This window comes from Cydia strobilella, chromosome 6, assembly GCF_947568885.1.
Source record: "Cydia strobilella chromosome 6, ilCydStro3.1, whole genome shotgun sequence".
NCBI lineage: Eukaryota > Metazoa > Arthropoda > Insecta > Lepidoptera > Tortricidae > Cydia > Cydia strobilella.
Genome location: NC_086046.1, coordinates 10,486,229 through 10,752,312, shown reverse-complemented (window position 1 = coordinate 10,752,312; position 266,084 = coordinate 10,486,229). Strand labels below are relative to the sequence as shown.

Below are 266,084 nucleotides of genomic sequence, written 5' to 3'. Positions count from 1 at the left end.
CAAACTTACGACGAATACATTGCTCCTATCGATCTTCCGCCTCTTTTATAAGGCATATCGTGATATGCCTGGGTTAATCTTAGTCAGATCATGAAATGGCGGCATTTCATGATATCCCTAGGAATATCTCGATCAAGTTATTCTACGATGCGCCCGGTATGAAGCTAGGAATATCAACGACTGCATTGGTCTGATCGATTTGCCGCCTGTTTTATTAGGCAGATCGTGATATGCCTGGGTTAATCTTAGTCAGAACATGAAATGGCGGCGTTTCATGATATGCCTAGGAATATCTCGATATGCCCGATTTTACGATCTGCCGCCAACATATACAACAATGTATATGTCGGCGGCATGACTATTGATACATTTATAATGCTCTATAATGATTGTATATTTTTATATTAGACAAATTGTAATCTTAAATGATATTGACAATTTATGATTTTATAATTTATATCTCCTTCGATATCACGGGCCTATAAATCCCGGTCTTTTGATAGGCTTGCGTGGGGATATAGATCCAACACGTAGAGGCCCCTTGGAGAGCTTTAATGTCATGTAGAACGCCTGCTGGAACCCGTTCACAGGCGCAACAATAGACACCCATGAACCGGTCGCAGCAGGCATTGGGACTATTGCAGAAAAAGTGAACAGTATACCGGTCTATGGATTGAAGTTTGGGTGGACAATGAAACTGGGCTATTGTAAAGAACTCCGGACACCTGCCATAACAATGTTAAAACACGTTATCGAGGCAGGTGGTGACTTGCCGCTGACTAGATGGGCCCCTGAAACTGCCGTCGTGAAGACGACCAGGCGCAACACCGGTGTGAGCGGCTCAGGGGTGTCGAGAGGTGTGCACCGCTTTCTACCCAGTGGCTGTTAGCAGCCACTGTGCCAACTCGCGTCTTATGCATCTTTCACTTCCACCCCTGGAGCATATAGCTCTTACGACTCCCCTCTGGACGGCCAATGAAGGCAAGCCAAAGCTGAGAGTCCTGCGGGTCCCCTTGGGGTCCACTCCGACCGACGAAGACACGCCGGAGACGGAGACCCTGACCGAATCTCTGGAGCACTCGGGTCCGTGGGGTCGTCACTCCCCAGCAGCTCGCCACAAGCTGCCCTGCGAGTTTATTATTTATCATTATTATTAATTGTACTTTTATTAGTTTTCAATGTGACATTTTAATGGAGGTTTAATATTAGATAGTAATTTAAGAATATTCGTACGCAATGTAAATAATCAAGGAATGGAAACAATATTATGTAACAACAATTTATACCCTTTTTTACGCAAATAAACTATTCTATTCTATAGTTTGAAGGAATATTTTGAATATTAATTGGAATGTAATTATCTTTCCATATTATTTAAGTTTAGTTCATAAGTTATTTAAGTATTACATACCCGAAATGGGTAACTGTTGAAACAAATTGCATTATGATTACCATCTACAAATGTACACAGTACTGCAATAAATCATTCTTATTCTTTTATTATAGGTACAGCTATGACATATCAATAATGAATATCAGACATAGTTTATATAATTGTAGTAGATGTCAAAATATAATATATAAATTTATATTTGCATTAATATCATTACGTATCCACTTGCCATGCCGTTATATGCCCTAGCAATACTACCCATAATAAATCAACTAAAATTTGAATCTACAATTACCCAATGCTGGTACGCGGATGACTCCTCTGCTCAAGGAAACTTTAAAAACTTAAGACAATGGTGGGACAAAATTAGCCAAATAGGCCCTGCATATGGCTACTTCCCTCAAGCCAAAAAGTCCTACCTAATCATAAACGAGAATGACAAACAATATGCGCAGCAGATATTCAAAGGTATTAACGTAACCATAACAACTGGATCATGCTTCCTCGGTAGCTTCATTGGTGAGGGAAAAGAAAACTTTGTTAACAATAGTATTGGAAATTGGACCTCTACAATAGAAAAGCTCTCAGATATATGCAAAGATTTACCACAAGCCGCCTACACCGTTCTCACTAAAGCAGCCCAATCCAAATGGTCATTCCTATTAAGAGTCTTAGAAAACGCTAATCAATTATTTGAACCTCTTACAAACAGACTACGCACCAGCTTCCTACCAAACCTACTAGGAGGCGAAGTATCATCGCGAGAAGCCGATTTATTCTCATTACCCGTTCACAAAGGCGGTCTAGCCATCCCTGCGCTTTCTAAAATGACTGACTTTAGTTACGAAAACTCCAAGATGGGCTGTACAACCTCCGCCTCCGCCTTAATTGAAAATAAATGTTTCGACCTCACTCAACATCACACTTCCCTCAGAGACGCAAGAAAGGAATGTTGGAGAAAGAAGGATTCTCAAGACGATGTTCTAATGAAATCTATTCTGGATAAACTTTCTCACATGAAAAAACGAGCAATTGAGCGTTCAATTTTTACGAAATCCTCCATTTGGCTCTCAGTGATACCGACAAGGAAAGACCATTTTGACTTATCGCCACTAGAATTTAGAGACGCACTGGCACTGCGATACCACAGAACACCTGTCTCCATGCCTAAATCATGTGATGGCTGCGGCAATGATGACTTCAACGTTGACCACGCCCTTTGCTGCAAAACGGGTGGTTTAATAACACGACGCCACAACGAAATTAGAGATCTTTTTTGTGAGTTATGCCAGCACGCTTGGGGGAACGTGGTCAAAGAACCCATCATCACCGAAGGCGACGGTGGACTTCGCGGGGATCTCTGCTGCCGTGCCGTCTGGGATGCACAGAGGAAGGCGTTATTTGATATCCGTGTCCGAGCGTTCAATTTTCACAAAATCCTCCATTTGGCTCTCAGTGATACCGACAAGGAAAGACCATTTTGACTTATCGCCACTAGAATTTAGAGACGCACTGGCACTGCGATACCACAGAACACCTGTCTCCATGCCCAAATCATGTGATGGCTGCGGCAATGATGACTTCAACGTTGACCACGCCCTTTGCTGCAAAACGGGTGGTTTAATAACACGACGCCACAACGAAATTAGAGATCTTTTTTGTGAGTTATGCCAGCACGCTTGGGGGAACGTGGTCAAAGAACCCATCATCACCGAAGGCGACGGTGGACTTCGCGGGGATCTCTGCTGCCGTGCCGTCTGGGATGCACAGAGGGAGGCGTTATTTGATATCCGTGTCGTAGACACCGACGCTCCCTCTTATATCTCACGTCCGGTAGCATCCGTCCTAAAATCCGCCGAAGAAGAGAAAAAAGAAAATACACGAACGCCTGTGAAAAGCGTCACGCAACTTTCACTCCCCTCGTCACATCCGTCGATTGAGTCTTCGCTCCGCAAATGTGCACCTTCATCAAACATCTCGGTGAAGCCATCGCTGACCGGTGGAACAGATCCCTTAGTGTAGTAATGGGCTGGCTAAGATCCAAAATTATGATTTCGATAATCCGAGCCACCAGCATGTGTATCCGTGGGACACGGCACAGATTCAAATCCATCCAACATTTCTTCGGTTTCAATGACGGTGCAGCCCTACCCAACCCGTCTTCCTCTAACCTGTACTAGAGTCGTTTTCTTGTCGTTGCTCATTTCTGTATTTTTATTTTTATAATTTTATAATTTTACATTTTTGTTCAATAAATGAAAGATAGTATTTAGGTACTAATGAAATTAAACTACTAATATCATTACGTATTATTAATAAAAAATTGACAATTAGATGCCTATAAAAAATAAAACCAATTTGTCATGTATATTTCTAGCCTTTCTAGGTCATTATCTGCAATGGAATAATATCATTTATGAATCAATAATGTCATTAGCTTATTTTTAATTATAGCATATTTTATGATATATTTTTAATTTTTTTATATTCTTGCATCTTTATGTTAAATTTGAAATTTTAATTAAGCTTTGTGTTTTTGTATTTTGTCAGTACTTAGTATTAGCACCGCCCACAATCTCTCTGCTTTGCCTTAAGGTTGACTGGTAGAGAATGCTTTTTGGCATTAAGTCCGCCTTTTGTACGATAAGTTTTTCTTTTTGCAATAAAGATTAAATAAATAAATTATTAGAAATAAAGGAAAAGTGGAAAAACTTGGGTTTTATTTCTAAGCATTGTGGTATCGTTTGCAGACGCTTCTGGTACATGGCATAACGCGACATCACACTAAAATGTGTATCGGTAGGTATCGTGTGTTAAAATTTAAAAACCGGCCAAGTGCGAGTCGGAGTCACGTTCCACAGGTTCAGTACATTACACAATTTAAACAATGTATTTTTTATGTGAAACGTAAGTGAAATGTCAAACTGAACTTTACTGAGAGGCCGGTCCGTGCAACTTTTTATAAAAGTCTAAATCTCATATAAATAATACTTTTTGGAAACAAAAAAATATGTCAAGATAAAGGTAATTAAACGTTCATTAAATTGATACTAATATTAATTAGGTAGTTCAATCAGGCTAAGAGCTAACGGCACCTCTTTTCAGCCCGGCAACCAACATCAGGGTTCGTTCTAGGAGCGTAGGAACCCCACTACAAGGATCAGAAGTCAAACTGCGGTGCGCTATTTTTGCAAACGAACATCTCATTGGAGCCTGATCTATAGAGGCCGGATCAAAAACTACGTAATTAAGTCCGACTCACGCTTGACTGCACATTTCTAATAGGTTTTACTGTGATCTAAAGATCTGTGAGATAAAGATCTATTTTGTGTACTTTTTTCAAAATTTTAGACCCAGTAGTTTCGAAGATAAAGGGGGGAACGGTAATTTTTTTGCCTATTTTCTTGAATAACTTCTAAACTATTTATCCTAAAATTATAAAAAAAAATATACATATTTTGAGCTTCTCACAATGAGCTCTTTCATTTGATATGTAACACGATATAGTTACTTAATTATTACGTTGCTGTGACAGACGGACAAACAGACGCACGAGTGATCCTATAAGGGTTCCGTTTTTTCCTTTTGAGGTACGGAACTCTAAAAATTATGCATAACAAGGCTGAACAAGATTTTACTTGATTACAATAGTAAGGCATCCTTTGCCAGAGATTTCACTGTGAATCTGGGAATTAAAAAGATATGGATGGATAATTATGTATGTATTAATGATTGATAATGACAATACCTACAGATAGTTTTCATTTGCGATAAAAGTAATAGCTGTAATTTTCTAAAATGTAATTGGCTCTTTGCTTCAATCTGTGGAAACCTGATGGGAACTCAACACTAGAAAAAATGTTTGGTGTTAAAAGGAAACCTTCATTTAAAAAGAGGCAAGAATCTACCTATATTTAATTTAGATGCGCTTTAGATAGAATAGGTAGGTACGCAAGTTATTTCTAAACAGCCGGCCTAGCCAAGGTGACAATCGCACTATGATTTTAATTTTTGCGACACGATTTTAGAATCGCGCTGTAATACCTATTTTTTTGCCGTATATGCGTGCACTGACATATAAACACATACGTTGCATTTCTGCGTCAAAATTATCGCACGACAAATACACCATAGTGCAACAAAGACATTTGCGTTTCGTTCGCTACGAAGCTTAAGCGATTCACGATTGGCATTTTGGCTATGCGGCCAGTTTAATGCGTAGGGACTTCAAATTAATGCTTAGTTAAGAGTCGCCAGTACAGAGCCGCCGAATTCGCCTCTTCATACAATTGAAGTTATTACGCTCTCATTTTATAACGAAATTTAAGGCATAGATATGTTACTTCAATGTACATGCCAAGTTTCATGTTATTTTAGCATGTCGTTATAAAATGAGAATGTTACTACTTTTGTACGGCGGCGGCTCTGTAGGTACTGGGGAGTCTTAATCGATAATATAAAAATATGGTAAGACAGTAAGTATTACATCCATAATTGTAGCCATAAAGAATTAAAAAAAATATTATAAAACGGCGCCTACGCGACGTCTACTGTACCTATCCTTAAGCTTGGCACCAATAAAGTCAAGGCTTAAATTTGCAAGTTGATTGCACAACTGACCACTAGACCATCCGGCCACGTCGGTACCCGTCCCAAATTCTCTGGTGTAACTGTAAATGGTCTGGTGGTGGTGGCGGTGTCCGGTCTTAGAGTTGGTCAAAGGTGTCTAGCCTTTCAAACAGCACACACCAGAGAATTTGGGACGGGTACCGCCGTGGCCGGGTGGTCTAGTGGTCAGGACGTTAGCCGCGTAAGCTGAAGACGCGGGTTCGGTTCCCGCCTCGGCCACCGGTGGACTTGGTCACTTTTTCTTTAGTGTATGATATCTATTTCAGTTTATAATCCCTAATCTAATTGTACCAGATTTTATCATAGATTGCCTTCTAATACTTGTTGTGGAACAATTTAAAATGTGGTGAGACGATTACGTATATTTACCAACTCTGACCTCTGTAATAGATGCTGACGGGAATTGAACCCGCAGCCTTCATTGTCAACCTGATTGCCACATTACATTATTATGATCGTGAGACAGTTTCAAAGCAATCACACGCGATGCAACGTGCTACTATCACTTAATACTTGGAGCGTAGCCAACATGCCAATCGTTTACGCTCCGGAGCGAACGAAACGCAACTGTCACTGTTACACCAATATGGAGGGGTGATAGAGAGAGATGACTACGCTACGGAGCGTTAACGTTTGGCATGTTGGCTAAACACCCAGTGCCGACATTCACGGTCAATTAATCCAACATAAAACTTATCATATGCCTCTTTGGGTTCATCCATTAATTACGTCACACGAATTTCGAGGTTTTTTGACCTGTCACACTTGCTTACATTTGGCAAACCCCACCCCCCCTGGTGTGACGTCACATTTTTCAATGAAATCGGCAAATCGAATTAAGTATTATTAATATTTCATCAAAATATTATTGACAAAAGAAATATTAGTAATTTTATAACCCAAAACTGATTAGGAAAGAAAATTAAACGATTATCGTTCCAAAAACTTATTATTTAACTGTACAGCGAATAAAATAATTTAAATAAGTTAAAGTGACGTCACAAAGTTTGTAACTCCCCCTCCCCTTTGTCACAACATGTCACATTTTCGTGACCCCCTTTCCCCCCTTAAACGTGTGATGTAATTAATGGATGACCCCTTTTAGGTTCTGAAGGAAATGAGGTAATTAAAAATGTAGAAAAATAAATCAATTCATAAGATAACAAACAAGAACAGGTTTACAAAACATGTTTTTTTTTTATACATAGAGCCAGACTGCATTGCAAAATTATACCTACATATGCCCGAGATCCTTAAGAAGCGAATAAATTGGCTCACTTTAAGTAGTGATAATGAGTAGTAGAACTATTAGTGCAGCGGTTCTCAAACTTTTTTTTGACGGAACGCTTTTGGTAAGCGAAATATTTGACGGAGCCCCAAATAAAATCTGTCACTATTTAACTGTGGGCCAGAGATAAGCTGGTTATTGATTTGTTTTCGCTTTTTCTTGCGGAGCCCCCACAGAGGCTTTGCGGAGCCCTAGCGGTCCGCAAAGCCCCCCACAACATACTTTGAGAATGGCTGTATTAGTGAAATGTAATTAAGGATCAGATACAATTATATAATAGCCTTAGCAGAGGTCGGCGCCGGCTCCGTACCTAACTACAGGAGTGGGGCGTGTAATTAAACACACCATACATTTCAACAATAATTGCCTACATGTCAATTTACAAAATAGAAGGATATCAAGAAACGCGTTATTATACATGCTTATATACAAAGTTTCTGTTATTGAAATTAAGATAATATACACCTTTTTTACAACGTTATAAGGGTTCTATGAACCGAAAGCGCTAAATAAAATGTTAGAAAAACTTTAGCTTAGCCACTAATTTTATCTTTGTAGGGCCCACTTGCACCATTCCACTAACCCGGGTTAACCTGTTAAACCTGGAGTTACCATGGTTACCAGTACAATTTGACACTGGATTAACGGTTTAACCGCTTAACCCTAGGTTAGTGGGATAGTGCAAGTGGGCCTAGGTGTACTTAGAACCTCCTCTTTAAAAGTTACTTTAAATGTAGCATGTAGCCTTTGTACCTGGGTTATCAAAATGTAGTAGGTAACTGACGCCTAAATTATTAAAATTGTTAGTTCTTTATATAAAAAAAATATATACATATAAATGTACACTGTATTTATAGTCATTTAATAGTTCCGAAGACACGGTAGAACATGCACACGTCATCAAAATACAACTCAATAAAAGAGTAAATAAAAATGGTTGTATAAAAGTAAAGCTCAACACAGTGTGGAATCTTGAAAGGCATCATATTTTATCCATCTAGAACTATAATCTCGATATATTTATAGGCCTGAGCCCTGCAGGTACGCATTCAAAAGCTCACGACCGCGGATGAAATTAAATCGGAGCAGCGATTATCAAGAATCTACCCGCCACGGAAAAATAATATTCAGTAGGTATATGCCACTGATGATAAGAATTCCAATAGGTTGCTCTGCGGTAATACTGGTGAGTTTGACAGCCGATTCAGATACGTAAAATGTGTAAACAATCAAAACATGCCGGGCACATTCAGTGCGAAGATAGAGCACGAGGAATATTTTGGTATAAGTTCGAGGATTAGGACTCAAATTATATTACGCCTGTTTCTTAATATTTTTAGTTAATCAAAATATGTAAGTATATAAAGCAAATTAATTCAGAAGGGTGTATTTTTTAATACAATTTGAATTTATGTTACAAAAGCAATTGTCTCGTTTTCCGATTCGAAAGTGTATTATTCAATAAAAGTTTGAAATAGAGTTACCTTTCCTTACCATTTTTATTAGGCATTTGTTCTTCTATTTATGACGTACATTATAATGTTCCTTCTCCTTTAAGTACTTATCGTAGGTATCTATCATTTGTCATTAAATTTAATGACACTAAATAATTAACATAGAAGGTACCTACTTAAATTTATGCTTGAAGCTGAACATTGTGCAGCGCGGCCGGTGCTGTCAACGATATATTATTGATTACTCGTTCCAGCGCGTTGAAGTCTTTTATAGAGACCTTTCAACCCGAACGCACCTCAACTCAAAAAAATAAACGAAAATACCAAATCCGTCACACAACAATGAAGCATTATTACTTAACTGACTGTGCTGAGATTCCACCCAAGATAATCTACAGAGTGCCTCAATTAAACTTGTTCTTTGCACAGAAAAAGCCAAGCGAGTACAAAAGTAAAATAAAATGACATCTCATCATTACGAAGCTATTTGTTGATTCCGATATTAATCAGTTACCGTTTATGAAAGTACGCTCCCTAGGAACTTTCAAACTATTTTATCTTTTGATGGTAACAGAGACTTCATTTTTATGTCTCTAACGTTCTTGTACACAAAGATGTCTGAGTGTTCCTAATACTACATTTAAAACTTTCGCGTTTTGAACACACGCCGGTAAATAAAGATAACAATAGTTATTTGTGCAACAAGAGAGGAAAGTTGGTTTTTCTTGCGAGTGTTTATTTTGAGTCCCGAGAAAGCGAAAGATTCTATAATTGAATCACGAGCGAAGCGAGTAATTCTAAGGTAGAATCTTGAGCGTAGCGAGGGACTTAAAAACACGAGATGTAAAATAACTTTGCTTTCGTGTTGCACACATAATTTTTCACCTCAGTAGTGAGAACATATTAAAGGTTAAAATGTATTTTGAATTACACAGAATAAACAGAAAAAAAGTATTATAATATGTACGATACGATAAGATACGATACGATACGATACGATACGATACGAGACGAGACCGTACTGGACCGGACCGGACCGTACCGTACCATACCTTAAAAAAAATGTAATAAAAGTATGAAGTTCATGGCCTTCACTGAATTAAAAAGCTACATTGTTGTGACGAAAGTAGGCTTGTTCGAGCTGCTGAGGTGAAAAATAAATTCGCGATAGACCCGATTTTAAATGTAATTTAATATGTGTTCCTAATACTGCTTGCTATTTGCATAAAATATGCGATCTCAGTTGCATATGCAGAAGGTGATACGTCCGTTGCAAAAATCGGTCCGTTTTTGTCTCGAATGAGGAACAACTTACCTTTCATAACGTACAAATATCTCAGTATTTTGTTTATATACCTACATAAGCTACAGCCAGGCGATTTATCTGTGTGACATTTCCGCGACTCGCGACTCTAGCGCTTATTAGATATTCAGCGAGAGGTCACAGTGTTCGGTGACCGGATCGGGCAGAGGGCATCGCGGACAAGGCCCGGGGGTACGGGGGAGGGGGTCGGGGGGAGGGACACGGCCAGGGCGTGACTCCGCAACAGTCACAAGGAGACAGGAAATCATAACCGACACATATTCATTATTGTGACTTCCACCCCGACGGAATACTAATTTGGTGTCTCACTCGTGGACCGCCAACCTTTATTCTAAGTCAATACTTACATTACTCGAACCTTAGGTATTGAAAATATATTACATGTAGTATTTGAAGTACTATAATATTTAAACTAGAATCACCCATATTTGCATTTTAACAGAGATTTTCTGATTATGAGTAGGTACCTAGTTTAAAGCATCAACCAAAATCTCCAAACTTTTCTAGTGTCACTGAGGTTGATGAACACAATTATAAGGTGACTTTACACAGCATCACCAAGATCAGAACGCAGTGACTTAAGGAGAAGGTACTACATCTTTCTAAGAATGCTGCATTTATCTATTATTCTATTGGTACGCTATAGTACTATCACCCAAAGACGATATTGAACTCGTACCATCCGCCTATTTATTTTACTGCTTGTTGATGGTCATGACGGTGTACTCTAACACTATCATATCACTAGGCACGCCTATAATAGGTTAGTGCGAAGAGCAGGTTGCCCCAAGGGACATGTTCGGCCTAGCTATTTATTTCCATTGCTTTCGCAGCACATGGCTGTGACGAACTAGTATTAAACGTGTTCTCCGTTACTCGCCGTAGCTACGGATATCGAGATCACTTACAATGGTTAACGTAATAGCGATTGGTCGGTGAGCAATAAAATCTAAGGTCTGATATATTCAGACGGCATGCGGCGGCTCAGGATATGGCTGCTTCCGCTCCCTTGCCCACGAGACCTCTGTAACGGTCGCTGCGTCAATAAACTCGCACAATCCTGCACCAAGAAACGTGATAATAGCAGTAATAGCACGTAATATGTCGGTCGGCTGGAATAAGATTTTTTTTATCAGTTGAAATTTTCACAGATGATGTATTTCTGTCGCCGCTATAACAACAAATACTAAAAAGTACGGAACCCTCGGTGGGCGAGTCCGACTCGCACTTGTCCGGTTTTTAACTCTCCATCACGCAATCACGCACTACGCACGTAACTTTGGAAGCGAAAACACATTTGGCGCCAGTGTCACACCCGTTATGTCATGATTGTATGCAAATAAGTGAGTGGAAACGAATGTCATTGGTCATTGATGATTACTTGATTATAATGACTTAATGACATCATCGACATTTGAATGTAGTCAAGCAAGGCTCAAAATAGCGCTGCGCCAAATATGCAAATGTCAGATCTAAGTTTATGTATTATAGGTATTATATTTGTTATAGATAAGAGACCTCTACTGAACATAGGTATCAGATGCCCTAACATTTTGCGCTTTTTTGGCATAACGAAATTTTCAAAATACGATTATCAGTGCTACTCGCTCACATTTTTAAGTACCAACGAGACGCTGTAGCAGATGGTCTGATATTGTATTATTGTATTATATGGACATTTTGCCGCCTTGTTTCAAACTTTTAATCTTCGTTTTTGTCTTCATGATATTATTTTTCTTTCAGGTACAGGGACAACTACGGATAACAAATATGAAAAAATGTTATTTCATTTGTTGTGTGAATCCATCTACACCAACAAGACATCCACTGCTGGACATAGGCCTCCCCAGGGATCTCCACAACGACTGGTCTTGCAAGACCGGCCAAAATATCGAGAAATAAATAATATAAATAAACATGATAAATATCCCGTTTTCTATAATAGTTATAATTAGAAGGCCATGCAATGTTGTTACTCACTGTACCTACTTGAATCAAAAAAAAATATATATAAAAAGTTTTAATTTTATTTTACAATTACTACTTTATTATTAGTACATTACGATACAAGTGCGAAAAGTAGGAAATTGGCAACGAGTGGCGATAAATTGAAACACGACCGAAGGAAGTGTTTTAATCGACACGAGTTGCGAATTACCTTTTCGCACGTGTATTGTACAACGTTTTACAGTACATACTTATGGCCCTTTACATTTTCGACATATGCACGTAACTAATTACCGCACTAGGGCGGTAACGTATATGTAGCACCATATGTACTAAAAAGTATTTTACAGTACATATGGTTCAACTTTCTCGCCCTAGTGCGTAAAGAGCACTTTTCATGCATATGTCGAAAGTTTAAAGGGCCATATGTACTGTAAAACGTTGTACGATACACATGCGAATAGGTAATTCGCAACTCGTGTCGATTTAAAACACTCTCTGCGGTCGTGTTTTAATCTGTCGCCACTCGTTTCGAATTTTCTCTTTTCCGCTCTTGTATCGTAAATAACTATTTCAAACTGCAAGGGTACGATGATAGATCTCAATTCAATATAATTTTGCAACATTTGGCATTATTAGGTTATAAATTGTATGGAGATGAAATCTATCATCGTACCCTTCCAGTTTGAAAAATACTATAGAGGCTGGGCAGTAAGGGATTGCTTTACTTGTAGAACTATATATAGCGCTTTTAAAAAAAAACTGATACCTGACACTTACAAACCTGGACTTCCTTGGGCTAGTGCTACTAAGAATCGTCAGTATTCTCCATCCTTTCTGAGTTGGAAGAACCCAAAAAGGTGAGATTTGTGAAAGTCAGGTTTTCAATATATGTGGGCGTTTTCAACCAAACGGGTACCTACTTATTGTTGTCATATTTCCATAAAGCTTCAAAATGAAATCAACCTAATCGACAACCGACAATGTGGTACCTTTTAGTTCAAAATGTCACATATTTTTATAAAACGTTATAAACTAATTTATTAATAATACTGAATATCTGGGAGAATAAGAAAACATAAGTAAAAACTCAAAAATGCTCGTTTTCCCAGAGATAAGACCTAGCTAGATCGAACCCCTTACAGCAAATTTCATCGAAATCGTTAGAGCCGTTTCCGATATCACTGAAATATATTTCGGTTATATCGGAATCGGACAAGAATTCGAAGAATAAAAGGTATAAGAAACATAAGATAACACAAAAAGGACAAAAAAAAGTACCCCTGACGTACCAGTCTCGAACCCGAATCCTCTTGCACGTATTTCCACGAACATAACGCAACGCCATTGCAGCATACTTACACTGCATGAAATTGTCTACTACAAGCATCACGGAAACACTGTTTGCATGTGTGAGTAATAGTAGGAAATAGCATGACAGAAACACTCTGTCGACTTTAAAAGTGTTTTTTGCACTAATGAAGTATTCAATGTTTATTATAAGAGTTCAATATTTATGTAAAAAGTGCGCTAAACATACTTGTAAGTATACAGATACCAACACTATTCCACAAAAAAATAAAACCTGAAAATTTGCGAAAGTGACGCCATCTAGCGGGGTTTAAGCTTTGGGTAACCTAGTCGAACCACCTTAAGATCAATGCTCATATGCCTTAGCTGGACCATTTGACAGTGATTTACTAGTAAATATTTCGCTAGAGGGCTCTAACCTGGTTGCAATGCGCGTCTACCGGCAAGCAAGGTATGTAAAGTGTTACACGCAGGCTCGCTGCAGGGTAATTCATAAAGACCGATACTGTGTAACGCCAATGTAAGCTACTACCTATATATCGCACAGTTTGTACCAAGATATATAAGTCAAATGAAACCAGACTTTAGCCCGTAGAAGAGTACAAAATGTTTTGTGAACAAAGTTGTGCGCAACGTCGTGTGCGTCGCCAGTGCCGTTGCCGCAAACTGTTGCCGTCGCGATACACTAATCGATTTTGTAACGTTCCGTATTAAGAGGAAGTGCACCTCAAGAACATCTCGCCACATCACCACACCAGACCCCCGGACAGGTCCCGGACCCTCGGGGCAAGTCCCGAGCCCTCCTACACCAGTAGCAGAGCCCCAGCAAGCACAACACACATTCGGACACAACACGCCACTCACGCTAGCTAAAGCTACCGGTCGCCTTCACCGCAGCCCCGAAACCTGGCCCCGCTCAAACGGTATCACCGGGCTAGGGGTCGTGGGGTTGGGTAACGATCGCTAGCAAAAAGCTAGCCCACAACAGCAGCCAATTCGTCCCCCAAATGACGAATATTGACCTCCCCACATCGGTGGGGAGCGACCCGCAACAGCCGTCGCAGCCGGAAGGCGGACACGGCCTCTCATACCTCCCCTCGGGGAAGTATCGAACAACATCCATTCAGAGACAAATTAGAACTTTGTAAGTGACGTTATCGATTTAGTAATTACTCTACCAAAGTAGCTTCACGATATTTTAAACATTTACCATACCAAATATGTACTTACGTAACTATTGTAAGTACAAACCAAGTAATGAACGTCCATCAATGAAGTAAGTCTACCCAATATATTTCCTACACAAAATGGTGTACATAAGTAACTAAGGACAATGAAGGCAAAATAATGAGTCAAATATCTACATAATATATCTTCTGATTAAAATTTAGGAAGCTCGGAAGATGCCTATTATATGTATATTGTATATGTAATATACATTATACAGAATTTAGGGATTATTAGGCATGTAAAGTGTTTCACTTCTATTTAATTTGTGCAAAAAATATAAAAGTAAACGGATTGAGCTCATTTAAGCATAAGTACCACACTTATTGACCGGGTACGGCGTAGAAGCAAAACAAAACCACTAAACACCAGTAAACTGCCTAGTTCAGATAACAATACAAACAATGTTTGTTTTCCAAGTCCGAGGAGCCCTAAGGAGCATCGTGTTCGTGCGAGACGTGCGCGGGCGCCGCGGCCGGGGCGCAGGAGGGGGCCGCTCGCGGGTCCCGCGGATGCTCGGGTTCATTACCCGCGGCCGTTCGATCGCGGCGCGGACTATCCACAATGGGGGCCATACCATCCTAGGGCACGATATACCACCGGAGAAATAAATCCAATAAAAGTGCCTTCACTGCTCGTGATCACATAGCGCAACGGCGCTGCCCTTTCTAAATGAATGCTGCTAATGGCCTTTTCCATTCCTTTAAAGGTACTTATCTAGTTACCATATTCTTCACACGTTCCAAAATAAAATATATATTTTAAAGACTTAAAAGATAACACTTATTGAGCTCATTTTCAGACAGGAAATTTTAAACAGCTAGTCAGTATTAAGGCGCTAGTCGCTATTGTTGGCCGTAAACTCTTACTTTCTAGAGTATATATCTGCTTAACGGTTCAACAAAAAATTATAAAAAAAAACTACATTTTATGTACAACATTCCTAACGTTTGACTTTTTCCCTATGACTTATAGTTTCTCCATAAAAGGAACATTACGACAGGCCGTTTTGCGACTAACTTTGCTTATATCTCCTAAACGGTTTATTCGATTAAAGTTATTTTTAAACTAAAATAAATGTTTTAACAGGCACTACAAATGCAACGTTTCATAATGTTAAAAAATTTTTTTTTTTTAAAGAAATCGAATATTATTCAACATTTCGTGCGTATGTAGCTCGAAAAAGCGTGGCTGGCGGTCGTGTGCTAGCTTTGAGACGAGGAGGCTGTGTTGCTCGTCGCTCCGTGCCTTCCTTGTACTCTGTATGCTTGTGCTGAGCCCAAGTGCAATAAAATTGAAGTTATTGTGGCCAAAGACTAAATAACTGCAGAAAGTTGATTTGGTTCTGACGCACTTTAGCGCGCTTAACACGGTGTTTCGCAGCCTATTATTATGAAAATAATGACAATATTTCCACTTATGTTTGAGAAAGCTTCATTTGAAATATAAAAATACAAGTTTTCTAACATGCGCGGACATATTGCCATTTTTACGTTTTTAATAAAGTTCGATTCCTAACAAAACAATAATTAATTGATTAATATAGGCTATCAATTTACGTTGTATATAGATTTATTCATTTTTAAGTTTTATTTTTAATTGTGTTGGGAGATTGGGTGATCTCCCATTGATTGGTGGTGGTTGATGATGAAAACGAACAGTGATAAGTAAGAGTCAATTGATCTTCTTTTATAAGCTAATCATAAATGAAAGTGTAGGCATAATCCAAATATAAACTATTTATAAATAATGACCCTTACAATTGATTAAGCCGTTTAGTAAAAAGACCAAAACGGCCTGTCGTATTTTTTTTTGGCGAAACTATAAATTAAGGCGAAAGGAAAAAATCAAACGTACTACTTACCACCGCAACGATAATACGAGTACCTATGCTATAAAGCAATAGTTAGTTCGTATTTTACAAATGTTTTCTTGTTCAGATACGAATAGCCCTTGCATTTCGTGGAGGTGGTAAATCATTATAATGGTAAATAATACCTCTTTAATTCAGAAACTATATACTTACTTACTGTTACGGTCTAGAGCGTATTTCTTCTAAATGGGTAAACAATAAAAATATGAAAAAATATATATGAATTTTTTGTTCTCAACATTTAATTTTTTTCTTGAAATTTATAGTTTCACCGTAATAAAAATAATACAACGGGCCATTTTGCGGCTAAATCAATTAATATTATTTTTAAACTAACAATAATGTTTTAACAGCTGACGGTCTTTCCACCGCGATACAACCGGGCGACGATTTGTTTTACAAACAATATCATCTAAATTCTAAACTACCATCTGACAAAGTATAATGAAATGGGATGCGATGACTGAGAAGATTTTTTTTACATGTTCATGTGACCAGCTGACGGTCCACCGAGATACAACCGGCTGACCATTTTTTTTATTCACATTAGCATCTAAACTATCATCTGATAAAGTATCAAGCGGGAGGCGATGACAATATTTTTTTGCGTGTTTCGCTGGCTGCCATTCCTCAACCCACCAACGGAGCGGCAGCTGACGTCCACGGGGGTTCATCATACATAGCTGTTAACCACTATATCGGAGTTATTGTGGCCAAAAAATAAAAAACTGCAGAGCGCTGATTTGGTTGTGGCGCGCTTGTACTTCGAACTTCGAAAAATAATACTTGTTTAACACCAACAACAACAATAATAGTAGGCAACAATTCCCAAAATTTTATATGTAGGTAGTAGGTACTTAATTTTATAAGTTAACTATTAAATGTCATTATTTAGGTATATTTATTTATTACGGATAAAAAAATTACTATAAAATAAACACACTGTACGCCTCAATTTAATACATACCAAGCTCTAGCTATAAATCTTAATCTGTCGAATTGACTTAGGTATTTATTTGTAAGAAACAGATAAAACACAAATTAACTAATTGAGGCTTGTAAAGTATAATGCATAAGGGAATATATTTTTATTATAATTTACGACCTCCACTAAACGCATGATCTACTCATACTCAAACGACAAAATATCTGCAAAAGATACACAAATACGAGTATAGCGCGAACCGCGCGCCTCTGGGCTGTAGCTTATTATTTGAACCTCGTCGTAAATTCACGTACGATCGCATTGAGCGGGGTGCGGGTACAGAGACGCTGAGACGCTCAAGGACACATCAGCGACTATCGTCTTAATTGCTATTGCGCTAACGATTACGTCATTGCGATAACGATGCAGCTCGAATTAAAAATCCTAAATCGATAATCCAGTGGTATTCGAGTAGGTACTAAATATGTTTGACCAATAAATAATCGGTTTGCGACCAAATTAACACTTTTTGAACCACCAGAAAAAAAAACAAAATTGACACGGATCTCCAATCAATTATGTATTTTGAATTGTGAATCTTGGGTTTCCGTGTTCAACTAGGAGCTCGGAGCCCTTACAGTTTCTGTATGGATGTTGGCCTGTTTGTCCGTCCGCCTGAAGCTTAGTTCAATGACTATTATTAGTAATTCCTAGAAAGCTGCAATTTGGCATGGATATATATATAATACTTATTAGTTGTCACACCAACAAAACGTTCATATATTTTCATATTTTCATATATTTATTCAGTATAACAATAAACATTGTGTTTGAATTTCTATTATAATTAACTTAACCTAATTAAAAAATTACATTAAATAGTTAAAATTAAATATTATACAATAATCCATGCTCATTATTTTAATTAATTATATACATTTCATTTTTAACTTATTCATTATAAACATATTATTACAATTACAAGTGCGAATACAATTAATATAAATAATGTCATATATGTCTATTGTATACAAAACTAGCATAATTAACTAATATCTTGTATCGTCATCCAATAAATATTCCTCCACTGAATAGAAGCATTTCTTGAGTAGAAAAGCTTTTAATTTATTTTTGAACAAGTTGGCATTTGTGAGCGACTTCAAATCAATTGGCAATTTGTTAAATAGGACAATAGCCTGGTGACCTGCTGAGTGCTTAAATACCTTGAGATTTGATCTGACAGTCAGTGGCAAGTCCTTTCTTCTTGAAGCTAGACGAGCTTCCCGTTTCTCTATGTTTTCAATCTTGTTCAAGGACTTTACCAAATCACATAGCACTATAAGAATGTACAGGCTGGGTACAGTCAGAATTCCAAACTCAGAGAAGTAATTCCTACAGGACGTCAGCTGCGATATTCGTGCTATTACTCTAATAGCCCTTTTCTGGGCGACAAAAGCCGAATGACAATTGTATTGGTAGCTGTTACCCCAGAACTTAACACTATATCTTAATCTCGATTCGACTAACGCATAGTAAACCATAATGAGTTGGGCCAATTTTATTTCGTCTCTTAGGCTTCTGAGTGCGTAGCAGGCTGAAAGGCTGAACTTATTGAACCTACCACTGCGGATAGCTCATATTTCCAATTTAAGTTAGAATCTATAAATACGCCAAGAAATTTCACAGACTGCACTTGCTGGATGTTGGATCCATTAGATAATAAGTGCAGCCTATCTTTACTATTAGCGGTTGTTGTAAACAGCAGGGCATTAGTTTTATTGCTGTTTAATTTTAATTTATTGGTACTAAACCAGGTATGAAAAAGTTCCAATGCCTTATTTACTCTATTATTGAGTTCTGTGACGTTATCAGCAGATATTACCGCATTAGTGTCATCAGCAAAAATCACTAACTGGCTATTTGAGAGTTGACTGTTCATGTAGTCGATTAAATCGTTGGTGAAAAGGATGAAAAAGATTGGACCCAAGATGGAGCCCTGCGGTACACCCCTTGTAAGTCTTGTCATTTTGGATCTATGAGTCGTTTCTTTGTTATCAAGAGACCATTTCATTTCAACAAATTGATTCCTGTTCTGAAGGTAAGATCGAAACAAAGCTAATACGTTGCCTCTGACTCCATAGAATTCCAGTTTATCCAGTAGGATGTTATGGTCCACTAAGTCAAATGCAGAGCTCAGGTCCAGAAACAAGCCCGCTACCTTTTTTTTAGTATTCAATTGATGAACTATGTCCCCAATCAGAGTACCAATCGCTTCCTTTGTGCCCCTACTTTTTTGATAAGCAAACTGCCTTGCCGATAGTATTTTGTTTAGGTATAGGTGTTTAGTTAACCTATCCTTCATAATTCTTTCCAGTAATTTGGATAGTGTTGGCAGTATAGAAATTGGCCTGTAATTTTTAGGATCCGATTTGGAACCTTTTTTATGGACCGGTATTACCTTTGCCACTTTAAACTGATCTGGGAAGGTACCAGTGTCTAGACATTGATTGAAAAAATGGGCTAGTGGTTCAGCAAGAATATCAATATTATCTTTGAAAATGGCAATAGGTAATTCATCATATCCGCAAGAAGTTTTAGGTTTAAGCTGTTTAACGATAAAATTAATTTCTGCCGGATAAACCCTGTCAAGTGGCATGTCTTTATCTACTTTTGGGGTGTGGGAATTCATTAGAGACATAGCATGATATGAAGCATCCGTTGTATCACATTTTTGTGTAAATTGTTCTACAAAAATAGCACATACTCTTTCAGGGTCATTTATCATTTTTACTTTTCCGTTTTCCGATTCTATTTTTAAAGTTAGGTTCTCTTCCGAACTTTCTGCAGCCTTGTTTCTGGATTTCTGCACTACTTTCCAAATTTCCTTACAAGAGTCTTTTGATTTTTCTATTTGTGACTGTACTGCCAATCTTTTTGCATTCCGAATAACCCGGTTATAAATATTAACATATCTCTTCCTAACTATAAACAAAGCCTGGATAAATTGTTTTTATTTTATTGAAATATAATAGGGATCTTCAAAATCCAATAGCGAAACGACCGAGTCCAATTTATCAATTCACAGTGTATGATTGAGGTGGAGATTTCGTGACACTTCCCTAATTTCGATGATAATGCAGCTGTTTATCTGAGATGCAGTCGGACTGTGGCACAGAAAATCCTCAAAAGTTAAAGGAAGTAGAAAGCAAAGGTCTCATGAGAAAGGTCCGGAAGACGTACTTATATAAAAGTTCAAAGGACATGCGAAACAGAAATAAAAACCTGTATCAAAATAAATTCATTTAGTTGCTTGTTTTCGGTTTTAAACATCTAAAATAATCAAAATACAGGATAACCAATTTAACTTTGCCACCGTAATAATGCAAATATAAAACACTGGGGCATCTAGTTCCATACATTTAAAACAAGAATTATTGTGCAATTGTTTAATTGTGTCGGTTTTCAAGTTTTCAATATTGACAGCCAATTAAATAAACTTACACAGCACATAAGGAAATGTTTGCTACATCTGAAAATATTAGAGTCTGAAATCGCACGGTGCGCTATACTTGCCACATTCCATTGTCTGTTCACTTGCGGAAGCGACATGATGTTGTAGGTACCTATTCAGTTCGACCTGAGTAAGTATAAATTAGTTTTCTATTTAACCAAGTGAATTAACACGAAAACAGACGTTTTAATGGGGACAGAAATATACAAAGAACTGGAAACAGAAACGTGTCATCAATTGCAAAACAAAACCAATTCAAAGGTGATCGTTATTTCCTCTACTGCTACGTGGTGGTCTTATTTAATTGGCAGTTATGTAAAATTTGGCCCATAGCTACATAACAATTGCTAAATATTTGTAATACACGAATGCAATTCTTAGGAAGTAGCTATTTTTTTATTGTATGACTTTTACACAAGGTCTGCGTGGTCGAGGAGCCGAAGCTAACACATAGAGCCTCTTTTAACAATATACGTGGCTTGGCACCGACTTTAAATATATATGTCGGCGGCAGATTGTAAAATCGGGCATATCGAGATATTCCTAGGCATATCATGAAACGCCGCCATTTCATGTTCTGACTAAGATTAACCCAGGCATATCACGATCTGCCTAATAAAACAGGCGGCAAATCGATCAGACCAATGCATTCGTTGATATTCCTAGCTTCATACCGGGCGCATCGTAAAATAACTTGATCGAGATATTCCTAGGCATATCATGAAACGCCGCCATTTCATGATCTGACTAAGATTAACCCAGGCATATCACGATATGCCTTATAAAAGAGGCGGAAGATCGATAGGAGCAATGTATTCGTCGTAAGTTTGATTTGCGGCAAGATGGCGGAAAAGCATCAGCTGATCGAGTTTAACTGTTAGTTATCTACGGTATCATACGTGATTTAGCTGCTTTCGCATTCTGTTTTGTTGTAAAATCGTAAAATATAGCCACCTAATACAATATGATTCTATTTTAAACTTTCGCGGTTTGAACACATATTATATCACATAAATCACATTTACAAACGGGTCTATCGCGAATTTATTTTGTTACCTTTATTTACCGACGTTTCGACACAGGTTTCACTGGTCGTGGTCGCGGCTAACCCACGGCTAGTGTGAGTTAGCCGCGACCACGACAAGGTAACAAAATAAATTCGCGATAGACCCGTTTGTAAATGTGATTTAAAATATGATTCTAATTTATAATTAATATTTATCTTTCCACTTGAAACCCTCGAAGTTTGCACGATATGCCTAGTGGTCGCTAACAGTCAGATCATGAAACGCCGGCAATTCATGATCTGCCTAGGAATATCACACCTTGAAGTTTGCACGATATGGCTAGTGGTCGCTAGGCAGATCATGAATTGCCGGCGTTTCATGATCTGTCTAGGAATATCACACCCTACTTATTTGATATGCCTATATAAACGTCGCCAGGTAAATCGTCAAACGTTGAGGTTTGAACTATATGGCTGGTAGTCGCTAGTCAGATCATGAAATGGCGGCGTTTCATGATATGCCTAGGAATATCTCGATATGCCTGATTTTACGATCTGCCGCCGACATATACATTGCTATTTAATTTACGTGCATTCGATATCCTAGTGTGTGCGGTTTGTGTTTGGGGTGCGTTTCATACTTTTATTTATTTATGTAACTTTATTGCACAAAATATACAGGGTGGCTAAAAACTAAGTGTATTCCCGTTGCCAGGAAGGTTTTGGGATTATACTGAGCAACTTTTACTATGGGACCAACCACGAAATCGCGGAAAAAATATTACCCTCCCAAGAAAATGGACCAGCCAAAATGTATGAAGCAGCTAAATTTTTTTTCGCGACTTAGTTTTTAGCCACCGTGTATACAACAATGTGAACAATGTACAAATGGCGGACTTAATGCCAATTGCCAAATGGAATTCTCTACCAGTCAACCATAGGGCCAATTAAATAGCCCTACCCTACTAATACAGAAACCCGCAGCCAAATAACACTAGACCCTACTAATAGTGTTGTGTTCCTGCCGGTGAGTAAGGTTGCCAGAGCTCGAGGGAGAGGAGTGTTAGTGTCGGCAACGCGCATGTAACTCCTCTGGAGTTGCAGGCGTACATAGGCTACGGAGACTGCTTAACATCAGACGGGCCGTATGCTTGTTTGCCACCTACGTAGTATAAAAAAAAATACCTACAATTGGTACAGAGAGAGAAATATATTGAATGACTTAAAAAAAAACAACTAAGTACGAGTCGGACTCGCCCACCGAGGGTTCGTACTTTTTAGTATTTGTTGTTATAGCGGCAACAGAAATACATCATCTGTGAAAATTTCAACTGTCTAGCTATCACGGTTCATGAGATACAGCCTCGTGACAGACAGACGGACAGAAGGACAGACTGACAGACGGACAGACGTACAGCGGACTCTTAGTAATAGGATCCCGTTTTTACCCTTTGGGTACGGAACCCTAAAAAGCACACTATACTTATAAACTACATAAATAAATAAATAAATTATACATATATCAACTACGACATATTTATAATATATTTATTTACATACAAGATATATACAGTGGTACTACGTAAACGAATGAGGCACTGTACCAAGGATGCTGGCGGCAGTTCCTCGCTGTATCGCAATGCTGATACCCTGTGCGAGGAAGCCGCCAGCTCTTCGGTCACCAGTTACGTCAACCAGACGCTTCACGATTTCTGCAAACAACTTGTGCGCGCTGGGACCCCATGGACCTAGAGTTTCAACTCCAAATGGAATAAAATTATAAAATTTATTAACATATTATAAATATAATAATGATGGATATTATATTGTCTTCGGTTACCGCGATAGTTACCCATGAAATAAAACTATGAAAACGGATTATATCGCGTATATTAAATTTATAATACATCCCGACGTTTCGAACCCTTTACAGCGTTCGTGGTCGACGGGTGACTGAGGGATAACTACAAAGTGCAAAAATACCCACACACAGAATGCTGCGCGAGGCCATTGAGATTAAGAAATATCCAAACTTTAATAGGGAAGGTGGCTTTTCTCTACCACCAGCTTGGGATCTGATATAGGAGCAAGCGAGACATAGACTGTGAGACCTTAGTGTTGGATGATGTTGGACATTCTGAGTATAATATGTTTTGAAAAGATGTGTCCCGCCGAGTTTGTTGCCGGTCCCATATTGGGATACCCTCCTACAATTTAGGAGGGAATTAAATCTTCTCGGGTCCGAGGTTTAGGGTTGGAGCCGGCGTAGCTTTTATCGCGTATATATATATCTTTACTTGAAAATAGTTGTATTGTATAACTAGCCTTATGAACCGGTTTTTGCATGTACAACCAGCCTTAAAGTTTATAGTCTATGATGGATCATTATTTTTGTATGTGGGTATTTTTGCACTTTGTAGTTTTTCCTCAGTCACCCGTTGACCACGAACGCTGTAAAGGATTCGAAACGTCGGGATGTATTATAAATTCAATAAATAAATTAATTAATTAATTATTAATTCACGTAGTATAAATTTATTATAATTATATGGTTGACATTGTATATTATAGTATGGCTGAACTGACGTGTAAAATTTGTACAATTTTATCAATAAATGTATCTTATCTTATCTTATCTTAATATACGCGATATACTCCGTTTTCATAGTTTTGTTTGATTTGAAAGAATTATTCATAAAACCAGTACGGTATGAAGGTATGGTCAGTTTGAGAATGCGGGACTTTTCTTTAATGAAACGAGGAAACGACAGTCATTTTGATTATGGTACCTACTAAGTACATTATATGTGAGACTGTCTTCAAAGAGGCAGCCGGAGGTCCCAGTAAGTATCATACTCAACAAGGGTAAAAGTTAGTATGCGGAATCCCGTAACGAGCTATCTCTTCGACCGTTTTTATTAATAGTAAAAGCCATTTTTTAGCCTTACCATATTTTGCATTGTTCTAACATCTACCTATAATTAATGGTGATAAGAGCTATTGATGCGTGGGTAGTCGGGAAATTATACAAATGTTCAGCATAGCCTGTGGGTAGCGCCTATAAGGTCAGCCTTGCACCCACACACTCCTTATACGTATCAAAGTATTAAACACGATTGCGACCCACGTGTCGAAAAATAGCGTATGAGGCACTTGTGATTCAAATTAAAACAAACCGTAAAGCAGATATAATAACGTCCAAAATGTACAATCAAAATCGTAGCCTTTTCGTTATTTGCTCTTTAAGAGTTTAGTTTGCAACATTCACCTTTACCTAATCAGGCAAGCGGATTTTAGAACGGCTAGTTGTGGGCGACAGTTGTGAGTAGAGGGAAATATTTTCTAAAAGATACCTAGTTTACAAAAATGCTGTTCACGATTATTGAGTAGATAGAAAATATGTAATGTAATCGAGTTGCACAATGACCATCATGACGACTTTACATACAAAATTGACCTTTGACGCAAGTATAGTTACTCGTACCCACCTGGTGCCTATCACACATATTAGCCATATTACCAATTACAGTCATATTGACGTTTGCGGACATAATAATATAATTAAGTAGTTATTGCAAATTTAACATTAACCGTCCGGACCAGGCAAGATCGAGCCGGAATCAGTCCTCAAAACTTCCATAAGAACCAAATTCAATACAATCTGGCTTACGAAAAGACAGCAAAGGCGCAGGCCTCCATGGCTCTCGGGTCAACAAGTTTGGAGATCCTTGGTCTAAGAGCCGTAACAGACTACCGCACCGCATCGCGACCTTGGTGCGGTAGTCTGTTACGCTTTTAGGCATAGAGTTAACTAGCTTTTGCCCGCGACTTCGTCTGCGTGGACTTAGTAACCCCAGCTAGAGTAAGAATAGCGCCTGGAGAAAGTCTTATAGCAATTATTCAATTTGAGCATATTATGCACACAAATTAGCAGACACTTCATGAATTATCACAATTCCACCCCGCTTTTTACTTTCTTAATTTTTAATTAATTAATTAAATTAATTTTTCGGGATAAAATCTATCCTATGTCCTTCTCGGGGACTCAACCTATCTCTATGCCAAATTTCATCTAAATCGATTCAGCGGTTTAAGCGTGAAGAGGGAACACACAGACAGACAGACAGACAGACTTTCGCATTTATAATATTAGTATGGATGGAGTAGACCAGCCATTCTCAAAGTGTGCTCCGCGGACCCCCAGGGCTCCGCAAAGCCTCTGTTGGGGCTCCGCGAGAATACTTGTAATAATAAGAAAAAAAACCGGCCAAGTGCGAGTCAGACTCGCGCACGAAGGGTTCCGTAACATTACGGAAAAAAACAGCAAAAAAATCACGTTTGTTGTATGGGAGCCCCATTTAAATATTTATATTATTCTGTTTTTAGTATTTGTTGTTATAGCGGCTACAGAATACATCATCTGTGAAAATTTCAACTGTCTAGCTATCACGGTTCATGAGATACAGCCTGGTGACAGACAGACCATCGGACGGACAGACGGACAGACGGACAGCGGAGTCTTAGTAATAGGGTCCCGTTTTTACCCTTTGGGTACCTCTGGGTACAGGGTCTGGTCGACAGTGACGAACGATTTTTTTTATTTGGAGCTCCGTCAAATATTTCGCTATCCAAAAGGGTTCCGTCACCAAAAAAGTTTGAGAACCGCAGGAGTCGACTAAGGCACGAGGTGCATACAACTTCGTCCGTGCGTGGCACACACTTTTTACCTTAGCAGTAAGTGACCCCCACACACGAGCGCTTTTCCAACGCGCGTTAAAAAAGCGCTTGAATCTGCCCGCACGCTAAATTCGATTTAAAGACCAAGGCTTAAAGTTGAAAATCAAACCACGCTTGATAAAAAGCGCTACCGCCATCGTGTGAATAAATACACATGTTTCCATTTGTTTTTAGATCGAGCCTTGGTTTTTAAATCGAATTTAGCGTGCGGGCAGATTGAAGCGCTTTTTTAACGCGCGTTGAAAAAGAGCTCGAGTATGAGGCCTTTCGTATATTTTTTACATGTCAAATATTGTAAAGATGTTCTGGTATTTCGTGAAACACGTGTTAACATAAAATTCATATAAATTTAGGTACAAAGGCGAGTCAGTAGAAAAAGGCGCGAAATTAAAATTTTCTATGGGACGATAACCCTTCGCGGCTACATATTTTAAATTTGCCACTTTTTTCTACTGACGAAAACTATAATAATTATATACAGAGGAAAATTTAAATATCTGCCTTTCTATCGCTCGAATATGCAATGCAAGAACGATAGAGAGGCAAATAACGAAATTTCGTTTTCCGCGGTAGGTCCTCTGTAAAGCCGCGAACGCGAGTGTGGAGTCGATTTCTCAGATCTGCGACGCCCGCTTCACACTCGCTTTGTTTGCGGCTTTGCGCCGCGATTCACGCACGAGTGTGGAGCGCGCTTAATATACTAGCACATCCGTTACTTAACACTTTTCGATACACAGAGACGGTTCTGTTTACCTCTACCCTCTATGATCTACCCTCCATTGGCCGACTATTTTCGACAGAGGGGAACGCCTGTTAATGGCTACTCCGTTTGTTTATATCCTATCAAGGGCCCTCTACACTCGTGCGCGAATCACGGTGCGAAGCCGCGAACGCGAGTGTGGAGTCTAGTTTGCTAATCAGCGAAATCGGCTACACACTCGCGTTCGCAGCTTCGCGCCGCGTAGTCTGGAGCGGCTTAAGGTTTTAACGTGGTTTTAACATTTGAAATTTTCACTAGACTTATATTGACCGGGATATAGACCGTGATTACCTTTTGTATTATTTGTGAGCTCCCGATATTTCGACGCAGTTACATGCATCATGTTCACGGGTGACTGAAGATAGCGGGTGGGTGTCAAAGTTGTGTAGACAGCGCTCTGTCTACCCTCATTCTTGCGCGTCGGCTGCGTTCACTTTCAACGTTACCAACGGTCGCATTCACACTTGTTGGTCCGGTCGCGTTCACACTCGTTGGTCTGTCCAAACACACTACACTCACGGTGTCACTACGCGTGTTTGATTCGAATATCACTGGTTTTTTACACAAACAAATCACAGGATTCCACACATTTGACAGTTTAAACCCATCTTCACGATTGAAATTTTTGTATTTGTGAATTTCAACGGCTTCTCTTACCAATCTTGGTATATAGTGGCGTTCTGTCGAAATGACCTTGGGACTATGCAACTCGATCCAGTGATTTGTACCCGACTCAAGGAGATGCTGAGCAATAGCTGACTTGCGAACGTCATTGTTCTTGACCGCAGCAATGTGTTCTTTAATTCTGCAGGCAATAGTGCGTTTGGTCTGCCCAATGTACGAACTACCACAGCTGCACTCAACTTTGTATACACCAGGTTTTTCCAGGGGAAAATTGTCTTTAGGCGACCGCAGAAATTGTGCAATTTTCCTGTGCGGGGTGAACACCGCACCAACCGAGAATCATTCAAAACTCTAATTGAAATTTTATTAATATGAAGTTTATTTTTTTCCTCTCAAGTGTGTTGAAAAACGTAACAAATACACAGATGCAATTAGCCTCATGCATTAAGTTTATATTTGAATGAAATATATAGTTTGTCAAGGGACTGTCTCATTTCGGGCGTAGACGGAGAGAGTCATACTATCTTTGTCTTACACTAGTACTAGGACCCAAAAGAAAAGGAGGAGTATAGTTTTTTTTTGTTCCTATTTACTGATAAGATTTGCTTGACCAACTATAGTGTAATTTGTCGTTGATGTGAAACTGGCTTTATTGCCATAGACCACATGAAATTAAGGATAAACCGACCAACTATTATATGTACTTACCAATTATTATATGTAGTAACACTGCTTTGCTTTATTATTGTCTATAGTTAACATGGCGGGTAATGAAAGTGACAGGTTTGTAATTGTAAATAACACACTCAATACTTTATTTTTTAAAACCAAAGTACAACTAAACATGCAATTTTTTATTGAAGCGCATAATATTAATATTTTTCCTTCTACTAACATTACGAGTTTTATGTATGGTCCTTATTTTAAAAAATGAACATTATTTTGCAGCGATTTAAAGCCATCGAGTGTCGCAATTATACGAGAAGTTTACGATAGTGAAAATGCACACATTAAATTTGAAATGGAATTGGAAAGAGCACTTGAGGCCGGCGTGAGCGTTATAGTTATAGAACCGGAGTCTCTTGGAGAAGAGACTGCAAGGTGGATTTATGTAGGCAACCTATTGCATAAAGTCTCTGTCTACAGTGGACTATGTGGAATTGCTTCTGGTAAACATTTAAAGTTTGTTTTAGATTCTTTATATTTTTTTATTTCAATATAATAGCCATGTTATAAAACTTTCAGGTTTAGCATGGAGTTCCTTAGCTTGTGTGCCCTTTGGTGTTGCATCCATTCTCTGTGCTGGTTGTTACACACTCTCGTGGCAATGGGACCCATGCTGCAAATATCAAGAGGAAAAAGATCGCCGTCATCTATCTACCTTACCTATATTGAGTGACCTAACATCTGCATCTCCGGTTGTGCTAGTGCGCACTGACAACAGGCGGAAAATATATTTGCATAGCTCAGTTTCTATAGCGGCAGCTGCAATATGCCTATGGAGACTTTATGACACATTCAAATAAATGAAACGGTTTAACAAAACATAGTCCTTATGCCAATACAACTAGGTTAATCTTGTTCTCAAATATGAAGTAGGTAGTACTATTTTTGAAGCTTACTAGTGAATATTGTATCAATTATATTAAATGGTAGGAAGCAGTGTAAAAATGTTATAATAATAGTTTTAGATAAAGAGTGTACAAAAGATATTTTCATTATATAAAATAACTAGTGTAAACAATAAACATGGAATGAAATCAGTTAATCACCGACTGATGATAATTATAGTTGGCAAGGAAATAACCAATTTTATTGCAATAAAACATGTTCCAAGATGTCCTTTATTTTATTATCAATATTACATTGCAAAAACATAATACAGCCTAATTCAATAAAAAATGTTTATGAACTGAAATATATACTATACACTAAAGAAAAAGTGACTTAAGTCCACCGGTGGTCGAGGTGGGAATCGAACCTGCGTCTTCATCAGCTTACACGGCTAACGTCCTGACCGACCGGTCATGGCGGTACCCGTCCCAAATTCTCTGGTGTATGCTATTTTTTAAAGAAGGCTAGGCGCCTTTGACCAACTCTAAGGGCGAGCAGTTTGTGCTTGCACCTCCTATACGAATCCTTAACTGGATTACGATATAGCGAGAGATGGTGCTGCCATCTATCCAACTAGTTTTTTCTTTCATGTATGATAATTTATCAGGCTATTTCAGTTTATAATTTATATATGTGTGACTACTTAAAAATCAAATCAAATTTCATAAATTAATTTGATTTGTTCCCTTCCCTAGTTGAAAATGTTTATGATTTCTTGATTAGGTAGTAGGTAGATTTTTTGTTCAACTAAATATACAAGAATATTATTTGAATTTGGATCAAAATTATCACTTGACAAGTTTAGTTGTTTTATCTAAGGCCCCATCGCACGAGAGATCTTTATCACAGCTTAGCTTGTCAATCGAAATGCAGACATATTATCCATACTAATATTGTAAATGCGAAAGTCTGTCTGTCTGTCTGTGTGTTCCCTCTTCACGCTTAAACCGCTGAATCGATTTAGATGAAATTTGGCATAGGTTGAGTCCCTGAGAAGGATATAGGATAGTTTTTATCCCAAAAATCATCCCTTAAGAAAGTAAAAAGCGAGGTGGAATTGAGATAATTAATGAAGTGCCTGCTAATTTGTGTGCATAATATACTCAAATTTAGATTGCTATGAGAATTTTTCCAAGCGTTATTCTTACTCTAGCTGCGGTTACTAAGTCCACGCAGACGAAGTCGCGGGCAATGCTAGTAATATTATAAATGCGGAAAGTCTGTCTGTGTGTTCCCTCTTCACGCTTAAACCGCTGAATCGATTTAGATGAAATTTGGCATAGAGATAGGTTGAGTCCCTGAGAAGGACATAGGATAGTTTTTATCACGAAAATCATCCCTTAAGAAAGTAAAAAGCGGGGTGGAATTGAGATAATTAATGAAGTGCCTGCTAATTTGTGTGCATAATATGCTCAAATTGAATGATTGCTATGAGAATTTTTCCAGGCGCTATACTTTAGCTGCTGTTACTAAGTCCATGCAGACGAAGTCGCGGGCTTAAGCTAGTTTCATATATTCAGGACACGTTAACCCATTCAGGGCCAGCGACTCAGCGTATGGGTCATTCTCAAACAGTTCCGCAGGGCCAGTGACTCACATGTGAGTCATGAATAAATTCTGTTTTAAAAATAACGTAAGTATCATATAAGCTAACAACCATTTCTATAAGGTATATTAGGACAAAAAAATATAAACACGTTTTTTTAAATGAAAACGGGGTCTTAAATATTCAAGTTTGGTTTACTATCAGTGCAATATAGTATAAATACTGAAATTCTAGATACAAACGCGTTGTAAGCAAACAGAAAAATCCATATTTCAAAAATACTAAAAATATATATATTTCAGAAGTTATTGACATGGCTCATGGTATGGGTCACCGTGGCCTGGCGCTAGATGTAAAAACTACAAATGTTTCCGTAGCAGGCTAATATAAACTTTATTGTCTGGTTTTAAAGCTTATCTCATGTTGAAGCTGTTTGATATTGTATCATTTTACAACCGATTACTGTTTGGATGATGGTAAGCAACATTTTGTAGGGACCAAACCGTAGTATAATAATATTTTGCTTTGTATGAGGGGTAAGGCAACGAGTATTTTCTCCCACTGTACTTTTATGTCATAATATTTGGTGATCGTTGTATTGTATCTTACCACTAACAATCATGTTAAGATTCTTGTTTTTCGTTTCAATATAAAACAAGGCGGTTAAAACAGTCGCCACTAACTAATAGGTATTGTATTATCGTAATAGTGTGTGACAAATATTTACAAGTTTTTCAAAACATCTTCGTGGTTTCTACGGCAGATAAGAAAGAAGTACTATAATACATTTTAAGTGCTCTATTGTTACTAATATTAAGATAATGGCGTTTACCAAAACAACAATAATGACCGACCAGGTGTAAGCTTATCGGACACACTTGGACAGTAAACAACTAAACAATAAATGCATCCGAGCGGCGGTATTCTTTCATGTGGTATTTTTCACAAGAGTTCAAGAAGTGATTCACCCCATCCCCCCTATTAGAGATGTATTTTTGAGTAACATGGGAAATATTATTTAGTTACGATTTATTCTTTGGCGACTTTATACTCTTACTGTGCTACAACAACAACAAACACGGCAAGTTTTAAACGTCAAACTTCTATGAAATAATGATGTTTTACTTAACACTTGCACAGGCTGGGCTATCAACATCGCTGCCAACTTAGCTTGGTCTGACATTAAAAGCTTGTAGAAAGTAAAAATGTTCATTCCTACAAACTGCAATAATTCGTTTTTTTGATAGGCACAGAAAAAGGGTGGTTAGTAAAAATGATGCATAATGTTGTTCAACTGGTCGGCTTCATAAGCGGCGATTTATTTACCGTTCGCGCCAGGCTCGAGACCCATAAGCTGAGTCATGCGTTTTAGCTAAAAACGGTTTGTATGGTGGCCCGGCGTATTGTGTACGCTCGGCGGTCCTTGGCCATGAATTCACAAAAGCTGGCACTGGTACGAATGGGATGAACGAAATATCGGTATACAGAGCCACTATTTTTTTGGTTAATTATTAATGTGATACACACTTCAATGGAAACACGTGTGTGTGTAACACATAGATATTTTCATTCACTTATTTGTACCAGCTCTTGTAAATCAACCTGTACATATAGAGCTGTAACTTATTTTTAATTTGAACTCGAAGCAGTAAATATGATTTTAAAAGTAGGCAGTAAATAATAAAAACTAATTATACATGTACTAACACTTAACAGTAACACTCTTGATTTTCTGTTGGTGTGGACCTTCTTTGCTACAAGGTTTTCACGAATGGGGTTGGCCGGTCGAAGTATTTTACAGATGGCGCCAGCATAAGTTTTACCTCTCAAATCATTGTTTTTTTTTTATTATATGGCCTGGATGCTAGAAACAGGAGAAACCCATGATGGCGCCATCTATGCAAAACCTTTGACAGTTGCCGACCCCATTGCCCATTAACAGACAGTGTGGACCATGAGTACTTCTACCATATTTTTTTATAACACGTCGGTGGCAATCAAGCATACGGCCCGCCTGATGGTAAGCAGTTACGGTAGCCTATGGACGCCTGCAACACCGGAGATATTACACGCGCGTTGCCGACCCTTTAAAAACCTGTACACTCCTTTTTTGAAGAACCCCATACTGTAGCCCCTCGGGAAAACCTCGGCAGGGAGCTCATTCCACAGCCGAAGCGTACGCGGGAGTAAATTCCTCTTAAACCGCACAGTACGCGACCATTTAGGTGCTAGGGTGTGAGGATGAACACCCTGCCGATGGCGAGCGGTGCGGTGATAGAAAGCGGCTGTTGGCATCATGTCAAACAATTCTTCAAAGCACAGCCCATTGTACAAGCGGTAGAACACGCATAAGGAGGCGAAGTCTCTCCTTAGACTTAAAGGTTCAATACCGCTTGAGTTTGGGATCGTCGACGATTCGTACAGCGCGCCTTTGGACTGAGTCGAAGGGTCAAAACTGGCATCCAGGTGCTCCTGCCCAAAGGTGACAGTAGTACTCCATATGGGGTCTCTGACTTGCGATTTATATAGCAGCAGTCTTTGCCCCGGAGTAAAGTATCGCCGTGCTTTATTGAGCACACCGAGTTTTTTGGATGCCAGATCAGCCTTCCCTTCCAGGTGGCTACGGAATTGGACGTCACTGGAGATGTCGACACCGAGGATCCCAATACTCCCTGGCATGGTAGGTAAGGGCTGTGCCTTCCAACTGTGGGACCACAGTAAATGGGGTTTTCTTAGCGGTAAACGCGCAAACTTGTGTCTTGGTGGGGTTGAATCGCACTAAATTGTCCCGGCCCCACACCGAAACTCTGGATAGAGTGCCCTCAATATCCGACACAAGCTTTTCACGACTCTCTAGCACCACGGAACGAGGGATGTTGGCACGGCCTGCGTAATAGGCATCCCCAGTACTGTCGTCTGCATAGCAATGAATGTCGTCGATAGACAACATGTCATTGATGTGCAGCAAAAACAGCGTTGGGGATAGCACAGAGCCTTGTGGAACGCCAGCGTTAATGTCCATGCTATTGGAGCAGCTTCCGTCTACTACGGCTCGTATGCGTCTGCCTGACAAAAAGCTAGCGATCCATTTGCATAGTCCCTCCGGCAATCCATAAGATGGTAACTTCGACAGGAGACCCCGATGCCACACCCGATCGAACGCCTTCGCTATATCTAGGCTAACTGCCAATGCCTCACCTTGACTCTCAATGGCCGAAGCCCAGCGGTGAGTGAGATACACTAGAAGATCACCAGTCGAGCGACCGTGGAGAAAACCATACTGACGGTCGCTGATCAGGTCGTGTTCTTCTAGGTATCTCAGGAGCTTTGCGTTGATTATACGCTCCATGACCTTAGAGAGAAGGGAGGTAATAGCAATAGGCCTGTAATTCGATGGGTCCGATCTATCGCCCTTTTTAGGCACAGGGTGCACAAGGGCCGTCTGCCACGAAGATGGAACATGCCGTTTGTTGCTAGAGAGTGTGAAAAGACGCGCCAACACGGAACATAACTCAGGAGCACACTGCTTAAGCACAAGTGGTGGAATGCCGTCTGGCCCGCTCGACTTATGAACGTTTAGGGATAGGAACTCCCGCCGAATATCCCTCTGCGTGAATGAGATTTCGGGCATGGAGTATGCACACCGCGGGATGGCTTTCTCTTTTGCACTGTGGGCCAGATCACCATCAGCTTTTCGCAGAGGTGGTAAAGACGACTGACAAAAATTTCCCTCGGCAGCTTTGGCGAGCGACCAGAACGCGCGACTCCCAGAGGGATAGCCCGCTATAACTTGTCACCAATTCTGCCGACGAAATCGTATTTAGCCCTGGCAATGGCTTTTTTTATATATTGATGTATCTTCATTAGTGTTAACCAAATTTTAATATGAAATTTAAAAGTAAGTACATATCTAGGGAATGCAATCTCAATCGGCCCAATTCGAACAATGCTTATTAGATGTCACACCGATACGATACCGATCTAACAGCATCAAGTGACGTTTTTCTTTGAAGAAAAGTCACTTGACACTGACATATCAGTATCGTATCGGAGTGACATCTCATTAGCATTGTTCGAGTTAGGCCGAATGTCACGAAATCTGGAAATGCGCGTGCGAGAGCATCGGGAGACCCAGAGTGCATGCACAAATCCCTGAGCGTCAGAATGGCAGCTTCATAATGAGCATAAATTTAAAAGAATATCTTTTAATTAAAAACAACTCGTACATACATAGCTAAGATTAATTGATGTGCAAAGTCTCAGTATTTATGGCTGATGAAGATGAATCTTTAATGTAAGTATAGTATTAAACCAGTATATAAAAAAAAATTATAAACGCATATTTTTAATCCTTATCTCAAGGTCTTACTCAATTGCTAGAGTCAGACCGAGATAAGTCTGCAACGATTTTGATAGCACACGCAGTGGAACTGTTATTTTAAACGTCAAACTTCTATGAAATTATGACGTATAAATAACGCCAGTGGCGTAGCTAGACGTGGGCAAAGTGGGCCGTCGCCCACGGCCTCGCGCGAGGCCCCTGCGGGTACAGTGAAACAAAAGGGCCTCGCAGATGCGATTTCGCCCACGGCTAGATTAGTTCAAACTACGCCACTGTATAACGCCCTGCGTGTGCTATCAAAATCGTTGCAGACTTACCTCAGTCTAACTCTATCTCAGTTCTAGATTGAACTCCTAATAAAATAAGATTTCTTTTCTACGCATACCCCATGAACTTAATAAGTAATACGTACGTGTTTCCTCGAATATTAAATTTAAATCCCGTCCGATGAATCCCATAAAAATCTACTTAATAAATACATTTTATTAATGTTAAATCTCAGATGGTGGCTTAGTGTGAAAGAAAGTAAATTTTAAGTAATTCATTTTTAACTGTAATTTTAATATAATTCAGTCTGACTAGAACTGGCGTCCAAAACCATCATAACACAAATCAGTCAACCGTAAAAACTTCCCACCAACCCTTCGAATTAAGCGTTAGTTAGACCTATAACAAAAAAAGCGGCCACGTGCGAGTCGGACTCGCGCACCGAGGGTTCCGTACTTTTGAGTATTTGTTGTTATAGCGGCAACAGAAATACATCATCTGTGAAAATTTCAACTGTCTAGCTATCACGGTTCATGAGATACAGCCTGGTGACAGACAGACAGACGGACAGCGGAGTCTTAGTAATAGGGTCCCGTTTTTACCCTTTGGGTACGGAACCCTAAAAATGATGATATTGATGATACACTTAAATAGCATATTAACGATAAAACCCAAAATCCCCAATATAAACGAGGAACAGTAATTTATGGGACACTTGTTTTGGTAGCCCTTCTGGTCATTGCCCAATGATAGAGTCCTGGCATGTTGTGTCTGAGGAATATTGCCACTTTTGGTAGAAACTGACTAATCACTAGATCATTTTCTTTGGACACTACCATGTCCAGAATCCTGTCTGCAACATACTCTGCAGAAAACCCTTCAGCAGTTGACTGATCCATCACTGGGAACAAAAAGACAATTTATATTTGTGGCTTTCCATCAGAGAAGGGTCCTTATGCTTTATCTGCAATCAGGACGTTTCTATCAGAATTTCTGTTGAAATTTCAGATGGTAACATCCTTATTGCACTTGAAGCATAAGGAATAAAGACCCTTCTCTGATGGAAAGCCACGTTTTTATTCTAGAGTCGAACCAAGATAAGTCTGCAACTATTTTGATAGCACACGCAGTGCAAGTGTTATTTATAACGTCATAATTTCATAGAAGTTTGACGTTTAACACTTGCACTGCGTGTGCTATCAAAACGTTGCAGGCTTGTCTTGGTCTAACTCTATCAATGGCTGTTCTTAACCTAAGTTAAAAATTACGGTATAAATAAAAACCGGCCAAGTGCGAGTCGGACTCGCGTTCCAAGGGTTCCGTACATTACACAATTTAAACAATGTATCTTTTATGTGAAATGTCTTTTAAAACCTGTAGGGGTCGGATCAAAAACTAAGTAATTAAGTCCGACTCATGCTTGACTGCACATTTCTAATAGGTAATAATTAATTTCCGGTAATCTATAGGTAAAGATCTATTTTGTGTATTTTTTTCAAAATTTTTGGCCCAGTAGTTTCAGAGATAAAGGGGGGGAATGGTCATTTTTTGCCTATTTTCTTGAATAACTTCTCTAAACTATTTACTTTAAAATTATAAAAAAAATATATTTGAGATTCTCACAAAGAGGTCTTTCATTTGATATGTAACACGATATAGTTTGACAAACTTAATTTTTTAATTTTCTCATTTACCCCCTAAAAGTGGCCCCTGTGTTTAAAATTAATATGTTTACGTTACATGTCCATCTTTGGGTCACAAACTTACATATGTGTACCAAATTTCAACTGAATTGGTCCAGTAGTTTTGGAGAAAATAGGCTGTGACAGACGGACAGGCAGACAGACAGACGCACGAGTGATCCTATAAGGGTTCCGGTTTTTCCTTTTTGAGGTACGGAACCCTAAAAACCAATGTACTGTAAAACAAAAATGTGTTGTGATGGTGTCATGTCAATAGGGAGTAATACTGCAAAATTCTACCGCCAGAGTGCAGCACTAGCACCTATCGAAAACCATAGAGTAACTTATACATGCAAGAGTGATAGAGAGGCAGAAACCGAACTTTCGATTTTCGTGTTTCATGGTAGGCCCTGTGATTGTGCTAGTGACGCCCTCTATGCAGAGTTTCGCGTAATATTACCTAATTTCCTGGATACCATACTTTTTTTATCATTTAATAAACAGAAATTGTTTGTAGGGTTACCTCTGAGCCTCTGACACAACAAAACTGTTTTACCCAGAGGGCTCTAAACTAGGACACAGTGGCGTAGCGTGACCTAATTTAGCCGTGGGCGAAATCGCATCTGCGAGGCCCTTTACTTTCACCGTGCCTGTAGGGGCCTCGCGCGAGGCCCTCCTTGGGGCGCGAGGCCGTGGGCGACGGCCCACTTCGCCCACGCCTAGCTACGCCACTGCTAGGACAAATCCGGTCAGGTTTCCTGGATGGATGGCGGCCCTTGATGTACTTACATAACTAAAATAGTATATTTACACTTTCGAGGAGTAACCAGTAAAAAATTATAAACAGCTGCACTACTACTACTTGTGCTGTTCAAACTATCAACAGGCATGAATGAAACACTGGAGAGCTCTATGTTGTTACCTAAGTTGATCTGCCTCAACAGTCATGTTTGGGAAACAAGTGCTCTTCTTACCTGCATGTCTTTCTCCACTGCCCTTTAGGGCGTTTAGAGAAACTGCAGTCTTGACATATCCAGGGCTTACTACAGAGACATTAACATTATGCTGATGCATTTCAGATCTCAATGCATCTCCGAATGCCTGCATGGCAAACTTGGATGCAGCATACGCAGAACGATCTGGGATAGCTATCAATCCTTGAACAGAGCTTACAAATACTATATGACCACTCTTTTGTTCAACCATCTTTGGCAGCAAAGCTGAAAGGAAAAGATTATAGCTAAGGAAGCTAAAGAGACAATATTATCACAAATATTAATCATCAACCTACCTACTCAATAAAAAATATATTGCGTATATTGAATTTAATTTCAGTGGCTACAGAAACAAGGAAAATGAAAGTTGGTTGTAAACAATAAAATATTAGGAAATGGCCAGTGTTACCTTTTGTTAAGCACACAGGACCAAAGTAGTTGATATACATGATTTGTTTGTCAACATCTATCTTTGTGTGCAGTATTGAATCTCTGTGAGATACCCCACCATTGTTAATCAAAATGTCCACCTGGCCACAAAGAGTTTGTACATTTTTGGCAAAACCTTCCAGACTATCCAGATCTGCTAGATCCAAACGAATTACAATGGGTTCAAGAGTAGCAGTTGGCTGAAAATTAACAACAATCAAGGTCAAACCAAGGTCATAGGATGGTATTTCATCTGTCCAATGTCTCACTCTCTCTTTAACCTTTTGGACGCCAATGACGGATATATCGGCACCGCTGGTCCAACGCCAAACCACACAGCCCACAGAGCAACATAGACCTACGTGCATGTGCATAAAGTTCAATTTCAGTTTTGACACTTGGGTGCCGTGGCGTCCGAGTGAGTTTGCTTTGGTGTTTGACATGGCGTCGAAAAGGTTAAGCAAAGTGTGAGATGCAAATACTCATTGGACCAATAAATTGGACAGGTGAAATAGCACTCTTAAACTAATAATTTGGTATTTTCTAGTTCAGATGTAATTTCTGCTTACCAGCTTCTTAGATAACAAGTCTGTTTTAACTCTATTGAGTTCAGGTTCCCTTCTAGCAGCTAATACAACCTTACTTCCTTGCTCATAGAAAGCATGAGCCAATGCTTCCCCTATGCCAGAACTGGCCCCAGTTATGAGTACAACCTGAAATAAAAAAACATTATTAAAATGACATTATGGATACTTGCAGCTCTCATATCCACTAGAAAAGCTGAAACATACAATAGTAATCTTTTAAAACTATACATGCCTTTCCTTGTAAAGTAGCCCTTTGCTTTTTCTGCGACACTCGGTTGTATACTTTGCATATAGTAACGCACAATGCTAAAGGTAGGCCGAAATATTTGAGATACCAAATAATCCCTCCATAATTGTCGATTTTCATTGTCTATCAGTACAAATCCAATATCTGGAAATATTATAAAATTACAAAACGTAAGTGAGCACAGTAACGCAACATGAGCAGTCCCTAGCTTAACACAAGCAACAAAATTAACAAAAGCCGGGTTGTAAAATAAGATGGTCGGAGTACCGATGAGTGTGAACTTTGACTTTGACCGTCGTAGGCAAAGAGGTCGTGGGTGACCGCGTCTTGTAATCAACTTGTAATGTAACAGAACGAAATAAATTGTAGAAATAAAAATCAAAACACGATGTCGTTATGACGCAAATTCACATGAATGACATTGAGTCATTGACTTGATTGACTGCTTAGGTGAATGACATTGACAAGCATCGATTGATCAAAAGAAAAATGAAAATAAGGCAGAGTATTCACAAAGGTGCAACTATAAACAAAGGTATGGTCTGTCAAGCCATTTCCGTCAGTAGAAAAAAGCGGCAAATTTATTAAGTGTAGGCGCGAAGAGAAAAATTAGAATAGGGTATTTGACAACATTAAAAATATATAACGAATTGCTGTTATCCTGAAAGATAATAAACTAATAAAGTATATTTCACTATATTTGAATGTAAATTATGTTTAGTTTTTGGAATATAAACGAAAGAAAATTTAATATTTTTTGAAATTTCATCAGGGACGTGAACGCTCTGTGATTGGTCAACGCTCGGATGACGTCACACGCGCGTAAACATTCTTGATTGCCTTGAGTATTTTAACTGTTTTATTTGTATTTAGTTAATTTTAGTTATTGTTCCACATGAAATAAAACTATGAAAACGGATTATATCGCGGTAACCGAAGACAATATTGTTCCACAGTTTTCTGATATATTCCGATTTATCCGTATATCTAGTAGCACAATATTCATAAGAATCTCAAAATGGAGCCGAAATATGTGAAAGCTGATAGCGGCAACCTACCAGACATAGACGCATCAATGGTTGCACTTTTCTTTAAAGATAATCCGGATTACTATGCTGCGGAACTTAGAAATGTAAAAACAGCTGTGTGAGTATACGTAGAAATTGTTTATTTACGAACATTTCGATTTCGATGATACGAATACGACGACGATATATATATAGAATACGATGATGAGAATAGTATCTCCATACTGCACTTTAGTTTGAAAGAAAAAGTATGCTACTAACTACCTACTAATGCTGAAAGAGCTATGTTATGAGGTTATGTAGTAATACATTAAATACCTAGATCTTGTTTCGTTAAATACAACAAAATCCGCTGCTTTAACTACCATATTTATTTACAGTTAAATATTACTTACATCGAAGTGGTCTTCACACATAAAAACATTTGTATGCGCTAAAATGCTCTTTGGGTCTCTTCGCGCTAGTTTTAACCACATTTTTCTTTTTTTTTTTGGGATTCGTTGGAAGGTTGGAACGGAAACAAACGGAAATATGGAAACTGGATTTTTTATAGTCGTATACACCATTTATATACCATTTTACAGTGAAATAATCTTCTTCTTTTAAAATTATGGCTTCAGCCCAGTGGCCTATTTCGCCAGTATCAAGGTATTAAGAGGTTTAAAAACGACAAAAATTGTACGGTTGTACAAGACAGTGTACGGTGATTTGTTAGCTCTTGTAATTCGATAGCTAGACTTTACAAGAAGCACGTGGACTACCGGCCGTTGACTCCAAGATGGTGGTTAAACGCGCTTCAAAATTAATTCTCCATTCACTGCACACTACCACATTAAATTATTGTATAATAAAGCTATCGATATTACACTTTAAACAATATTAATGAGCAAAAAACAAAATAATTAATCACTATGCTAACTATCAAGATGGCGCTCGAACCGGAAGTCCGTGAAATAATCAATTCAATGCACATAAACCATAAGATTTACTAAGGTCATTGACTGAGTTTACTCGCGTGTGACGTCACACGTGTGACGTGATTAGCCCCTTTGCAAAAACAGCGTTTAAGGCGCGTTCAAAATAAATAAACTTTAACATTGTGTTTTTTATATTTAATACAGGAAATTTCACGGAAATATCAATGTAGTGTAATTATTAAGTCATAAACAATCAATTAAAACCATTTTCAAAAATTAGTCAAATAGCCTATTTCGCGAATTTGAATTTTTTGCGGCCTCGCGCCGCGATTCCTGCACGATAGTGGAGGGGACTTATGATATTTGGCTTAAAGGGCTGGCATCCCGGGCCGCGATTCGCGCATGAGTGTGGAGGGGTTTAGGGATTGACAGGGCAAGCTATTCTGGCGCCATCTGCTAAATACAGGCCTCATGCCACGAGCGCTTTTTCAACGAGCGTTAAAAAAGCGCTTAAGACCCCATAGCAACGAGAGCTTTTTTAACGCGCGTTAAAAAAGCGTTTGAATGACACAAATGGATAACACACGAAGGCGGTTTTTAAGCGCGGCGCTTTTTTATCAAGCGACAAGTGCGAATCGGACTCGTCCCCCGAGGGTTCCGTACTTTTTTTAGTATTTGTTGTTATAGCGGCAACAGAAATACATTATCTGTAAAAATTTCAACTGTCTAGCTATCACGGTTCATGGGATAAGGCCTCATTGGCACGAGAGTTTAAAAAGCGTTGCGTGTGTGGCGCACCATAAGTAAGAGCGAGAAAGCGATGTCTCTTTCTCGCTCTTACTTATGCGTGAGTCACACACGCAACGCTTTTTAAGCTCTCCTGCGTATGGGGCCTAAAGCCTGGTTGTCACCAGGCTTTATCTAAATCTAAAGGTCCCTCCACACTCATGCGCGAATCAGGGCGCGAAGCCGCGAACACGAGTGTGGAGCCTAGTTCGCTGATTAGCGCATGAGTGTGGAGGGACCTTAAAAAAGACGTAAGCCGGGTGTATCGCGGTGGAAAGACCGTCAGCTGGCTGATGGTTTTGAAATTCATAATAGCTTCTAAACTATCACCTGACAAAGTATCAACCGGGAGGCGATGAATGACGAAATTTTCGCCTGGCCCACAGTGGTTCGGTCTTTAAGTGTAAGCCCCTTTATTCCGGCTGGATTCAAACGCGAGTTGAAAAAGCGCTCGTGCTTATAAGGCCTGTGTGCGCAACAAAGTTATTAAAAAGAAATGGCGCAAAAGACGGTGGTGGTTGTTGATAGCCGATTTATATTCGCGGCTCGGGTCGCGCTCGCCATTATATTCTTTACGCTCGCCTGGCTCGCGTGGAGGAGCGGTTTTTTGGGCGCGAGCCAAAGGGGCTAGCGATGGGCTCGCGAGGGACGCGCGCTCGCTGTTTATATTCGCGTTCGGCTGTCATTTGGTTACAAACCGTGAAAGAAAGCGATATCTCTTTCTCGCTCTTACTTATGGGTGCGTCGCACAATGACCTTGGTGCGGTGCGATGGTGTGTTACGGCCTTTATACCGTGCCGTTTGTGTTTAAAATCAATTAGCTTGACGAGCTTACGAGCTGTGGCGAGACACGGGACGAGCCACGAGCCGAGAGTGTAATCATTAGCTCGACGAGCTTACGAGCTCGAGGCGAGACACGAGACGCGAGTGTAATCGGTGGGCTCGTGGCTCGTTTAGCGGCTCAGCTCGCACTCGCCGGACTCGCGTGGAGGAGCGGTTTTTGGGCACGAGTCAAAGGTGCTCGCAGGGGACGCGCGCTTGCTGTTTACATTCGCGTTCGACTGTCATTCGGTTACAAACCTTAAGCGCGCTCCAGACTACGCGGCGCGAAGCCGCGAACGCGAGTGTGGGGTCGATTTTGCTGATTGGCGAACTAAACTCCACATTCGCGTTCGCGACTTCGCGCCGCAATTCGCGCACGAGTGTAGAGGGTCCTCTATACCGTGCCGTTTGTGTTTAAAATCGATCAGCTCGACGAGCTTACGAGCTGTGGCCGAGACGCGAGACGAGCCACGAGGCGAGAGTGTAATCATTAGCTCGACGAGCTCGAGCCGCGAAGCCGAATCGTTTCAATGCAGCGCCATCTTCGATGAGCTTTGCGCGTTTAACCTCATTTCAAGCTTCATGGCATTTTTGTAACCTGACAACACTGTTGATTTTATTAGTCAATATGGCAACATTGTTTCACGATTCCGTGATTATCTAAATGTTGGAATAATGTTTGGTTTTTCCGGATTTTAGTATATTTTTATTAATTAACATAATGTTTCAGTGAGTATAAGTCGATTTAATATAGCAAAAAACAATGTAACACTGCCTACTGGAGGTTTTCCACGAAACACAGGGAGTGTCGTTCAGATGCGCTGACCTTCGTTTTGATGCACAACGCACAACAAAGCATCAAATTGACGGCTGCCCCATTTTCACAACAATCTTTGGATTTGTTGTTATATTCATGGAATGTATTCCTTATGATATATCTTCAGCAACTTTAATTCAGTTGATTGTGTAAAGTGTTACGTATGTGGAAAGTAAAATGAGAATGGCATCAGTGACTACGCAAACATCGTCTGGTGTGTGTTACAATACGACAGCAAAGACTTTCTTTTTGACTTCTAGGCTAGTGTTAGTGCAACAGAGGAAATAATTTACTCCCGAAATTTTATAATCAAGATGAATGAGAGGGATATTCCAAGTGTCCCTATTACAACTTTGGCAGGAGTAGCCAGTTTGACGGATTGTAAGTACAGTAATGTAACCGTATTTGTAATAATTTCTGTGTAGTGTTATGATTTCTTCAATATAGCTATTAATTTCAATGATATTTAAGAAAATTAGTTTATTTTCTAATAAGGTGTTGTTGATTTACTACTACAATTAGAATTTGGAAATTTCGTTTTTTCCCATGCAATACTACGTCAAAATAGCTTTTTTTTGGACTTTTTATAAATATATAATTGTTGGGTTTAATGTATGAAGTTATTCAAGGTTTATTAATTTTTATGAAACTATGTATGTGAACTACTTGGTTAACTTGGTTGGTTGGTTTATATTTAACTATTTGGTTGTACCTATTGCTATGTATACATATTTATTTAATTGTATATGTATGTGTAATCTTCTTATTCCTGTAATTTTTTTGTTCTTTATATCCTGCTACCCTAAGGTTGTCTCGAAGAGATCGCTTACAGCGATAGGACCGCCTGTTGCTACCTTTATTTACATTGTGAATCTGTTATTGAATTTTTCTTTTGTGGTGCAATAATGTGTATTTATTTATTTTATTTTATTTATTTTAATATTTTATTTATTTATTTATTTATGTTTAGACTGCTTCTAAAGCACCATTAACTATATGAAAACAGGGTCACTAAATGAAGTTATGCCCTGAAGTATTATTGACTTGATTTTGTTTATACATTTTAATATTGAAGGCTTCCTTTATTACGTATAATGTTTTTTTTTAAAGTATAATGAAAAAAATTTAAGCATACTTTAAATTATACATTTTCCACAGTATTACCAGTTCTGCCACTTCCCACACCTTTACCATCAACCCTCAACAATAAGTCTCAGTTGTTTCATCCACGAGTAGCAGAGGAAGCTGCAATATTACTTGCTACCCGAGATGACAATTTGGTTACCCTTCTTTTGCAGTCCCTTATGAAAACCTCTGTGGAGCATATGTAAGTAATATTATAGTGTTTCTTGTTATTATTCATATAAATTTGTTATTTATTTAAAACTTATCTCTAATAATAATTTTGTGCACACCTAAATCAGTTTTTAGTCAAGGAATTGGTGTCTTTAGAAGTAACTTGATAAAATTTAGAACAATTTATGAAATAAAGTTAACACCTACTCTCAATGATGTTATTTCAGATAAATTCTATATGGGGTGGTGCATACTGCATAGTTATTCCATATTGACTGTTTTACTTTTGAAGTAATTATTCAAAAAAGTTCTGTTCATAAATGCTAATGTTGTATTTTTATTTGAACATATTTAATATTAGTAACAAATGTCACATAAATATTAGTAACAAATATTAAATTTTAGAATTTGACATGTATAATTAGTAACACGTTACTATCATTCTCAGTTAACTTTTTTGTGATACACTTGAAAGTAAAACAGATTTTTCTCTAAGTCATTGTAATCACCAATTATACTTTTATTTAAAAAATACCCAACTGTTACCCAAGGCTATGCATGGAATTGATATTGATACCTTACTCCAGGGGTCACCAAATGGCGGACTGGGGTCAGATCTGGACCGCCAACCTATTTTGTGCTGTATATCACATTTGCTTAATGAAAAACGTCAAGTAGAAATGGACTGCGATGGTCATTTTATTTTTAAAACCGGACCCCTGAAGAATCTAATTGATAACCCCTGCCCTAATCCTATGGTTTTAGACAAAGATATTTTTTTAAACACATGCGAAAAATTACCAGTTTTCTGAGAGAAATCTAATGATTTATCATACATTGGGAAGTGTAAGGCATGCCAAATAATACAATCAGGGTTCATAGTACATGGGTACATTTCCATTAAAGAAACCATAAAACTTGGCATGCACATGCACAGCTTATGTAGATACAAAAAAAAATAGGAGCGGAAACAACTTGTCAAGTAGTCGTGGCCTGTTTCCCTTCCCCCCAATCTTATGTTCCGATTTGCAGTTTTGATCTTAGAAAAGTGTTGAACTTACAGTAATACTGCCAATGAGCTTAAATAGATAAAATTTGCACCACACATAATTCAAAAATTAGTAAGTTCAACATACTTCAAAGATAGCTATTGTAGGGAACTAAATGATGAATATATTGCGACAGGTGAAAAGGAATAATATTCTGTAAACTTAAAAGTGATTTTTATATATGTAGCAAACTGGTTTCGGTATTTGGGTCTACAAGAATTAGCAATAAAAAATTTTTGCAAATAGTTTAAGAGTGACATATTATAACACTCATACAGTATATCAATAAAAATGATAAATGTATAAAAGGTAAGATCAAGAGGTTGTGAGTATAATTCATCTAAAAATATGGTTCTCTCATTTCAAATAGTAAATAATAGATTTAATGATAATTTAAGGGAATTAATTCGAAATTTTCAAGTAAACAAAGTATAAATGTAATAATAACAATTCTACATTGGAAAGGGTACTGACAGTATTATGTCTGTATATGACATATTAGTTTGCGCTGGCCTTTCCTTTATAAAGTTGGTCAAACTAACTAGGCTCTATATCAAAAAACTTACAATTACAATTTACAAGTGACAAATTACAAGATTATAGATTTAACAAGTTTGTGTACCATAAAACATAATAAGCGATAAATTTGTATTATTTATTTTGAACAAATATGTAAATTGTAGGAATAAATCTACATTTGACATAAGTACCATGTTTTGTGTTACGCGTTGTTGTGTGAATTTTTGTACATTGTAAACTTGTAGACCTGATATGTATGTATGTAATAATTGTGAATGGTATATAGTCGTTTGTCTTTGCTATTTATATATTGTACCTAGTCGGCTCATAAGTTCTGTCACTGGCCTTTAAAATTTAAATTTGGAACTCCTAAAACAAAAACCGTTCTGCATTTGAATTTCGAATCTTTATTAAATATTTGAGTAGTATAATTTTGCAATTTTCTGTTTTCTTCAACATGGAGTGGACGCTTAAAGATAGCCGTACCGCAATAATTGCACTATATCGTTGTGGTCACTCGCCGACTAAAATTTTTAAGCTACTTGAAAATTTAAAATTCTCTCTAAGATTTGTGTATCGTACCATAGAAAGATACAGTGAGGTCTCTAGTTTAAATGACAAGAAAAGAAGCGGTCGTCCGCGTACAGCTAGGACTCCAGCGGTTGTACAAGCAATTAGGGCACGCATTGCCAGAAATCCCGCTAGGAAACAAAAAGTTATGGCCCTCCAGATGGGTTTGAGCAAAAACACGGTGAAAAGAGTGCTTAATCAAGACCTGAGACTTCGTGCTTATAAACGAAAAACTGGCCATCTTCTCAATGGCCGGCTTAAAGCTTTAAGGCTTAAAAGATCTAAAGCTTTATTGAAGAAGTACGCTAAAAATAAGCACCGTTGTATACTGTTTTCGGACGAGAAAATTTTTGACATAGAAGAAAACTGTAATAAACAAAATGATAGAGTGTACGCTCGCAATAGTAAAGAAGCGTCTAATAGCATTCCCCGTATTCAAAGAGGTCATCACCCTTCATCTGTGATGGTTTGGCTGGGAGTTTCTTATGCGGGCGTCACTAAAAACTAGTGCCAAAGTGTACCAAGACACGGTGTTGACTAATATTGTGAAACCACTATCCCATACGATGTTTCTAAACCAGCATTGGGTTTTCCAGCAGGACTCTGCTCCAGCCCATAAGGCAAAGTCTACACAAGCCTGGCTCGCCTCCAATAAAATCGACTTTATACGGCATGAAGATTGGCCCTCCTCTAGCCCAGATCTTAATCCTTTAGACTATAAAATATGGCAGTATTTAGAGGAAAAGGTGTGCTCAAAACCTCATGCAAATCTAGACTCGCTGATAAAATCTCTTGCTACGGCAGTGGCCAATATCGACATGAAAGTGGTGCGTGAATCCATTGACGACTGGCCACGAAGACTTCAAGCCTGTGTAGATAATTATGGCGGTCATTTTGAATAAATGTTATACATTTAGATTCTCTAGTTTATAAGCTTTCAAACGCTGTACAAATTATACGGAATAAACTTAAACTTTTGATTTTATTTGATGCTATGTATATGACAGAAGTTATGAGCCGACTAGGTATTGTATTCTTTATTGCATGTAACACATTATCTACAACGTAACAATATTGTCGACTTGTAAGCTTGTAAAGTTTTTTGTCCATCCATTTTTTATTTACCACAATTGATCAACGTTTTTGAAATTTTAAATGAAGAATGTGATTTAATTAATAAAGAATTAATTTGAGAAAAATTGGTCTGGCCACCATTAAGTTCTAATTCATACCTGTATATGAGCATAACTATTAAAGAATATTTAACAACCAACAGGACGAAAAATCTCTTAATTTATGGCCTTTAGATGTTAAAGTGAAATAAGGTGCCAAGAAAAGTCGGATTGGCTTGGTAACCACGGAATTTTTTCTAAATCCACTTTTTGGACCAGCCTAAGGTAAATGGTTAGAAGGTTATCCATTATCTACAGGAAACCCGGTAGGTATTGACGAAGAGCAGGATTTTTACTTGATTTATTTGATTAATCTGTACATTTCAGAGATCTTAAGGAGGAAAGCATACCCAATGCAGTAAGCCCTGCTCCTCAACAAGCTACACCAGAACTACTCAAAGCAATATTACATGTAAATCCCAACGTATTTGACCAACAACAGAGAAACCATTGGGGCAATCATGTCACCTCAAAGTTTAATGGATTGTCACCTTCTGCCTCATACAATTACGCATCACACAATACTGCTCACTCAAGTCCGTCTTCAGTTGGGACAGCAGTTCACTTGGCAGCCATTCCAAACCAGCAACTGCTAGCCCCACCATGCCAGTCCTCACCACACGTCAACATGGGCTCTCCACCATCACAAGCCAGGCCTGGAAGCCAAGTAAACATCACTGCGCAGAACAATATTTCTCCTTTATGGAATAGTGCTAATTCTTCCACATATACAAGTCCCATGTCCAACACTTCTAGTTCTAACCCCCAAAATGGTGGTTTCTATGGAAGTTTGACCCAAGAGAATCCAAGTTTTGGTACTAATTTATCCGAAGATAAAGATCCTCTTGCTATGTCACCTGTCAATTTGCCTGACCAGCAGAGATTAATGATGCAATCTCAGGAAAAGCCCTTTGAACAAGGTAACCAGTTTCTAATGCATTAATATGACACTGACAATTAGTAATTAGTTGATTACTTATATAAGTGTATGTTGTAGATGGAAATGTGGTAACGGGCCAGTCGCCCGCTCAAGCAAGTGTGGCGCCGTCACCGCTGCGCCAGGAACCCCAAGTGCCTCAGCCGTCGATGGGCGCGCCGTACGCTCCGCAGTCGTTACCACATAATCCCAATCAAGATAAACAGGACTCTAAAAATAATACTGTCATAAATAATAGATATCCTGTTGTCAAACTCGGCAGATTACCTGTAAGTGAAATCCTAGGAAAATTACCCTTATCCCAAGTCCTAGTGTCCATTTTTCCGCACACCGCTCCCGCGCGCGAGCGAGACAGCGCTATGCACGTATACAATAGCGATATCCCGCTTTTACACCAGAGCGGCGTATGAAAACCGCCTAACTGTATTCTGATTATATGTAGAATTATGATATTAAGTTAATGAGCGGCGAACTTAATGCCAGGAAAATTTCATTTCTTCAGTTATCTATTTAACCCCTAAAATATAAAGTAAATTCAAACCTTAAAGCTATTGAACAAAACAGAATATAGTAATAACGTTCGTTAAAGTAGGTACTAGTGCAAGAAAGAGATAGTGTGATTCTCTCAAAATAAATCTTCCATAGTGACACATGGTTGACCTTTTTTTTTTAATTTAAAAAAAATACACAAAATAGTTCTTTACCTATAGATCACAGAAAAACCTATTAGAAATGTGCAGTCAAGCGTGAGTTGGACTTAATTACTTAGTTTTAGATCCGACCCCTACGCCCCCTACGGGTTTTTTAAAGATATTTCACTCACGTTTCACATAAAAAATACATTGTTTAAATTGTGTAATGTACGGAACCCTTGGAACGCGAGTCCGACTCGCACTTGGCCGGTTTTTTTTATGGTTGAAGAGGTGTTCAAAAAAAATAACGCGGGAAAGTGTTTTGTAAGAAACTTTTTGATGATGATGAATAATTGATCAAAATTTTATTTTAAATACGATCGTATTTAGATACTCGTATTACATAATTTTTTCCCGGAATCTAATTAGATTTTTTGTTGAAATTACACAGGAAGGGTTGTTGAAAAGGCATGAGACGCCAGTTGACGAGAGGTCAAGAAAAAATAGTACAATGGAATCTGATTCAGATGACAACGCTCCCTTGAAGCCAAAGTCATCAAATGTTACTCCACCCGTAGACAAAGAAAGAGAAGCAATAGATTTAGCTAGGGAGAAAAATTGGGAAGCTGTCAAAAGGAAACATGAAGAAGCAAGCAGAAAAGAGGAATGCGAAACGGCTATAGGTAAAGATTTAGTTTGGATTGGTAAATTGTTTCTTCGACTAATACTTTCAATTTATGAATTTAAAGACTGTTAAAAAATATTCCTGACGTAATGATAAATTGGGTCAATTACCCTATAATCCCAAGAGAGCTCAGGGTAGTTTAAGATCTCTTCTAATTCCTACTATATCTGTAAATTTTTATTTTTTGTTAAAATAAAAAACGTAATACATATTTTTATTTTAGTTCGGCCCAAGCTGCGGAAAGTTGAACGAAGATTAGTACCTGTGTTGGAGATGTTATCAGTAGACGAACTTATGGAGACTAACACTTACCAACGTTTCAACAAGCTCATTGAAACAGTTTTTGAAACTATTGAAGACGACATCATTGTGACTGATGAAATGGGTACGTATAGTTTTCACTGTTAATTTTGTTGATATGTTAGAAACTGCAATTTAAATGGATATAGAAGTTGCAATTTTATAAATCTAAACATGCTGTTGCAGTAAGTACTTCAATAATAGCCGGGTCCACACAGAGCGAGCACTCTACACTGGCCGTTTTGTGCGCGAGGAAATTTCTCGCTCTGTGTGGACCCGGCTATTCACCTGACATTGAAGCAATACCACAGAAATCAATTTTTAATTAATTTTATGGAACTATTTGCTAGTTTTTTTTACAGTTAGCTCACCAAACGAAAACCAAAAATTGCCAATCGGGGGAAATAAGCGTATTTTGGCATAGTTGTTTGTATTGTAGGGAAAGGTGTATACAACAAAAGTACTAGTTTGCCTATAAAAAGGGACCTTTAACCCCCCTACCCGTTAGCTTCACCGCCACCCTCCGGTACTTTTAGTATGTTGTTTAATACACCATTCCCTACAAATCCTACAACTATGCCAAAATACGCTTACACATGAATTATTTCCCCCATTATTCCTTCGTTTGGTGGCCTAAGTGGTTGTCTTTTATGTATTTAATGTATAATTCAGAAGGAACAGACATTCCTGAAGAGTTGTTGTTGCCGCGGTACCAGCTCCAGGAGCTGTGTACCGAAGCGGCAAAGCTGAAGAACCTGGGTGCTATGGAAGCCATTCCTTCCGATCGGCTCGTGCGGTTATTGTCTATACTGGAGAAAAATATACGCGCCGCAGAAAAGATGTCATTAGCTGGCGATCCTGTAAGTAATATAAGCCAAAATACAATCAAACTTTATAGAAGCTAAAGGTTTTTTATTGCAAATAGTAACTAGCCAGATGATTTAAAAAGATTTTTGAAAACAATATTTTTGTCTAACTAAAACTTCTCACCATGTAGTATAAATATGTATTAGTATATGGTAGTAACAAATTGGCATCTTTGGCATCGATTGAGAGATAATTTTTCATTATTTCATACTTACATATTTCTGATTCATTTGTTAGATATAGTAAGAGAGAAATATAATTCTACAATTACCTATTATCATCTTATATGTGTTTTTTTTTAATGTAGAGCACCTTATAAGTACCTAAAATAAGTTTAATCTCCAACAGGAGGATAGTGAAGAAATGCGTCAGATATGGCTGGAGTCCGCCCTGGAGCGAGTGATGTGCGCGTCCGACTCGTGCCTCACGGCGCTCTACATCATGACGTCGCCCAGCATGCCCAAACGCATATTCCTCGAGGACGTCATCGACCGGATCATTATGTTCATCAAATTCCAGTTGAATAACACTATTTACTGCGTCTATGATCCGGTCTACAGCATTCAGACTACTTCCAAGAAGAAAGGTTAGTGTTGAAGATGTTCCCTTATTTTTAGTTAACATCGTCTTATGTTTTTATTTACGATCGTAGTATCTCACCGCCAAGCAAAGGTCGAAGGATTTTCTTATTCCGAAAGAAGCCTTCTCTGACGCGGTCTATCGTGACGCCTGATTTGGTCACATCATTTTATCAATAAAATCGTTTATGTAATCAGGTAATTTTTGCAGATATTTTATATTTCATAGTGAATCGACGTCGAGAGGAATCACGGTGGGTCTGTTTAGAGTTTTAGAACTTTACTGGCTTTAAGTTAGACCAGTCAAAGGAATTTGAATCTACTATACAGTAATTAATTTTACAGTACATATGGTGCTACTTTACCGTACTAGTGCGATAATTAGCACATTACTTAACTATGTCAAAAATTTAAAGGGCCATATGTACTGTAAAACGTTGTACAATACATGTGCGAATAGGCAATTAGCAAAGTCGTGTCGATTGACGACACGAGTCAATCCCTTCCCTTCAGGCGAGTCAGTCCCTTCGGTCGTGTCTTAATTTATCGCTACTCATTCTGAATTTCCTATTTTTCGCACTTGTATCGTAATGTACTAATATTATATTCCATATTTACGTGACGTCGATAATGGTCGTGAGCAACCGCAGAAACGGCCACTTTAATTAGGAATTAAAGTGTAAATTAAAGACCATTTCTTGGGAATCGTACAAATGTGGTCACCGCATTCACGTGCCAACTTGTGGACGTCTTAAAATTAATAACAAAAACCAGCCAAGTGCGAGTCGGACTCGCGCACCGATGGTTCCGTACTTTTTAGTATTTGTTGTTATAGCGGCAAAAGAAATACATCATCTGTGAAAATTTCAACTGTCTAGCTACCACGGTTCATGAGATACAGCCTGGTGACAGACAGACAGACGGACAGCGGAGTCTTAGTAATAGGGTCCCGTTTTTACCCTTTGGGTACGGAACCCTAAAAACTAACGCTCGTCGTCCTACACTACAAAATATCTATACATGTAATAATGCATATGTCGCATCGCAGTTGACGGTCGCAAGCGGCGCGGCGGCGGCGGCGGCGGCGGCGGCGGTGGCAACGCGTCGCGGCGCTCGGGCGGCGCCAGCAAGGCCGTGCGCGAGCTGTACACGCACGCGCACGAGTGCGTCACGCTGCTGGCCGAGCTGCTGGCCGCGCACCACCTCACCGACACCACCGTGCTGCACGCCTCCACCGTCGGCGTGTCGCCCTTCTTCGTCGAGAACGTCAGCGAGCTGCAGCTCTCCGCGCTCAAGCTCGTCACCACGGTAAGTGCTGTGATAAAACAACGCAACTTAATTGTGTTTGGGTTTGTTACAATTGTCTCGATGAGTATTAGTTGCCTGTTTAAAGTAGAGCACTGATTTAATCCTTTACGATTTTTACTCATTATTATTTACTAAAACGGGACTTAATAGCCTAAAATCTGATAATTTAAGATTTAAATTTACGCGATTAAGTCCCCTTTTAGTAAATAATAAAGAGTACAGTCAGCGATAAAATCTTGTATCAAAAATTAAATTTTTAACAAAAAAACTTTTTTTCAGATTTTCACAAAATACGAACAACATCGAAGGCTGTTACTAGAGGATATCCTGGCATCAATAGCGCGCATCCCCAGCTCCAAGCACAACCTGCGCTCGTTCCAGCTGAGCTCCGACCAGCACATCCAGATGCTGACGGCGCTGGTGCTGCAGCTGGTCCAGTGCGTCGTCACGCTGCCCGAGACCTTATGTAAAACTCAGGATAAGGACAAAGAGCTTTCGGAAACTACCAAAAAGGTATTAGTATAAATAATTGCTCAGTTTTAATTCTTAGCTACTGATACGAGTTGAATTTTTCCATTTTTCCTTTAATATAATATTCACTAACAATATTCCGTTTTTCCAGACCGTGGACAAAGATCTGTTGATAATATCCAAGTACGAGGCAGCGATCAGCGTGGGCGGCACGTTCTTGACGTCGTTCCTGAACAAGTGCCGCAGCCGCAGCGAGGAGGTGGACTTCCGGCCCCTGTTCGAGAACTTCGTGCACGACCTGCTCACCACCGTCAACAAGCCCGAGTGGCCCGCCACTGAGCTGCTGCTTAGTTTACTTGGAACGATGCTTGTAAGTGGATAGCATGCACTTAGCCCAATGTCAACTACTTCCATTTCGCTAACTACTCTAGTCCCATACCCATACTAAGCGGCCGCTTAAGCTTCGGAACGCCATTGAGGGCCACCCCGCACTAGCGTCTTTTGAGCGTCGGCGTCTAGGACGCTCGGAAGACGCTAGTTTAGGGCCTTATACATTACGCAGGGGTAGTAGCCAGCGGCAAGTGGTCATGCGTGAGAGTGAGAAACCGCAATACGATCGCTCGCTCTCACTCATGGCGACGTGCTCCTCGCCGCTGCCCCTTGCGCCGCAAAGCCATTACTTAGGCTCTTAGAAACATCTCATGGAATATGGCTTAACCTTTTTGTCTCCAATGACGGATATATCGGCACCGTAGGTCCAACGCCGAAGACGGACAGAGAAACATAGACCTATGTGCATATAATTTCAGTTGTGCCACCTCGGTGACGTGGCGTCCGAGTAGCTTTTGTGTTTGACACGGCGTTGAAAAGGTTAAAGTTCCAGAACTCTACCCCCACACATAATGTCACAACCCCATTATTGAAATCCCCAGACGTCTTATACACCTTATATTATACTCTATAAATGTTGTACTATCCTCGCTTAATAGTAATATTATTTTCAGGTAAAATACATGTCGGACAAGTCGATGGAGATGTCGGTGCGCGTGGCGTCGCTGGAGTATCTGGGGCTGGTGGCGGCGCGGCTGCGGCGCGACAGCGTGACGTCACGCGCCAAGCTCGCCACCATGGACGCCGTCGTGCGCGACATCAAGGCCGAGGAGGAGAAGGACGGCAACCAGGGCATGGTGAGCACACACACTGACGGTTACCACTTCACTGAGATGTCCATGTCTCTACATGTTACACTCACTTAATCTTTCCTTTCAGAACGCCACCGCGGGACTGGACGAAGACGAAGAGAGGACGGAGTTCTTACAGCGCGTCCTCCTCGACTACCTCGCGGTCAACGGCCAGAAAGACCAGGCGTGGAACTGTGCGCGGCACTTCTACATCACGCAGTGGTACAGGGACATGGTCGTGCAGCCCAAAAGCTCCTCGCCCACCAAGAAACCTAAGCACAAATCGAAGAAACGGCACAAAAGCGACACCAGCGACGAGGACTCCGACGACGACGACGACAGCGACGCCGAAACGAAATCCGAACGGAAAGTCAACACCAGCGCCATAGTTTCGGCGGAGAAATTCAAGACGATACAGCGGCGGAAAACATTTTTTCTCGAAAAAATCAGGCCGTTCAGATACCAAGGCGGCACTCAAGTACAAGTGATGCAATCCTACATCGACTACGGCGGAGCGGAATTGATCTCGCAATACTTAGCATCGAAGCGGTCGTTCTCGCAGAGCTTCGACCGGTATTTACGAAAGATACTGGTGATTCTCTGCGAGAACACGATCGCCATCCGAACGAAGGCGATGAAGTGCCTCGCGAACATCGTGGAGGCGGACCCGGGCGTGCTGGCGCGGCAGGACATGCAGATCGGCGTCAACCGCTCCTTCCTCGACCAGTCCACGGCCGTGCGCGAGGCCGCCGTCGACCTCGTCGGCAAGTTCGTGCTCAGCCGGCCCGAGCTCATCGACAAGTATTATGGGATGCTCTCCAATAGAATCTTAGTAAGTGCTGTACTGCTGTGTGACGCCTCACATATCTATAACATGCTCTTTATTTTCTTACTTAGCCCTCTATTTGCACAAACGTATTTTTATGTTCCTATGCACATCTTAATGGCTTAGGTACTTATTAGAAGAAGTTATCATTAAGCTAAAACTAATCCTATATAGCTGCGTGCGTGTATCTTAGTTAACATAGGTTGAAATCGATCTCGTGCAGAGGGCTACGTTATTAATACGTTTTTAGAATGATCACTGCATTACTTACACTAAAAGATAGATCAGGCCGGAATAATTGAAAACATAGCGACCTCAAAACAATATTCACTTCGGTGTGAAAAAATAAACGCAAGGAGCTCTACGCCTATGTGTCATTAACAATGTTTAACCTCTTTCAGGATACGGGTGTGTCCGTCAGGAAACGTGTGATAAAAATTTTAAAAGACATCTGCACCGAATGCCCAGAATTCCCCAAGATCCCAGAGATCTGCGTAAAGATGATCCGGCGGGTGAACGACGAGGAGGGCATCCGCAAGCTGGTGATGGAGGTGAAATATAAATTCATTTATTTGGTTATAAATAATAGCAAGTTGGGGACGTTACGTTCCAAGTATATTCTGCCACATAATGGCATGCAAAATTATTTATATATGTAATTTTTTGCTAAGCTCACTCACGTTAGAACGGTTCGGGTACGGGCCGATGCGTCCGACACTTCGTTTTCTATACAAAGCATCACGTTCAACGATCATCCGTCATAGAAATCGACTGGTCTAGTGTGAGTCATCCTTAATCTTGGTGCACTTAAATTTAAACAGGAAGTGATTTGAGGTGTACGTCAATTAGATTAAATTTAAACAAGTGTGAAACAGAAAAGTACAACAAATAAATTCAGGCTACAACGGAATAATATGATAGAAGTTTAATACAATTATTATAAATTTAGTCGTATTTAGAATTTTAGTCATCAATGTCATCATCTTCCTCGCGTTGTCCCGGCATTTTGCCACGGCTCATGGGAGCCTGGGGTCCACTTGGCAACTAATCCCAAGAATTGGCGTAGGCACTAGTTTTTGCTAAAGCGACTGCCATCTGACCTTCCAACCCAGAGGGGAAAAACTAGGCCTTGTTGGGATTAGTCCGGTTTCCTCACGATGTTTTCCTTTACCGAAAAGCAACTGGTAAATATCAAATGATATTTCGTACATAAGTTCCGAAAAACTCATTAGTACGAGCCGTGGTTTGAACCCGCGACCTCCGGATTGCAAGTCGCACGCTCTTATTTTTTTTTTATTGCTAGGCCACCAGCGCTGTTTAGAATTTTAGAGTATAAATATAAAATGTGTGTAGTTGTTAGAATAGGTAAGGTAGTAAGGTGATACGTGTTATTGTGCAGGTGTTCCAGAACATGTGGTTCAGCCCTTGCCCGGCGTCGCGCACGGCGGCGCTGGACGCGGCGGACCCGCTCACGCGCAAGGTGCTCAACATCACCGACGTCGTCATCTCCTCCAGGGACATGGGCCTCGAGTGGTTCCAGCAGCTGTTGATGAGCGTGAGTCTACTCTACTCTACTCTACTCTACTCTACTCTACTCTAATCTCAACAACTACTTTATGCTGCCTGTAGTTTTTTGTGTTTTCCTTAAACGACTTCTTCCTTACGAACCTTAGTAGATTGCCTTTCGGTATTTTTGGTTGGCCGGTATCTAGTTTGTATCTCCCTTTTGCTGAATAATCCTACGTTCCACGTTGGCGCTTACGCCATTATTAGTAGTGCTCCAATATTAATGTGGTGCTACGCGATGTATGTGCCGATCACCAGGTGCCTGTACCCGTGGAACGTCACAAATATATACAAATATATTTGAATGAATACAATGTTCACGAAGTTATCACTACCTAACTAAATTTTATATTAATATCCCTTTTCTTTTCAGTTATTTAAACCGAAGGAGGATAAAGATGACTCCACGAAAATTATATACCAACCGCCTAAATCGCTTTTAGTAGCCTGCCAACAGATTGTTGACTGCCTTATTGAGAGTTTACTACAATTAGAAGAAACGAGTGCTGAAGGTAAAAGAAGAACAATAATTAAAATTGCCTAATTGTAATAAATATTTTCTTGGTAATATTGTAATAAATATTTTACTTTTCAGGGAGTGGATCATCTCAACGGATACTCGCGTGTCTCTCCACTCTGCATTTATTCGCTAAAATTAGGCCACAGTTATTAGTTAATCACGCCTTGACTCTACAACCGTACCTGAGTTTAAAATGCCAGGTGAGTGGCACAGTCATTTGAATATAATAGATAACAAGTTTTTATTAATGGTATCATTTGATCCGGTTTACTTTAAGGATCACATGTATATATGAGAACCCATTGCATTATATCAATACAAGAGTCAGAAATGACAGTCTAAGTATGAATATCGTACTCAACGCACGAAATTGCCTCACAGTCTATTTTTCAATTAAATTTAAGGAATAATTAGCGGAAGCCGCTCGACCCCAATTTCAAAGGAATACCGCAAATCGATGTACAGGTTAGCTAGCCGTTTGGCACACGCATACTAGAGGTGGAAACAAAATTTTTGACCCGCAGTTCCTAAAAAAATTTCGCTGGGGGGGGGGGGGGAAGTGGTAAATTTTTTTTTTCCCAAAACCTATCGAGTGTGGTATCATACGAAAGGGCTTTTTGAGGCGATTCTAAAAATATATCACATCATTACATTTCGGGCATTTTTTTTTTATTAAAACAAAAAGAATTTTCGAAACTTACTAAGTTTGGGCTCCTCCAGACACGATATCCATATATCCAACGGGAAATACCTCGTTAACCCTTTAACTGCGCCTTTTCATCAGTTGGTATAATTTAAATAGTTATTGACACAAAATATCAAGGTTGTATCCTCCAGCTACGATATACCTTACTGATTTTTTATGTACAATATACCACAAATGATACGTAATATCTTGATATCGAACCCCAAGAAAGCAATTTTGAAAATAATATCATTAACAATTTTTTTTAATTTTTCAATTTTACAAAGTGACACAGTTCTACTTCAATACCTATTTCACGAGACTTATGGAACTATACTGCAGATACGGTACATATTAATCATAAAATGATACGTAATATCCATATATCTCTATATATATTTATCTGATGAAAGGCGCAGTTAAAGGGTTAAAGAGGTATTTCCCGTTCGATATGTGGATATTACGTATCATTTTATGATTAATATGTACCGTATCTGCAGTATAGTTCCATAAGTCTCGTGAAATAGGTATTGAAGTAGAACTGTGTCACTTTGTAAAATTGAAAAATAAAAAAAAATTGTTAATGATATTATTTTCAAAATTGCTTTCTTGGAGTTAGACATGAGGATATCATGAATCATTTGTGGTATATTGTACAAAAAAAAATCTGCCATATCGTGTCTGGAGGAGCCCAAACTTGGTATGTTTCGAAGATTCTTTTTGTTTTAATTTAAAAAAAATGCCCGAAATGTAATGATGTGATATATTTTTAGAATCGCCTAAAAAGCCCTTTCGTATAATACCACATACGATAGGTTCCATACAAAAAAAATAGTGTTTTACCACTCCCCCCCAGCGAAATTTTTTTAGGAACTGCGGGTCAAAAATTTAGTTTTGGCCTCTAGTATGTGTGTGCCAAACGGCTAACCTGTACATCGATTTGCGGTATTTTTATACGAACGGGTTAGACTAAATAGAAGGGTACCTTCTCGTTTTTGGAAGTTAAAAAAAATTTTAACATTTAGGTCTTGTACAGTTAATTTTATTATGATTTCCGTATTTTTAGTGTGAAATTTAAAAATGATAAACTGCTCATTTTCTATCTACTTAAATAGGTTTATGTGACTATCAAGATGTGTCATCATCCCAATTGCTTAAAATAATAAATAGCTTTTTTCATTTCATCTATAACTACTTTGTATGCGCAGAACCAATACGAGCAACAGATAACGTCGACGGTAGCGTCGACGCTGGAGCTGGTGGTGCCTCTGATGGAGCACCCGAGCGAGGTGTTCCTGGCGCAGCTGGAGGAGGACGCCGTGAAGCTGATCCTGCAGCGCGGGCAGCTCGTCATCGCCGCCTGCATCGCGCTGCTCGCCGCCATCGTCAACAACCTCACGCGCAACTACAAGCTCATCCGGGACGTGTTCAACAAGTACCACGGTACGTCACACACGTTCCTGCTAGAGCGAGGTGTTCCTGGCGCAGCTGGAGGAGGACGCCGTGAAGCTGATCCTGCAGCGCGGGCAGCTCGTCATCGCCGCCTGCATCGCGCTGCTCGCCGCCATCGTCAACAACCTCACGCGCAACTACAAGCTCATCCGGGACGTGTTCAACAAGTACCACGGTACGTCACACACGTTCCTGCTAGAGCGAGGTGTTCCTGGCGCAGCTGGAGGAGGACGCCGTGAAGCTGATCCTGCAGCGCGGGCAGCTCGTCATCGCCGCCTGCATCGCGCTGCTCGCCGCCATCGTCAACAACCTCACGCGCAACTACAAGCTCATCCGGGACGTGTTCAACAAGTACCACGGTACGTCACACACGTTCCTGCTAGAGCGAGGTGTTCCTGGCGCAGCTGGAGGAGGACGCCGTGAAGCTGATCCTGCAGCGCGGGCAGCTCGTCATCGCCGCCTGCATCGCGCTGCTCGCCGCCATCGTCAACAACCTCACGCGCAACTACAAGCTCATCCGGGACGTGTTCAACAAGTACCACGGTACGTCACACACGTTCCTGCTAGAGCGAGGTGTTCCTGGCGCAGCTGGAGGAGGACGCCGTGAAGCTGATCCTGCAGCGCGGGCAGCTCGTCATCGCCGCCTGCATCGCGCTGCTCGCCGCCATCGTCAACAACCTCACGCGCAACTACAAGCTCATCCGGGACGTGTTCAACAAGTACCACGGTACGTCACACACGTTCCTGCTAGAGCGAGGTGTTCCTGGCGCAGCTGGAGGAGGACGCCGTGAAGCTGATCCTGCAGCGCGGGCAGCTCGTCATCGCCGCCTGCATCGCGCTGCTCGCCGCCATCGTCAACAACCTCACGCGCAACTACAAGCTCATCCGGGACGTGTTCAACAAGTACCACGGTACGTCACACACGTTCCTGCTAGAGCGAGGTGTTCCTGGCGCAGCTGGAGGAGGACGCCGTGAAGCTGATCCTGCAGCGCGGGCAGCTCGTCATCGCCGCCTGCATCGCGCTGCTCGCCGCCATCGTCAACAACCTCACGCGCAACTACAAGCTCATCCGGGACGTGTTCAACAAGTACCACGGTACGTCACACACGTTCCTGCTAGAGCGAGGTGTTCCTGGCGCAGCTGGAGGAGGACGCCGTGAAGCTGATCCTGCAGCGCGGGCAGCTCGTCATCGCCGCCTGCATCGCGCTGCTCGCCGCCATCGTCAACAACCTCACGCGCAACTACAAGCTCATCCGGGACGTGTTCAACAAGTACCACGGTACGTCACACACGTTCCTGCTAGAGCGAGGTGTTCCTGGCGCAGCTGGAGGAGGACGCCGTGAAGCTGATCCTGCAGCGCGGGCAGCTCGTCATCGCCGCCTGCATCGCGCTGCTCGCCGCCATCGTCAACAACCTCACGCGCAACTACAAGCTCATCCGGGACGTGTTCAACAAGTACCACGGTACGTCACACACGTTCCTGCTAGAGCGAGGTGTTCCTGGCGCAGCTGGAGGAGGACGCCGTGAAGCTGATCCTGCAGCGCGGGCAGCTCGTCATCGCCGCCTGCATCGCGCTGCTCGCCGCCATCGTCAACAACCTCACGCGCAACTACAAGCTCATCCGGGACGTGTTCAACAAGTACCACGGTACGTCACACACGTTCCTGCTAGAGCGAGGTGTTCCTGGCGCAGCTGGAGGAGGACGCCGTGAAGCTGATCCTGCAGCGCGGGCAGCTCGTCATCGCCGCCTGCATCGCGCTGCTCGCCGCCATCGTCAACAACCTCACGCGCAACTACAAGCTCATTCGGGACGTGTTCAACCAGTACCACGGTACGTCACTTACATTTCTGCTTGATTTTGTATCAGGTTTTGGTGCGGCGTTATCGTCATTTATGTTTTGTGTGCTGCTGGACATTTAAACATGGAGATTGTGTCGATAGTGTGCGCAATTTTATTTAACACATAGATTTTGAAAACTAAACACAGAGACATCATTGGTCTCTAAGCTTTTCCCTGAAACTATAGTGACTGTCTGAGCTTTAGACTTCTCGAGTCTGTCAGCCTACAGCAAGAAGATCCTGTGTTTTCAGAATTTGATTATTTGGATTCTATTCTGTCAAAATAGATGGCACAAATTCGACACAGTAAAACAAGATTTCATTATAATCCTTTAATTTTAGGAATACTTCTACAATGGAAGTCGAGTTGGCAGAGGAACCCTGACATAACGCGCACCCTGCACGCTAGGCCTCAGTTCCGGAGGTCGCTCTTCATCGTGGGCCTCCTGTTGCGATATTTCGACTTCACGGACCCCAAAGTCATTGATGGCCTTGCAGTAAGTTACATTAAATACCAAATCACATTTATACTTATGTCTTAGGGTGGATTCCATCTGTCCAAATTCTTTGTCCAATGTGTATTTGCGTCTCACATTTTGCTTAGTGAGAGAATGAGACGCAATGTATATTATAACAATAATAACCCGCGGGGGCAGCTTGTGGCGAGCTGACGGTGAGTGGTGACACCGCGGACCCCTGTTACAGAGGCCCTTTCATCTGGCCCTCGCCTCTGCGCTTGCCTTGACCGGCCGGCCATAGTGGAGTCGCAAGAGCGGGACCTATGCTCCAGGTTGGAAGTGTAAAATGTCATAACGCCGGCGGCCTGCTGAACGGATTACCGGGAACTGACTACCGCAGACGCTCACCTCTCGACAACCTCACAGCTACTCTAAAGTGTTGCCCTATTGTCGCACTGTGCGTGCGGCCGTTGCGGGGCCCACTCAATGAGTTGGCAAGTCACCATCTATCTTTTACAATTCTGATACTGATTGTCCTCCCGTAGCCATATCCAGTCCATCCAACATTCAAATCAATAGCGTTATGACCTTAGTTCCCATCGCAGCACAAAAGTGTTGCTCAAAAAGTGCTACTTTACGTAGCTGTTTAGCGTGCGAACTAGTGCTTTTTACTTTTCCTCACACTCTTCTTTTCACTTTTCCATTTTTTTTAAATTGATTCTTGTTCCAATTCATGACTACTTATTGATGAGTGATATTAGTTTCCTTTAAACGTCGTAATCAACATAAAAACCTACTATTAATGTAAGAATACGAAAAATATACATATTTTATTACCCTGTAGCCTGCGTAGTAGCCTTACCACGAGTTTGGCACTACATATTCTCATCCTTTTTGAAGACGGTTTTTTTTGTAAGAAGTTTTTATTTCGAAAATAACGATGTATAAAATGTGAAACGTTATTCGACTAAACATTGCTTAAACGAAAAGATTACTCTGCCAAATGAAAATCGTCCAATAATAGTTTTGCTAATTTACACAGAAGCGAACTGAACTGTATGCGAACCAAGAGTCTGCGTAACGTTAGTCGACCAAAAGTTACATCTGCAAATAAATAACTCTGCGAACCGATGTTCGGGGAATCGTTGTCTGCGAATCGATAATCTGCTAAAAATTATTCGGAGAATCATTAGGTACCCCATATCTATATATAATTATATATTTCTTGGATTTTAGAAACGGCTCTAACTATTTCGATGAAATTTGCTATATGGGAGTTTTCGGGGGCAAAAGATCGATCTAGCTAGGTCTTATCTCTGGGAAAACGCGCATTTTTGAGTTTTTATATGTTTTCCCAGACATTGGAATTTATATGAAACACTAGCATGAGACGTCACAATCAAATTACCTACTCTTTATAGTTTTCTACGGGTTTTAAAATAGATTGTGTCTAAATATAACTGCTGTCTACGTTTCTCTATCCATCTTCTGAAGCTTTATTTCATGCGTTGTGTAAAATAATTTATTTTAAATACAGTCAAATACCCTATTGGCCCTATCTATCCCCTCGGCGTCCCATAATAAAATTTCAAGTTTTGAATTTTATTTATTCTTCCAGATTGACATCAAAGAACAATTGTTCACAACGTTGATGTTCTTTGTGGGATTGGAGGATGAGGATTTTGTGTCACACACACTTAAAGCGCTGGGTTCCGTCTGCGTCAGGCATTACGAATTTATGCTAAGGCCGGAACTGAAAGAGTTTTACCACCAGCTGCTAACTTCTGACCTCGCGCCTATAGAAATGAAAGCAGACGTGCTCAGGAATGTCGAAATGTATTTACAAGAGGAAGAACAAAGAATGATCAGACAGGACAAAGAATGTAAGTTTGAAAATATTTATAAAATAAAATAGTTTTCTGTACCAACATTAATTACATACAGTATGTAGATACAGTACCGGCCAATAATATATCACCTGCATGTTTTTATGGTATAACTTTTTTTTTATATTTGTTAGTGACTTCCACCTCACTGCTTTAGGTAGTCTTTTTTTTACTAGAGGTTTTTTAGTAATATTTTGAGTATCCTATTGTAATTCACAGTATTTCATTGCAATAATCATCATTTATTTGTATAAAATGACTGGTAAAATATGCAATCTACAAACTAACCTATATTGTTTACTCTATACAAGCTCATGCAAAAACACTCAAAGGTGAAATATTATTGGCCGGTACTGTATTTCATTTGGTCATATATAAATCCTTATAGCATACAGTAACATGAGTAGCCTTTCAGTAACCTACCCCTCTATCAAAAACCTTGCACAATTTTTATTTAAATGTGCGTGTGTCTCTTTGTATTTGACACAGATTTTTTTGCATGTGTTATTTCTTTACCTCCCCGCTTAATTCGGCAGACATTGTTGTACGCAAATACGACATATAAGGCTGCTCCAGTTATGATATCCTCTAACCCGCTTATTCATAAAACTTTACGGGCCTGATTTAGGTACGAGGGGCGTTCAATAAATTCTCGATATTGATATCTTACAACCTTTTTGAGTATTTCTTTTGTTACTGGCCACTAAGAGTCATTCATAGACTTTAAAAAAAAAAGTAAAATTCAAACCGATATGTTCTTGTTTTTCTGCAATTGCCGAACAAACGTGAGCACCATGAGCGATTTAACAATGTTAATTAAATTAGAGCATCGAGCCGTAATAAAATTCTTGACCAATCAGGGTAAAAATCAAAAAACTATAAAAGAAGAAATGGATTGTGTTTACCGTGAGTCTGCTCCTTCTTTATCTACCATTCAAAAGTGGTCAAGTGAATTTAAACGTGGGAGAGAGAGTATTGAAGATGATCCTAGACCAGGCCGGCCTGTAGTAGCTACTTCACAAGAAAATATTATCAAAGTGGAAAAACTTATATTGGAAGACGGCCGAGTGAAGGTAAAATCAATAGCTCAAATAACCGGTCTTTCTGTTGGTACCATACATGATATTATCCATTACCATCTTAATATGTCAAAAGTAAGTGCGAGATGGGTTCCGCGAATGCTGACACCGGTTCAAAAAGATATGCAAGTAGCTTGTTGTTCCGATTTTATTGACCTGTGCGGTGAAAATCCTGATGAGGTGCTGCAAAAGATAGTTACTGGAGATGAAACCTGGGTTCATTATTATGACCCAGAAAGTAAACAGGAGTCCATGCAGTGGCACGTTAAGGGTACAGCTCATCCCAAGAAGTTCAAGGTCATCCCTTCAGCTGGCAAGGTCATGGCCACAATATTTTGGGATTGTGAAGGAATATTACTGATCGATTACAAACAAAAGAGTGTAAATATCACAGGACAGTACTACGCTAATATTCTACGTCAATTAAGGGGTGCAATCAAAGACAAGAGGCGAGGAAAATTAACCAAAGGTGTTCTGCTTCTGCATGACAACGCCCCTGTGTATACTGCTCATATTGCCAAGGCGGCTATTCTTGAATCTCTGTTTGAAACTATTACTCACCCACCGTATAGTCCGGACTTAGCCCCCCAGTGACTTCTTTTTGTTCCCCAATCTTAAAAAGGATCTGCGTGGAAATCGATTTTCTGACGATGAAGCGTTGAAGGCGGCAGTGGAGGAGCATTTTGACACCAAAGATAAAAATTATTTTTATGAGGGATTAAAAAAAATAATAGATCGATCTTTTAAGTGTATCAACATAGGGGGGGAGTATATTGAAAAATAAAAATATTAAACTTATCGTATTTGTTTGTTTTCATTCACATACCGAGAATTTATTGAACGCCCCTCGTAAACTATGTTTTATCCCTTTCTTACAAATACATAAGTCAAAATGACAGACAAAGACAAACGATTCATAGCTAATCCAGGCCAGTAACCCGTTTATGAATAACGCCATAAGTGTCTAAGTATAAACCTGACAGAATGATAGATGTAAGGCCAGGATTACACTTGTAAGTTTTACTTACGTAAGTAGGGACACAGCTATACTACAGAATGAGATATGAATATCGTTATCTCTTTCTAGTAAATAGCTTTTTAAATTTCATTTACACTTCCATTGCCAATATGTATTTTAATTTCCATTTAATTCATGATGTGTTGCCAGAATAGATTTTAATCTGTTCTATTCTATTTATTAGGCCATTACAGTTTTTAATGAAATGTATATGTACGAGTATACGGTATTAGTGACTATTGAATTCTGTGGTGACTTGTAGGAGAGATGTATCGAGGAATCAATAGAATCATTTATAACTGTGTTAAATAGAAGACAAAAAAACCGGACAAGTGCGTTCCGTACTTAGTATTTGTTGTTATAGCTGCAACCGAAATACATCATCTGTGAGAATTTCAACTGTCTAGCTATCACGGTTCATGAGATATAGCCTTGTGACAGACAGACGGACAGTGGAGTCTTAGTAATAGGGTCCCGTTTTACCCTTTGGGTACGGAACCCTAAAAACGATTTTAAGGATCTTTGCTGCTCCTATTATCCTCGTACTCGCGAGCACAACTAACGTTATCTATTCTGTTTGGACAGGGTCGACGCGATCGAAGCTAGAGAACCTGAAGGAGATGGGCGACGTGTCGTCGGGCATGGCGTCGACGGTGATCCAGCTGTACCTGAAGGAGATCCTCGGCGCCTTCCTGCACCCCAGCACGCTGGTGCGCTCCAGCGCCATGAAGGTTGTCCAGCTCGTGCTGGCGCAGGGGCTAGTGCACCCCGTGCAGGTACACACCACACCCACTCACCTCTACACTTCTTACAGAGACCCCACACTAGCGTCTCCTGAATTCTTAACCTGTCAATTTATTACAGTACGATTAGATTCAGTTTAGGACTAGTGTCAAATTTGCATTTGCGAATAGGGAAATTACGCAAATCACAAACGGTAAACAAACCCCCTTGATGCATCAATGTCATATTTATTCGTAACAAATTTGTGCTAGTGCTGCACTCTGGCGGCACAACATTGCAGTAATATTTCCTATGATTCCCCTCGCATTGTGTCAATTTACCAGAGGCATCCATTGATTACGTAATACGTTTTTAGGGTTCCATACCTCAAAAGGAAAAAACGGAACCCTTATAGGATCACTCGTGCATCTGTCTGTCTGTCCGTCTGTCACAGCCTATTTTCTCCGAAACTACTGGACCAATGAGGGCTATCGTTTTTTTTGCTCACCAGTTGGCGCCTCTGTTGATGGTGGTCCAAAAGACTAAAGAACAGCTGTCAGTCATTGAAGTGACAAGTGACATTTGACATTTCGAACTATGGAAAAGACCACCATCTACACTAGCGCCTCTAGCGGCGAATTCATACGCTTTAGCCCTCATTAAGTTGAAATTTGGTATACATATGTAAGTTTGTGACCCAAAGACGGACATGTAACGTAAACAAATGAATTTTAAACACGGGGACCACTGTTGGGGGGTAAATGAGAAAATTAAAAAATAAAGTTTTTCAAACTATATCGTGTTACATATCAAATGAAAGAGCTTATTGTGAGAATCTCAAATATATTTTTTTACATACATACATATAATCACGCCTATTTCCCGGAGAGGTAGGCAGAGTCCACGGATTTCCACTTGCTACGATCCTGACATACCTCTTTCGCTTCCTTCACTTTCATAACATTCCTCATACACGCTCGCCGGTTTAGGGTGCTCTTGACCTGGCCTTTCTTCAGGATTTCCCCGATCTGATCAGAGAAAGTCCGCCGAGGTCTGCCCCTTCCAACTCCCGTTTCTACCTCTCCCTTATACACTCTCTTTGTTAGCCTTCTTTCACTCATTCTTTCCACGTGTCCAAACCATCTCAACATACCTTTCTCAATTTTTGTCACTACATCTTCGCTCAGTCCACACTTTTCCCTTATCACACTGTTCCTAATTCTATCTTGCAATCTCACACCACACACACTTCTCAACGCTCTCATTTCCACTGCATTCACTTGGCTCTGATGCCTCTTCTGCCATACCCAACTATCGCTACCATACATAAGTGTAGGCACCAGCACCCCTCTATGCACAGCCAAACGTGCCTTTTGCGACACCTTCTGGCTGCTCATAAAAGCGTTAAGTGCCCCATTCACGCATATTTTTTTACAATTTTAGGATAAACAGTTTAGAAGTTAAAAACTGTTATATATGTCATATATTAAAGAAAAAGTGACGAAGCCCTCCAGTGGTGAAGGCCGGATTCGAACCGGCGTCTTTAGCTATCGTGGCTAACGCCATGAACCCCTAGGCCACCCCGCCACGGCGTTGCCCGTCCGAATTTCTCGATTATATGCCATCTTAGTAAGACTAGGCGTCTTTGAGTCTCTCTCGCTACAACGTAAATCCGTAAGGAGTTCGTTTAGGTGCAAGCGCGCACTGCTTGCCCTTAGAGCTGGTCAAAGACGCCTAGTCTTACTAAGATGGCATATAGTTTACACGTGTACATTTCATCCATTAAAATGCATCGGTCGCGATTTTGAATTAAAAATTTGTTCAAAGTTTTAGCTCGAGATTTCGCTCTTCCAAGCTAGGCAGCAAGTCCTTTCAGGATTTTCTGTTTCTTCCTAGTCTGTAGATTTATTCTTATTTTACCATTATGGACTATAAGAATAAGAATATTTATTTAAGGTGGTTCGATTTTCATACAAAATTCAATCTGCTTTAATTAAGGCACTACACACTATTACTACACAAATATTTGCTCATTTATCTACTTTCGAATATTCGTTTGCGCTAAATTAATAGAAAAACTTTGTTTCATACAGAAATCATACATAAATCAACGTAATTTATTCATCAATTTTACGTATGTGTGTGTCACAAATGTCGTGTACAAATACGTTGCGTGCGGCGTTGCCACTCTATGACGTTGGCGACGTTGCCTGGCCGACCTGGCAGGATTTGCAGTGCCGTCATGTTTAGTGAATTTCTATTTGACAGTGTTGACACTGACACATAGGGTCATGTTTATTGTGACATCAATTTGTTTGTATAAATTGAAAATGATAGCAACGTCTAAATCAAGTTACAAAAATCATCGGTGTTCTGGTCCGCGAAAATCCAGAAAAATTCAGACTCAATTGAAGCGGAATTCATGATGGTGAAGTTTCGTAAGGTAGGTACAGTTTCATTCCTTCATTGTACATTGTAATTTTCTCGTGCCGATCTTTTTAGAAATAAATTCTCACTTCTTCCGTAATGGTAGATATAAGCAGTGAACAATACCTATATAATGTAATTATTACTGTTTTGGTTGCCGAATAGTCAATGTGTCACTAACTCTAGGTTTTTTTAGGTATTGTGCAAAATGAAGAGGTATTCTTGGAAATAAAATGTTTTCCTTCATTAGCCAGAAAAAATCAGGACATCCTCACTGCAATAAAGAAAAATAAAACATTTCCTGGGGATGAAAATTATGGAATTTTGTCTATGAATGAAAATAGTTATTTGTTATACAAGGGTGCAAAGTTGTATTTTACCCGCGAGTGTGGAATTGAAACGCGAGCAAGCGAAAGGATTCTATAGTTGAACCACGAGCGAAGCGAGTGGTTCTAAAATAGAATCCTGAGCGTAGCGAGCGTTTCAACACACAAGAAGTAAAATACATTTGCACCCGTGTGTTACACAAAACTTTTCCCCTCACTATAGCGAGGAAAGTGCAACATCCACAGGCGTTAGATCATCTTCATCACTGGAATCACTTATTTTTGTACGATATTATAACAGAAAACACTGGAAATTCTGATTTTTACGTGAGTCGGTGAGAAGTGCTTTTAAGTAAAAATTTTGTTGACAATGTTGACATTTCTGTTCTGACGTATGAAATGTCAACGATGCGTTTTGAAATTGCATCGACTCAACTTGTGCATTCAGAATTATATTTAACATCATTATAAAAAATCTAACGTTTCTTATGGAATTTTAAGGTTTATGACTTAAAATTATTAAATAAAGCTAAATTTGGTATTTCTTATTACATTCTCAAATCATTTATTTAATGATAATTAATATCGAACGAACCATTATTATGAGCGTTTTACGTTTTGTTATCTGTCAAGCTACTTAAACATGCTCCATTCAAGGTCAAATTACTTTCCCCACTAGTGGATAAAATGCGTTTTTCTCCGCTTGTTTTAAAGGATAAAAGACGGCTTTCCGAGCTAGTGAGGGGAAAACACAATTATTACTAGGTAAGTAAATGATAACTATTAGAATCCATATTGTTGCATCATCTTTCTTCCTATAACATTAGAGATTTTGTGCTATCATGATATTATTTTTCTTTCAGGTACAGGGACAACTACGGATAACAAATATGAAAAAATGTTATTTCATTTGTTGTGTGAATCCATCTACACCAACAAGACATCCACTGCTGGACATAGGCCTCCCCAGGGATCTCCACAACGACTGGTCTTGCAAGACCGGCCAAAATATCGAGAAATAAATAATATAAATAAACATGATAAATATCCCGTTTTCTATAATAGTTATAATTAGAAGGCCATGCAATGTTGTTACTCACTGTACCTACTTGAATCAAAAAATATATATAAAAAAGTTTTAATTTTATTTTACAATTACTGCTTTATTATTAGTACATTACGATACAAGTGCGAAAAGTAGGAAATTGGCAACGAGTGGCGATAAATTGAAACACGACCGAAGGAAGTGTTTTAATCGACACGAGTTGCGAATTACCTTTTCGCACGTGTATTGTACAACGTTTTACAGTACATAATTATGGCCCTTTACATTTTCGACATATGCACGTATTGTACTAATTACCGCACTAGGGCGGTAACGTATATGTAGCACCATATGTACTAAAAAGTATTTTACAGTACATATGGTGCAACTTTCTCGCCCTAGTGCGTAAAGAGCACTTTTCATGCATATGTCGAAAGTTTAAAGGGCCATATGTACTGTAAAACGTTGTACGATACATGTGCGAATAGGTAATTCGCAACTCGTGTCGATTTAAAACACTCTCTGCGGTCGTGTTTTAATCTGTCGCCACTCTTTTCGAATTTTCTCTTTTCCGCACTTGTATCGTAAATAACTATTTCAAACTGCAAGGGTACGATGATAGATCTCAATTCAATATAATTTTGCAACATTTGGCATTATTAGGTTATAAATTGTATGGAGATGAAATCTATCATCGTACCCTTCCAGTTTGAAAAATACTATAGAGGCTGGGCAGTAAGGGATTGCTTTACTTGTAGAACTATATTTAGCCCTTTAAAAAAAACTGATACCTGACACTTACAAACCTGGACTTCATTGGGCTAGTGCTACTAAGAATCGTCAGTATTCTCCATCCTTTCTGAGTTGGAAGAACCCAAAAAGGTGAGATTTGTGAAAGTCAGGTTTTCAATATATGTGGCGTTTTCAACCAAACGGGTACCTACTTATTGTTGTCATATTTCCATGAAGCTTCAAAATGAAATCAACCTAATCGACAACCGACAATGTGGTACATTTTAGTTCAAAACGTCACATATTTTTATAAAACGTTATAAACTAATTTATTAATAATACTGAATATCTGGGAGAAAAAGAAAACATAAGTAAAAACTCAAAAATGCTCGTTTTCACAGAGATAAGACCTAGCTAGATCGAACCCCTTACAGCAAATTTCATCGAAATCGTTAGAGCCGTTTCCGATATCACTGAAATATATTTCGGTTATATCGGAATCGGACAAGAATTCGAAGAATAAAAGGAATAAGATAACACAAAAAGGACAAAAAAAAGTACCCCTGTCGTACCAGTCTCGAACCTGAATCCTCTTGCATGTATTTCCACGAACATACTGCAACGCCATTGCAGCATACTTACACTGCATGAAATTGTCTACTACAAGCATCACGGAAACACTGTTTGCATGTGTGAGTAATAGTAGGAAATAGCATGACAGAAACACTCTGTCGACTTTAAAAGTGTTTTTTGCACTAATGAAGTATTCAATGTTAATTATAATAGTTCAATATTTATGTAAAGAGTGCGCTAAACATACTTTTAAGTATACAGATACCAACACTATTCCACAAAAAAATAAAACCTGAAAATTTGCGAAAGTGACGCCATCTAGCGGGGTTTAAGCTTTGGGTAACCTAGTCGAACCACCTTAATAGAAAAAACCTTAATAACATTAGATATTATCCTGTGGCCCCACTATTCAAACGAAGTCTTTAACTTTTGGCTATATCATCGGTAGAAGCCGATGAATTTTGATGGAACGATGCAACTTCGGGTTCGATTTCGTCTCCACGCTGGCTTTTTTGAGACATCGTTGTGCGCGTTGTCGCATCGTAACAATGTGATCATCAGGTGATCCGTCTGCTCGTTTGCCTCCTATTTCATTAAAAAAAGTCAGACTTATTATTAATTTACAAATATTTTCATTTATTCTCGGCATGTCGAGTTTAGTTAGCCAATGATATCTAATATATATTTTTCTTAAACTTGAATATACCTAGTGATTTATTTTCAGATTGTTCCATATTTGATCTGCATGAGTACTGATTTAGAAGTGACAGTATCTCACACAGCGGACAAAAACCTACAAGAAATAGATAAGAAATACCCTGGATTCATCCATATGAAGGCGCAACTTGGCATCAAGCTTTCTTATCAGTTACAAAAAATAATTCAGACCAGCGTCAAGAATGATGTCATTCGAGGTTTTAGGTAACTTGACAATAATTTGACATCTTTGAAAGACTATTGATCAACTAAGAAATGTTACTAAACTTACTAATGCCATTTCAGGAAAAAAGACCAAGACGAACTACCTTCGTCTCTAAATGGATTTTTATATTCATTACTACGTAATACACGACCGCAAAGGAGAGCGCTGGTTTTATCGTTACTTAAGCAATTTGACGATGTTTCCGTGAGTACCCACCCATTCTTCAGTCCATTTCCAATATACACGCAACATAATTATTATTATAATATTCAATACTACACTACCTATATTAATATTGTATATTTTCAAAATTAAACTTGTTTCCAGACTGCGCCTTTGGATCAAATATTGTACCTGGCAGATAATTTGAGTTACTTCCCGTTTCAAGTACAAGATGAACCACTTTTTATAATTCATCACATCGACATCATCATATCTACATCCGGATCAAACTTACTACAAGTTTTTCGTGAGGTAATTTAATAAATTTTACTAGTTGGGCGTAGTTTCGTGATTGTATGTGACTGGAAAGAGCTGAAAGTAGCCGCTCAAGATCGCGACAAATGGATGGATGGAATTTTTCGGCGACCCCTATGTCCCTAATGAGAGCCCTCATTGCATCATTTGCATCGCAACAGGAATGCATCATCATCATCATTACATCTTTCTCATTGATCTTAAATTAAAAGCAAGTATTCTATAAAGAAGACAACGGGGAAGATAACCGAAATAGTCTTATAGAACATTCAGTGGGCATAGCAGAGGGTTGTCTTTATCATAGTCTCACATTTCATTTAAGCCTACATCTAAAAAGTACTAAGTGCCATGTCAAAACGGTACATTTCTTTTTGTTCCCCCAGCAAAGCTTGGTAGGCAACAGTGAACCCGACTTAATGGGTGTTTTTTTTTAAGTTTTTGGTATGTTGTCTGCAATGTTAAAACGTCTTTTTAATTTGCTGATCTGTCCCTCGCGGGCTCACGCATGTGGCAATTCTATGGTGTACTTACTTTTAAGTATTTATACTATTCGTGTGACACACTTGTCATATAAACTTATACATCATCACCGTATATCGTTCGATTCGCTCGGATAATCTATTAGTGCCCTCGTGACAAAATCCTAACCTCTGTCGCAGGGCCTGGTGAGCACGAGCTCGGAGGTGAAGGAGGAGGAGGAAGAGGAGGAGGAGGAGGAGGCGGAGGCGCTGGTGGCGCGGCTGCCGGAGTGCACGCGGCCGCTGGCCGACGCGATGCGCCAGGCGCGCGGCTGTCTACTGCTGCTCATGCTCAAGCAGCACCTCAAGCAGCTCTACGGGTTCACCGACGCGTTAGTATCACTACATTTTATTCTTCATTCTTGTCAAAAAACGACCTTTAGGTTTAAAATTTGTGACTTCGAACGCGATATCGGCTTCGTGAAAAAACCCCTTACTTGGTTAAGACTTCAATTTTAAGACGAAGGATATTCTCACAAGAGATTATCATCTGGCACTGTTCGTATGTGCATGTATAAGTAAGTTGTCTTATTTTTTTGCAAACCAACTAATTTACGACCACATGTTGGTATACGATTGAACTGAAATTTGGCAATGGTTTGATAGTGGATGATAGATTATACCACTTTAAACTGAACAATCTTGGTAGTAAAACACAAAGGTTCTTCATAACCAATTGTGCATCTCTTGAGGAATGTAACATATTTATAACATTTAAAACTTTCGCGGTTTGAACACATATTAAATCACATTTAGAAACGGGTCTATCGCGAAAGGAACCGCGAACAGTGAAATCTGTGTCGAAACGTCGGTAAATAAAGTTTCTAAATGTGATTTAATATGTGTAACATATTTGTTACAGCAAAATCAACCAGTACTCGCCGTCGGAAAGCGTGAAGGTGTACGAGAAGGCGATATCGCGGCGGCAGGCGCCGGTGTTTGAGCCGCGCGCCACCATCGCGCAGCTGCACGACGAGCCGCAGGACGACGAGCTCGACGAGCGCGGCCGTCGACGGCTGGTCGACGACTACCTCGAGGTATGTACACGTGGCTCTCATGTACACGCCGGAGAGTTAAAGGTGTACGAGAAGGCGATATCGCGGCGGCAGGCGCCGGCGTTCAAGCCGCGCGCCACCATCGCGCAGCTGCACGACGAGCCGCAGGACGACGAGCTCGACGAGCGCGGCCGTCGACGGCTGGTCGACGACTACCTCGAGGTATGTACACGTGGCTCTCATGTACACGCCGGAGAGTTAAAGGTGTACGAGAAGGCGATATCGCGGCGGCAGGCGCCGGCGTTCAAGCCGCGCGCCACCATCGCGCAGCTGCACGACGAGCCGCAGGACGACGAGCTCGACGAGCGCGGCCGTCGACGGCTGGTCGACGACTACCTCGAGGTATGTACACGTGGCTCTCATGTACACGCCGGAGAGTTAAAGGTGTACGAGAAGGCGATATCGCGGCGGCAGGCGCCGGCGTTCAAGCCGCGCGCCACCATCGCGCAGCTGCACGACGAGCCGCAGGACGACGAGCTCGACGAGCGCGGCCGTCGACGGCTGGTCGACGACTACCTCGAGGTATGTACACGTGGCTCTCATGTACACGCCGGAGAGTTAAAGGTGTACGAGAAGGCGATATCGCGGCGGCAGGCGCCGGCGTTCAAGCCGCGCGCCACCATCGCGCAGCTGCACGACGAGCCGCAGGACGACGAGCTCGACGAGCGCGGCCGTCGACGGCTGGTCGACGACTACCTCGAGGTATGTACACGTGGCTCTCATGTACACGCCGGAGAGTTAAAGGTGTACGAGAAGGCGATATCGCGGCGGCAGGCGCCGGCGTTCAAGCCGCGCGCCACCATCGCGCAGCTGCACGACGAGCCGCAGGACGACGAGCTCGACGAGTGCGGCCGTCGACGGCTGGTCGACGACTACCTCGAGTTATGTACACGTGGCTCTCATGTACACGCCGGAGAGTTAAAGGTGTACGAGAAGGCGATATCGCGGCGGCAGGCGCCGGCGTTCAAGCCGCGCGCCACCATCGCGCAGCTGCACGACGAGCCGCAGGACGACGAGCTCGACGAGCGCGGCCGTCGACGGCTGGTCGACGACTACCTCGAGGTATGTACACGTGGCTCTCATGTACACGCCGGAGAGTTAAAGGTGTACGAGAAGGCGATATCGCGGCGGCAGGCGCCGGCGTTCAAGCCGCGCGCCACCATCGCGCAGCTGCACGACGAGCCGCAGGACGACGAGCTCGACGAGCGCGGCCGTCGACGGCTGGTCGACGACTACCTCGAGGTATGTACACGTGGCTCTCATGTACACGCCGGAGAGTTAAAGGTGTACGAGAAGGCGATATCGCGGCGGCAGGCGCCGGCGTTCAAGCCGCGCGCCACCATCGCGCAGCTGCACGACGAGCCGCAGGACGACGAGCTCGACGAGCGCGGCCGTCGACGGCTGGTCGACGACTACCTCGAGGTATGTACACGTGGCTCTCATGTACACGCCGGAGAGTTAAAGGTGTACGAGAAGGCGATATCGCGGCGGCAGGCGCCGGCGTTCAAGCCGCGCGCCACCATCGCGCAGCTGCACGACGAGCCGCAGGACGACGAGCTCGACGAGCGCGGCCGTCGACGGCTGGTCGACGACTACCTCGAGGTATGTACACGTGGCTCTCATGTACACGCCGGAGAGTTAAAGGTGTACGAGAAGGCGATATCGCGGCGGCAGGCGCCGGCGTTCAAGCCGCGCGCCACCATCGCGCAGCTGCACGACGAGCCGCAGGACGACGAGCTCGACGAGCGCGGCCGTCGACGGCTGGTCGACGACTACCTCGAGGTATGTACACGTGGCTCTCATGTACACGCCGGAGAGTTAAAGGTGTACGAGAAGGCGATATCGCGGCGGCAGGCGCCGGCGTTCAAGCCGCGCCACCATCGCGCAGCTGCACGACGAGCCGCAGGACGACGAGCTCGACGAGCGCGGCCGTCGACGGCTGGTCGACGACTACCTCGAGGTATGTACACGTGGCTCTCATGTACACGCCGGAGAGTTAAAGGTGTACGAGAAGGCGATATCGCGGCGGCAGGCGCCGGCGTTCAAGCCGCGCGCCACCATCGCGCAGCTGCACGACGAGCCGCAGGACGACGAGCTCGACGAGCGCGGCCGTCGACGGCTGGTCGACGACTACCTCGAGGTATGTACACGTGGCTCTCATGTACACGCCGGAGAGTTAAAGGTGTACGAGAAGGCGATATCGCGGCGGCAGGCGCCGGCGTTCAAGCCGCGCGCCACCATCGCGCAGCTGCACGACGAGCCGCAGGACGACGAGCTCGACGAGCGCGGCCGTCGACGGCTGGTCGACGACTACCTCGAGGTATGTACACGTGGCTCTCATGTACACGCCGGAGAGTTAAAGGTGTACGAGAAGGCGATATCGCGGCGGCAGGCGCCGGCGTTCAAGCCGCGCGCCACCATCGCGCAGCTGCACGACGAGCCGCAGGACGACGAGCTCGACGAGCGCGGCCGTCGACGGCTGGTCGACGACTACCTCGAGGTATGTACACGTGGCTCTCATGTACACGCCGGAGAGTTAAAGGTGTACGAGAAGGCGATATCGCGGCGGCAGGCGCCGGCGTTCAAGCCGCGCGCCACCATCGCGCAGCTGCACGACGAGCCGCAGGACGACGAGCTCGACGAGTGCGGCCGTCGACGGCTGGTCGACGACTACCTCGAGTTATGTACACGTGGCTCTCATGTACACGCCGGAGAATTGAAGGTACGCCGGAGAAGGCAAAACAAACAAGTTAGTACAGCCTACAGTTTGATTACTTTATTGCTCCTGTTACAGGCTACACCCGGTATAGGGAGCGTGCATAAACTATAGGGGGCAGCACGGGAGCCGTCAGATTTTTCGTGTGAGGCGTAAATGTGAAGTTTATGCTTCCGAATTCCGATGTAGCATTTAGCCCACAAGATTGCAGAACCTACTATGCACAAGAAAACGTCGAGAACAATAGATGGTAGCACTTGCTTTGGCAATGTATGTTTATGTTTCCGATTCAGGCCACAAGATGGCAGAGCCTCAACGCGCATGGTGCCTAAAAATCTATGTGGAGAGGCCACGCACTCAATGTGAAATTTTCAATGCCATTTTAAATTTTGAACTCTAATCTCCTTACTCTTTTCACTTGCGTACCTATGTAATTTCATTCATTCATTTCTATTGCATCTTTTCAAGCGACCCTTGGACTCATATATTGCTACGTACATTTTGTACAATCTTATTAAGCTCATAATATTTTTTTTATAAATTTGTCTCGCAAGAAGACCGGCACAAACCTCCGTGTTCGTTCCGTATAGTACCACTACCAATCCTCGTGCTGTGCAAAGGTTCGTGCTTCGGCTTTGACAGCTGACGATAGATGCGGGACGCTTCACGGCTCCATATATTATGCGGTAACTCTGGTTGTTGACGTTTGACAATCCAGGGACGACAACACATATTTATTTTAATTATGCATTTATTTCAGATGTCAAAGAGTGTGATCGATATTTTGATAGACTACTCCTCTTACATCTCTTACAATCAATAACTTTTTGCTCCGGGGAAGAATAACCCCGACAAGGTCTCGTTTATCCATCTCCCCGGTTCAGGTTATAACAATAAACGGAGACATCTCTATGTTTGTCTAAAACCGTTTTAATTTCCACCAGTTCAAGCAGCTGATGCTGAAATTCGACCCCGAGGAGGAGGAGGACGAGGAGTTGACGGCGGGCGGCGCGGGCTTGGGCGCGGCGACAACGACGGCGGCGGGCGCCGCGCCGACCGCGCCCCCCGCGCCGCCCGCCCCGCCGCCCGCCACCTAGCGCGCCCGCGCCGAGCCCGGTCCGGCGGCGCGACAGTGATCAGTGCCAGTGCCAGTGTCCGTGCCCGTGCCCGTGTCCGTGGACTTTAACGAATAGAGACGATTAGACTACTCGGGGGGACCCGAGAGATTGATTAATTTATTGCGCTCGGGTGTGCGGCCCGCTCGGGTGTGGCGCCGCGCCGCGCCGGCGCGTGTACAGAGCCCCTTCGGCGCCGGCGCGCCCGACGATCTTAAATCTTTGCGTAAGTTATATCTGAGAAACTCGATTTTGTTTATATTAAAAGTCTTGTGTGTAGATAATTTTTATGAAGAATATAAAGTATATGTACCTCCCCGGACTTGAGTTTCTTGACCGTAGTCTTAACTGTTGTTCCACTAGATTCGATATTATTTGTCGGTAGACGGCGGCGAATTCTAATGTTTAAGATCGAGGGTCAATTTTAAATGTATCCGTCGGTCCGTTTTAATAAAGCACATTTGGCATACGTTTTAAAACTCGAGTCCATGTAACGAGTGACCTAGCGATGTTGACGAGGACGCTGCAATAATTGCATTTCTTATGATTAAGAAGACATTAAAGTTACAAGGCTAGATTTTTACAAATATTATTTTTTATATTTACAACCCTGTTTATTATTCAAAGATTTTATAGCGAAACGCTTACAAATATCACACTTGAGAGTAAATAAATGTAAAATATACTAAATATCGTATATAAATTTCACGAACGACACATAAACATGAAAGGGGACTCCTAGCAGGAAATCTTGTTGGCCCTCTCCTCGGAGACGGCGAACTTGTTGCAGAGGAAGAAGATGAGGTTTTCCTTGGTGGGTTTGACCTTCCCCTCCGCCACGAGCCGCTTTAGGTTGCGCAGGCGCTGCTTGTGCGGGTACTCGCCGTCTGGTTTTGTGCCCTGATAAAAATTAATAACATTCAGTAAAATGATTAAACGTTCTTGACAAATAGGACAAACATAAGTAATACACATGAGAAACATCAAGTAGTTGACTCAACATAATTGAATTTAAAATGATATAACTTTTAGTCGGGGCTCGTCTTTAGCAGTTATCACACTGGCGCGGCATTCGAATGCGGCGATATTGTGCAAGATAGACTGCGCTATCTTAGAGCATACACCATACAACAACTAGAGCAGCCTTATGTGTCGTATTTGCGTACAAAAATGTCTGCCGAATTTTGCGGGGAGGTGAAGAAGTAACACATGCAAAAAATTACTCACACATTGCAAAAAAGATCCTTGTCAATCAATCAATCAAATATATTTATTTGTATAAATAAGGGTACAAAACAGGTGGTATACAAAGTTTTCATTATCATTCCTTATTTTACCATAGTCAGGCTACAAATATTCAATACCTAAATTTAACTTAACTATTACCCATAGAGCTATATGTACATACATGCATTGTTATAATCTATATGGCACAATTTTAAACACTCAAAAAAATATTGAAAGTGAAATTGATAATTAATGTCCTACTTGGTAATATTATGAATTTAAAATAATTAATTTAATTATAAATAAATACGATTATCATGCTTACAAGTCACAATTTTCCAAAAACTCATCAATAGAATAATATCAATTTTCCATTAAATGTCTATACAATTTCCTTTTAAATAAATTAATTGGTAGTTCCTTAAAACTATCAGTAAGACAATTAAATATTTGTATTGCCATTCCATAGACATTCTTCTTAGGAAGTGAAAGATTTGTTGTCGGCATGAAAAGTTTATTCCTATAAGCACCTCGTTTTGATGTCATAGTAATTGTTTTAAAGCAAGACAGGTTTTCCCTAACAAAAATACAAGTTTCGTATATGTACATGGCGGGTAATGTCAATATTTTTTTGCTTGTAAACAATGGTCTGCAGGGCTCTCGGAAGTCGGCTCCACATGCTGCCCTAATGCATTTCTTTTGGGTCTTAAAAATTATGTCTTGAGTCCACTGAATTCCCCCACATAATTATGCAATATCTTAATTGCGACGCAACATATCCATGATAGGCTGTCATAGCTGTAGATTCCGACACTACATTGCGAATACGATGCAAGACATATACAAAACGATCTAATTTAATTCGTAAACCGTCGATATGAGCTTTCCAGTTGCAAAAACAATCTATGGTCAATCCCAAAAATGCGGTTGACTGTACTTCCTCTATATGGGAGTCCTGGTTAGTGCACTGCCTTATGGGAATATAGTTCAGATCCGGAAACCGCTTTCAACTTTTAGTATGTTGCTGGGCATGGTACTGGATCTCAAAAACTGCCGGGAGACAGCGGCGCCGGCCATCTACTTCAGCGGAATGACGTCATCAAAATAACTTCCGCCTCGTTGCGAATATTGCATTTTGCACCCAAACTATGCATTGCACATACACGTGTGAGGTATTAAACGAAAGCCAATAGAATATTATATATTTCACTAATACACTATGTACCAAAATATAATAAATAAAAATAATAATTATTATTAATTATTATTACTACAAAATTAAAGCTGATGTCCCAAGCCATACACTGATATCAAAATAATCAAAATCAGACCAAAAATGTGAAAATTATGCATCAAAATGTAGGTATTTGCTAGAACAAATGCATTAAAGTTAAAAAAAAAAACAAAATTGGTCATTTTCAGGATAATCCGCATAACCTTCTAGTATATTATTAGCAATATAAAAAGGATCATAAAACTGCTGGGAGACAATCTCTATAGTGCCTGAGTGACAAATAATGGCGTCATACATGTGACCGCTGCCGAAATTTGCAAAATCTAAATTATAACTATACCATGAGTCATATATACACGTGTGCTACATCAGACGAAAGGTTATTAAATATATTATGATTCGTTTAACATTATTATTAAAAATAATTTATATTTTAGGAGCTACAAACAAAGAAAAACCACTTTTTTTGAGAAAAGTTCGTGTGTATATATTTTATAGCTCAACTAAAAACGTTATAACTATATTAGACGCAACATTGTCACAGGGCGGACACGCCATACATCAAAACTCGCTTGCGTTTATATGTGTGAATGGCACGTTTGTACACGCGTCTTTGTGTGCGTAAGCTGCTTAGGGCTGCCACTTAGATGTTTTTGAGTTCACGGAACGTTGTCGTAATAGTCGTAATGTAAATATCTACTCATAACTAAGAAATAGAAATATTTTATTCCTTAATTAAAGAAACCATTTTAAGTTCGCGAAATTTACATTACGCGGTTCTATTCTTCCCATTTATGCCCGTCATATTTATGAGAATACAGCGCAGCGTTCATATTTCCAATCATGGTTTGAGTTCCTCGGATTATTCGCACAAAATGTGAAAGAAAAGTACATGTTGTATTTGCAGGACAATGCTCTTAATTGAAAACTAAAAGTGTAACATGTAATTAATTTATCTTTTTCCAAGAAGTAACAACATCAAAAACTATTAAAGTTTCAAATACATCACACACAGCCCTCGTGCGGTGCTGACATAAGCCGAGCTGCATACGCAGGATAACCCGACCGAAACGTAAGCAAACGAAATTGTATGGGCAATCTACCATTCACCAAGCAATTGGTCCTTGGTCGGTTTATAATCTTACACTCAACTGTACCTACTTTGAAAGCGGAATTATTATAAATAAGTATTTGCATTATTGTTTTTATTAATTAAACGATTATATATAGATATTATATTTTTTTAGATATGATAAAAGTGTAACAAAAAACAAAATATTTACGAAGGAATAATATCTATGTACCTACCTATAGGTAGTTGAATGTAATGAATGTTAGCATTCATAAGTTCAACGAATAGGTTGTTGAAATCGGTAGGTAGGTACCTATCTAAATATTATCACACCTTTTACACTTTGCTATATTGATGTACATTTGGGTTTTCGACAAATTGTAAATGAATGTGATTGTAGAAAACGCATTATTTGATGTATTATCAGTATTATATAGGTACCTACATGTTAGGTACACTACACGTAGGTATAAGGTATAAGTATTATTAAGTACGTATAAAAAAAACTTCTTTATTTCTCCAATTTGATAGGCACCCATACATAGCACAATACATCGGCATTTTGAACGTTCCGTCATCGCGTGACCGCGTCGCTAACCGAACTGAGTCAACTGAGCGGCCGGCGAAAAGCCAGCAATCTGGTATCGCGGGGCGAGGTAACTCAGGTCGGGGCGGGGCGTTGCGTGGCCGTTCTGTATGATAATACTATTACTTATTCTGTGACATTGTTATAACGTTTTTAGTTGAGCTATAAAGTATATATACACGAACTTTTCTCAAAAAAAGTGGTTTTTCTTTGTTTGTAGCTCCTAAAATATACATTGTTTTTATAAATAATGTATTAACGAATCATAATATATTTAATAACCTTTCGTCTGATGTAGCACACGTGTATATATGACTCATGGAATAGTTATAATTTAGATTTTGCAAATTTCGGCAGCAGTCACATGTATGACGCCATTATTTGTCACTCAGGCACTATAGAGATTGTCTCCCAGCAGTTTTATGATCCTTTTTATATTGCTAATAATATACTAGAAGCTTATGCGGATTATCCTAAAAATGACCAATTTCGATTTTTTTAACTTTAATGCATTTGTTCTAGCAAATACCTACATTTTGATACATAATTTTCACATTTTTGGTCTGATTTTGATTAGTTTGATATTAGTGTATGGCTTGAGACATCAGCTTTAATTTTGTAGTACATTGCTTTAACTTCCGACTTTTGATTTGGTTGAAAAACCCAAATAATAGTTTTTTTTTTTTTTCATCATTTTGATTTACTTTTAAATTTCTCTTAAACTATTGTATATTTTGGTACATAGTGTATTAGTGAAATATACAACATTTTATTGGCTTTCGTTTAATACCCCACACGTGTATGTGCAACGCATAGTTTGGGTGCAAAATGCAATATTCGCAACGAGGCGGGAGTACAGGTTTTTAAAGGGTCGGCAACGCGCGTGTAATATCTCTGGTGTTGCAGGCGTTCATAGGCTACGGTAACTGCTTACCATCAGGCGGGCCGTATGCTTGATTGCCACCGACGTGGTATAAAAAAAAAAGGCGGGAGTCATTTTGATGACGTTATTCCGCTGAAGTAGATGGCCGGTGCCGCTGTCTCCCGGCAGTTTTGGAGACTCAGTACCATGCCCAACAGCATACTAAAATTTGGTAGCGGTTTCCGGATCTGAACTATCTCTTCGACCGTTTCCCATAAGGCATAGTACTAGGTAGGTAATATTCATCGAAATATGTTTACTTTTATATGTCTGGAATTGTATGATTTTTGTCTTACTAGGATTAATATTTAAATTATTACTATCAAGCCAATTTACTATATCTGTTATCGCGTTATTAATGGTTTGCTCAAATGATTCGACATTGTCACATTTTACAAGTAATGTGGTATCGTCTGCAAAGAGTAAACAACTATGCTTCGTAGCCTTCGGGAGATCATTTATATACAACAGGAACAGCAGTGGGCCTAATATACTGCCCTGTGGTACCCCATATAAGTTAGTTTTGTAGCTGGATCTATAGGTAATTTTGTCTCTGCCAAGAAAATTTGTAGTTTCCACACACTGTTTTCTGTTTTTGAGGTAGCTGCCTACCCAATCTAATGCAGGACCTCTTACGCCATATCTAAATAGCTTATTTAATAATAAGTCGTGTTTCACAAAATCAAATGCCTTACTCATGTCTAGTAATACAGGTACAATAGGAGTTTTACTATCTAAACTTTCCATTACAGTTTTTATTAAGTGAAAACATGCTAAGGTTGTTGAACAATTTTTCATAAAACCGAACTGATAATCACTCAAAATTATAAAATTTGATAACCTGGCGAACGTAATTTTCTCTAAAATCTTTGAGATGACTGGTATCAGGGTGACAGGACGGTAATTATTTAAATCTGTTTTAGGCCCCTTTTTATAAAGTGGTTTAACTATTGACAAATACGAAGACACACGCACATTTAAATAGAAATTAACACATTCTCATTTTCTTCTCACATGCACACATACATATCACACATGGAAATTTTTTTTTGTACATTGTCCAAGGGTTTTGACAAAGGGGTAAGTTACTGAAAAGCTGCTACATTACTGTATGCTGTGAGTGCGCTGTCTGGCTCTGACTCTAGTAAGACTCGCCCCGAATCATGTGTAACGTACAGTCATTCATCAACGTCTAAAAATTAATTGAAAACTGTCGAGAACAATATTAAAAGATAAACCCGCCTATATTTAATGTTAGTTAGTTAGTGTCTTTAGACAGTTTCTCAATTATAAAAAACCGGCCAAGTGCGAGTCGGACTCGCGCACGAAGGGTTCCGTACCATTACGGAAAAAAACAGCAAAAAAATCACGTTTGTTGTATGGGAGCCCCATTTAAATATTTATATTATTCTGTTTTTAGTATTTGTTGTTATAGCGGCAACAGAAATACATCATCTGTGAAAATTTCAACTGTCTAGCTATCACGGTTCTCATGAGATACAGCCTGGTGACAGACAGACAGACGGACGGACATACGGACAGCGGAGTCTTAGTAATAGTGTCCCGTTTTTACCCTTTGGGTACGGAACCCTAAAAGGTGATTTGGCCAATAAACGCATTTCATATCGACGATCATAGACTAATTTATAGGCGGTCTTTAAATTTTGTTTTCCTTGACGTAGCGCTATTCTCGACTTCATCGCAGATATTCAACTATAAATCTGGCACGCTTGTTAGTTGTTTATCAATCTTTCACATTCTCGTGTCGTCAAGCCAGCATAAAACCATGTGACGCTCTAAGGCACTGCAACTTATAATTAGTAATTCGTTATAATCAATAATTCGAAAATTGACTTAGTCTTTTATGTTTTAAGGGACGTTAAAAATTTCATAAACGTATCAATTTCCAGAACTATAACATTGTACTTCATTTTAAGTAGGTACCGTAAACTTTTATCACTCTTGACCCCGGTTGACGGTACGTACCTTGGACTGGCTATGAATTGGGAGTCCGTAGGTCAATGCCAAAAAACGTACATGGTACCTATAGGCGGTAGTAATAATGCTCTTTCCGGATGCGGCGGCTGTGTGCCAGCAAGACAGTGCTCACGAGGCTGCTTTTATTAAAGACTTGCACACAGTTGCGCCTAACAACTCGCAGCTAAACGTGTTAAAATATCGACCGAGAAGGACAGTCATACCTATTAAACATATTAATAACGGGTCACTCACGTATTTTAAGTCGAAAACGCTCGACATGTTTCACTCCGTACCGAGTAGCGTCATCAGGAGCTATTAATATGTTTAATATGTCTGTGTCTCACGGAATTTTGTTATTAAAACAGTCATACCTCATCAGCGTTCAGTGAGTAATCCGGTGGCGGAATGCCTATGATGGAGCTGTCCCACATGACGGGGTGCCACGGGCGGCGCACCGGCTTCGGCGGCGGCGCGGCGGCCACCGGCGGCCGCAGCGGCAGCGACTTCACGTCCACGTACTGCTCTTCCTCGAACTCCTCCTCCTGCTCCTGCGCTCCCTCGATCGCCGGAACCTCCTCACTGCCTTCGCGGCTCATAGTGGTGCTGTGGAAACATCAGCTGTCTTTAGATCAAGTTCATCAAATGAAGAGTTCAAGACAAATCTACTAAAGACAGATCCTTTGCCAGTTAATGTTACAAGTGATCTTCGTCTATATAGTAAGGAAAGCTAACTCCAAATTGAATTACGAGGGAAAGTTGGTATTACCGTCGTGTAGTTTTGCCATTATCAAATAAAAAAATGAAAACTGACAGGTATCTGTGGTTTAGTTTTTTATAGGCGGCAAGTTTTGTGAGACTTGTCTTGTTTTTCATACTAAATGGGAAAAGAGCAGTATCGCTTCGTAATTCTTATTTTTGGATGAAAAACATGCGAACAATTAAAAGCTTCTATGACAACCGTGAGATATTGGTATAATGAATTTAAACGAGGTCGTACATGTGTTTTTATGAGAACCGCCCAGAAAAACATGGCTCGGGGAAAGAAATTCAGGTGAAACGAGGAAGATATCGCCGAGGCAGAAGCGAATTTTGCATGTTTGAGAAATTCTTTTTTTGAAGTAGTTAAATAAGTGGCCGGAACGTTTGGAAAAGTGTAAGGACCTAGAAGGTGATTACGTTAAAAAATAAAATATATAATATAAAAAAAATATGCGTATAATATAATAATATATTCTAACACGGGTACTTTTTGATCCATCCTCGTACTGAACGCTTTATTTTATACCAGTTCGTGAACTCCATAGAACTTTACTACAGATAGACATAAAAAAAATCTAAGCATTATACTCATTGTCACGCGCAACTACTTGAAGTCGCACTTTTTGAACGGTTTGGGGTCTTTTTAAGCTTTTAAACTTCTATGTATACAGTGCGTTCTATTCTTTTTAAACATTAGTCATACCTACTATTTTTATGGGGTTCAACCCCACAAAATCGCAAAAAAAAACGCTAGTTCAGGGGTTGGTTTGGTCTATAATATGACCCATAAGTCCCATAACTTCTCTGCATAGTATGGTAAAACATTGAAAATACATACTGTATACTTAAGTCAATTTAATTCAAGGGCCTGACACTCTTTGATAGAGAAAGATAGTCTTATTGCGATTCCTATAAGAGGAAAAAGAAAATAGTGCCATGCTTTGTCCTTATCACCGACCGGGTTTTTTTTTCATGGTCGGGTTATGGCAGCATAGGTAGGAGGCGATGGCGAAATACCGAAATGTATAAGAGTGAAAGAGAAAAAGGATTATGCTGCCATACATTAACCTGTCAATACATGAATATGTTTTTCTCTTACCCCTGGTCGCTCGGTTTCATGTCTATAACTACTATACTATGTCTATGATTTAATTCAAGAAATCCTTGATAGATAAATATTAATATATATGTAATAGGGAATATTACGCGAAACTGCATAGGGGGCGCCAGGGCGCCACTACCACAATCTGAGGGTCTATCGTGAAACAAGAAAATTTATTTATCTAACATCTCTGTCACTTGCATATTCGAGCGATAAAGAGGCAGATAGCGAATTTTCGGATTCGCGTTTCCCGGTAGGTCCTCTGTAAGCAAACCGCCTTGATGCATCAATGTCATATTTTATTATCTCTGAAAACTTGTCAGAAACCTGTTAAAGGTACAGTATGTATAAGTTACTTTTTAATACAGTTGCTCAAAAAGTGCTACTTTTCGTGACTGTTTAGCGTGCGTAAAGTTGGTTTTCGCGAACTAGTGCTTTTTACTTTTCCAATTTTTTTAAATTTTTACTTGTTCCAATTCATGACTACTTATTGATGAGTGTTAATATTAGTTTCATTTAAAACGTCGTAATCAACATAAAAACCTACTGTTAATGTAAGAATACGAAAAATATGCATATTTCATATTTTATTACTTACCTCTTCATCATTATAAGTATTATAACACGTTAATATTTTAATGTTGAAAAACCGTTCTTAATAAGTTGTCTGAATGGAACGGAACGCCTGTCAAAGAAGAGGCGTATTTTCTTACTCCAAGAATGTTATAAGTTTCCAAAGGCAACATTCGATATTGTTTTTATAAATATACGATACACAAATAATCATAAATAACGATCTTTAGGTAAGAATAGTAACAATGTTTTAATATTTACAATTGTTTCTGTCTTATAGAACATGCATTTGAAAAAAAAACTTTCATTGAAGTGGGTTCAATAATAATAATAACAAAATCTATTCTAGTCGAATAAAAGCTAGAAAAACACTTCTTCATAATGTCAATGATGTCACAGAATTAATAATATAAAAGTTTCGAATTCCGTTCCTTACTTGTTGCTTTTCTTATTTTTTCGCAAAAACGTCGTTCGATACACGTGCGGAAATATCATTCTTCACTCGTCCCGTATCTCGGTACTCGTGAAGTAATGGCATACTTTCCGCACTAGAATCGAAATGTACTGTTATGGTTTACCGTTTACTAAAAAGGTTAGTCCTGCACTCTGGTGGCAGAACATTGCAGTAATATCCCCTATTCATATTTTAATCCGCAGTTTTGTTGTACCTTTGTCTATTGTTGTATAAAAATATAAAAAATTCAGAACACAAAAATGGGGAAGGAGGAGATATAATCCTGTACCTAACATCCGTATCTGTATTTTTGGTACCGTTGAAAATGACGAGTACGTGTACCAGTGAGTCCTAACTGAAATTTAGTAGCCAAATCTGTCTTCAGCAGCATTTAGGTTAACCTACTTTAAGTAAAGTAAACAAAAAGAGTTGGTCGTTGTTGTATGCCTACATTAAATGAGATCAAGGCAGACAACAGAGATATTTATCAAGATTCACTGAAATAACAGAAAACGTAATTTGAACGTCATGAAGCTGTAATGAGAACTGCGCATTAGGCACCGGTTTTTTTTACATATAATCGTATTACTTGGCAATATATCAAAAGCAGTTTTTGAGACGATTGCAATACATCGCCATACATTAGGTAGGTTACGTGAAGTAGGTTTAGGTAAGTAGTATATCTATTTTTTAATTTTTTTCACGGTATGAGTTATTGGTTACGATGACCGATACATTAATAGAACCTATAGGGTGCGTTGGGGTAAGATTGACGGGTTTTTTATGAGGGGTAAGATGAAAAGTCGTCCGTAATGCTTTGGTATACGGATTTTTTTTTGTCTTACCCCTTATAAAAAACCCTTTAATCTTATCCCAACGCTCCCTATTACGAGGGCGGTTGGATAAGTACCCGTTATTTTCCACATTTGAAGGCACCCTAAAAAGCCCTAAAAGGTAAAAAAAAATTGGCGCGCTTTTGTTCTTTCTTCCTTCGACCGCTATCAAAGGTAAGCTGTTGAGTACCTCCACCAAGTATGCGTCTTTGACACCGAGCAGGGAGTCAAGGACAGTCCGTCAGAACAGTTAAAAAAAATCGCCACCTTGAAATACTCGAGCGCGTCAGATTAAGATATGGTGGATTAATTACTTGTTAAATAGTGTCCATTTCAATAATCTGACGATTTTAGCGATCCGTAAGCGAGTGGCAGGGTCACAAAGTTGCAAAAAAAATCACGATCTTGACTTACTCGAGCACGTTCGATTTCCATTATATTGTGAAGAGAATAATGCAAGAATAACTAAATAAAAAAAATCTGCCGATTTGAGCAAGCGAAGAGAAGTGTCAAAAATCGTTTATGACATTTAGTGCACCTAGCTCTTTTTCTCTTTAACTTTTTCGCTATCTATTTGTAATTTAAGCTCTTCTATAGATTTTATCTACCTAGTCGGCTCATAAGTTCTGTCACTGGCCTTTAAAATTTAAATTTGGAACTCCTAAAACAAAAACCGTTCTGCATTTGAATTTCGAATCTTTATTAAATATTTGAGTAGTATAATTTTGCAATTTTCTGTTTTCTTCAACATGGAGTGGACGCTTAAAGATAGCCGTACCGCAATAATTGCACTATATCGTTGTGGTCACTCGCCGACTAAAATTTTTAAGCTACTTGAAAATTTAAAATTCTCTCTAAGATTTGTGTATCGTACCATAGAAAGATACAGTGAGGTCTCTAGTTTAAATGACAAGAAAAGAAGCGGTCGTCCGCGTACAGCTAGGACTCCAGCGGTTGTACAAGCAATTAGGGCACGCATTGCCAGAAATCCCGCTAGGAAACAAAAAGTTATGGCCCTCCAGATGGGTTTGAGCAAAAACACGGTGAAAAGAGTGCTTAATCAAGACCTGAGACTTCGTGCTTATAAACGAAAAACTGGCCATCTTCTCAATGGTCGGCTTAAAGCTTTAAGGCTTAAAAGATCTAAAGCTTTATTGAAGAAGTACGCTAAAAATAAGCACCGTTGTATACTGTTTTCGGACGAGAAAATTTTTGACATAGAAGAAAACTGTAATAAACAAAATGATAGAGTGTACGCTCGCAATAGTAAAGAAGCGTCTAATAGCATTCCCCGTATTCAAAGAGGTCATCACCCTTCATCTGTGATGGTTTGGCTGGGAGTTTCTTATGCGGGCGTCACTAGTATGCATTTTTGTGAGAAAGGAGTAAAAACTAGTGCCAAAGTGTACCAAGACACGGTGTTGACTAATATTGTGAAACCACTATCCCATACGATGTTTCTAAACCAGCATTGGGTTTTCCAGCAGGACTCTGCTCCAGCCCATAAGGCAAAGTCTACACAAGCCTGGCTCGCCTCCAATAAAATCGACTTTATACGGCATGAAGATTGGCCCTCCTCTAGCCCAGATCTTAATCCTTTAGACTATAAAATATGGCAGTATTTAGAGGAAAAGGTGTGCTCAAAACCTCATCCAAATCTAGACTCGCTGAAAAAATCTCTTGCTACGGCAGTGGCCAATATCGACATGAAAGTGGTGCGTGAATCCATTGACGACTGGCCACGAAGACTTCAAGCCTGTGTAGATAATTATGGCGGTCATTTTGAATAAATGTTATACATTTAGATTCTCTAGTTTATAAGCTTTCAAACGCTGTACAAATTATACGGAATAAACTTAAACTTTTGATTTTATTTGATACTATGTATATGACAGAACTTATGAGCCGACTAGGTATAGGTTAACTATCTTACGGGTGTAAATTTTAATTGTAATTTATATTTTTAGTTGTTGCAATATTTTTTTTCTTTCTTTCTCACACTGTCCCCATATAGCCCTCCGTTGTCATTATTTTAATAATACGCTATTAACGAAATAAACAATGTTTATAACAGGGGAGCCCAAGATGCTAAATTTGAAGTAACTAGAGCTTAAAAAAATTCGTTGTTGTTGTTGGTTACAACATTTATTTAGATCTTCAACTCTGATCTCTTGAACCCCTTGGTCGATTTTGATCTTCTTAGCGGCATTCTGCTCAGTTTTTTAGGCACAAAAAAGTTTATAAATAAAAATAAATACATACGACAGGAATTTTTAATATTATCTTGAAAAATGTTTTTTTTTTTTTTTCAAATCAGAAGAAGGATACTGTTTCACATTATCGTCAGATTAACGTTTTACATAACTGGGACATCAATATGTACCTGTCTGTATAATAATCTGACACGTTCGAGTATTTCAAAATGGCGATTTTTTTTGCAACTTTGTGACTGCCATTTGCTTACGGATCGCTGAAATCGTCAGATTATTGAAAAATACACTTTTGTAGGGTATGGACTATCTGAAGCGCTCGAGTAAATTATTTTTTTCCCAAGTTTCTACCCTGCCTATATAAACCGGCAGATTAACATACCGTTGTTATCAGGCATGTTGCGCGGCTGACACTATTAATATCTGACACGCTCGAGTTACCCCACATGATAGTTTTTTTACATTTCAAAAAATCTGTAGACGCAATCCTGCTCGCTAAAAAAGAAAATATTATATAACATTTTTTTCTTCCTATCATCTAATCTTTCGATTCAAATAGGACTCTACAACGCTCGAGTAACTACACATTTAGCACCGTCGCCTACCCTGCTACAATGAGGTGCAAAACATTAAAATAAGGTATGAAAAAGCATCGGTAAGACGGCTGCCGCGATTATTCCCCAGGAACAGCCAAATCAGCTCATTGCTCTCGACTTGTAACAGCAAATTAAAAGAATTACGTTACGAATTGATGGCGCACCCACTCTATTCTACAGATCTAGCTCTAAACGATTATTTTAAACTTCCAGATGTGAAAAAGTAGTGTGGTGTAAAAAGTATACTTTTAACGTAGAGGTTATTGCTGCTACAGACTTATTGTACAGAGGTCTATTTTCAGGACTTTCAGAAATAGTATTTTTTGGGCGGCTAGCTGAAACCGGAATACCGTTGGCAAAAATATATATGAAAATGATGAAGTAGAAAATACATAGTGTATTTATTTTTTGACCAAGAAAAAAAAAACGGGTACTTATCAAATCGCCCTCGTATGTTAGTAGGGTACTCTGTAGAGTAGTTATTTATGTATCATGCATGTTCTAGGTAAACAGTTGTTTAACATAGGTAATGTTTTATTATGTGTTATTTCGTTAGTTAGGTACATTTAACACTTACCGTAATGACGTTCAGAATCCCAATCCTAAGCTCGGTTATCACAAAGCAAAACGTCCGCCGCTCAAAACATGCGCTGCCCAATACCAATTTTATTATTGGCTTTCAATCTCAAGCAGTTTTATTTATATTCGCAGAACAGTGTACCGGCGCACGGACGGATTACGACTGAAATTAATTACTTTCTCCTCAGAGGGTTTGCGATCGGGCAAAACAGTTCCTTCACGACGATTACTTGGACAATTCCCAGTAATATAGGAACATTTAAACCATTATTGACATCTGGGACGCTTGCCGAAATCCGTGCCAACAATTCAAGATACAATGACGCCTGGTAGTTTCCATTTGGATCATGCCTACATGTAGCTATATGAATAAACGGGATTGCTACGGGAATAGCCTAATAGTACCGGTAAATTGATTAGGTACTTAATGTTCGATATACTTACGTGCACCTGTTCTTTTGGCTTTGAAATGGACGAAATTATTATATGCTTCATACCTGGGTGGGTAGTTAAGACAGAAAATACTTTACATTCACAAGTTTCAATATCTGACTTTAGAGAACGTATTTATCAAACACGATTCAAGTCGCTTAAAATATTTATTAGAAAATGAATAAAGAATTATAGATGCCTTGGCCCATAGGGCTGCGTCTTCACTAGGTGCGAGCAAGTCTTCATGGTTGTCAATAAACTTTCTCTTAGGGCAGTCGAGTATTATGTGGTGTCCTTTGGAGCTCCGCAGTCACACTGGCGAGTCTCGCCACCAGCACTTGAACATATAATCGGCACAGCGTCCATGCTCAGTTCGAAGTCTGTTGTTGAAGCCATAAACCGGGATCGTAAATCTTCTCATTCACAATTGCATGATAAAAGCTCCGTCATCAACTTAGTACGCGAATTATATGTAAATCATGGTCCTTCTAGCCGGATTGAACAGTACCTACTAAACGGTTAATAACTACGCACGGTTGGAGGACCATGCCTGTTTGTGTTGCTCAAGTTATCCATACAGAACAATTTTATGTTTGACGGTCATAAAGGTGGCTAAATTCAGTTATAAAAAGTCTTGATTAATGTTTTTTTGTGTATCAAAATCTAACGGGGGTGTTAAAAAGTTTAACAGATTTATCTACAGTTTAAAAAATATGGTCTATAAATCAAATTTGGAACTCATAATAAGAAATAAAACCACAGTAAACATAACAATAACATAGTAATTTTATTTCAAAAACATCTAAAACTAGTTAACAATTAACAATCCATGAATATAAAAATATGTATCTACACAACATTTATTTGCCCCATTAATTAACCATTGAGTAAACATATATCATTAATATTGAAAATTTAAATTTCCTAAACCGACAATTATTGGACTTTGATATAAGAACAGATATAACAATACTTTCTATTTTTATTTCTTGCTGGTTTTATTTTTATTTGAAATTTCACGCCTGATTTGCTGCGTCGACAAGCATGGCAAACAGTGAAATCTTAGTTTGATTAGTATTACGCAACAAGTGCCCGTTACCTTCTGTTTAGGTTTTATCAAAAACGGTGTTGACAACGGACACGCTCTACTAACACTGTATTAGCAAATAATTTCAGCCTTAATCTCCTATGCGCCTGCAACAATTTCATCGAACGAAGCTTCATGCTCCGACCTCGCTAGCATGAATTCAGGCAAGGTGACACCTAAAGCCGCACTGTAACGAGGCATAGTTTCCGCCCAATATGCTGCTTTCGAATCGACGCCTGCGAACTCTTCAGGCCCCAATTCAGTCTGGTCGGCGATTGCGGCAGCAGCTTCGGCCTCAGCGTCCACGCTCCTTCTCAGCCGGCGCGCAGCAGTCGGCTGCGGCGCCGCCGCAGGCACGGCGCTGGCGACCGCCGCGACCGGGCTGGTAGCGGCGGCGGTCGGTGTAGCTTGGCTTGCTTTTTTCCGTTTTAGTTTTTTTCCATACCCGGTATTAGCGACTACATACGCGGCAGATTTATGTGCAGGATTTGCGTTGGCAGCTACAACTTTACTCTCGGCGCCTTCGTTTGTAGTTACAGGAGCTACTGGGGGTTGTGATTGAAATTCTTTGAGTTCTTGATATGCTAGATGACTCCTTTTTGGTGCTGATTCAGATACAAACATGCACTCTTCATTTTTCAAGCCGTTCTTATCCACGCATTGGAAACAGGTCATGCCGTTTTTATTAACTTGTTTACAAGACGATCTATCCTTTTTCTTGAATTCAGCTAAGACATGCTCAACGTCTTTTTTGGGCTCGTTATCAGTGTAGAACTCGGGCAAAGCTTGCTTGTAGTTATAAGGTTTCACTAGCGGATCAGCTTTTTCTTCGGAGCTCTCGTCACTCGCAGCGCGTATTTTTTCGCTTGGTGTGGGTTTGGAACTGTGCACATAATAAGCTTTATATTTTTCTTTGGAATCGTCCTCTTCACTTTCTTCCTTTGGTGCTTTTAATTTTTCGTATTCCTCGGAGGGCTTATCATCCTCTTTTGCTTCTTCGTATTTTGCTGACTTCCTTGGTGCCTCTTCTTTTTGACCCTCTGGCTCGTCGGGTTCGTCATTACTGTCGAATTTTTTTTCCTTCGAGTAAGCATATTTATTATTTTTTGGTTCCGCAACATATGAGCAGGATTCGTAGTTTCCTCCAGTTTTAGGATCCTTGCATACATTGCACGTCATTCCATCTCTGTTGACTTGTTTGCAATTTCCAGGGTTTTGTTTTATCTCCGCTGCTTGTTTTTCTGACAAATCCTTGATGCGTTCGTATTCCTTATGGTCGTAGCCAGAATCGTAACCTCCATAAGGGTATTCGTAATCCTTGTTGGGGTCCTTTTCTTCTTTGTACGCGCTGTTGTAGGCTCCACTGTCGAACGCTTTCGGTCTGGAAATGTACTCAGATTTATAGTTGTAGGGGTCTTCTTCTTCATCGTCGTCTGCGCGTTTTCTTAAGTTTTGCCTTCTGTGTTCTCCCGTGTATCGCCGCAAGCGGGGCGGTCCTGCAATATAACCATTGGGCTTATAGTTTTGTTCGGCTTCAGGGTTTTCTAACAGTTCTTCCTTGCGGTATTTAAGCGGGTGGGCTACTTCTAAATTTGTTACGGCGGGTTTAAAATATGCTGCTACTGTAGGATTCTGTTTTAAAGCAGATAGAATATCTCCTTGTTGGTCTTCCTCTGGCTTGTACACTTTGTAGTCGGCATCGTGTATCTGTCTAATGTCGTATTGTGCTAAGGCCGGTTGGCGGTAGGCCGCCGAGTGCTGCACGGGAGCCCGCGGTGCCGGCTGCGCCACGAGTGGCGCCGGTTTCGGTGGAGGAAGGAAACTTTGGCTAGCAATCGGATTGAAACCGAAATTTTCAGCAGCGAAAGTCCTATCTTGAGGGGCTACCCGTCTTTGCAAGGAGTCGAGAGAACTACTGATGACAGAGTCAAACAAGTGGGGGTACTGGCTCGTGTCTAGTTTAAGCAAAGCTGCGGCAACGGGATTTGAAGCCAGGCCTGAAAAAACCATATCGTTAAAGATTTGGTTGTTAATTTGCAAGCCAAATATCTAATAGTTAAAAATTACTTAAAAGACATAAATAAAATGCGGCTTACTAACCAGAGTTATCGCTGGCGAAAATCGGAGAAAAATCCAAAGGTTGAACGAACCCTTTTTCGTCATCTTCGCTGGCGAGCACTGCTTGACATATTGTCCAAATCAACAACTGCAAATAAAATTAATGGAAAATTAAATCACTGAACTTAAATATTTACTTGTCATTAAAAAAAATAGAACGATTCATACCAGACATCCGAGTCTAGACATTTTAGAGATGGGTTAAAACCCAAGTGAGAACCCTACACGTCCACTACTCCTCGCTTATTCGAGCTGCTTTTCTGGTTCTGCTTGGAATGAAAGTAACGCGCCAATATTACAAAGACAAGGTTTTATAGGCGTGAATATTGCGCAGGTGAAAGATCGGTGCAACCGAGAGTGCGCGCTCGAGCGTGTCTCGGCACAATGTCCGCTTACTCCATCCGCGGGTCATGACCTGTCGATGGGGCGCCGGAGTGCAAGCCCTTCCAGATATTCACGGGGGTTTTACTCAGCGTTCGCAAATGTTTTGCTCTCGGGATGCTCGGAGTTCGGGTTTTTTTTTATTCATGTAACAAAATGTAGGCCATAGCGTAATCTAGAGCAGCCCAACAAAAGAAGTAGGTAAGAAGTGGTCTTCAAAAAGCAGGCAGTGGCGAGCAAAAAGAGTTTTAGCATTTTGGGTCCGCTTGCCGTAGCTAGCCTATTTTACTTACGTTACTCTTTGGCCATAGCTCTCGAAATGCATATATTGACAGTGAGAAACCTGCATTTGTCACACAACACAGGTCAGTGGCGTAGCTAGGCGTGGGCACTTGGGGCCTTCGCCCACGGCCTCGCACTTAGAGGGGCCTCGCAAAGCCAACCTTTTCATTACCTAGGGAAAACACATTGAAGAGGGCCTAGATTGTTTCACGCTACGCCACTGACACAGGTTAAATAGATTACTACATTATACCTAATCTTGTCGAATGATGATCCCTATGACAGTTCATTTTTATGTGGAGGTAGCTGTCACGTAAAATGATTGTAGACATTTTTTGGATGTTTAGCTCATTAATTTATAATGTTTGTAGACATTTTTTTTTTGATGTTTAGCTCATTAATTTATTTAGAAATGTAACATTTAAGTAATGAAAATTCATACGAAACACATTCCCTCAATATTTTTTTAAATGGGATCAACAGGAACTGTCATAGGGATCAACATTGTCATGGATGCGTAATTTACATTATTAATATTATTATTTACAATAGATATGTCAGAAATATGTGCAATTAAAATTGGGTTTCATTGTAAACATTAGAATAACAATAATAACAAATAATAATAATAATAATTCAATTGTCAATAAAATAATCATACCCCGTTCCAATACGTTATCCTATTAGCCTTCCAGAAATTCCTTAACCGAGTAATACGCCTTTTGGATCAGGAAACACTTGAGTTTTCTTATAAAAATGGGATCTGATGCAACATCCTTTATATCAGACGGTAACCTGTTATAGATGCGTGGGCCTATAATTTGGAAGAAGTTACCTGTTTTTGCAAGCCTGTGCCTAGTACCTGCGTTCGTCCTGACGTCTCACGCATAGTAGAGATGGGAAAGTGTTTCCTGCTCCGTCGGATAAGTTTTCCCACCTCAAATATAAAGAGCGAGGGAACCGTTAGGATGCGTAATTTAATAAAAAGCTCTCTTGCTGGTTCGTCAGGTGGTACTCTGCATATAGACCGGACGACTTTTTTTTGAATAATAAAAGGGCGATCACGGTCTGCAGCTAAACCCCAAAGATCGATTCCATAGGAAAGATGGGAGTGAAAATAAGCGTAGTAGGCGGCTAGTAGATTCTTTTGAGACAAGGAGCCTTTTGAGTCTGGTTACGGCATAATAAGCAGAGTTTAACCTAGCACAGAGGGAATCAATATGCTCCTGCCACTGCAGTCTACCGTCTAGAGTGAATCCCACGAATCTTGCGGAGCTCACGGCTTCAATGTTTGTGTTTTGTATTACTACAGGGTTTAAGTTTGTGGTCTTACTTGTAGCCAATGAGAAGTCCAGAATATTCGTTTTTTCGAGGTTAAGCTGCATGACGTTCGCAGTAAACCAGTGCAAGAGCCTCACTATTACCGTTTCGACATTGATACGGAGCTCATCCTCACAGTCCCCACTCACTACGGCGCAGATATCGTCTGCATACATAATAAGCTGCGTGTGAGAAGATAAAAATGGCAAGTCATTCATCAGCACCAGAAATATCGTGTTACCAACATTGGACCCCTGAGGTACTGACCGGTCACAAATATCACCTGGTTCCGAGGCATCACCAGCCACTTCTGTTCTTTGGGAGCGGTTGCTAAGGAAGGAAATAATGAAATCTAGGGTCACCCCACGTACGCCATAGTGTTCAAGTTTAGCTGCCACTAGTTTGTAATCAACAAGGTCGAATGCGCGAGATAGGTCGAAAAGTATAGCGGCGACTCGTTTTTTGGATTCTAGCCTGCCTAGTACGTTCTTTACCACCTCACGCGCTGCCTCAACCGTCGATCGACCAGCCTGATAAGCATATTGATAGGTATAGGTGCAAGGGAGTTGGCAACGCGTTCGCAACACCAGTTGCAAGTGTCTATAGGCTGCACTGAACTGTAATCAGTAATCAGTAATTTATTGCTTTCATAGGTACAATAAGGTCTTACAATAAAATGGTGATCAAGCTATCAGTTATTTGCCCTCGTTATGGTATTTTTAATGAAATAATCAAAACATTCATTATATTTATTTTATAAATAAAAAATTGACACAATCACAGTACCTAATATACATTCAATAAATTAAATACATCGACGCCAATGTTCAAATAAAGGTTGAACACGCCAAAAATGGAGTACACTTTTTTCCATATATTTTTTTTTTCATGGATGCTATAGTTTTTTTGTATACTTAAATTCTAATCGCTATAACATGAGGAATAAATGATACAATAGTAGTAGTTCATTCTATAATTCGTTTTCGTGAACGAGCTTTAAACAATGACATAGCGAAATCACTTTGCAAGAATTGCCTTGTGAATTTAGATTAGGCTAAAGAAACGTGTTAAAATCTTAATTTATCAACAATCGATAAGTTTGTGTTTTTAAAATGTGAAGACCGTAATGAATGGAAAGAAAACCAGTGAGCAGAAGAATACAAGATTTAAATGACAAAAAAATTTAAACGGAACATACAGCGTTCTTATATTCCTACCATTTAACCTTTAACCTTTCTTATGTTGTGTAGCAAAAAAATACAAATATCGCAATTTTATGCACGAAAAGTGAAATCAAGTTAGATTATATTACCGAAAAATAATTAAGACTTTTTTCCTCTTTGTATAAACATTTTTAGTACCTACCAGCATCGATAACTCGAAAACCATGCAACTTTTACTGGGGTCATGTTCGGCTGGGCGGAATTCCTAACTGCATTACTCCAAAAAAACTCCGTAAAAAACAACGCTGGTGACACTGTAACGTGGTTGTTCTGGGACAACCTGTATACAAGAAACATTTGTGAAACCGACTTAAACCTATTTATTAAGAAGTCACTAACTAATCTGCAATAGTACATTACGATGCAAGTGCGAATTACCTTTTTGCACGTCAACGTTTTACAGTACATATGGCCCTTAAAATTTTCCAGATACGGTTATTATGACAAACTATATTTTTTGCAACTATGTCCAATATATATTTTGCTCCAGTAGACCTTCAATTTCTTTTTAATACAGTTGCTCAAAAAGTGTTACTTTTCGTGGCTGTTTAGCGTGCGGAAAGTTGGTTTTCGCGAACTAGAGCTTTTTACTTTTCCAATTTTTTTAAATTTTTACTTGTTCCAATTTATGACTACTTATTGATGAGTGTTAATATTAGTTTCCTTTAAACGTTGTAATCAACATAAAAACCTACTGTTAATGTAAGAATACGAAAAATATGCATATTTCATATTTTATTACTTACCTCTTCATCATTATAAGTATTATATAACACATTTATTTTTTAATGTTGAAAAACCGTTCTTAATAAGTTGTCTGAATGGAACGGAACGCCTGTCAAAGAAGAGGCGTATTTTCTTACTGCAAGAATGTTTTAAGTTTCCAAAGGCAACATTCGATATTGTTTTTATAAATATACGATACACAAATAATCGTAAATAACGATATTTAGGTAATAATAGTACAATGTTTTAATATTTACAATTGTTTCTGTCTTATAGAACATGCATTTGAAAAAAAAACTTTTATTAAAGTGGGTTCAATGATAATAACAAAATCTATTCTAGTCGAATAAAAGCTAGAAAAACACCTCTTCATAATGTCAATGTCAATGATGTCACAGAATTAATAATATAAAAGTTTCGAATTCCATTCCTTACTTGTTGCTTTTCTTATTTTTTCGCAACTGTATTAAAAAACGTCGTTCGATACACGTGCGGATATGTCATTACTTCACGAGTACCGAGATATCTTGCCACGAGCCGTAGGCGAATATCTCGGTACTCGTGAAGTAATGACATACTTTCCGCACTAGCATCGAAATGTACTATTTTCTTTGAAATTTAAAGTGCCCCAATTTTGGCGTGTTCAACCTTTACATTTTATGACATAATAATGTAATCCTGTAAAAATACGTTTCATAGATAAATGTATTCGATCAGCATACATCACGCGCTCTCCTGTACTTTTTGAAGAAGCTGTTGACTGGCTCTGCTGTTATCATTCTTCAACGTCATTAACATCGATTTCTGAAAAAAAAATATGGTCATTTGAGGCAAACTTGTGGCAACTGCGCTGTGAGGTTAATGACGCTTTAACGCTCGAAGATTCCTCCATGTAGGATATAAGATGTGATACCAATAAACGCCAGAACTGCGTATGAATTTCAGGGATGTTATGGGGTTGTATATGTTTTAATTTGTTACGTTGTGTGTACCTTAAAGCAGCTATTTAAACAATATGTGAATCTCACCCGAAATCGAGCTGACCTTTTCTTAATTTTATTTTGTTTGGGAGATGTACAGTATGTACACATACTTTTATTTGGGTACTTACTCTGCAGTACAATGTAAACTACGTAAATACGTGTGTAAATAATACGTAAACTAGCAGTTTGGACTTTTTTGGTTTAATTTGGAAAAAGGAAGTACACAGAATTTTATAAAATGTAATACGACGGTAAATAAAACTTATAAACATTTTAAAGAGATCCATATTCACTGAAATAAATGTCATATACTAAGAAAAAGTGACCAAGGCCTCCAGTGCCCCAGGCTGGAAATAAAAATATTTTCTGAAAATAATTTAATTTGTTCTAATACTTCTAATAGATTCATATTCTATTCTTTTACGAAGCAGAAACGTCTGCGAGCGTTACTCCAACCGCGACCAATGCTCCAATGGTCGCAGGTTCGAGTCCTGCCGGAGGTGTAAATTTTTCCATTTTTCCTTTAATAGCCGTGTCCACACATAGCAAGCATACGCGCGAGGCAATTTCCTTGCGCACAAAACGGCCAGTGTAGACGTGCCTCGGCCGAGGCGCGCGCGCGCGAGGCATGTCTAAAAATGTCGATACTACACGCGCGCCTCGGCCGAGGCACGTCTACACTGGCCGTTTTGTGCGCAAGGAAATTGCCTCGCGCGTATGCTCGCTATGTGTGGACACGGCTATTAAAGGAAAAATGGAAAAATTTACACCTCCGGCAGGACGACGTCTAATTAAAAAAAATTGGAGATTCATATTTTGTTAAACATATGTACTTACAGAAAGCCTTTGATTCGTATCCTGTAATTTTTGCGAGAGCATCCACAAATTAGCTGCCAGATTAGCCATCGAGCTATTGTCCAAGTCGCCTCGTCGCACAACTCTCCAGAAGACTTCTAGGGCCAGATCGTGCTGTTTCCGAGTCTCCTTGGCGTCGCCCAGCGCTTTCAACACCACGACGAGTTCTTGGCATATGTTGGTGGAATACGTTTCGATGCTGTCTATGTACTCGGCCTCAGATCCGTATAACTTGTCATTGGATAGCACTAAAACAGAAAAACAAGGGTATACCATACCACTTCATACAAAGGAAGGCGCCTGAATACGATACGAGCTTCGAAAAGGTACCTTAAGTCCCAAAGAAGATTGATAGATTATTAACCGCCGCCAAACCAAGTTGGTGGTAACTACTGGGATTTTTTTTTCCCAGTAGTTACCAGTGGTAAAAGGTGGGAAAAAAATTCCAGTAGTTACCACTGGTAAGAACTTGGTGGTAATAACCCGTTTACGGCACCATTTAGTTCAAATTGGTCCTTTTACTTATACCTTGATGGTTAAATTTAAAGTGCGATTATTTACAAACCAAACTGATACAAGAAATTAATATTTTTTACCAACCTCCTTCTATGCCATATGCATAAGTTTCACGAGTCATTTCACACAGCAGGTCCAGCGTGCGCAGAAGTGACATGTAATACACCGGGTCGGTCTTCCTCCAGTGGATTCTCTCCATGGTTTTGATGAAGCCACTCAGTATATAAGCTTTCACACTGCTGTCCATGTTATCCTAGAAAACACACGCTACTTTGAACGACAGTCGAGAATGTAATGTTATTTGGTATATCGTACCTTGGCGGAACAGGCTTTAGGTTACTTTTCGCTCATGTCGTCGCAGACATGGGTATAATTGGGTATCAGTGCATTCAGTGTGATGTCCTGAACACAAATATATGAGATGACAAGCGCGAAAGTGGTGGGGGTAGTTGCTGTGACGTCAAAAAGTTGGCAGTACAAAGTTTTTTTACCTTTTTTTAATCATACCATGTGGGGTACCAAATGACGTTCAAAAATTTCACAATCCACAGTTGACTTTGAACTGCTCTAAATTGAAAATGCCTAAATGGATTATTCCAAAATACATACTAAGTGACTGAATATTCTCTATATAATGTTAAAAATAATTAACCAGATATAACCAAAAATAAGAAAAGTACATCAAGTTGAAAAAAAGTATAATTTTCTGTTACAATAAACTGCAACTATTATTGAAACAAACAAAAAACCAGACTGTTTACATATATTTTTGAAATGGTCTTTTCACTAGAATAGAATAGAATAGAATATATTTATTTGCTTGAATACGTAACAATCAGATCTTATAAAATAGTTAATAGTAAATAGTAAGCCAGCGCGGGGCCTGTAGCAAATTCTATCATAGGGCCCACGGATTGTTTCATTTTGTCGGGCGAAGTAAACGAAGTGAAACTTAGGTTTTTGACGGCCACAATGCGTAGGTGCACGGGGCCCCCAAACGCGCGGGGCCCGTGGCAATTGCTACTTTTGCCACGTGGCTAATCCGCCACTGGCAGCACCTGCTTATTGGCGTGAAGTATTAACGTCAGGTTTTAGTTTCGGTTTAGGACACAAGTTGGCAGACTTTCTAACGTGCACAATCCCTATGCCTACCTGTAGTTGTACCTGTTAAGTGAGTAAAAATAATGCATCCTCGCCATGTCGTTTATAAAACTATCGTAGAGGACAGTCTCACACTCGTTACTAGTTGATTTGTAAGGCTAGAAAGCGTGTGCAATTTGATAATGACCCATTACCACAATTTAGATATTTATTTATTATTTATTTCAACTTTATTGCACAATACATGAAGGTACAAAAGGCGGACTTAATGCCTTAAGGCAATTCTCTACCAGTCCACCAATGGGTTAAACCAGAGAGATTAAGTAGGTGCAGTGACTTTTAAAGTAAATGAATTTGTAACCAAGACTAAATGAATATAAATTATATTAATAAACTTACACATATACTTAATACAAATAAACATACATACATAGATACTATACATATTTTTATACCTAGTGTGAATCATTAAGTTGACGAAGAAAAAAGTTTGTCAAGGAAATACTTGCGCTTGAATGTGAATTTGGTTTACCCATGTCATCTTGGTCGTCGTGTATAAACTAGTGATGTACCGACTATTCATTATTGATTTGGCCGACTAGCCGACTAGTCGGCGCTCGGTTGGCCGATTAGTCGGCCGACTAGTCGGCCAAATCCATAAATCATTATTTCTCTTTAAAATTTACATTCGGGTAATCACTGCAGTAGCTTTGTCTAAGTTCGGATGCATTTGAGAAATAATTGTTTTGCTCCTTGCGTCGCTCAAGCTTTCCGTGTGCAATTTTCGTACATTTTATTTAATATTTCAAGCAATTGAATGACAATTTAATAAAGGAAATACATATGTAACGTGATACATATTACGGCAACAAACCGAATAAAAAAAATTCCGTCCAAAAGCCAATTGCCATTTAAGCAATTTGAGCAAAATATATTTTCCTTAAGAGACCCGCGTTTTGTGAGGTTGATATCTTAGTGGCTTCTAGGAATTTAATTGAAAACACCTCAAATAAAAATTACCTACCTACTGTAATACTATTAATATTGTACATAGTTATTGTACTGACTGCGACAACATACATACTTTTTTGATATTTCGACAATACCTGTCCAAGGTTTGCCCTAGATTGAAATCTCTTTTTTTGTGTGTGACATTGTTCATTTATTTATTTAAAAACTGTAATAGATGTCACATATTAAATAAAAAGTGACGAAGCCCTCCAGTGGTGAAGGCCGGATTCGAACCGGCGTCTTTAGCTATCGCGACTAACGCCATGAACCCCTAGGCCACCCCGCCGACGACATCTATTACAGTTTTTAGTTTATATATAGTAGTGTGACTACTTAAAAAAACACAAATCAAAAAATATTTAATAAAATAATTTGATTTGGTCCCAAACTTGTTCATTTATTTATTTATTATTAATAATAAATAATAACAATATTTTAATATTTTACTTCATAAATTGTTGTTTTTGCTGTTTCAATTTGAAGCTGACGATCTTTTAGTGAAAAGATTTTGTTGCTAATATCCTTTTGTGTAAAGAACTAGGTCTTATTCTTTAAGAAAATTAATGAATCTATCTTGTTATCTACTCCCTACACATAAGTTGAATATATTAATATGAACAAAAATATTCGTATGCACCATTAATAGGTTTAAAGTACGATTTTATTAATTTGAATAAAATGAGTATAAATAAATATAATCAAATAAATAAATCCATCCAATAAATAAATATTTGCTGTTTATTTGGTTTGTTTGGTATGGTTTCCTGTAAGTAATAATAGGCCGACTAATCGCCGACTACAAATGTGGCCGAATAGTCGGCTTTCCCGACTAGTCGGTACATCTCTAGTATAAACATAAAATTCTTATTTGACGCGAGTCTCACCGGCATTATGAGAAGAGTCGAGAGCAAGTCACTAATCAGACTGCTAACTTTAAAGTGCGTCATTTTCTTTTGACCATCCTCCATGATGAACTCTGGAATGTCTGCTATTAAACTGATGAGCGCTTTAAAATTGGCTTCCACTGAAAATATATAACACACAAAGTTATAACGCTATACAAGAAACCGATTAGAAATTAAGCTGTAACTCGGCAGTGACGGTGTAGGCTTACGTCATAACCCGAGTGACAACCGGGACCAGCCAGGCGAGCACAGAAGTGGCGCCACAGTATCTCGAATGCGAGATAGACTACCCGTCCCTTTTTAATTAATACAGTTAGAAAAAGGGGAGTGGCGCGATAGTATCTCGTCCGCGAGATACGGTCGCGCCTCTCCTGTACTAAGCCTACTGAGGGCCTACAAACATTTTGTTATAGGTCTATAGCTCTTGCGAATTCGTGTGATAGAGAGGCAGATAACGAAATCTCGATCTTTGATGTTCCCGTGTTGTTCTTTGATTTTGTTGGATGTACAGACCTTGTCCGACACAGTTATTGAGCAGCGCGACCTGGCCGGATAGCAGGTAGAGCTGCGCACGCGCGAGCGGGCAGTGCAGCGACGGCACCGTCACGAAGCAGTACGCGGCGCAGGCGCGCTGCAGCCAGCCGCGCCCTCCTGCCGTACTACGCGCACCCAGCGCGTTTACACACTGCCGAAAAACCACCATCATTTTCTAACAGTCGTTTTTAGGTCACATAAGCGCTTGCTGTTCGGTTACAACGACTCGCCGCCATGGCAATAAGGTAAATTGGCGGGTTAGTGAAAAAAAGAAGTCGCGGACCACTGCCACGGTCGCTGGTGGGTCTCATGTACCAAAATGCATGCATGGCCACTTTATGAATGAATTCACTTCAAAATGGTTCCATTCAATTTTGCAGCTCGCATAGGTACATGGTTGTGCGCACTTAACACATTAAGGGTCGGTTGCACCAAACCGTCTGTCACCGTTTTACCGTTCGCTAAATTTTATTGTATGCAAAGTTTCATAGTTCTCTGCTGCTTTACGCCTCCTTGCCTTGCCTTGTGGTTGGTGCAACTGGCCCTAAGTATACCTACCGGGAACCCGCTCGGTGGGTTCTCTGTTCGACGTCGCTTTCCTTTACAAACTTACAAAGTAGAAAAATGCTGGGATCGGCTACGAGCGTAGCGCTACGAAAACGTTAGCAGTGATTGTGTTAACCGTCAACTAACAGTATGAAATTGCGGCGCCTTCCGCGCCTTCGGGATTCCAATCGCATACGTACGTGCCCTTACAACTGTAAGCTATAACGACAGAAATAATCAAATATGTATTTAATACTTATATGTACAATCTACAATGTGTATTTATTCGTTTCAAGTTTTATATTGTAACCCGAACAAAGCCGCAGAAATACCTATAAAATAAAACCTAACCTAGCTTAGGTAGTAGGTTAAGACGAAAGTGGAGGACCCGCGCGAATTCGCCTTTTCATACAAATGTAGTTCTCATTTTCCTCTCAGGTTACTAACATTATTAAAAATGTTTTGACGCAATGTATTGTATATCAACCAAAGCTATGCCCCTACGTTAGATTTTTATTTCTAATTTTTAATTATTATAATAGAAGCATTTCAAAATTTGTATGAAATCTGTTTTTCGCTCCTACTTTTTACAATAATCAAAAAATCGAAAAACTCAAACGTAGGGGCATAGCTATGGTAAATAATATACATCAAATTATGCAAAAATATTTGCCATAATGTCAATATCCATAGAGGAAAATGGAGAAACGGCCGTCCCCTTTCCTCTTAATAAAGCACAGAAAAACATAAAAACTTACATGAACTAGTTTGATGAAGGCGGCTCTCGACGTGTAGTTGAGCTGCTGCTCCGGGTCGTCGTGGACGTCGTGGTAGCTGACTGTCACCGCACTACGAACACAATATACAGATGTCCTTACATGAACGAGTGCCATCAGCACGGCGTCCAGCTTGATGAAGGCGGCGCGGCTCTCGACGTGTAGTTGAGCTGCTGCTCCGGGTCGTCGTGGTAGCTGATTGTCACCGGACTACGAACACAATATACAGATGTCCTTACATGAACGAGTGCCATCAGCACGGCGTCCAGCTTGATGAAGGCGGCGCGGCTCTCGACGTGTAGTTGAGCTGCTGCTCCGGGTCGTCGTGGTAGCTGACTGTCACCGGACTACGAACACAATATACAGATGTCCTTACATGAACGAGTGCCATCAGCACGGCGTCCAGCTTGATGAAGGCGGCGCGGCTCTCGACGTAGAAGTTGAGCTGCTGCTCTGCGTCGTCATGTGTCACTGCGTGCACGTACTTCGTGATCAGGTCCGCGCACAGCTTCACTTCGTCTTCCACTGTCACAGCGCTGCAAACACAATCTCTTGACAATGTCGTTCTTGTATTGGATCCAAGGGCGTCGCCAGTTGGGCAAGGGGAGGGACATACATTAAGTTACAAATTTTATTCTCTAGGCCAGAGATGGGCAAAATGTAATCGACTAACGATTAACGATTAAGATTACAAGAATTAGTTGCGACTGACGATTGAAAACGACGATTGATCAATCTTAGTTGTATAGAGTGCAACTAATTTAGTTGCAACTAAATTAGTTGCCGATTGATTTCGGACAACTAAATTTTGTAATCGACTAATTAGTTAGACTATTTTCTCGCGACTAATGTTAGAAGCAAATTGAATAGAATACCTCGGTATGGCTATGTTGACAGACTGATTAGGACATCTTAACGGATGTTTAAAAATAAAATAGTCATGTATTACTTACGATATTTTGACCGTTTCTAAGGAGTGAGATCTGTTCTCACTATTATTTTGCTACTAAAGTAGTGCATCTGTCTGAAATGAGGGCTAACGCGTATGAATTCGCCGCTAGGGGCGCTAGTGTAGATGGTGGTCTTTTCCATAGTTCGAAATGTCAAATGTCACTTGTCACTTCAATGACTGACAGCTGTTCTATAGTCTTTTGGACCACCATCAACAGAGGCGCCAACTGGTGAGCAAAAAAACGATAGCCCTCATTGGATTAAATTTCTCTTATCTAAGGGTAAATAAGAACTGGGTACTTTGTGCATTAGTAAAATAACACTTAAAAAAACACAATTATTTAAATCAAACTTTGTATATTAAATATAAAAGCAACCATGATATGTATTTAGTTAAACTATATGAGGTTAGTCTTGCAATCGTAAAAATAATAATTAAAAGCAAAAATTATCAACAAATCAACGTTGTTTATACAATAACATGTTCATATGTGATAAGATAAAACATTAAAAAACACAGTTATAATAAATCAAACTTTGTAGGTATGAAACATTCAAAGCAAAAAATATCAAAAAAATCAACGCTGTTTATACAGTAAGATGTTTATATGTGATAAGATAAAAAATGTATGTTGATTGATATATTTGAATGTAGAATGACGCAAGGAAAATGTACCATAGTTAACGCTGAGAGTTCTTTACAAAGAGGTTTAAATATTTTTAATGACCACACGTTGAAAACAAAATAGACCGCGTAGATAATAAACAACATGCAGATGTGTCATTCAATAGAACGTGTTATTTTTAGAAGATGCGTCGGCACTTGCACCAAAATGCAACAAACAACTTCCAGGCCAGGTAAGTAGGATTATCCCATTGTTTTGTCACCGCGTGACACTAAAAAGAGTTTTACTATCAGAGACAGCAAAATATTGATAGTTTCTATGTCTAAGATTTACTCAGTATCGTATAATTCAAAGTATTAATAATGCACCAACCTACTTTATTGTTTGCGATTTGTAAACAATGCAGTTTTTCGCTATTTGTCGTTATTACCAATATATCGTTATAATAATATTATGGCATTATTTGCATTGTCATTCAAGCATTTCAAACTAAACGTGTATACATAATTTTAGCTCAATCGGATGAAGATATCTGCTTCAAAATAAGTCGCAAAATTCTACCCAAACTAACATAGTTACAACATACGAGTACCTCCGTATGTTACATACATACGTACTTGTAGTTACATATTGCAAGATAAAAAATGCAAAAACGGGCGACTACGTAGTTTTAATATAGATTTAATCGTGAAATTTAGTCGATTGAAACTAAAACTAATTTAGTTGTTAGTCGAACATTCTCACAACTAATTTAATCGCAACTAAATTAATCGCGATTAAAAAATGACGATTGATATTTTTAATCGATTGATTAGTTAACTAAAAGATTAATCGATTAATGCCCATCTCTGCTCTAGGCTAGGGGGCGGCAGCTGCTAACCCTTAGCTTTATGATGTTAAAACTTTACTAATGCTATGTAAAGTATCTGTCTTCTTTTTCGGTCTTACTTGATGGACTCGTGCAGTATACAGCAAAGGCGCATTAAGCTCCCGATGACAATGGGGTCCTCTATCTGTACCAATTTGTACCTGGCAAAGAATATAGACAGAACCGTTTTGGCCATCATAGTTCGAGCGTTGGATGTTTGTACGAGTTCCACTAGCGGCATGAAAGCGTCCTGCAAGGAAAAATAAAATTAATTGTGCCCCCCAGTGCATTTTTCTTTTTTTGTTTCGAATCTACCTACTTTACACACATCTGATACAGTCGATGAATCATTGGTACGTGATACAGTTCATATTGTTACGTCAAAGATTAAATTTGATTGTGAATTTCGAGCTTATTACAAGAAAACAAGGCTCAAATATTTGATGTACCACTAGGTACAAGAAATAGCTACTAAGCTATTTCTTGTTTATTTTCTCTACAGCTATAATATGCATAAAACGAATTTATAGCGTAAATTACCATCAAAAATAGCTCCTCGACGTCTGGAATCGAGTTCAGCATCCGCCGAACAACGAATTGGAAGCTCCCGGAGAACTCATCAGCGGCTTTTCCGCATCTGATCATGTATCTGATGGTACCGCGGAAGATAATGTTCACGTGTTGCGTCTGAAAATTGTTACATATTTTGAAGATTTCTAAAATAATAAGAGTGTGAGTATAGTAAAGTTATACTTAGGGGATTTTTCTGTTGAAGATAAGTAGAAAGGCTATCTTCTGTTCTGAGTGAGAAGAAACAAGCCAAATTAACCAGTTGACTGCCAAAGACGGTTATAAACGTTACGGTTACGGTTATAGACGGTTATAAAAATAAATAGGGTTCAAATTCATATATTTCATTCGGAGATTACACTTATCTTATCAACAATACTAGTTGGCCACGGACATTCGACCGTCCTACAGGACCCAAAAGGCTTTTCTTCTAAATAGCCATTACGATTTTGAACCGTATAAATTAGAGGTCAAAGTTACGTTTTGAACGGACTTATTTTAAATTAGGACTGTAAAATATAAAGTCTAAACACTTACTGATAGATGCATGCAAGCAAACTGTAGCCAAGGACCCAGCACTTGAAGGAAGTTGGTGGTCGACTTCATGTTGTTGGCGATCTTCCACCACGTTTGTATCAGCGACTCGGACGCCACCTGGTGGTAGCTGTCGGCGGCACACAGGTGCTCACCCAAGGCCATCAGGATTTCGCTTAGCATTACTATGCAACATAGGAAAGGAAAATATTTTTGTCCACTAGATAACTATGCACTTAACTCGCTTAAGTATTAAATAATATTCCGAATTGTATACTGTACCTAACATGAACGAGTACACGAAAACATACCCATTTTCTCTGCGGAACTCTGTACCATTTCCAATATTTCTGTAGATTTTTTATTAACGCTTGTAGAATCAAAAGCCGAAACCAGACAGTACAGTAATAACTCACTGAAAAATATAAATTAATCAAATATGTCATACTTTACACGATACCAGTGAACTCCATAAAAAATATTAGTAATTTTCATACTTATTTTCCATGTTCTCGCATTTTTGGAGCAAGTCCTCTAATAGAGTTAGCTTGCATTTGTTGGAGTTGACAGTCCCATACATCAACCAGTCAACTGCTGGCACATACAGGCTCAAGTACCTGTCAAGGGTCAATAACTGGACTTCATATTTTTTTCGAATGGCTGGTTGAAAAATCTGAAATGAGATTAAAAAGAAATAAATACCTAATTATAAAATAAAGTTTAAAGAAAATAGTGTCAAAATAAATATGTTTTAGAAACGCTCACTAATTATAATTACCTGTTGATATTCCTCAAGAAATTCTTTCAAATTGCTATATAAGAATTCCTCACATTCATTCCCCAGTAAACTAGATGCAACTTTGCAGAGGTAGAACCTCAGGTAGGTAGCAACCAATGGGTTGCCTATACCTCTGATCATCTTAGTGAGCCTGGCAATAGCTGGCTTTATTTCGTTTTTGGCAATAAATGAGTAGCACTTTAGCAAAGACATTTCCATGTACAACCTGGGCAACAACTCTCTTATTGAAGCCATTTTGAATAGCCAATTCTGACATGTCTCCTTGGCTGCATCAGGAACCTCAGTGGGGTCAATGTCTTTGTCTCTTTTTGGAACATTGGTGCTAAAAACAGACAGTAAATAATTAAATACACATGTAAGAATTGTAAGATCAAACTAATAAAGATGAATGAAAATTAAGTTTTGTATTACAAAATTCAATATTTTTGCTGAGACATTAAAGGCGTTATTTGAACATGATTTGAACAGACGTTACAAATTGTAACTTACAATTGTGAAAGAAAACTTACCCATAGCTCCGCTCCTTCAGTCTAGCAAAGACTAGATTACCAAATGTGTCTAAAACATCAGTAATCAATACAAACTTGCTGGGATAGAATTGCATTACATTCACGTCAGATAATAATTTAGAACATTGAATCGCGATTTTGAATGCTTTAACGCGTTGTTCAGTAGCCCAAGCCTACAATATAAGAAAAGAAACTAAAAAAATGTATACAGTGTGGAAAAAATTTATGGGCCCTCTAGGGAAAGTACCTTAACACCTTAAGTTAGCTCATTTTACTTAAAGGAAACATTCTTATATATAAAAAAACTGCATTCAAAGATTTTTAAAGTTCGCTTGTCACGCCCGGGAATCGAACCAACAAAAAATTTAAAAAATAAACATCATCTATTTTATTCCACTAGTTGGTACAGTTAATGTTAATGATAACATTTATCCCAGAAACATTAGGTCTTACACTCGTCTGTCGAAAAAATATCCATAAAGTCGAATATTTAGTACTTACCCAAGAATATTTTTAGACAAGCAAAATAAAAAATAAAAATCTATGAATGCAGTTTTGTTCCTTTTTTAAATAAAATAATGTTTCCTTTAAGTAAAATTAGCTAACTTAAGGCTTTAAGGCACTTTCCCTTCAGGGCCCATTAATTTTTTCCACCCTGTATAGTACTCACCATAGCCCGGAATTTTCGCGGCAAAACAAAAGACTGTCGCAATCTTGCTAGAGTTAGAAACATATTTTTATCGACACGACATTATGCGACAGTCTTTTGCTTTGCCGCGAAAATTCCGGGCTAGGGTACTCACTTATTTATCTATAGAAGTATGTATTAATATATGTTTTCTCCATCCATGGACAGGTATTTTTGTATTTTAAGGATACTGTGGTGACACTTGTGACAATTACACAATTGTCGTTAAGGATCTTGCTTTGGCTTGAACAAGTTTAACACATTTACTGCCAGACAAAAAATTAAACAGTACTCAACAATCAACATAATATCGCCCACTAGGCACATTTACAAAGCTTTTATGAAATTGACCTATTGGAAGTGGCTTCAAATGGTTTTCGAAATACCATTGGGTTGCAAAACATACACAATCAGAATGAATTTCGTATTGAGGCATGTCTAAATAATATAATAATTAAATTAAATTTTAATTGCTGGTGCCAACCCTGCAAGTCGTGGCGATGTGCGCCCGCTAGATGGGCTCTTTGGCGTAGCCTGTTGCTATCTATGGCTACCTACTTATAGCAATCCGCCTCCTGGGTTATCTGGCATGCAAGCAAAAGTTACGAGCGACCACTAGGCGGGTGCCTAGCAGTGAATGTGTTAACCTTTTTTTAATACCTTTTTGATTTCTTCATTTAGCACATTGATTTTGGTGACAAATTCCTGCTGTGACAAACCCATTGTTTTTCGCACACTGTCTTCATCAAAGTCATCCAACTGTTCAAGCCTGTGCTTTACTTTCTCATTTAAATTGGAAACCTGGCGGATAAGAGCTGAAAAGGAACTAACTTAAAAGAACCAAAAAAAAAGGAAGTGAAAATTAGTCATGTGAAGAACCTAACCTAGGGTGGTGCCAGCAGCGGGGACAGGCTCAAGCTGTAAGGACTATTATAATTAAGCTCTGGTAATGTTGGTTGGGGAGCCCAAGAGGGGATTTTTGGAGTTACTCGAGCGCGTCAGATTAAGATAGGGGAATACCTTGTTGAGTAACAAATATATTTTTTTTCAAATCGTCAGAATAAGGATACTGCTTCACATTATCGTGAGATTAAGGTTTCACATAACTGGGATATCAATCTGAACCTGTCTTCACGTTCAAGATGGCGGTTTATTTTGCAAATTGTTGACTGCCATTTGATTACTGATCGCTGAAATCGTCAGATTATTGAAATAGACAATTTTGTAGGGTCCATTTAACAACCTCTTTGAATATCTAACGCGCTCGAGTAAATTATTTTTTCAAAATTTTCTACCCTTCTGTGACCACCGGCAGATTAACTAACATACACTTGAAATAAAACTATGAAAACGGATTATATCGCGTATATTGAATTTATAATACATCCCGACGTTTCGAACTCTTTTTTTGCACTTTGTAATTTTTCCTCAGTCACCCGTTGACCATGAACGCTGTAAAGAGTTCGAAACGTCGGAATGTATTATAAATTCAATATACGCGATATATCGCATATTATAATCTGTTTTCATAGTTTTATTTCATGAGTATGAGTATGTGAGTGAGTATGAGTTTTATTTCATACCCTTGTTATCAGAGGCATGTTGCGCGACTGACAATACCAATATCTGACGCGCTCGAGTAACTGCACATGGCGATTATTTTTTTACATTTAAAAAAATTTGCAGTCGCTTTCCTGCTCACTAAAAAAGGAAATGTAATATAACCTTTTTTTCTTCCTATCATCTAATCTTTCGATTCCAATAGGTCTCTACGACGCTCGAGTAACTACACATTTAGCATCGCCATCTCCCCAGTTATGTGAAGGCTCATTGTGAGCCCCACAGGATCACACTGTAACTTTCAAACTTTGAAAATCGTTCACACGGCGTCTATGCGGGAAAGGCGTCTAACCGTGTGAACGATTTTGAAAGTTGCCATACAAATTTTTGTTGTCATTACGGTATGTATTCAAATCCCGCCGATAAAACATCATGTGAACCTAGCCTAAGCCTAATGGTCTTTATACCAGATATAATGAATATTAATACTGGTGAGAACCTGTAATTGGCTTTTTGTATCATATTTATTAAACCTATAGACATGTTAACAGCTGTTGGATCTCCGAATAATAATAAAGAAATAAATAAATTATATTATATACCTTTTTCGCCACCTGGAAGAAAACTGCTGATAATAGTCAATTTTTCTCCTGTAGTATATTTGTTGAGAATAACAGCACGCCTGGATGTCCAAGCCTTTGAATAATTTATGCAGCCATCAGACACTTCCACAGGTTGTAACTTCTAAAAATTTAGCACATTTTTATAATTATTTCATATTAATGACATTTTTTTTGCCATTACAGAAATAAATTTCTAATTATTGTAAAAAAAAATTTTTTATTACAACATTAATTTTATTGATAGCTGCAGGGCCGGATTTAGGAGGGGGGGGGGGGAAGGGGGGGGGGCAACCGGGGCAGTTGCCCCGGGCCCTTGAATAAATAAATCAATCAACTAATAGGTTATAGGTTATAGGTGTTCGCGGGCTAGGTTTCCGCAACTCGACGTCTTACGATGCGCCTATTTTGCGTGATGGGTTGCCGGCACTACTCCTGCCAACCCAACTCCTCCAAGAAGCCTAGCAGACCCTTGATGTTGCCGACGACTTCTGGGAGAGGCCCCGGCGAACCGAGGTATTGTGCCCGGTATTCTGCCACCCCTGGACATTCAAGGATGACGTGGGCGGCTGTCTCTTCTGCCTCCATGCATGCCCTGCAAAGGGGGCTATCTGTAACACGCATGGTTAGTAAGTGTTTGTTTAGTGAGGCGTGGCCAGTTATGGCTCCAGTTAGTAGCCGGAGTTGTGGCCTCTTCAGCAGTCGCAGCCTCCGTGACAGACCTGGGTTGATCGTCGGGAGGGCTTCCTTCGCCTGTCTGCAGGTACCTAGGTTAGTCCAATACTGTTGGTGTTTTACCTTGGTGTTGTGTCGCAGCATGTTCCGGAGCCAGGCATATGGCAGAGGTAGGATTGGCTCCGGTCCTGCCACCTTCAGTTCCGAGCCTCCTCTTGCTAATATGTCGGCTGCATCGTTACCTCGCGAGTTGCTGTGTCCTTTAATCCACTGCAGAGTTACGCTGTGATGACGCGCCACAGCACGCACACATACAAGGCGGCACCGCAACACAGCCACGCAGAACCGGCCGCCTGTCCGCGAGCCGCGCCCCACCGCCGACCGCGCCCCGCACCCCGCGCGCCGAACCGTATATAACGCCGTGCACTCGCAGCGATCGCGAGTGTTCTTCGCAGTCGCGGATCGGCTGCTAGGGGCACTGCACTCTAGCTGAGCGGTGTGTGGTTCACGCGTCAGCTCCCTAGAGACTCCTTCCCCCTCTTCCTCGGTACGTTGAGCGGTGTGTGGTTCACGCGTCAGCCCGGGTACCTTGCTAGAGGATTCTATACCTTACCCTTGGGGACAGTAGTGCCGGGAGCGTGGTAGACGCCCAGCACACTGTCCTTGCCCCGAGATCCCGTCACTCCGCCCGAAGGAATAGCAGCGCAGTGTGTGGTTACGCGTTAGCACTCTATCCCTTCGGTACAACCCCGATCCCGTTCCGTACACCGTAAGCCTGGCCCTGCCGACCGTCCCGAGGGTCAGCACAACCCCGTATGGTTGTCGCGGATAGATTAGGGATTCGCGCCCGTCATTAACATCCCGAATAAGGGATCCCGTCCCGTGCGCATTAGCGTAGGCTCTAGCATACCCGTTTGATCCTATTATAAATAAACCGGCATAAAAGCCCGTAGATTGTAGAGATATAAATCAGTGTTTCTTTACTCACCCCTCTGTCCTCTCATCCCTGAGCTGTCGAGACATAACCCGAGGTCCCGTCTGGACCGAGGGAGATCGTACATGCTGCCACACTCGTCCCGACGCGTGTGACAACATTACATCTGGCGCCCAACTCAAAAACTCGCGTAAGAGCTCAAACGCTCGAGAGGACACAGGTTATTTCATCTTAAAATTGTTTTCTATTTTTATTAAAAGATAAATCCGTATAAAAACATAATATAGCGTATCCCACCCGCCCGAAATAAAGTCCCGACACACCATAGTTAACAAAGGTAAGTTAACGCGTGGAGATACATACCACAAGTCCGCTATACGAAGCAACAGCTTGGGTATACCGCTAAAATCAAATCGGAGCTGATAGAGGCAGCTACCGACAGAGGGGCTAAACCGTAGAAGAAATCCGAAAAGGGTTAGTCGAGACCCTACGAGAAGCCGCTTTCCAGACACCGAAAAAAAAAACAGTCAAGAAACATGTCCGACAACAGTGCGAAAATGATCACGAAACTCATAAGAGAGTGGAACCTCTCCTTCAAAACGACCGATTGTCCAGTAGACTTCATAGAGAGGCTAGAAGAGCTCGTAACAGCAAGTGGCATTCAAAAAAAAGATATATTACCGGCACTACCTCGTATCCTGCAAGGAAAAGCACTCCTCTGGCACAGGAATAACGCAGAACAATGGACGACATGGGAAGAGTTCGTAAGTTGTTTTAAATTATATTATTTTCCAAGCAATTACGAGGAAGAACTCGTCGCTAAGATAGTCGCGAGAAAACAACAATATAGGGAGACGTTAATGAGAAGACACGGAAGCCTCACCGAACCAGAGAAACTACACCGCATACATGAAAACATGTTGAAAAGTTATAAAATGTATATTAAAAAACAGGATTTCAAGGACCTCACAAGTTTAATAAAGCTCGCAAAGGAGTACGAAAGCTTCACACTAAACACACCCGAAACGGAGCCCGCAGCATCGGAGGGAGACAGCGATACATGCTGGGAAACAGCAACTCCAGAAAGTAACCCGCAAACGACGTACACCGCAGGCCCAAGTAGGCCACATGATTCGTGCCAATCAAGGACACAGGACTGCGAAGATCACCGCAAAATACACCCCAATTACGACTCCAAGACGTGTTGCTGGTCATGTGGAAAGCCAGGACACGATGCGGAGGCATGCAGAGGCAGACGGCAAGTATTCTGCAGCAAGTGCGGAAAGCTAGGTGTACTTAGCAAAGACTGCTGCAAGAAATGGGGGAAAACCGAAGCCCTAGGCGCGTCTGACAGCCCAAGGGAAGACAACCGTCCGTACGCAGAAATACAAATAATGGGACAGAAATACCGCGGATTAATCGACACCGGCTCCACGAACACGTATATCAATCAACAAACATACAACGAGTGCAAGGGCGAAGCAATATTAGAAAAAGATATTAGAATACCGATCGTGTTAGCAAACGGACACAGAACGGAAGCCAAAAAGAGTATCCTGGTGGAGTTACAAGTAGAAAACGCCAAATTCAAGCACTGGGTACGAGTGTTACCTACAGCAACCGAAATAATAATCGGCATGGACGTACTACGACGGCTCGGAATGACCCTAAGATGGCCGCAACACGACGTAACCGACACCGATAATGAGGCAAAACCGCCGGAACGACAAGCTATTAAGTTACCAAGGCATACTCCAGAAAAATCCAGAACGAATCACAACAACAAATTACAGGATACAAAACGGAACCACTCAGAACCAGTTAAACAGAAATATTACCCGCGGAACCCCAAACAACAGCAAAACATAGCCACATACATCGAAAATAAGAATACAACATGGGATAAATACCGAACCGAATTTAATTTTGCCCTAAATACGCCCGTCCAACCGTCAACAAAATATACTCCCGCATTCCTACGATATAGCAGAGTGCTACGGAACCCGAACAATCAGAACTCATTCCCGGAACCCCAGGTTAAAGAAATTAAAAAACGACATGAAATATACGACATAGTACGGAAAAACCAAGAAAAAACATCAACAATACAAAGAAGTTATTACGACAAAAACAAACGCCCGTGGAACCCTAAAATAAGCGACCCAGTCTTACAACAAAATTTCACATTATCGAACGCTGAAAAAAGCTATTCCGCTAACTTGGCTCCTAAGTACATAAGACCGACCATACATCATTCTAGAATAGAAATCTCCAGTTATATACCTACTACAAGAAAAAAAAAACCGCAAACGTAAAGTTGTAACAGCGCATAATATAAAGAATATGAAACCTTTACGCCAACTAAATAAAACATAACCGTCCCGTGACAACACAACCGGCAGTTAGGTATAGGAACCATGCAAAATAGCATACAAGAACGCAAACGAAAGCCGACATAATCATTAATAGGAATAGGGTTCATTATAAGTCGCACCGCACACAAGAGCCGGCAACCGAGAGATATTATAACCAAAGAGGAGTAACTACCTACAGAAGAGTAAAATCCAACAACGAGATACAATACTAAAATTACCGTAACCGCGAAAAAAATAACGACAATAACTCTGTGGTCATTCAATGCTTCTGGCAGAAGCGTAGAACACGGCAACTCGTAAACAAACTATGTCGAGCGCACGGAAATGAACCGTACACAGTCCGCATAAGGTCTAACCAAAATTTTAGAAAATAAAAAACTCAAAATTAAAACCCAGAATATCACAGATTAAGTGAACCCAACCTCCAAAATGTCTCCAAAAGGGTACAAACGGACTATTACGAAAAAGATAAACGATATAAATATAACATAAAAAGAAATAAAATAAAATTGAAATAACTAGAAACAAAACATACCTACAAGCGCGAAACCTAACTATAAAATTATCCGAAATTTCAGAAATAGAATACTGCCGACATAGTGCTATGACCCGGCATGGGCGTAGTACAGTCGGAAGTCCACGTACCCAGTAGCGAGGCTGAAGCGGGAACGACAAACCCACCGTCACTCGCGACACCAGACCAGCCGTCACCAGCGAAACCAGGATAACGGCAGCCCAGCTGCCCGATGGGAGCGCAGGAACCGCCCCCAGGGCAGAACCAGAACCGGACGACCTGTGCGCGGGCTGCTAGCACAGGACGATAAGTATGGCACCTTACCATCAGTGGACTGGTAAGGGGACCTAGCAACCGCAACCAGAAATATAGTAAGGTATGAAGAGGATTATAATTATCACTACAAGTGAACATAAAAACAGGAATTATTAGACACCCGCGTATATTTTTAGTCGCCGCTAGCGACATGTGTCAACCCCGTATAAATTGTGTAAAATACAGCCCACATTTTTTTTCTCCCGTCTCTAAATAATATTTTATTTTTATTTTAACCAAGCTAAGTAAACGTAACTTAGTAATATATAAACACGATTACAGGTGATTTTTCCCCTACAGGTAAAAATCTCCTCAGCCGGGACGGGACTGTGATGACGCGCCACAGCACGCACACATACAAGGCGGCACCGCAACACAGCCACGCAGAACCGGCCGCCTGTCCGCGAGCCGCGCCCCACCGCCGACCGCGCCCCGCACCCCGCGCGCCGAACCGTATATAACGCCGTGCACTCGCAGCGATCGCGAGTGTTCTTCGCAGTCGCGGATCGGCTGCTAGGGGCACTGCACTCTAGCTGAGCGGTGTGTGGTTCACGCGTCAGCTCCCTAGAGACTCCTTCCCCCTCTTCCTCGGTACGTTGAGCGGTGTGTGGTTCACGCGTCAGCCCGGGTACCTTGCTAGAGGATTCTATACCTTACCCTTGGGGACAGTAGTGCCGGGAGCGTGGTAGACGCCCAGCACACTGTCCTTGCCCCGAGATCCCGTCACTCCGCCCGAAGGAATAGCAGCGCAGTGTGTGGTTACGCGTTAGCACTCTATCCCTTCGGTACAACCCCGATCCCGTTCCGTACACCGTAAGCCTGGCCCTGCCGACCGTCCCGAGGGTCAGCACAACCCCGTATGGTTGTCGCGGATAGATTAGGGATTCGCGCCCGTCATTAACATCCCGAATAAGGGATCCCGTCCCGTGCGCATTAGCGTAGGCTCTAGCATACCCGTTTGATCCTATTATAAATAAACCGGCATAAAAGCCCGTAGATTGTAGAGATATAAATCAGTGTTTCTTTACTCACCCCTCTGTCCTCTCATCCCTGAGCTGTCGAGACATAACCCGAGGTCCCGTCTGGACCGAGGGAGATCGTACATGCTGCCACACTCGTCCCGACGCGTGTGACATATTGGTGGTACATACCTCTGATAGAGCTTTGTGGCATTCGTAGATTAGCCCTGAGGTCAAAGTATAACTTTGCAGGGCTTGTAATACCGACCGACTATCGGAGAGTATGCGGATGGGGTAGTCCAGTACTTTCCTTGAGACGATTGCGTGTGCTGCCATTATGATGCCCATACATTCTGCCTGGAAGACTGTGTTATGTGCACCAAGTGGTGTCGAGATGTGTATGTTTAGGTCCTCTGAGAATGCCCCAGCGCCAGTGCCTGACCTTGTCTTTGATCCATCCGTGAAGATTCTCAGCTCCCTTGGGTTGAGTCCTTCATGGGGTTCTTCGTGTAATTGTATTTTTTACTTTTTGTCGAAGACGAATTGCCTGGGTATCCTGTCAGTCACCGCCTCAATTAGCGGTTCCTTACCTATGGCCTCGTAGAGGATCTCGGTGTGTGGCACCCTAGGCGGTCTCCAGAGATTAGATTTTTTGAGACGTACCGCCGCAGCTAGCGCTTCCTGTTGTATAAAGAGGTGCAGCGGCGGCAGGCCCAGTAGGGCTTCCAGGGCCGCAGTTGGTGTTGTTCTCATGCAGCCCGTGGCCGCCATACAGGCCAGCCTCTGGAGTCGTTGTAGTCTAGCTTCCACTGTGGATAGTTTGGTGCGTGGCCACCATACTATCGCGCCGTAGCTTATTATTGGTCGTATGATTGCCTGGTAGAGCCATAGAATTATCCTGGGAGTTAGTCCCCAGGTTTTACCAACCATTCTACGACATTGCCAGAATGCGATTGTAGCTTTGTCAATTTTGCTGTTTAAGTGATTGCTCCAATTTAGTTTGCTGTCGAGTATTACCCCTAAATACCTTACCTCTGCAGATAGTTGGAGTTCTGTATTGAACAGTTTGGGAAGGCGGTAGTTTCCCAAATTGCGTTTGTTGGTGAACATAACCAGCTCCGTCTTGCGTGGGTTGACTGTGAGTTCGTTGTTAATGCACCAGCGCTCCACGATGGCTAGTGCAGAGCGGGTAACCTCGCACACCGTACCTGAATGATTGCCGCTCGTTAGTATCACTATGTCGTCGGCATAGCCGATCGTGTAGTAGTGATTGTTGTTTAGTGTAGTGATCAGGTCGTTCACCACTAGGTTCCATAGAAGTGGTGATAGGACTCCGCCTTGGGGGCATCCCTTTGCCACTAGTGCCTGTTGTGTCTCACCTGTCCCGAGTTTGATGACTCTCTGGCTCAACATGTTGTTTATCCATTTGGTCATAACTGCATTCGCACCGTGCCTTACCAGTGCTGCTGTTATGCTGCTGAACCTGGTCCTGTCGAAAGCTCCCTCTATATCAATAAAGGTTCCTAAGCACATGGACCTGCTTTTGATCGCCACCTCGATTTTGCTTACCACTGCATGAAGTGCCGACTCTGTAGATTTGCCAGGGCTGTAGGCATGTTGGTTGGGATGTAGGGGCACATTACTTAGCACCCTCTCCCTCAGATACCTGTCGCACAACCTCTCCAAGGTTTTCAGCATGAAGGAGGTCAGGCTGATGGGCCTAAACGATTTAGGATCCGAGTAGTCGCCTTTACCTGGTTTCGGTATGAAGATCACTTTGACCTCTCTCCATCTTTTCGGCACATATCTGTGAGCCAGGCAGGCGCGCAGAACGATGGTCAGCTTCAGGGTGAGATGCTTCCCGCCCCATTTGAGTAGCGCAGGGAAGATCCCGTCCGTTCCTGAAGACTTGAAGGAGTCAAAGCTGTTTATGGCCCACTGCGTGCGCTGTAGGCTGATTACCTCGTGTGTCTGTAGCCACTCGTCCTCTGTCGGAGTAGTCTCCTCTTCCCCCAGACTCACTGGGTGCGATATAGCGCAGTCCGGGAAGTGTGTTTGCACCAGGACCCGCTCTGCTTCCTCCGGTGAGTTGTTCAATCAACTAATAAATTTGCCATGGGCCAGATGTGAATTCATCTAGCCGTGGGCGGAATCCCATCTGCGAGGCCCTGTTCTTTCTCTGTGCCCGAAGGGGCCTCGCGCGAGGCCCCCCTTGGGGCGCGAGGCCGTGAGCAACGTCCCACTTCGCCCACTACGACACTGACTATAGTTATGACATTGTCTATTACAGAATTCCATTATACCATCTTTGACCTCCATCATTAAACAAATTTCAGCTCAAGCAGAAACTAGCAAGTAATACAATACAGAAAGTTTGTAAAACAAAATGTAAGACAGGAATAATAGAATATAAATAATAATTTAAAGAGAAAAAGAACTTCCTGCAGTTCACAAATAGAACTGATGTATTTTGGAAATCTTACCTCTGCCAAGTCCATTTGCTCAAACCTAAGTAGTGGATCAACCTCTTCAAATGCAGAACTCCATTTATTCAAGTTTTCAATAAAGCTTGTACTTGAACTTATTTTCTGAAATAATTCAAATGTGGGATAAAATCAGTGTTTCAATGTTAAACCTTGTTCTTATGTAATTTTCATAAATAAATAGAAAATTTATTGTGTAATCGTGGATTGTTTTACTATCTCCAAATAATTAAGTGTAAGGGAACTTACTGCTGATACAATATTTGATTTAAGTGGATGATTTGTTACTTCAAATTTAGGGTATTCATGTTTAACATTTTTACGATTTTTCTTTGAAAACCTGTAATAAGTAAAAATAAATTAATCTTATACCTTTAAACGAGCAATTCTTGTATATATATATATATATATATATATTTCGGGGATCTCGGAAACGGCTCTAACGATGTCGATGAAATTTGCTATATGGGGGTTTTGTAGGGCGAATCGATATAGCTAGGTCTTATCTCTGGGAAAACGCGCATTTTTGAGTTTTTATATGTTTTCCGAGCAAAGCTCGGTCTCCCAGATATTTTGATTTAAAAGAGTTATGACACCATTTTAAAGTATATACTTAAAGAAAACAACCGTATATTTAGGCTAAGAGTGGATTTTTAATAATTCTAGATAAAGATAATCTTACCATTCGTAGTAACTAGGCATGGTGAAAGTTTGTATTAACTTTTAATTGCTATAATATGTTAGGATAATATAAAACTATTATATATTTACGCCTATTTGTATTTCTTGCTTGAGCTGTCAAGAATGTCATGTCCAAAGAGCATATAATCACTACCTGCCTGGGTCCGTCACTCCACACTTGTATCGTTTTGCCGATCACGATCATGCGTATAGGCAGTATCGAGCTCGAGTATCCTAAGTATGCCGTATCACTAGCATCGTGGCGGGGAAAAAGTAGCGTATCGTATCATAACGCTGTAATATTAACCTTTTAAATTATGGAATGTAGAGTTATTTTAAATCATAAACAAAAACGTTGTCGCGACAGTCGATCCGATCGAGTCAAGTCGAATCGGTTCGACAGTGTTGCGAAGTTTAAATAAGATATTGTCTATGGTCTAACATTTCGATGAGACAAAAGTTTGCATAATATTTGGGTAATAACGGCCATTCTCCCGTTACAATTTAGAGAAGATAGATCTAATACAATTTGATCTGATATAATGAGTGTTATCAAGTGTTATTATCAAGAAGCCAAGACAGGCGACGCGCAGAGTCGGTGACCACATGGGCTGGTTTACCTGAAAGCTAAGTGTTTACTGCTTTGTATCTATTGTACAATTATCTTGATTTATAATTTAAAGGCCATCTTACTGGTTGCCACGTGGCAATCCGTGGATCCAGTAAGTTTGTACCTATGAGTCCACGATGAAGGTCGTGGAAGCTCTTTGGAGGCCATCTTAGGTAAGGCGGACTAGGTACTTGGTTGGCGTGCAGGAAGACAGCGGCTCCGTCTACTGGATTTCCTTTATCAACACGCAGCATCTCCTTTATCTATATGTAGGAGTACAGTACCAGCGGCATCAGCCCTTGTAGATGCGCGGCTACTGCGATGGTTGGCGCTAGTTCTGTGGTTTGGCCACTAGGTTCTCCTTTATCAGAACGAAAGGGGTGGCGGCTTCGAGGTTCGGCCGCCAGGCGCCCCTGATGATTATAAATGTGCAGCTACGTAGGTGGTTGGCACTTGGTAACCTACATCCGGCCGGGTAAGATGGTTCTCATATATGTTATAGTAACTAATAGATATCATTGGACACTTATTTATGATTGATGGAAGATGCCATCATCCTTAGAAACATATAGACATAAAAGATAGAGGTTTAAACTCTCATACTTAGCGGTAGACACTTAGTGATGCGTCATTTCATATAAACCCTTTTAACCACAGATGGTGCATAAGGCAGATGAGCGAAACAGATTATCAAGACTACAACTGGACTGTGAGGTAGGACTAACCACTCCTATCAACCCTCACATACACTACCATTATTCCTATTGTCGCGGCGTTCTGGACTATTATGGTAGTCTTGTATATTTACTTGTCTTTAGTGTTCATTATGAGAGCGTCGCGACAAACGTCACTGTCTCGCCAAGGTAACGGCCGCAAGCGAGCGAATGTAAACTTTACTTGAAAGTGTCAAGGTTACTTTGACAGCGTCCGCCATAACTAACACCTATAGCATACCCATAGTGGTCCTTGGCGCTGTGGGCACGACTATAGGGACCGTGCGCGTTGGAGAGTCTGCCATCTTGTGGCCTGAATCGGAACCATAAACATGTACATTGACACTTCACGCCAAAGCAAGTGCTTCCATCTTGTGGGCTACTTTGGAAGCATAAACTACACATTTACGCCTCGCGCCAAAAATCTGACGTCTCCTGTGCTGCCCCCTACAGTTTATGCACGCTCCCTTGGTAATGCTTTGGGCATACCGTATCACTAGCATCGCATCGTAACACTGATCATGATACGGGTCGGAGCTATCATTATCATACGGCAAAATTATACAAGTGTGGACCCAGCTTTGCGTAGCCACTGACGGTAGCGTTCAAATATTACGTAACGCAATGGGGTTGGCCGGTCGAAATAATTAGCAGATGGCGCCAGCATAGCTTGCCCTGTCAATCCCTAGAATTGCCAAATTTTTGTTTTTTTAATGCCCTGGATGCCAGCCCTTTAAGCCAAATCTCATAGAAAAAGGGGCAAGCTATGATGGCGCCATCTCTGCAAACCTTTGACAGTTGCCAACCCCATTGGGGGTGAGGGGGGCTTGTAAAACGTTACGATGCGGCACTCTTTAATCTACAATTCTACATGAAAGAAAAGAAAAAAATACCAATATTTATTTTAGTTTTTTCTTTCAACTCTTTTAAGCACGTTAGTCTAATTTAACAAATATGATATTTTTTTTGTAGGTAACAATCTTATAATGAATATTATTTATATATATATATAATATTATATTATTAGGCTAGATAGATGTTAATGTTAGGTGCTTTATTTTGTACCAAAGGCAAGTTATGATGGTGAAGAAAGGTTAACGTCTCCGCTCGATCGGAAAGCAGACGGTTTCTTTTTGATTCGTATATGTTTCCGGCTTCCGAAAACAGACGCTCACTATAGACCGAGCTACTTGGGCAATACATGTACCTACTTTTTAGCAATACGAGCCATTTCTGGGAGTCTTGAGCAGTTTTGGCGCCACCACTCAAACGGATCTTCATCACGCTTAATGACTGGGATGGCGCAGTCATACGTAAACACGAACGCAAGACTTGTGCTGCCAGAGGGTCTACCGCTAACCACTTTCGACGTGTTGCATCCCTGTCACACTTTCGTACGAATTTACAAGTGTGACGGAGTCAACACGTCGAACGTGGTTCGCGGTAGGCCCTCAGGAACGAGGCGACCGAAACGGTTCCGATAGCATCCGAACTCTGCCAAAAACAATGATCGGCCAAGCCGACTAGTCGGCCGTCTGAGCGCCGACTAGTCGGCCAAATCCATAGTCCGTAGTCGGTACATCACTAATACATACATATAATCACGCCTATTTCCCGGAGGGATAGGTAGAGACCACAGATTTCCACTTGCTACGATCCTGACATACCTCTTTCGCTTCCTTCACTTTCATAACATTCCTCATACACGCTCGCTTATACTTTGCTGAACATAATTGTGACTTTTAGGTAAAAATGGGCACTTGGCTTGGGTGTTGGTGTTACGTAAAGTTTAGGTAGGGGAGGGGGTACACGACAACGTCACGGCGCTTTACACGGGGGGGTCAAAAATCTTCGAAAATTGTGTTACGTAATATTTGAACGCCCCCCGAGGGTCTACCGCAAATTTCGGTATCTGCCTCTATCGCTTGACGAAATATCCGGTAGACCACAAGGCGCGCACGTGCCGCAGAGGGTTTTAACCCTTATTTTCATTGGGTTGAATTAAATAAATTATGATGAAATTAATTGACAAATAAAATCCATATCTTAAACAGGTACTTGTAAATTTTATTTATAAATTTAACATTGAAGGAATAACTTCCAAATCCGCTTATTCACAAGTTGGCATCGGCGTCAGACTATGAGGCGCAAATGGCGTAACCTTGCCAAACTGCGCTCAATATATCTGGCAGAATAGGCAGACACGTGTAGTTTAAGCAGCTCAACTACTTCGTGTTAACCACGTGTTGTGACTTGCTGAACGAAATCGACCGATTTTGCTGCCAGAAGCGCTGTCTACCCGTGTCACAAGTCAAAGGTCCCCAAGTCTCAGACTATATTATATTCTTCCCTAGTTGATAACTGGCCTAATACAAACTTTCATGATAACAATAGTAAAATACCTAGTAGGATGTACTCTAAATTCCTTCCTTCATTTTGTGTGATGATGTAATCGTATTTTTTTTAGAATTAATAGCTTGGTCACGAATGCTACTTGGTGTTATTAGTAACACCAATAAAATACTATTTTTAACAATAATATACTCTAGTCCACATGTTAACCCTTAAGTGCATGATTATTTCTTTTTGTCTGAAATTAATATATATGTTACATAATTGTTCACTGATTCTGGGAAAAAAATATTTAAACATCGATTTTTAGAATATTTACATATAGGGTAAATCATAATTTATGTAAATATACAAATATTGGTAAAAGATATATGAAAAATCATACTTAGAAATTTTCACCATTTGTAATATACCTATAATAAAGATTTTAAATATAAAATAATTGCAAACCCCAAAAATACCGCCTAAATTACATACTAAAAATCATCAACTTTTCCAAATTATCCGCCATTTCGCCTTAAAACTTCTTTTTTTTTAACTAAAATACTGCGCAAATTTGAATAAAACAACGAAAAGTGTATTAATTTACGATCAAAATAATTATTCAAGACCAAATCGATTTTATCTAATTATGCAAACAATTATATATTTTTTGTTGTATAGGCTGCATCCATCACTATGCATTTAAGGGTTAACGTAGGTCTATGGTTAACGTAGTTTTATAATTAATTTAAGGGTCATAAACACTTAAATTAATTGAAAATGTACATCAGATCCCAGTATCTTTTTAGTAATTCTAAAATAAATAATATAAAAATATCACAGATACATAACAGTATCTTAAACATGTTGTAGTATTAACATTTACATTTGTAACAATAATGATGCATTCTTAGTAATACAAAGATTAATACTTGTAATAAATACAGATTAATACTAGTATTCATATCCATCTTAACAATAAATTATATCACACTCATCATTATGCTTAACTACAATTGATCTATCTACATACAGCTGCAACCTTTTTAAGGCACAGGACAGGTGGTTTAAATTCCTTATTACATTGAAGCTGTTTTATACATGAAGTTTTAGGAGTTTAGTAGATGATGGCATTATACTTTCAGGAACCTTTTCCTTCTCTAAATGTTTCATGTAGGCCAGGAAGCAGGTCCACACCAGGCTGCACAGGCTGATGAAGGGCACCCGGTTCCTCGCAGGGATCAGGCAGAAGTTGATCATGGCTATAGCGGGCCAAACTGATGCTCCAACCTGAAAAGTAGTTAAACTGTTTATACTAGGGTTGCTTGGTATCTGGTTTAGGGTGCTATTCCACCTGTCACATTTGTTTGTCCATGTCACATGTGCATTGCGTCTCACTCTCTCATTATGCAAAATGTGAGACAAAATACACATTGGATCAAGATATTGGACAGATCTATACCACTCTAAAAAACCCTAAAATACATCTCACATATTTTTATGAAAAAAGGACCCAATTAAAAACTATGTTGATATAACAAGTGCAGTGCAGTCTGCAAACCTAGAAATAGTTGGGGGCTGAAGGAGTATGAGATGAGATGCAAGTGGAGGTTTGTTCATTTCTAAGGGGTCTCTTTTCCTAAATGTAAATTGTACATTAATTGATATGACATGGAATTGGCCTAGGTACTTGTAAGTCTGAATGTTGAATATGATGCAACTTTCAAATATGGATATACTAAACTATACATAATAGCACACCAAAACAAATATATAAAGCTGATTATTCTTATAATTAGTAGTAGTAGTAGTAGTAAACTCTTTATTGTACAAATATACATATTAAAAAATACATGGTACAAATAATAAGATGTACAAAGGCGAACTTATCCCTTTGAGGGATATCTTCCAGTTAACCTTTGAGTAGATGAGAGGAGAAAGTGAAAAGAGGGTGACAAATGTAGCAAAATGTACAACAAGGTACCAGAAAGACAAAGGATATAGATACATACAAAATTAATAGGATAAACATATAATATATTACACAAAAAGGAATGGGTAAAATACACTAAAAATTGGAAAGAAGTAGAATAATTCATATTTTAAAATGCTCAATTTTCTTACCTTATATGTAGGCCAGAATTTGGATTGCACTTCTGCTATAGCTTCATTCAGAGGCTTCATTTCCAAAAGGCTCATTCCAAAATAAAAACTACACATTGCACATGGTGTGTATGTGATAGTTTCAACAAATGTCTGAAATGTAAAAAAAATAAATAATATCATATTTTATATTATTTTTCTTTTATTAAGCCTCTATTGCAATACAACCCAATGAACATCACCTAAGTAAGGACATGTGGCTTTTTATAGAATTATAGATGCAGATGTATGATGACTACCTCATTTCCAGCTCAATTGAAATTTTTAGGGTCTGAGTAACCAAAGATATCACTTATTGGTAGTCAATACAGAAATACAGACTTTATTGGTAAATATAAACAGTACATTTTAGTTCAATATAAGGTGTTGCTGGTTAAAACACTTAAAACTAAAGATGCAATTAGCAATAAGTTCATTTATATTGACAACCCAAACACTACAATTACAAATAATTTACTATAGTATAGAAAAAAAGAAAAAAAAAGAAAGAAAAAGCATTTATTAGCACAACATAACAAGACTAAAACTAGAAATAATTAAACAGAATGAGGTTGCGCTAAATGGTCCTTACTCAGCTTGGTGTCACGGTGTGAGCCAACATGGCACACTCCGCGACGCTGATTTTCAGAGCTGATAGTATATAATCAATTAATCACTTCATACTGCTGTGTGGCATATGTAAAATTTCAAGTTTTTTTTTTTACTTTACATACTTATAGAAGTTATAAATAACAGTTAACCTTGAATAAATTATGCATACACAAAACCTGGAAAAAACCGGAAAATTTCAAAACGGCTCGTTTTTTTAGTTTGTTGAAAAAAACAGTGCAAAAGTTTATTTTTAACTTGTATTTTTCAGTATACTTAATTATCAGGTAGGTTAAGGTTGCAAGTCTAAACGTCTATTGTTTGTTTCTGGCATTGCCCTTGTATTGACTTGGACACTGTCATCACTCACCAGTGGCATTGTGTATGACGTATTGAATTTTTCTGAATAAAACTAAAAAAAAAAACAAATTTCGTAAAATTCCTGACAAAAACATTCAATTTTTTCCGGAATTTTCATCCTTACATGTGATACATTACACAAAAAAGTGTGTGCAATAGTTTCCATATTTTATGACACATAAATGACATAAATATTTCATTAATATACTCAATGACTAAGAAAACCCATTATTACATCATTGGATTTTCTATAGGTTATGTTTGATAATACAATGGAAGTGTAAATGCTACATTTGTATTTACCTTAATAATGCCAGCTCTTATTGTATTTCCAGGCCACATTATGCTGGCAACTGTCAACCAAGTGTAGAGTGTAGGCGCAACATAGCAAGACCCGTACAGGCCATAACGAGCACACCTCCACCAGTCATAGCTTTCTGAAATAACAATAAACTGATTGCTGAGATAACACATATTCTATAGTTATTAATTTAGTCCAGACAAAATGAGCAATAACTACAATTCATGGCTTGGCAATATCATGTGTAGTATTATTCTAGAATGTTCTGGATAATGGTTTCAAAGTACTTTACCTAAATCCTTGCCCTCAAACGTTTGCTGTATGAGGCTAGATGTAGGCCAGATAATACTATACGATGCCATTCCTCGTAAAAGAGGATACTTCTTGAAAAGCACTTTGCATTTACTATAAACAGTCATGTCGTTAAGGGGATTGGTGGGCCCGAATGGATATCACGAAACAAGGTACTCCTGTTATGTAATTATTCCCATAGAAAAATAAAACTTGGCCTTCAGTGTTTTCTAACGGGAAACGACCGTGAAAATGAGCCTCAGCAATGTAGGAAATCATTATAAATATGACAATCTTGTTTGGTTATATGCCAAACAAACTAGTCATGAATGTCAATGTAGTGTCAAGATGACAGCCATAGAGGTAGATAGAGGTACATTCATGGAGACTATATAAAGGAGCCAAATCTCTATGTATAAAAAGTGTCCATCAAAAAACAGTAATGAGGGCTATCGTTTTTTTGCTCACCAGTTGGCGCCTCTGTTGATGGTGGTCCAAAAGACTAAAGAACAGCTGTCAGTCATTGAAGTGACAAGTGACATTTCGAAGTATGGAAAAGACCACCATCTACACTAGCGCCCCTAGCGGCGAATTCATACGCGTTAGCCCTCATTAGGCGGCGCCACCATACACCGAAATGCTACCAAAAAACAACCTACGTAATTTGGTCGGGTTTTTTGTTGCCTTATATGGTTCATGTTATACTCATGGTCCAGAGCCTAACTAGCGCCACCGGAGAGATCAGGAACTATTATTTCCAGCTGAAAGCTGGTCACTTTTGCAACAATTCTGCCATAAAGGTCCCTCCACACTTGAGAGATTGCGATCCTTTCTATACCATCCATAGGTACATTATGGGTACCATAGATGGTAGGATCCTATAGATGAGCTACACGCGTGCGTCTGTGAGAAACAGAACATACGCGGGTTTATTTGTTGCCCACCATAAATCATACAGTTAGACCGAGATAAGTCTGCAACGATTTTGATAGCACACGCAGTGCAAGTGTTATTAACGTAAAACTTCTATGAAATTATGACGTATAAATAGCATTGAGTCTGGCTAATGAAAGTTGAACCTGAAAAAACGCGGCAAATTTAAAAAATCTGTAGCAGGCGGCTCTTTGATTACAAGGATTGCATAACTTTTATACTTTTTCTAGAATATGAAAATTACTTGCTCTGCGTATGCTATCAAAATCGTTGCAGACTTACCTCGGTCTAACTCTATCTCAGTTCTAGATTTTTTCTGTTATTTCCCCCCGCCACTTATGCCCAACCCATACTAAAATCCGTAACACACCACCGCACCGCACCGCGACCTTGGTGCGGTACAGTAGTGTGTTATGGCTTTAATATAGATTCATGAATAGTATAGAGATGAAATGGTAGAGCCGGGAGATAACCGAACGAGGTGCTCTTATGTAACTTTCAGTTGGAATAGCAGAGAAAGCGTTATTATTGTTTGTCATTGTCACGGTCTCACTTTTTTTATTCCCCAACGTAAATTTAGTATGGTTTATAACAAGTAACCCGACCAAATTACGTCGGTTGTTTTTGGTATGTTGTCAGGAATGTTAAAAAGTGTTTTTAATTTTGTCGCATTGCGTATGTTCTGTCCCTCATGGGCGCACTCTAGTTGGTCAAGCAAATCTTGTCGACAAATTTAAAAAATGTAGGCGCAAAAGGATATCGTCCCATAGAAAATTTGAATTTCACGCCTTTTCTACTGACAAGATTTGCTTGACCAACTAAATAGAAAATATACTAATAGATCATAGACCTAGGCATTACATAGATCAGCTAAACGCGTGCGCCCGTGAGGGACAAAACATACGCAATGCGACAATATGATTGGTCGATAAAATTTGTAGCCCGCCATAAACCATACTAAATTTACGGTGGGGAATACAAAAAAAATGTGAGACTGTGACAAGGAAAAACAATAACAGCGCTTTCTCTGCTACTCCTACTGAAAGATACATAAGGGAGAGCCCCGTCATTTTGCGTAAATGCTGACCAAAGAGTAAAGTAAGTATGCTGACTTGCGCAACCTTCATGCACCGTGCGCAAGTAAAAGTATAATACGTTTTGGAACGTACTCCTTGTTGACAGTTCAAAAGTGTATCATGTTTTTTTTATCTGTGGCACTCACTCTGGATTGCAAGTGTTGAGTTGTTGAAACTTCGATTTTTTACTATTCGGAAAAACACAAATATGAAACCCTGATTGCGAAAACGATTCGTTAATATGTTTGGCTGCTCAGAAAAAATGAAGCTTGAAAAGTTGCGAAGTTAAAAGGGAGGTAGTTCTGTCTAAAAAAAATATCTAAAATAAAGGTTGTATATTTTGTAAAATGTCGAGTAACTCTTTATTGTTTTCTCTTAATAATGAGGGCAAAGTGTATACATTACCTACAAGTGGATCTTGTTGGAGGGAATTCATGTACCTCGGTTTGGAATTTAAAACTTTATCAGCTGTGCCACATTTCCTTTGGGCAGTAGGAGGGGACCGGCAAATCTACCTCCACGTTCATGGATTAGAAATCCCTATCAGGGTACAAGAGGAGTCCTACGAAAATGAACGTTGGCTGCCACTAGAAGGGTTCAGTGGAAGGCTCCTGCCAACTGATAGGTATCACTTTTCTTCTCAAGATGGCACTCAAGATAGAGCAATACAACGCATCAGGTTACCCTCCATGGCTTGGCAATGGGAAGGGGAATGGCAACTGGAACTTACATTAGATGGACACCCTTTAGACCATGATGGATGGACCTATGCAGTTGACTTCCCAGCCCAGTTTGGGCCCGGTAAGCAGTGGAAGTCTTGTGTGAGGAGGAGGAAATGGTTCAGGTATAGAAAGTTTAGCGCTATGAACTCCTGGTGTGCCATAGCACCCCTTCACAAAGACCCCACCCAGGAGCCTTTTATTGATGTAAGCATTGGAGGAAACCAAATACCATTTGCAGGGCCTGGTACTCTGTCAGTGTGGGCAATTACTGCTCATGGGCGAGTCATGTACAGAGCTGGCGTAAGTGCCACATCGCCAGAGGGCTTGAAGTGGACTAACATTAGCATTCCACCTAATTGTGATATTAAACAAATATCTGTTGGAGCTACAGGTTTAGTATGGGCTCTGCTTTGGACGGGCCGAGCCATAGTAAGAAAGGGTATTACAAAGGACTCACCTACTGGAGAAGCTTGGTTAGAGGTCAAGTCACCTAGTGAAACAAAGCTCACTGTCATCTCTGTGGGATATAATGCTGTTTGGGCTGTTGGTTCTGACAATAAAGTTTGGTTTAGAAAGGGTGTAGAAGGCAACACTGCTGGCACTTCTGAAGTATCTGCAATGGGCACTGGCTGGTTAGAAATCACAGGAAACATGACTCATGTGTCAGTGGGAGTGAATGATCAGGTGTTTGCTATAGGAGAGTCAGACAAGAGCATATATTGGCGAAGTGGAATTACACCCGCAGAATTAACTGGAAAAAGATGGAGAATGGTACAAGCCAATATGCAACTAAGTCGAACATCAAGTTCTGCAAGCATGGTTTCATCAGCATCTAATAATGCAAAGCACCACAGTTTGACCATGCTGAATGAAACTACTCAACTAAAGTCCCATATTAATATTCACAATTCTTGGGAAGAATCCCATTCGGCACCAATAGAGCATACACTGCCAATAAAACCACCCAAAGAACACATTTCCAAAAAGACTACTACCGCTACAGATATTGATTTAACAGGTAAAAGTTATGAAACAACTTTGAAAAACCCTCGAGCTTGGAGTCCAGTGCGGAGTGTGGGCTCAGTGGTGGGGATGGAAGCCCAGCCAGACAGTGACAGCAGTGTGTTTGATGTAGACTCTGGCATGTATTTTGACGAGGAAGTTAGTCAGACTGCATGGGGAACATGTGACACAAATTGGACTTTTGTCGAGGCTGGTGCTTGCTGCATTGATCCCGTACAAGTGCCACATTGGTTTACAGATTGCCAAAATTCACTTAATTCAGACTTAAATGCTAATTGGCGTATACAGATTCTAGATTGTTTAAAAAATAGAAATAATCAAGATCTTGACTTATCCGACTATCGCATAGCTATTGATGAGAAGGGTTGGACTCGCAGTTGTGAAGCTAGATTAATCACTGCTAACAATGCTGGAGAGGATTGTATTATTTCACTGTACTGGCATGCCTTAGAAAATACAGGGACATTATCAGTGTTTAAGCCTGATGGTACAATTAAATTTATTTTAAACCTGGGTGAAGTTACAAGTGTTATGTCAGCCTCTGAACCAGGAAGTCCCAGATTAGCCTTAACAGTGCCGCGACAAAATAAAGAGGCTATTAAAATACAGTTTATGACAGAAATGGAAGAAGAAGAATGGCTAAATGTACTGGTGGATATCACGTCACAAATAAATGGACTCTCTGGAAAGCCTTCTGCAAGTTCTGTGTGGGCTGTTACTAGTTCTGGTGACATACTGAACTGGGATCCCATGTCATCCCAACAAAACACTGAAAATAAAGGGCCCTATAGCAAGGAATACCAACTGATAGGAAAAAATATAGTACCAGGATTTGTTACAACGTTGGACAACAATTTCCCACCAGGCACCTCTCTCAAAATTGTTGGCAGCTTATTTGATGAAGTTGGCCGGTTTCATGTAAATTTACAAGGTCCAGAGGTAAAAAAACAGAGGCATAAAATCGAAACTGAAGTACCTGAAGTTCACTTTCATTTTAATGTTCGATTTGATGAGAATACAGTTGTATGCAACACAAAAACATCTGGGAACTGGGGTCTGGAAGAGCGTTATGACTTACCTCTATCTCCTGGTCAAGAGTTTACAATCAACATTATTTGTATTAGAGAGGGCTTCAAGGTTTTTGTTAATGAGAAGAAAGTTTGTTTTTATAGGCACAGATTAACTCCAGATAGCATAACATCAGCACTAATTCTAGGCCCTATGAAACTGTATACAATGGAATATACCTCCACAAGTCCAATTATAGGTTCAGATGAAATGTATTGGCGGATGATAGGAGGATACCTAAGAAGGGTAGAGAGTGGTCAAAATGGAATCGTTTGGGGAATAACACACGACCACAGAGTTTGGATCTACACTGGAGGATGGGGTGGAGGGGTTTTGAAAGGTAACTAAATGTATACTCTTTACGCATATACACCGTGTTTTTATTGAATTCCGTTAACTTCGGGGTATTATATGGTTAAGTACGTTTAAGAAAACTAAATGGCATAGGTAATTTTCAAAACAAAAATATTTTTGTTTTTATTTTTTATTATAAAAAGTAATTAAATGTTGCATTTAGCGTTGTTGTAACACGGGCATTACATTTAACTCAACCAAACAATTGAAAACTGAGACATACCAATGCCATTTGGAACATCGATCGTCCGAGATACCTAGCAAATTGATGAACTCGTACTAAACACTAATCAATAATTCAATATATGACCAGCCCCCAACGCAAGTGTACACGCTCGTAGGGCTTTATCAGAGAAAAATAAATTATTGATTATCTCCGAAATGGAGTTAGAGAAAGTTACTTGATTTAAGCTCAGGAATGCACCCTTGAAATTACCGGAAATAAAAAAACCGGTGTATGTAGTACCTCGACTTCGCGTAGAATTATCATCACCCTCTTATACAAATTTCCTAGCTCCATTTTTTTCCTGACCCTTCCTAGAAGATTATTTATAAACGTTATTCCGGCTAATAAGGGACCTAGTTGCTAAATTTGATTAAAAGCAGTATATTTTTTTCTGCAAAAGCGATCATCCCCATCTATACATACTCACAAACGTCGACTTCAGGACGCTTATAGTATTATTATAAAACTAAGAGTTAGATTTTCAGAAACACAAATATTTCTCTTATTCACTACAGGAATAGGCAGCAATGATGGCATCAATTCAATGAATGACACTCAAACATACTGCATATACGAGAACCAGCGTTGGAACCCTCTAACTGGCTACACGTCAGTCGGCCTGCCCACGGACCGCTACATGTGGAGTGACATTACTGGGAAACATAAAAGAACAAGAGAACACACAAAGTTGTTGAGTCGCCACTGGCACTGGGTAAGTATTAACTTTATTAATTTTTAACAAGCACGTGGAAAAATTACTGCCTTGGGTGGGACTTGAACTCACGGCATCTGGATCGATACTCCAGCGCTCTGTTAACTGAGCCACCAAGACCTCATCCATAGTCAGCAAATCTTCCCACTATATGGGTCTAGGGGACCCTAGCGACATCTGCCGTAAGAGCGTTACACTTCTTAAACAAATCATTCATAAGTTTCATAACTACCATACTATACATAACCGTAACAGAACGGCACTAAAAATCAATAAAACCGGCCAAGTGCGAGACGGACTCACGCACGAAGGGTCCCGTACCGTTACGCAAAAAACGGCAAAAATCACGTTGTATGGGGATTTAATTTATTGTTTTTAATATTTGTTGTTATAGCGGCAGAAATACATCATATGTGAACATTTCAACTGTCTAGCTATCACAGTTCATGAAATACAGGCTGGTGACAGACGGACAGGGGAGTCTTAGTAATAGGGTCCCGTTTTTTTACCCTTTGGGTACGGAATTTACACTTTCGAATTCGAACATGTACCTTCTTGCGCGAGAACCAGATTTACAATTGAATGAACTTTTGAATGCAGTATGCGTGTTGGTATAAATATGAAGGTAAAGTCAAGGTATTAAATATCGACACGGACACAGTGTGTACACATTTTTGAATTTTGGCACTTCTCGGTTTCCGATTAGCGGAGCGAGCCAAGCGGAGCTGAGATTTGACATACTTGACGTAGGTACATGCAAAGTTATAAGTTACCTACTTATAACAATAATATATTATTTGGTTCATGAGCCTGTTTTGATAATGCGGAAAATTATCATGGAAACTCTTGAAACAACGTGACTTTATCTAATTTGGACTCATTATAATGGTCTTGATTAATACCAGATGATTGTTTGAAGAATAGTACTTACATTCGGCGATACAATAAAATTTTGTATCGAATAATATTGGTTTTGTCACATCACATCCTTCACTTCGTGGCTATTTAATTTGATAGCCATACCTTATATTGTTGCAGATATCAGAATGGATGGTAGACTACAATACTCCAGGAGGCGTGGACAGTGACGGCTGGCAGTACGCGACCGACTTCCCAGCACCGTACCATGGAAAGAAGATATTCACGGATTGTGTTCGGCGCCGGCGGTGGTACAGGAAAGCTCAAATTATTACGGAGGGTCCGTGGGGCCGAGCCGGAAGTACCCCGCTACTGGACATATCTTTATGGGCAAGTAATATGATTAGTACCTAGCTAGACTAACTAGGACATTTTGGGTCAACATTATAGTCATGGTAATGATAAAAGAAAATTGCGAGTCGGACTCGCGCACGAAGGGTGCCGTACCATTACGCAAAAAACGGCAAAAAAATTTAGCTATGAAAATTTCAACTGTCTAGCTATCACGGTTCATGAGATACAGCCTGGTGACAGACGGACAGACAGACAGACGGACGGACGGACAGCGGAGTCTTAGTAATAGGGTCCCGTTTTTAAAACCGGAACCCTAAAAAGCGCGTACTCCTATCTTAAACTTCGGCAAGGACCTTCTGGTGTTGCGGATGTCCATGGGCGACGTTAATCGCCTACCATCAGGCGATTCGTCTGCCTGTTTGCCTCCTATAACATAAAAAAGTTTACCATTTGACCGCCAAAGACGACCACAGATGCTCACGTTTGCAATATTAACCTCTCTGTCACTGTTGCATATTCGAGCGATAAAGAGGCAGATAGCGAAATTTCGGCTTCGCGTTTCCCGGTAGGTCCTCTGTAAACAAACCGCCTTGATGCATCAATGTCATAATTTATTATCTCTGAAAACTTGTCAAATAAAAAACCGGCGAAGTGCGAGTCGGGGTCGCGCATGAAGATTTCCCTACCATTACGCAAAAAAACCGGCCAAGTGCGAGTCGGACTCGCGTTCCAAGGGTTCCGTACGTTACACAATTTTTAACAATGCATTTTTTTATGTGAAACGTGAGTGAATTGTCTTCCTAAAAAACCCGTAGGGGTCGGATCAAAAACTAGGTAATTAAGTCCGACTCACGCTTGAATGCACATTTCTAATAAGTTTTCCTGTTATCTATAGGTAAAGAACTATTTTGTGTGTTTTTTTCAATATTTTAGACCCAGTAGTTTCGGAGATAAAGGTTATGATAAAGAAATGGTTATTTTTTGCCTATTTTCTTGAATAACTTCTAAACTGTTTATCTTAAAATTATAAAAAATATACATTTGAGATACTCACAATAAGTTCTTTCATTTGATATGTAACACAATATAGTTTGAAAAACTTTATTTTTCAATTTTCTCATTTACACCCCAAAAGTGGCTCCCATGTTTAAAATTAATTTTTCATTTCTCATGCTCTGAAAGAGGGTCATTGTTGTTCTAAAAGGTGCGCAGAAAATGATACGTGTCTGCACTAGAGCATTTTACGTTCGAAGTACGATATTTTTAATTTTTTTATGATAAGCAATTGAAATTTGAGTTTAAATGGATTTGTTATACAATTTCCATTGTGATACTTGACTCTCCATTCCATAAATAACGATACTTTTGCCTGAATTTTTAATTGAGTTCCCTCAATAAATACTATAAAAATGTATTATTCGTCATGTTTTTGAAAAAACACATGCATTTTACTTTCCTCGTATTCGAAATGAAAAGTAGAGTGTTTAACTCGGGTGAAAGGCATCATTTCTGCCTCGGACTATTGGCGCTCTCACTGCGTTCGAGCGCCAAGACACCTCGGCAGAAATGAGTGCCTTTCATCCCTTGGTTAACAATCTACTATGTTTACGTCACATGTCCATCTTTGGGTCACAAACTTACATATGTGTACCAAATTTCAACTTAATTGGTCCAGTAGTTTCGGAGACAATAGGCTGTGACAGACGGACAGACAGACAGACGGACAGACAGACAGACAGACGCACGAGTGATCCTATAAGGGTTCCGTTTTTTCCTTTTGAGGTACGGAACCCTAAGCAACGGCAAAAAAATCACGTTTATTGTATGGGAACCCCACTTAAATATTAATTTTATTCTGTTTTTGGTATTTGTTGTTATAGCGGCAACAGAAATACATCATCTGTTAAGAGCGCTATTACATTTCGGCGTTGAGCGAGTTTAGGTATTTTACGCGCTTCGGCGGGCTGTGCGAGCTCAGTATGCCGATCCCTTCTACCACGTTTTCCCTCTCGCTCGCACTACAATGACGGATTAAACAATCTTGATCCTTCGTGAAGCATACTGAAAACAATTATAACGACACTAACTGTACTTAAATTTTAAAATCCTTATTATTGTTATTTGGTACGAAAATACTAAATCCAGTGCAAATGTGCTTACTTTTGTATTATAAAAGAATTATTTTATACTAGAAAGAAATTATACTCGCTTGTTAACATGTTTCGTCATTACATTTGGTACAGGTACAGGGTAACCGTACAGCTTGGGTAGCGAAACTATTTTAGTTATATGTGTTGGCCGTAATTGTTAATTTTAATTAACCATTGATCAATTGCATTAACCATTAGTTCCGCCATTAACCAATTGCATTACGCACCAATTGCATTAAAGTTAATTCGAATTAAATTTTTGAAACGTTAATGGCCATTGAAGTTAATGTTTTGTTTAGTGTTGTTTGACATATCAGTCAAATTTGACAGATTGACAGTTTTTGTCATTTTCAGTGAAAATTATCTTTTTAGGATAGAATTTAGCACCCACTGACATTGTTAAATGTAGATTTATACTATGTCACTTAGTACCAAACTTTAACAAAACATGTTAATTTCACTAAAAATGACAAAACCTGTCAATTTTGACAGTTTTGACAGATGTGTCAAACTACATTTTCCATCCCATGACTAATGTTGAAGGTCCTATCAAAATCGGACAAACCGTTTCGATTTGTGATCCAAAAATTTCTAAATGTCACAAAATGTCAATTTTGACAGATTGTATAAATTTACACTTAACAATGTCACTTGGTGCTAAATTATATCCCAAAAAGATAATTTTCACTGAAAATGACAAAAACTGTCAATCTGTCAAATTTGACTGATATGTCAAACAACACTAAACTATGTCACTTAGTACCAAACTTTAACAAATATGTTATTTTTCACTAAAAATGACAAAAACTGTCAAACTGTCAATTTTGACAGTTTTGACTGATATGTCAACCAAACCTTAGTTCCACTAGGTACTGCCAGGGTTCAGCATCAGCTCTATCATGGGTACTGCTCTCCTAAGTGCTCATCAAGACGAGTCGGATGACTAAAACAGCGTGTGCCTATGTTGCACCAAACCTTAGATCCACTAGGTACTGCCATGGTTTATCATCAGCTCTATCATGAGTACTGCTCTCCCAAGTTGCTCATCAAGACGAGTCGAATGACCAAAACAGTGTGCGCCTATGTTGTAGCACCAAACCTAAGTTCCAGTAGGTACTGCCAGGGTTCATAAGGAGGATGAGTAATACATACTCAAAACTTATACAAGTTCAGTCTTAGTTATATCGGAGCATCGTTTATAATGGCGTAAGCGCCATCGACAATAAGGTCCCTTTTTATAGGAAATACCACATTTTATTCTGTTTTTAGTATTTGTTGTTATAGCGGCAACAGAAATACATCATCTGTGAAAATTTCAACTGTCTAGCTATCACGGTTCATGAGATACAGCCTGGTGACAGACGGACAGACAGACAGCGGAGTCCTAGTAATAGGGTCCCGTTTTTACCCTTTGGGTACGGAACCCTAAAAACAGAATAAAATAGATATTTAAGTGGGGCTCCCATACAACAAACGTAATTTATTTACCGTTTTGTGCGTAGTACGGAACCCTTTGTGCGCGAGTCCGACTCGCACTTGGCTGTTTTTTTTTTAATTTACTACCTATAAAATGTCAGGTCATTTCAAATATTTTTAATGTTGTTCGGAAGTTTGTTGTGTTACTATAGATAAAGATAAAAAAAGATTATTGCCATAACTAGAAATCTTACATTCCTTAAACCTTAATTAAGTAATAACAATACGAAGAAGTAGATCTTAAACATAGTAGGTAGGTACATTCATTTAAATTTCATACCGTTATAGGCAATGGGTACCAGTCTCAGCCTGTGCTAGATATGTTGTGTTCATATATCCAGCGCTGATTTTCAGCCTGGTCCCTTTATATATATATTCGGTATATATATATATACATATATTTCCGGTCGGTCTGTCTTCAATAGGTTGTAAGGTTTGTGCAACTGTATACATATATTGTTTGTGTGTGAGTGTACGTTAAACTATGTAGAAGTGTTTAGTGAGTGTTTAAGTGAGGGGGTGGTTTCCCTTTTGCAACTCTAGAAAATGTGCTTTACTATATTATAATACTATACTATATTATAATACTATAACAACAAATACAGTACTCGGATCAAAGTTTCTCAGTCGCAGTTTACACGCACACTGTTCAGGCATAATAAAACATGTCTATCGGCTACATAATTCAAATGACGCGGGAAAACGCCGCCCTTGCGCCGATCGCGCGACAGTCACGCCACTCTCCGGTGAGCTCCGCCCGTGGTTAAAAAGGGAATCGAGTCGCAAGAGAAAACAAAATACGGGCGGCACGTTTTTGCTGTCGCGCTGTAATAAAAACTGTTTTATTGTGAAAATGCTGTACATTTGACCTGTGGCGGTTCTGTGTTTGTGTAAAAGGTGTTAAGGAACTCGGAACATTAAATTTAAGAACCAACGAGAGCGGGGGCTCTGCCCCATGCCCCATTGAAGCCGGCTTCGAGGCGGTTAGCAACAGGTAATTACCGTGTTATTTGTTTGTGTAGTTGATGATGTGTATTTGCCTGAACATGGGGTTTATGATAGTATAGTTATTAACATAAATTTTGGTCCTAAGAGCGCGGATTTGAGATCGACCTAGGTACCTACTAGTAGACGCGTCTTCGATTGCGGCGCGAACATTTTGATTTAAGTACCTATTCATTACTATATCGGCGGTTAGTTCGGTTTTTAGTAGATTTATCTAAGATTGTTGTTAAGTAGGTAATATAGTGCTTTCGGTGCATATTTAATTCATAGGTATTGGTATTGTTATTACGGCGTGCCTGTTGTGTTGTGAAAAGTTTTATGATTCAAGATGGCGCTTAAAAGTTATGAAGTAAAATTTAAAATTGAATGCGAGTGGTTTACGGACACGGCTGTTATGATTAAATCAAAGGATTACTCATCAGGGATATTAGCGGCTCGTATTCGTAAACTTGAAGACCACTATAAGAATCTATCGGACTCTTATGAGAACTTGTTAACAAAATTAGATGATGAAAAGGATAAGGCACGCGTGTCGGTATGTGATGAGCAATATAAGAAGGCTAATATCTGTTACAATGAACTTGAAGCTTTTTCTGTAAAATTACCGAATTCTGATGGTTCACACATGACAACGGAAAGTTCAGTGCATGGCCGTCTGCCTAATATTGATCTCCAAAACTATCACGGAGAACCATTCGAATGGTTCGGATTTATTAGTTTGTTCAACTCGCTAATATTGTCCAGAAATGATCTCTCCAAGACGCAAAAATATCACTATTTGTTTAGTCATGTCTATGACGAGCCCCGGACGCTTATACAACACCTGACTATGACGGACGAGTCACTAGATACCGCCCTAGAAATTTTAAAGAGTAGATATGATAATAAAAGGATGATGATTGACCGATATTTAGGACGCTTGATTAATTTGCCCGTTTTGACGAATTCGCGAAATCTTCGCGTAGGGTTACTTAATCCGCTATTAGAATGTACCAGGTCCCTAAAAAATCTAGGATTATCTATCGAAGACTACATGGTTCTATATATGATGCTTGGGAAGTTACCCACAGAGTTAAGAACTAGATTTGAACAAAAACACGGTGGGTTAAATAATGGATTACCGGAGTTTAAAAATTTTATAACGTTTATTCAAAATGAATGCCATTTCATTGACACTGCCTCGGATTACAATTCGGTTACAGTGAAATCTGATGAACGGACTCGAAAGTTAAATACTTATGAGCAACGTAAACAATCCGTCGGGTGCCTATTCTGTAGTAATGCGAGTCACAAGGTATTCGATTGCTTTAAATTTCTAGGCTCGACTCCCGATGAACGGCGTACGTGGGTTAAGACAAAGGGGTATTGTTTTAGATGTTTCGGTGGACATTCGGCTATTTCATGCACACGTAATGTAGCATGTGCCTTTTGCGGTAACGTTGGTCATCATAAATTGATTTGTTTGACCCAAAACGACAAGCCAAATAAAAATGAAAAAATAAATAAAAACACGCGTCACGTATCCGCAGGTGTATTCGATTACAATGGTGAACGCAATACTTATTGTAACGATGATAACGATCATTTCGACAATCGGTCGATCGACAGATTTGAGAATAACGCCCCGCATTCGGCTTATGGGCGATTTGAGACGAGTCGTGAGTACTCGTGCCGTTTCGACTCAAATGACAATCGTTTGACGGCGCCGGCGCCGGCGACGCAAAATGTACGCGAGAATAACGATTCTCATTTCTCGACTTCGCCCACTGCTGGGCAGAATAGAAACGCATAGCAACTAATTGACAGTCGTGTCGCTTCATCCGTTCCTAAGTTACCGGATAACATATTACTACCTACTGTCATTGTTTATGCACAATCTGCTTACGGTAACTTTGTACCTACACGCGCCTTGTTAGATATTGGCTCACAATTAACAATAATTAGAAGTGCATTTAGTAATTTACTTTTATTAAAGCGACATAACTGTCAAACCTCTGTTTACGGTGTTGGCGGAAAAGGTAGGCTTAATGATCAAATGGTAGTATTGAATTTGAAGCCTAAAGGTAATGATAATAAGGTTTTATCTTGCACGGCCATTGTTATGAATATTCCTACAACCTATATGTGCAGGTTAGCGAATATAATAAAATTCATAAATAAGGTTCCGATTTCAGACACGGATTTATTACATCTATCAAGGATCGATATTATTATAGGATGTGATATTTTAGGCGAGATTTTAACCCTTAAATGCATAATGATGTATATATGCATCGTAAAAAATATATGTTTTTTTAAATACTATGATTTTTTTCTTTATTTTTCCCTCAATCTATACAACATGACACATCTATTTCAATTTATTAAAAAGTTATACAAAAAATCATGCATTTAAGGGTTAACCGGCGAAATTGTAACGTTAGGGCCAGGTGGGCCATATGCGTTAAATACGATTTTCGAGTTATTCGGGCCATTTAATAGTGGTATTTCGGCTCAAAACCTGGTTTCGCATAACCTGGTTAATGAAAATTCGGTTTCATTCGGTTCGGCTTCGGGTAATATGTTTAACTCGGTTGGAGAAAATTTAGTTTTAGTCGGTTCTGATTCGGTTAGTGATAATGCGGCTTTATTTGATTCGGTCTCGGTGAATACATCAACCTCTGTCAATGACAATTCGGTTTTATTCGGTTTAAATTCGGTTCATAAGTACACTACGGTTTTAAATAATAATACGGATGCTGATAATATTTTGTTTTCGGGAAGCGCACTTGTCGAAGCTGTTGAAAGGTTTTGGTCTTCGGAAGAACCACCTATGATGAAAATTAAGGACCCGATGAATATTGAATGTGAGAATTTATTTATTGAAACAACAAATCGGGGGTCTGATGGAAAATACACGGTACGTCTGCCACTTATACCTACACATCCTCGGTTAGGCGATTCTAGACAAATGGCTTATCGGAGATTTCAAGCTTTAGAGCGTCGGTTTAAGGCTCAGCCTGTATTCCGGGAAAAATATATGCAATTTATGACGGAATATATACAACTGGGACATATGAAGAAGTCAGACTTTTGTGACTATACGGATGAACACTATTTCCTAGCTCATCATGGAGTTTTTAAATCTGGTGACAGTGGTGACAATGACAATTCAAAAATTCGTGTGGTGTTTGATGGAAGTGGAAAAACGTCGAACGGTGTTTCTCTAAATGACTGTTTATACGCTGGTGAAAAACTGCAGAACGATATAGTTAATATAATTTTGAACTTTAGATACCATAAATTTGTGTTCACCACGGACGTAAAAATGATGTTTAGGCAAACATGGATTCACCCCGATGATCGAAAATATCAACTAATATTATGGAGAGAAAACAGTTCGTTACCCTTGACTGTATACGAGCTTACCACTAATACGTATGGCTTGAAGTCAAGTCCGTATGTCTCGAATCGTTGCTTGCAACAATTAGCGAATGACGGAGAAGTAGATTTTCCCCGAGCGGCTAAAATTCTACGTCACAATAGTTTTGTAGACGATTTGAACGGTGGAGGTGATTCTTTAGAGGAGGCTTTAAGCGTGCGTGACGAGCTTATTGCCTTGATGAGCACTGCGGGTTACGAACTGCGTAAATGGGCAGCTAACGATGCTCGGTTAATACAGGACTTTCCGCGAGACCATTGTGAGATGCCCAACAATTTCGATAAAGATGACCAATATGGATGTATCAAGGTTTTAGGTGTACAGTGGGATCCGAAAACTGATTGTTTCACTTATAAGGTCAATGTGCCCGACGAAAAACAACAAGTTACTCGGCGCACTATACTATCGTCTACTGCAAAATTATTCGACCCACTCGGGTGGATCAGTCCAGTAATATTTCGGGCCAAACTGCTATTACAAGAGCTACTCAGTAATGGAGATGGCAATAACGCCGTCGATTGGGATTCACCCGCTCCTGAAGAACTTGTACAAAAATGGCGTGAACTCCTCTCGGATCTACCTAACATAACGAGGCGTTCAATACCTCGAAGTTTGAAATTATCGGATAGTAAAAATAATACCTACTCATTGCACGGATTCAGTGATGGATCTGCTGTAGGTTATGGTGCTGTGGTTTACTTACGCACAGTTAGCGGAAGTGGTGAAGTTACTATTAGACTTTTATTAGCAAAATCGCGAGTTTCTCCCCTACGGAAAAGGATGACAATTCCTCAGTCGGAATTGAACGGTACTTTGCTTTTGACTAACCTTATTAATCATGTATACAGCACACTGCTTAACGAATTGTCTATAGAGATCAATGACGTTATTGGCTGGTGCGATAGCACCATTGTACTTTCTTGGATACGGACACAACCTCACAAATTGCAGGTTTACGAAGGTAATCGTGTATCAAAAATCATAACATCTGAAGTAAAAATTACCTGGAGACATGTTCCAACTGATCAAAACTGCGCAGACGTGGCCTCACGTGGTACATCTGCTGCTAATTTGTTAAACCATTCGTTATGGTGGAACCCGGCATGGTTAACCGGTAAACCCAGCACTTGGCCAAGTAAAGGACCCGAATTTCCTGAAATATTACTTCCTGGCTTGAAATCTAAATTTGTCACAAATGTTGCAGCTACTATGCCTACTATAGACGAAAAATTGATCGATATAATTGAGCGATATAGCTCCTTTAAAAAATTGTAAATGTTACGGGATTTATACTGCGTTTTCTCCATAATATCCGTAACCCTAATTCGCGAATTTCAAGGACTTACCTTACAGTGAACGAACGTAGGAATGCTATAAGAAAACTTATTATTCTGGTTCAAAGAGATGCGTTTAGCGATGAAATAAACTTACTTAACTTAAAAACTAGGATAAAATCACCCTTAAAAAAGCTAAATCTCTTTTTGGACAGTTTAGGTATTGTCAGGGTCGGTGGACGCCTCCAACATTCAACTTTGCCATTTGATGCCAAGCATCCAATATTGCTCCCGGGGAAGGGTTCGTTTGTTAAATGTCTAGTTGAAGATTATCACTTCACATATTGTCATATTGGAGCTAATACGCTCGAATCAATATTATCACGTAAATACTGGATCCTGACAGTCAGGCGAATAACTCGAAGTGTAACGTTTAAATGTGTTCAGTGTTTTCGAGTGCGTCCACGCTTTACTCAACCACTCATGGCCGATTTACCACCAGATCGTGTTAGGTCTTTACGTCCATTTCAAGGTGTAGGCACGGACTTTGCAGGACCTTTTAACATTAAGACCAGCACTTTAAGAAATGCTCGAGTAGAAAAATGTTATCTATGCATATTTGTCTGTTTGGTCACAAAAGCTGTACACTTAGAAGTGGTTTCTGGACTTTCCGTAGAAGCTTTTGTGGACTGCTTTACACGCTTTGTTTCGAGACGCGGATTACCATCTCTCGTTAGATCCGACTGTGGCACTAACTACACTGGCACTGATAAATATTTAAAGGACGTTTATGTGTACCTGCGGAATCATAATACAGAGATTAGTCGGGAATAGTGATGGGTCGTTACCAGTAACTTACTCAAAAGTGGGAATATTCCCGGTAATGCTACCAGTAACATTACCCAGATCGGTAACATTGAGTAACTTTGAAAAAAATATTAGAATTGTATATGCTTTTTTCGTGTTAAATACTTAAGTAAATAATGATGCTATTATTTACAGTCATAAAACAGTCAAGGAATCTCTGAAAGAGTAAATTCCCAATGTTACCGGTAACATTCCCAATATTACCAGGTATTTTTCCAAAGTTACTGGGAACATTACTATCTGGAAATAATGATTAAAAGTGAAGACTGGAAATAAAGTAAAAAAAAATGTGTATAAATCAGTTTAATTATTAGAATAAACCAATCAACATCTAAATATATAAAAGAAGAAACTGACTGACTGACTGCCTGACTGACATATCAACACACAACCCAAACCGCTGGTTCTAGAAATCCCAAATTTGGCACGTAGGTTTCTTATAAGGTCTAGGCGTGCACTAAGAAATGATTTTTTCAAAATTCACCCCCCAAGGGGGTTAAATGGGGGTTCAAAGTTTGTATGGGGTAACAAGATTAGTTAGACTATTATATTCGAAACTTCACAGGAGTATTCCTAACGATAAATAAATAAACACGTGTTACAGGTTTTTTTGCAAATTCCCCCCTAATAGGGGGAAATGTGGTGACAAAGTCTGAAAATCAACATGGGTATTGTTTCTATGGTTTATCGGGTTGCTAATTAGGAAAACAAGAACGATTTTAAAATCCAACGTGACGGACGTGAAAAACCATCTCCCCTGTTGGGGTGCAATGGGGTTGAAATGTCTAAATATCAATATGGGTGTCGTTTTTATGGTTTTTTGGGACGTTAATTACGAAAATCGCATCGATTTTGAAATTGAATAATGTGCTCATGAAAATTCTTGAAAGTACTCGTATTTGTGCCAAATTGCAATTCAAACGGTCCAGTAGTTTCGGAGCAAATCGGTTGTAACAGACGGACCGACAGACAGCCACACGTGATAGTATAAGGGTTCTAATTTTGCTTTTGAGGTATGGAGACCCGCGTTATCCTAATGGATTTTTAAATTTGCATTTGGTGCCATCTCGATCGTCGTCAATCGGTACCTAGGCGAGTGCGGGCGGCGCGGCGGGATGGACGGGGCGGGAGGAGTAAGTCATCGGGAAACTTGCTGCTTGAATGTACTCATTACGGATTTTGCTTCTTATAAGTTTAGGTTTCCATTCTAAGTAAAATGCAAAAAACATCGTAAGTACATATATATGTATTCTACCTACGAACCATATAAACCATCTTTTGTAAGTCGTTATAAAACCATATTTTCTCCTTCCCTTTGCCTCCCCCGCACCCTGTACATCAGACAAAACGACATAGATTTATAAATCACGCGGGCGAAGCCGCGGGCAAAAGCTAGTTTTGTATAACGTTTCAAGTGGTAACATTTCGATTTTATATTAATTAATCAAATTTGAAATTAGAGTAGTAGTAGTAGAGTAAAGGGATAATAAATAATGATCATAGTTTCATATAAAATACTAGCTTTTGTCCGAGACTTCGTCTGCGTGGAATTAGTAATTTGGGTAGCTTATTTTTAAACAATCAGCTAGATTTATTGTTTCCCCATACAAACTTTCACCCCTTTTTACTGCCTAAATTTTACCCGCTGAACATTCAGCTTGTGGTAGCCCCCTGGTGGGAGATCAGCAGCGTCTCCAGCAGAAACTTGGTCACCAAAGTCTTGCAGGCACCGAGTGACCCATGGGAAGTCACCTCCAGGTGTTCTACGTCTTGGAAAGTTCAACCTGATTACAGCAAACAGTATCTACTGCACGTTAAGCGTGTGGTAGCTCTGGTCAGACGCCTGCTTCATCTGGCAGACCTCCAGGTGTTCCAGGTCTTGGAGAACTTAACCTGCCTACAGCATACTCTACCAACTTCAGATTAAAGGAATTTTACCCTCATCAGTTACATCCAGCAGCACTCCAGGTGTTCCAGGTCTTGAGCTATCTCCATCATACACTACCAACGACACGTTGAGCGAGTGTTACCCCTGACCTTTTGTACCCAGCAGCACTCCAGGTGTTCCAGATCTTGAGCTTTTCCCATAATACACTACTAGCGGTACGTTGAGCGAGTGTTACCCCTGATCCGTTGCACCCAGCAGCACTCCAGGTGTTCCAGGTCTTGAGCTTTCCTCATCATATACAACCATCGTCACGTTGAGCGAGTGTTACCCCTGACCCTTTGCTCCCAGTAGCACTCCACATTGTCTTGAGCTTTATCCATCGTATACTACCGGCAGCACGTTGAGCGATTGTTACCCCTGACCCGTTGCACCCAGGAGCACTCCAGGTGTTCCAGGTCTTGAGCTGCCTCCATCATACATTACCAGCGGCACTTTGAGTGAGTGTTAGAAGAGTGGAGAAGAGAACAGGATGACTTCGGGAATAAAAACTACTCTACACCCTCCCCAACTATACTAGACTATCTCCATATCAAATTTCATCTAAATCGGTTTTATTGGGTTCCATACAAATTTCCACTCCCCTTTTCACCCCCTTTAGGGTTGATTTCTAGGGTAAAACCTATCCTATGTCCCTCACGCAAAATAGGCGCAATAGTAAGACGTCGAGTTGCGGAAACCAAGCTCGCGAATATCTATCCTATGTCCTTCCCCAGGACTCAAATTATCTCAATACCAAACTTCATCTAAATCGGTTCAGCGGTTATTGATTCCCCATACAAATGTCAACTCCCCTTTCCATCCCCTTAAGGAGTGAGTTCTGGGATAAAAAGTATCCTATGTCCTTTCCCGGTACCCGGTACTCACTATCTGTATACCAAATTTATAAAATTGATCCCATAGCTCTTATGTCAGCGAATTAAGAACTATGGGACATATTTTTGAGTAAGTTGTACTAAAAAAATAAGTTTTGAACCTTATTTTATCTCATATAAGTCATCACTACCATCAGTTTCGTATGTTACCGGCTTTTGGGAATGTTACTGGTAACATTGGTAACTTACTAGCAACATTCCCAAATGGAAACTTACTGGTAGCGGGAATGTTACCGCTGCCCATCACTAGTCGGGAACTTGCTAAATCTGAAATAACCTGGTTATTCAATCCTCCGAGTAGTCCTAATATGGGAGGTCTCTTTGAGGCAGCAGTAAAAACAGCTAAAACGCTTATGCGTAGAGTTCTCGGCGAACAACACCTGACTTTCGAACAGCTTAGTACATTCTTCACCCGTGCGGAGGCAGTTATGAATTCTAGACCTTTGACACCCTTAAGTTCGGATCCAAATGATCTTGAAGTCCTTACTCCCGGACATTTTTTAATAACTGAGCCTTTGACGGCCCTGCCTGAGTATGACTTTGAGGAGACACATATCGGTCGACTTAATCGTTTTCAATTGTTACAACGTCTCTCACAACACCTGGTCACGTTGGCGTAACGAATACCTACATACCCTGCAGTTAAGGCATACAGTATGGTCGGATCCGACAGACTCGGTTAAAATCGGGGACCTAGTAATTATTAAGGAAGATAATTATCCTCCCTTACAATGGAGACGTGGACGAATAACTAAGTTACTACCGGGTAATGATAACGTAATAAGAGTTGTAGAACTTCGTACTCAAAAGGGGACTCTAATGAGGCCCGTTGCTAAATTAGCTAGACTTCCACTTGACGCTTAAGATCAACCAAGCTCTACTTGGTTCGGGGGGGGAGTGTATGTTCAGGCATAATAAAACATGTCTATCGGCTACATAATTCAAATGACGCGGGAAAACGCCGCCCTTGCGCCGATCGCGCGACAGTCACGCCACTCTCCGGTGAGCTCCGCCCGTGGCTAAAAAGGGAATCGAGTCGCAAGAGAAAACAAAATACGGGCGGCACGTTTTTGCTGTCGCGCTGTAATAAAAACTGTTTTATTGTGAAAATGCTGTACATTTGACCTGTGGCGGTTCTGTGTTTGTGTAAAAGGTGTTAAGGAACTCGGAACATTAAATTTAAGAACCAACGAGAGCGGGGGCTCTGCCCCATGCCCCATTGAAGCCGGCTTCGAGGCGGTTAGCAACAGGTAATTACCGTGTTATTTGTTTGTGTAGTTGATGATGTGTATTTGCCTGAACATGGGGTTTATGATAGTATAGTTATTAACACACACAGTATAGCGTTTTACACGGCGCCTGCCGCACACAACGATAAAAAACCTCGTTGTCGCCGTCGAAAACGTGCGGAGCCGACCGACACAGATCCGACCTCTTCAAGCTCTGCCGCGTTACTGAGATCGCCAGCGCGCGTCATCGGTGATATAGTAGTTTTCAAAAAATTGCCAAAAAATTAAAGTAGAATTTGATAAACACAAATGTATACCAACAGTATAAGCAAACGTTGTAGATTGCTCGTGTATAAAAATGACTTCGATACTAAGTAGATTTTCGTAGGAATTTACACTTGTTTCGAAGAGAAAATTCAATTCGTTTAACATTGATTTTCATTCGATATTCCTAAAGTACAGGATATTAGTAATACAAAATATCCAACTTTAGCAGAGTAAACTTCTCAAAATTTACAAATAAGAGCTCGCAATTCAATGTTTCACGCGGTTTTTTGTAAACGACCATCAGAAAAAAAATCATTACTAATTTAATTAGTCCTTTTTCTAAAATGTACAACGATATTCCTAAAGATAAGAAGACGCTCTTACTGCAACAAGTACTCTTTATTTCTAATAATGAGCGTAAAATCTTAAATCTTGTCGAGAATATCATCAATTTTACATTATTTAGACTTTTCTTGTAAGAACGCTCTTAAAATTTCAACTGTCTAGTTATCACGGTTCGTAAGATACAGCCTGGTGATAGACGGACAGACAGAGCGGAATCTTAGTAATAGGGTCCCGTTTTTACCCTTTGGGTACGGAACCCTAAAAACTGTAAAAGGCACAGTATGTAAGTTACTCTATGGTTTACTAAAAAGGTTATTGCTGCACTCTGGGGACAGAACATTGCAGTAATATCCCCTATTACCCTCCCACAACCCTGTTTGAACCCTGTTTTATGCTCAGAACGAAGGTGACACAACTTCAGTGTGGGCCGTCACGCTGGGTGGAGATGCAATATACCGGACCGGAGTCACAGTCACAACTCCCGCGGTAAGTGTTCGAAAAAAGTTAGCTACCCTATCAGCTGATCTGGCAGATGATAGGTGTGCTGATTAAATCGTAATTTAGACTTTGCTCCGTGTTTGACGATTGAGTTTGTCTTTTTGTACAAATTCATATTTTTGAAGTAAGTTAAAATTGTTTGCACCAATTTGCCATAAAAGTTGGTCATGAGATCAGTGAAAATTGTATTTCGTCAACTATATAACATTTAACATTTTATCAGTCCAGCTAGCTGGTGATCTATCGTTAAGCAAACATATGTTTTTACCATCCATTGTTTCTGATGGGATCATTTTACATGTAATAATGAACAAATGACTGCATTTTAGGGTACTCACTGGGAACACATTAGCAATCCACAATGTTTAATCGCAATAAGCACGAGTTGCGGAGTTGTCTGGGCCGTAGGCCGCAAAGGAGAACTTTACTATAGGGAAGGCGTCTCCACTGACAACCCTGCAGGTTCTAACTGGAAGTTGATAGAAGCACCTAAATGTACTATTGGATTTTCGCACAAGGCGAAAGTTACTGCGAAGTCAGTATCGTTATGTAATGGAGCGGCCTGGGTCATCCTAACTAACGGCATAGTGGTTGTCCGAACGGGCATAACCAACACCTGCCAGGAAGGAACACACTGGAAATATCTGACAGGTATTTATAACCATTGGAAATGAAGATGTGGTCGTAACTAATAATAATAACTAATGAGTGTCTATCCTTCGTCGTAGAGCTAGCTTAGGCAAAATTATACTAACCTATTAATATGGTGCATTGCGTATATATGCTTGAATATAATAACCCTATTAAAATTTTAGTTCCATTTACGAACGACAAGAGCATGCGTTCGGTAAAAGCTTTATCACTGCATCGATTAATAATGCAATTGTTTGGTAGGTATACTGGAAAATATGCTGTATAAATTTCAACATCCATTCGCTACACCTGTCATTAGACTAATTGGTACGTCAATACACCCTAATCATTCTACCTATACTATAAGAATAACATTGTTTGTCCTTACACTGCTATCTTGAAAGGAACTAAATATAGCATTTTTTTGGAAGAACGCCGTTCGTCTGCTGTACGGTTCCTACTGATCACGTATGAAGTAAAATAGTATAACAAGTAACTACAACGATCATTACACTTTTGCATGGGTGAAGCGACGTAAAGATATTGAACATGGTGAAGCGAGTGGATAAATGCCCTACTTAACCTGTCCGTCACATTTGTAGATAACGAGATGACATTAAAGCAAGTGTCAAGCGGGGAGCAAGGCGTGTGGGGAGTGGACTCTGACGGGGTGCTGCACCGCCGGCTCGGGGTCTCTGCCGGCAACCCGGTCGGCATCGCGTGGCAGCCCGTGCTGTCCGGCGGCGGCGCCCTACTGCACGTCTCGGCCCGGGGACGCCCTCTTTAAATATAATCTACCTTATTTATTATTAGTCATGTGAAAACGTGTACCAAAGCTTGACTAAGTTGTGGCCGATTTTATCAACTTGTCGATTAAACGAAGGAACTTCTAAACTTAAATATTTCTACCAAAGAATATGCTAGAGTGGGTATTAAGTACAATTAAACTTCCATATTGCTGCTGCTCCTGCTTTATATGAACTATTTTGTATGACTGTTGTAATTTAGCTGAATTTATGTCTTTCGCAGTCTATAGTTGGAAAAATTGGCACATATCCCATGCGTCCCTTTATGGATCTCTAAAAAAATTACTTGTGATATAATCTTCCAAGTTAGACTGCAGTTAAAAGGCTTTTATTTATTATGCTCAATATCGTGTTAAAGTTATGTACGCCCCAAGGCTAAGCGATTATTATATAATTATAATTAGAAAAAACGACCCAATGAACTTAAAACTGTATTTGACTGAATATGATACCTTTTCGAAATCAGTATATTATGTAGATGTTAGTGCATAATTATTTTCCATCGTATTTTCACGGAAACGTACGAACGTGTCTTGCTATTTCAGTCAACCTCGGTACAAAAAGTACTGAGGTTGACTGAAGTAGCATGACAAATACGAACGTTTCCAAGAAAACACGAAAGAAAACAATTATGCACTACATCTGTATCGGCTTCGTCACTTCGCACACAAGGCTTAACAATATAATTATACGTACCTATGTTGTTTTGAGATATTTATTTTTTCGACGCCAGTGATATTATGAGTGTAAAATGTATTTCTAGTCATTAAGGAAATTTTTAGATACGTTAAGCTCTTATTTTAAATATAAGCTTGAGCAGAGCCATAATATAATAAAAATATGCATTTTACAATGTGTTAATATTTGTCCATTCCAGTTTCTGATCGTTCCATAATATAACATTTTTGCGAGTAATGTGGTAATTTTCCTTTCCCGGAAATTCAGTAAGTTACCGGTAATATTATTACTAAAGTTGGTCAAGCAAATCTTGTCAGTAGAAAAAGGCGCGAAATTAAAAATTTCTATGGGACGTTATCCCTTCGCGCCTACATTTTTAAATTTTGCCGCCTGTTTCTACTGACAAGATTTGCTTGACCCACTTTATATAACAGCCTAAATACATGGGAATGGTCAGTCCTTTGGACCAAACACAACATCATCAGAATGTGTAGTATATATTTAAAATATTTTTTTAGAAAAAAAAACCGACTTCAATGGGGGATGCCGCTGAAGCATTCTTAGATTCCAGACAATGAAATGAAAAAGACGGCATATTTTGCCTAATTATGTAGAAAAGGAGGTAAACCGACCCACTTTTCTAGTAGCATTTCGTTTTTGTAAGGGTCGCAGTTCTAACCTAACCTAACCTACTTTTCTGGTAGCATTTCGTTTCTGTAAGGGTCACAGCTCTAACCTAACCTAACCTACTTTTCTAATAGCAGTTCTGTTCTGTGAGAATCGCAGTTCAAAACCCACGCACCCACCTAACCCACTTTTCTAGTAGCATTTCCGGGTCCGGGTCTGGGTCCGGATCCGAGTCCGGGTCCGTGTCCGGGTCCAGGTTTGGGTCAGAGTTCGGTCCGGGTCCGGGTCTGAGTTGGGGTCCATGTTCAGACCCGGGTCCAGGTCCAAGTTTGGGTTTGGGTCCATAAGGAAGAGAACAAATCGCCAAACGTGAACTATGTGTCATTGAATAGTTCCATTCTGATCATCATCAGCAGTTCCACTTCATCAAATGTCACTTTTTAAATGTAAGTGCTGGATCTGTTGATGAAAATACAAAAATCACTATATGTATGCCTTTCACATTTGAGGAGTTCCCTCGGTTCCTCGTGGGTCTCATCATCAGAACTCGAGCTTGACAAAAATATGTCTTAAAAACTTAAGTTGCTTAACAAACATAAAGAAGTGGACAAATCGCCAAACGTAAACTATGCGTCATTAAAGAGTTCCATTCTGATCATCATCAGCAGTTCCACTTCATCAAATGTCACTTTTTAAAATGAAAATGCTGGATTTGTTCATAAAAATACAAAAATCGCTATATGTATGCCTTTCACATTTGAGGAGTTCCCTCGATTCCTCATGGATCCCATCATCAGAACTCGAGCTTGACAAAAATGTTTCTTGAAAACCTAACTTGCTTAACAAACATAACGAAGAGGACAAATCGCCAAACGTGATCTATGCATCATTGAAGAGTTCCGTTCTGATCATCATCAGCAGTTCCACTTCATCAAATGTCACTTTTTAAAATGGAAATGCTGGATTTGTTGATAAAAATACAAAAATCACTATATGTATGCCTTTCACATTTGAGGAGTTCCCTCGATTCCTCATGGATCCCATCATCAGAACTCAAGCTTGACAAAAATGTTTCTTGAAAACCTAACTTGCTTAACAAACATAACGAAGAGGACAAATCGCCAAACGTGAACTATGCGTCATTAAAGAGTTCCGTTCTGATCATCATCAGCAGTTCCACATCATCAGATGTCACTTTTTTAAATGTAAGTGCTTGATTTGTTGATGAAAATACTAAAATCACTATATGTATGCCTTTAACATTTGAGGAGTTCCCTCGATTCCTCATGGATCCCATCATCAGAACTGCTTTTTGACAAAAACGGGACCAATCTGTATGTATATACTTACAATCAAAAAAAGAATTTTCAAAATCGGTCCAGAAATGACGGAGTTATGGAGTAACAAACATTAAAAAAAAAAAAAAAAAACAACCGAATTGAGAACCTCCTCCTTTGAAATCTTGAAGTCGGTTAAAAAATTAGAATATTTCGATTTTCAAATGACGAAATGATAACATTTTAATCTTCTTTCTAGTAACAGGTACTTACAAGATGTATTTAAGGATAATTAAGAGACTTAATCTTTTATACTCTTTATTCTTAACAATTTTACCTAATATTTATGAGTCAAATAACCTCACAGGTTTACTAGTACAGGCAGAAAATACACGGTACAGACAGATAATAAGACGGAGTTATTGTACTCGTAAAGAGCGTATTTCATTCGTGAAAGTAAATGATCTTTTGTAAGACTTATTATGTTAGTGACTGACCAGATTTTATAGAAGTCAATTACATTGTTATAAACAACTGGTTACATTACATGTCATATGGGTAACTAAGTTTTGAATGTTTTTTTTGGTGAAATGAGATGTTATAATAAAATGAGATATCTTATATTTCCAATGTAGGTAGGTGCTGTCAACATGACTAAAAGTGCCGCTGCCGCGCACAATAGTACTTTATTGTCGAGGCTCGGAAGTAGCTACTTGCTGGCTGAGGATTCGTTTTAAACGGACGACCTTGGGAGTCCGTTTAATTGAATCCGAAGCCAGCATGTAGCCTTCCAGCCGAGTCATATATAGTGCTTTTCTCAAAAATGGCGCAATAAATACAAATATAATATAATTTTTTTACAGAAGCAACGTTCTGATGTATATATTCTCACAGAAAAAAGTAAAAAGATTTGCTTTGCCGCCTTTTTATTTTTTAAATTAAAAATAGAAGTGTATTTTTCTGCTGAAAATACGCCAACCTATTTGAGACACCTAAATAGTCGCGGTACCAACATTATAATAATAAGTACTGATCATCTGTTTGGCTGTTTAATGGACCCATGCCTTCATTTGATATGGCCACTTCAACTTTTTAAAAGTTTGAAACTCGACAAATAATGGAATTTGTATGCAACATTGCAGTCCCGAAATCGAGACTACAATGTTTTTTACTTTTTAATTATTTGACTGACCATAAACTACGCACTTCGCGACCTACTTTTTACCCGGCAACGTCGACTTTGCCGTCCATTTTTGAGAAGTAGTACATTATTGTCGAGACTCGGAAGTAGCTACTTACTGGCTGAGGATTCGTTTTAAACGGACGACCTTGGGAGTCCGTTTAATTGAATCCGACGCCAGCAGGTAGCCTTACAGCAGTCATATATAGTGCTTTTCTCAAAAATGGCGCAATAAATACAAATATAATAGAAATATTTTACAGAAGCAACGTTCTTATGTATATATTTTCACAGAAAAAAGTAATAAAATTTGCTTTGCCGCCGTTTTATTTTTTAAATTTAAAAATAGAAGTGTATTTTTCTGCTGAAAATACGCCAACCTATTTGATCATAAATCATTTATTTCGTGATAAACTTACATACTAGCATTACAAGGAAAATTAAAAAAAAAACATATTTGCAGTGTTTACCACGAAATGGGCTCGCCTCAGCATAATGCCGACCCAAGTGTCGGCGCTGATCTTCCGGCGAGACACCTAAATAGTCGCGGTACCAACATTATAATAATAAGTACTGATCATCTGTTTGGCTGTTTAATGGACCTATGCCTTCATTTGATATGGCCACTTCCAACTTTTAAAAAGTTTGGAACTCGACAAATAATGGAATTTGTATGCAACATTGCAGTCCCAAAATCGAGACTGCAATGTTTTTAACTTTTTAATTTTTTGACTGACCATAAACAACGCACTTCGCGACCTACTTTTTAACCGGCAACGTTGACTTTGCCGTCCATTTTTGAGAAAAGATTTTTTATTTCTTTCAAATTTTATAAATCATACATTAGGTACATCTTTATCGACGTTTGCGTACTATTTTATATTGCCGTCGCGCATGGAGGTCACTAACAATCACACTTGCATGACGATTATATGAAACTCTTCGTGCACAGCGGCTACACTTATGCATGAACAGCAACTATAGCTATTGACAAAATAAAATATAAACATTTAAACAAGTCTTTTAAATTATTTAACTCTCGGCAAAATAAAACCATAAGTATAGTGAATAGCATCACGCACTATAAATGTGTAGACTGTGTTATTGTTACAGCAAGTAATCTAATTCATATCGTATAAAGTGATTGTTTGGATCGTTTTGTATCCGCGGGTACCCGGCCACGAGCGCGTCCTGGCCGCCGATGTACAGCGTGTTGTAGATCTTCCAGTAAACGTCGCGGACTTTTCTGGCTGGATGAAATAAACCCTGGAAAAAGCAATAGTATTTAGGCTAGTGGCAGTTTTACGTAATTTTCTCATAATTACTTACTATCTTAATCTTGATAATACAAACAAGTACATCTAGTGTTGGAAAAGGCATTCAAGAATAAAATCATTGCTTGAATAAGATTCGTAAGAATAAAATCATCTCGATTTTATTCCCGTCAAAATTATTCAAATAATTTTGGTCGGGAATAATTCGTATGAGAAAATAATGAATGAGAATAACTTATTCTTACTTAATCAAATAAATACAGAGTGTTTATTTAGTCACCTGCAATAATAAACGGGCTGAATATATAGGTCATACTGAGCAACTGTTACTACGGGACCAACCCCTATAGCAAAAAAAATAAAAATACTCTCCCATAGAAAATGTCAAGGTCAGACAATCAAAATGTATGAAACAGCCAATTTTTTTTCGCGATTTCGGGGTTGGTTCTGTAGTAAAAGTTGCTCGGGTATGACCTAAAGCGCTAGTCTAGTGTTTAAGCTGAGTTCTGAACACGGTCGAGCGGAGGCGACCATGTGAAACAAATGCAAACGTTTGCGAGCGAGCGGCCTCATTGCACAGCACACTATTCAAATGTCTCGGAAGTTCGACGCCACGCTACACGCCGTACACGCGGTACACGCCCCACCGAACTCGCCGGTGTTACTTTCGCCAGACCGTACACGTGAGAAGTTTTCGAAATTATTCCACGTGCCTTTGTGAAAGTTTCCAATATTACTTACTTGTAACGCGTACTGCAGTAGCGCCGCTGTGCTTTGGTCACTGATGCCTTACACTCATATTTACAAAAACATGGGAACATTCCGAAATTATTCCAAGTTACTTGAAAGTTTCCAACATAATGACTCACTTGTAACGCGTACTGCAGTATCTTGATGGGCCCTAGCGCGACGCGCATGCCCTCGACGGCGTCCATGAAGGCCTGCACTAGATGTGGCGACGTCTCGAAGATGTTGGGCCACACGTGGTTGAGCAGGTGCACCAGCGCGTCCTCGCACCCGAACCCGTACACGCCGAGCGCCATGTGCTTTATCGCCGCGCACGCCGTTTGTCTGTGCACTAGATCTCTGCAAAGTATAATGGTATACGACGTGACGTAACAATATACTCTTCAAAATATCAGATGTGGGTGTAAAATTAAAGAAAAAGTAATTTTCTTTCACATTTAAAATATCCACGCCAAAGACCATAAAAGTCAGCTAATTTCAGCCTTATTTCAAATTAAGGAGAATTATATGTTCCGGAAGTCAACAGGGCAAACGAGCTCAGGACGATTTAAGGCGTTATTAGCGTAAATATGAATACCAACCTATCCATAAGAGCATCTTCGAGCAACGGGCACACGGCGTAAATATAATCCTTGCCCATTTCGCCGATGTACTCGAACAAGAAGGACAAGGACTTCAGCACGCCGTTCTGGACGTTCAGCTCCGGCACCCGGTACTCGTTCATGAGAGCCGGCAATACTGTGAACGGTGAGCACGTCTCGGCGACAATCGCAATGGCGACTGTTGTGCACACTCTGAAATTAATATAAATAGATATTATAACTGCCTACTATTAAAAACGGGTTATTTACCTTATATTATTATTTGTTTTTATAAGTTCTCGATATTTCGGCACTGTTGCAATGTCTTCTTCACGTAATAACCGATGATGGTAAATAATACCCCATTTTTAGGGTTTCGTAGAAACCTTTATAATTTCGCCATGTCCGTCCGTCTGTCTGTGTATCCGTCCGCGGCTTTTTAATAGTAGTTGTTATATAAATTACCAAGTTAGTAGTACAGTAGTAAAGTTAGTAGTAGTACACACAAGTTATTAATTAAAAAAACGCTTTTGTTGACTTTTGCATTTAACCCTGATTAAGAACATCAATTCAAAATGGCTTTAAATGTATCATGTGTCTCACCTGTTTTGTCGCTCCTGAACTTTCAAGTTGTTCAACAAGGTCGCCAGCACGTCGTGAGGTCCAATAGCTTTGGCAATGTAACCGAAGGTGTTAACAGTGGCTCTCCTGATGGCTTTCTTGTGGGCCTTGAGAAGCTCCAACAGCTCGAAACATATTCTCATCCACTCTCTGGCCGAGACAAACTCTGGACCTCTGTCTGCGATACGTCCGACTAGATCAATGCAATTCTCTTGTACTTTTTCGTGCCTGTGAAACAAAATAATCATTAACATCGAGATGGAATGTAGATATTAGATTATGCATACCATACATCAAACAGAGAAATAGTATAACGTTAAATGTTCCTGAAACCTTCGTGACCGTCACATGGGCGTAAGGTGAAAAATTTATTCACTATTCATAATTTTTTGTTATACAATAGTTCATGTAGAAACGAAACGGCCAAGCCACATATTTTGACTAAGGTGTAGAGTTTGTGAAGTTAGGGCTTGTATAGTTAGAAGCTTGGCTCTACGTGAGATCTATGGTCTCGTCTTGGCAACATTTTACATGCAAATGTTTTTGGTGGGATTCGTATTACATAAATAGTTTGTATGTAAATTAATGACCTGTTCTTCAAGATGGGCGTCAATCTCGGTAGTAGATCCTTGATGGGCGGCGTCATTTTGGTCATGCCGATGACGTTCACGATCGCCTTCAGCGCCCCCAGGATGGAACCCAGCACTTCCGGGTACTCTTCACCCAAATATTCGTAGAGGACAACTCCAAGATGACCCATCAATTTTTCCTGGGAAGACAAAAGAAAATTAGTTATAAAGTTATTTCATATTAGCCTATTGACAATGTGCGAAGCCGGTGGAGGGAGAAGTGGCGCTGATGGTCACGGACACACGTAATCTTATGGAATGTCGTAGATTAATGTTAGCGGCAGCCGTTGGAACTAATTTTACTCCATAAGATGTAACGTAGAAAAGCCCACAAAAGGAGGGCAGGACCAGTCGTGCACTCAGCGAATAGGATATAAAGCTGTATAATATATACAGCGAGCTGCAAAATTGCATGGACACATTGCCATGCAACTTTGCGGTTGGGTGTACGTACAAATACAAATTGTAATCAGTGTCAGTTAGCTTGATATCAAAAGTGCGTTTACATTTTAGCGACGGAACGGACGACGTTATATGCATTTAGGTAGATAGAGGCTTCTGTGTTTTAGCACACAAACTAATCACCGATGCAGCTGATTAAAATCGTTATCTATACAGGGTGGCTAAAAAATAAGTGCATTCCCGTTGCCCGGGAGGTTTTGGGATTATACTGAGCAACTTTTACTCTGGGACCAACCACGAAAACGCGAAAAAAAATTTGGCTGGTCCATTTTCTATGGGAGGGTGAATTTTTTTTTCGCGATTTCGTGGTTGGTCCCATAGTAAAAGTTGCTCAGTAAAATCCCAGAATCTCCCTGGCAACGGGAATGCACTTATGTTTTAGCCATTCTGTATAATATATATATCCTTCAAAATTACTAAACTTTTATTTGATTTAGTTTCATAAGGTTGGTATTCCACCAGTCCAATGTGTATTTGCATCTCACATTTTGCTTAATGAGAGAGTGGGACGCAATGCATATTGGGCAAATAAATGTGACAGTTGGAATACCACCCTAACACACAGCTGTTGTCAGCTTTAAGAAGGATTTGTCATGACGTATCGTACTATATTTATCAGTACGGTTTTTACTCACTATTATTTTTAGTCGCTTTTGGCGACATGTTTGGACACTCGTGCCTGAGGATGGATTCCCAAAGAATCCGAAACATGTCGCCAAAAGCGACTAAAAATAATAGTGAGTAAAAACCGTACTGATAAATATTTAGAAATATGTCTCACGATAGTTTAAGTGCGATTACGTATCGTACTGTTTATAGGTAAACAATACGTCATGTTATATTATGTTTATCATGATAACTAGTCGCGTATACCTCCTGACACGTCTTCATGACGACGGCGATGCGCGAGATGAGGTCGGCGGCCTGCTGGCGCACCTTGGCCGACTTGTTGTTCATGCGCCACAGGATGATACCGCATATTTGGGGTAAGTACGGCTTCACGCGCTTGCCGAGCTGGTTTACTATTGTGCCGAACCCGTTCAGCATTACCACATCCTGTGCAACATAAATTGATGATAAAGCTTTCATATGGATATGGATCACATTCAGAAGTAAAGAAGTTATAGCTATGCATCATTTTTTTTATCAAAGAGGACTTCCTTTAAGATTGAGGAAGTACAGTATGTCTTGAATATTTGAGACTGAAAACAAGGCTTGGGTTCTTTCAAGTGTAGAACATGTAGCAATGTAGCAAAATATCAAAAAGATTATTTAATTTGTTTACGCTTATAAATCGTGAGCGGCGCGTCATCGTGAATCTTGTCGGAATTGGCCTGTAGCCGCGCGCGTCACTTGACGTCTTTGATGGTCAAAGGTTAAATCAAAGTATTTAAGAATGACGTAGGTATATAAGATGCTGTAGGTATTAAATAACGCAATTGAATTACTTCTGTAGTCTGTTCTTGGAAGGCATACAGGATGCCGTCAATAAGAGCCTCCTCGAGCTTGGAGTCGATGTCGGCGGCGCCCAGGTTGGCGAGGATCTTCTCGATCGACTCCATCACCATCTTGCGGTACTGCTCGTTGTCGTCTTTGAGATCGTCTACTATTCTGTTAATGATTTCTGAAGCGCCCACCTGTAGAATAAAATAAATACAATAGGGAAGTTTCCTATACTTAAAATAAATTATTTCACACCATGCACGAAATAAAGCACCAGATAATTATTAAGAAAACATAGACATCAGTTATTTTTAAACACAATTACTATTTAATAAATCCAATCGGATAGAAATATAAAAAGTAGGTAAGTTGACCGTGACGTCACTATACTCGTTTTCATACAAATTCCATATTAGCAAATCGTTTTGACAGTTCTAAAAAAGAAGCTGATTTGACTAGTAGGAAAGTAGCCTATTACCAAAGATAGATATAACTCCGTAATAGATGGATACAGTCAAAGGTAAAAACGTGCCTCGAAAATCAAGAAAATTTGATTCTCGATCAGAGGGCGCTACTAGCTTTGGCCTACTGTCGTATAGATGGCGTTGACGGTTTCGTTTGTTATTTAACAATTTTAACGCATATCAGTGAAAGAACATGGGTCAAAATCATAAAAATAATTAATGCAAAAAAAAAAAAATCATTTATCCATATTTAAACACATTTTATCGTATTTTTATAAATCTTCATGATAGATGGCAGTGAATTTACTGGGGTTACAAAATTTACTATGACAGTACCGCTCTATCTTATTATATCCTCTTTGCTATTACATATGGATGGTATAGAACTATTACACAATACACATTGACGTTTCGTGTGTGGGTAACAAGGGCTATATTAGTAAAATATCATCCTTTAAAAATGCAATCAATTAATAAATAAACGCAGATGAAAGGTAAATAATGAATATTTAAATGATTGAGTATTGAATGTTTAATTTTTTAGATCAGTATCAGTACGGTTTCACTCACTATTATTTTTAGTCGCTTTTGGCGACATGTTTTGGACTCTTTAACCCCCGCCGTAATTTAGATCTAATTCCACCAGAACCAAAAATAGACATTTATAAAAAAGGCCCATACTACACGTCGATACAAATCTACAATCATATCCCCAGTTTTATCAAATCAGAAGAAAACAACAATACATTTGAAAAGAAATTAAAACAGCATTTATTAACAAAAGCATATTATACAATAACCGAATTTATGGAAGAAAGGAAATTATAGTCATAGGTCGTCCCACCTACCCCCTCCCCTACGTCCCCTATTGATCGATATGCTCGTAATACATATATATTATAATTATTGTTGTTACTAGTAATAATTTTGTGTTATATCATATACAAAGTTTATATACGTAGTTATAAGTTTGTAAAAGCCACTAGATATAGTTAAGTAACTGTAATTTAATTTAATTATCTGTATTTGCTACACCCTATTCAGGGTCCATGTGATACCATAAGAAATATGTAAATACTACCCAAAAATGTACCATGGAAGCAAGAAATAAATGAATACTGAATACTATCCTTCCTCAGGCACGAGTGTCCGCGCCTGAGGAAGTGTGGGCGTGTGGTATCGTGATAAATATTTTTTCTACTCGTCGAGTATAATCTGTGTATTACGACTTCACATGCAACACTACAACCTTACTCTTTTCAACGTTGGATAGTCTATGGCACTTCCGACTCAAGCATAAGAATTTTATCGATACGGTTTAGTCAATTATAAAAATTTTGAAAATAGAACTTCATACATTTCAGTAAAATATTTCTTGTTTAAGGAGACTCGATTCAATGCAAATTAGTCTACTTAAACACGCTGCTGCGTCGTATCTGCTTTGTGATTGGTTGGCCAACAATTGCTTCATAAGTCATAAACGCGCATGTAGCCCTTCATATAGCAACATCCATATCCTACGAAAACCGCTTAGCGTTGCTTGTTAGCCTCCATAGGCTACGGTGGCCAAAATCGAGAAATCTCAGGTCTCATGAGTTACGAGGAGGTGTCGTTGACCAACCCGCCGGGGGCGCTAGGCCCGGCGGCCGGGGCGCGTACGAGTATGAAGGTATCGCGGATCGCGGCAGCTCGCGTATCTTAGCTGTATACTTTTGGTTTGTTTACTTAAGTATATGGTTCTACTAGTTGAAAGTATTATTTTTTTGTCTCGTAGAAAAAGTATTGTATACAATAGTGATATAATAAAGCTTTTCAATCTCGTACCTTAACTTAAGCAACTCAGCAAGCTTCGTTGCTCAAACACGGTACTCGACTGAAAAGCTCTCTATTATATCACGATTGTATAAAATACTATTGAAATATGTCTCACGATAGTTTAAGTTCGAACACTTTACAATGTTATCATTTAAGTATATTATGGGAATGGAATAGAATATTACGACATTCATTTATTATTTTAGTATGGAAAGGATTAATAAAACAACCTTATCTTACAAGAAGCATCCATGCTACCTTGGAAGACTTTACGCCTTAGTAAATTTTACGCAAATATGTCTAGGTGATTCAAAAGACATAAAAAACTGACCTTATTAGCAATTTCAACCGTAGTGTCAACAAGCTGTCGATAGTTACGCCTGTCGAGAGCCATACGATGGTTCCAGAAGTGCTTGAAGAAGTGTGGTAAGATTTCGTCCATAATGTATTGTGGTTCTACACCGTCGGTGCCGCAACACTGTTTCACTACCTGAAATTATTTGTAAGTTATAGAGAAACAATCGTTACAAAGTATAAAAACTGGCCAAGTGCGAGTCGGACTCGCGCACCGAGGGTTCCGTACTTTTTAGTATTTGTTGTTATAGCGGCAACAGAAATACATCATATGTGAAAATTTCAACTGTCTAGCTATCACGGTTCATGAGATACAGCCTGGTGACAGACAGACAGACAGACGGACAGCGGAGTCTTAGTAATATGGTGCTGTTTTTACCCTTTGGGTACGGAATCCTAAAAATCATGATTTACATTAAAGTGCGTTAATAATTTAGTAAGGTCATGCTGTGAAAGAAACATAGTTTATTTTCTTGTAGGATAGGAGTAGGATTTGCTACAAGTGTTTTTCTTGCCCCGGTGTTTGTCTTAAACCATCTAACTTAAGTCATTTTTTGACAATGTCTGCCGAAGATAGTTTTTTTTAATTGGGAGCTGCAATTTAGCATCGTAATTCAATACAATACACTTTCTTTCAATGGAGTTCCATTGTTCCATAAATTTATTCTTGGTGCAAATGAAACTTAATTTAATTTACTGTACAATTAAATTCAAATTTCCCAATTAAACATTTTTTATGGTACGAGCATAATTTTCTAAATCAATTGAAATAGTTGAAAAAAAAAACTAACCTTTAGTACAATCTTCTTCATTTCCTCATCGGGCGACTGGAACTCACGAATGAGAATCAACATCACTTCACGCGTGTAATAGTTGGCGTATTCGGCGTCCATTAAGGGGATCAGGTAACCGATGGCCTTGAGGAAGGCAGCCAGACCTTTGCCTCGGTGGGTGCGGATACCCTTCCACAGGGGCTTGAGGACCGAGTCGAAGGACTCGATACCGTACGGCGTGGCTGCCTCGGCCAAGGCGGCGCTCGCCAACGCAGTGATAGTACGGACTTTTTGTTGCTCGTCGACCAAACCTAGTTGATACATTTTTTTTTAGTAATTACACTAATCAAAAAACTAGATCTGTTTGATTACACTCTCTTGTCAGTCATCCAAACACATGCATACTCTTGAAAAACACTTTCTTCTCGGTATTAAGCTCGCAGACACTTAATTCGTAATGCTTTAAAGCACCAGTACCAAGTACCATGTAGATCAGGGGTTCCCAAAATTGACTGGGCTCCTCCGACCCACTTAAAAACACTGCCATTTTTACGGGCCAAACTCTTGGCCAACTTAAAAAGGGGGTATAAAAGAAGTTTTGGTGACCCTCAGACTACCTAATAGTTTCAGGGCCCACTCAATATTCGCTCGCGACCCACCAATGGCAGGCCTCCTTCACTCGCTCAAAGCCACGCGCTATATGCCTACTGCTCGGCGTATCGTCGACGATATAATCGACAGAGGGCCGCCGAACGCCCGCCTGAGCGCTCGCACCGCACGTTTCCCGCGCTTACGCTTCGAAATGCCGAAACCACGTAATTATTGTGCAGTAGATGGGTGTAAAAGTCAAAAAACAAAAGAAATTTTTTTCGTTTTTTAGGGTTCCTTACCCAAAGGGTAAAAACGGCACCCTATTACCAAAGATAGATATAACTCCGTAATAAATGGATACAGTCTAAGGAAAAAACGTGCCTCGAAAATCAAGAAAATTTGATTCTCGTTCAGAGGGCGCTACTAGTTTTGGCCTACAGTCGTATAGATGGCGTTTACGGTTTCGTTTGTTATTTAACAATTTTAACGCATATCAGTGAAAGAACATGGGTCAAAATCATAAAAATAATGAATGCAAATAAAAAAATCATTTATCTACATTTAAATACATTCTATCGTATTTTTAAAAATCTTCATTTTTAGTTTTAAAGTGTGTCGACAGATGGCAGTGAATTTACATGGGTTACAAAATTTACTATGACAGTACCGCTCTAGTATAAGTTACTCTATGCTATTACTAAGACTCCGCTGCCGCTGTCCGTCTGTCACCAGGCTGTATCTCATGAACCGTGATAGCTAGACAGTTGAAATTTTCACAGATGATGTATTTCTGTTGCCGCTATAATAACAAATACTAAAAAGTACGGAACCCTCGGTGGGCGAGTCCGACTCGCACTTGGCCGGTTTTTTCATTTCCGAGAGACAAAGAAAGGTGAGTAGTATTTTAAATCTATATTTATGAATTTTGTCACTATTTATTTCTTTGAACATAAGTAGATAAATCGTAAATTAAGGAGTTTTTTGAGTCAGGTATTATAAGTGTTGTTTTTAAATATTTGATTGACTAATATAAAATATGGTTGATTCGCAACATTCGTTTTATTACAATAATAACATAAGTAACAGTACAACCCTAGCGCATTCTTACGATGACGCGTTGGCACGTGGCTCGCACGGCGAGCAAGGCAGTCTCGACTCTTTGTGCGCCATACTTATGGTACATTTCTTCTCGTCCTGAGCAGCAGGTATTATTATTAAGTTTTTGTAGGCTATTATAGAGTAGGTATTTTCGCTTTTGTTTGGGAATGATGTATCTGTTACGTAGTAACTATTTATTAATCTGTGCCAATGGGTCGCAACCCATAGTTCGCTAATGTAGATTATATAAAACTTTATTCATGTACACCCAGCTGTAAGTACATGGCCACTTTATGAATGAATTACATTCATAATGAATCCATGTAAATTTGCAGCTGGCTGTACAGTGCACTGCAATTGCCATACGGTAAATAAATCCTTATAAATTTTAGAATACATTGACTCCATAAAAATATAGTCACCAAGCGTATTAGTTGTGCTTAAGATAGTAACTCACCATGTTCAATAATTTCGACGAGTGATTTAAGATGCGGTAATATGGCACACCCCATCAGAATGGCGATCTGTTGCACGATCTTTATACCAGTGTGGCGCGCCTGCCACGACTTCTTTGATCGGCACACAGCCTTCAAGAAGGGCAGTAGAGAAGGTATACCTGGCATTTTTAATAAAAACAATATTAAAAGGTTGAATAAAAATTATGACATGCAACTCCTACCAATCTGTTTGAACGCGGTGCCCACATGACAAGCCTGAGGCACAATCTCTACAAACATCTTCATTCAAAAACAAAGTCTGCGGCTTGCACGGGACTTACGATACGGCGGAGAAAGAAGAAAATATTGACTTTTTGCATTGACCGCCGGCATCATTAACGGGATAGCAATATAATTACACGCGTGCGATAGAGATAGGAAATGGCAGGTCAATGTATGAATTTTTTTTTTCGGCTTACCGTCCTTACTTTATATGAAGTATATTCTTACCCAAAGCTGAAGCAACGACGGCGAACGCCCTGGCTGTAGTGTTTCTCACGTATTCATCGATGTTGTCGATATCAGGTCTCATGGTGGAAATCATGGTGGCTAGACCGGCGGCCTTGGCCAAGTTAGAGATAATCTCACGACCTTCCACGCGCGCGTAGTAATCTTCATCGATGAGAAGAGGTTCAATCACGACCAAAATCTGAAATAATACGTTTTTTTTTTATCATCTTATTGATAAATCTACTGAATTTCCTAGTCCTCACGACACAGGCTTGACCTAGTGTGAGGGCTACTGCTAACCAAATTGTCATATAAACCAATTGTTTTATCCTATATTTCATCTATGCATGGTAACGAAATAAATTTTTTGTATTTTGTATTTTATTTTATAAAACAAAACAACTGCATATCATCTGATCGGATAAAGTAGCAAATCTTTTATCTCGTTCAAAGAGGCCGTTAATTATGAATTTCAGAAGACAATGGCTTAAGTTACAAATCTCTTAACTCTGTTTGATGGAGATAAAAGGTTTAACTTAAGATAAAAGGCCACTTTAGATGATATACAGTATGACTGTTAATGCTTTTGTAAGCATGTTTTTATCACTAAAACTGAACTTCATAGTCTTCATACTATCTAGTTAGCATACAATTTTGTGGCTAGACATAGTACAAAATTTCATTGTACCAAGCTTGATCTCCAATTTCAGCTTAATTAGGCCTTTTCTTTGTAATTTGCTGAAAGGCAGACCAGACGCACATCGTTACATGTCAAGAAACAAATGATAATATTACAAACCTTGTGCACATACGGGCGCACCAAGTCGTCAAGTTTGTACAGAATCCTGTCAATAACTTTGACCAGCAGATGGCGCTCCTGGTCCTCGAGCGTGGGGCTCATGAGGAGCGGCAGGATCTGGTTGAACAGCGGCCCGGCGCCGAACTCGCGCGCCTTGTCTGTGATCTGGCGCAGCGCCGCCTTGCACATAGGCGGGGTGCCGTTCTGAAATCACATATTCTATTTAATTATTGTCTATTAAGAGCAGTATATCATTGTAAGGAGTGTGTATCAAGTAACTGAGCAAAGCTGAAGGCTTTTGACGACATGACCCGCGCAAGTGTTTTAATAGTACATTACGATACAAGTGCGAAAAATAGGAAATTCGAAATGAGTAGCGATAAATTAAAACACGACCGAAGGAAGTGTTTTAAATCGACACGAGTTGCGACTTACCTATTCGCACATGTATCGTACAACGTTTTACAGTACATATATTTTGGCCCTTTATATTTTCGATATAGTTACGTAATGTGCTAATTATCGCACTAGTGCTTTACTTTATTTACTGTAAAATATAATATGTAACAGTTCTTCTTTTCATGGGTAAAGAGCTTAACATATATTCTGAGCAGTGTACGAAAAGAGTACTAGTAATCTGTTACATGATACATCTTTTCACGTTACATGAGAGTACAGGGTCAAGAGGTAGAGCATTTTTTGACTAGGTTTAACCTTTTGAACGCCAAGCATTGACGTAACTCGACGTGACATCGCAATGAAGCAAAATAAAACCTTAGAGAACAATAGTGATTACAAAACACGATATCGATATTTTCACTGATTTCGTTTTTGACATACTTAGATTAGAAGAACCACTACACAGGTGTTTTACAATATAATATTAGATAATTCTGGCTTTTAGCTCTACTAAAAACCTTTAAATAACGTATTTAAATATCAAAATGTACTTGTAACTTCCACTCAAATCTCTCAATAATGCCACATCACTACTTGGTGGTGACATCAGGCATCGGACGTGAAGTGCCGTCATGGGCGCACGGAACACTGATAAGCGCGCGTTACTCAGAGATGTGCAAGCCCGTTGTCGATTATTATTACCTACTAATTAGCAAACTGCAGTATCGTTACAATAAAATAAATGCATAAGGGGTTACATTGTCACAAAAGGTCAGTACCGTCTTTCAAACCAAGTTGTTTAAATTAAGCACGAAAACAAGTACCGTAACAGCACAAATAGCAGTTATTTTAGCAAAAACAACTCCTATTACAAAATGTATGGGATTAAGCCATATCTATTATTGATGGCGCTAGCGTGTTTGTCGGAACTGCGCGAAACGATTTCTATTAGGAGATTGTTACTTTCATATAATAATATTATTCCTCCATGACTCGGTCACATCACTAGGCGACGTCAAGTGCCGTTTTTGGCGTGGCTAGCTATGCTATTTACTGGGTAAGTCGTATTATAACATAATGTTGTTTTTTTTTAACCTTCTATTCATAGTTGAATTGTAATAAAGTTATACAATAAAGTAGAAGGGCAAAATAAAATAATGCAAATACAAACAAAGAAATATAGTTATTTATTAAAGAGTCTTTGATAAATTAAGTTTGGACGGCAAATGACGTCGGCGGCGTGAGTGGCACAAAATGTCGACGACGTGATTTACCGTCTTTGGCGGTCAAAAGGTTAAAGTTATTGAATTATTGTATTTTATTTTTGTGTTACCAATTAATGAATAACTTATTTAATTCTAGTCAACAAGTGTTGCCTGAACGTTTACCTTGATTTTGAGTAAGAGTTTCATGATCTTCCTTTCTTTGAGTTCCTCGGGCGAGAGCGTTTCCTCGTCGACGTCAATGAGCAGTTTGTCAAAGTACTGAGCGTCCTCCGGCTTCATGAAGGGCAGTTGCTGGCTCCCCTTAGGCTGCGGGTCCAGCAGGCGCGCGGCCGCCGCGGCCGACCCGCCCACATCCTCCGTCTGCATGAAAAAGCCGATTGGGGTACCAGCCAAGGGGGTAGGCGTTGCGGTCAGCTTACGAGCCGGGGTCCGAATCGGAACATAACCTGGGCGACAACATAACAAATTAACGAGTCGGTCGAGAGTCATTGGACGCTTAGCGAATGTACGCGGGCGCGACGTGACGCTACGCTAGTGTAACTATGCTAGCAGTGAGTCCGTGTCGGCGCGGCCGGCGTCACTTCAGGCGACGGCGACTATCCTAATTGAGTGTTAGTGCCTCGTGCGAAGTTATTCATCTATCAGGTTTTAACGCCTCACGCGGCCGCCTCGACGTGGCCAAACTAAAAAGGAAAACGCAGTTCAGTTCCTTCCATCCCCGCTCCCCGCAGTCGCACCGGCGTGACATTCGCATAAAAAAACAATATAACATGCACAGTATAACTGACACTAATATAAGCAATTTATTTCATTGTTAAAGCAAAATCTGGCAGTCCGACGGCATGAGACCATAAAGTCCTATTGTCATCAATCATCTGAAAGAAAAATTGAGTATTAAATAGAATATTCTGTTTGTTTTAAATTCAACAACACATGTATTTTTTAAATCTCATTACGATGGTCGTTTTCCACGTGTAGTTGGCTTTGTTTAATACATGTGTCCTGAAACTAAAGCGGGAATTAATTTTACTACTGTGTTCGCCTTAAAAACGTCTCAATTTCGTTTGATCAAGTATTGTTAAGACAACATTGTAAAAAAAAAACAGAAACGAAGAAAGGGGTAAGCAGATAGTTAAATAAGTACGTACCGGCAGGCGGCGGCAAAACCTTGTACCCTGGTGGGAACATGGAATCTAGCTCTTCGTCAGTGTAGGGACGGTTGCGTTCATCTATTTCTTTCTCCCAGCGGTACGCTTGCAGCTGCTCCGGAGTCATGGCCGCCACGTGGCCTGGCGTCGGCGTGGCCATGGCCATGGCTTTCATTCCCACTGGCGTTGACTAAAAAAACACAAAAATATTAATACATATATATCCACATCTGACTTATACATGCCTAATTGCCGTTCTTTGCGTAAATGTAAAAATAGTGTATGAAAAAATACAAACATATTAATATACCTATATAACATGGTTTCTTAATTTTTTTGCAGTCACGGACCATTTTCACAATTTAAATATTTTCACGGACCCCGGTCAAAAAATATTTTAGGAAAATAATAAAAACCCTCATCTATATTTTTTTTAAATTGAGTTTAATTACACTTAGATTTCGTCAAGTTTACTACAAAATTTTCTAATAAGTATATTTAAAGTAGGTAACTGACTTACTGCAGGCCCCCGATAAACATGCTACGCACCCCTAAGGGGTCCGTGGACCCCACTTTAAGAAACCCTGCTACATAAACATCTGACTTATACATGGCTATCTTTGAGTAAATGTTAGTCTGAAAATAGTTATGGTGTTAGCCTTAAATGAGAGGTTTGTATGACAAACATTTGAAGTGTAGTACATATTTATTACAAAAAATCCTAAGAGGTAATTTATAGGGTTTTTGGTAAGGCAACTATAGTGACCAAGATTAATCGTAAAAGTCGTCTCGTCGCATCGTTTACAGAGTGGTGCTTCTGAAAAAGATGTTTTGGTATACTTACTCCTCCAGGTGTAAAGACGGGCGTGTGCGGAGTGGATGGCGTGGCGTGTCCGGGCGTGTGGCTGGGCGTGGCGTGGCTGGGCGTGGCGTGGCTGGGCGTGGGCGTGGCAGGCGCGGGCGTGGCGCCGGGCGTCTCGTCCCAGCGCGAGCGCCGCTTGGTGCCCGGGGTGGGAGTCTCTTGGATAGTGTCCACGCCGGCGCCCCGGTCCGTGCGCGGGGTCTCGGCCCACCCGCTGTTGTGCCCGGGAGTTTCTGTGGGTAAGTTATATTATAGGACTGTCTCATTTTGAACATAGACAGAGAGAATCGTACTATCTTTGTCTTACACTAGTACTAGCACCCAAAAGAAAGGGATGAGTATAATTTTCCTGGTTGTTACTGACTGACAAATTGGTTTGACCAACTGTATATAATATATACCAATTATTCATATAAAATTCACAAGATTTAGCTCACTTTGTATAATTTTGAATAATATAAGATTTGCATTGTATAACTCGAAATATATAAAGCCAAAATGTCTCATTTGTTTTTAAATAACATTCAATATAGATAATTTCATGTTGTATAAAAGTTAAATTTCATAAAAATTATATAGTCGAACGATCAAAAACTATATCAGTTAGTAGGTGCTAAGAACGCTCTTCGCTCGCTCAGTTCGCGCGCTGTTTGTACGCAGTTCAACCTAACACTCTTCCTACCTCCGCTCGTCGTCGTACCTAACGGAGACCTGCTTTGTATAGAACAACCAACAGAAGCTACTAATTTAGTTTGATACATGTATGCAGGGGGGTGTCACTGCGCAGTTTAGGTATATTTGGCCGGCGCACCGCCCGGGACGGTGTATGGCAGTGGGCTGCCGCTCGGCTCGCACGATAGTCGTGTCACGTGGCGCTCGCGCAAAATTGTAAATACGCAATGGCTTCGAAACCTAAATCGCGATCTAATCTGTATAAAAGATAATGTTCTGTTTAAGGATGTCTGAATAAACGGAAGAACAAGGAAGCAGAAAAAATATTTTTTTTAAATTCCTGACTATATTGACCGACATATTTTCAAAGGAATAAGTACTTTTAGGGATCCCTTATAGCCGCCTTTGTACATTGTATATATTTTTGTTCTTTTATTGCGTTTGTAATCTGTCTTACGTACAATAAAGTGTTTACATACATACATACTTCTGTGGCATACCTACTTCCGTGAGAATCAGACATACTATCTCCGGCTAAAAATTTTATGTTTACAGAATCAACGTTTGTAATTCCTACATATTTATCTTAAAAATAATAAATCAGTAGGTATAGGTACAAAAACTTGTCAAGTGACAACCCCGTGCCGACACTCGCAGCTCGGTCATAAAACTGCGGCGCGCAAAGAAGATTCACGGTTCGTGCGCGGTTATAAGTTTCTATTTTGCTTGCAGGCGGCGAGTGTAGGTATAATTTTATACCTAAATCTGGCTTTTGTGAAGGAGTGAATTTTCTGTACGGTAGTACTATTAGTTATTCTGTGATGTATGATCAAATGTATAGTTTGGAAGGTATTTCTGTGACGTAATTATTATGTTATATGTGATATTTAAAATATCTTTATTATTATATGATATATTAATATATACGAAGTATGTTACATAATTTCTACCATATATTTTTGTTGGTATTCCTAATATGTGTTATATGTGGTGAATGATATTAAAATTAGATTATATCAAAAGTTAATATATATAATAAGATGCACCCAGTTTCTGTAGGGCAAATAATAAATGTAAAAGATGGAAAACCGCAGATATATGTCGCGAAGCGGGCCACAACTACGTTTTTAGGGTTCCGTACGTCAAAAGGAAAAAACGGAACCCTTATAGGATCACTCGTGCGTCTGTCTGTCTGTCCGTCTGTCACAGCCTATTTTCTCCGAAACTACTGGACCAATTAAATTGAAATTTGGTATACATGTGTAAGTTTGTGACCCAAAGACAAACCTGTAACGTAAACAAATTAATTTTAAATACGGGGGGCAATTTTAGGGGGTAAATGAGAAAATTAAAAAATAAAGTCTTTCAAACTATATGGTGTTACATATCAAATGAAAGTGCTCATTGTGAGAATCTCAAATATATTTTTTTTATAATTTTAAGATAAACAGTTTAGAAGTTATTCAAGAAAATAGGCAAAAAATTACCATTCCCCCCCCTTTATCTCCGAAACTACTTGGTCAAAAATTGTGAAAAAAATACACAAAATAGTTCTTTACCTATAGATTACAGGAAAACCTATTAGAAATGTGCAGTCAAGCGTGAGTCGGACTTAATTACTTAGTTTTTGATCCGACCCCTACGAGTTTTTTAAAGACATTTCACATAAAAAATACATTCTTTAAATTGTGTAAAGTACGGAACCCTTGGAACGCGAGTCCGACTCGCACTTGGCCGGTTTTTTAATAATAATGTGTAACAAGAAGACTGCAGCTCTAACCCCAGGGAATCGGGCTGAATGATTGCTTGCCGAGTGTCCCTACACATCCGCATAATATGCAACCGCGCGTGTTCGTACGCATTTAACCGCCAACTTGCAGTAAATTGTATGGATTTAAGCGCGCCGCTGCGGTTATAACGGCCGGCACGTTCCTATGTGCCTTTAAATGTTTTTAATTTCATTTATTTATTTAATGCAAAAACCATGGTTATAAAAGGTGTTACATAGAGATTTGGTACATGGTCACCCTGCAAGGGCGTAGCAATGTCTTAAAAACTAGTTAAAGCTAAAAAGTTAATTTATACAAAACAAGATATGTTTAAATTGGTACTTTCAGTGGAAATATAATAATAATCAATTCGTAGTAAATATATAACATTGAATTGGTGAATTATCGTCAAGAAATAATTTTATAATTATAGCAAATTAGAATGTTATATTGTCAGTTTATTCAATTATTCCATTATAGTGTCAACAAATTGGTATTCAATTAGGTAATTAATTATGAGATAACATTATTGAGTATCATATGTCATAAATTCTTGGTAGGAATAAAATGTTTTATTAAGTAGCCACGATTTTAGGTTATTTCGAAATATATTAAAGGTTTCGGCTTGTTTGATGGAGTCGGGGATTTTATTATATATTTTAATTGATTGGTAATAGGGCCCGTTTTTATATAATGTTAATTTAGGCTCTGGAAGAGCTAGCTGATTATTTCGACGCGCGCTTGTAACATACTGGAAGTCAGATATGTGTTTTCTTACAAATAGTCCAACCTCCAGTATGTATATGCATGGTAAGGTAAGAAGCTTCAGGTTAATAAAATGTGGTCGGCAGCTTTCTGGTTGTCGGATGTTAGCTATAACGCGTACGCATTTTTTTTGTGCTATAAATAAATCTTCGACGTCTGTGCTATTCCCCCATAAGACTACTCCGTACCGCAGCCATGCATAGGCATATGCGTAGTATGCAGAAAGTGCACATTCTACGTTTGTGTTCCTTTTTAGAAAACTTAACGCAAACAAAAAACGTGATAGTTTGTTCCTGACCTCTTCAATATGCGTTTTCCAATTTAAACTCGTGTCAATGTGTAGTCCTAATAGTTTGAATGAGCTAACCTCTTCGATGCCAAGTTGTTTTGACGTTGCCGATAAATCTAAGTCTTCTTTTTGGTACGGATGAAATTGAATTATTTTAGTTTTGCTCATATTCAGTTCTAAACTATGTTCATTTAGCCAATTCGTAATTTCTGCCAAAGTTTCGTTGATATCGCTCTGAAAGTTATGGTTTTTAGGACTTCTAAACAAGAGGGACACATCATCTGCGAACATGATGCAAGTGTGTTTAGTAATTTTAGGCAAATCATTGATATAAACTAAAAATAGGATACATCCTAAAACTGACCCCTGAGGTATAGAACAATTAGTTATTAGGGTGTCTGATTGTATGTTTGAGACTTCACCTGTTTTTTTGTCATGATGTTGGATCTGTACGCATTGCGCCCTGTCTTTTAAGTAGGATTGCAACCATTTGTGCGCACCGCCTCGAATACCTATTCCATAAAGTTTATTTAATAGGATAAAATGCGAAATTTTGTCATATGCTTTCGTCATATCTAACATTAAACCGATAGCATAATGTTTATCTCTTAGATAATTAAGAATTTCATTGACATATTTATATACTGTGCGCGTAGTGCAGTGTTTTTTTCGAGAACCATTCTGATTTACATCTAATAGGTGGAATTTTTCTAAAAACTTGTAGATGCGATTTGCCATTGTTTTTTCGAAAAGTTTGGATATTACAGGTAGTAAGGCTATGGGTCGATATTGGTTTGTATTTTGTGGGTCAGTTTTATTTTTAAGAATAGGTTTTATTATTGCAAATTTTAATTTATCTGGAAAAGTTGATTGCGTATAGGACTGGTTAATTAATTTAGTAATTATAGGTGTAAGTTCCGTACTACAGTTTTTTAGCAAAGCTGTGGGTATTTCGTCTACGCCGGCACTATATTTGTTTGGAAGTTTCCTTATTATTGATTGTTTTTCGTTATCAGTTACGGGGCTAAGGAACATCGAGTTTATGGCAGGTTGCATAACCGGCCGTCCAGTTGGTCGGTTGCTCGCTGTGCAAGATGGTGCACCCACGGTCGAAAAATAATGATTAAATAGATTTGATACTAGTCGAGGACATTCTACGGTGGAATTGTGGTGTTTTAGTGTTATGTTAGGCGAACGATTGGTTGTTTTTGAACCGATTATGTTGTTGATCATGTTCCACATACTTTTAGTTTTATTACTTGAACTTAGAATTTCACGGGCATAGTTGAGTTTCTTAGAAGTTTTTATGCTCTTTTTTAATATATTTTTATACGTGTGATAGTGTTTTTTTAGTATTTTATCGTTAGACTGATTGACTAACATCTGGAGCAGTCTTTTGTGCCTGCATGAACGCTGAATACCGTTTGTGATCCAAGTTTTTTTCCTGTGGAGTTTAATTTTTAAAGTTTTTAAAGGTATGTATTTATTTAATAATTCTTGCATTTTATCATCGAAACGATTATAGATTTCATTTACGTCATTAGCATCTTTGATAATATCATCCCATTTAAACTGCTTTAAAGCGTCCCTAAAACATGCAATATTATGTGAAGTGAATAATCTTTTTTTTGTATACATGTCAACATTTGGCCGAGTTTTGCTAGTTGAAAATTCATAAATCAGGGCCATATGATCAGATATGCCTAGGTCCTTTACAAAAGCGGTACTATGTTTGTTGTTTGAAAAAACAAAGTCGATGCATGTTGAGCTAGTGCTTGTGACCCTAGTTGGTGCCGTAACTTTTTGGTGTAAGTTATATTCTAACATTATATTTATAAGCTTCCGATAATCATTCGAATTTTGAAAAGCATCTAGGTTAAAGTCTCCGACAACAATTACTTGTTTGTTTATTTTCGATTTAACTTTACTCAGTAGTTGGTTTAGAGCATCAAAAAATACATGTATGTTGTTATTTACTCTGTATACAGTTATTACCAAAATATTAGGGGACAGTTCTACCGCACAACACTCCATAATATTGTCTATAGACAAATCAGATATGTCTTTTCTCTCACTAAATGATATTCCAGTTTTGATAAGGATCGCCGTACCGCCTCCCCTTCGCCCGGTCCTGTAGCTGGCCGCTCCGAAGACATAGTCTTGAATTTGTATTATGTCTTTTTGCAGTGCAGAAATCCAGGTTTCAGTTAGGCATACAACCGGGTAGTTGTATTCGTGTAGCAGACTTTCTAGTAATTCCGTTTTATTTTTTATACTTCGGATGTTTTGTACAAGTATACTCATATTGCAGTTATTGCTTTTATTATTATTATGCTTGGGTGTTGCTGCGAAAGGAATGGTTAGGTTGGTCTTTAAAAGAAGGGTCTCTTTGGGGCTGGAGCAGTTTTGATTCACTTTGGGAGACTTGGTAGTGGTTTGGACTAAGTGATAAGTCGCTGTCATGATTTGTTTGTTTGCGACTAGTGTCTGGAGTTAACGCCTTGCTGTTTGATATAGAAGGTGGAATAAACTCTTGACCGTTTACATAAAGTATGTTATTGCGTATAACTGCGCGTTTCCCATTTCGCCGCGCCTGTAATAACCATTCTCGTTGCTGTCGCTTTTCCTGTAAAGCTTCGCGCTCTAGGACTTCCGAAATTGCATATCCGGTTTTATGAAAACAATAACCATGGTCTAGTATGTGCCTGGTTAACCTTTTGTTAGTAAGCTCTATGAGAACAGGCCGCCTTAGTTTTCCTTTTTTGCCTATACGGACAACTGAATCAACGTGGTCGTTAAATATCAATGTTTAGAAAATCATATAATAAATTAGAAATTCGAAATACCAGTTCTGACTCACTCTCGAGGTCGTTATACTCATGGAGGCCGTATAATACAATTTTTTTCTGTTTATTTTGATCGGTATCATTTGAATTTTGTGCGAGATTTTTCAGTGCCTTGAGTTCGCTGGATAATTTATAGTTTTCTTGTTCTAGCTTTCCAATCTTGCTGTTTATGCCAATTATGTCATTTTTCAGGACTGACTGTTGAGTTGTGATTATATTGTTTCGCTGTAGGAAATCTTCTTTAAGCTCGTTGATAGTTGTACTCATTTCTGGTAATATCATTTGTTTCATATTTTGCATAATTTTGTGATAGTTTTTCTCCAATTTTTGATCGAGAAGGTTGCTAAATTGTTCAAGACCTATTGTATGTGATGTTTGAGGTGGTTGTTGTGGGATGTTTGTAGAGCCTAGGTTTAGGGAGTAGTTTGTGTCGCCTGTTAAACTTATATCTTCTTGGAGTCGGTCGTCGACTGACATTTTTGCATGTATCTTAATTTTGACCATACATAATATAAACCATAATACCATACAAAGTCTACGTGCTACGGTATAGCACATGTAAAGTCGCTTGGGGAAAGACACTGATTATAACGTAAACTAAAATAATGATATGTAACTCAATCAGTATCACCTCTGTCAGTTTTGGGCGTCTCATCCCAGCGATTACGCCTGGAGGCGTGCTGGGCCGGGGTCTCGCGGCCGGGCGTGGCGTGTCCGGGCGTGATGTGTCCGGGCGTGGCGTCCCACACGCGGGCGGACGGCGTGGCGCCGGGCGTCTCGCCGCCCCGACCTGCAGCGCCAGGCGTTTCCTCCCATGCGCCTCTCTAAAATAACAATTAGTTTAAGACCTAAAAAAGCTCGCTTTACCCATCGAGATACCATAAGTTTTGTAAGGAGTTTAATGGTTTATGAATTTTTGTTAATAGTGCCAATATCACACAAAATGTGTTATGTTTTTTTCTAAAAAGATAAATACTTCTTAGAAGAATAGCCGAATTAACAATTACTGTCTTGATTTATGTTAAAACCTTATTTGCTGATTATTTCAGCATATTTAATGCCAATATTATATCCTAATATACTATACAGGTTTTAATTTTAGTGCATAATAATAACACTACATATTCAGAAGAAATATCATTTAATCATATTTATCAGAGATGCGCAAAACGCTTCACTGAGTTGAAAAGATTAATTCATATCTTTCGCTCGCGGTGATAGTAGAGAGAGATGTGAATCAATCAGTATCACACAGCCATAAGTGCGACCAAGATGGCGAATCACGTGATACTATCCCGCCATGTTTTGCGACACCCTCCGAATTCTTCTAAACCGCTTCGAAACCTATTCGCAACGTCTCATTCGCCCGTCACGCTCGGCCGGCTCATTCAAATCATGAGTGGGAAAGCGCGAGCAAGGAACACTGCGATAGTAAGTTGAAGAGTGAGTGAGTTCAATCAAAAGATATAGGTATTGAGGTAGTAGTCGAAAAAGTGACAAGTATTTGCTGGGATAAACTTCAATTGCGAGGTATATCAGAGTCTTCCTTTATAGTCTGCCATCGTCTTGGGAAGAGTACGTCCAAAAAGAAACCCAGGGCAATTTTGATTAAATTTGTCTGTCTGCGCACCCGGAATGATGTGTGGTCAGCAAAGAAACTGCTCAAGGGGTCGGGCTACACGGCCTCTGAGTTCCTCACTAGTGCCCGGCATGCAGTCTTTGTCGAAGCCAGGCGAGTTTATGGGGTCAAGGGCAGCTGGACCAGTGATGGTAAGATAGTTGTGGTGTGCCCGGATGGTTCGCGGCGTAAAATTACTACTCTGGCGGAGTTGCAGGCATTGCCAACGCCTTCAGGGGTGGCGGCCAGCTCCGAGCAGTCTCAGGAGCAACCTGGAGTGACTCCGCAATCGTCTGCCGCAGGCGCAGGCGCGACTCCAGCTGGCGGTGCGTCGGCGCAGGTAGTCCCTCGCCCAAACCGGGCCGCAAGGAAGAAGCCCGTTGACCCATGGTCCCGATAGTTGTTTATGTTTAGTTGTATTATTTTACTTTTAGTTACCGTATAAACTTCAATGTATCTTGTTTTATATTATGTACAGTTTAATCTCATCTTCTACCGACATTCCTTATTTTTAATTGATAATTATTTTATTTATACCCAACCCAATTGCCAACTATAGACAAACGTCAAATTCAGCACGATAATATCACTTTGGAATGTGTCAGTTTGACAGTACGTTTTGTTATTGCTGAAGTAAAGGCGTATTTTTCTTTTAACAATGTGTAACTTTTTAGTAATTATAGTTGTGCCGGTTTAAGTGATGGTATACTTAAATATGTTAGTTATATGAGTAACGATTTTCGTATTGTCAATTTTAAAGTTTATTTTTATTGTTTTTACAGCTGCTGGCGAGTAAATGAGGCGATAGCAAGTTTATATATACAACCGATTATATAAAATCAGCACTTTTTACTTACACAATTATATATTATCTTTTTTTTCTATAGGTATATCTGTATTTATTTACACATTTTACACATTATTTTAACAGAAACAATTATCAGCACTTACCATGTCAGATGTACTTAACGCAAGCATTGATAGCGAGTTTTTCTCTTTGTCATCCACCAGCTTTTACGACTCCTTGAGCGATGAGTCTGATGCGCCTGATTTGTCCGATCGCTTACATTGCACTTTCAAAGCCGCCTCGAAAAACTTTAATGTCGTACACATTAACGCGCAGAGCATACCGGCCCACTATCCAGATCTTCTGGCTACTTTTGACAGTAAAAATATTCACGCCATTTTGATTTCCGAGACGTGGTTAAAACCGTCACTTCCATCTACCCACTATCCTTTGCCCGGTTTTCGTTTGATTCGGAATGACAGAACGGGTAGTAGGGATGGCGGAAACAGCATTGTGCGAGGCGGTGGGGTTGCCATTTATTTAAAAGGTGACATTCCTTGCCAGATCGCAGCTCAGTCTCCCACAGTTTATTCCAATTCTCCTGAGTATTTATTTCTTGATGTCTCATTACATCACACTAAAGTCCTTCTCGGGGTTTTTTACAGCCCTTCTTCTAACGTTAACTACTTTGACACTTTCGAAAATACTTTGTTTAATCTTTCCCCGCAGTTTGAGCATCTTATAATAATGGGTGATTTTAACACTTGCCTTGTCAAAAATGATCATCGGTCAGTTAGGCTTCAGTCCCTCGCCTCTTCCCTCAATATTCATATTTTACCACTTAGTCCCACACATTTTCCGCATAATGGCCCCCCCTCTCTACTCGATTTAATCCTTACTTCTTCTCCTGTGCATGTGTCACATCATGGTCAATTCAGTGCTTCTGCTTTCTCGAACCATGACTTAATTTTCGCCTCCTTCAAAATTCGCTCCCCCAAAAGACGTCATAAAATTATTATGAGACGTAACCTTGCAGATATTGATCAACAAGCGCTTACTACCGACGTAATCAGAGTGTGTTGGAAGGATTTGCTGGATTCTGCAGCTGATGTTGACCAGAAGTTAGAGACTTTTAACAGCGTATTGCTTGCGATTTTTGACAGACATGCTCCTCTAAAACCCACACGTGTCAAACACTTTCCTGCCCCGTGGCTTACTTCAGACATTAGGGACCTAATGAAGAAAAGGAACAGAGCTCGCCTAAGACTAAGACACGATCCCTCGGAACTTAATCATCGAGCTTACACATCGCTTCGTAACCGTTGCAATAGGGCTTGCAGGGACGCTAGGCGCAAATATATACATCGCTCTATTGACGAATGTCCTCCCACTAAGCTTTGGAGTTTTTTAAAATCACTTGGTGTTGGCAAGGCCAAACCCAATGCTATCGAGACTCTAGATCTGAACGCTCTTAATCAATTTTTCAGCGCCTCCCCTGTTTGCCTTGACCCGCTTGTCAAGCAAACTTCTTTGTCCCTTTTAGCCAATTCTCCGCTTTCAGACATTGCTCTCTTTGATCTTGGCCCTATTACCACGCAAGAAGTTATTTCAATACTCAAGTCTAATAAAACTAGAGCCGTCGGTGATGATAATCTGAGCTTGGATATGCTTATGCTCGTGGCGGACTCAATTGCTCCTGTACTGTCGCATATAATAAATTTTTCTATCTCCTCTGGTGTCTTTCCCTCATGTTGGAAAAATGCCCACATAATTCCACTTCCTAAAGTGTCTAATCCTTCCTCGTTTTCCCAATATCGTCCTATTTCGATCCTACCAGTCCTTTCCAAGATAATTGAACGTTTTGTCAATAGACGTCTCTCTTCGCACCTCAACAGACACAACCTTTTTAACCCTTTCCAATCCGGGTTCCGCCCCGGGCATAGCACTACCACTGCGCTTGTTAAAGTCACCGACGACATTCGCCTTAATATAGAAAATAAAAAAATCACAATTTTGGTTCTCTTGGACTTTAGCAGCGCATTCAACACAGTTGATTTCGACATTCTCTTAGCCTTTTTAAATCATTTTAATGTTTCACCCACTTCATTGTCCTGGTTTCGCAGCTATCTCTTTGGGAGGCGTCAGAGGGTTCGAGTTGACGATAATCTTTCTGATTGGTGTGAACTTTCTTCTGGCGTCCCCCAGGGGGGTATTCTCTCTCCATTGCTTTTCTCCATTTTCATAAATAACATTACTAAGTCTTTAAAATCTTGCTACCACCTTTACGCAGATGATCTGCAAATTTATTCAGCTGCCAACCTTGACGATTTCGATTCCCTCGTAAGCCAAATTAACGCCGACTTAGAATCCGTCTGTTTGTGGGCTTCATCTTTCGGGTTGAAAGTCAACGCCATGAAGTCGCAAGCGATCGTTTTTGGAAGTCCTTATTACATCTCCAAATTGTCTGAGCAGGTGGCACCTAGAATTTTCTTTGATGGTATACCAATTCCTTTCTCACCCACTGTCAGAAATCTAGGGGTCACCATGGATCAGACACTTTCCTGGGCGCCTCATGTCACTGAATTGAGCAAAAAGCTGTTTGGATCGCTCCATTCTTTAAGGCGCCTGCAGAACTTTCTTCCACTTGACACCAAAGCCATGCTCGCTCGCTCTCTGTTACTGCCTTTACTCGACTACGGCGACGCTGTGAATCTTGACATGACAGAAGAGCTCTTGGACAAGTTAGAGCGCTTACAGAATGTCTGTATAAGATTCATTTTCGGCCTACGGAAGTTCGATCATGTATCTTACTACCGTCATAAACTCAATTGGCTTCCAATCCGCCGCCGCAGAGATCTTCACACTCTTTCTCTTCTCTTCAATGTTCTTTTTACACCTTCTTCTCCTGTATACCTCTCTCAAAAATTTCAATTTCTGGCTGAAGGCAGTGGCCACCGTCTCCGTTCTAGCGCGAATTTATCACTTGCCATCCCCTCTCACAAATCTCGTGGATACAACAAGTCCTTCGCAGTGCGTTCAGTGAAGCTGTGGAATGAGCTGCCAGTTTCGCTCAGACAGGCGCAATCGCTTGCGTCGTTCAAGGAGAGGTTAAAGAAGCTGTGGTTATCTGATTGACTAATGTGCCTATATTTGTATTGTATGTTGCTTTATATTTTTCTACTTTTTTCCAATTTTTAGTGTATTTTCCCCATTCCTTTTTGTGTAATATATTATATGTTTATCCTATTAATTTTGTATGTATTTATATCCTTTATCTTTCTGGTACCTTGTTGTACATTTTGCTACATTTGTCACCCTCTTTTCACTTTCTCCTCTCATCTACTCAAAGGTTAACTGGAAGAGATCCCTCATAGGGATAAGTTCGCCTTTGTACATCTTATTATTTGTACCATGTAATTTTTAATGTGTATATTTGTACAATAAAGAGTTTACTACTACTACTAGGTTAATTTAAATCGCTCACTCGTGAACGACACACGTACGACATACATTTAGTCAGGAACATTCAGTTACCTCATTATCCCACGACGGCGTAGCTTGCGAGCTTGGAGTAGCAGATATAGGTTTCTTCACCGAGGGAGTATCTTCAGAGCTCTGATCCCAACGCCCTTTGCGTTTTGCCCCAGGTTTAATTGCTTCTCCATTTGATTGTGCAACTGGCTTGAGAGTTCCCTCTCTTGCCCTTTCAAGCAGCTTTTTTCGTAACTGGAAATAAATTGTGTTATGATTTTAATCCACTAGACAAAACAAAAAATATTTAAATTTACAAAAATCTATTTCTTACCTCAGTTTCCTCAGCACGCAAATATTGTTCTTTCATAATTTCAGTATATGTTCTGGATCCAACATCAGGAGTTTTTCCTCCTAAAATTCAGTTACATAATAAGTGTTTGCATTTATAATTTCTTATCAATACTAATATTACAAAAAAAGTACAATTCTGTTTATTTTTTGTTTCTCTTCATGTTAAAAACACTGAGCCAATCCAGGCCGGCAAAAAAGTGTATTTAATTAATAAGTTCTTGTTGACGAGTTTGTATGTGAATTTAATGTCAGTAAATAAATAAATAAAATAAAAAATAAATATTATAGGACATTACACAAACTGACTAAGCCCCTCAGTAAGCTCAAGAAGGCTTGTGTTGTAATTTAACATAATGATTATACCTTCAGCAAAAGGATCCATACGCTCCGGAGAAATGATCATCCTACGCCTTTTTTGCCTGTACTCATCTTCCCTGTCTGCAATGGTTGGGCGGCGTTTATCTGCAAATGGGTCATAGTCCTTGTCACTCTGTAAACATAAAGATATTTATTTGGAAATTAATATTTTTTTACACAACTTTGGGAACAAATCAAATTAATTTAATAAATATTTTGATTTGTGTTCTTTAAAGTAGTCACACTACTATATATAAACCTCCGGCCTGTATCCGGTCTTCACCACTGGAGGGCTCTGTCACTTTTTCTTTAATATATGACATCTATTTCAGTTTATAATATTTCTTCGCATAATTCTAATATTATAGTGAGTAAAATGTTATTCTGATTTGTACCTTTTACAAGAATTAAGTCTATAACAGTTCTAGCATTCTAATTTTAAATATAGTGATATAGCCACAGACATTGTGGTTTTTAAACAAATCAAACACACTGCTTAAATGTTATTAAATAAGTTATCGATGATTACTATTCTAGACCCAAATTAGAGGTTTGAAAGCCCTTTCTTTACTTTTGCTTGCCATAAGTAGTCTGTTATTGTAAGTCTGATATTGAATAGTTACAATGTTATGTTCTTAATATATTTAGGTATTTACTTAGTAACAATAGCAACTTCTTGCAGTAATGTGATAAGATAAATAACATAGCACACCTTTTCTAGGATTTGGGCTTTAATATTAACTAATCTGGGAAAATGTGGACAGACAGTAGCTTTAATTAGACTCAAGTGTAGAAAAGAAAGTATATGATGAAAACTGCTTTTTCATCATTATTTACAACATCAATTTATTAAATGTATGGCATGCATGATTAGGCAACCAGAGTACCGCTCTGAGGTTGTCAAGCCAGGTAACTACGTCGGGTGTCAGGGCATCCAGGTCCTCAGCTGGGCCAGGATAGGAGTGAAGCGGGCAGCACCAAAATATGTGCTCAGTGGTTTGATCTTCTTTGCCACACTTGCAGAAGGAAGACTCCTTGCAACCCCACTAATATTGGAAATAATTACAGCGCCACACTACATATCAATATAAATGTATGTTGCACTTACCTGTGCGATGTCGTTCAATAACGAAGCTGGTGCGGTGTATCCTGGTCTTTTCTGGGATATGGGAACATTCTCCACATCCTCGTCTTCCACTTCATCATTGGCCGCAATGGAAGTTACATATCCATCATATCTTGACTTGCCACCCTGGCCCTGGCTGTCATAAATATCACTGTCGTAATATGTTTCACCGAGGGAAACACCTTTGTTGTTGCCATTTTCAGATTGAATTTCTTTCTTTTTAGATTGAATTTCTTTTATTTGAGCTTCAATCGCTGTAAAAAAAGGATTATATATAGTGTACAAAAAATTTATGTGGTGTTGAAAAAGTACTTGTCAACCATGCATTTAGAATTTTACATAGGTTTTGATTCATTGTAATACTTGTATTCCTCAGCAAGATCGAATGATCTAATTTAATAAAGAACGGGATTGATTTAAACCAATTTTACCACGGAGTAATACAAAATTTGTTATTTCAAGCAGGTTCGAAAGGGAGTTGAACACTTCAGTGTTTATAAATTGAGTATATCCACAACCTGTCGCAAAAATATTTATATCTTGTTTGTAGCAGGAATTTACGCTCTAATATAAATAAAAAAATACAGAAATATATTATAAATAAACCAAAGGTGGCAAGAATGGCTGTTTGTGATTTCAAAGCAATCATTCACATACCTTCATGTGTCCTCGGTATTTTCTCCATGATTTCTCATGAAGATTAATCTACACAAATATTTCCAAATCAGAACAATTGCAACAAAATAATAACGATTCACAGTAATAAACTCAACACGTTCTACACCGATTTTGATTTTGATACCGATCGAGACATTCGAGACGCGTAGTCGCGTATCGTGTAGCCACAGATTATCCCATCGTGTATTTGTCATTTGTCATGTACTGAAAAAATGGCAATAACTATAAAAACGGTAGTGCCAACATAGGCTACCCACGCCCAAGCCCCTTCTATCATCGTATGATTTTTGAACGCATCCTAATTGGCCAATGACATTCAACGCGTTGGCAACTCCAAAATCTTTGACATCTTTCTCGCTCGCTCACTTGCTGCAGCACAGGGTACGTGTGCGTAGCGGAGACTATTTTTTGTTTTCTTCGAAATACTTAATTAATTTGATATATATTTTCGCACAGGAAGGAGAAAACCCGATCCTGGCGTCTACAGGATAAACTTTCAGGTTGATTGGCTACAGTACTTTAGGTAAGTCTTGACTTATTATATCGTGACGAGTTCCACGTCAAATGTGTTGGGAGAAAAAGGTGACACGTATTATCACGAATTCGGGATGCTGATATTTATTATTTCATATAAGTAGCACCGTAGACCAATAATGTATGTATGTTTAACTGTCTAACCTACTTGACTTCTCATATTCTTAATTACGTTGATTCTAAGTAAAATGCTTTAAGCATGTCAAAACAAGAATGTCAAATGTGTGCCATGTCTGTATACTTTTATCAGATAACTAAATTCTGCGTGCGGTTTATTTCAATTAACTGTCTCAATCAATGCAATAGCTATTATCCTGTAGATATCCTGCATGTGCAGACCATATTTTACATTACTTTAAATTAGACCTAATAGTTTAAACTTGTTGTTGGAAATATACTCAAGTTTTTTTCTAAATAAATGAAGCTTTATTATTAGACTTAACTTCTCAACTTTATTTGAATTTTGAATGTCATGTTTACATTTGATTTAGTTATGTAGCTATGTGTTTGGAGTTTTTAGAAACATAAAAAAAAATACATTAATTAATTAATGTTACTTCTTATCTCTGCTCTAATTATACATTTTTAGTAAATTGAAGACATTGAGGGATCATAATACCTATTACCTAATTAGGGAAATATTTATTGTCTGATTGTCTTGTGTGTAAATCACAATTGTACCATGGTAATCTTGACTTTCTTTTGTAATATTTTATACATATTTAACAAATACAGTTATATGATATGCTCTTATATGATTAGAACTGGATAAATAAAACTAAATCTAAAGATAATATAATTACTTTCATTAGATAAGATATATAAATGTGATCAGATTGATAATGTCATACATTTTTTATCCAGTTTAGGCCTTGGAAACAACATTCAGTTTAGAAATCTGCTTACACAAATTAAGTTGTAAGATAAACCTTTTTTTGCTTGCACTTCTTATGATTGTAATAATTTACTGATTATCACTTAGTCAATTACTCTTGTAAAGTCAAGGGGTAACATAATGAACAAACCGGGGATAACTCGGGGTTCTTATACTAAAGTGATGTAGCAAAATATTTAAAAAAATATATATATATCGATGTTACTGTCAACATCTAAATGTTCTACAAAATAAACCTTATTTATTTTGTAAAATATGCCTGAGTTCTTTATCAAAACTATTGCCAATATAATGACTAATGAGCGGCTGACGGATGGAAAATATACATATATCGACATCTTTTTTATCGATATCAAATCCTTAGAATGTGCCCCGAGTTATCACAGGTTTTATAATCAGAAATCATTGCATTTATTCGTGATAAACTATAACATACAAAAGTATAAAAACAACATAAAAATAAATAAATAGTTTACCACGGCCTCAGCCTAATGCTAACCTAAAAGTCAGCGCTGATCTTCCGGCGAGACCATTTGAAGGCCACGAACGAACGCAGCTGTACGACACGGCCCTATTATAAAACTGATCGCGACTTTTTGATAATGAAGTTACATTGTACCCAAACCTATTATTTAGGTTCATAATGTCATGTCAGTGGATGTTTTATATTATATCCCATCTTCCATGGTGTAAGAATAATGTAATTTTAGCTACTGCCAAGAAATTACTTAAAAGTTTGATTAAATGTAACTTCAATGAAGAATTGAATCTAATTATCAGAGTAATACATTTAGGACACACATATGGTTTAAATTCATATATCACATATTCAACTTTTTTGTTTGCACATAATTGTATTTTAATTTAAACAGTTGTTCAAACATCAGTTGATGTAAAGCTATAATGTGCATGTATTGTAATGTCGCTTACTATAGTGGCCACTGTGCAAACTGACAATCAAGGATATGAGGCCGTCTCTTTTACACTCGTTAAAACTAAGTAAGGTTAAATGAGAAAGCAGTATGACCTTGGTTGTGTTGTGTTGGAATTGCAACAATAAAATGTATTATATTTTTGGTGTAGTACTGTAACGACTTGGCGCGGACAAGGACTGCTGGAGGAGACGAAAATGATGCATCAGCAATCCATGATGGTTGGGGATATGTTGCCGGTTCACCCGGAGATTCCGCACGGCGAGGAGATGAACAACGTGGGCTACGAGAACAGCGGGGCGAACGCCTACGACGACCTGTTCCCGGCGCTGCCGCACTCGGCGCCGCCGGTGCAGCGCCACATCCAGCAGGCTACTAGCAAGCTGCGTGTTGGCTCCTCGCTGCACACCCAGGTAATCACATAATAAATATCCTTCATGCATTTTAAGTTAAAAGTTTATGTAGTTACAATCTAAGTTGTACTCATCTGTGTGAGATAGGTACATCAGTAGCACTAAATATACAGAGAATGAGAGAACACACACCTTTGCTATCTAATATACATACTCATTTCTTAAAACAAAGCATTAAAATGTTTCACTTCATCTCTGCATTGGGATTACCTGACTAATCCAACACATGAATTTTAATCATTGACTATATGTATAAAGAAAGACCCTTACGGGCACTAAGAACGGTGCTAGTTGAGCAGTGGCACTCACGAATTCGAGCCAATCGTCCAGTCTAAAGTCTAGCGCAACTATTTGCGACCAATCGCGCGCGTGATGCGAACTCATCAACCAATCGCGTTGTGGCGTTAGACTGCACGATTGGCTCGAACTCGTGTGTGTGACAACGCTCTACTGGCCCCATTTTTAGTGCCCGTAAGGCCCCGAAGTAATATATAAGTCAATGATTTTAATATAATTTTCATTAATAATAACATTAAGCTCGTCACAGACGGAGCGATAATATACCAACAGATATCTTAGAGTATTAAGAGTATAGCTAAGCACCACACACGACAACGATACCAAAATACAATATATCGCTCTCTGTCTAGCACCTACATTGTGAGAGAGACAAAATATCCCAAAATATATCGTAATATAACGAGCTATAATATCATAAGGTATCTTAAGATGCCTTGCTATAAGATATCGTAAGATACTAAAATATATATTATGCTACGTGTGTCGGCTCTGTCAAATAGTACGTAAAAGATATCGTAAGATGCCTTGGTATAAGATATCTTGCGATATATTATCGCTCCGTCTGTGATGGGCTTTAATCTAGTCTAAGTAGATGTGAAAGGGGAAAGCCATTGTAAGCTTAAAAAAGTATTAATCATTTAATAGTAGTATGAAATCTTATAGTTATATCTATTTGTGGTACGTCAAATCTTAATATCGTATTTATTCTCAATATGATATGTTACAATCTATATCAAGTAGCCCAGAATTCAACATTCTTTTTCGGCGTCAATAACATATAAACATCTTAACTAACTTAGCGGTTTCACTCACGCGTTTTCACTCGCGCGACATGTTTCTCACGATAGTTTAAATTCGATATAAACATCTGCCTTATGAGAAAATGAAGTAAGGTAATAGTACATTATGATACAAGTGTGCTAAGTTAGTCATTACACACGAGGCGATATTGTGCGCGCGAGCTGTAAGCGAGCGCGCAATAAGAAAGCCGATGTGTGTAATGACCAATGCACACGCGTTTCATACGACGTTTTTCAACACACTTGCATGAAAAAAAAGAAACTTTCATATTAATCAAATTTTAATAGTTAAAACAGTCAGTATTGTGTGTTGCATCTGTCATACTCGTACTGCCGGCCGGCCCTCGCACCGGCCGCGCGCCGCGCAGGCGGTCGGGCGCGCCCGTGCCCGCCAGTCCGACCAATTAAAGAAGGCTCCCTTTCCATGCATATTATTAGCAATCAGTTACCTTCTTAACTCAGTCGGATAATGTAATGAAAAAGCACGAGTGAAATAATACACTGAAAGAGCACGCGTGTTTAATATCTAGGATTATGAGCCAAAAATCGGTGGAATAAAAACGTCGTTTTGAGCAAGTGTGTTGAAAAATATTTTAATGGTAACATGATGATAAGATGTTTTAATTCCATTTTAATTTAAACAAGAAGAGAAAAGTGAAATAGTTCAGGTACCGGCTCCGCCACGTGCCGCGCGCCGCATCGACACGCCGGACGCCACTCACGCTTACGTAATCACTATGATATTTTAATTTCATTTGCGCAATTTACGACAAGTGAAAACAACTTTTTTGTATACGCAATAAAGTTCATAATCAATCGCGTTCTCCGTTCTGCGCCATCGGTATTTTTACCGTATCGCCTTTCTGTGTATAAATTGATTCAAGTGTAGCCTCAATTGTTATCTGCTTTGTAGCACAGTATAGGGACAATGATAGTAATCTAGCTATGAATACTTAGAAATTCACGTTCAAATCTATTAGGATGCAACGAAACGAAAGCTTATTAAGTTAGCCTATCCTATACCCTTGTAGCGTGTATCTGACTAAATGTGACGTTTTCAACCAAAAGGTACCACATTGTCGGTTGTTGATAAGGTTGATTCCTAATTGAAGCTAAATGGAAATAGTGCCTTACTGACAAGCGATAATAAGTACCCTTTTGGTTGAAAATGGCACAAATGTTGTGTTTTTGAAGAAGGACTATTCTATACAAATGTATTATGTTTGTAGGTTTTCCATGTGCCATATGAAGAGCGGAAACTGGATAACGCCAACACGTTTGGCGAGGGTGAATCGTTGCGGACATGTCAAGCCATCACCAAGGACACCGGAGCACACATCGAGATATCTACTAGCAAGGATGGCAGCCTCACTTTCCTATTAACTGGAAAACATAGTGCTGTTCTGGACGCTCGTCGCAAGATCTTGACCCATTTCCAGCAACAGGTATTTAATTAATCCTATGTATACTGAAAAATATAAACTATGTTTAGTAATATCAGCGACTAGTAAAAAGAAAAACTGCCAATGTCAACGAAAAACACCTTCAATAATGTATCTTAGAAGATACATATCATCACACTTCTTCTTACACTTTTTTTAAGATTTCTTTGGTTTTTAAGATTTCTTTGGTCTACTCTTATTAGCGTAAACAAAGTTTGAACACAATCTTTTTTTTTAATTCAAGAAAAGGGGACCTCACTTTTGTAAAGCGACCAAACGAATATTTCTATAATTATACTTTCAGTTACTTTAATTTATTGCTATATATCTACTTTGCACTTTTCCAGGCTAGCAAGCAAATCTCGATTCCCAAGGAACACCACCGCTGGATCCTCGGCAAGCAGGGCCAGAAACTGAAAGATCTTGAGAAGGTGACCGCCACCAAGATCAGCGTGCCCGCCATCGGCGACAACAGCGAGGTCGTCACCATCACCGGCACCAAGGAGGGAATCGAAAAAGCCGAACATGAGATCAGAGTCTGCTCGGAGGAACAGGTAAGGAATCAGTTTGTTTTTCAACTAGACTAAATTTCCTTATTGTATTATTATAATTAAAGTCTTGTGGTGCTAAGGCTAATATAACATAATAATCATACTTCTGAAGCACTTTCGTGTTTTGACCATGGTAAACTAGCTGGACTAAATAAAGGTGCAGGCTACCAATGATAACAGTATGCACAAGTTGCAATTTCCTGCGCTGTTTACTCTAGTCAACCATTACCAGGTTGCTAGTACGCTTAAGTAACTGCACTATTGCTTACATGAGTATCATGCTCCATGTTTGTATACTTTTACAAATTGTTTTTAATTGACTATGACATTTATAGTTTTCTACTTTTCTAAACTTTCCCATCTCCTTGGCCTGCCTTTGCTTCTCAAAGGTCAACCAATAAATAAATGATTATTGGCTAACATTTTTTTTACAGTCGCGCAAGGCTTTCGAAAGGATCACCGTCCCGAAGATCTACCACCCGTTCATCCAGGGCCCGTACGGCGAGCGTGTCGCCGCGCTCACGGCCGAGACCGGCGCGCGCATCCACATCCCGCCCGCCTCAGCGCAGAGCGAGGAGATCGTGGTGGCCGGGGAGAAGAACGGAGTGCTGGCTGCTAAGGCACAGATTGAGCAGATCGCTGAGGACATGGTATGCTAGTGCGCCGGGTTAGCGGGGCTGCGGGTGGGCAAGGCTTGGCGCAACTCGACGGACGACAACTCGTACACACTAGTCACTAATCCCTTTTGATAGAGACAAGAGTACACGCATGCGGTAGGCGGTAGCACCCCCGGGCATGCGCCGAAGTGCTCCCTGGTGCGCCGCCCGCCGGTGTGCGCTACGCGGAGTAAATCCTCCTCGGTGATCTGCGTTGCGCTTCGCCGGTTTGCGCATGCCTTTATAAGCATTTGCATCTAGTCTAGCTTTATCACCGAATAACTGAATGAAGACGCTTAATAAAATTGTCTGAAGCATTTTTAACTTAAAAGTGCAGTAATGTAATAAATCAATCGCCAACAGGCCAAGAAATGCTCGACCGTCCGCGTGGAAGTGCCAAAGTCTCAGCACAAATACGTGATCGGCGCCCGCGGGACCACCATCCAGGAGATCCTCAAGGAGACCGGCGTCTCCGTCGAGATGCCGCCGCCGGACTCGCCCACCGGCACCATCACTCTGCACGGCCCTCACAACAAGATCGGCCTGGGTGAGTTACTACGGCCTTGGTCCCGCGTGTGGCGTCTACCGGAGCCCTAAGACCGCGGAATGGACGCACGCGACCGGCGATGCCTCCGCTGGTCGCAGCGTTCAGTCCGCAGCCCAGGGTATTAGAATTCAATTATATGGTACAGTTTTGGGTGGAATATCGTATGTCATGTCAAAATCAAAAGTGAAATAAAAACGCGCTAGGCTGACAACGCTAAGTTTGCACCTACATTGCAGAATAGCCTTATTTACCGTGATCGGAGTCTACTTAATGCGATCTTCGCATACGACTCTCTCGTTTGATTTGTTTACTCGAAATGTGATAGGTATTTAATGACGCAAGTCTTTCATGTTGATGACAACATATTTTATTAAATTTAATGAAATCTAAACAGATAAAACATACTGTTTTGATATAAACACATAGATACAGATTAAATTTCACTACTACAGTGAGATTCGCGCCTATGTCCAGAGTGGACTAGAAGTATATACCCTACCTATTTACTCATTTGTGATATTCATCAATTAATTCAATTGGTATGCTCGACGAATCGATTCGATATCGATCGATAAGCATTCCATCGGTGTGTGTACCTTGACTGATTAATTATATGCCACATAACATATTCTCTAACTTGGCGTTATGGTGCTCCTACACTGGCTGTCATGGCATATAACGGTATATAACATCGTGTCACAGGGACAACATAATATATTTCATATTTATTTATTGCATCCATGGTACACAGGTGTTACATATATAATAGTTTCACATGGGCCCTGGTAGGGCAAGGCAATTATCTTAAATCTAAAGATTAATTTATATATGTACAATATATTTGACAGTGTCTTAATTAACTTTTAATAATTTCATAGTTGTATTATATAATATATAGTTATTTCTAAAGTCAATAACTGATTTTATTTTACCAAAAATTATAAAATTAAATATACAATAATAATATACATGCTTAAAACGATTGTAAGTTTATGTCAAAAATATCGATACCTATATAATGTCAATTTCAAGCTTAAATTAAAAATTGTAAAATGAGATGTCCAATAAATACACTAAACTACAAAAGAATTACATTTCATCTTCCAAAAAATCTTTAAGCCTATAACAACACTTATTCATTAAAAAGTCCTATATAATACTATCAAAACTATCATGTACCTGTCTCACGATATTATATAACGTTATTTTATTTCACTGCCAGTGTGGGAGCCCTATTACCGCAATTGTATTGTTAACAAGAAGTTTGATACTTTCATAATGATAAAGCCCAAAAAGAATAATATTTTATTCTCAACTCACAAAATAGCTTATTAAATGATATGTTCTTTCACAGCTTTATCAAAAGTGTGTGAAAAAGCTAACTCAGTGAAAACGGCAACAGTTGACGCTCCCACATGGATACACAAATACATTATCGGAAAGAACGGCTCGAACATTAAAAAGATTACTCAGGACTTCTCTAAGGTACGTCCACCCTTAAGTACGCCAATTTAGGTCATACGGGATTAAATATATAAAGAAAACTGCTGATAAAAAGAAGGGAAAAGGTGTTTTTTAATACAGTTGCTCAAAAAGTGCTACTTTTCGTGGCTGTTTAGCGTGCGGAAAGTTGGTTTTCGCGAACTAGTGCTTTTTACTTTTCCAATTTTTTTAAAATATACTTGTTCCAATTCATGACTACTTATTGATGAGTGTTTATATTAGTTTCCTTTAAACGTAGTAATCAAAATAAAAACCTACTGTTAATGTAAGAATACGAAAAATATGCATATTTCATATTTTATTACTTACCTCTTCATCATTATAAGTATTATAACACGTTTATTTTTTAATGTTGAAAAACCGTTCTTAATAAGTTGTCTGAATGGAACGGAACGCCTGTCAAAGAAGAGGCGTATTTTCTTACTGCAAGAATGTGGCATCATTCGATATTGTTTTTATAAATATACGATACACAAATAATCGTAAATAACGATATTTAGGTAATAATAGTACAATTTTTTAATATTTACAATTGTTTCTGTCTTATAGAACAAGCATTTGAAAAAAAAAACTTTCATTGAAGTGGGTTCAATAATAATAACAAAATCTATTCTAGTCGAATAAAAGCTAGAAAAACACCTCTTCATAATGTCCATGTCAATGATGTCACACAATTAATAATATAAAAAGTTTCGAATTCCATTCCTTAATACTTGTTGCTTTTCTTATTTTTTCGCAACTGTAATAAAAAACGTCGTTCGATACACATATGGTGCTAATTTACCGCCCTAGTGCGGTAACTAGCACTATACTTGCGTATGGAAAAATTTAAAGGGCCATATGTACTGTAAAACGTTGTACAATACACGTGTAAAAAGGTAATTCGCAACTCGTGTCGATTTAAAACTAATGTTTTAATTTATCGCCACTCGTTGCGAATTTCCTTCTTTTCGCACTTTTATCGTAATGTACTATTGTAGGTGCATGTTGACATAACTCATTCCGAGGACAAGGTTAAGATCGACGGGCCCCCGGAGGAAGTGGAGCGCGCGCAAGTGGAACTCAACGACTTTGTCAAGAACCTGATCGCCACGCTTACATATGTAGAACTCTCTGTCGATCCCAAATTCTTCAAACACATTATTGGCAAAAGTGGAGCTAACAGTAAGTTAACAAACATTATAGCCTATAGGTGTATTCTCTTGTGTATAGGTAATATTAGAAGAGTATATGTAAAAAAAAAATACTCCGAGTTTTGACTGACAGATACTGTTTGTTCCGTTTCATTGAGCAGACAGATGACTGAATATATAGCATATTAGATAAATGTATCCTATTGTTCCATTTAGAATTAAGTTATGGGTTAAATTAGTAAAATACACCTTTTTTTTCAGTTAACAGACTGAAGGATGAGACTGGTGTAGTTATTAATATTATTGAAGCAGAAGGAAACAATGTAATTCGTATCGAAGGCAGCCATCATGGGGTAGCTGACGCAGAAAGGAAGTTAAGAGAAATGGTTATGAAATTAGAAAATGAAAGGTCAAAAGAAGTTTATGTTGACCATAGGTATATTAAGTCCCTCATTGGCGTAAGAGGGGACAGGATTAAAGAGATACGCGAGAAATTCGAGCGCGTGCTGATCACTTTACCCGACCAGGGACAAAAGAGGAGTCCAATCAAACTGAGAGGTCCTCAGGAGGACATCGAGAAATGCGAGAAGCACCTTAACAAGATGATCAAAGAAATCGCAGAATCGTCATACGTCCAAGAAGTGCCAATCTTCAAGCAGTTCCATAAGTTTATCATCGGGAAGGGTGGTGCTAACCTGAGAAAGATCAGGGACGAGACTCAGACACAGATCGATTTACCGGCCGAAGGGGATGACAGTGACGTCATCACGGTGCGTGGCAAGCGAGAGAACGTAGAGGAAGCGGTGAAGAAGATCCAACAGATCCACAACGAGAAGGCGAATGTAGTTACCGAGGAAGTGACGATCCCGCCTAAGTACTACAACTCGCTGATCGGCGCCGGCGGCAAGCTCATCCACTCCATCATGGAGGAGTGCGGAGGCGTGCTCATTAAGTTCCCCGCGGCCGATAGCGACAGCGACAAAGTCATTATTAAGGTAACTTTCACCGTTATCTCACTGTTTACCTCGATATCTTTTTGTATTGTTGTAGCGTCCAAACCTTGCGGCATCCACTAGCTAGGCGATAGAGCGTGGCAATTAATTCCTCACTACCAGCGAGGAAATTACGTATATCCAAGTACCTACTTCACCATTTCGTTTTCATAAAATCCTTACCCAATAATCGACATCTCTCGCCGCTCTACCACATATTATCTTTCACATTCCAAAATCCTTAGGATATTGAGAAGATTGTATACATAGCGTTTTCATTTTAATTTAGTCAGCATCAGATAAATAGTGAGGGCCAAAGCAGCCAAATATATCGTAACACACCCTTTTTTTAGATGACAACCAAAACTCACTAATTACCACCACAAGTTCATAGCCATAATAAACCGTATTAGTACCGTAATAAGGTTAATTTTTGTTTAGTTATTTTCTAGTAATTAGTGAGTTTTGGTTGTCACCTGACGACATGGTCACTATTATTTATAATTATTTATTTGAAAAATCATTGTTCGCATTTCATATTATTCCCAAATCACGTATCTAAATGTAAAATATTCTTGTTCTCAGGGGCCGGGTGAAGACGTAGAGAAGGCCAAGGCGCAGCTCCTCGCCCACGCGTCCGAACGCGAGCTGACATCGCACACCGCCACCGTTCGCGCTCGCGCCGAGCACCACAAGTTCCTCATCGGCAAGAGCGGCGCGAACATTCGCAAGATCCGCGAGCACACCGGCGCCCGCATCATCTTCCCCACTGACAAGGATGAGGACAAGGAAGCCATTTTTATCATCGGTGAGTTCACCATTTTTTCTACATTAGGGTAAAGTTTGTAGCTAGAATTGAAAACAGATAACTCTTCGAATTTAAACTGTTGTGAGACATACTAACATTAACTCTTCCGAGAAATTTGCGATCACATACTTTCTTTCTTCCACACTTTGTCATATTAAATTTGGTGCAGAGTTAGCTTGGCCAAAGTCGAGCGTCTCCTTCCTAAACCATTTAATTCTCTATCATAACATGTTACAACAAGGTACTATGTATTTACTCTTTTAGGGAGGGTTTTACAATAAACTCATTCTTAATAATTTTAAGGCAGAAAACTGAAAGGATTATAACGCAACTCGCATGCTGCCTGCTACGGCCACATCTCAAAATTTATAATTATTGGAGACTAGATGCTAAGAATCCTTTGGAAAGTTTAGTGCCCGTGTGGCCGTATAGCAGGCAGCATACGAAATATTGGTGCTTGTTAAATTTTAATCATATATATCTCATCTAAAATAAAGATGTTTGATAGTTCGTTCGCCCAATCTATATGTATTGAAGATATAAATAAAAAATAAATCTTATAAAAAAAAAAAAAAAAAACCCGACTGCACACTAAAAAGAGGAAAACAAGCCCCACAAACAAGCCATAAGAAAGAGGGAAACAAGCCATATTGTTTAATCAAATGCTAAAACCAAGCTATGGAATACCGTTTAAACAATATAAAAAACGCACTATGAAATGTGTATGTAGATAAGATAAGATATATTTATTTGCAAAAATGTAGTGGTAAACATAGTTGGACAGTGGGTAATTTTAAGTGCGTACATTTTACTTAAAGAAGCATGCAAACATTCCTTATTAACTAGGTACTATAACTAAGTATACAGAACAATAAACCATGCATTATTGCAAACCAATCATATAGTATCAGTTAACTTTACATCAGTTAGAACACATATACTAATTATTAATTTCTATCTAAGATATACAATATATTATAATCATTATTCATCATCATTCATTATTTCCATTATTAATTGTTTATTATTCATATTCATAAGCGTAAGCATGTCAAATATAGTCGATAGTTAAATAAATAAAAACTTATTCTAAATACTAAATAATTATAATTTATAAATGTTGATGGTAAGTATAGCAGGCGGGGACCAACACAGGGTTACTTATAGTCATTTTGGTTGTTGGTTGTTAATAAGTTCACTATTTAGCAGAATGTTACTTAGGTAGGTATTTTCGTTGGTGGCGGTCAAGTTGGTCCCCGCCTGCAATACTTACCATCAACATTTATAAATTATAATTATTTAGTTAGTATTTAGAATAAGTTTTTATTTATTTAACTATCGACTACATACACATTTCATAGTGCGTTTTTTATATTGTTTAAACGGTATTCCATAGCTTGGTTTTAGCATTTGATTAAACAATATGGCTTGTGGGGCTTGTTTTCCTCTTTTTAGTGTGCAGTCGGTTTTTTTGTTTTTTTATAATAATTAATTTTTTTAACTTTTTAGTTGAACTTTCGGGATAAAATGTATCCTATGACACTCCCGTGATCAAGACGAATCTAACGATACCTCATACATCAAAATCCATCAAGCCGTTTAGGCTACAGGAGGCCACAAAGAAAAAATTACCCTCCTCCTTTGGCAGTCGGGTAAAAAGAGTCCACATCAGCTGTTTAATTTGTGTTTACCATGTTTTGCAAAACACGCCGTAGTTTAGGTACCTTTGTTTATGGTGGGAGAGAGAATAAATGGGCAACAGTTTGACATAGGTATGTGACGATGTGTGACACAGGCCGCGAGGAGCAAGTGGAAGCCGCCCGCAAGCAACTGGAAGCGGCCGTGGCGGAGATCAGCAACGTGTCCGAGAGCGAGATGGCGGTAGCGCCGCGCCACCACCGGCACTTCGTGGCGCGGCGCGGCGAGGTGCTGCGCCGCATCGCCGACGACTGCGGCGGCGTGCAGATCTCCTTCCCGCGCCAGGGCGTCAGCAGCGACCGCGTCGTGCTCAAGGGGCCCAAGGACTGCATCGACGCCGCCAAGCTGAGGATCAACGAGATCATTGAAGATCTGGAAGCTAAGGTCGGTTAATAATGAGAGAGCGGAAAGAGATCATGAGAGGCTCCGTTTGTGCTTTCATGAAACTTCTCTAACTTTTATGAGAGTTACAAGACCTGAGGCCCGTTTCATAAAATCTAACACAAACGAAGCCTATTTTTAACACCTTTTTAGGAGCTCCTACATTGCTTCGTTATTTTTTTGGTCTTTAGTATAATATTTTATAGAATATTTGTCGCACACATTAGTTTTTTGTGCAACCTTGTTTTTTTATTGTACCTAGAATCCAAACTATTTTATGTTAGGCGAACCCACGTCCACGTAACATAGCCTAGCCACTTCAATACCCTCTGCAACTAACCGCAACATTGTCACGCACAGGTCACGATCGAGTGCGTGATTCCGCAAAAGCACCACCGCACCGTGATGGGCGCGCGCGGCTCCAAGGTGAAGGACATCACGGCCGAGTTCGAGGTGCAGATCAAGTTCCCCGAGCGCGACACGGCCGAGGGCGCCGACATCCCCGTGCGCAACGGCGGCGACGACCACGCCCACGCCGTCAACGACGTCATCCGCATCACCGGCCGCCCCGAGAACTGCGACGCCGCCAAGAAGGCGCTGCTCGAACAGGTAATGCCACATCATGTTTAGGGTTCCGTACCCAAAGGATAAAAACGGGACCCTATTACTAAGACTCCGCTGTCCGTCCGTCCGTCTGTCTGTCACCAGGCTGTATCTCATAAACCGTGATAGGGGCTTGTGCACAAATTACGCGAGGTTTATTCAGCTACTTTTTGACCTCTCTCTGACATACGCGCTCTGACATGAGGGGATGAGGGAGTACATGGGAGAAAGGAGTACGCTTTTCCCTTAAGTTTGAATAAAGGTCGTATCGGTCCGGAAATACCTCAGACGACATTTTTTTTTTTTAATTTATTTATATATTCTAATTTACAACTTAATTACTAAACATTCATATTCTCGCCAAACTGTTACGTTTGATGGCGAGATGCGCTCAGTTTTTATACACTTAACCTATTAAACTAGTTTTATAATTTAAACTATCAGTTTCATTAGCCATAATATACTTATACAAACTATTGTTCAAAAACAAATAAAAATAAAAATGGCAAACAATCAGCTGTGAGAGGCAGGAAGTTTCTGAAGAAACGCACTGTTGAGGACTGTCTACCATGATTCACTTACCTTACCTACTGGTGGCTATGATAAGTATGATAACAGTTCCGCTCACGGTGACCACGACTCTTCGTAAATGAAGTAAGTTTTCACCATTGCGAAAGACACAATAGATTCTATATCGCGTGAGTTGCGACTGGTGCGTTGTGCCTAGACAGAGTGATGCTAGTTGTTAGCCACACAGAATCATCTTATACGCAAGTGTATATCGTTGGTATTTGCACAGCTGAAAAAATAAATATTATAATTATTATAAATTTACTATCCTGACTTAGCAATAATTTGAACGAAATGTTCAAGGACATGTTAAAAAAATAAATCGTGGAAATTCATTAGTTGCCTAATAAGCACTTAAATAATTGTCGAAATAATTAACATGACTGGACTAATTACATCGAACGCATTAAGCTCATTAATAATCATGAACAGTTTACATAAATGAAGTTTAGTTGTTTCGAAATCCACAATCAATATTGTATACACTACACACTTTATCAATTTCAATCTCGGCGCTTCAATATTTTCGTCGTTTGACAATAGTACATTGTGGTAAGTAAAAATTTTGCTAGCGAGGTCTATACATTCACGGCAGCCGTAGGCTGGAGTGAATTATAGACTCGAGTTTGCAATATTTTTACCCCCAGATTTACACATGTTTTTCATCACACTTGCAAAGAAAAAACTAAATTTTAAGTGACTGGCTAGGCATCGAAGGCACAGACCCGTCCGGCATTCAGCCACGATTGAAAATTGTGTAAAGATATTTTAAACGGCTATTCATCATCATCATCATCATCATGTCAGCCGATAGACGTCCACTGCTGGACATAGGCCTCCCCCAAGGCTCGCCACTCCGACCGATTCTGTGCCGCTCGCAACCACCGAATTCCCGCGACCTTCACCAGGTCGTCGCTCCATCTCGTTGGAGGCCTACCGGCAGTTTGTCTTCCGGTACGCGGACGCCACTCCAAAACCTTCCGGCCCCACCGGCCATCAGTTCTGCGAGCAATTACAACGGCTATTAAATTAATCAAATTAAATATTTTTAAAAATAAACAAAACAATTAAATTATAAGCGTAAGTATTTTGAAAGTACAACTCATTTTATACCTAGACTTTTAACAAGAGTTTTACTTAGAACCTACTTGCTTCGTATGAGTTAGTGACATAAATTAAATTAAAAGCTCCCGTGGCAGTAATATGGACTTTAGCTCCCGCTGCACATGCGTGAAATAGCACGCTTACTAAGCAAGTATGATAAAAATAAAATAATTTCTATTTCTTAATAAAATAATTGAGCCCTTTTTTGAAAACAAAGAAATTTAATATTAAATAACGCTTTACGTATAATATGTACAGTGTGTCCACTTTTTGGAAAGTCAGGGAAAAGTCAGAAACGAAAATGATGGTCATGGAAAGTCAGGGTATTTCAAGAGAGTTCAGGGAAAAATGAGAACAAGTTCAAGGCATAAGTAGGTAAAAAAATCGGATCCTATTATCTATAGTAATTGGTAACGAAATATTTCGCGCTTTATTTTAAACATAAAATCACTATCTATTTGATGCTGACTACGATTTCGCTTCGGTAGAAGTAATGAGAACTTAACGAGAGTTACCGGTATTACCAGGTCCCCATCACTATCGAAGTGGAAGTCCCGAACGACCTGCACAGGCTACTGGCGGGACAGAAGCGGCGAGAGCTCATGCAGACCTACGACGTCCACCTGCTGCTGCCGCCTAACGATGAACCCTCGGATATCGTTAAGGTACGTTGTAACAGCCTTTGATTAAGATTTAACATGTGTGTGGGAGATGCAGCATGTACTCGCCAGACCTAGACATACCCTTAACAAAACATATGTAACAGGCAAAACGGTCCAAACCACCTTGATGGTTGTTATTAAGAGGAAAGGGGACGGCCGCTTCTCCATACAAACGTAGTCCCCATTTTCCTCTGGATATGGACATTATGGAAATTATTTTTACATGATTTGATGTATATAATATTAACCATAGCTGTGTCCCTACGTTTGGGTTTTTTCGATGTTTTGATTATTGTAAAAGTTAGGAGCGAAAAACAGATTTCATACAAAATTTTAAATGCTCCTTACTCTTAAAATAATTAAAAATTCAAATGTAGGGGCATAGCTATGGTTGATATATGATATACAACAAACTGTATCAAAATATCTTTAATAATGTTAATATCCAGAGAGGAAAATGAGGACCACGTTTGTGTGAAAAGGCGATTTCGCACGGGTCCTCAACTTTTGTCTTAAAATTGTCAGCAACATTGGTTGTTTAAGTTTAGCGACGGCTCCGGCTAAAGATTATAATATAAAGTTGAAACGGTATTGAACCTTAAGTCTAAGGAGAGACTTTGCCTCCTTGTGTGTGTACTACCGCTCGTACAATGGGCTGTGCTCTGAAGAATTATTTGACATGATGCCAACGGCCGCCTTCTATCACCGCACCGCTCGCCGTCGGCAGGGTGTTCATCCTCACACCCTAGAACCTAAATGGTCGCGTGCTGTTGACGACCGGTCTGGCCTAGTGGGTAGTGACCCTGCCTGTGAAGCCGATGGTCCTGGGTTCGAATCCCGGTAAGGCCATTTATTTGTGTGATGTGCATTTGTTCCTGACTTAAGAAGTTCTTTGTATTTGTTCCTGAGTCATGGGTGTTTTCTATGTATTTAAGTATTTACATATTTTATATATCGTTGTGAGTACCCATAACACAAGCCTCCTAGGGCTTACCGTGGGACTTAGTCAATCTATGTAAGAATGTCCTATAATGTTTATTTATTTACTTATTTACTGTGCGGTTTAAAAGGAATTTCCTCCCGCGGACGCTTCGGCTGTGGAATGAGCCGAGGTTTTCCCGAGGGGGGCTACAGTATGGGGTATGGGGGTGTACGAAAAAGGAGTGTAGATGTTTTTTCTCAAACATGCTATGTAATATTGATATTACGTTCTTTATAATAGGCTGGGCAGTATAACGTCTCCGGCGCGGCTAGACGAGGGGCCTGTAATGAAATTTCATACAAAGTTTCAGGCCTAGGCCGGGAAGTGGCTCTTTTTTAATTTCTATTTCACATATAATTGTGACACAGCATCATGGCATTCAGCCATAAAAAAAAACTATAAGCAATATTTGCTTTTTGGTTCGTTTATGACATTCTGCCAATACGCCTATTAAAAAAAAAACAATAAACGATATTTGATTGATATATATAGTTGGTCAAGCAAATCTTGTCAGTAAATAAGAAAAAAAAAACTATACTCTTCCTTTTCTTTTGGGTGTTAGTACTAGTGTATGATTGAAGATGATATATTAAACGTTTGAGAAAAGCACTATACATACATCGGCGTGAAAAGGGGTTGTCGGCCTCATAACTATCCGGCCGGTATATTCTATTCGGCCGGCAACCCCTTCCTTCCCGGCCTCTGTAGTAATGTACTATTAAAGGGTCGGCAACGCGCATGTAATATCTCTGGTGTTGCAGGCGTCCATAGGCTACGGTGACTGCTTACCATCAGGCGGGCCGTATGCTTGTTTGCCACCGACGTGGTGTGTATGTATATATATATATATAACAACATGCTTTATAACAATTATAACGCCTTGACATAAAAGGCGTGTTCAGATATTTGCGAGCTCCTTGGCCGCTACGATATATCTGATGAAGTGATGACGGCTGTATGTAGTCGTTTATTTCTAACGACTCGGTTCGTTGCATCACATGCACTTAAACGAAAGTTAAATGAAGGTCAGGGCCCAAGACCCTACCCAAGAAAGCAAGTTGTAATAACTAACAAATTCATAATAAATTGAATTTTAGGTTAGGTAGTCATAAGTACCTGTCATCTTTAAACTTACATCATTACCATTAGCAATAGGGGTGACTGCAGGGTGTCAACTATTGGGCACTAGCATGTCAGTGGCACGATAATGTTTCTAAAGCCTGACCAGTAATATATGATCATTGTCAAGAGGGCGCTGTTCATCCTCATGTATAGGGTGACAGTTCACTTTAGTATGAAAAAATAGTTCCAGTGAAATTCCGCAACATGGAGCGTGATCATATATTCCTGGTCAGGCTTTACAATTTAACGGTTTTGTTGACACTTTTATTAAGTGGGATTAAGTCCTTTATGTTATAAATAAATTATTATTATAGGACATTATTACATAAATTGACTAAGTCCCACAGTAAGCAGTGTTTAGCAGATGGCGCCAGCCCTGCGCTGCCCTGTCAATCCCTAGAATTGTGTCAAATTTTTGTTTTTTTAATGCCATGGATGCCAGCCCTTTAAGCCAAATCTCTTAGAAAAAGGGGCAAGCTATGATGGCGCCATCTCTGCAAACCTTTGACAGTTGCCAACCCAATTAAGGCTTGTGTTGTGGGTACTAAGATAAAGAATATAACGTTAATATGATATATGAATATTAAAAAAATACTCAAATACATAGAAAACATCCATGACTCAGGAACAAATATCCGTTCTCATCACATCACGCAAATAAATGCCCTTACCAGGATTTGAACCCGGGACTGTCGGCTTCATAGACAGCGTCACTACCACTACCCACTACCATAGAGTAACTTATACTAGAGCGGTACTGTCATAGTAAATTTTGTAACCCCAGTAAATTCACTGCCATCTGTCGACACACTTTAAAACTAAAAATGAAGATTTATAAAAGTACGATAGAATGTATTTAAATATAGATAAATGATTTTTTTTATTTGCATTAATTATTTTTATGATTTTGACCCATGTTCTTTCACTGATATGCGTTAAAATTGTTAAATAACAAACGAAACCGTCAACGCCATCTATTCGACTGTTGGCAAAAACTAGTAGCGCCCTCTGAACGAGAATCAAATTTTCTTGATTTTCGAGGCACGTTTTTTCCTTAGGCTGTATCTATCTATTACGGAGTTATATCTAACTTTGCCACTACCCACTAGGCCAGACAGGTCGTCAAATATAGGTGTTAAATATTTAATAGTTTTATTATTTTTTATATAAAACAGGTAACTGGAACGCCTACAAATGTTGAAAAAGCGAAAGAAGCACTTGCCGAGAAGATCGTCGAGATGGAAAAAGAAAAGGAAGACAGAGCTTTGAGGTACGTACAGACATGATCAAAAGATATAAACAGGTAGCGAATGAATCTTTGTTACAGGGTACTCGAAATTTAACTGGAATGGATTATTTAATAAATAGGTCAGTGACGACGGCTACTATTTCATGTGCCCGCAACGCAGATGTGACCGTAGAAGACCTTTCTGGTTTTTAGGGTTCCGTACCCAAAGGGTAAAAACGGGACCCTATTACTAAGACTCCGCTGTCTGTCCGTCTGTCACCAGGCTGTATCTCATGAACCGTGATAGCTATACAGTTGAAATTTTCACAGATGATGTATTTCGGTATAACAACAAATACTAAAAACAGAATAAAATAAATATTTAAGTGGGGCTCCCATACAACAAACGTGATTTTTTGCCGTTTTTTGCGTAATGGTACGGAACCCTTCGTGCGCGAGTCCGACTCGCACTTGGCCGGTTTTTTAATTTATAACAATCGCCTTTACCGACTTTTAATTATTATAAGTTTCCAAAATACGGACTGTCACGATTAATTTCTGGAATGTTTTATATTTATGTCATCATTCGCTTGCCTTTGTCCCATTCACTTGGGGTCGGCGCAGCATGTCTTTTCCTTCCATACGTCTCTGTCACCCGTCATCTCATCATTCACTTGCGTTCGTTCCATATCATCTCTCACACAGTCCATCCACCTTGTCCTCGGTTTTCCTCTCCTCGTACCTCCACATTCATTCTTAATACCTTTCTTAATTCCTTTCTTGTCACATGGCTTTCATCCCTCCGCATCACATGCCCGTACCACGCTAGGCGATTTGCCCTTACTTTTTCTGTTATGGGTGCAACTTTCAGGCTTCCTCTTATATACTCATTCCTTATCCTATCCATTCTCGTCACGCCACACATCCATCTTAACATTCTCATCTCCGCTACATGCAATCTCTTTCATTTCATCCGTCACCTTTAGGGCCCAACATTGTGATCCATACATGACGACAGGCCTTAGATTGTTTTATATTTATGTGTGTGATTTTATTTATTCGAATAATTCGTATCAAAAATGCCTTTATCAATTTAGCTCTGAGGCATGCTTGCGCCATCTCCATTGCCGAAGGCTGACCGCAGGCTCTGTGACGTCACAAATAAAACTATATGTCGGATAATATTCTTCACTTGCGCGACCTAAAGAAAAAACTCTTACACCGCCCAATGAAGTGGGACATTCAAATTAAAAATACCTTTTTTTTTGACGCAGGGGTAAATGCATTTACGCATCTCACCCCCGGGCTGGGGAAGCCCATTGGGGGTGGGCGGCATGTGGGACTCGCTCCTCCCTCTGCAAGAGAGGGAGGGGAAGAGAATACCCACTAACATCCCCTGCGGCGTTGCCCGCTCTACCGTTGTTGGGAGACGCCACGGGGTCGCAGGACATTCCACCGTGTCCCCCCCCCCCCCAAAAAAATTAAAAATACCATAAAAATATACTTGGAAAAATTTATTTCACCGGTCATTCCTTACTGAGCCCCTTAAATTTAATCTGTATTCAAGATTTTATTTGTACTCGTGTGTTACTAACGGCTTCTCATAACGTACAATTGCGCGTCGTGACAAACATTTATTTGAAGTGGACGTCAAATTGCGCGAGTGTCGTCATAGCTCTCATACATATGGATTAGGGCAGTATAATGAAACGTACTGCATAATTTTTAAATTCTATTTTCACTTCTGTTTCGTATCCATTGTTTTTTTTCTTTGTTTTAAAAACATAATTTAAAAATAATCTGAGAACCGTTGTGCTGTTGGTTGTTACAAATTTACCGCGTTTGCAATATACAAGTATTGGGTTATTCTGATAAGTGTTTTGAGCGAATTGATACTACTATTAGTATTCGAAAATATTCATGTTTGTATTTGAAAATAGCACTGATTCCGATTTTGCTTAATTGGATATATGTATTAAGTATTGATTAACGCTTTATGAAGTAACTGGTCAAAATTATCGTTGGATTTAAGAAAATATTATAATAGATAGCAACAAACAAATAAAGTTTAATATTACAAACTTTTATTTTATTATTATTTTATTTTATCAAGAATGCTATAACAATCGTTGGCGTACGTGTCGCCATTAATTTTTTAGATTAAGCCAGGTCCCCACAGAAAACCAGCGCCACGGTTTGCCGCGGCACTATGCTGAGTGGGGATCCTTTTTGGCGTCCAAATGTTTTTTGTCTGTATGCTTTTCTTTTTTATGTACTATGTTGTGGCGTCAAATATAGTACATTATTGTCGAGGCTCGGAAGTAGCTACTTGTTGGCTGAGGATTCGTTTTAAACGGACGACCTTGGGAGTCCGTTTAATTGAATCCGAAGCCAGCAAGTAGCCTTCCAGCAGAGTCATATATAGTGCTTTTCTCAAAAATGGCGCAATAAATACAAATATAATAGAAATATTTTACAGAAGCAACGTTCTTATGTATATATTTTCACAGAAAAAAGTAATAAGATTTGCTTTGCTGCCGTTATATTTTTTAAATTAAAAATAAAAGTGTATTTTTCTGCTGAAAATACGCCAACCTATTTGAGACACCTAAATAGTCGCGATACCAACATTATAAATTATAATAATAAGTACTGATCATCTGTTTGGCTGTATTAATGGACTGTATCATGGACTTCATTTGATATGGCCACTTCAACTTTTAAAAAGTTTGGAACCCGACAAATAATGGAATTTGTATGCAACATTGCAGTCCCGAAATCGAGACTGCAATGTTTTTAACTTTTTAATTTTTTGACTGACCATAAACAACGCACTTCGCGACCTACTTTTTAACCGGCAACGTTGACTTTGCCGTCCATTTTTGAGAAAAATGTATTTTCTTTCTTCAATCTAATCTAATCTCTCCCATCACAGGTCATACGAGCTGAAGTTCAAGGTCGATCCCGAATACCACCCTCTGGTGATCGGCAAGAGCGGCGTGGTGATCACGAAGATCCGCACCGACTACGGCGTGCAGATCAACCTGCCCAAGCGCGGCGAGCCCGACGATGACGTCATCACCATCCAGGGCTACGAGGACAAGGCGCACCAGGCCAAGGACGCCATCATGGCCATCGTCCATCAGCTGGTAACATCCTCACTTTATCCTTAATGAACCAAGATCCGCACCGACTACGGCGTGCAGATCAACCTGCCCAAGCGCGGCGAGCCCGACGATGACGTCATCACCATCCAGGGCTACGAGGACAAGGCGCACCAGGCCAAGGACGCCATCATGGCCATCGTCCATCAGCTGGTAACATCCTGACTTTATCCTTAATGAACCAAGATCCGCACCCGACTACGGCGTGCAGATCAACCTAACCAAGCGCGGCGAGCCCGACGATGACGTCATCACCATCCAGGGCTACGGGAAAAAGGCGCACCAGGCCAAGGACGCCATCATGGCCATCGTCCATCAGCTGGTAACATCCTGACTTTACGAGGGTTGTTTGATAAGTACCCGTTTATGAAAAAAAAAGTCTGTCGTTTTTGTAAATATGCATTTATTTTTCTACGTAGTCACCTTTTAGGTCTTTACATTTGTTCCACCTATATTCAAGCTTCAATAAACCATCCAAAAAGTATGATTTCGGAAAGTCATTAAAATAGGCCTCTGTGGCGGCAATGACTTCTTCATTTGATCGAAATCTCTTACCACCGAGCCATTTTTTTAGGTTGGGAAACAAAAAGAAATCGCATGGGGCTAAATCTGGAGAATACGGGGGGTGAGGCAATAGTTCGTAGCGTAATTGTGTAATTTTGGCCATCACGACTCTGGATGAATGAGCTGGGGCGTTATCTTATCGTGATGAAACAGTACTTTTTTCTTCTTTAAATGGGGTCGTTTTTCCTTTAACACAGCGTCAAATTCATCCAATAAATTGGCATAGTACTGCCCTGTTATCGTTCTCCCCTTTTCTAAGTAGTCGATATGTATAATACCCTGCGAATCCAAGAAAACGGTGGCCATGACCTTTCCAGCCGACGGGACGGTTTTTGCCTTCTTTGGGGCAGGTTCACCCGGTAAAATCCACTGCTTTGACTGCTCCTTCATTTCCGGGGTATAATGGTGAACCCACGTTTCGTCTACGGTCACAAAACGACGCAGAAACTCCTTCGGGTTACGTTGGAACACTGCTAAACACTGCTCCGAAGTAGTCACTCGGTTCTAAACGCGGCACCCACCTTGCCGATACTTTCTTCATGCCCAATTTTTCTTCTAATATGTTTTGTACTCGCTCGATTGAAACGTTTACAGCATCAACGATTTCTCGAAGTTTAATTCGGCGGTCGGCTAATACGATATTTTCAATTTTTTTTAACCATATCGTCTGTAGTCACCTCGATTGGGCGGCCTGGGCGATCCTCGTCAAAGACGGTTGTTCTCCCCCGCTTAAACTCATTGTACCAATATCTAACGGTTGTCATAGAAGGAGCACATTCATGGTAAACCGCCTTCATTCTTACTTTTATCTCATCACAGGTTTTTCCTTCCAAAAACAGAAACCTAATTACAGACCGATACTGTTCTTTCTCCATTTTAACAATTTCACGTTCACGCTTCCACTATATCGCTGTCAAATGAAAAAAAAAACAAAAGAATGCTGGTTTTTTTTTTAATTTTCCCGCCTCTGAAGAATGGCTTAAAACGGTGGTATACATATATTCGGCCAGTGATATTAGTACATTTAGAAAACGGCTACTTATCAAACAGCCCTCGTATCCTTAATGAACCAAGATCCGCACCGACTACGGCGTGCAGATCAACCTAACCAAGCGCGGCGAGCCCGACGATGACGTCATCACCATCCAGGGCTACGAGGACAAGGCGCACCAGGCCAAGGATGCCATCATGGCCATCGTCCATCAGCTGGTAACATCCTGACTTTATCCTTAATGAACCAAGATCCGCACCGACTACGGCGTGCAGATCAACCTAACCAAGCGCAGCGAGCCCGACGATGACGTCATCACCATCCAGGGCTACGAGGACAAGGCGCACCAGGCCAAGGACGCCATCATGGCCATCGTCCATCAGCTGGTAACATCCTGACTTTATCCTTAATGAACCAAGATCCGCACCGACTACGGCGTGCAGATCAACCTAACCAAGCGCGGCGAGCCCGACGATGACGTCATCACCATCCAGGGCTACGAGGACAAGGCGTCCCAGACCAAGGACGCCATCATGGCCATCGTCCATCAGCTGGTAACATCCTGACCCTTAAGGGAGAGAGGCGAAACACGTGTCGAGTATTGTTTTTTTGGTGGTGGTTTGTTATATTTATTTGCGTATTTATTTTTGCGGTGGAAGGATGGGAAAATTAATTGCATGTAAAAAATACGCAATTAAGTGTAAGTATAACGGGTTAGCACTGATTGACTAGCACGTTATCTTTTCGCGGATAAGCAAAGTGATATTTTTGGTATTATAATTAATATGGATTTCCGCAAAGTAACTCCTAATTCTATTCATTATTCAAAAACAGTAATATGTATATGACTGAGTATATTTATTTTGCGATTCTTCACCGGAATACTTTGAGTATATATATGTATAATAATATATAAATAAGTACTAAGCGAATAAGGGCAAGCGCATCGACAACATTTGATTTGATTCAAATACGATAAAACAAGCAAGATTTGAAGCCGCTAACCGCTGATTCCATTTTGTAAAAGTAATATACGAGAGAGTTCTGAAATAACCTAAACACTAAAAAATTATATTTTCATTTCTCATGCTCTGAAAGAGGGTCATTGTTGTTCTAAAAGGTGTGCAGAAAATGATACGTTCTGCATTAGAGCATTTTACGTTCCAACTACGATTTTTTTTAGTTTTTTTACGATAAGCAATTGAAATTTGGGTTTAAATGGATTTGTTATACAATTTCCATTCTGATATTTGACTCATCATTCCATAAATAACGATACTTTTGGCTAGATTGTTAATTGAAAGTGCCCTCAAGAAATACTTTTTTTTTATACTGAGTCATGTTTGTTAAAACACACATGCATCTTACTTTCCTCGTATTCGAAATGAAAAGTAGTGTTTAACTCGGGTGAAAGGCATCATTTCACCCTCGAAATATTGGCGCTCTCACTGTGTTCGAGCGCCAAACTACTTCAATGAGTACCTTTCTTCCCTTGGTTAACAATCTACTATTCTCTCATTCTTATCTGTCCCGCCAACGGAGTAAGATGGAAATGGCAAGTGGGGTTCCCGTGTATTCTACATAAAATTTTCTATAACCAGGAAATATTATTTTAGAATATAATCTGATAAACACAAAAATACAGTTCGGCATTATTTACGTATACAGGTTGGCCAAAAAATAAGTGCATTCCCGTTGCCAAAGACAAATAAAAAAAGTACCCTCCCATAGAAAATGGACCAGCCAAAATGTATGTAACAGACAATGACACTTTTTTTTGCGATTTCGGGGTTTGTTCTATAGTAAAAGTTGCTCAGTATAATCACAAAACCTCCCTGGCAACGGGAATGCACTTATTTTTTAGCCACCGTGTATACGTTAGTAAAATTCTATTTTATTTCTAAGAACTTAATAATCCTAAATGTTAAATAACTTACGCTACTCAAATGCTACGGCGAACGGCAAATAGTCATATCATACAATACGATACGTTACGATCTTTTATTGATAAAAAATATTTTTACATGTCATTATGACATGATGATGATGTTTTATAAAAGTCACATATGGCTTTTTGTTTTCGGACGTCACTGCCGTCATTCTTTTCTTGATGGACTTGAGGGCGGTGTTGCCCGTAGCCAATGTCACGTAAAAGGGTAGGAACAAAAATAATGCTCTTAGAGCACGACGCTGTTCGGTGGTTGTTGTAGTTGTCTCGTAAAACCGATAGCTGGATTTTACGAGAAGCACGTGGACTACCGGCCGTTGACTCCAAAATGGTGGTTAAACACGCTTTGAGATTAATTCTCCATTCACTGCACACTACCACATTAAATTATTGTATAATAAAGCTATCGATATTACACTTTAAACAATATTAATGAGCAAAAAACAAAGGAATTAATCACGAGGCTACTATCAAGATGGCGTTCGAACCGGAAGTCTCACTGCCGTCATTAATGTGTCAAACAGTTCTCAATAGCTGGCTACTCGTAGGCGTGTAGATATCTCGGAACCACCAGTGTAACGTGTCCGTAAGCTCCGTAACAAAATATGCGTAATCAAAGTGCTTACTTACTTAGTCTTTTCTTTAGCCCTTGACTCGCGTATGATAAGTAAGCGATTTTAATAGTTTGTTAAAGCGCCATCCAGTGTTGAATAGCTGTATTAGATTAGTGTTAGGCGAGCTATTGGGAAATAATTAAAGAGCAAATTATGTTTCATAACTTTGACATTATATTTTAGAATTTAGACCGTGGTATATGTTACTTACACATATCATATCAACTACTAGCTTTTGCCCGCGACTTCGTTTGCGTGGAGTTAGTAATTTGGGTAGCTTATTTTTAATCCAATATGCTTTCTATCGATTTTCCATACAAAGTTCCACCCCCCCTTTTCACCCCCTTAAAGGATGATTTCTGGGATAAAAACTTACCCTATGTCCTTCCCCGGGACTCAAACTATCTCTATACCAAATTTAAACTAAATCGGTTCAGCGGTTTAAGCGTTAAGAGGTGACAGACAGACAGACAGACAGACACGATTTCGCATTTATAATATGGATTTAGAATTTATATCAACTGATATTTATTCTAAAAATGTCAACCGGTAAAACCCTATTGGAATGGAAAGTTGCTATGAATGTATGCCGTGTTGTACTTAACTATGAATGTGTGAGTTTGGCGACACTGGTTTTCATACTAAAAAGCTGTCATTTCATATTCATTTCCACTAGTTTTATTAATTCGTGGTCCCGCCCCAAGCCCCAAGTGACAGAAGTCAAGAGACAGCCCATCAAATGAGCATAGGAAGCAACAATAGTATAGGTACATTATTGTCGAGGCTCGGAAGTAGCTACTTGCTGGCTGAGGATTCGTTTTAAACGGACGACCTTGGGAGTCCGTTTAATTGAATCCGAAGCATTGAGAAAAATCACTAACTCGTTCCTTTATCATCAGGACAACCAATACCGCGAGGAAGTCGACATCGACCCGCGAGTCCACAGACGGCTGATCGGGCAGCGCGGCAAGAACATCCGCAAGATCATGGACGAGTACAAGGTGGACATCCGCTTCCCGCGCCAGGGCGACGACAGCATCGTCGTCATCACCGGCGACGAGGACAATGTGCTCGACGCCAAGGACCATCTGCTCAACGTGGCCGAGGAATACGTAAGATACTTACAATATTTTGTGCAGTTAGTGCCCCAACTTAAGTACCCACGTGGCCATACCGACTGTACAATACAATAAAGTGGATACTTATGTTAGGGCACCAAGTGTACTACTAAGCGGAGCCGTTTGCTAATGCTCGATAATGATCTTTAGATAAAGAACAAAGGATGTTACCCCGCCTCGTGATTTCTCCAGTAGTATAATACCAAAGATAGATATAACTCCGTAATAGATGGATACAGTCTAAGGAAAAAACGTGCCTCGAAAATCAAGAAAATTTGATTCTCGTTCAGAGGGCGCTACTAGCTTTGGCCAACTGTCGTATAGATGGCGTTGACGGTTTCGTTTGTTATTTAACAATTTTAACGCATATCAGTGAAAGAACATGGGTCAAAATCATAAAAATAATTAATGCAAATAAAAAAAGTCATTTATCCATATTTAAATACATTTTAACGTATTTTTATAAATCTTCATTTTTAGTTTTAAAGTATGTCGATAAATGGCAGGGAATTTACAGTGGTTACAAAATTTACTATGACAGTACCACTCTATCTTATTATATCCCTCTTTGATAATACGATGAAATCAAGGTACCAAAACAGATCTCGACATTCAGAGCTCAAGAGTCATTATTTTAAAAAGTCAGGGCAACATGTAATATTACAATAGGCTATTTGACTAATTTTTGAAAATGGTTTTAATTGATTGTTTATGACTTAATAATTACACTACATTGATATTTCCGTGAAATTTCCTGTATTAAATATAAAAAATCAATGTTAAAGTTTATTTATTTTGAACGCGCCTTAAACGCTGTTTTTACAAAGGGGCTAATCACGTGACACGTGTGACGTCACACGCGAGTAAACTCAGTCAATGACCTTAGTAAATCTTATGGTTTATGTGCATTGAATTGATTATTTCACTGTAAAATGGTATATAAATGGTGTATAGTGCCACAATGTTCAAGTACGACTATAAAAAAATCTAGATAAATTGTTTGTTTCCGTTCCAACGAATCCCAAAAAAAGAAAAATGTGGTTAAAACTAGCGCGAAGAGACCCAAAGAGCATTTTAGCGCATACAAATGTTTTTATGTGTGAAGACCACTTCGATGTAAGTAATATTTAACTGTAAATAAATATGGTAGTTAAAGCAGCGGATTTTGTTGTATTTAACGAAACAAGTTCTAGGTACTTAATGTATTACTACATAACATCATAACATAGCTCTTTCAGCATTAGTAGGTAGTTAGTAGCATACTTTTTCTTTCAAACTAAAGTGCAGTGATTCTCGTCATCGTATTCTGTATATATATCGTCGTCGTATTCGTATCATCGAAATCGAAATGTTCGTAAATAAACAATTTCTACGTATACTCACATAGCTGTTTTTTACATTTCTAAGTTCCGCAGCATAGTAATCCGGATTATCTTTAAAGAAAAGTGCAACCATTGATGCGTCTATGTCTGGTAGGTTGCCGCTATCAGCTTTCACATATTTCGGCTCCATTTTGAGATTCTTATGAATATTGTGCTACTAGATATACGGATAAATCGGAATATATCAGAAAACTGTGGAACAATAACTAAAATTAACTAAATACAAATAAAACAGTTAAGAGCGTTCTTACAAGAAAAGTCGAAATAATGTAAAATTGATGATATTCCCGACAAGATTTAAGATTTTACGCTCATTATTAGAAATAAAGAGTACTTGTTCCAGTAAGAGCGTCTTCTTATCTTTAGGAATATCGTTGTACATTTTAGAAAAAGGACTAATTAAATTAGTAATGTTTTTTTTTTCTGATGGTCGTTTACGAAAAACCGCGTGAAGCACTGAATTGTGAGCTCTTATTTGTAAAGTTTGAGAAGTTTACTCTGCTAAAGTTGGATATTTTGTATTACTAATATCCTGTACTTTAGGAATATCGAACGATATTCTTCCTACATGCTTTTAAGAAAGAGAAAATCAATGTTAAACGAATTGAATTTTCTTTTCGAAACAAGTGTAAATTCCTACGAAAATCTACTTAGTATCGAAGTCATTTTTATACACGAGCAATCTACAACGTTTGCTTATACTGTTGGTATACATTTGTGTTTATCAAATTCTACTTTAATTTTTTGGCAATTTTTTGAAAACTACTCTATATTGCCGATGACGCGCGCTTGCGATCTCAGTACCGCGGCAGAGCTTGAAGAGGTCGGACCTGTGTCGGTCGGATCCGCACGTTTTCGACGGCGACAACGAGGTTTTTTATCGTTGTGTGCGGCAGGCGCCGTGTAAAACGCTATACTGTGTGCGTGTAAACTGCGACAGAGAAACTTTGATCCGAGTACTGTATTTGTTGTTATAGTATTATAATATAGTATAGTAACATAACAAACTTCCGAACAACAATAAAAATATTTGAAATTACCTGACATTTTATAGGTAGTAAATTAAAAAAAAAACAGCCAAGTGCGAGTCGGACTCGCGCACAAAAGGTTCCATACTACGCACAAAACGGTAAATAAATCACGTTTGTTGTATGGGAGCACCACTTAAATATCTATTTTATTCTGTTTTTAGGGTTCCGTACCCAAAGGGTAAAAACGGGACCCTATTACTAGGACTCCGCTGTCTGTCTGTCCGTCTGTCACCAGGCTGTATCTCATGAACCGTGATAGCTAGACAGTTGAAAGTTTCACAGATGTATTTCTGTTGCCGCTATAACAACAAATACTAAAAACAGAATAAAATGTGGTATTTCCTATAAAAAGGGACCTTATTGTCGATGGCGTTTACGCCATTATAAACGATGCTCCGATATAACTAAGACTGAACTTGTATAAGTTTTGAGTATGTATTATTTTTTCATCCTCCTTATGAACCCTGGCAGTACCTACTGGAACTTAGGTTTGGTGCAACATAGGCGCACACTGTTTTGATCATTCGACTCGTCTTGATGAGCAACTTGGGAGAGCAGTACTCATGATAGAGCTGATGCTGAACCGTGGCAGTACCTAGTGGAACTTAGGATTGGTGCAACATAGGCACACGCTGTTTTAGTCATCCGACTCGTCTTGATGAGCACTTAGGAGAGCAGTACCCATGATAGAGCTGATGATGAACCCTGGCAGTACCTAGTGAATCTAAGGTTTGGTGCAACATAGGCACACGCTGTTTTAGTCATCCGACTCGTCTTGATGAGCACTTAGGAGAGCAGTACCCATGATAGAGCTGATGCTGAACCCTGGCAGTACCTAGTGGAACTAAGGTTTGGTTGACATATCAGTCAAATTTGACAGATTGACAGTTTTTTTGTCATTTTCAGGGAAAATTATCTTTTTGGGATAGAATTTAGCACCAAGTAACATTGTTAAGTGTAGATTTATACTATCTGTCAAAATTGACATTTGTGACAGTTTTGGATCCCAGATCGAAACGGCTTGTCCAATTTTGATAGGACCTTCAACATTAGTCATGGGATGGAAAATGTAGTTTGGCACATCTGTCAAAACTGTCAAAATTGACAGTTTGACAGTTTTTGTCATTTTTAGTGAAAATTAACATGTTTTGTTAAAGTTTTGTACTTACTAAGTGCCATAGTTTAGTGTTGTTTGACATATCAGTCAAATTTGACAGATTGACAGTTTTTGTCATTTTCAGTGAAAATTATCTTTTTGGGATATAATTTAGCACCAAGTGACATTGTAAAGTGTAAATTTATACAATCTGTCAAAATTGTCATTTTGCGACATTTTGACATTTTTGGATCCCAAATCGAAACGGTTTGTCCGATTTTGATAGGACCTTCAACATTAGTCATGGGATGGAAAATGTAGTTTGACACATCTGTCAAAACTGTCAAATTGACAGTTTGACAGTTTTTGTCATTTTTAGTGAAAATTAACATGTTTTGTTAAAGTTTGGTACTAAGTGACATAGTTTAGTGTTGTTTGACATATCAGTCAAATTTGACAGATTGACCGTTTTTGTCATTTTCTGTGAAAATTATCTTTTTGGGATATAATTTAGCACCAAGTCACATTGTCAAGTGTAGATTTATACAATCTGTCAAAATTGACATTTAGTGACAGTTTGACATTTTTGGATCCCAAATCGAAACGGTTTGTCCGATTTTGATAGGACCTTCAACATTAGTTATGGGATGGAAAATGTAGTTTGACACATCTGTCAAAACTGTCAAAATTGACAGGTTTTGTCATTTTTAGTGAAAATTAACATGTTTTGTTAAAGTTTGGTACTAAGTGACGTAGTTTAGTGTTGCTTGACATATCAGTCAAATTTGACAGATTGACAGTTGTTGTCATTTTCAGTGAAAATTATCTTTTTGGGATAGAATTTAGCACCCAGTGACATTGTTAAGTGTAGATTTATACTATCTGTCAAAATTGACAGTTTGTGACATTTTGACAGTTTTGGATCCCAAAACGAAACGGCTTGTCCGATTTTGATAGGACCTTCATCATTAGTCATGGGATGGAAAATGTAGTTTGACACATCTGTCAAAACTGTCAAAATTTACAGTTTGGCAGTTTTTGTAATTTTTTGTGAAAATTAACGTTTTGTTAAAGTTTGGTACTAAGTGACATAGTTTAGTGTTGTTTGACATATCAGTCAAGTTTGACAGATTGACAGTTTTTGTCATTTTCAGTGAAAATTATCTTTTTGGGATATAATTTAGCAAACAAACCATGTTCATTTTCACTAAAAAAGACAAATACTGTAAATCTGTCAAATTTGACTGATATGTCAAACAACACTAAACAAAACTTTAACTTCAATGGCCATTAACGTCTCAAAAATTTAATTCGAATTAACTTTAATGCAATTGGTGCGTAATGCAATGAGGGCTATCGTTTTTTTGCTCACCAGTTGGCGCCTCTGTTGATGGTGGTCCAAAAGACTATAGAACAGCTGTCAGTCATTGAAGTGACAAATGACATTTGACATTTCGAACTATGGAAAAGACCACCATCTACACTAGCGCCCCTAGCGGCGAATTCATACGCGATAGCCCTCATTGGTGCGTAATGCAATTGGTTAATGGCGGAACTAATGGTTAATGCAATTGATCAATGGTTAATTAAAATTAACAATTACGGCCAACACTGCTACATATAGCTAAAATAGTTTCGCTACCCAAACCCAAGCGGTACGGTTACCCTGTACCTGTACCAAATGTAATGACGAAACATGTAAACAAGCGAGTATAATTTCTTTCTAGTATAAAATAATTCTTATATAATACAAAAGTAAGTACATTTGCACTGGATTTAGTATTTTCGTACCAAATAACAATAATTAGGATTTTAAAATTTAAGTACAGTTAGTGTCGTTGTAATTGTTTTCAGTATGCTTCACGAAGGATCAAGATTATTTAATCCATCATTGTAGTGCGAGCGAGAGGGAAAACGTGGTAGAAGGGATCGGCATACTGAGCTCGCACAGCCCGCCGCAGCGCGTAAAATACCTAAACTCGCTCAACGCCGAAATGTAATAGCGCTCTTAAAATACTCAAGGCAATCAAGAATGTTTACGCGCGTGTGACGTCATCCGAGCGTTGACCAATCACAGAGCGTTCACGTCCCTGATGAAATTTCAAAAAATATTAAATTTTCTTTCGTTTATATTCCAAAAACTAAACATAATTTACATTCAAATATAGTGAAATATACTTTATTAGTTTATTATCTTTCAGGATGACAGCAATTCGTTATATATTTTTAATGTTGTCAAATACCCTATTGTGTTCCCTCAGTTGCAAGACGTCGCAGATCGTTACACGCGGCCCGCGGCGCCGTCGCTCGACTTCGGCGAGGCGCTGGCCAGCGAGCCTGCCGCCGCCGCCGCCGCGGCCGCCCCCGCCGCCACCGGCGGGCCGCCGGCGGCCGGGTTCGTGGTGAAGGGCGGGCCGTGGGAGCAGCGCGCGCCCGACACGGCGTCCACTCGGGACTTCCCCACCATGCCGGGCGCGCCGCGCGCCGCCGCCGCCGCCGCCGCCGCCTCCCCGGCCCCCGCCGCCTCCCCGGCCCCCGCCGCCGCCCTCGCCGCCTGGGGCCCGCGCCGCTAGTCGCCCCGCGCCCTGAGCCCCGAGCCCCGAGCCCCGCGCCGCAGTTGTACGAGTTACTTTCCTTTACACTGGTGACTCGTGCGGTGACGACCGTCGCGGTTGTGTCCTCCTCGGAACTGTTGCGCGGTTATGTTTCGCGCGCGCGTTCCGCCTTCGCGTCTGTGCCGTAGGGAGCGGGAATTTTTTGTTCTAAAAAGATTTACACGAAAAAGGAGCGTAACTTATGTAATCGAATGTTACATATTTCTATAAGATTATGTATTTTTGTTCATAGTATAGAACGATTATTTTTATTAATTATCGATTATTATGAAAAGAAATCAAATTTTTGATTCTCCGACGTGTGCGGGCCGCGACGCGATCGGTCGGCCTATTTCGACTGCGCGGCCGCTCCGGGACATGATGATTTACTTATTAGATAGATTAGCTGTCATTATTTAGGCGACGATCTATTTTTACGCGTCCAGTGAGATTGCTGCATTTTCCGATAATTCATTTTCGTTCCGAACTATAGCAACGAAATTGGCTGATCGATTAGTTATTATTTTAACGTATTTGTGTACGCATGATGTTATTTTTAATGAACTATACCATTTAATCTTAATATGGAAGATGCCATTTGACTAAGTTGTTAATATCTCTATTCTGATATACGACATATACCCGTTTTATTTTAAGAATCCTCTGAACCGCCTTGAGCTATGCTATCTTATCGATATACGAGTACTAACACGGCTAATTTTCATAACACGTTGGATAAGTTTAAGTATTAAACGCTATTCCTATTTAATCTAAACCTATCAATAGTCTTACATATACAATATTTCATAAGTTTCTTTCTCGCGTCGTTCAGGAGGATCCTTACATTTCGTATTTTGTCCTAGTTGAGTGCATAATTTAAATGTATCTGTGTACTTATTGTTTAAAATTATAATAAAATGTCTATTTTTTTTTCATAATAATTTTCATATCTTATTTTTTCTATACTATGTTTTGTAAGTGTTGCCTATAACAATAAAATGAATCAGTAATATAAAACTCGAGAATGAATATTTTTACAAAGTAATTTGTACATAGCAAATTTTGTTTGAAATATATTAATAAATCTTTTACAAGAATTGAAGTAGTGTTTCCTTTCAAAAATATAGCTGACATATCTACCGACAACATCATCAAAAAGATTACCGCATTTTACTCATCTAAAGCGCTTCACACAAACGCCTTACTTTAATTCAGTATCTGAATACAGGATACAGGGACACAACAGTACTCTGAAGCGCTCCTGTCGTCAGTTACTGAATTAAGTAACGCGTTTGAAGTGTTTAATCTATGTTTAATCTTTTCGAAGCTGTGTCAAACACAAATGCGCCAGGAGCGCGATGCCATTAATAAAAAAAAAAAAAAAAAAAAAAACCTGTTAGGCTGTCATCCAGACGCCACGTCACCGAAGTGTCAAAATTGAAATTTAACTTTATGCATATGCATGTAGGTCTATGTTGCTCTGTGGTCTATGACCGATTAATCGGTCTTTGGCGTTGAATCTACGGTGAGTATATGTCGGTCATTGGCGTCCAAAAGGTTAAACGTGGATAAACGCGCTAATCTCAACGCAGTTGTAGTGAACAAACGGCAGTTTTTAACCCCTTTCGCAACAAATACACCTTATGGCGCTTGCACAGGCAGCAAATAATAGGTATATGTGACGTTTTCAATCAAAAGGTACCACATTGTCGCTTGTCGATAAGGTTGATTTCAAATTGAAACTATATGGAAATAGCGCCTTATTGACAACCGACAATAAGTAGCTTTTGGTTGAAAATGGCACATATGTGGTATTTTCTATAAAAAGGGAACTTATTGTCGATGGCGCACTGTGGGACGAAATTCGGCTCTCATTGACATAGAAACCGAAATCGTTTATGTTTTAGGAAAGGAGGAAATAGGTTTAGCCTAGCATTGTTATGGTATTTTATCAATTATAGACGATTGGGAATGAAAACTGTTGTTACGATTTTTTTTTCAAAAAATATGTATGGAGCAGGAACAAGAAATCATTATTACGTAATATCCTCGCAGGTGGTAATACTATGAATTATTTGTGATTTTTTAATACAGTTGCTCAAAAAGTGCTACTTTTCGTGGCTGTTTAGCGTGCGGAAAGTTGGTTTTCGCGAACTAGTGCTTTTTAGTTTTCCAATTTTTTTAAATTTATCCTTGTTCCAATTCATGACTACTTATTGATGAGTGGTAATATTAGTTTCCTTTAAACGTCGTAATCAACATAAAAACCTACTGTTAATGTAAGAATACGAAAAATAAGCATATTTCATATTTTATAAGTATTATAACACGTTTATTTTTTAACGTTGAAAAACCGTTCTTAATAAGTTGTCTGAATGGAACGGAACGCCTGTCAAAGGCGGTTTTTCTTACTGCAAGAATGTTTTAAGTTTCCAAAGACAACATTCGATATTGTTTTTATAAATATACGATATTCAAATAATCGTTAATAACGATATTTAGGTAATAATAGTACAATGTTTTATATTTGTAAAACAATACAATGTGTACAATGTATGAAGTGGGTTCAATAATAATAACAAAATCCATTCTAGTCGAATAAAAGCTAAAAAAACACGTCTTCATAATGTTGTGGTAGATTTAGAGAGGGCCAATAGAGAGTACTCTCTCCAGGCGGGTGTTATGCCTGGGGACCGAAGTCCGCTGAGAGTTAGTCAGAAGGAGTATATATAGTAAGTGACATTTGAAACTTCGTAACCGCGATGTAGGCTTCTAGCTAATTGCGTTCTAGCTCCCTAACGCCATCTGTTAGATGACGTCGACAGTGGCAGCTAGAGGAGACGCCACATCAGCCCCCCTTTGAGCGGAGGGGTCAACGACGACGTATGAAGCGTGCAGCGAAACCAGGTGTGTGCTCGAGCCAGTGTGGCGAGCGAAGATGCTCAGAGTCACAGGCGAGCAGAGCTGCTCAGAGCCAGTGTGACGAGCGCAGTTGCTCAGAGCCAGAGCGGCGAACGGAGAGAGAGAGAGAGAGTGAGAGAAGTTGAGTGCCAGGCATGAATATTTATATTTACAAGATATTTACAGGATATAATACATATGTACAGAACTGTACAGAGGCATGCAAGGTGGCACACAGAGAGGAAACTGTTTTGCTGCGAGGCGGCGTCATCAGGATCTTGAGGTCTTCATAGCTGTCCAATGTCGGAAGGTCACCAATGTAGTAGGTGTAGAGAGTGGGCAATAGAGAGTACTCTCTCCAGGCGGGTGTTATGCCTGGGGACCGAAGTCCACTGAGAATTAGTCAGAAGGAGTATATATAGTAAGTGAAATTTGAAACTTCGTAACCGCGATGTAGGCTTCTAGCTAATTACGTTCTAGCTCCCTAACGCCATCTGTTAGATGACGTCGACAGTGGCAGCTAGAGGAGACGCCACAATGTCAATGTCATTATGAAGATGATTGATTATGCAGATGTGTGTTACTCTAATATAAGCCAGGAGTTACTCAACAAACTAGACAGACTACTGAATAGTTGCATTAGGTTCATATATGGACTTCGTAAATACGACCACGTATCGGCCTTTCGCCGCAAACTGAACTGGCTTCCCATCCGTGAACGCAGGTCACTAAAAATTCTCTGTACCCTTTACTCTATATTATTTGATCCTGCCGCTCCTGATTACCTTAAATCTAAATTCAATTTTGTAGCACCACGTCCCGGTTGCGAGTTGCGTACATCTCGAAGTCTGAAACTGACCATTCCTCATCACCGCACTGGCTTTGTTTCCAACTCTTTCGCCCTTCAGGCAATTCGTCTTTGGAACGATCTCCCTCTTCCTTTAAGGCAAGCACAGAGCAAATTTTCTTTTAAAAGAAAATTACGTAAGCACCTCTCTAACTCGCTTAAAAATAAATGATCCGCATGTTACTTGTATACTTGGGTACATAATACAATATTTATTTATATATGTATGTATGTATGCATGTTTGTGTATATATATAGGTATATATTGTTATTATTCTTATATGTGTAAGTGTATAAACAAAATATATATTGTTTAGAATAATTTGATTTGTGTTTCATATTTCCTCTCGCTTTCTACAATCCTGCACTAACTACACGTTTCTGTTTGACCCAATGGTTGACTGGTAGAGAATGCCTTAAGGCATTAAGTCCGCCTTTTGTACAATTTTATATCGTGCAATAAAGTTTAAATAAATAAAATAAATAAATGTCAATAATGTCACAGAATTAATAATATAAAAGTTTCGAATTCCTTACTTGTTGTTTTTCTTATTTTTTCGCAACTGTATTAAAAAAATCACAAATAATTCGTAGCATAACCATCTGCGAGGATATTACCGTATTTGTTGCGGTTCTTGAGATATTTTGATTTTTTGTTCCGGCTCCATACATTGTTTTTGAAATAAAATCATAACTCTACTATTTTCAACTCAAATCATCTGAAACTTATGTTAGCATAAAAATACTGGGCAAAACCCATTTCATTCAAAAACTCCTAAAATTGTTAACTTGTGTTTTTGTGTTTTTTCCATAGAAACAATTACTGATTTAAAAAAAAACGCACCCGTGACGGATATATGGTATGCCAAAAAATCACAAATAATTAATAGTATTACCACCTGCGAGGATATTACGGTTCGTTTTGCGGTTCTTGAGTAATAATGATTTCTTGTTCCTGCTCCATACATTTTTTTTAAAAATCGTAACAACAGTTTTCATTCCCAATCGTCTAAAATTCATAAGTCATAACAATGCTGGGCTAAACCTATTTCAATCAAAAAAAACATAAAAATAACGATTTCGGTTTCTATGTCAATTTGTCAATGAGAGTCGAATTTCGTCCCACAAAAGTCTTAGAAAATGCCCCATATAAGCTCTAAAGGTGCAGGCTAATACAAATAACTCGTGTAAGTAGACCTAATCTGCTTCAGTGTTTTGGATCCGACCAAGCTAACTGCACAGACTTTGCAGTGACGGAGTGTGGCGTGGCAAAAGTGGCCCCCGTGTTTAAAATTCATTTGTTTACGTTACATGTCCGTCTTTGGGTCACAAACTTACATATGTATACCAAATTTCAACTTAATTGGTCCAGTAGTTTCGGAGAAAATAGGCTGTGACAGACGGACAGACAGACGCACGAGTGATCCTATAATGGTTCCGTTTTTTTCTTTTGAGATACGGAACCCTAAAAATAATGAATACAATGGCATTTGACTTGCTACTTCAAAGTTGGTGCAGAGCGTATTAAATTACTTGACCGTCACTGGAAGCTTTATAATTGAGAGAGCATATCTGTTTCCGTCGAATTATTACCAGTCTAGTGCTTTATTTGACTCTTGTTTCCGGCAACAGTGGCGACACCTGGCGGACCGCGCCATTTTGACACCAGGTAAAAGATGTCCGGTGAACTGTTTGTCATTGGCATTCAGTTTCCCGTCGAAGCAACAAGTCCGCAGCGAGTCAGGCTCACTGACCCTGCGGCCATTACAATTTAAATTTTAAAAAATGAAATAAAATTGTTACGTGTGATTCTTTAAATCAATACGTTACATTAATTAAAGTGAATTTAAGTATAAAAAGTGATCACGTCACGTAAGTACCTTGATTTCTAATATTAGTAAAATGAATATGTGGTCATATATTTTTAACAGTTTTTCTGTTCGGACCACTACCTACATTTTAAATTATTGTGCCAAATAATTAACCAGTTTACTATGGTGTTTTATTTGCAGATCTTTCTATCCGATTATACTTTTTGTGAGAAATTATACAATCGCTTGCATTTTTGACGAACGCTGAGAGTCAAGACGCAAATTTAAATTTGCCGTTCAACCTTCGGTCCCTAAGACCAGTATTTTATCTAAAAATGCTTCTTGACGTTCAACGCTTGGGAAGCGCAGCATGGTCTGAGGGTAGATACTCTGATATACAAAAATTTTACAATCATACTCCAGGTTTCATAGACCTGGAAACAAACAGGCGATTCAAGATAGATTTCGTAGTCTTTTATCGTGGGCTAAAAGTATGAAATTTTTCTTATGAATTAAATACTAGTTGATGAGCTCGATTTACAAAAGATTTCCTCTGATCTTCTGCAATTAGTTTGTGATTACCGCGCCGAAGCTATTGAAATACGCAGAGGCCATTACAAGCCAAATTAAAGAGCCACTTGTCAAGGCATTAGTAAACAAAATCCCCCCTTCCACAACTAACATTTTGGATGCTGATTCTTTTACATCACCTCTTGAAAAGGCAGGAGGAGTTTGAAACATGTTTGGCCTCCATAATGATATTACTAAGGCAAGTCAGCCTAACAGCCGCCCCTCGCGGGGGCAAGGCATACAAAAACCTACAATTCCATCGCGTGGAATTCAGTGCAATGCGAGCTCAGGGTACTTTTCCTCGCAAAATACGCATATGCAAACCTGTACCGACGCACTCTCGCGGGGTGATATTACCAAGGCAAATCAGCCTAACAGCCGCCCCTCGCGGGGGCAAGGCATACAAAAACCTACAATTCCATCGCGTGGAATTCAGTGCAATGCGAGCTCAGGGTACTTTTCCTCGCAAAGTACGCATATGCAAACCTGTACCGACGCACCCTCGCGGGGTGTATGTCATTGCCAAAATTGTCAACAACCAAATTACCCTTGGGTCAACCTTCAAAAAACCACCTTGCTTACCACACAAGTGGAAGAGCGTAGTTTCAAAATCGAGGCTCGCGGCCCGGTCGTGGAGGTAAGTACTAGAGGATGAGGAAATTCCAGTAGAGGTTACAAAGGCAACCAGAAACGGCAGAAACCATGACTCGGAACCGTTTCAAGTAGACCGGTAGCGCACTTCCTCATACAGTGGAAGAAAATGGGAGCACCAGTATTTCTGGTGCTCCCATTGTCTCATTTGCTATTGCATTAAAGTTAATACGAGGGTATCGCATACCATTCCTTGCAAAACCACTTCTGGTGTATCCCAATTTAAAATCAGGCCCCTTTCATTACACTCCTGTGTCAAAAGAAAATTTCTTCAATTGTGCACTAGAATTAATATTTATTTATTTGCATTGCTATTTTAAGAAATGGATAGTGATCAGTAAATGGGTGAGCTTCGCAAGCATATTGCAGCTGGCAATGTCAACTCTCTTTGCCAAGATAATAATTGTTTTAAAAACAAACGTTGCCTCAAAAATTGCTTTCCCTGATAACGAGTCAATCCTGTCAGAGGTTAGTGGTGAATTATATAAATAAATAAATATTTGGGGACAATCTTACACAGATTGACCTAGCACCAAACAAAGCAAAGCTTGTACTATAAGTACTAGGCGACGATATATATACATATATAGAAATATACATACTTATATACATAGAAAACACCCATGATTCAGGATTCTCAGGAACAAATATCTGTGTTCATCATACAAATAAATACCCTTGCCGGGATTCGAAGCCGGGACCATCGGCTTCATAGGCAGGGTCACTACCCACTGCAGACCGATCGTCAATATATAGTTAATGATGTCAATGATGCTCCGTGCCCAAAATGAAGGCTCAAGGCATTCTAAGTGTAGCACTAACCGTCACCAAGCTTCATTTCTCCTCTTTTCCTTGTGCCAAAATCGGACGGATCAGCTCGACCAATTTTCAACTTGAAAGCGCTAAACGGTTTATATACTGGTCGAACCGTTTCACCACATAAACATGCATCGGATACCCGACTTCCTCAACCAAATGACGGGGTGTGCAGGTATATGCCATAATAATCATAATATACTTTCACGTACAAGTCTCACGTTTCACGCACGTACGCCAAGTGTATTTTCTATACTGACAAATTTGACAAAAACGTTGTCAATACTGACAAATTGGGTAGCTCAGACCTTGCGGCAACAATGGAATGTCAGAATTTACCTAGACGATTTTCTGATTGCCCATCAAAATGCCATACTACTAGATCATGTCAAAATCTTTATTCGAACCCTCATAAGTCTCGATGGTAAGTAAATTTCACCCTGCCAGACCCATCGAACACATCGTTCCTAATACCGCAAAGTGTGTCGAGCGATTAAATTGGTGGGTATAAAGTTGCCAGGCGTCAACAACTCTACATCACCCTCCCCACCAATTTTCTAAAACCGATGTCCGGGTCGCAGTTGAACGACCTAGCTCTTTCGGGAGCTTCGGAACCTTCATTGCAATCAGAAAGAAATGTTAGCGATCCTTCATGTTCTTCAAGGTTACGCTCACCTGTTGCATCACAGTTTGATGCCTATACAATGCGACAACAGGACGGCCGTAACCCGTCTAATGAAAGAAGGGGGATCGAAATCATTAGCCCAGGTAAACATAACCCATCGGACTTTAGATCTTCTAGATCAAAATCAAATACACCTTAAAATATATTATCTACCGGGGAAGTACAATTGTCAAGCCGATCAATTATCGCGTCGTCACCTACCACCGGAATGGCACTTACTACCGGCTTGCGTGGATACAGTTTTTGCGAAGTGGGAAATACCGGTGGTGGATCTATTCGCCTCGGCAACAGCCCACATGGTACACAATATTATGTATCCCGAGACCTGAAAGACCCTCAAGCGATGTACCACGCATTCAGTATTCCGTGGAACTATCCACTCGCGTGGGTATTCCCACCACCTTTTCTGATGCCCATAGTCCTCGCTCACTTGAACCAATCGACCGGGATATTTCTGGTAATGATGCCTTGCTAGGGAAAAAATGTTCTGGTGGGCAGATCTCAAAGCCCGAGCGCTAGCAAGGCCGCTTACTCTGAGACACCTGCGGAAGAATCTCAAATTCATCGACACGTCGACAGGGTTACCACCTCCCTAAGTCGAGGAAATGATTCTCGAGGTTTGGAAGTATACTCTGTATAAATATTCTCTAAGGCGCTAGTGATGGAGCTCAGATCAATTATCATTGCTTAAAAATTCTTGCAGAAAAATGACTTTAAGAACTTACAAAAAAGCTTGAGCTTGGCAACGTTGGATTTCTTTGGCATGTACAAATATATATATATAAACTAGCACAATTTTTATCGGATTTACATCAAATAAATAAATTATCAGTATAATACCATACTTTTACACAAGTCAGTCGTTTCTACATTGTGTAACACTGAAACATCAAGTTGTTTGAGTTCACATGTTCTGATAAAACATATTCTTAAGTCGATTTCCTTAACGTGTCCTAAAACGACTAAACCCCAATTTTGGGATGTTGATTAACTGATAATTCTTTAACAATGCTTTCCAAATAATGCATCATACTGCCACTTTACTACTTCTTTGCTCTGGTAGGCGCATACATAATTTAACCTTGCTTACGATTGACCATGACAACTGTATAAGATCAGAATAAATGTATCATTTTTTGGCCACAGTTTGGCTCAAAAATAGACTCTAGTAATTACAGGCAGTCAGGTTAGAAACTATTAGCAAATACGAGTATGCTAAATCCCCCTTTTTTGGATAGAAAGAACCATATCACTTGTAAATGACAGACGTAATGCTGCTAAATAAATAATTTAATTTGTTCACGACAAGTGTCAAGAATCGGCCGCAGCCAGCCTCACGGACGATCATTGCTAATTAGATAAAAACTTTGTTTAAAGAAGCGAACATAGCAGCTGCCCAAGGTAGTATTAGACCAGCTGCAGTTTCAAAAAGTTGGTGGGAAAATCATTCCCTTGATGACATTATGGCTCGTGGAAACTGGCAGTCAGCTAACACATTTCCAGCGATTTTACAGGAGACAGGTAGCAAGAACAAGTATTTCTTCTACAAATGTCACACAATTGTTTAATCCTGTATAGGTATTACGATCATTGATTTATATAATATAGTAATATTAAAGTAAATTTGATTTCTTAGGCACTGTGCCTGGTTGCAATCATTGTACCTGATCGTTCAGGCAAGATTGTACAATTAAAATAAGTACATAAATAAATTATAATAAGGAATAACTATAAATCATTACATTTGAACTACTAAGTGTAAAATTATCTGTTCGAAGAATGAAATAATTGAAATTGATATTTCAGTATCATATATTTTAGTCATCATAAATTCAGAGACTAATCAATCACATTGGCGCTATAATACATTAGAATTAATCTAATAAGGGGCGACACCAGGCGATAACAAACAGGTCTCAATTATAAAGCTTCCAGTGACGGTCAAGTAATTTAATAGCAGCGTTTTACCTGAAATAAAACGTATATTAAAATACTTACCTCACTGGAAGCTTTCATTTAATTTCTGCCTGGTGAAATTGAGCCAATGACAAACAGTTCACCGGACATCTTTTACCTGGTGTAAAAATGGCGCGGTCCGCCAGGTGTCGCCACTGTTGCCGGAAACAAGAGTCAAATAAAGCACTAGACTGGTAATAATTCGACGGAAACAGATATGCTCTCTCAATTATAAAGCTTCCAGTGAGGTAAGTATTTTAATATGCGTTTTATTTCAGGTAAAACGCTGCTATTATCGTTACATTCAGTTACATTATCGTAGATGGACCCTAGCAATCGCTAATAACTATGGTGCTCCTAATACAATCTTGATAATGCTGCTTATCATAAGCAAGTAACTCGCTCCTTTGCTTGCTTGCTTGCGCAGTGCGCAGGGGTCGGCAAACCGCGGCTCATTGGAGATACAATTGCATCTCTTCAAGTGAGCCAATAAATGAATATAGTTCTTAGACCTCTGAAACCATTATTTGCGGCTTTTTGAGCTTCCTAAAACTGGTGTTTTCTACTGCTGTACCGTTGGTTCTTTTTCTCAAAAGTTTGCCGACCTCTGCTGCTCTGCTCTAGCAGCTGAGGGCCTACCGCGAACCACGTTCGACGTGTTACTCGGTGTTACCTCTCTGTCACACTTACGTACTAGTTTACAAGTGTGACAGAGAGGTAACACGTCGAACGTGGTTCGCAGTAGGCCCTCTGGCTAAGTGCATCGTGTGTAATTTTGTCGAAGACAAAGATAATATAACACTTGGAAAAGATATATATGGGACATTTCAATGCTTAAATAGCTAAACCACATATATCTGACTCATTCTAATGCAAAAGTCCATCCTAATGTCAAATGTGCTTGCCGAGCTTGAGCAAGTGAGCAACCATCAAAGAGTAGTATAATATATAGGGAGTATATAGGGCAACCATTATGCCTTAAGGCGTAACACACCGTCGCACAATGACCTTGGTGCGGTGTGACGATTATGCACAGTTGCCTGTATTGCCATATAAAAAGATCATTGCAGAATGACAGACGCATGACACATGACAATGACACTACTGACAGTCTGACCATAGTCTGACCCTCAGCCAGGGGGGGGACAGTCCCTTAGAGAGCCATTTATTCGAAAAAATAGCGTCATCTTTATTACTTAACTCGGAACTGGTTTTTTTTATGTGGCATCCCCGCACCCATGTTGGCAACACTGTATCTGTTATTGACTTAAAAGTAAAACAATTTTGTGACTTCCGGTTCGAACGCCATCTTGATAGTAGCCTCGTGATTAATTCCTTTGTTTTTTGCTCATTAATATTGTTTAAAGTGTAATATCGATAGCTTTATTATACAATAATCTAATGTGGTAGTGTGCAGTGAATGGAGAATTAATCTCAAAGCTTGTTTAACCACCATTTTGGAGTCAACGGCCGGTAGTCCACGTGCTTCTCGTAAAATCCAGCTATCGGTTTTACGAGACAACTACAACAACCACCGAACAGCATTTATTTTGTTCCTACCCTTTTACGTGACATTGGCTACGGGCAACACCGCCCTCAAGTCCATCAAGAAAAGAAGAAAACAATTTTGTTTCGTGCTCCTCTTTTTATATTTCAGCCATTTAAAATATTTTATTTCTATTACATTTGGGAAATGGCCACTGATAATGGATGCTGATAACTTGATAAGCAATAATATGTCAATGTAATAAAGGTGTCAACATAGTGTCAACTTTAAGCGTCAATTGGTGTCAATTTTTGAGTGGGCATTTTTTGCAAATTGAATGTGGGATAACACAATTGCTTATCAGCGTCCTTATGCTTGACTAAGTTTACAATGCCGCATTGTTGTGCATTTGGATGTTCGAAGAAAGGTAAATTATTTTGTCTAGAATTACTACTACTAGACATTTTCTGTTGTTACTGCGATTCGAGATGTTAAAATGGTCACGCAGATGTTACACCATTTGAATTTATTTAAAAAAATAACTTATTTCAGGTGCGGTGCTGCACGTTTTTCCAAATCCAAACAAACACCCTGATCGATTTAAAGTTTGGGTTCAGCTTATTGGGGGCAAGTTGGGCACCCCATCAGATTATGAATTTTATAAAAAAAAGAGGATTTGCGATCTTCATTTTACCGAAGAACATAGGAATCGCTTTAAGCGATTAAATGCTATAGCAGTACCGACCCTATGTCTACTTGGTAAGTTTCTATTATGTATAACGTAAAAACACAATAATAACATTTTATACCGCCACAGTATGCCTGATTGACTGTTTTCAAGCCTAAATCACTATACTGATTGTGCTAAAGTTGTACCAAAAAATAGCAGTTAAATTTAATAAATCTAATAATAATAAATAAATAATATAGGACATTATTAAGCGAGGTTTAGACTAGCAAGAACTTGCATGCAATTTACGGGTTGGACTAAAGCAAAGGGGGCGCAGGACTTAGAAAATTTTTGATGGGGTTGGTGTTATTATGACACCTATTTTTTATGATGCTATCGTATAGAAGACGCTAAAATAAGCAAGTTTTGTAGAAAAAACTTTTTCTCTAAAATCAAAAATGGCCGAGATATTGGACCTGAAAGTTGAGCCGATTTTTAGGACATAGAAAAAGTTCGATGGGTGTTGTTGTCATTATGACCCCTATTTTTTATGATGCTATCGTATAGAAGACGCTAAAATAAGCATGTTTGGAACAGTAAATTTAAGTAACAGAGACAAGATAGGTGCGACGACGAGCGAAGCGAGGAGGAGTGTGTTAGGTTGACCGCGATGATCGCGATGTTATTGTACCTACTAAAAAAAATCTAAGTCTTTTTTTGCACCCCCTTTGCCAATTTTGAAGTCTATTATCTCGGTCATTTTTGATTTTAGAGAAAAAGTTTTTTCTATAAAACATGCTTATTTTAGCGTCTTCTATACGATAGCATCATAAAAAATAGGGGTCATAATGACAACAACACCCATCGAACTTTTTCTGTCCTAAAAATCGGCTCAACTTTCAGGTCCAATATCTCGGCCATTTTTGATTTTAGAGAAAAAGTTTTTTCTACAAAACATGCTTATTTTAGCGTTTCGAATGAAATTTTTTTAAGTGTTTTATGATTCCTGTATAATTTTCACTTTTGGTCAAAAAATTTCTAAGTCCTTATATTGCGCCCCCTTTGCTTTAGGCGGACCACGATATATATAACATATAAACTTTTATATGTTATATATATCGGAACACTACGCTGCGCTCTAAAACCCAAATAATAGATGTAGCTCGGAAAGCGGACAAGTTAAAGTGGGACTGGGCTGGTCATGTCTGCCGCATGCCGAATGACTTGTGGGCCAAAATAACCACAGAGTGGCTGCCCCATGAGTCAAACCGGGGATCCGGCAGACCTCGTCGGCGATGGCGGGATAACTTGGACTCCTTTTTGAGCGACTGGCCAGATGTAGCTCAAAACCGGGAGGAGTGGAAGAAGAGGGGGGAGGCCTTTGCCCAGCAGTGGGACACAATAGGCTCGTAATAATAATAATAATAATAAACTTTTATATAAATACTTAAATACATATAAAACACCCATGACTCAGCAACAAATGTCCGAGCTCATCACACGAAAGAATGCCGTTACCTACCGGTTTAGAACCCGGGACGGGACCATCGGCTTCATAGGCAGGGTCACTACCTACTAGGCCAGACAGGTCGTCAAAAGTGAATGCGAATGACATTAAAATTTGGAACTGAACTTATGCAACAATTTTGCATATTATATGCCTTGTGTAAAGTCAGCAATGCCATTGCAGGGGGGGGGTCACTTTTTTCTGCAGATGACTCTACCAGCGCGAGCTACGCGCTACGAGCATAGCCGACAACATGAGAATCCACCACAACATCCACCTTTCAAGATGTTGCTCCTGTAACTGACATTCAGCCCACCTTTCATTCTGCTGCTTCTGCGCCAGGTAATTCACGATCCTTCCGCCATAGGTATCCTTTTTTTAGGGTTCCGTACCCAAAGGGTATTACTAAGACTCCGCTGTCCGTCTGTCCGTCTGTCTGTCTGTCACCAGGCTGTATTTCATGAACCGTGATAGCTAGACAGTTGAAATTTTCACAGATGATGTATTTCTGTTGCCGCTATAACAACAAATACTAAAAACAGAATAATATAAATATTTAAATGGGGCTCCCATACAACAAACGTGATTTTTTTGCTGTTTTTTTCCGTAATGGTATGGAACCCTTCGTGCGCGAGTCCGACTCGCACTTGGCCGGTTTTATTTACGTCAACTTAGAAGTTTGATTTTGTCCCAGCTTCAAGGGACTGTAGTATGTATACTTAGGTATATAGTTTTGATTTCTACTCTATACCTCCACGACTTCTCGAGATAAAGGATCTTTAGCGACGTGACAGCGGACGTACAGAGTCGATATTTATCAAATTAGCCTTCAAATATGTGGATAGTGACTGTTTATGTCATTGCGATTATCTATATAAATAAGTTTTTGCGAAAAAAATAGTTTGGTATGTACAACTTTTTATTGCTGACTGTAGGTAGGTACTTTTCTTTCCACGTGCCGTGCAAATATACTCTTCGAGACAATGCTAACAATCCGAAACACAATTAGTTTGCGTTGGTTTATCACAGAGTTCTAAGGACCAAGTACTGTCTCCGTCATCAGATCAGCTCCACGTCATCATAATATTGGATTGTCATCCGATTTACATGTGTATGCAAAATTTCAGCTCAATCGGAAGTCGAGTAAAGTTCAAAGTGTTTTTATTTAATAGTAGTAGTGTTTGGTAGTAGTGTTTTTATGTAATAGTAGTGGGTCAAATTTGCTTTAACATCCAAGATTTGACCCACGCTAACTAACATTCAGTTCATACCTACCTCCTAACAGTCAAGTTAAATAAAAGCTTGTAAAAAGTGCAAAACGAATGTATCTAATTATCAAAGCTGCTCAAAAATGTCATGACAATCGATTGAGAAATGACAAACGGCGTACATACGAAAGCATATTTACCTACCTAAGCTGAAAAGGAGATGTTTCGCTTGCTTTCGCTCACTCAGTCATCACTTCACCAGTGTCTGGGCTTATTATTATAATTATTAATTATAGCAATATAGGTATACTGTTAACGGTACTTTCGAATCGTAATTTCGGTTAGCTCGGGATTTGGTACCTGCGTCCCAAACCTACCTACGTACCTATTTTTCCACCCGATAAATATACTTTTAATTTTTTTTTAATACGTCGGTGGCAAACAAGCATGCGGCCCGCCTGATTAAGCAGTCACCGTAGCCTATGGATGCCTGCAACTCCAGAGGTGTTACTGTTATAGTTATACGTGCACGTTGCCGACCCTAAAACTACGCACCCTCGTTGAACTCTAAATAAATGATATAAATATATTTAACATAAATTTTGTATGTAAACATGTTTAATACGCTTTTTCAGGCACATCATGCGCCCAACATAAGTACTTCTCTTGGGATTCACAATCAACCTACCTTTAGCGAAATGCTACTTCTGCCCCAGGGTGGCCCCAGGTAAATAACAATCCTTGCACTCACATACTAACTGTGCGTCACGTAATTACGTACATGTGTGTGTGTGTGTGTGTGTGTGTTTTTTTTATTATTTAATCGACAGATGTCCAACACCTAGCACTACCTAGCTCGCGCTATACGCTCAAAATTGATATAATAAATAATACATAATGTATTAATACGAAATGATACAAATAGGTAAAGCATGGCTTGGCCCAACTTATTTTTAGGACTTTACTAAGACTCCTCTGTCCGTCTGTTCGTCTGTCTGTCATTAGGCTATATCTCATGAACCGTGAGTGCTTAGACATTAGAAATTTTCACAAATGATATATTTCTGTTGCCGCTTTATCATCAAATACTAAAAACAGAATAAAATAAATATTTAAGTGGGGCTCCTATTCAACAAACGCGATTTTTTTGCCGTTTTTTTGCGTAATGCTACGGAACCCTTCGTGCGCGAGCCCGACTTGCACTTGGCCTTTTTATGTATGTTCGCCGATAACTCCGACACCCGTGATCCGATTTGACTGATTTGAGTAATTATTTTTTAGTTTGAAAGGAGGTCCTCAATTTTTAGGATTACGTACCCAAAGGGTAAAAACGGGACCCTATTACTAAGACTCTGTCTGCTGTCTATCTGTCTGTCTGTCTGTCTATCTGTCTGTCTGTCTGTCCGTCTGTCACCAGGCTGTATCTCACGAACCGTGATAGCTAGACAGTTGAAATTTTCACAGATGATGTATTTCTGTTGCCGCTATAATAACAAATACTCCGCCGTGATTCGCGCATGAGTGTGGAGGGCCCACTCGAAACAGAATAAAATAAATATTTAAGTGGGGCTCCCATACAACAAACGTGATTTTTTTGCGTAATGGTACGGAACTCTTCGTGCGCGAGCCCGACTCGCACTTGGCCGATTTTTAAAGGTACATTACATGTATAGTGAGTTGGGTGTTTTCTTAAGCAACTCGAACATTTTCTCTCGAAAACCATCAATTTGATGAAGTGAATCTGATGATGATGATTTTTTGATAATAATGTTATTTTATAATATGCAGTATGTTCAGCGATTACTCCGACACCTTCCTGTGCACTGTGGTTCGATTTGAACAATTATTTTTTTTAATTTGAAAGACGTTACCTCCATAATGGTCGCATAATATATTTTTTGGATCTGATGATAGTAATTTTGGAATACATATATGTTATCCATGAGGAATTGAGGGAACTCCTTGATTTTTAGGGTTCCGTACCAAAAGGGTAAAAACGGGACCCTATTACTAAGACTCCGCTGTCCGTCTGTCTGTCACCAGGCTGTATCTCATCAACCGTGATAGCTAGACAGTTGAAATTTTCACAGATGATAGTTGATGTTCGCTATAACAACCAATACTAAAAAGTACGGAACCCTCGGTGGGCGAGTCCGTCTTGCACTTGTCCAGTTTTTTTAAGGCACGTATATGGTGATTTCGGTGTCTTATAAAGTAACTCAAGCATTTAATCCGGAAAACTACTAATGTTAGGGGGTGGACCTGGTGATGTAGACCACGGACTATATAGTGGAACTTTTCTATTATTGGGTATATTATGATTGAGTGTATTATGATTTACAATGTAGGTAGTACTGGAAATGACTAAAGAGACTAAGAGGTGAGGGGTAGGTGTGAGAAGTGAAGACTGAAGACGGTAGAGGGTGGTGTTTTGAGGTTGGGGCTTGACGATTCATGATCCGAGAGGCTAGGCAGTTGAGAGGTGGCTTATAAACGTGAAAATATTTCTGTCTGACTCTTTATCATTTTCACGCCTAAACAACTGAACCGATTCAACTGATTTAGGTGAAATTCTGCATGAAGCTAAAAAGTTTAAGTCCTGCAGGTAGTCCTTGATTTGTTTTATATTTTTAATTTATCTGGTAGAGGGACGGCAATATAATTTAGTCTCAATCCTACGCTTGCGTGCTATGGACAGTTAAAAATAATATACGCAGGCAATACATAAACGCATTGGATTTATACTGACGTACTGTGTTAGTTACTAGGTACCTACAGAAAGCAGGTTCATTGCATGATTATGATTTATAATTGTTGTATATTTGCTGTGACTTATTTTTCAAGAGTGTTTTTAATAAAAAGACACTTCAAAATCGCTTACCTTCTTTCTAAATTTTCTAATGTAAAAAATACGAAGTAGGTACATATAGTTTAGAATTATGAATGACACCTCTAAGTCTACTGAAGAGTTTGACCCTTTATGTCATAAGTCGTAGCATTACGTTGGAGTTTTCTTTTTTATAAATATAAGCTTTATAATACTTTCAGGCACCAGGCACTGCCAGCGCCCAACATTTGCTCCTAGAATTGACTATCAGCACATCTTTCATTCTGCTGCTTCTATGCCAGGTATTTGATGGTTTCTATTATGTCAAGTGAAGTGATATAGGATTGAAGAGCATGAGTAGTAGTAGTCAACTACATACCGAGAAAGCTTTTATTTTGTAGTTTCGCTATGTCCGTCTACATGCCTGTCTGTATGTCTGTCCGTCCGTAGCTTTGTTACATGATCGAAAGGCATCCGATTCGCACAACGCTCCGGTATTTTAGCGATAAAACGCTATGCGCGTATTATAGCGACATTCCGCTTGCACGTCGGAATCGGATGCAGTGTGCCATGTGCCTTAGTACTAGAAAGCTGCAATTTGATATGGATATATAAAAAACAATGATGACGACAAATGGTAGAATAAAGACTAGAAATAGTTATTTGTACCTTACCGTACCGTACCGTAGTATGAAGTTCATGGCCTTCACTAAATTAAAAAGCTACATTGTTTCACTCCCTGGAGTGAGGAAAGTGGAGAGGGAGTTCGAGCTGCTGAGGTGAAAAAATATTTTTCCCCTCACTAGCTCGGAAAGCCGTCTTTTATCCTTTAAAACAAGCGGGGAAAAACGCATTTTATCCACTAGTGGGGAAAGTAATTTGACCTTGGATGGAGCGTGTTTAGGTAGCTTGACAGATAACAAAACGTAAAACGCTCATGATAATGGTTCGTTCGATATTAAATATCATTAAATAAATGGTTTGAGAATCTAATAAAAAATACCAAATTTAGCTTTATTTAATAATTTTATGTCATAAACCTTAAAATTCCATAAGAAACGTTAGATTTTTTATAATGATGTTAAATATAATTCTGAACGCACAAGTTGAGTCGATGCAATTTCAAAACGCATCGTTGACATTTCATACGTCAGAACAGAAATGTCAACATTGTCAAAAATTTTTACTGTTCTTCTCACCGGCTCACGTAAAAATCAGAATTTCTAGTGTTTTCTGTTATAATATCGTAAAAAAATTAGTGATTCCAGTGATGAAGATGATCTAACGCCTGTGGATGTTGCACTTTCCTCGCTATAGTGCGGGGAAAAGTTTTGTGTTACACACGGGTGCAAATGTATTTTACTTCTCGTGTGTTGAAACACAACTTTGCACCCTTGTATAACAAATAACTATTTCCCCTCACTAGCTCGGAAAGCCGTCTATTATCCTTTAAAACAAGCGGGGAAAAACGCATTTTATCCACTAGTGGGGAAAGTAATTTGACCTTGGATGGAGCGTGTTTAAGTAGCTTGACAGATAACAAAACGTAAAACGCTCATGATAATGGTTCGTTCGATATTAATTATCATTAAACAAATGGTTTGAGAATCTAATAAAAAATACCAAATTTAGCTTTATTTAATAATTTTAAACCTTAAAATTCCATAAGAAATGTTAGATTTTTTGTAATGATGTTAAATATAATTCTGAACGCACAAGTTGAGTCAGAACAGAAATGTCAACAAAATTTTTACTGTTCTTCTCACCGACTCACGTAAAAATCAGAATTTCTAGTGTTTTCTGTTATAATATCGTAAAAAAATTAGTGATTCCAGTGATGAAGATGATCTAACGCCTGTGGATGTTGCACTTTCCTCGCTATAGTGAGGGGAAAAGTTTTGTGTTACACACGGGTGCAAATGTATTTTACTTCTCGTGTGTTGAAACACTCGCTACGCTCAGGATTCTATTTTAGAACCACTCGCTTCGCTCGTGGTTCAACTATAGAATCCTTTCGCTTGCTCATGTTTCAATTCCACACTCGCGGGTAAAATACAACTTTGCACCCTTGTATAACAAATAACTATTACAGTACATATGGTGCTACTTTCTCGCACTAGTGCGTAAAGAGCACTTTTCGTCCATATGTCGAAAGTTTAAAGGGCCATATGTACTGTAAAACGTTGTACGATACACGTGCGAAAAGGTTATTTTCTCTTTTCCGCACTTGTATCGTAAATAACTATTTTAGCGTACCTCCCCCACACGTATTTTTTTCGCTTCAACCCTATGTTAACCTGTACAACATCCAACGTGTTATTGGACTTATTGGATAGGTCTTCTCTTGGACAGAATGGTAACTACGGAGCCCTACACTGAGCATGGCTCAACCTGCTCTTGACCGGTTTTTATTACAAGCTTTTATTTTTCTAGCAATATTTGTGTTTTGGAGTATTAAAATTAAAATTCTCTATTAAGTCGAGGTGACAAAAACCGTTCTGTCAGCTACGGCCTTGTCTTTTAATAAAAAATAAAAAAGCGCCTGCAAGTTTAGCATGGCAAATACATCAAATAGATTTCTTGCTTAAATTGAAACAATTTGTATGTACGTATATATTGTACGCATGTTCGGGTCAAATCTTACAAGCCTAGACCAACTTCTCATTATTAGGTTGAGCTAAAAGTTCACTTACTTATTATGTAAGTCGGGTGACAATACAGTACATATTATGGTTCCATCGAGCTTATCTGATGATGGACATAGGAAGTGGCCATAAGAACTCTGCGATAAAACAACACAACCTAATTGAGTCTCGGTGATTTTCGTAAATCGCCAGTGTGATATAGGGCTCTTAGCGATAAAAAGCTGTATTTTCTTTTCTGTATTTTGATTCTGGATCAAAAAGGGAATCAATTACCATTAATTTATTTTTTTATTGAAATACATGTGAGAAACATGAATACTAAATATTTTTCTAAGGTCTCGATAGTTATGAAATAGTGGTGAGATTGTTAGGTCTCCTATTTTCGGAAGTACTTACCTAAACAATGATTATGTAGATTTATTTGTATTGTTTCCTTCTAGTTACGCCCGCTATACAACAGTCTGAGGTGCCTACCATCATCAACAACGTATGTACTGCAGATTCTTCTGTATTTGCAGAACATAATTATAGTGTGATGAGTCGTTCGAAAAGAAAGACATTAGATGAAGGTAAATATTTATAACGTCACCAATTATTATAACAAGATATATAATAACATTTAGTTATATTTAGTTACATTTAATTTTGATATTTAGTTATATTTTGTTTTACAAAAAGGTGTGGATTAGTATTCCTGGTGTGTGATTATAATGCCACCACCTCTGCATTATGCGCTGCTGCGCCAGATTCCTTTTCGGCATAACCTCTTTTACATAAAAACTCGAAGGTACTACTACTAGGACTACTGGCCAACGAGACAGGACAATATTGAATAGCAATTGTAGCCCGCTAAAGTTGATATACTTATATTATCGCTCCGGCCGCATACCGCAAGAATATTGAACAACCGCTCAAGAAGATTAAGTTTTGGAATGATAGACGAGGATACAGTTTTACAATGGGGCGTTTATATAGCTTACTAGCGATTTTCGTCTGTAGCCTTACTTAGGGAATGCTTAACCCTGTATGCTAGTTGCGTGTGAGCGTGTGCTCCCGTTAGTGGCATTGTTTCTGCCCGTATGTGTTCCACATCAGTAGTTGACGTCGGACTTTGACTATCATTTCTGACTTTTGTCTTTTGCAATGGATCTCATCCCATCCTAAAAACAAACCTGATCGATTGATACCATAAATAAAAATTTGACATCTTAGCCTATTGTAGAAATAAAAATACAGTTGATGATAAAAAGTTGTATCAACAATAAATTTGGTGACATAAAAAACTTAAATTTATAGTGACAGACTAAAACCAAAATTTATTAAAAATTATACGTATAATATTATAATTTTGTTTTCTTTCAGGTTCGAACAAACGTGAGGTGCAGCTTAAGGCAAAACAACTTCAAATGGAAGATAACCGTTTGCCCAAAAGGGGACTTTCATACAAGCACTGCCGCGTTCCAGACAGTATGACATTGTGCAGCACATGACGAAACCAGCTCAGCTTTTAGTGAAAATGCAATAACAATCAACGAAGCACCCTAAAGGACGACGCTATTCACTAAAAGAAAAAAAATATGGCATTCTCGCTTTACAAATAGAGTCCGAAGTGCTAATACAGGCTGTTGTGTGAATATTTTTCACTTCCACCTGGCAAAACGATGAAAAGATTATTAGGCGAAATTAAACTTACCACAGTGGCATAAACACAATTATATTCGAAGGAATTAAACACAAAATAACCAATCAGATGGCAGTCGCTTTCGTAAAAACTAGTGCCTACGCCGATTCTTAGGATTACTTGTCAAGCGGATCCCAGGCTCCCATGAGTCGTGGCAAAATGCCGGGATAACGCACGGAAGATGATGAGGAAGGACCTTTCACTTCTCCAAACTTCATGCATTAACCGTAAAGACTATGCGTCTTTGTAATATGGTACAATTTTGACTTATTGGACACGTATTAGTTGTGTATTCCGTAGCATTCGTTTATAAGACTGTTAGCTTAGTCTCCTGACGCAAAACAATTACTTACATATTTCATATTCGCTAGGCTAGGTGCACGACGGGTGCTGCTGTCCTTATTTTGTGGGCTTCTCTACGGGAGTGAAATTATCAAACTGATGCTGCTAGAATTCATGTGGGACATTCCATAATATTATGTGTGTTCTCCCTCCACCGACTGCACTTTGCTAATAATTTCATTTTAACATGTGCCTAAGCCTTTCTCACTTCAAGCACCGCACGGAAGACCAGCGCTGGCTTTATATCTAGCATTACGCTGAGTTGGGTCCATTTCGTGATGCACACTTAACATATCAGAACCAAAACGTGTTGTTACTAAAATTATAGGCAAAAAGTTGTATCTACTGATATACATACATACATACATATAATCACGCCTATTTCCTGGAGGAGTAGGCAGAGACCACGGATTTCCACTTGCTACGATCCTGACATACCTCTTTCGCTTCCTTCAATTTCATAACATTCCTCATACACCTCACAATGTGTTTACATTTTGTTAGATAGATAATTCACTATTTATTACCGTTATGTTAAAATGTCATTTTGGTCGGATGTTCATATCCAAAGTTATATGGAATTCGTGTCTTTTATTTTCATCAAAATAAATATTGTTTTTTTGACATTAGGGACCTTTAATATCTCCAAATTGAATATATTATTGACGAATCGAATTTAATTTCCTTGCTTCATTTTTATATTGTACAGACTGTATTGTAACGTTTAGTATAAATACAAGTTGGCAGATATTTATTTTGATAAAAAAAACTAATATGTTTAATATAAATTTATGTCCATCTGTACATTTTTAATGTCTGCTTTGGCTTAGGTTATTTGATTTTCTTATAAATTGTTTCATACTAAAATGCATGGACTTTCAGGAAAAAAGAGAAAATCTGTTATAGACAAATGGTGTACTTGTAATAAATTATTTACCTACTGAAAGCTTGCTAAGCTTGAAAATGTACATAAAAATATCTTTATTTAATCGTTTTTATTTATTTATTAAATAATATCATTATCTCTAAGAGCCACGACGCTAATTGCCAGATCTCTTCTAATTGCCATGGTGTGATAGTAAGCTCCCAACGCTAATTGGTAGGCCTTCACCTGTTCTTATTAGGTTTATATTGTAAATTTTAACGAAAGCCTAGGCTCCATGGATTGTTGTGTATGTACATATAAAAAAGTCTTTATTTAATCGTTTTTTTCTTATTACATAATATCTTTCCCTCTAAGAGCCATGACGCTAATTCTCCGGTCTCTTCCAATTGCTATCGTGTGATACGTTTATTGTGGTATAAAGTATATGTTTTTATAAACTGAAATAGATATCATACACTGAAGAAAAAGTGACCAAGTCCACCACAAACATAGTAGCAATCAATTTATTGTACACAACACAGGTTTACAAAAATACTTTATCAGAAATCAGAAATATTTATTGTGTAAACTGTGTAGGTATAAGAAGTTTAACTAGGAACATTTTTTGATAAACATAAACATATAGTAATGGAAGTACAAAGGCGAATTTATCCCTATAAGGGATCTCTTCCAAATAACCTTTGAGTAGATGAGTGGGAAACTAGGCAGGTTAAGTAAAGTTATGTTTACCCATGCATGAGGTAGATATTGCCTCCTGTATTTGTATATGTTGCGATGTTTTCCTCATGTAAATGTTATATCGACATGTGTAGTAAACTTTTGGCTCATGTATTTGTAAATGTGACGATGTTTTCTTCATGTAAATGTTATATCGACTTGTGTAATAAACTTTTGAATTTTAAATTATGAAATATCAACTATCTTTTCTTTCCAATTTATACTCACCTTATTATTTTATTTTATCCAGTATTTAACGAGCTACTTTATTATAATTTTCTTGTTAAAATCATGCTTTGTATAACATTGTATTGTACTTACTTTTCCTGTATGTCTTTACAATATGTGCTTGCCAATATATCTTACATCAAGCAAATATTATAATAAAGTTGTTGATTAATGGGTACTAGAAAAGCAAACTCGATATAACAAATTATAGATATATGACCCTGTTTACATATTGATTAGTGTTTAGTGTGAGTTTATACATTTTTAACAAATGTATGAAGTCGTACTAAACATTAATCAATATGTAAACAGGCCCTGTAGGTATGAATATTGACGTTAATGCTTGTTGTTCAGATTTACAGATGGCGCTTCAAAATGGATACAAAAAAGTTCCACGAGAGGGCTCTCTTTCTCCTATATATTATACTACTCTTTGCCCTCAGCCCTCAGGTCTGACCTGTCTGTCTGACTGATTGTAAATGAATTTGTTTGATTTGAATTTGTAGGTTAGGTTTACTGATGGTTTAGTTTATTTAATTTGACTATGTAATTTTTTCTGTACCTATCGATTTCGACTGTAATACTACGAGTTAAAATGCAAGAACAGTGCCCTGATATCAATTTGTACGTATATCTTAAAAGTTTAACCAATACAAATCACGATTAGGTTAGTTTTGTTTAGTTAAAATATTTTATACAATTCAAGAAAAAAAAACATTAATTATACATTCTTGAGTTGGTACCAACGATTCTACTACACAAGGCGCCTGGTCGTACATAAACAACGAATCATATGTCCAAGTGCAACGTTAAATTAATCAAATGCATTGCTGTTCTTAAGGACTGACTGAATAGCTTTAGGGTAATATTGAGCTTAACCTTAAAACAACATTATTTTTGATAATAGCCTCCAGAGACCCCGCATACATATTCCACAATCTATTCTGAAATTTTACAGGGTATCCTAAGTTCCAAATTCAAAAACAAAACAACTGCTTCTGGGTCTCAGGAGGATAGATACTATTTAATAGGAATAAACACTGACCTGACCTAAGGTAATACTGCTTCTGGGTCTCAGGAGGATAGATATACTATTTAATAGGAATAAACACTGACCTGACCTAAGGTAATACTGCTTCTGGGTCTCAGGAGGATAGATATACTATTTAATAGGAATAAACACTGACCTGACCTAAGGTAATAGTGTTACTGGGTCTCAGGAGGATAGATATACTATTTAATAGGAATAAACACTGACCTGACCTAAGGTAATACTGCTTCTGGGTCTCAGGAGGATAGATATACTATTTAATAGGAATAAACACTGACCTGACCTAAGGTAATAGTGCTACTGGGTCTCAGGAGGATAGATATACTATTTAATTGGAATAAACACTGACCTGACCTAAGGTAATAGTGCTACTGGGTCTCAGGACCTCAGGAGGATAGATATACTATTTAATAGGAATAAACACTGACCTGACCTAACCTAAGGTAATGGATCCAATTTAATCTTAATATTACAGATGTTTGACAATACCATTTCAATCAGCCGAGTATGCCACACTAGCCTGTGATGTTTTGAATGTTGACAAAGAATTGAAGGGAAGTGGAGTCTCACGGGATATATCCACAAATAGTGAAAGTCTTGTAATGTAAGTGTGTTGTATAGTTTTTTTTTATGTTTACAACTTTAAATAAGTTCACAATACCTCAGTGGTGGATTAGCAGTGTTGGCCGCCCTGTAATAAGTACCCCCAGGCCTGTAATAAGTACAAGCCGCCCCTTTCTCAGCACCCATCATATAGACTGCCACCCCTAGTATCTGGCCGCCCTAAGCCCGGGCCCGGGCCTACTGGGCCTTAGGGCAAATCCGCCACTGGGAAACAAACAAAATATCCACAGTAATTGTTACCTATTGTTTTATTTCAGAAATTTAAATGGACAAGATTTGAAACGACTGAGAGTATCTGCCAATTCTATGCTCAAAAATGTTATTCTTATAACAAAATCATTTGATCAGTTTGAACAAAATTGAAAGGTTCCAAAATGCCGGAACACACGCCAGCTCCTACACCTGCAAGATCTTTATATGGTTTTTTTATGTACTTGATCAGCAAAACAGTACTTGCAATATATTGTATATGGGCTTTTATTCCTGATGAGCATCTTAATTATTTAAATATATACTACTACCCACAAAAATATTGGGCCACAGCAGCTCCAATTCAATGTTTAGTGACCCTTACATTATTTGTATTTTTTATATATCCCAGCATTAATTGGTGCATGACCAGTAACATTGACAGCATAAACACTATAACAGATCCCCATTCTAGTTATTGTGTTACAAAAATGGATACTCGTTTCAAAGTGCCGGACAATTGTGTTTGTACACTAAAAGACAGTTGTTTCAAAAGCAGATACATTGTTACTGATAGTGAGATTAAAGAAAATTCTGTGCCTCATCTGCATGATCTGGACATTAGGTATGTTTGCAAGAAACTGTATTTAAATAGGTAACTATGAATAAAGTGGCATTGTTAATTAAATGTAGGGTTATTCCCAGTTATCACTGAGAAACACAATCATATTATTAGTAACCAGTAAACTCTATGCCATTGGCATAAGGTTTACTGCCGGTTGGGGATAGTAAGTACTGAGAATAACCCTATTATGTTGAACGCACTTGTTTGTTTCATTTATATGCTTGTGCCATTTACGCTGTAATGCAAATCACGCTTTTGTTTAGTTTCCACCGTCATACTGTACTCCTATGAGCCTACATAGGTATGACATACATAGGTATGAGGCATAGGCCTTAGTTATAAACCTAAGTTATGATTTGAAGGCTTTTCTTCAAATCATAAATTCGTTTTTTTTTAGTAAATGAAATACTTACATAGCTCATCATCATCATTAATTTAAGAGCCTAGCTCTTGTCGGTGGAGCAATTTCCATGTATCTCTTTCCTGAGCCTTTCGTTTGACCGCCTGATACGTCACGACGTTTATCTTTTCCTTTAGTTGGTCCATGTATGTTCTTCTTGGTCTCCCTAGCTTACATAGCTAATTAAGTAATATTAAAAAACTAAAACTAAAAATAAATAAAACTAATCTTAAAATAAATACCTAAAAACTAATCCCCTGCGGCATGCGGCATGGTGCCGTAGATGCTGGCAGCATTTCCTTGATCAAAACCAATTTGGAATCTATTCTAAACTTGCAGCTTAGCGAAGAGTCCTGGACCCAGGCATCCCTTCCCATCCGCCACGGCGGATTAGGAATCCGCAAAATTTAAAGTGTTTCTAGCCCGGCGTTTTTATCTTCCGTTCATAGCACAGCAACTCTCGTAGGAAAAATCCTAAGGGCCTGCCCTTCAAACTACGTGATTGCTGGCTTAATGGAGTCTAAAAACGCTTGGTCAATTGCCTGCCCGGGTAAGGATTTTCCAGAAAATCAAAATTCGCAAAGGTCCTGGGACGACATTCATTGTAAAATCATTTATGACTCTCTTTTAAGCCGCAGTTCAGGTTCAGCACGCGCCAGACTGTTAGCAGCAGGTGCCAAGGAATCCGGCGCCTGGCTACACGCCTTTCCATCAGTACATACCGGTACCTTCCTGGAACCGCACACTGCGCGTTGCTGCTTGTCTGCGACTCGGCGTCCGGGTCTGTGCCCCACATAGGTGCCCCTGCGGCACTGACGTCGACGCCCTCGGACACCACGGGCTCTCCTGCCAAAGGAGCGCCGGTCGCTTTTCTAGGCACGCCGCGCTTAACGATATTCTCCGCCGGTCTCTTGCCAGCGTCAACGTGCCAGCTCTTCTCGAGCCTGCTGGTATTGTAAGAGACGATGGTAAGAGACCGGACGGAATGTCACTGGTTCCGTGGAAGATGGGACGGGTGCTGGTGTGGGACGTCACATGTGTAGACACCCTAGCCCCGTCTCATCTCCACGGCACTACTGCAAAAGTTGGCGCGGCGGCAGAGGCGGCTGAGAAATTAAAAAAGACAAAATATAGGGGTCTCGGCCCCGAATACGATTTCGTACCTTTTGGGGTCGAGACCCTTGGCCCGTGGGGTCCGAATGCGTCTTCATTATTTAAGCAATTGGTTAAAAAAATTATAGACGTCACTGGTGATCGTAGAGCTGGCAGCTTCCTCGCACAAAGAGTAAGCATTGCAATACAGCGAGGAAATGCTGCCAGCATCTACGGCACCATGCCGCGTGCCGCAGGGGATTAGTTTTTAGGTATTTATTTTAAGATTAGTTTTATTTATTTTTAGTTTTTTAATTTTTATATGTATTTCTGATACAATGTCCGTAGAAAAATAAATAATTTAAAAATAGAATATTATAAATAAAAAAAAAGTAATATTGTCAATATTAAGCTATTTATATTTTTTGTATTTAGTCAACAATCTTGTTTTCTATTTATTAATCATAATCATAATCATAATCTTTATTGTCTGTGAGAAATGGGTACATTGCACAGTAATTACTAATGTAACAATTTTATGTGGACTCACCAAGACTCTACCTTTACAGGTGTACAAACAAACATTTCCTATGCTACTCTTACATGAATGATGTCAAGCATTAATATTAATACAACCATAAATCATAATCAAAAATCTTACCTAATACATCATGCAGTAACAGAATGAAATAAAATAAAATAATATAAAATCGAAGTCATAAAATCCCATTAAATCACTATTTCATTATTTAAAAATTCACTAATACTATAAAAACATCTCTGTATTAACCAAACATGTACTTGTGATTTAAATATATTCAAATTATTATTCTTAAAAATGTCAGGTAATTTATTATAAATACGAATGCACATAATATAAGAGTTTCTCGAGGAAAGTGCCAAATTAACAGAAGGTCTATGTAACGTAAACTTATACTGTGTTCTTGTCGCGCGGGGACCCATTGTTTGGAATTCCACAAACAAGTATTTATATTTGTGTACGAAAACACACACTTCAAAAATGTACATACTAGGGAAAGTGAGTATGTTGTTTTCTATAAAATAAGAGCGACAATTAAGCTCTGCACGTGATGTTATGGAAGAGCGGGGTCTTCTGTCACAGGTATTTCATACTTATTAGAAGACTCCAACCTTTACAACTGTACCCTCTATTTTTAACAAATAAATATTTTTTTCATTTTCATTTTTTTTCTAGAACAAATTTTTCCTCTTTTCAAAGCCACTTGAAATATTTTCGTATAAGTAATAACTATAACAGATACAACTCATTATAGTTAGCTAACCAAACACACAACCAACAAATACAAAGTTGATAAATCAAGTGATCAAAACAATGGAGGTGGCTTTTCTGAAATTTCATAGCGCATTTGCAAAGCGCCGAATACTGCATAATAAATCAAGTCGCATGTTCAGACGGCCTACCGCGAACACCGAAGTTACCAAATTGCGGGTACCTATCTTTCTCTTGCACTCTAATTACGCCTTAAGAGCCAACAGGAAGTGAGCCCGGGTTCAATTTTGAGATTTCAAGTTGAATATCGCCGTCGCTCTGACGGGGGCGGTACCGCGTAGCGAGGGACTACTGCCCGCAACTTGCGAATTTCGGTGTTCGCGGTCCTAGGCCCTCTGACTACATACTATATAGTATGTAGGTATACCTACTTACTTGTTACTGGTGGCCGATGGGGGCGATTTATAATTGGGTTCCTCCTTATGGGAGGAACTCCTTATTGAGAATACGAAATAAATTACCTTGTGGTTGAAAATGGCACATTTTTTTTTTCACCTCAGCAGCTCGAGCAAGCCTACTTTCGTCACTCCCTGGAGTGAGGAAAGTGCGACTTTCCTCACTCCAGGGAGTGAAACAAAGTAGCTTTTAACTTTTTAATTTAGTGAAGGCCATGAACTGCCACGTCATACTTCGGGGTCTATTACAAATTCGAAATACATTTTAACCTTTAATTTGTTCTCACTACTGAGGTGAAAAATTATGTGTGCAACACGAGAGCAAAGTTACTTTACATCTCGTGTTTTTGAGTCCCTCGCTACGCTTAAGATTCTAACTTCGTATCTTTCGCTTTCTCGGGACTCAAAATCAACACTCGCAAGAAAAACCAACTTTCCGCTCTTGTTGCACAAATAACTATTTCCACTCCCTATACTTAGCCCAAACCAAACTGCTTGATATTATAGGTATTTCATTCAAACCGTTGCGCTATTGGTAGAGGATCTCAAGACTCCATCCATCCATCCATCCGTCTTCACTGATCTGTTATCCGGATGAGAATTATATTTTATCAAATAAAATATGTTCCGGAACATAAACATACACCAATAGGGTTGACTTAAAAAAATATATTCATGTTTATTTTTTAATGATTATTTTTTTCAAATTCCACTGACTGTTAACCGAACGAGCTAAGTTCCAATGGAAAGTAAGTATACAATATGCAGGCTTCTGTCGCGCCGCGCTGGGGCCACATCAGTCGGACGCTCGGACGTTAGGCAGAGCGCGGTGCGTGGTGCGAGCGTAGTTTGATTATGGATTATCTATGGCTTCGGAAGGAATCGGAAACCCTCCGCGCGCGCATGCTGTATCGGGCGCGAGTCACGCCCGCATCGCGCCGTGTCCGCGCCGCGTTCGCGCGCGCGATGAGGGCGTGTTGAGAGCGCGAGGCCGGCGCGGTCCGCGCGCGACCTGTTTGAATAACAGGCATCGCAGCGCGGATGCGGCGCTGCGTCATGCCGTGTGATTGGCCAAGCCTTAAGAGCGTTCTTACAAGAAAAGTCGAAATAATGTAAAATTGATGATATTCCCGACAAGATTTAAGATTTTACGCTCATTATTAGAAATAAAGAGTACTTGTTCTAGTAAGAGCGTCTTCTTATCTTTAGGAATATCGTTGTACATTTTAGAAAAAGGACTAATTAAATTAGTAATGTTTTTTTTTCTGATGGTCGTTTACGAAAAACCGCGTGAAGCACTGAATTGTGAGCTCTTATTTGTAAATTTTGAGAAGTTTACTCTGCTAAAGTTGGATATTTTGTATTACTAATATCCTGTACTTTAGGAATATCGAACGATATTCTTCCTACATGCTTTTAAGAAAGAGAAAATCAATGTTAAACGAATTGAATTTTCTTTTCGAAACAAGTGTAAATTCCTACGAAAATCTACTTAGTATCGAAGTCATTTTTATACACGAGCAATCTACAACGTTTGCTTATACTGTTGGTATACATTTGTGTTTATCAAATTCTACTTTAATTTTTTGGCAATTTTTTGAAAACTACTCTATATTGCCGATGACGCGCGCTTGCGATCTCAGTACCGCGGCAGAGCTTGAAGAGGTCGGACCTGTGTCGGTCGGATCCGCACGTTTTCGACGGCGACAACGAGGTTTTTTATCGTTGTGTGCGGCAGGCGCCGTGTAAAACGCTATACTGTGTGCGTGTAAACTGCGACTGAGAAACTTTGATCCGAGTACTGTATTTGTTGTTATAGTATTATAATATAGTATAGTAACATAACAAACTTCCGAACAACAATAAAAATATTTGAAATTACCTGACATTTTATAGGTAGTAAATTAAAAAAAAAAACAGCCAAGTGCGAGTCGGACTCGCGCACAAAAGGTTCCATACTACGCACAAAACGGTAAATAAATCACGTTTGTTGTATGGGAGCACCACTTAAATATCTATTTTATTCTGTTTTTAGGGTTCCGTACCCAAAGGGTAAAAACGGGACCGTATTACTAGGACTCCGCTGTCTGTCTGTCCGTCTGTCACCAGGCTGTATCTCATGAACCGTGATAGCTAGACAGTTGAAAGTTTCACAGATGTATTTCTGTTGCCGCTATAACAACAAATACTAAAAACAGAATAAAATGTGGTATTTCCTATAAAAAGGGACCTTATTGTCGATGGCGTTTACGCCATTATAAACGATGCTCCGATATAACTAAGACTGAACTTGTATAAGTTTTGAGTATGTATTATTTTTTCATCCTCCTTATGAACCCTGGCAGTACCTACTGGAACTTAGGTTTGGTGCAACATAGGCGCACACTGTTTTGATCATTCGACTCGTCTTGATGAGCAACTTGGGAGAGCAGTACTCATGATAGAGCTGATGCTGAACCGTGGCAGTACCTAGTGGAACTTAGGATTGGTGCAACATAGGCACACGCTGTTTTAGTCATCCGACTCGTCTTGATGAGCACTTAGGAGAGCAGTACCCATGATAGAGCTGATGCTGAACCCTGGCAGTACCTAGTGGAACTAAGGTTTGGTTGACATATCAGTCAAATTTGACAGATTGACAGTTTTTTTGTCATTTTCAGGGAAAATTATCTTTTTGGGATAGAATTTAGCACCAAGTAACATTGTTAAGTGTAGATTTATACTATCTGTCAAAATTGACATTTTTGACAGTTTTGGATCCCAGATCGAAACGGCTTGTCCAATTTTGATAGGACCTTCAACATTAGTCATGGGATGGAAAATGTAGTTTGGCACATCTGTCAAAACTGTCAAAATTGACAGTTTGACAGTTTTTGTCATTTTTAGTGAAAATTAACATGTTTTGTTAAAGTTTTGTACTTACTAAGTGCCATAGTTTAGTGTTGTTTGACATATCAGTCAAATTTGACAGATTGACAGTTTTTGTCATTTTCAGTGAAAATTATCTTTTTGGGATATAATTTAGCACCAAGTGACATTGTAAAGTGTAAATTTATACAATCTGTCAAAATTGTCATTTTGCGACATTTTGACATTTTTGGATCCCAAATCGAAACGGTTTGTCCGATTTTGATAGGACCTTCAACATTAGTCATGGTATGGAAAATGTAGTTTGACACATCTGTCAAAACTGTCAAATTGACAGTTTGACAGTTTTTGTCATTTTTAGTGAAAATTAACATGTTTTGTTAAAGTTTGGTACTAAGTGACATAGTTTAGTGTTGTTTGACATATCAGTCAAATTTGACAGATTGACAGTTTTTGTCATTTTCTGTGAAAATTATCTTTTTGGGATATAATTTAGCACCAAGTCACATTGTCAAGTGTAGATTTATACAATCTGTCAAAATTGACATTTAGTGACAGTTTGACATTTTTGGATCCCAAATCGAAACGGTTTGTCCGATTTTGATAGGACCTTCAACATTAGTTATGGGATGGAAAATTTAGTTTGACACATCTGTCAAAACTGTCAAAATTGACAGGTTTTGTCATTTTTAGTGAAAATTAACATGTTTTGTTAAAGTTTGGTACTAAGTGACCGGGCTGTAGATCCGGCCTAATAGTTCAATAGTAAGAATAATTTTTTTTTTCGATTTCTGCCTATGCTTTGTCAGTGCCGCGCCCGACAACCCTTGGCCAAACCTATATTTAGTTTGCCGACTGTACTACTTGCGTAATCTGCGTTGTAGACAACCTATGGCAGTCGTAAGCTTAATGATTATTAGTGTAGCAATATGTATACTAGCTTTACTGCCCTGCTATGCTAACATGGCCACGAAAACGCGCGATAAGAGCATTGTCGAGGTCATTACTCATACTCATTATCTACCTTTTATATTTACACTCTCAACCAGTTATCGATATATCGATACTTCTCCATACGCTCTTCCGAAACTCGCTAGAACCAATGATATTATAATATAACTATATAATGTCTGTAAAACATATAAAAAAAAACTCAAAAATGCGCGTTTTCTCAGACATAAGATCTAGCTAGATCGATTTTTCGCCCCCGAAAACCCCCATATAGCAAATTTCATCGAAATCGTTAGAGCCGTTTCTGAGATCCCCGAAATATATAAATACTAGCTTTTGCCCGCGACTAAGTCTGCATGGAATGATGATGATTAATGATAAAAACTAGCCTATATGTCCTTTCCCGGGCCTCAAACTATTTACATACAAAATGTCATCTAAATCTGAATATCTCAATCTGTCTGATATTCTCAATAAATAAATAAAATAAAAAAATCTGTTCAGACTTCAGCGGTTTAACCGTGAAGAGGTAACAGACAGACATACAGACTTAATTTCGCATTTATAATATAGCTTTTGCCCGCGACTTCGTCTGCGTGGAATTAGTAATTTGTGTAGCTTATTTTTTAACCAATCAGATATTTATTGTTTCCCCATACCTACAAACTTCCACCCCCTTTTCACCACCTTAATTTTACCTGCTGAATATTCAGCTTGTGGTAGGCCTGGTCTCCCATCAGCTGCGTCTCCAACAGAAACTTGTTCAGCAAAGTCTTGCAGGCGCCAAGGGAAGCGTAAGAAGTCACCTCCAGGTGTTCCAGGTCTTGGAGAACTCTACTTGATTACAGCAAACAGTACCTACGTGCACGTTAAACGTGTTGTAGCTCTGGTCAGGCGCCTGCTTCATCTGGCAGCCCTCCAGGTGTTCCAGGTCTTGAAGAACTTAACCTGCCTACAGCATACTCTATCAGCTTAAGATTAAAGGAGTTTTACCCCTCATCCGATGCATCCAGCAGCACTCCAGGTGTTCCAGGTCTAGAGCTGTCTCCATCCTACACTACCAACGACACGTTGAGCGAGTGTTACCCCGTGACCTTTTGCACCCAGAAGCACTCCAGGTGTTCCAGGTCTTAAGCTATATTCATCGTACACTACCAGCGGCCCGTTGAGCGAGTTGAGTGAAGAGAAGAGAAGAGTAGAGACGAGAAGAGAAGACTATCTCCATATCAAATTTCATCTAAATCGGTTTTTTTGGGTCCCGTACAAATTTCCACCCCCTTTAGGGTTGATATCTGGGGTAAAACCTATCCTATATCCTTCCCTAGGACTCAAACTATGTCCATACCTAATTTCATCTTAATCGGTTGTCGGTGTAGTGTGCTCGGGAGCTCGTTAGCACGCGCACATTTCTCGCTTGCTTAATCGCGACTAAAGGCAACTTGTACAATTTGTACAAGGTAAGCGCTTCAATTTTGGAACGCCTATAACCTATATGTACTTATAATATCATTGGCTAGAACGAGGACCACATTCTCGTGCAATATTTATTGATTGAATTGCTAATCGTTCGCTCGATAAGCGGCGCAGTGAGTAGTTGACCTTGCTCAACGTGCTGCAAGAGGTCTCAAATTCAATCGAGTAATTTGCACCTTCACGGCTTACGAGGTACACAGTCTGCTCAATGCTTTTTAAATTATTTTTTTGTATTCATATTGTCTTCTTTGTGCGCGCAGTTGCATCTCACTCATTCGCGAAACAGGTAATATAGTAGGTAGGCACTAAAATTATAATCGGTAGATATTCCAGTTTTAAGTGTAACAATCTAGAAGTCAGTAGGTACCAGTGGGTATAAATACATAGAGAAGGGGTGAGTATATTTTTTGAATGAGGGCTACCGTTTTTGTGCTCACCAGTTGGCGCCACTGTAGATGTAGGTACAGAAAAACAGATCTCAAAATTCTTCTATGCTTAATTTATAAAATCAATACGTTTTAATATACACAAAGGTATTTGTCATTTTTTCAACCTGTTTAATTTTGCATATATTTTAGTTGGCATTTTTTTAACCACTAACATTTATTGAGTTATATCTATTTTTTACCATGATTAATCAAAGATGGATAAAGATTTACCACAATTATTAATAAGGAGTGAAAATTCCCGATAAAAAAGCTTAAAAAACCCCAAAACTTCTATTCATTTGATATTTTCAAAGACCTCCATCTACACTAGCGCCCCGAGCGGCGAAATAAAACGCGGTAGCCCTCTCATTCATTAAACAGCGTGACAGCGTGAGTAAATCTTTTTGCAGCTGACTGTACATAGTCATACTTGTTATGAACAAAATGCTGCACTTCATGATAAAAGCAAGCCACTTTGCACAGTGATGTAGGGACCAAACTGAGCGATTTGACCCGCAGCAGCGGCAGTTTCACCCCTTAGGAACAGAGATGGCGCCACTTCTTGAAAAAATATTTCAAAAAATTATACAAGCTAAACCAATGAACCGATTTAATTATTTAATATCTCAAATGAAAGCTCATTATATACATTACTTTTAAAAAAATACAAAAAAAAAAATATACTGAATACTTTCGACAAAAAACGGCATGTTAAGTTTTTTTTTTACTCGATTGATAGTTTTTACTTGATTTCTCAAAAAAAATGTATGGAATATGAAAAGTTTAATGCATGTATATATTACAGAATAAATAACAAGTATTATAAAGAAACCCGACACCGATACCTCTCATACTTCACGAAATATGAAAGTTTGAATGTGAGTGTAAATTTCTTCAAAATATATTTCAAAAAATTCTGCAAGCTAAACTATTTGACCGATTTCAATGTTTAACATCTTAAATAAAAGCTCATTACTTACAAAAAAATACTCAAAAAACATATACTGAATACTTTTGGCCAAAAACAGCAATTTAAGTTTTTTTTTCTTACTCGATCGATAGTTTTTACTTGATTTCTTAAAAAAAAATTATGGAACGAATAGTTTAATAAATATATATATAGTACTGAGTATATAAAAAGTATTACAAAAAAACCGACACCGATACCTTTCATTCTTCACGAAATATTTAAGTTCAATTATGCACGCTCTTACAAATACATTTATTTAGAAGAAATCTTCAACCGCAGTAAGTGCACTGATTTTAATATGAAATGTGTCATATGAAAAGAAATCAGTCAATTTATTTTAATAAATAAAAAATAAACAAATAAAAACCGTATAAAGTTTTTTCCTGGTGCTCAATTACAAAAAAATATAACATCTAAAATTAGTAATTATTTTTATTTAGCCCTTGAAGTAGCAGGATCCGCCTCGCGGACAATGAACGTCATTTAAATTTGGAATTTGATTAATTAAAATAAAACCGAAATTCCCTCAACTCAAAAATGACGTATGCCACTTGAAGTGACTACATTTGTAAACAAAAAACTTAAATGTCCTCTTCGGGTTCACCGGTAGATGTAGAACTGAAAAAAGAAGTCGTTTTGAAGTTCTCTTACCATTCCAATATTACAAAATCACTGATCATACTTGAATTATTTTTTCCCTTCACTAGCTCGGAAAGTTGTCTTTTATCGTTCAATACAAGCGGGGAAAAACGCGTTTTATCCACTAGTGGGGAAAGTAATTTGACCATGGATGGAGCGTGTTTAAGTAGCTTGACAAATAACAAAACGTAAATCGTTTATGATAATGATTCGTTCGATATTAATTATCATTAAATAAATGGTTTGAGAATCTAATGAAAAATACCAAATTTAGCTTTATTTAATGATTTTAAGTCATAAACCTTAAAATTCCATAAGAAACGTTTGTTTTTTTATAATGATGTTAAATATAATTCTGAACGCACAAGTTGAGTCGATGCAATTTCAAAACGCATCGTTGACATTTCATACGTCAGAAATGTCAACATTGTCAACATTTTTTTTACTAAAAAACTTTTCTCACCGACTTGCGTAAAAATAGACAACTTCCAGAGTTTTCTGTTATATAACGTAAAGAAATGAGTGATTCCAGTGATGAAGATGATCTAACGCCTGTGGATGTTGCATTTTCCTCGCTATAGTGAGGTGAAAAGTTTTGTGTTATACACGGGCGCAAATGTATTTTACTTCTCGTGTGTTGAAACACTCGCTACGCTCAGGATTCTATTTTAGAACCACTCGCTTCGCTCGTGGTTCACCTATAGAATCCTTTCGCTTGCTCGTGTTTCAATTCTACACTCGCGGGTAAAATACAACTTTGCACCCTTGTATAACAAATAACTATTGTGCCTAGTTGATTACCATTAAACCTATAATTTTGTGCCAGACCTAAATCAGTGGTCAGCATGCAAAATAACCCTGGATTGAAAATTACATTAACTTATTTTTGATTTGCACAGCCACCTTTGCATGATTTACACTGGGCTGTGCATGGTAAGCTGACGCGACGACACCCACAACGCATAGTTTCGCAGCCACAATGGTCCAAGAGGCTTAATTGCGACCAAATCGCTGTAACTGACGACCATTCTGGAGTCCAACTCTCTTTTTCCTTAGTCCATCCCCAAGAAGATGGACATGGTATAGAAACTTTTGGTTTCAGAGCGTTTCCCCATATATGGCCCGCTTGGTAAGCTGCTCGAAGTGCATGTTTATAGAGAGCAGCTGATGTAGGTGGCAGGGTTGGCAGGTTCCAATTTCTCGGCCAAATCAGATTTGTTCCCTGAACGAAGCCCTCCATTGACTGACAACGAAGGTGAACAAATTTGGTTTTCGTACTGGAAGAATTCGTTCAGGTCAATCTGCCTTTCTCAGGCCACTATAAAAAGACGGGAAAATAGGAGTACGTCAACTGTTAAGTTTTTGATTTTGTCAGTTGTCAGGTGTGTACCTACATATTTTAATTTTAGTATAAAGTAACCCTAGATTTGTGTTATTGTTTTGCTATAGTCACAATTTGTTTCCAAGCCTGCCACCTACATCAGCTGCTCTCTTAAAACATCGAGCAGCTTACCAAGCGGGCCATATATGGGGAAACGCTCTGAAACCAGTATTTTCCATACCATGTCCATCTTCTTGGGGATGGACTAAGGAAAAAGAGAGTTGGACTCCAGAATGGTCGACAGTTACAGCGATTTGGTCGCAATTAAGCCTCTTGGACCATTGTGGCTGCAAATCTGGCTGCGAAACTATGCGTTGTGGGTGTCGTCGCGTCAGTTTACCATGCACAGCCCAGTGTAAATCATGCAAAGGTGGCTTTACAAATCAAAATTAAGTTAATGTAATTTTCAATCCAGGGTTATTTTGCATGCTGACCACTGATTATAGGTCTGGCACAAAATTATAGGTTTAATGAATTAATGGTAATCAACTAGGCACAAAAATAATTCAACAGTAATCTACAGGCACAAAAATAATTCATGTATGATTAGTGATTTTGTAGTATTGGAATGGTACGAGTACTTCAAAACGACTTATCTTTTTCAGTTCTACATCTACCGGTGAACCCGAAGAGGACATTTATGTTTTTTGTTTACAAATGTAGTCACTTTAAATAAAAATAATTTCTACTTTAGGTTTGTTATATTTTTTTGTAATTCAGCATCAGGAAAAAACTTTATTTCGTTTTTATTTATATATTTTTTATTTATTAAAATAAATTGGGTGATTTCTTTTCATATGACACACGTCATATTAAAATCAGTGCACTTACTGCGGTTGAAGATTTCTTTTAAATAAATTTATTTGTAAGAGCGTGCATAATTGAACAAATATTTCGTGAAGAATGAAAGGTATCGTTGTCGGTTTTTTTTGTAATACTTTTTATATACTCAGTACTATATATATATATATGATATATATATATACATTAAACTATTCATGTTCCATATTTTTTTTAAGAAATTATATAAAAACGATAAATCGAGTAAGAAAAATATTTACACTCACATTCAAACTTTCATATTTCGTGAAGTATGAGAGGTATCGGTGTCGGTTTTTTTATAATCCTTGTTATTTATTCAGTAATACATACATGCATTAAACTATTCATGTTCTTAACATTTTTTTTGAGAAATCAAGTAAAAACTATCAATCGAGTAAAAAAAAACTTAAGATGCCGTTTTTTGTCGAAAGTATTTAGAATATATAGTATGTCAAGGGACTGTCTCATTTCAGGCGTAGACGTAGAGAGTCGTACAGTCTTTGTCTTGCACTGGACTGGTGCTGGCGCCCAGAAGAAGGGGATGAGTGTAGTTTTTTTGTTCTTACTTACTGACAAGATTTGCTTGACCAACTATATTTTTTGAGTATTTTTTATAAGTAATATATATATTGAGCTTTTATTTGAGATATTAAACATTAAAATCGGTCAAATA

At 39.3% G+C, this 266,084-nt stretch overlaps 12 protein-coding genes and 2 long non-coding RNA genes across 19 annotated transcripts; 7 read left to right on the top strand and 7 right to left on the bottom strand.

Moving 5' to 3' along the window:
- The first annotated feature begins 28,718 nt into the window (after positions 1 to 28,718).
- On the top strand, positions 28,719 to 29,847 carry LOC134742122 (transmembrane protein 11 homolog, mitochondrial). Its single transcript, XM_063675082.1, has 3 exons — positions 28,719 to 28,792; positions 28,958 to 29,178; positions 29,255 to 29,847. Exons 1-3 carry the CDS (start codon positions 28,770 to 28,772, stop codon positions 29,533 to 29,535), a joined length of 525 nt encoding a protein of 174 aa, XP_063531152.1. The 5' UTR covers positions 28,719 to 28,769; the 3' UTR covers positions 29,536 to 29,847.
- A 6,620-nt stretch (positions 29,848 to 36,467) lies between these two features.
- Positions 36,468 to 39,860, bottom strand: LOC134742114 (dehydrogenase/reductase SDR family protein 7-like). Its single transcript, XM_063675068.1, has 5 exons — positions 39,704 to 39,860; positions 39,454 to 39,597; positions 38,865 to 39,084; positions 38,435 to 38,680; positions 36,468 to 36,679 (listed from the first exon to the last, which is right to left on the bottom strand). Exons 1-5 carry the CDS (start codon positions 39,836 to 39,838, stop codon positions 36,483 to 36,485), a joined length of 942 nt encoding a protein of 313 aa, XP_063531138.1. The 5' UTR covers positions 39,839 to 39,860; the 3' UTR covers positions 36,468 to 36,482.
- Positions 39,861 to 44,025: 4,165 nt separating this feature from the next.
- LOC134742127 (nipped-B protein) lies at positions 44,026 to 79,933 on the top strand. Its single transcript, XM_063675089.1, has 27 exons — positions 44,026 to 44,469; positions 45,247 to 45,415; positions 49,022 to 49,614; positions 49,692 to 49,900; positions 50,715 to 50,946; positions 51,172 to 51,333; positions 51,921 to 52,108; positions 52,464 to 52,701; positions 53,742 to 54,001; positions 54,281 to 54,514; positions 54,624 to 54,842; positions 55,477 to 55,659; positions 55,742 to 56,485; positions 56,881 to 57,030; positions 57,879 to 58,034; positions 58,419 to 58,557; positions 58,641 to 58,765; positions 60,459 to 60,693; positions 62,884 to 63,038; positions 64,618 to 64,882; positions 67,568 to 67,758; positions 73,533 to 73,729; positions 73,811 to 73,934; positions 74,058 to 74,204; positions 74,867 to 75,057; positions 75,588 to 75,762; positions 79,441 to 79,933. The coding sequence occupies exons 1-27, from the start codon at positions 44,403 to 44,405 to the stop codon at positions 79,591 to 79,593; spliced, it is 5,901 nt and encodes a 1,966-aa protein (XP_063531159.1). The 5' UTR covers positions 44,026 to 44,402; the 3' UTR covers positions 79,594 to 79,933.
- A 251-nt stretch (positions 79,934 to 80,184) lies between these two features.
- Positions 80,185 to 93,981, bottom strand: LOC134742123 (uncharacterized). The gene is made up of 3 exons (XM_063675084.1): positions 93,737 to 93,981; positions 87,004 to 87,235; positions 80,185 to 80,511 (listed from the first exon to the last, which is right to left on the bottom strand). The coding sequence occupies exons 2-3, from the start codon at positions 87,226 to 87,228 to the stop codon at positions 80,350 to 80,352; spliced, it is 387 nt and encodes a 128-aa protein (XP_063531154.1). The 5' UTR covers positions 87,229 to 87,235; positions 93,737 to 93,981; the 3' UTR covers positions 80,185 to 80,349.
- Positions 93,982 to 94,937: 956 nt separating this feature from the next.
- Positions 94,938 to 97,820, bottom strand: LOC134742087 (uncharacterized). Of its 2 annotated transcripts, none has more exons than XM_063675020.1 (3): positions 97,544 to 97,820; positions 97,358 to 97,463; positions 94,938 to 97,254 (listed from the first exon to the last, which is right to left on the bottom strand). In XM_063675020.1, exons 1-3 carry the CDS (start codon positions 97,562 to 97,564, stop codon positions 95,357 to 95,359), a joined length of 2,025 nt encoding a protein of 674 aa, XP_063531090.1. In that variant the 5' UTR covers positions 97,565 to 97,820; the 3' UTR covers positions 94,938 to 95,356. The 2 variants fall into 2 exon arrangements, with proteins under 2 accessions (XP_063531090.1, XP_063531091.1); XM_063675021.1 differs by having other exon boundaries at positions 94,938 to 96,753; positions 97,544 to 97,814.
- A 4,093-nt stretch (positions 97,821 to 101,913) lies between these two features.
- Positions 101,914 to 125,324, bottom strand: LOC134742106 (VPS35 endosomal protein-sorting factor-like). Of its 2 annotated transcripts, none has more exons than XM_063675056.1 (18): positions 125,197 to 125,324; positions 124,764 to 124,854; positions 124,515 to 124,619; positions 116,242 to 116,383; positions 114,740 to 114,909; positions 113,392 to 113,564; positions 112,862 to 113,204; positions 112,581 to 112,756; positions 112,395 to 112,498; positions 112,087 to 112,268; positions 111,520 to 111,666; positions 111,060 to 111,229; positions 108,911 to 109,070; positions 107,192 to 107,363; positions 106,658 to 106,797; positions 103,746 to 103,914; positions 103,128 to 103,393; positions 101,914 to 102,111 (listed from the first exon to the last, which is right to left on the bottom strand). In XM_063675056.1, exons 1-18 carry the CDS (start codon positions 125,214 to 125,216, stop codon positions 102,031 to 102,033), a joined length of 2,811 nt encoding a protein of 936 aa, XP_063531126.1. In that variant the 5' UTR covers positions 125,217 to 125,324; the 3' UTR covers positions 101,914 to 102,030. The 2 variants fall into 2 exon arrangements, with proteins under 2 accessions (XP_063531126.1, XP_063531127.1); XM_063675057.1 differs by having other exon boundaries at positions 101,915 to 102,111; positions 114,740 to 114,894.
- On the bottom strand, positions 116,674 to 122,379 carry LOC134742085 (uncharacterized). The gene is made up of 2 exons (XM_063675019.1): positions 122,207 to 122,379; positions 116,674 to 117,217 (listed from the first exon to the last, which is right to left on the bottom strand). Exons 1-2 carry the CDS (start codon positions 122,377 to 122,379, stop codon positions 116,689 to 116,691), a joined length of 702 nt encoding a protein of 233 aa, XP_063531089.1. The 3' UTR covers positions 116,674 to 116,688.
- A 3,240-nt stretch (positions 125,325 to 128,564) lies between the features above and the next one.
- LOC134742084 (mpv17-like protein) lies at positions 128,565 to 132,888 on the bottom strand. Of its 3 annotated transcripts, XR_010127920.1 has the most exons (5): positions 132,557 to 132,888; positions 132,267 to 132,400; positions 130,977 to 131,108; positions 129,616 to 130,142; positions 128,565 to 129,081 (listed from the first exon to the last, which is right to left on the bottom strand). XR_010127920.1 is itself a non-coding variant. In XM_063675017.1 (4 exons), exons 1-4 carry the CDS (start codon positions 132,681 to 132,683, stop codon positions 129,948 to 129,950), a joined length of 588 nt encoding a protein of 195 aa, XP_063531087.1. In that variant the 5' UTR covers positions 132,684 to 132,888; the 3' UTR covers positions 128,565 to 129,947. The 3 variants fall into 3 exon arrangements, 2 of the variants coding, with proteins under 2 accessions (XP_063531087.1, XP_063531088.1); XM_063675017.1 differs by having other exon boundaries at positions 128,565 to 130,142; XM_063675018.1 differs by lacking the exon at positions 130,977 to 131,108 and having other exon boundaries at positions 128,565 to 130,142.
- A 1,821-nt stretch (positions 132,889 to 134,709) lies between these two features.
- Positions 134,710 to 157,534, top strand: LOC134742083 (tectonin beta-propeller repeat-containing protein). Its single transcript, XM_063675016.1, has 6 exons — positions 134,710 to 137,717; positions 138,473 to 138,669; positions 139,708 to 139,917; positions 155,135 to 155,221; positions 155,563 to 155,884; positions 156,469 to 157,534. Exons 1-6 carry the CDS (start codon positions 134,912 to 134,914, stop codon positions 156,651 to 156,653), a joined length of 3,807 nt encoding a protein of 1,268 aa, XP_063531086.1. The 5' UTR covers positions 134,710 to 134,911; the 3' UTR covers positions 156,654 to 157,534.
- A 2,025-nt stretch (positions 157,535 to 159,559) lies between these two features.
- LOC134742082 (splicing factor 3B subunit 1) lies at positions 159,560 to 191,538 on the bottom strand. Its single transcript, XM_063675015.1, has 21 exons — positions 191,379 to 191,538; positions 190,704 to 190,975; positions 189,602 to 189,728; positions 189,219 to 189,298; positions 188,948 to 189,139; positions 183,640 to 183,832; positions 176,650 to 176,900; positions 175,806 to 175,995; positions 174,820 to 175,103; positions 173,033 to 173,236; positions 172,234 to 172,432; positions 171,744 to 171,902; positions 169,616 to 169,908; positions 168,802 to 168,960; positions 166,197 to 166,385; positions 165,622 to 165,804; positions 164,248 to 164,426; positions 163,640 to 163,885; positions 163,037 to 163,249; positions 162,578 to 162,794; positions 159,560 to 161,700 (listed from the first exon to the last, which is right to left on the bottom strand). The coding sequence occupies exons 1-21, from the start codon at positions 191,404 to 191,406 to the stop codon at positions 161,542 to 161,544; spliced, it is 4,017 nt and encodes a 1,338-aa protein (XP_063531085.1). The 5' UTR covers positions 191,407 to 191,538; the 3' UTR covers positions 159,560 to 161,541.
- A 170-nt stretch (positions 191,539 to 191,708) lies between these two features.
- LOC134742360 (vigilin) lies at positions 191,709 to 226,859 on the top strand. Of its 2 annotated transcripts, XM_063675443.1 has the most exons (17): positions 191,784 to 191,922; positions 193,912 to 194,173; positions 196,503 to 196,718; positions 197,063 to 197,269; positions 197,701 to 197,916; positions 198,286 to 198,469; positions 199,824 to 199,954; positions 200,953 to 201,136; positions 201,367 to 202,100; positions 202,683 to 202,905; positions 204,701 to 204,987; positions 205,345 to 205,593; positions 207,789 to 207,926; positions 211,203 to 211,297; positions 214,191 to 214,404; positions 219,436 to 219,648; positions 225,425 to 226,859. In XM_063675443.1, the coding sequence occupies exons 2-17, from the start codon at positions 193,958 to 193,960 to the stop codon at positions 225,734 to 225,736; spliced, it is 3,819 nt and encodes a 1,272-aa protein (XP_063531513.1). In that variant the 5' UTR covers positions 191,784 to 191,922; positions 193,912 to 193,957; the 3' UTR covers positions 225,737 to 226,859. The 2 variants fall into 2 exon arrangements, with proteins under 2 accessions (XP_063531512.1, XP_063531513.1); XM_063675442.1 differs by lacking the exons at positions 219,436 to 219,648; positions 225,425 to 226,859 and adding an exon at positions 191,709 to 191,780 and having other exon boundaries at positions 191,856 to 191,919; positions 193,910 to 194,173; positions 214,191 to 214,598.
- Positions 226,860 to 237,298: 10,439 nt separating this feature from the next.
- Positions 237,299 to 240,000, top strand: LOC134742548 (uncharacterized). The gene is made up of 3 exons (XR_010127945.1): positions 237,299 to 237,907; positions 238,033 to 238,239; positions 239,865 to 240,000. It is a non-coding gene; the product is annotated as an uncharacterized LOC134742548 (long non-coding RNA).
- A 3,910-nt stretch (positions 240,001 to 243,910) lies between these two features.
- LOC134742429 (uncharacterized) lies at positions 243,911 to 249,465 on the top strand. The gene is made up of 3 exons (XR_010127932.1): positions 243,911 to 243,994; positions 246,778 to 246,906; positions 247,700 to 249,465. It is a non-coding gene; the product is annotated as an uncharacterized LOC134742429 (long non-coding RNA).
- Positions 249,466 to 250,657: 1,192 nt separating this feature from the next.
- Positions 250,658 to 252,879, top strand: LOC134742081 (phosphatidylinositol N-acetylglucosaminyltransferase subunit P). Its single transcript, XM_063675014.1, has 3 exons — positions 250,658 to 250,815; positions 251,718 to 251,846; positions 252,124 to 252,879. The coding sequence occupies exon 3, from the start codon at positions 252,241 to 252,243 to the stop codon at positions 252,712 to 252,714; it is 474 nt and encodes a 157-aa protein (XP_063531084.1). The 5' UTR covers positions 250,658 to 250,815; positions 251,718 to 251,846; positions 252,124 to 252,240; the 3' UTR covers positions 252,715 to 252,879.
- Positions 252,880 to 266,084: the final 13,205 nt, after the last annotated feature.

Coding starts and splice junctions, on each gene's coding strand:
- LOC134742085 (XM_063675019.1), bottom strand. CDS start 122,379: ATGGGCATCATAATGGCAGCACACGCAATCGTCTCAAGGAAAGTACTG. Junction 117,218..122,206: donor GAGGTATGTACCACCAATAT/GTCACACGCGTC, acceptor GCGTCATCACAG/CGTAACTCTGCAGTGGATTA.
- LOC134742360 (XM_063675443.1), top strand. CDS start 193,958: ATGATGCATCAGCAATCCATGATGGTTGGGGATATGTTGCCGGTTCAC. Junction 197,270..197,700: donor GAGTCTGCTCGGAGGAACAG/GTAAGGAATCAG, acceptor TTTTTTTTACAG/TCGCGCAAGGCTTTCGAAAG. Junction 197,917..198,285: donor AGCAGATCGCTGAGGACATG/GTATGCTAGTGC, acceptor AATCGCCAACAG/GCCAAGAAATGCTCGACCGT.
- LOC134742123 (XM_063675084.1), bottom strand. CDS start 87,228: ATGAGCCGCGAAGGCAGTGAGGAGGTTCCGGCGATCGAGGGAGCGCAG. Junction 80,512..87,003: donor ACTCACTGAACGCTGATGAG/GTATGACTGTTT, acceptor AATTTTTATCAG/GGCACAAAACCAGACGGCGA.
- LOC134742084 (XM_063675017.1), bottom strand. CDS start 132,683: ATGACTGTTTATAGTAAATGCAAAGTGCTTTTCAAGAAGTATCCTCTT. Junction 131,109..132,266: donor TAAGAGCTGGCATTATTAAG/GTAAATACAAAT, acceptor TTTACATTTCAG/ACATTTGTTGAAACTATCAC. Junction 130,143..130,976: donor AATTCTGGCCTACATATAAG/GTAAGAAAATTG, acceptor ACTACTTTTCAG/GTTGGAGCATCAGTTTGGCC.
- LOC134742114 (XM_063675068.1), bottom strand. CDS start 39,838: ATGAAAATCGACAATTATGGAGGGATTATTTGGTATCTCAAATATTTC. Junction 39,085..39,453: donor ACTTGTTATCTAAGAAGCTG/GTAAGCAGAAAT, acceptor GTTAATTTTCAG/CCAACTGCTACTCTTGAACC. Junction 38,681..38,864: donor TCCTGTGTGCTTAACAAAAG/GTAACACTGGCC, acceptor TTTTCCTTTCAG/CTTTGCTGCCAAAGATGGTT.
- LOC134742081 (XM_063675014.1), top strand. CDS start 252,241: ATGCCGGAACACACGCCAGCTCCTACACCTGCAAGATCTTTATATGGT.
- LOC134742087 (XM_063675020.1), bottom strand. CDS start 97,564: ATGTCTAGACTCGGATGTCTG. Junction 97,464..97,543: donor TGTCTAGACTCGGATGTCTG/GTATGAATCGTT, acceptor TTTTATTTGCAG/TTGTTGATTTGGACAATATG. Junction 97,255..97,357: donor TTTCGCCAGCGATAACTCTG/GTTAGTAAGCCG, acceptor TGGTTTTTTCAG/GCCTGGCTTCAAATCCCGTT.
- LOC134742082 (XM_063675015.1), bottom strand. CDS start 191,406: ATGGAGAAAATACCGAGGACACATGAAG. Junction 164,427..165,621: donor TCATGAAGACGTGTCAGGAG/GTATACGCGACT, acceptor TTGTCTTCCCAG/GAAAAATTGATGGGTCATCT. Junction 163,250..163,639: donor GTTCAGGAGCGACAAAACAG/GTGAGACACATG, acceptor TATTAATTTCAG/AGTGTGCACAACAGTCGCCA.
- LOC134742083 (XM_063675016.1), top strand. CDS start 134,912: ATGTCGAGTAACTCTTTATTGTTTTCTCTTAATAATGAGGGCAAAGTG. Junction 139,918..155,134: donor TACTGGACATATCTTTATGG/GCAAGTAATATG, acceptor TTTTATGCTCAG/AACGAAGGTGACACAACTTC. Junction 155,885..156,468: donor ACACTGGAAATATCTGACAG/GTATTTATAACC, acceptor TCACATTTGTAG/ATAACGAGATGACATTAAAG.
- LOC134742106 (XM_063675056.1), bottom strand. CDS start 125,216: ATGCCTAGTTACTACGAATG. Junction 114,910..116,241: donor TCTTCCAGGTGGCGAAAAAG/GTATATAATATA, acceptor GGTTCTTTTAAG/TTAGTTCCTTTTCAGCTCTT. Junction 112,757..112,861: donor TTCTTGAGGAATATCAACAG/GTAATTATAATT, acceptor ATCTCATTTCAG/ATTTTTCAACCAGCCATTCG.
- LOC134742127 (XM_063675089.1), top strand. CDS start 44,403: ATGAATGAGAGGGATATTCCAAGTGTCCCTATTACAACTTTGGCAGGA. Junction 60,694..62,883: donor CGTGTTCAACAAGTACCACG/GTACGTCACACA, acceptor CTTTAATTTTAG/GAATACTTCTACAATGGAAG. Junction 75,763..79,440: donor TGGTCGACGACTACCTCGAG/GTATGTACACGT, acceptor AATTTCCACCAG/TTCAAGCAGCTGATGCTGAA.
- LOC134742122 (XM_063675082.1), top strand. CDS start 28,770: ATGGCGGGTAATGAAAGTGACAG. Junction 28,793..28,957: donor GCGGGTAATGAAAGTGACAG/GTTTGTAATTGT, acceptor ATTATTTTGCAG/CGATTTAAAGCCATCGAGTG. Junction 29,179..29,254: donor ACTATGTGGAATTGCTTCTG/GTAAACATTTAA, acceptor TAAAACTTTCAG/GTTTAGCATGGAGTTCCTTA.